Raw genomic sequence first — 279,705 nt, 5'->3', positions numbered from 1 at the left:
CTTTCACTGTCAAAAAGGTTTAAAAAAAAAAAAAAGAAGAAGAGAGCAAGTTATTTATTTTCTGTGGAACATCTTAGGAATTTTCCCAGCCCAGCCCTGCCACACAGCTCCACACGTGTCCCCAGCCCCACCACCTCTGCTGCTCAAAACCCTCCTGGGGGAGGCCACACTGCTGCCCTAAATCCCAAACTGCAGCTCAAATCCCTCATTAGTGAGTGCACCTGATGCTCTGTGGCACTGCTGCCTGCCACACACTTTGTTACCCACACTGATTTTTTAATCTTTGATGCTTTGTGAACTGGATAATTTTTTTTTTCCAGTCACCATGTGATTGAAGCAGATGGATGGAGCAGAAGAAAAGCATCTCGGACTGGCCAGCAACTCAGCCATTTTAATAGCTGGCAAAAATGAGAAAAAAGCCCCAAATCCAAAGAACAAACCCTCTTTCTCTCCTTTGCTGAGATTTACAGTCTGTTTCTATTGCAATTTAATCAGGGGTGAGAAAGCAGAGGCTGGGTTCCAGCACTGCTCTTCAGGGAACCATGGCCCATGTGTCAGAGCCAGACAGCAGTTTCCACTTGTTTCTTTTGAGTCACAACAAATACAAAGCCCTTTATAAAACGGTATAAAAGAGGTAGCAAAAAAACCCAGGGAGAGTTGTGCTTAGGGCATGGAGGGCAAACATGCCTTACCTCCTCTGCCTCCTAGACTGGGAGTCCATGGGGATCTCCAGGACAGGCAGCGTGTGCAAGGACACAGCAGGGAGGAGGGGGAGGATGAGATAATCAGCACTTCCAGCCTGGGAACATCACCCACCCCAGGCCCTTCCTTCCTCACCAGCTCTACTGTTTCCCCACTGCCAGGCCCATGGCTGGCAGGTGCCCGGCAGGCAGGTGTCAGCTCTCCCCTCTGCCTCCGAGGCAGGAGCAGGGTTATGAGCACCCTGCAGGACAGATATTTACACCCACAGACTCCCCAACCCTCCCCATCAATCCCTGTGCCCTCAGCTCCTCTCCATGGATCACCAGAGCTATGCAGAGCACGTAGAGGGGTAAGGGTGACCAGAGAAAAGGTTGGCCCTTCACCCTCCTGTGCCTGCAGCCCCCCAGCTCTGCCTGCAGCCCCCTAGCTCTGCCTGCAGCTCCCCAGCTCTGCTCACAGTCCCCTGATTCTGCCTGGGCTTGCTGCCTTCCCCTGCTTCTATCAGGTCTTATCACACTTAATTTTACTCCTTCTCTCACTAACTGCCCTCTCTCTCTTATCTCTGCTTCAGAGCCAATATTTTACTCTCTCCTTTTTTTCTTCCTTATCGCTCGCTCTCCTTTTTTTTTTTTTTAAATACTTTCTGCCTTCTCTGCTGCTCCCTCACTCTCCTGCCATTTCTCTCTGTCAAGAGCTCTCCTCTCCACCACAGCTGTGCTTCCTGCAGTCCTCTCTGCACACACGTTCCTCCACGACATCTCTGCCTCCCTCCTCCCCTGGCAGGGTCTCACCCTGCTCTCACCACAGTGAGCACCACAGAAAGGTGGAGGCAAAAAGATCTTTGGGCTTTGATTCCCTTTCCTCCTTTCTCGCCTTCCCTCTCTTTCCCCACCCTCCTGCCCTGTCCCTCTTTTCCCACCTGCACATGAGGTCACCAGCCCTATCCAGCTGGTTTGCCACGAGACAGGGCAGGGACTTTGCTTTCCCTGCTACCAGGTTTTTGCAGGACACAGCAGAGGAGAAAGGCTTTGAGGTGCAGGGGCTCAATGCCCCAGAGGAGATGCTGAGGGAGCAGCCCTGCTTCCCCTCTCCCTGCTCCTGCCAAGGTCCATGCAGCTCCTCCAAGAAAAAGCAGAAAGCAGGCCTATTGCTTTCCTCTCTTTTTCCTGCATGCTTATGATAGATTTACTGTGATTCTATCAGTTTATGATTAAAACCCATAAATTTTACTAGGCCTTTTTCTTATTTTCCATAATCCTCAGGATTCAAGGCAATCAAATTTTAACTGGAAAGCATGGGCTGTGCAGTTAGGTCTCAGTGTAATGGGGAACGGTTCATTTCCCAATCCACCCCCATAACTGGTGGTACTAAAGAAATATTGTCCTGTGAAAGGGATCTTTCCTCAATTCCCTTTAAAACAATGTCCTTACCTGAGCAAAGGATTAGAGGAACAACACAAACCTTGACTAAAACACAGCATGCCCCACCACTGTGGTTTGTTCCCATCCTGAGGTTTCCAAGCAGAGTTTCCCTGTGGATTTGGTTGGGTGCTGAGGTTCTCAGGGTGACCAGCCTGCAGTGAGCAGGGTGGCAGCTGTGGGTCCCTGTCAGCTGCTCCATCTCAGCTCCCATCACCAGGCAGTGGGTAGCTCCAGCCCTTCTGGAGATTTCATCACATGCCTGTTACGATCCAGGTAATAAGACATTTCATTCAAATGAGCAAATTTATTCCAGTGGCACTTTAATAACAAAATCAATTAAACTCCACTTCCCAGCAGGGCTTTATCATATGCTATAGCTACAGCATATTGCCTGGATATACTAAATTCTCTCCCTGAAATAAAGTGCAAAGTTTAGAAGATAGATGACACCATTTGCAGCACTAGTAGGATAATACCCTAATAAATCCACGGTCACCTGGGCACTTCAGAGTTGTCACACACTGCACTCAGTGGCCACTGGGAACTTCCCAATGACAGAGGGAACTGGAGTGAGACCTTTGTGCTCCTGGGGCTCACACTGCACATGTAGGGAGCATGGGCTCTGGAGCACAGCCCTGTGTCAGAGCAACAAGGCATCCATGCACACAGACCAGCCAGAGCAGAATGCCTGCATGGCAACATCGTGGACCTGGTTATCAGTGCAGGCTACCTTATCTGAGGTGGCTCTCTCCGAAAGAAGCATCTCTGACCAGGCAGAACAATGAGCATGCAGCTTGGAGAGCAGGCTGGCCTCTCCCAGCAAAGCTGCTCGGTTGTCATCAAGCTAGAAAAGAGATGGGACAGTAAGGAAAGGCTGCTGGTCCTGCAAGCAGCACACTGGAAAAGACACCTGCCCAAGGAAGCACCCACGTACGGGGGCAGTTCTGCCCTGCCCAGTGCTGTGCTCCCCTCCCTGCAGGATCCTGAGCCCTCCCCTGGGCTGTGTGGCTGCTCTGCCCCAGGCCATCCCTCTCTTCCCTCCCCGCCTCCACCCCCCTCAATTACCAACTGCAGCTTCATCGCTGTTTCCCATGTCGTCACACTCCAGCACCTTGCCTGACACGAGATTATGGCTCTTCCCTCCTCCATCATCCTCCCAGACCATCATCCATCAGCTCTCCAAACCCTGCCCTGCTCTCAGCCATTCCCGTCTGCCAGTCAGCCATTTCCCACCAGCTCTCTTCTCCTCCTCATCCCTTCAGCTTGTGCTTCCCCAGCCTATCAGTGTTCCCCAGCCTTGAGTGCTGCGAAACTAATTAGCTCGCTACAAAGATTGAGGAATAATTAGGGACTCCACTGAAAGCACAAAAGTAGGGCATCTCGCCTTAAATAAACGCGAGCGAGTGTCTCTGTGCTCCGCTGACGGCCGCGATTGCTTCAGGCAGATGATTACACGACTCACCGTCCCTCGGCTCCCGCTGCAGGCATGTTCACCAGGGGTGCCTCTGCCTCTATCTCACCCTTTAGGCAGGTGCTTTCTGGGTTTTTTGGCTCGTGTCCCTGCACCTAAAACCAGCTCCTCCCCAGATCTCCACGGCTAGCTAGGCACCAAAGCAAGCAGGCAGCATTCCTGGAGATGCTGGTGCTGTCTCCTCCACAGCACACCATCTCCATCTCTGTCTGGGGGAGAGCTAGAGCCAAGCATGGAAAATAGCAAGAAAAACATTTGCCAAATTTCAGTTGACTCTGCTGGATAGAAGAGAGGCTAAAACTGCCTTTTCCCTAGACAGCTCCACTGTGATGGGCAGAAGCTTGCCCTGCCTCATACTAGGGCCCCTAAAGACCAGGGTGATATAAGAGGAGGATTCAGGGGCTGCTCAGGTCCTCCTTCCTCACACACAGACCATGCTGGGGACACCCCATCTGAGCACGAGGAAGTCCCTGGTGACACACCCTCCGAGGGAATCCCCCTTCCTCCTGCCTCCAGCAGGTAATGAGCAGGAGATGGAGTTGAATGCAGCCCAGACTGAGGTGTCCCTGACCTTCAGCACTCACTCATCTCCTGGCATTGTGAACCATCCCTCCTCCAGTCACTGTCTGTGCCTGAGGAGCTACACACAGCTCTGGCATTTACTAATGATATTTAATAACAACCTGACACTCGGTCCCTGCATCTCACCCAGAGACCTGAGACAGCCTGATAATGTCCTCAGCCATTTGTGGAGGAGCAGGGAAAGGTGCAGCAATGTATGGGGGAGACAAGCCTTGCTTTAAGCCCTCTGGAAGAGCCTGTCCAGTTCCTGCTCAACGCAGGCGTAGCATCCCCTCCTGCCCTCGCCTGTGGTGAGGAATGCTGGTGGCCACCCTGGGAAAGGACAAGTTCTCTCCTTAGGGACTGACCACCAGAGAACCTCATGGACCCTATAGCACTTCACACAGAGCCACAACCCCTTCCATCAGAGGCCTTATGGCCTCGTGGGTTTGGTTTGTTCTTAGGGTTTTCTAGTGCCTCAGATCCGCAGACCCAGCAGGGGCAGGGAAGGAGAAGTGGGAAGAGGGTCCTAACTTGGCAGCCTCCAGCAAACCAACCCTCACCTGATTGCATTCTGTAATGTACTCATGCCCCTGCCTGCAGCTGGAACTGTGGCAGGGGGTGTCACCCCCAGATCCTGCTTGCTGCCACCAGTGAGGTGCATTTACTGAGCACACCCAGCGCTGTGCACATAAAATTACACTGCAAATGCAGCTCCCTTTTCGCCAGCCCTGAAGGGTTAAGGATTTGCAGAGAACAGGTGAAGCCAGCACAGGCAGGGCTGGATATGCTGTATCTGCACCCTCAAATGGACTGGAGCAGCTGCTCCCTTCTGGGTGGCTGCTAAAAGAGACAATGCCAAGGTCGATTAGACCCAGCCCTGGACCTGCCTTTTCTTCCTCTTTTCTTTCTCCCGGGGCTCACAAGTGTTGACTATTCAAATGGGTCAGAATTCAGGACAAAAAGCTTCAAACATCTTCATCTAAGAACCCTTCCCAGTCCAGCTGGCAAGGCAGCTCAGCATTGCCTGCTCCACAACAGCTCACTAGGCCACTGCAACCTGCTCCTGGCTCCACAAACCACAGGGGAAGTGACCAAGAGCTTTTTTAATTCCCCTGCTTCTCTCTCTGTCTGTCTACCTGCATAGCATGTTTTCACACCCACTGAGTCTTCTCACAACATGTAAATCCTCTGTGGCAGAGTCATTTTCAGGATAAAACCTCTACCTATGCCATCTTAAATCAAGCTGAGAACAGAGGCACAGCCAGACTCTTTGCTCTGGAGCAAACCCCCTTGGTTCTGTACCAAAGGAGTCACTGGGCATTGCTCCAGCCTGGCACCAGGGTGGCCACCAGGCAGAAAGCTGCAGGAGTGGATGGGGAATGGGGCTGCAGGCCGTCCAACCTCAGCAAACTCCTTTGATGGGATGCTCTTGAAGCCAAACTGCCTGTGTCTCCACATTCCTGGTGGCTCCAGGTGCAGATGACTGAGCATTCAGCAAGGCTGTCTTGTCAGGACCCCAGCAACAGCACCAAAGCTGAGAACATTCTTCAAAAGCAGAACTGTGATGAGGAAGAACAGACATAAAATCACCTCAGATAATCTTGCCCAGTGGCAAAAGGATCCTGCTCTGGCATCTTTCAAGGAGAATGAGAAGTGTCCTGAAAATCTGGGATGTGTTGGGATCTGTGTGGAACCTGAGGTACCTTCTGGCACAAGGCCGTCACAGATGGATGCTCAAGACAGCAAACAGACAGACGTCTTTATCCTGCAGTGCAAGTGGAGCTGTTCTTGTCTTTCAAACACACACCTAATCATTTTTAAGATCTCTGCCTCAGAACTATCTTTTTGATAAAACTAATCACAGGCTTAAATTACAGATAAATACCCGATATTAAAAGAACAGTTTGAAAGGGAGGAAAGGGGTAGTTTAACGGTGCTCATTTTCCCTGCTTTTCTATAGCACACATCTTGGGCTATTTAACTGTAGAGCTTATGCAGCTTCATTCTGACAGCTCTCCTTTCTTTCAGATGTGGCTTCTACAAATGTTTCCCCCGGTTTCTTTGCCTGCTCTGCCTCTGTTAGCCGAATTATTGCAGCAGTCACTGTATCTCCAGCTGAGCCTAAGAAGCAGGCATGCTAAGAGCTGCATGAACATACACAAAGGAATCAACCTGGTGCTTAGAAGGCTGGACCCAAAAGCACCTACACAGGGAATGAGGGACTCACAGCTGCCTGCGAAAGATCTGGGCTATAATAGCTCAACAAAGAAGAGTAGCTGAAAAAATAAATCAAAGCTGCAAGAGGCTCAAGAGGCCGGCTGAGGACAGAGGTCTGTGCCCACAGCTCTGCCGGCCCTCGTGCTGCCAGCCAGAGGGATGGAGCTGCTGTTGGGCTGGCAGGAATGATCCAGCTCTAGGTGCTTTTAAGCACAGCACAATCCAGGCTCATGCTGGCTTCTTCTGCTCTGCAGGGAACAATGGCTTTGATCAACAGAAGATTGCCGAGTTAATTGTAATGATATTCTAATAAAGCTGGGGAGATTAATTACGGCTCTTTATCAGCGCTGGCCCTCTGCCAAGGGTTGGCAAAATTGTTTTCCTCTGTTTCTTGTCATTTGAATTTAGGAGAAGAAAGGAGGAAGTTGGGCGCCTTGTTTTCCTGCAGCAATCAGGAGTGTGGCCTTATGCCCTGCTCACGCTCACAGCTCGCTGTGCTGACGGAGGGGAGCAGGGGGGCACACAGAGAAAGCAAATGGAGAGCGACAGAGCAAACCAATTAGACATGATGCAGCACAATTACACTCTTAGTCAATAAGTGGGCTGGTGCAGAGAAGCGCAGAGGACAACGTGCAGACCACAGGCGTTGCTCCGCTTTGGGAAAGCTGAGGCATGTTACACCTTCTCAGGCTGGGGAACACAAGATACACACAGTGCTTGCCAGGAGGCCTCACAGCAGCAGTGCTGACATCAGGCAGAAAAGCCTTGTGGCCTTCATTCTTGCTCATACCACACCAGCACAGCAAAGAGAGTGTCCAGAGAGCAGCCAGAGCCCTGCTAAGTGGCCTTGGGGAACATGAGACTCAAACCTTCCTATTTCACTTGACAAATAGCTCTTCCTTCCAGGGAAGATTTAGCAGTTCCCAGGCAGGTGAGAGACAGACCTGCAGAGGAATGATCCGGGCTGGAAGGCAGCAGATCAATCAGGCAGAGCTGCCTGTCTCACTCATGGAGAAGGCTGAAGAGGTCTTTCCTGCATCCAGCCAGCATGAGATGTGCTGGTGGAACAGGCTGTGAGTGAAACCAGGGAAGGAAACGTGCTCCTCACACAAAACAGTGAGCTAGGGATTAAAATAACAGCACTTGTTTTTCAGCAGGCAATACAGAAACTTGCTACTAATGGGTCAGGGCTTGCAGCTTTGAGGAGAAAACATGCCACCATCTAACCTATGTCTTCTCCAAGGGCACCCATGGGACACGCAGCTGATCCAGAGGCATTTCCCTGGACAGCTCTAGGAAGATGGCACATTGCTGCTGCTCATGAACCATGAAGACAGACTGGGGGTCTAGATTAAGATTTTAAGTATCATTCCTGCCAAATGGAACACATCCAGGTTTTATGCACCTGAGATGTGCTCAGGCAGGACCAACCTCACAGGGCCCCTGCTCTCCTGGGGCAGCAGGGCTGGCACGTGGCACAGTGCAAGCCCAAGTTATTCATCTAGGCTGAAAATCTGGCAAGAGTAGGCAGGGAGCACCAACTTCCACATGCAACACAGCCACTGACAACCTCTGGCTGCTTTTCCAAAGTGCACTGAGAACTTCTTGCCTGTGGAAGGACCAGAACATGAGAGCAACATCCTCTCTGTGCTAAACCAGAGGACTCAGAGCAAGGTCACAACAGCCTAAGAGCTGGGTCTGTGTTTTGTACCATCGCCCTGATAACAATCCAGATAATTCTTTAGGGTTTTCAATGACCCATAAAACTATCTCACACCCGAAATGTTTGCTCCAACTGAGAGGAAAAATTGCTGATCTAAATACTTTTTTCCTGGAACATGACAGAAACAATTACTCATTTAGGCTTTTGTAAAGACTATTGAGTTTGGCAAAATGTCACTCCAGGGGCAAAATAATGGGGAAAAAAAGTTTCAAAAACATTAAAAGTCCTACTTTTTTTTTTAAGATAAAGAAACTCCAGTTTTTCTATTTCAGAACAAGTCCTTACTCTGAATCTGAGTTTATCTTAAATACAAAGAAACAAACAAAACGTTAAGAGAACAATTACCAAGATGTACAACACCAGAAAACAAAGTGTTGTAGAACTTCCATCATAACCTTCCATCCCAAGAAAATTTGTCCTTTTATACAAATTCCAGTCGACCAAAGTATTTCAGCAGCTTAAGACAATCTTTAAGAAGTAAATCTAGTTTCCAGCTGCCTGGAGCCATTATCCCTGCCTGCAATGGGTCTGGTACCAGTCCCTCTCAGAGGGCCAGGGATAGCACCACTGCTCTGGCACGCACTACCCAAGATTCCCCATAAATAAAATCATCGGCATCGGCTCCCGTGTTCATTTCACAGGCGGCTGCTCTGCTGACAGGTTTCACACGCTGCTACTGTGTCTTGTCAGCTTTATACTCTCAGGCCAACACCAGCTCACCAGCTCTGATGTATATACATAAAAATAAACGGCTCAGAAACCCCAATAAAGTGACAGATAACATAATGGGACCTGGCTTCAGAAAATAAGCTTGTTTATGGAACCTCCGTGCCTCCAAATTTGATTTATGCCATGCGGGCTGCCTCTCGGCGAGGGTTTGGGGAGCTGGGCTTGCTCGTGCTCACTTTCCATGGGCAGCAAGGGGACATTCACTGGTTAAGAGCTGCCTTTAGGGCTCCTGCCCTGAGACTGGCAGCATTAGTGTTGGAAGCAGAGAGCAGAGCTTCCCGCAGGATTTGGTTGATGTGATCTTCCTCCAGCTCCTGCAAGTGCTTTGCATTTTTCCCAGAGGCTGCCTTTGTCAGGTCCAGTACCTGCTCACCTCAGGGAAGCTCTCCTCATCCTCTCTGACCCTCTTAACTCCCCTCCTTGTGCTTTCTGGCCTTGCCCACGCTGTCTGCAAGCTGAAGTAGCTGCAAAGAGCTCAGGGCTTCAGCAGCTGACAGAGCATATGAAGTTAAACCAGACAGCGCCTAAAGGAGACCATGTGGGCTTCAAAGGGGAGAGCTCCTGATGGCACAAGCAGGTTCTCCTGGTAGCCCCTTTGCTCTGGGCTGCAGATGGTCCTTATTCAATCCCTTTCCAGAAGAGCTTCCTTGCAAACAGGGATAATCCTTCATTTGATGTTTGCTCCCTTGGATATCACTGTTCACAGCAAGCACTGCAATTTGTGTTTATTCTTGCCAAGCCATGTTTATTCTTGAGCCGCTTTGATTGTTACAGTGAAGGCTGGGATGGCTCTTTCAGTCAAAATGCCTGTTTCCAGGGGGCTAATAATGAGAGACTGTCAGTCTGGAGGCACAAGGGAAAAGATCACAGCCCCTCCTCTCTCAGCAAACAATCAGCCTCTGCCAGACCCCACGCTTTGCTCTTCTCAGTCTTTGATATGCAGCTGGGAGATCCTTCGCTCCAGCCTGGAGTGGAGGTGCCGGTGGGACAGCAGCCCCAGCACCATTCCTGCAGAGGGGCACAGAGGCTCCCGGGAAAGCCTCACAAATGCAAGGTATAAATGCCATGAGACCTGGAGGTTCAGGAAGCCCTGTGCCACATACCTGGTGTGGGGTGAGCAGAACCTGCCTGGAGCAGCTGGATAGACCAGAGCTCCTAGCCCAGCAAAGCATTTCAGGGCAACCCATGGGCACAGAGAGTTCCTGCTGCAGGGGGTGGGTCAGAGTAGTTCACTGCCATGTCCTACCCCATAACAGGTACACCCTGTCACTGCACTCCTGTCCAGCTCCCAGGCTCCCACATAGATAGCAAACCCCTGGCTAACTGCTGCCAAGCATAGAACACACCTGGAGAGCAAGAATTCCCCTGCAAGATGCAGGATCACACAGACAGAGCTGCCTGAACATAGCAAGGGGACCTCTGGCTCGTGTGACAACCACGTGGCTCCCCCTCTCTTGTTCCAATCTCCAGGCCCTCATCCCATTCAGATTTTAATCAAACCTTACATTATGCTGTCATTTGTCTGGGGCTTACTACTAAGGAGGGCTGTGGGGGAGGTTTCCCCTCAAATTAAATAATTAAAATGTTTTTCTTGGGCTAAATAATTTTAATTTCCCCCCCCCAGCAGACCAGTGGCAATAAATATTTAATACATTGCTTGCTTCACTGCATCCAGTGTGTTGCCATTTTAGAAATAATTTTGTTGTGTGTATTTTTCTTCTTTTAATTACAGTCACCTGGTATCAGACCACTTCAATAAATAATCAAAGGCAGGGGGGAGATAGGGCAAGCAGGATGCTTCAGGAGAGGTGGGCTGTGCTGCCTGCATGGAGAGGTAGGAATGGAGGGAAGGGATGCATCCCATCCTGGCAGTCACCCTTGCTCCTGCTTGGTGCTGACCACCACCTCAAAAGCAGCAATCCTGGCAGCTGATTTGGGGCTATGGAAATGTCACCTCTGGAACAGACACGGTGCTTATCCAGCTCCAGTGCAGAGATCCATCCTGCCAATCCCTCCCTGGCAGGGGCCAGCAGTGAATGCCAGGGGATGGGTGTGAAAGCTGGCCAAGCGTGCACTGATACTTCCCCAGGACGCTCCTCCAGCCGCCGGCAATCTGCGGCTCACGGACTTCCTGAGTTAGGCATCCTATCTCTCCTTTAAAAGCCCTCAATGGATTTATTTTTATTTTCTTCCAGGAATTTCTCTAATTACAAGGATAGCCTGAGTGCTTCTTAACTGTTCTCTGTCCAAACCAGCCACTGATTTCCAGGAAGAAGTGCTCTCCATGCCTGCAGTGATAGGTGGGGTGCTGGTGTTGCTGGTGCAGCAAGGGGGGATATGTGGGAGCAGAGGGCATAAACTGACCCCTCACACTGCTGGAAGCTGGAAAGCTGGGAGTTCCAGCCCTTCACCGCATGGCCAGATCCTGCTGTCCCCACAGCCACCAGCAGCCTGGCAAGGAGAGGGTTATGAGCTCCTGCAGCCGCCACCGCAGCCAGCCTGGTGAATGGCATTAGCAAAAATGAATAGGAATACAACATGAAGCTAATAGGATCTGAGGGGAGCTCCTTAGACAAGTTGATTTCCAAATTGGACTGACTTTAACCTCACATAAATAAAAATGAACGCTTATAAAATATGGTGGAAAAATCCATAAGGGCAGATGAAAGCACTGATGCGTTTTTCTCTCTCTCCTGCACTTGCAGTGCAGAGCTGGGCTCTACGTGCTGCTCAGGATCATCTCAACCCTACCCGTGCTCCAGATAGGCAGGTAGCTTGTGTCTGGGGCCAGACACGGTCTGCAACAGCAAATGTTGCTCTGGGGTGTGCAGGGAGGTTCACTAGCAAGGTTCAGGACCAGGAAAGCTCCCCCAGGCCAGCACCAAGCACAATGGAGCAGGCATCAAGCAAGATGGGGCAGGGGCTCAGCCTGTTCCCATCACCACTGAGCTGCACAAACCCAGTGCAGAGCCAGCCTCAAATCTCTGGGTGCCAGAGAAGGTCCCTCTCCAATATCTGATCACTCCTTTTCACTAAACCTGGAAGGACATAACACCTTCACCCAGTCTGCCAAATTCATTTTGAATTCACCACTGCTTCCTTAAAGCATGGCAGGACAGGCACACATCACACAGGCACTGAGCCAGGGGGCTCTCACAAGGTTGCATTTCTTTAAGAAAACACTACTAATAAAAGGTCCTGCCCCAAAGGTCTTCAGGTTAAGCAGATGATGGAAGAACAGCAAAAGATAACAGGGTCACTGCCTGACAGACAGCTGGTTCCCACACTCAGGCCTGAGTCATCGTCACCAGTTTGGGACAGAAGCTGGCAAATGAAGGGTGAAGGGCAGGGACACATTTCTGTGGGGTGCCTCTGGGAGCTCCTCTTCGAGCAAGAGGCGCTGGAGCAGAAAGCAGAGAGCTGGGAGAGACGGCGAGTGCTGGCAGAGGCTGTCACCGGAGGCTGAGTGACAGTGAGAAACCACGTGTGGAGAGGGACTGCGAGGTTAACAGCAAAGAAAGCTGTGAAAGGGCTGGAGAGCAGAGACAGGTAACTGCTGTTTGCCAGCAGGAACCAGCAAAAGCAAGTAAAGCATGGGTGACACAAGCAAAATGACAGGCACAGAAAATGATCCTTGCAGCAGAGCTCTGAAGAGGCAGGAGTGGGAGAAGATTGCATTTGTCAAGGCCAGAGAAAAGGATGTTGAAGGAATTGAGCCGTGAGATGATGACACTCTGGGTGAGAGCTGTAGCTGTACCTTAGCAACCTGAAGTAAGGGAATGAGACAGGCCAGCACAGCCCCCTCCCCAGGCAACACTGCACTGGCCTTTGGAGCAGGGTAACCCTCAGGTACCCATGGGGTGCTTGCACACACATGCTGAGATCCCAGCCCAGACAGAGGGTGGGCTCTGGGGAGCCATTCCTGAACCAAATCATCTGCTGCCATTATAAAGGTCTTCAGACAGACAAGGCAAATGAAGAGGTAGACAGAAAACCAGGAAAGATGATTTGGGTTGCCAAGGGAGGACAGGTCTTCAAGAGGTCTGCGGCACAAGGGAAATGTTTTGCCAGTGTGGAGCTGTTGCCAAGGAAAGCTTATCAGCATCTGGGAAAGCAGGGCATGGGGCCAGCACTGCACTGGAACTAGAGGCCCAGAAATGACCAGCAGTCACCAACAGCCTGTCCAAAAAGCTAAAGGAATTGGGGGGAAGAACGGGGTGTGTGAGAGCTGACCCAGTGTAAGGTAGAAGGGAAGAAAAACAGGCCTGTTTGGGAAGGGCAGATCAAAGGGGAAAGAGGTAGGGAATCCCAGTGCATGGAAAGAGTGACTGCACACCCTTTGCAAGCTCAGCCAAGCCTCCCACAGGCACCAGATGAGAGGCATCAGGAGCTAAAGCCCTAAACCAGCCAGATCTGAAATGCTGATTATGGCAGCAGCTCCCCCATAAAAAGGGGTCTGGCCTCATGAAAATAATGTGGACATTAACAAAGAGGAGCAGCCTTAAATACCCATTTCCTCCACATAAATAACACGGTCTATAACTCTGGCTTTACAGGCAAATATTTACAGGGCAGAGAATCGACTAAAGATAAACAACTTCTGGGCTGCTTGGGACAGACACAAGGAGCTCAGAGACAAGCTCCTCTTGCCTAACATAAGCAAGGTCCCTGGAAAAGAGGGATGGGTCCAGGGACCTGGGCAGCCAGCTGACACTGGGGGCCACATGCCCCTCTGAAAGCACAGGCACTCATTTGGTGCTTGTGAGAGCTTTTTCTCTGCTGCCACAGGCCAGCTCAGAGCTGGTTGCAAACAGGACCTGATGTTCACAGTGGGCTGTGCTGACAGTCATGGGGTGATCTCTCAGCTCTGCTTCTGCCAGGAGACAACCTGGGGATGATGGAGGAGCCAGGGTTCAGGAGGAGGAGGTCTATGCTCACCCATGAAAGCCAGGCTTGGTCAACCTGTCTGTACCAGCAGGTTTCAGCTGAAGGAGAGATCAAACAGGCTCATATATGTTGGACTGGTTATGAGCTTCCCTGCCTCCAGCCTCCCTGGCACTACTTGAACACATCTTCGAGAAACACATTGTTGCCAGACAACACCAACCCCAAGGAAGAGGTCTCAAAGCCCTGAGCAGCCCTGGCAGCTGGGGAAGCACCAGGCACACAGCAGCTGCAGTGTTTCTGAGAGAATACAGTGCACGATTTTGAATCCATGAAAAAATGCAAAGCTTTTTGACCCATTTCAGGAATGAACAAAAACAACAAACCCAGACCCATGTACTAAATCCTCCAAGGTTTCCGTGGCACTGAAATTCAGGCTCAGAGCAACTTTCTAGGAGCAAGGAATTCCCGCTGTGTCACTCCTCTGCACTCACCATTCATTATCCTCAGTATGGAAATTTTTCCTAATGTTTCCAGGAGGTGCTCTGAGCTGTTTTCAGCTCAAAACGTTCTGTGCAGTGAATCCAGATCGGATTTGGTAGGCAAGGAAAACAGGAGGCTGTAAGCAGGAACAAAAATCCCTCACGACACACAGCATAAAGACACCTCCAGCCTCAAAGGATTTACCACTTTCAGTCCAGACCTTGCAGCGTTCTCCTGAGCTTTCCTGATCAGGTTTTATTGAATTTGGCAGTGTGGGCCAGAGCAGGATCAGGGCTTTGGGGAGGAACACATACACCTGGGAGTTCAGGAGCACTGCAGGGCACAGCAGGCACCCAACTCACCTCCCCTGGTGTGTCGGAGCAGATCAAACACAAACCCACAAGTAGATTCTTCTCTGGAAACACTGTCATGGCTATTCCAGAAACAAAGGATGATTACAAGGGAAGAAGCCTCGCTCTGCCCAGGGGAAATCAGATTGCTGCTTTCATGTTTGGGCTCTGTCCTACCCACGTGCTGGGAGCCAGCGCCTCCCAAGTCATCATGGCTGCAGCATGGCATGGATGGCTTGCCCATGGCACAGACAGCTTGCCCATGGCATGGATGGCTTGCCCATGGCACCACTCAGGGCTTAAACAAGTCCCCAGCCCTCTTGCAGGGCACGAGCTGCAGGAGAAGGTTTCACAGCAGGCTCAGGCAGGGACAGACACCCAGATATCCAGGGCAGATTGGGATGAAGGCAAGGGAAATTGTTCATAAAAGCGACGGATTTACCTTTTCTCACCTCTCCACCTTAAAATGCAGCTTTCAAATCCAAAGACATACAGGTCAGATTTGGAGACAAACTTCAGAAAAAAGCAGTGAAAATGAAAATTTCAGACCTGACTTATTTTTCCTGGATGTTTCTAAAATAGACCACTTTTCACTGAGGAAGTGAGCCGGCATGCACAAACAAGAAGTAAAATGAAATGACCCCAAACAAATGAAATGGATTTTCATGGTTTGTTTCTTCCTCGGGGTGTATGCGAGGAGAAAAGGGATCACTGTCAGTCTCCCAGAGACATTCTTTTAACTGTTCTACTTCAGACACCACATTGAAAAACTGAATTATTCAGAGAGCTCTAATTGCAGCTCTGAGGTACTCTTCCCTTCCCTGGTACAGCACCACACTGGGCACAAACTGCTGTTTTTCTACTGCTTTCCCAAGGGATACAGGCTCTACCCAAACCCAGGGCTCATCATGTCCCTGTTCCCAAGAGCACATCACCTTGGGAGAAGAGGGTTTTACAGATGAGAGTGCGCAGGTCTGTACATGCGCATAGGAACTTAGAGGGATGGGGGGAAGCACAAGAAATAATGAATCCCCCTGCACTCACTAAGTCCAAACAAATAGACTGAACTGGGAGCCTGATTTGCATTGGTTTGATTGAAGATGTAATTTGCTGCTGAATAAATGTGGTTGCATCCAAATCAAACCTTTAGTCCCTCAGACGTTATAACTCTTTCCTCTCTTCCCTCAGGCTTTGCCAACCTTTAAGGCTGACCAAGGATGATGTATTACAAGAAGGAATGGACTTAAATAAGAGAAGGACAAGAACAGATATAAGGAAAGACTTTCTGTAAAGAGATGTTTAAAAACACCTTAGAGAAAAGGTGCCATCACTAGAATGATCACAGCCAGCCCAACCCCACATCCCACACAGCATCACCTCAGGATTATGGAGGTAATAATACACACAGAGCTGGCCATATACACCAAGGGCTTGGAGCTCTCTTTTTCTAGCAGCCCCCTGCTCAGAGCACTTTCTGTCTACCAGAGCTCCCCCTAGCCTATCCCACGAGTGCCCAGCAGTGCAGGCAGCTATCCTTTGCCCAAACCAGGGTACATGACATCATATCCTCAGGGCAGCCGGCAGATGTGCAGGTCTCAGTCAGCACACATTGCTAGGATGGGCCTCTGATAGAAATGTGAGCCCAAATTAATTGCTATCCAAATTGGGAAGCATTTCCCAGAGCTTTCCAGGAACTTAGAGCCTTGGCCCTGCTGCCTCTGTTCCAGTAAAGCCTGGTGAGATTCAGAGCTTTCCTCTCTGCTCCTATCTCTGTGGCTTATCACAGATGCCCTGCTGCTGGAATTGACACTTGGATGCCTTCCCCAGGCTATCTCTGACTGGGTGAACCTGCTCCCCGTCACACACCCGCTACAAGCTGAGCTCCCTCCCTTGTCTTTCCTCCCAATCCCATATTTATGAGATCACTCCAAGGTCCCTATCAATTGCTCAGGCAGCCTTGGCTACACAGCAGCTATCAGAGCAGCGAGTCAGCCTCTCAGGCAGGGAGCAAAGGAGAACCAGGGCCCAGGAAGGACAGATTTACTGGGCAGCAGTGGAGAACGTAACCTCCATCCTTGCTAGCCCCATCCCAAGGGACACCACAGTCCTCTGCCTGTCCCCCCAGCCCACAGCACAGCTTCATGCAGCTGCCAGGCAGCACAGTGCTGAGTAGAGAAGATGCAAGCTAGTACAAAAGAAAGGAGAATAACAGTATAAAGATGAAAAATTAGGCATTATTACCAGGGAGTAAGTTACTTTCCTGTTATTGAGCAGGTCGTGGCTTTGCCCTGTGCCTGAAGCCCTGGGGACTCACAGCTATGAACACACACCAGGGACGTGCATCTCCTGGGCATGAATTCTACCCCTGCATAGGCCTCACTGCTCCAATTGTAGCTTCCCAGTGGAAATCATCCCTGGGAAGAGCAAAGATGCTCACAGCCTCAATTTATGTGAAGGAAATCCATCACAAGGCATGAAATCCTTTCACTGAGGACAATTTGCTGCAGGAGTTATAAACTGAGGTGCTGGGAAGCCAGTTGTCAGGCCAGGGGCACTGCAGATTGGCAAGGCGGGGAGGACTGCCCCTGCCAGAGGGATGAGAGTTACCTAATGAGCACTGATTGGGCAGGTGGGGCTGCAAACAGCATGTCTAGCCATGGGGCAAAGACAGAGAGAGGAGTGGGCAGCCTCATCCCTCGGCGCTGTTTGTAGCCTGGAGTCATCACTCAAAAGCAAGGACCATGGTGCAGGCAACGCCAAGGCCAGAGGAAGGGAGAGAGGGAAAGATTGATTATCCCATAAATCAATTGCCAGGCACTGATTACAAAATAAACCACCAGGGCAAAGGTCAAGTGCTTTGTTATATCACCCAGCCCACAAGATTTATTTACCCCTTGGGCCATCCGTCCCTCTCGCCATCTATTACGGGGACCTGCAGCCTATGGATGCAGCCAGCACAGCCCTGCAGGCAGCAGCACAGGGCTTAGGAATCAGATCCAGCTGCCAGGACCAGGCACTGATCCTGTAGAACCTACAGAGCCACATCTACAATACCGGGACAGGTGAAAGCCAAGCGGTGGCTGAGGGTGCTCACCAAGTTCTCCATCACCATCAGCCCCCCTGGAAGCTAATTAGCTCTCCACAGTGGGAAGATCAGAGGGATGTGGTCTCCTCTGGAAAGAGCCATCGCCCTAGCTGCTGTCACCATGAAGAGACTCCCATGGCCCCTGGCCTCAGGGTGCACTTGCTGTTTCTTTCTGGGCTCCAGGGAAGACCAAACACTTTGAGAGGACAAGCAATTTCCCGGCAGGCAAGCAGGGCCTCGCTCCAAATCAGATCTGTACCCAGCCAAGCTTTCCATGCCCACTTCTATCATCTGAGCTCTGCATCCTTACAGGGAGAGCTGCAGGGAACGTCTCATAGCACTCAACTGGAATTCAGCCTAAAAAACTTTATTTTTTTCCCCCCTTCCATCTCTAACTTTATATTTTAAACACAGGCAGCAATAAGAGAAATTCCTGGGAGTATTGTTCATCTGTTTCCCATAAGCTGCTTGTCACTGACCATGAAAAAATTTTTCAGCCTGGCTCCCAAAATATAAAAACCCTAAAATGGACATTTTTGAGTCCTTCGCAGCAACACAAGGACAACAACGTCAGAGCCGTATGATGTGCGTACGTGAGTACTCGGAGGGTGGCAAAGAAACCTCCCGGGGAGGAGGCGGGGTGCCAGCCCGTGTGCCGCGGGTGGGTAGGGCGCCTTCTCCCGCCTCCGCCGGCACAGCCGGGCGGGCAGCGAGCGCACACAGCCTGGCCCGGGGTGTTTCCCCTCAGGGACGTTCCCAAGGGCCCTGAGGCTGTCACCCCATCCCCCTGCACCGCAGGGCTCTGCCAAAATGGCTGCTGCAGTTGGCACTTGCCTGGGGGTTTCTTTTTTTTTTCCAAAGCGCTCAATGTTTCGACTCCTATTTTAGCCCATCTGCCAGCAGAGAATGGAGGCTCCAGCTCATGGGCTCATTCCTTGTGCCACGTCCCCACAAGGCACATGGTACACCACCATGCAGGGGACACCACTGCACAGAGGGGACAGCTGAAGTGATGAACTGAAATGCATAAAATCACAGACTGGGTTGGGCTGGAAAGGACCTTAAGCATCATCTTGTTCCAACCCCCTTCCATGGCCAGGGACACCTTCCACTAGAGTAGGTTGCTCCAAGCCCTGGCCAGCCTGGCCTTGAACACTTCCATGCTCCAAGCCTGATGTCACGCAGCGCTGGCACTAGATAAACCTCAGTGATTTACCCTTGCTGAGGATAGTCCCTACAAACACCTCCTGCCCCAGGCTGGAATTCATCCACCTTTCATAGGGCATCTCATGGCCCTGCCAGCCCCTGCTCTGCTCCTGCTGATGCCACCCTCCCAGGAAACTCAACCACCACTCAACCTTAATGGTCTCCAGCGTGAAAACACCTGGCACCCGCATTCCCAAGAGCCAAAACTCCCATCCCTGCTTCTCTGAACTGTAAGAAAAACCATCCCTATTCCTCCAGGACAATTCTGTGTCCCCACAGACTCAGGAAAGCACAAAGGTCCATGGTTACTTTATTGGTCCCTGCTTCCCCAGGGAAAGCAGCAGCCCATGGGAGCAGTCCCAGCAGTGCAGAGATGGGCATCTCTGTCGGGAGCTGTGTTGGTCTCAGGAATCACATTTCCCCCTGCATGGGTGGATTCCTTAGAGGATGTGCTCATCTCCAGAGCTCCATTCTCATCCACAACCACCACCTTGACCTCATTGGGAAGGGTGTGGAGGTAGCCAGGCCCTCCTGCAGTCTCCTAAGGCACCCGATGGCAAAAATATATTATTCCAGGCATTCATTCCTGAAGGCTTTTGCAAATCCCTTGAAGTCAACAGTATATTACTTTTAGGGCTTGGTATGTCTCTCCTCTCCCCCAGGGGTTCTGACCTGCATGGACATCCATCACTCCTATTGCTTGGCCCAGCTCCACGTTTCAGACAGTGGTAACAAACTGAGGTCAGAGCAAGGTGGTTACATTCCCAATCCCTCCCTCTGCTCCCTCCTGGCAGATTTAGAAGTTCAGATTTTATCTGAAAGAGGGAAGATGGAGAGGAGCCTCAGAAGCTGCAGTTTCTGTAAATATCAGGATAGGAAGGAGGTCTTAATACACTATGCAAATCCTCAGAGCATGACCATGTGGTACCAGGGCTTTTATTCCCCTCCATGGTAATTGAAGAGACAGGGATTAAAAAGGGGAGTTGCCACAGAACTGGCTGGTCCCTTTGCTTTACCAATCATGGTTTAAAGACAATATTTGACACACAGGCCTCAGGGTCTGTAAAGACCTCCAGGTAGAGCTGGGTGTTCTCCTAAAGTGTGCTGGCCAAAGACTTTTGCCTGCACAAAGCTATTAGAAAGTGTCCAAAGGACAGCTACAGAAGTGCAGAAGGGTCTAGAGGGGGAAGCCATGAATGGAGTAGCTGAGGTCACTTGGTTTGTTTAGCCTGGAGGAAACTGAGGGGAGACCTCATTGGGGTCTGCAGCATTCTCATGAGGGGCAGGCACTGGTCTCTGCTCTCTGTGACCAGTGACAGAACCCAAGGGAAAGGCTGGATCTGTGTCGGGGGGGGTTTAGGTTACATATCAGGAAAAGGCTTTTCCCCCAGAGGGTGCTGGGCACTGCCAGGCTCCCTAGGGAATGGCACAGCCCCAAGGCTGCCAGAGCTCCAGGAGCATTTGGACAATGCTCTCAGGCACATGGTGGGATTGTTGGTATGTCTGTGCAAGGCCAGGAGCTGGACTTTGAGGATCCTTGTGGGTCCCTTCCAACTCAGAATATGCCTTGATTTCCTATTTTGGAGTATATCTGGTGTATGTGCAAGGGGATGAGAGATGTGTGCTTGCATTTGGCTGAAAGTGAGACTGTGCTCCATGGAGACAGGAGGAGGAGGAGGAGGCACTGCATGGTGTCCAGGTGTGAAGCTCTGTGCTCCTCTTTCTACAACTGCATGTTTACATTGCTTTTTTTCCTTTACATGCTTTTTTTTTTTTACGGATCAGGAAAGCTCCATCACTTTCCTTTCCTGTAATGATGTTGACCTGATTAAAATTTTTATTGGATTTTACAAAATAATTTCATACATACTGTTCCCTGGAGCACTGCAGGGTAGAGGAAAGGCGGGGGAGAGAGAGAGAGAGTATATTAAGAATGAGGTGGAAAAGGAAAATATTTTATTTTACACTGAAGTGATGTTTCCTGAATGAATAATAGATTAGAAATCTCACTTTTTTTTTTAAATAGTGCTCTTACAAGTGCCCCTGCAACATGCAGGCATAAAAAAAGTCACCACTTGAGCATTTTCAACCTATTTCAGTAAAAAAGCTTTGCTTTCCTCCAGCTCCTAATCCTTTCCACCACCTCTCAGCAGTAAGCAAGCTGTGGTTAAGGGGTTGCCAGTGCCTGGGAGACAGGCAGGAGCACAAGGACAGACCCCAACCCTCCTGTATCTCCACAGTCCTTCCATCAGCCAGCCCACAGCATCCCCTCTAGTCTGATTCCTGGTTTAACTTGATGCTTTAATCTAAGACCAAATGGTGTAGAGGCACCACACTGTCCCTCCCCTGTGGGGACAATGGCATGGGGTTAGTTCCAGGGACTCCTAAGAGCTTCTCACTGATGAAATCACAGACAGGCCACAAACAGGACACACACATCAGGCTCTTGTCCCCAGCCTCGGCCAGTGAATGAGCCTGATGTGCCCTTGGGAGCTCACGGGGCAGAGCTCTGGGAAGCCTGAGGCAAATGAAACCCCAGTTACAAAGGAGGGTTTGAAAGCAGTGATTGTCTTGCTATTTTAACATTTTACTACTGTTTTCGTTCCTTGCCAAGGCAATGCACTGACATTAATGTTTCAGGCATAGAATTCCCACTGGTGATTCACTCTGGTCCCTAGAAAGAAATTAGGTCTTTGCTGTTTGAGGAATGTCATGAGGATGATTTAGTTCCATTTTCATATATTTAAATTAGATAGGAGCCCCCTGGCCCAGGGACTCACTGTCTCCTTCCAGAGGAAGGCAGGCACTCCTGCCACAGGCAGCTTTGCACCCTAGGTCCCAGTACCATTAAAAAAAATGCTTTTCAGGGAGCTCAACACTTGCTTTGGTGTCCTTTCAAGAGTACCCCCACAGGGCTGTCTTGTTTGGAAATTTAGTTTTCCTGGTGGATTCTTATGAAATAAATATTTCAATGCTGCATCAATGGCTCACCAGAGCCCCCCAAGGGGCAATAAGTCTCTGTGCTGAACCTGATAGCATTTTAGTCTCAGATGACAGCAACCACTACAGACTGAAGTCAAGGTGAAAGATAAAGCATGTTACTGTGAGCACCACTTGTGGCCAGCAGCTGAGACTGTCTGCAAGTCCCTTGTTCTCCAGGTGCTTCACAGGGTCCCATTGCTGGAGGTATTAAGGTTGTCTGGGTAACCCCTCATATGTGTTTGGGAATGAGTCTGTGGGGTGAGGGTTGAATTTTTTCCCAGCACTGTATTCTCTAACAATTGCTATTTCACATTTCCCCACAGGCTCTGGTTTTACCCCACAGTGAGTGTTCTGACAGGCTTCAGGTCAGACCACCTCTGCAGCCCTAAATCCTGCCCTCCTGCCACTTGCCTGCCTGGGACAGGACTGCTGGTTTTACACAGGGAGCAGTGCGAAGTGTCACCTCAGAGCTCAGACAAAGCTCCTGAGCCCCAGCACTATTGTGGATCACACCTAGGACTTCAGGGGTGGGATTTCACCTGGGCTCTGCAGTCTGCCCTCAGAGCACCATTCCTTCTGCTCCTCCATCTCCTGCTGCACCCCTATCCTAAGGACAACCATCCGAGCGATTTCAGGATGTACCTGTCCTCCAGCACATCTCAATCTTGACTTCACCACTCTGTGCTACTCCATTCCCACCTAAGCCCCTCCTGGGCAAGGGCTGGAGGCAGCAAGTGGGGCCACGACAGGCTGTGCAGGCTGTCCCAAGCCAGAGACCAGCAGAACAGAGATCTTTCAGCAGAAGGGGATTTGCAATGTAGTGAATAGCTAACTGATAAATACTACAGCAAGAAAATTCCAAGCTCTGGATAAAAATGGCTTATGGCATTAAGCTGTGCCCATCACCCAAGAAATGGAGAGCATCTGTCACCACTATTACATTGCCCCACACCCAGCACAAACCCCTCATTCGTTCCCAACTGACTTTTATTTCAAGTTCCAGACAGTGACAAAGAAAAGAAGAATATAAAGCCTCCCCAAGAGAGTGAGCACAGCAATTCACCAACAGCCCAAGCAGGGCAAGACATGAAATGGCAGCAGCAGGTCCTGTGAGCAGGCAGAGCCAGCTCCCACCCCGTGCTGCTACACAGCTGCCTCAGCCCTGGCCCAGGAGGGGATGAGAAATTAGGGACATTAGTTTCTACTCTGCAATGGGCAAAAAGACAAGTCCACAGGCTCTAACCAAACCTGAGTCTTTCAGGAACTCAGTCATTGATCTTTAGAAAGAAGAATAATTCTCTCCAAATACCCACAATTTCCTCTCACTGGTTTGTGAGGAGATACCAGGCAGATGCAGCCCCTCTTTGCTGAGTGACCAGACTATGCACAACCCACAGCTCTAGGAATCTCATACATGATCTGCAGGCCCACTTCCAGTTCTCACAGCTTCACCTCCTCCCACAGGAGCTCCTGGGAAGCCTCCAGGCTTTGAAGCACACATCTGCATATCAGCAGCCTCCATCCAGGCTCCCTGGAGCGCCTGCCTTACAGCCAAGGGCAGCCACCAGCTCCCAGACCACTGCCTTGGCACGTGTCTTGTCCCTAAATCACACATGCAGATGCATTTAAACACATCAATTGATTTCCTAACCTCACATCTCCCTGGGAGCAGGGGCTGGAGCTGTCACAGCCATGTAGCGCAGGGCAAATAGGAGAGGCATGAATTTGGGAACTGATCCCAGATCAGTGAGGAGGGACAGGTCAACATCAGCTCCCACCAACCCCTGCTGTCAAAAGACATCTTTTATGGGCAGGATTTGGCAGCCAGTGTGTAAAAGGAGCCCATAGCCCACACCACAAAACAGCATCACCACAAGTGGCATCTCTTGGCCTCCACCAAAGCAGCCATGCATTAACCAGGTCCCTCAGCACACAGGGGAGGCTTCTGCTGTTGCTGCTTCACCCTGGATAACGAGGGCTTTAATCTCCAGGTTTGTCAACTTAGCACCTTGCCAGAACTAGGACTCATTTTTAGTATTAAAAAATAATGCATATTTATCAAACCTAGTCAGGCAGCGGGAGGGGGAAACAGCTGGCAGCAGCCTCCCTCTCCCCATCTGACATGTGCTTGCCATTTTTCACAGTTTCAACAGCTCTCCAGCTCTAGTCCTTATAATTATGATGAAAAAACCCTCACACTCGACCATAGTGCCTCACAGCCAAGATGCCAATGTGTTTCCACATAAAAGCCTTGTTGCAAAAAACCTAAAATTTCTCAGAGTCTCTGCTTTATTCCCATCCTCCCTTACATCATTGTATTCACATGGTGTTCAATTATTTACAAGCACACAAAACACTCCAGCCTGGATTCTCAACCGGTATTAATCAGTGAAATGCCAACTAAATCAACAGAGCTACAAAGACTTGCTCCAGAGAAGGATCTGTCCTGCTGTCCCTGAAGACCCCTTCTTCCCTTCACCGCACACATTGGGAAGGAGAGGATAAAACACAGCTTTGGTTGAGTTCTTTTTTTTTATTCCATGAGTCACACAAATATGTTAATGCCCACACAAAGCCTTGCTCCCCACTACTGACCTACTTCCCATTCATGTGCATGTGACACACTCACCTCCCATGGCAGTCCCAGGTATTTCTGGAAGCAGCCATCCACACCTTACCCAGAACCCTATGGCAACACTAGGAGCTCTGTGCAGGGGGCAGGCCCTGAGTGTTAGGATAACACCCTTGACCTTAATGACACATAAGGCTTCCAGATTATTCAGCCAGGCCTGGCAATTCCTTGGGGTTGGTGCAACATCATGTGTATCCAGCCTGTTTTTTTGGGGCTTTCTTTCAGTCATTTTCAATGGCAAGACTTCCAAAGAGGCCCACAGGGAGGACAGCAGAGAGGGATCACAGACAGGATGAGCTCCTTCAGTGATGGTTTCATTCCTAGCTTTACAGCCTCCATCATTTTAATTCAATGAGACCAACAGAGCCCCAAGACATAGAGCACAAATCAGACAGGCCAATACATTGGAGCAGGCATAGGCTATTTCTTCTAAAGCTATGGGACAATCTTCAGTCAAATTATGCTTTTTAGGATCCCTATAGAAAACTAAGCCTTCCATATGACCAGGGCCAGCACAAGCAATCCTTTGATAAATCTCTTTTTCAGGACTTTCTGATCACACAAAAATCAAAACTGACTTCTGAAAGACATTTTATTATTTGCACCTTCACTTTGAATCAGAAAGTGAAGAGTCCATGAAAACATAATATGAGTATAAAGAACAGGTCTGGTCCCTCAAGAGCACTTTCACAGACAGACTGGAGAATCACATGTGAAACCCTGGGGCAATGGGCACCTCATTAGAAGACAGGAGATAAATGTACTCCTATTACCAACAGAAATTCACAAGCTGGGGCTTCTCCATTCCAAACCAGAAGGCCAAGGAAATGCAGGAGACGCACACCAGGCTGGGTCTCACTGCACTGAGCACAGCTTACTCATCCCTCATGTACCACCACCACAGCAGAGAGATGTCACAAGGCCTTCATCATGACTGGAATCATAATATCCATGATTCACATGGAACACTTTTTATACCAAGCACGAAGATAAAAATAAAATGAAGAGGAAAAAACTTAACAAGAAACTTATTTCATTCCCTACAAGATGGATAAACCAAGATGAATGTAAACAGCTCAACTTGACCCAAATATTTTTTCGTTGCTGAGTAACCCCACAAAAAATGTTGTTATCTCACCAGCATCTGGGGAGATTAGATGGTAGGGAATTTTAAACAAACATTTACTGTTGTGCCTTGTTTGAGGAATTTCAGACTGGACATGAACCCTCAGGACTTAGAGCACCCCAACCCCTTTCAGGAGGGAGCACACAGATGAGGATGGCAGGAAGCATCTGTTCCATCTCCAACACATGGACACGCTGTTGACATGAAGGTTTACGTGAAACATTTGGGTTTACAGCTTTCCAAAGCCTTCCAAGGCAAGGATGTGGCTGCTGTGCAAAGGCTGTGAGCAGGAAACACAGGCTCAGGCCATGCCTCCAGCAGGAGGTGGGAGCAGTCACAGCAGATGGCTGTGAGCCATTTTGGGTGGCAGCAGGCACCCGCCGAGGGGCTCAGACTGTACAGCCCACACTGGCTGCCATATGTTGTGACAGTGGCTCATCATCACACAGGACCCAATTTATAGCATCCTCCACGGCTGCAAGCACCACACTACCTCACACTGCTCCCCATTAGGACAATCATCTTTCCACCATGCATCCTTTAGCACCTGGCTATCATATTTACTGATTTTTTTCATGTTTCTGTAGGTGGAAGGAGATCTGAGAGATCATCTGAGAGATTCAGGTTGGAGGTTTTAGTCTCATTTGTGCTCCAGAGGTCAGGCCTGCTCACTCCTTCACTCTCTCCCAATAGATAAGTGCTATCTCAACAACACACAGATGCTTTTAGAGATCACCTTGGCCATTGCTAAGCTGTGCAGCATTCCTGCTGAGTGCATCCCAGCAAACAAGGCTGTGTCTATGACACTGGGAGCTCAGAACAGGGCAGATAGGAGACTACAGCTCTGAAAATGGCAGTTCTTCCAGCAACAGCAGGTTTCCTTGGTGAATTTGTCCTGGAGAGACTCAGGGAAATGAGAGCAGCAAGGAAAGAAAGGTCTGGAGGTGGCATGATGGAAATCAGGCTTCCATCAGCCAGGGCTCAGAGGGAGGGGATGCAAGTGGCACCTGGCAGCAGGCTGCAATGACACAGCATAAATGAGGGGCAGAGCACTGGCAGAGCATCACTGTGCTCCTGTCATACAGCAGCAATATAAACCCCAGGGCTGTGGCATGATGACACTGCAGCCCAGTGAGCCCCAGAGATGGGCAAAGTGGGGTGCCTTAGCCAACCTGAGAGCAGGGCCTTCCACCCTGGGACAGCAAAATTCTCACAACTCTGTAGGACTCAAAAAATGTAGCATCAACCACATACAAGTTCATGGGATGGACCTTCTGCCCCTGTGAGAGCAATGAACAAGGTCAGTTCAGCCCATGTCACCAGCAGGAGCAGGGCACCCTGAACCACTGGTCTACATCTCATCCTGGGTCAGCCCAGCTGGCAAACTAAAGATTCAGGCAATTTGCTCTGTTAAGGGTCCTTAAAATATCAATTCAGCACAAGTATTGCAGCTCCCACCAGGGCTCTGAGGGAGGACAGTCATCCACACTTGTGCTAGGAAACTGTGGTTGCATCCCTTGGATTTATGGAGAATCTGGGATATTTTTAACATTTTGGAAAAAACAGCCACTCAGGGTTGGTTATTTTAACTCATTACAGCCCATGCATTCAGACCAGCCCTACAAGTCCATTTGCTGGTGCCCAAGCCATCCCTCCCTCCACAGCTGGCTCTGGCCCCTTCTGCCTCCCAGATCATGGCAGTTGCATTTTAATCCTCAGGTGATGCAGCTTCTCAACAGGCACAGCCAGGGAGTTTCCTGTAGGAAGCAATTACCAAAATTGAACTCACCCAAACAAACAAACAAACCCCAAACCTGAGATAGATGTCAAAGCCTCAATTTTTCCCTCTACTACACCTAGAATCTGCATCAGACCAAAATACAACAGTAGGAGCTGACTTTGCTCTTCTCCAGGTGCTGCCTGAGCCTCCACCAGTGCTGACAGCTCTCTGGGCTAGCCCAGTTGCAGTTCACCAGGGAAGTCAGCACAGACCAGCTGTCCTACTTAGACTAAATCAACCAGTTCCATAAAGGAAGTGGTACTGGTTACACCAGCGCAGACTGGAGCCTGGGAGCACCATTTTCAGCCCTGGAAAGCAGAGGCTTCTGTCTCCTCAGAGCCTGCTAAAAAGCTTTGTTTTTCCTGCCCTACCAGGCAGCTACACACTCAGTCAGCTCCATAATCCCCAGCAAAGCACATCTCAGCTGCAACTTAATCTGAACTTCTACTTCAGCTCTCACTGACAGCTCAAGTGAAAATGAAAAGCAACTGATAAAAGAAAACCCACAAAGTGCAGCAGGTGGTGAGGGGGCCAGAGGCAGGGAATGCGACTGGAAAGAGCAATGCACTGCTAGATCTGTGGTGGCAAACATTAATTGCTTTTTAAGAATTCCAGTGCTTTCCTTCCTTGGTGGCTGGTAGCTGCAGAATTTCAGCTCATTCTGCAGTGGCTAAGGAGAAGAGGGAAGCCAAGAGTGTGTCAGCCAAGCAAGCCCAGGGACCAAGCACCCACAAAGTGACCCCACAGGGCACAGCAGGAAGCTTCAGTAACCCTGAGGCTGCTGGGATTTCTTTTCAGCACCATTGCAGGGTAAGTCAACCAGGTCATCTCAGCCACCTCTGGGGGAATCTGAACCACTGGTGCTACCTGTGTGAAGACATATCTTGAGTTTCTACTCAAGTGCACAATTTGCTTCTGATCAGAGATATGGGTAGGAAAAAGCATAAACAAAGCAAGAACAGCCCAGATGTTTTGCCCTGGATTCAGCTACACTTTTGAGGCATTAAAGAAAAGAGAAATTACCTTCTCGTCTGCCCTACTGCCCACATGCCCCTGGATCCAGTCACTTCCAGCTCTCAGAGGTGGGCCCCACTGCCTACCAGCACATCTCGTGCTGTCAACACCCTTACAACAAAGCTGGCTTTGTGCATCCCTCTGCTGCTTTGTGACCCAGAGAGGCCAGGACTGGTAAAGCACAGCCACCACCAGGTACCACACATCGGCTCTATTATCTACAAGTGTCCCCATCCCCGCCCCACCAAAGTCCTGAGACAACAACAGGCTTTAAGTTCAGACCCTCAAGCCTTCAGCACATCCCCTCCATGGCAATCTCACCCAGCACCATGCAAATGATCCCACAGCAGCCACAGAAGAGTAAGGAAATAACCTGTCTTAGCTAGACTTTCCTCCAAATGGACAGGAACTGGTGCTGCCATTTTTGCTGGCATTGTCAGGAGTTACTTTCTGGCACTGTAATGTCTTTGATGGGAACTCAGAGGAAAGGGATGAAAGGAAATCATGCCTCATCCTGCCTTTCCATAGCCAAGCCTCTTCATGAGGGAGGGGAAAAAGCAGCATCTTTACCACAGGAGAAAGGAACTGCTGCTACAGCAGCACAAACAAGCTCACCTCCCACTCAGCACAGCTGGTCAGCACCCCAAGGGATGTTGTAGGTGGGATGATCTGGGGGTTGAACACTTTTGGTACTCCCAAGCAGACAGCCACGCATGTTGTGAGCAAGAGGGGACTGAATTCCAGCCCACTCTTCCAAAGGAAGAGGGGAAAGCAAGTCCCCTGAAGCCTGTGGCAGGGCCACATCTGTGGCCAGTGTGCCATCAAGCCACTAGGGTGTGACAAAACACCACCGAGGGGACAGAGACAACCACCCACCCCATCACCACGGGGGTGCTGAGGAGCAAAAAGCCATTTGGGGTACAGGAGGGACACTTCAGGGGCAGTGGCCAACAACAAAATACATGTGCTGCAGAAAGGAAGCTCTTGTACCTTCACACATACTGCCCTGTTTTCCCAAAGACCCAATTCCAAGCCCTCCAAAAATCAATGAGATAACAAGGAGATGAGTTGCAGCCAATATGGATTTGTCAAGAGCAAATCACATCATCCCATCTATCTCCCTCCTCCAGGAGCCTAACAGGCTTTGGGCAGAGCACTCCCTGCAAGACACCTCCACTGCAGTAAGGCTTCTGACACTGCCAAGCCTGCCATTCCCATCAGCTAGGGGAATGTGGTCTTAAGAGAAACAGTGACAGGGCAGGCACAAAACTGCTCAGAGAGCCATGTGTAAAGAGAAGATATCAGCAGTCTCCTCTGCTACAAAGGCAGAGCATATTGATAAACAGGATTTTGTTGGAACTTGTCACACACCTGCCTTCTTCAAAGCTTTTGCTACTGACCTGGATAAAGGAGCAAATAGGAAACTTATTAAATTCACAGGTAGCATGGAGGTGGGAAGAAATGAGGGCTCTTTTAGAAGACAGGATTAGACAACATTGGTATCTCAAGAAATCATTCTCTTTTTTTCCCCAGGCAGATACAAGGGCCAGGTTTTTTCTCTCCAGCAGGAATAATCAGCCATCCAAGAACAAGTGTCCAAATAGAAAGAACATGTTTTCAGGGTCTTGCTTCACTACTCTTGCATATCAAGGGTTACTGATGCTGTAAGGAACTGTGGCCTCTTGCTCTTAACCCTATGACAGTACCACACAGGGTTCAAGGCATGTTGCATTAGGCAGGCATCAGGGATCCCTTCCCTAGCAGCTTGCAAACAGAATCAGTATCAAGCTCAAAGGCCCAGAACAGGACCAGAAAACATGAATTCCCTCTCCCAGGCTGCTCTTTATCTCCTGCATCACTGTCACCTCATCACAACTGGCACAGGGAGTGCCTCTTGCGAGAGCTGCTTTCAGCAGGGAAGGCATTGCTGTGCCAGCAACACATCACACTACTCATGACAGCCAAGCACAGGCTACATCCCACTGCTGGGCATTCCATGCATGTTTCATGAATTGTCCCAACTGCCTGCTCCAGCCATCCCCACAACCAGCTCCACCTGATTCTGCTAGCAAGTGCCTTTCCTCTTCCCCTGTGACAGCTCACACCATTTTAATGTGTAGACTCTGCAAGCCCTCTGCAAGACAAGGACTTCCCATCTCCAGTTGGGATTGCCACTGGAAGCAGGCAAAACACAACTGCCCCACAAGAGTAATGAGACAGCATTTCCAGATGTGGTTTTTTATGGAAAACCACAGCCAAACCCCTGCAATGAACTACATTTCTAGCCTGCAGGGAAGAGACACACAGGCATTCTCCACATGATCCTTGGGCTTTCCCCTTTGACTGCATATTTGGTTTATCTCAGTGTGAGCTGGTGGGGAACAGGACCTCACAGCATTGGGAACTCTGAAGTTCCAGGTAAGTTCATTCACTGCCAGAATAAGAAAGCAGAGTTTCCAAATAAGCGAAATTTCTTTTCTTTTGGCAGAAATTGCAGAGAAGACTGCAAAGTAGCAGGAGATTGATCTGGCTCCTGTGGAGGTGACTAATGGGAACATGATCTCACAGCTCTGGCAGAGGACTAGATGGCATTGCCCCCCCCAGCTGCCTTGGTACAGAGACACTTCCCTCCTACATACTGGAGGGAATCCTTGTACCACGCTCCCCACACATACATCTCCCAGGGCACATTTTGCCACGTACTCCAAGAACCCAGAATGGGAAGCAAACACTTGAAATGAAAGCAGGAGAATCAGGTCAGGGGAGGGAAGTCAGCATCACACTTCAGGTTCAGAAGTACCCGGTCAGCTGGCAAAACCCTCTCCGCTGGAGCATCACCCAGACCATGGGCTTTTAGCACCCTGTGGAGCATGACTGAATGCAGTTTTATCCTTTCAAAATGAAGTCTGAAATAAAGCATTGCAGCAGAAATTATAGTGAGATTTGGGGTCATCCCAGGGTGGGTCTCTTCACGGTAAGGGGCAAGACAATCCCTGCACCAGGAACTTGACCGAATTTAAAGAAAGGTCCAAAGAAGAGACAAAGTGGATGAACTGGCTTGTATTTATTAGCCACCACAAAAGACAGGAACAAGATCAAGCTGCAAAAGCAAGGCATTAGCACCTCTATGATCAGCATCAATCTGTGAGGATCCACCATCTCTCTCACCAGTACTTATTGTGGTTTTTCTCCTGAAGGATGGGCTATCCATGTACATCTGTACACACTCCTTCAGTCTAAGGGCTCACAGCATTGACAACCTTGGCACAGTCAGGCGAGGCTCCACAGTCTGCCATTGCATTTGCTCCTACAGAAGAATCTAGGCATCATTACCATTACCAAAAAGCCTGTGAAGTTTAAAGCAGTATTGTCATCGCTTCTGTCATTCTCACAGATGCCAGCACCACAAGGGTGCCCTAGAATTTAGACAAGATCAGCTGGGAACTGAATGGAAGGTACAGACTGTGTAAATTCACCTCCAAAATGGCCCTGAGCACTGGAAGGCAGGGTTAGTGTGCCACTGGCACAGTCAGTTCTTGGATTCCTCACATCCCTTGCTGCCATTAAGCTCCACGTCAGAGCACCTGTGATCCACACTATTAACACCAGCATGTCAGCTCATTCCCGCCTGAGAACAGCAGCACAGCCACAGCTATTCAAGCCTTTTGCCACCTCTCAGCAAGACCACAGCAATCTGACAGCCCAGCGGTGTGTAAGAAGCTCTATCCAAAATATGCTCTGCACCCCGAGTGCTCTGTAATCCCATTAGCACACCGGGCTGGTCAGCTGCCTCCCAGCTCCTGATCCAGAGATCTAAGAGAAATCTGATTCAAGGCCTTCCCTGTAGCCTCAGCAGCAGAGGCAAGGCTCCTTCCCAGGATGGGGTCAGCATAGACCACCACAGAATCCCAAGGGCTGATTCCCTCTGTATGCAGCAGAACCTCCTCAGCCCCTGCTGAGCTGTCGCTGCACAGGGAGCACAGGTTATCAGACAATTCCTGCTGCAAATAACTGGGTTTCTTTGTGCCACCTGGTCTGACACAAATGCACCATGACATGGATTTAAAGGAAATATCCTAGAACATGACTTTCCACTGCAGCCACTTGACCCCTGGGATGACACAGAATCCAGACCCTGACAGATGCAGACACTTTCACTGTCATGCATGACTCAAATGTCTCAGATAGAGCTTCCTGCACTCTGAGGGTGTCTATCTGCAGCCCACACTAATGGTGGAGAGCTTATGAATTCTCAGTCAGCCTGTTCAGCCATATCAAATTAGCATGGGAGTTGCTTGGTTCCTTTGGAATGGGACTGGAACAGGTTATTTGGAACAGGACAGGTATTAGAGACATGAAAGGGAGAGGAGGGCTCTCCAGTGCAAGCAATGACTGTCATGGCACGAAGTGACAGAAAGATATGGTGTCTGTGCCTCTGCTGAGCTTGTACAATTCCCCTATGGCTTCACTCCCTCATCTGTAAAGACAAGGATAACTTGGCTCACCTATCAAATTCCTATTTGCATCAGCTAAAAGGAATAAAGGTCTGGTCCCATGAGGTTCTGATTCACTCTGTTGAAGGTGCCTTATTCTTTTTCGACAAGTTAATGGGAGCTGTGGTACAAAGCAATCCACTTTGTTTGGATATGCTGGAACAGATGACTTATGAAGAAAGGCAGCCTCAACACTTCACCCTGCAGGCTCCCAAACATTGCTATAGACCTTTTCTTTACCTGCCTCTGCCAATTTTCACCATGAGCTGTACTGCTTTATTATCGCCTCTCTAAGGCTCCTCCACATGCTCCAAGCTCATCCCAGACTACCTAAACACCGGCCAGGGCAGGCAGAGAGCCATTAGCGCTGTGGCACTGTTATTGCTGCTGCCTGGGCTGGAATTAATGCTGCTCAGCCACAGTGCAGTGAAAATATTGACTTTCCAGCTAATCAAACCAAATTCCATGAAAGCTACAACTTCAAACTTAAAAAAAATCCATCAATGATTCATAAATATTTGAAAGTGCCAGATTGATTGCATCTGGATTACTGCAGCGGAGGGAGCTGAGGTCCGGCTGAGGAGGAGATGGACGAGGCAGCTGCTCAGACCCTGATGTCATGGATCACCCTGTGCTCCCAGGACTGCATGGGCCTCCCCAGCCTCAGCTAGAGAAGGAGCACTACATGCCAGTGCTGTGTCATCTGTGCTGGTGCAGCCTCACTTGATCCAGAGTGCCCAGCCTGCAGGTAGGATGTACCAATCCAGCTGCTGGCACCACGAAGATGAGAAGCCTAATAACCTGGTTGTTTAATTTCTGACTCTGGAATAAAAAAGTAATATACATATATATAGGTATCCCAACCTCATCCACGCATTGCCTGCCCACCAAGCAGGTTGTTGGCATTCCCAAAACACGCCAACCTTCAGCTGGCCTCCAGGGAAGTGAGGGGATTTGTTAGCTTGGCCTTCTCTCCACCCAGCTCAGCCCTTCCATCTTCATGCCATTGAGCCAGCCAAGGAGGAGTGTTTTATTTTCCCAACAGCCTTTCCAAGGGGAACAAATTCCAGGAAATTAGGCAAGATGCAACAAGTCAAAATGATCTATTTTTACTTCACCCCACAGAGAAGCTCCAACTTTTCCCACATAAAAGAAAATTAATCTGCTGTCTAATTCCAGCTTGGATGGGGGAAACTTTTTGGAAAGAAACACAATGAATAACTTTGGTTGCATTGCAGACAGTCTTTGCTGCATAGAAGTCAGTTTGCAAAGCCACTGCAGGCTGCCTTTGTCCTCCAAGTCTCTGGAGCTACATTTATACACAAGAGAAGCCAGCACAAAGTCCTTGCCTGTGAAACCATATATCCAGCTCTTGAAATCAAGAGGGGAAACAGAGGCCTACAAATCTTACTCTGAAACACAAAACTCTCCTTCATTAGCAACTGATGTGAGGAGAGAGTCCTTCAGGGCAGGGCAGACAGGTAACAGAAGAGGACAAGGCGGGTTCAGGGCACTGTGCTCAGCCCAATCTCCTGTGACTGCCTCATTCCTCAATGACTACCCTGGCAGGAAGCACAAATGCTGACTGAAGTGCTCCTGTGATTTCAGCATTCAGAGTCTCCCCTCCATAATCCTCTCTGTAATCCTGTAAACTAACACAGTGCAGATTCCCACTGCAGCCTCTCCCTTGGTGGGAGCACTCACAGCTCCACGGGGTCTGTGGAGAGAGCTGGGAGAGCATGGCCTCTGCACCTGCAAAAGCCTGGTGTTTCAACAAGACAAGCAGTAATCCCCAGAGGCTGGCAGTACTCTGTCTGACACTCCCAGAGATCCAGCTTTCCCAGGAGCACTCTATCTACCCCCACATGCAAAGGCATGGGCATGAAAACCTCATTTCATTCAGTCAGGTACCTCATGGCCATGGTGTGCACACAGAATGCAGTGCAGACATGCTGATGGCAAGGGCTGTCCCTCACCATAAGGGAGAAATCTGCTCCTGATCCTTTATGGAGATCAAGCTCCCAGAGTCTGCCAGCTGCTTGACCACAGACCCTGACAAGAATGAAAACATTTAGCTGCCAGCTTTCTCCAATTTCCAATCCCCACCAAGATCAGATCTGGGCAAAAGGCCTCTCCCTCCCTGGCATTAAACCACTGGCCAGGGCACCTCGATGCTCAAAACACTGCTCACACTGGTTGATTGCTGGCTGGGGTTAAACCACAACACACTGAAGGAAGGAAATTAAACCACCCATTTCTGTCTCACCACCAAAAATAAACTGAGGCCCGAAGATAGTGGTTCTAAACACAAGATTAGAAAGCATTCCTTGCCCATAAGCTTCCTGGAGCAAGCCTTCCAGTCTTCATTCCAGATAAAGATACCTTTAACACAACTCACTCTCCAGCACTGTTGGTTCCTCCCCAAACATCTAAGAATAGACTCATGCTCTATGCTTTTAAAGATTTTTCCCTAATCAGGAAAGAAACAGGATAATCACTTGAAGTAGTTTAGTGAACTAGTTAAGAGCCATGAAAACCTCAACTTTATTTGGCAGGCATGGCGCATACGTTGGTCTGACCCTCAGTGCTCAGCAGAGAGTTTGAGGGGCAGGGCTGCACCTCAGTTCTGTGCCACTGCAGTGCCAGAGATTGGGGTTCCCATACCACAAACGAGCATCACAGCTACCACAACAGCCAGCAAAGCAGCAAACACACCAATAATGCTCTGCCTGGGTTTTCTGCCACAGCTGCCTCAGCCTGTGACACTGCTTTGTACGAGACTGTATGAAGATGTAGAGGAGGAGAAGACCCCAATAATGCCACACAACCAACAGGTCCAACTGCTTCTCCAGCCCTGCTGCTGCACACACACATCATTCCTTGGCACCATCAGCACCCTCATTCTCAAGGGTGAAGCTGTTTCTTACAAAAATCAGAGGATCTCCAGTTTGAGAGTAGGACTCCAGTTTAAGTAAAAGCTATTTAAACAGAAACCTGTCCTTATGAGTTTGCTCATGGAAATCAATGGCATGCTAGCAGATGTACCAAATATCCCCCAAAGTGCATGTGTCAGTGCATTTCTTTCTTCAGAGATCATTAATGGCTCATGACCAAGGTCAGGAGTCAAGTCTAAGACTTTGCTGCTGATATAGAGGAAACCATCTTTGCAGTGACACAGGGCACAACCTGCCCAGCTAATAGACTCACAGGAACTCGACTCCCAGACCTTATCCATCCCCTAATTTATAAATAATAAATTGCCATTTTAAAGCTGCTCTCTAGGAAGAGCATCCTAAGCCTTCCTCACCCCTTGGAGAGTACAAACACAGCGACAACTGAAACACACAGCAGATTAAAATAGTTGTAACTAAAATCAGCTTCAAAGACAGAATAAAAGCCAAAATCTTCTGGAGGAAGAATGGTTTCTAGCAGAGAAGGCCTAAAATGGGCAGGTCTGGGACCAACCCCTCCAGCCTCCACAGGGGAGGGCACTCAGTCACCATAGAGACAAAGCACAGGCACGATTGCTCTTGTCCCCACTCTGCAACCTCTGTCTCCTCCGAGGCTCCGGAGCAGATGGCAAGCTGCGAGCAAGGGAAGGAGGGACTGGTGAAATGCTGCATGTAAATAAGACAGCCAAACACTTCTGCCGTGCCTCGGCAGCAGCCGAGCAGGGCTATTAAGGCGTTGCTGCAGGCGAGCGGCTCGGCAGCAGTAATGAGCTGGCCACGAGTGAGTGATTCCGTGTCAAGGCTGGGCGGTATCGATCAGATGTGCGGCTGCAGCTCTGCCACTCGGGCACAGGCGCCGGCTGATGGATCGCCGGCAAGGCTTCGGCACCGGGAGGCCAAGGGAGCAGAGTCCCTAGAGGGGCCAGGAGAGCGCCGGGACTCCGGGCAGGAGCCACACCGAGCGCCGAGCTTCTGCCTGCTTTCGGAAGCAAATGAAGATGTTCCTTTTGCCGCTGTCCTGATAGCCTCAGGACTATCTTCTCAGCACAAATGCCTATCTGGGTCTGGAAGCAGGGATCAGGGATAGTTTTGTCTCTTTGGAGAGATAGATGATTTGCAGCACAGCAGCCATATTCCCGTTGGAGATTCCTCCCCATGGCAGGGAAGGGAAGGTGAAGAGGCAGATGAATGCTGCCATGCTTTGACACAGGACACGCTGGGTCCCTGCAGCTTAGATTTCCCATCACTGCCCCAGCCAAGAAACAGGTGTGTTTTCAGAAGCCTCACCTTGTTCCCAGGCATTCAGAGTGTCTGCAGCTTTTTTGGTTTTTTTTACCTGAGGAATTTTGCCACCTTAAAATTACCTCAGGCAAGGAACCTGTGTATCCCATGGGCTTAGCCCACTGCTCCAAGAGAAAGGAACAGCTCTGCACCCCTCAGATGGACTCATGCAGCTTCTCAGTGCATGTTTGATACCCAAAGCAGTATCACTTGGTCCCTCTACACACATATGCAAGGCCAAGCCTTCTGCACAGCTACATCAGCACACCCCTACCCAGGGCGAGAGGAGCAGGAACAACATCCATTTGGATTGCATTATCCCAGCAAGAGCTTGATGGATCTGGGCTGCAAAGGGCAGCCTAACAGCGTGTGGAGGCTGTCCTTAGAAAGAGAGAAGTATATTCTCACTCCTGGTGCTAACTAGTGCACCACATCTCAGCTCAGCCTGCAGGGCCTGGGGGTTTGAGATGAAGGGTCTGCCCAGGATCAGTCATTAGACCAGTTGCCAGCAGTTATGGATTTCTCTGGGTTTATGCTCTTCCACCTCTCCCTTATACAGTCTAAAAAGACTAGCAATAGTCACAGCTCAAATACTCTATTTAAAGGTTGCCTTGAGGACTAGAAGTTAATTTTAAAACTAACTGACCTAAGCTCTCTGCCATAGTACCTCAGGAGGAGTCTGGAAGGGTGGGGTTACTGCTAATGCTTGTCTAGCGAGTGTGTGTTTTACCTCCCAGCTCTTATTTCTCATTATTAATGTCAAGGTTTTTTAGCAAAATTTGTCTTGGTCAATTAACTCAGACGGGGATGCTTGTAACATTCCAAATAAAGCCAGCCACATCCTGCGCTCAGAAAGATGAGTGAGCATGGCTCAGGAAACAAGGGAATGACAAGGGCAAGGCATGACTCACACCTACCCCACTCCCACATCCCGGAAAACAACCCACCCCGCCAGCCTGGCAAGGACACTGAGACACCAACAGGCTCCTGCTCTCCCCACAAGAGCTCTCTTTGCTCTCCTGCACACCAAGGCTAACAGCTGCCTGTGGCACAGAAGATAAAAAGCCTGTTTTGAAGTATATTTGCCTGCTGGATCTATCACAACAAAAGCATCACAAAGACACTTGCAATGACACTGTTGCACACTAAAAATAGAAAGAGGGATTCCTTTTCATAGGAAGGTGTTACTTGTGCATCAAAATATCTCCTGGTTTGACTTTTATCAAATTTGATTACAGTGCACTGAAATTTAAGGTACAGTCAGACTGACTGAGGCCATGAGGGGCCACCCAGCATCTCTGCAGCTGGGTAAGAATCACACTGGGGAAGCTGGGGCCAATTCCCTTGGCTTTCAGTAGTTGCCCTCTGCAGAGGGTCACTTCACATGGTTTCTTTTCTCTGCCTAAATGACCACTGCTGTGAAATTGGAAGGCAGTGACCAGCTGGCACATAAGAGGAATGCAGGCAGAGCTGTATCAATCCTTGACTGCTGAATGAGTTTGCTTCCCTTCCCAAAAACACCTCAGGCTGTTCCCAACTAAAAAACATTGTTTCTGTATCAAAGCATCCAAGTATTTCCCTAAACTATGTCATATCCAAGAGAAAGGATTAGTTCCAGGGAAACCTGGATAAAAAGTAATTTAGAATTGCTTCATAGATCTGAAACAAAGTGTTTCATCAGATACACAAACTGTACCAGAAATTCATCTCTCAGCTGAAAAAAGCTTTTACCAAACTCCTCTGGAATTTAGGGTACTCACAGAAGCTGTACTTCCACATAAATAGAAGTCATTGTACAAATAGCGAGGAAGGATTTTTGAAAGCCGTCATCTGAACTCACCACTTTTTCCAAGGAACACATTCACAAGTATATTTTTTGCTACAGGAATTATAGCACATGTCATTTCCAACCAGAACATGCACTACCCATCTCAAATCTGAGATATGGACAGAGCAGGCACAAAACCGTGGGTGCCTGGGGAGAGAATCGCCTCCAGCCTCCCCCCAGGCCTTCCTCATCAAGTCAACTGCTAATGAAGAGCTGGTAAGCACCCATCCTGGGGGAGCAGCCCCCACACACCATGTGGGCAGGGCAGACCTTGCCTCAGAATGTCACCTAGAGTGACAGGCACAAAGGGACAGGAGAGGGAAGACTCCAACAAGCACCAAGATCTGCCAGGCATGAGGCTTGCAGGGAGAAAAGCAGTCTGCTGGCGACCATGATGAGAGCACAGGTAAATGGCTGGTTTAGGTGAGCATTTATTCACACTGCCTCCACAATTTCATATTCCAGTCATTGGGAATAAGGACTTCTCTACACATTTTGGTTTTAGGCCAGAGATCACCTAAAAGCTCTCAGCAGATGTCAGCTCTTGCCAGCCACAGACTAGAAATCCCAGGGCACAGGTCCACACCACACACCACTTTTGGCCTTGCAAAACCCACTGAAATTCCCCCCACAACCACCCAACCCCTCCAGCAGCTCATTCCTGCCCTCATGACAGGTTTGCACAGCTCTCTTGCTGGTACAGCTGCCAGCTTTCAGTGGAACCAAGGGAATCATGCAGGACCTTCTGGAGCCACCTTCACAACAAACCACCACAGGCACACATCCCTGCTCAAAACACTTCCATACATACTCCTGGGTTCAGGATTATCAATCCCAGCAGCATTCCAGCTTTGCACTGCTCACACCTGCACTGGCCTGTGCTGACTTCTGGGGTGTGTCTCTGCTACAACACACTGCAGCCAGTCCCTTGCAGGGCCACCTCTGTGACATCCCATCCCAAGATGCAGGCTGCTCTCAGTGGAACTGCAAACCATGTCAGTTCCATTATCTGCACCAGAACGCATGAAAAACTGGAGCTAGCAAAATAAATAAATGCCAGTCTCCAATTCAGGAGTGCAGAAAGATAATTGCTTTGATTTGCAGTACAAACTAGAACTTGAAGGAATGCAAGACCAATTTCTACTAATTAGAATCACAGAATCCCAGACTGGTTTGGGTTGGAAGAGACCTTCAAGATCATATCATTCCACCCCCCTCTGCCATGGGCAGGGACACTTTCCTTGGGTTGCTCCAAGCCCCGTGTAACCCAGCCTTAAACACTTCCAGGGATGGGGCAGCCACAGCTTCTCTGGACAACCTGTGCCTCACCAAAATTCTTTCCCTTTTAGTTCATTCAGCAGGGGTGTGGGAATCACACAGAGCAGAACAGGAGCTGTAGCTACTGCACAGCTGTTGCAGTTAAGTCAAGAAACAGCTGAAGAAAGTTACTGTGCTCATCCAGCAGCCCAAGAAAAAGAGTTTTCAGGATAACCTTTTATTAGTGAATCCTACTTTGGGCTACACGGCCCACCTGTGCTGGATGGCAGCAGCCAGCTCTCCAAATCCTTCCTTATGTAACTGAGGGCACAGCATCACATCCTGTGGATCCCCAAAGCATGTCCAAGGCAGAGCACAGCCCACCTGACCCAGCACACACAGACACTGCCTCTGTGTCTCTCTGCCTGCTGATGCCCAGTGCTGCAGATCAGAGGTGGGATCAATACCACACTCCTGCTAAAACCAGTGTTGAGGCCAACGATTTGACACTGACTAGAAACAGAAGTAAAACTGACCTCATCGATTTTCATTTTCCAAACAAAGGCAGTGACTAAGGAGCAGACTAGCAGTGCCAAGAGCAAAAGACTAATTTGGTGGGGGTTTTCTATTTTCAATTATTTCACATTTAATATCCATGCTCTTGATCCCACAGAGACTTAGAATTTCTTTGGGCCTACACACTTGTGTAAGGTTGTGTGTGCATTTAAGTGACTGCAGGATCTAAGCCCAACTTTTTACTAAGTACTAGGTAAGCAAATTTGCTTAATAGGAATTTTAATTTGCCATTATCCCTTTAAAAATGTATTTGTTCTCTGCTAAATAGTAATAAATTAGCCTTACAGCAATCATTTCTATTTCTTTAGCATCTTGGAAGCATCTCAATACATTTTTACCAACCACAGCAGCCCAATGAAGCTAAATCAACTGCCACATGTAGATCTCGCAGGGCTTGGTTTGAAGATGGGGTCTTTGCAGTACCAAGCATGAATTTTTCACTAACTCACTGAAAAAATATATTTATAATTTCAAGTGGGAGGGACGACGCACAGGAGCTCTGCAAGAAGAGTTTAATCTGTTGAAAGGAAGAATTCTTTCAGCAGATTTTGTCCCCTGCCCACCTACCCACCCTCCCTGCCACCATACATCAGGAAAGAGTCACACACAGCAAGCCCAGCCCTTCCCAGGATGCTGAGACAGCCTCCTGCACACCTGAGCTTTGGCACACAGGTACCAGTGCCTGCTCCTGCATTGCACCAGATCATCCCAGCTCCAGAGATGGGCACTTCTCCCAGTGCAGAGCTGCAGCAGACCCAGCCCAGGCCCAAGAGCCCAGGCCTGCCTGTATCCTTGGTACTGATTTCAACAGACAAGGACCAATCCTGGAGAAATCTGTGTTTCACAGGGCTTCTGTTCTGGGGCTTGCCTGTTTCCTGAGCTCCCTCCCCAAATTCAGAAGGGTATTATCCCCTGAGACTGGAGATGTGATAGACACTAACCAGGAAGGCATCTCCAAACTGGAGCCCTAAGATATCTGTATTTTAGCACTCCTCCTCTCCACCATAACCTGCAGGTCATATCATAACCCATTTCACTCCCAGCACCATATCTGGAGCAACACCATTGCAAAGGCAGGGAGGGGAAAGAACAGCAATGCCTAAAGAGGAATTGAGGCTGATCCAGGGTGACACATGCTACCTCTCCCCAAAACAGCCATGCTGTTGTCCCTTCTCCCCCCAGACTGAACTGGTCACTTGAGTGCAGCTGGATTGTAATGAAGGACTGGCTGGAAAGAGATTTTTGTGTTCTGCCTGGCCGTGGACTGCTGGAGCCAGGGTCATTAGCTATGCATGGCAAGCAGGCAGCACTCCCTCATTAGCAGGCTACTCGTCTGCTCCAGCCACCTACATTATTGGTTCAAAGGAGTGTGCCCAGCCATTATTGCCCTCTCCAGAAACTCAGCCTAATTGGCTTAGGGAAAGTAGAGGTTAAGAGCATAAACAGCTCTGCAGCTAGCAGAGTTTTGCCAAGTCATGATTTTATGAGTTCAGGGAATTGCATATCCTCAGGTCCTGGAGTCTTCGGCACTGCACTTAACCTCACTTTCTGTATCAACTGAAGGGGACAGGATGCTTCTAATCCTCATGGTTACAGGGGGAAAGAGTGGTCCTTAAAGCGCTGCAAGCCAGATGGAACAAGTTTACAAGTTTTTTTTCTCTTTATTCTTTCAGTTGCACAATTTGCAGGCCATTTCCCAGAGAAGGTAATATAACTTCCACAAATGTGGAAAAACAGGCATGTTTGCTCTGAGCCCAAGAAGCTGCCAACCCTGGAGCCCTCTGCCCCAGGTAGTGAAGCTCTCTTTGTCCTCTGAAGCCAGAGCACAGGCAGAGCCCCCTGAAGCCAGGGAACTTCTGTCCCAAGGCACCAGCCAGCACCTGCAGCCCCCAGCCCACACCCACCAACCGAGCCCTGCCTACAGGGCTGGTGAAGCTCCATCCATCATCACAATCGAACTCGAGAGAGAGGGGAGAAACGAGAGCTGGGAGAGCCCCTTCTCCAGACAACCACCCCCAAAACACATCCTGCAAAGCATACCTTCCATTCCCAAGCTGTTCTGTTCAAGTGATCAACCATTCATGATCCTCCTCAGGCTTTTGCAGAGGCTTCTCTGTCCTAAAGCTGAAGCAACACATCCAAAGTGTTCCCCCAAGACCTCCTTGCTTGCACACTTCTCCCCAGACACCAGACTACCCCAGCCCCTCTGGTCGGCAAGGTTGATTACCTTGTTATCAGTTCCTGCAGTTATCAGGTGCTGCACTGCCTGCCTGCTTGGCCTCCCCATTGGTGCCACCTGTTTGCAATCCCCAGTGATGAGCCAGGGACCTCACTGCTGGGCTACCCTACCCCTACCCTGGCCTTACTACCCCCTGAGACTTGGGCACTAACGCATCTCAGCTGCCCACTCCTTTCCAAGCCTCCTGAAACCCTGACAGGATTTCAGCTCTACAGCCTAAATTCTCATAACTGGTGAGGTTTACCCAGTTTCCTGGGGTCTGTGCTCTGGGCAGACTCTTGACTTGGTGTCAGGGGTCTGTTTGAACCTTCATAACAAGTCCAGAGTGAACTGATCAGCTGAGAACTCAAGCAGACTGAAATGGGTGGGAGAACTAGCACTGTCAAGCTCATCTTGCAGCCTATTTATTTCTTGCATCACTCTGATAAAATTCCATGCAAATTGAAAGAAGAAATTAAATTTTTTACATTGACATAGGACACAGAGAAGTGTGTTTTGGGATTTTTTTTATAGCAATGGTCACACAAGCTTCCCTTTACTTCTTGCAATAACCAATGTCACACCCTCTGGATAGAGACCAATATATAATACAGGCCTTGTCCATCTCTCTAGATCAGATCAGAAATTTTTCATCAACAATTGCTTACCGCCAAAAAAAAAATCAATTTTATTAATTTAAATCATCACATTTCAGAAAATATTAATGTCACACACACTGTTCAAAAGCCTTTCCCTTTAAAAAAATGAAACAAAGCATTTTGAGAAGTCTAAAACGCCTTGTTAAAAATGATTTTTCCAGACAAAATCATTTGGTTTGTATTTTAAAAATACTGGCAAGCTGCAAAGGCTAAAATAGAAATGAAATGTTTAATTTTGGAAGAACATATGTTTAATCAGAATTTTTAACATTCATTTCTGAGTCGAGAGAAAAACTGATGCCACCGACTTTCTTGTCAAAAGGAAAACTCAGTTCTTTGCTAGTCCTAATATTTATCACTTCTGCTCAGCGTTAACAAAATGCAGAAATACTTTTCACTTCCCGTGCGAATGTGGGGAGCTCTGTTACATAGCTGCCACACTCCAGCCCAGAGGCAGCTGCACTTCAGCCTTCTGCAAATACTTGATTCCATGGGAGAGGCTTTGGCTCTGGAGGTGACAGCAGCTTCCTGTCATGAGTGGCCAGAGCAGTGAGCAATAGATCAGCATTGCTGTCACACTGCTGTCAGTGCCTGGCCGTTAGCGGGCAAAGCGATGGATCCGCTGGGGCTGAATTAATTGAATCCCAATCCTACAGGCATCCTCCAGAGACAGGAGTTGGACACAGCTACCCATGCCTTTGGCACAGGAGTGCTGCTTTTGTTTGAAAGCACCTCTTTCCCAGAATGTGTTTAAAAGTGATTAGCAACTGGCAGGTAAACAAGTGACTGAAAGCTTGGTTACGCATTGTAATTCAAATCTGGAGTTAGCACATCTCTGCTCTCCCTTCACACACACTGGGAAAGGGGACACGAAGGCCTGGATGGGTGTGAAGCTCCCTGCCAGCAGGAGCAGGACTGAGGCACCCACCAGCCTCCCACAGCCAGTGCATAGCCAGGGGATGGAGAAAGGGATGCCTCTGCCAGAGGAGATAACAAAATCCATGCCTGATTCTGCACAAGCAGTCCAGCTTTCTCACCGGAGGAAGAGGCAACAAGTTTGCTGTTCACATCCCAGTGAACACTAAAGTTAAAGGGCTTTTTGGAAAAGGTGTGTAGAAAGGGAAATGCTGAAAATGAAGCATGAATAAGAAATCCTTCCCCATCCCTATCATGACCTTGTTGATGATGAAAACATGGAGTTAATAGAATCTTAGAATGGTTTGGGTTGGAAGGGACCTTAAAGATCATCCAGTTCCACCCCCCTGCCATGGGCAGGGACATCTTCCACAAGACCAGATTGCTGCAAGCTGCATCCAGCTTGACCTTGAAATTGTCCCAGGATAGAGGGGTGGGTAAGTGGGCAATCCCCACCCCCTCCTTCAAGTGTTACTGCCTCAAAGAAGTGTGTTTGAGGTGTGGGCCCTGCAGAAAAGAGCAGCTCCTGCCACAAAAAGAGGAGTGTACAATCACCTAATAGTCTAATTAGTCACCTAATAGTCTAATTAGTCACCTAATATAGACACCTAATAGTCAGGTGCAGAGTTGACACAACCAGAGTTGACTCACAAGGGCCTGGCATGTACCCCACTTTGCTCACATCCCATCAGGCTGCAGGACAGGAAAGGACTGACAGTGTTTGTCTACCGTGATATTTGCAATTTTCCCTTTTCCTAACACCTCAGAGAAGAGTCGTGTTCCAATCCTTATACAACCATCCCCAAGCAGTGCCCATCCCACTGAGACCTGGCGTTTCTGTCTCTTCTGATAGTGCCTGCATCCCTCAGAAAGACACAAAATGCCCCCAGCACGCAGCAGGCTCTGCAGCAGAGGCAGGAGCTTTGCTCCCAGCAGCTGGTGGCACACACCAGCCCGTCAAGTTCTGAGCCTGTCTGCAGGCACAGGCACTCACACGCCTCGGAGCAGTGGGGGTCTCCCAAACACCCATGCATTAGCTGCTCTCAGGGGACAAACAGCTCCTGAGTCACCGCACAGCCTTCAAACATGGGCTTTGTCTGCTGGGTTATAAAAAGATGGGGAAAGAAGTCTTGAAAACATTGGGGTTTTTCATCTTTTAGCGAGGTGGCATGGGAAGGGGTGGGGATCGTGTGTCTCAGTGGTAGAGCAATTCATGAGGCCCACAAGCTTCCCTGAAAGGAGGCAAGGCAGCCCTAGAGAGATCAATCGCAATTTTATCTACCCCTTTCAAGTTCTCATTTCTTTTTATCCTGTACTGCCAGATAAAAATCTCTGTCTCAAACATGGGTAAGGAGATAGAGCTTTATTATACCATTCCAAAAACATTAGACGCTGTAGGCTTCGCCCTTTTATGAGTTCACTTTGCTGGCACTTCCCTCTCTGCCCCCCCAAATCTCTTCCCTTTAATATTTTTTCTCTCCAAATCAGAACAACAGGCACAAAACTAATTATGTGATATTTCAGATCCATGTTGTGTTAATGGCACCAGATCGCGTGTGACATTTCCGACTTGTTAGACTATTATTCTCGCTTATTGTTATCTCTGCTGCTCTGAATACAGGCTCAGGGCTTTATATCCCCCCCATGCACCAGGCTCCCACCCCCCTTCCCTCTCTTGTTCTCATTTATCTGTGTGTGAGGATCTGTGGAATATTAAACTGGGCCATGCTGGATTGTTCACTCTGCTCATTGTGGGCACTGGTGGAAGGGAAGGTAGAGATGGCAGAGCAGAGAAGGCAGAGAAAATGCCAGAAAGGGTTTGTGGGGAGAAGTACCATAGCAAGAGTCAGCCCAGGGAGAATCACTGACTTTAGATAGATTTGTGTCAGGCTGTGAGATGTCCATTCCTCAGGTGACCTGCCAGCAATGGCTGCCCATGTCACCTGCCTTGTATTCTCCAAGGGTGGACAGGAATCCATGGGAGATCCTTCTGATGTAGCTTCATCTCCCAAAGGCCTTGCTTGAACAGACAAAATTGTTCCTTCAGCTTAGACCTGTGCGTGGGGCCCTGGGCAGCAGAGGCAGCAGAGGCAGCAGACTGCCCCTGGCCTTGAGCCCCTGGGCTGCCTCCAGAGTGACAGCTGGTGGCCATGTCCCACCCACAGCCTCTGCTGCTGACCACAGGCCCAGAGAGGGCCTTTAACTGTGGGCACAGAGATGGAGGCTGAGGTCCACAAGTACCAAGAGCCCAAGTGAACATCAGCTGTTTTGCAGCCACAGCACGAGGCAGAACAAATGGCAAGAGCTAATCAAGGGGTACTGCTGCCACCACACGCCTACCAGGCAAATATCTGCAATGCCACCTCAGGGATTGGACTTCCTAAGGGAATATCACAGCACAGCTGTTGCCCCTTTAGGGGCCAGGTCATGGTCCCAGGGGTGCAGGGGGAATATACAATCATTACATACAGTTTGAGCTGCTCCTTCACCTGCCTGAAGAGCTTCCATATCCTGAGGACTGCTGAAGGTATTGGCCCGAATGCTGCCATCTTTTTGTTTCACTTCCTGACTGATTGTGCTCCTGGGTCTCTTTAGTCACACAAACACAGCAGCTGATTTGTCTCCATGCAGCACTCAGCGAGATGGCGGGTGCCAAGTTCTTCCTGCTGATACAGGCAGTGTGATCATGCCAGCACTGAGACTACAGGGAAAAGACTGAGAGGGTTCTCCTGCCTCCACTGCTGCTTGCTGAGGCTTCCCAGCGTGCCACAAACCGCTCTTCCCTCTCCATTCCAGACAAAGCCCACATGCCTGGCTCCAACCAGTAGGTCTGTGAAACTCCTTTCACCCTGCAAAAGTGTCTCAGGGGAGATCTCTATTGGTGACTAAGCCAGGGCCAGAGCACAGGCTTCAGACACTGTCATGGCCATCCAAGCCATCACATGCTTCCCTGACCTGGTCCAGCCAGCACTCTCCCAGAGAATCCTGGACACAGTTCAGAGATTGGCATGAGCCAGGGACTGTCACCAGTGAACTGCATGGGAAAGGCCAAAGTTTAGTTGTATCAGCACAAACCATACCACATCCCACCCCCGCAGGACCAGACTGGATGCTGGCTCGTTACATTTACTAGAATAGATACAGCCTTGGTACAAATGAGCTTTAGAGAGGAGTCTTTGCCAGGAATATAATCTCCAGTTTCATTCCTCTAGGGCTCAATCCAAGGAGAGTTTGCAATCATGTACTGCTCTCCCTCCGTGCCAAGGAGCTGGGAGGGGGTGCAGTACCAAAACCTGAACATTTGGGCTAAATTGCTTTGTATAACTCTGAGTCTCTCTTGGTTTAAGCTCCATCCAACTCTAATGCCACCAGCAAGGCTGGAAGTCACCTGGACTTCTGACCGTGCGAACTTTTGTAAGGGCCATTAGTGAGGCCACAGACACAGGCAGGGCTCTGTGAGTTGCCAGACAGGACTCGGTTGTCCCTATGAGTCTGTAGGTTGTCAGCTATTTAGCACACACACATCAGACCTGAAATAAACTTCAGCTGGGAATAGGCTGCTTCCAGTAGCATCTGCAGGGATCTGCTGCAGGAACAGCTTGGCAAGCTCTGCTCATGGGAATGGTGCTGTGCCACTGCGTTGTGTACTCGGGGGCCCCAGGCAAGCAGCAATTTGTGGGATTTCTGTGCAACAATTCCTGTCCAGAGACGCTCTGTCAGCTCTCCTGGTTCATAACCCACTGAAATTCTCACTCTGAGCACCTCCAGGTCCAGCTTCATGTCCACATTCCTCATGGGCTCTCTACCACTGTCTTGAAAAGAGCTAGAGAAGACAAAAAAAGAGGACAAGCTGCCTTACTGCATGCCCAGCCCCTTCACAGTGGGGTCTGTTGCTCTCCTACTGTATCCCCTTGCACCCCCTGCCTAAACACCCATCAGTGCTCTCTGCCTGCTCCCAGACCCCTCTGCACCATGCCCTGGTCTCCATGTCACTGCTCCTCCCTGGAACAGCTGCAGCACAATATGCTCCACAGCTTGTCAAGGGGGATGGGAGGAGGAGCAGCAAGATATAAATAAATAAAATAAAATACGTCTCGCTTAATCCTTTTATCACTATACTTCTTTCAGTCATTTACAGAGATAATAATCGCCGAGACTCTGCAAGAAGCACTGATGGAAGCAAGCACAGAAATCTTGTGGCAGCACCCTGCTCTCTCATCTGCTGTGACTTGGGTGTGAGGCAAGAAAACAAATCCTTACAGAGGGCAGCCCAAGAGCTAGTCCCAGCAGGGCGGGCTGGCAGGTGTGCAGGATCAGGGTCAGCAGGACATGGAAAAGGGAAAAAAACCAGGAAGCAGAGGAGAATCAGAAGCAAAACTAAAAAAGGAGGAGAAATGCAAAGACAGAAGCTAAACCAGCACCCTGATATCAAGGAACAGAGCAAGAGAGGGAAGAGATGATACAGCACACATGCCAGTTTAAAGCCTGTCAGTAAAATGTTGCTTTCCTTGGAGATGGACCAAAGGTCTAACTGCTACTCCATGCCAGTCTGCCCAGGGCTCCTGACTGCTCTGTCCCAGGGTATAGAAATGCTCAGAGCAAACTGGATGCAAATTGGAGGGACAACGCTCCCCAGGGATAAACCAGGCATCCTGATGGCCTCCAGGGTCTCTGCAGCTAAGAAGTGGGAGAGAAAAATGTCCCTCTGGGCAAGTGCAAGAGAATCACAGCAGGTTTCTCCTGGGGGAAGTGAACTTTGAGCTGGCCTAAAGCCACCCAAATACAGCAACAGGAAGAGCTCAGAATGTCACCTCTCAGCACGTGGTGACTCAAGTGTTCCCACATAAAATGGCAGCTGTCTCTTCCAGTAAACAGATGCCTTTGTGGCTTTAAAGGGCAGCAGATCAAGGTCAACTTTTCCCAAGGTTTAGCCATCTCTTCCCTTTCCCTTCAGATTTGCTAATACGGTACATCAGTCTGCTGGCTCTTCAACACAGCTCTTCAGTCACATTGATTCACACATTGATTTGCTTAAGTGCAGCACCAAATGCAGCCCCATTCTTCATGTGTTCTTCCCAACTTGGGGAGTCCCCTAGCAGATCCCAAAGGTGCCAGTCCCTCATGAAGAGCCCCCACCCTCTGCGTGCCAGCCAGACCTGTGACCTGCAGCACCCAGGAGAAAGGACCCTCTATCCAGGAGACATCAAGTACCTCTGGGTGTGATTTTTAATTTCCTGCAATACTAAGATCTACAGTGCAATGCCAGGAAAACAAGTTATTATCTGACTTGGCTTTATCCTGCCATAAACTGTCACTAAGGCAAGGCTTAGGGAGCTGTGCCTACAAGGACTGCACATGCTTTGAAGGAAAACCCCTGTATGCAGGTCACTGACTCCTGCCCAGGGTCCCCAAGCATCAGCTGAGCCATGGGGAAGCTGCCTTTGGCTTCTCTCCAAGGGGAAAAGCTTCCCTGGAGGGTCAGGCTAAGATTTCCCAGGCAATCCTTGCTGAACACGTGGGTTTCAGCCTCTTCACTTCCTCCAGGGCCCTTCCATGAGCCCAGTCAACTGCAAGCCTGAGAGGCAGTGGCTCCTCCACATGTCCTGAACAGATCTTTGTGCATCGAGAGTGTTTTCTAAGCAAAAAATTGCCAGTGGTTCCTTCTGTTTGTCCCCACAGAGAGAGGCAGTGCCCCAGGACAGTGACAGGGGAAAACAGAGCTGCTTATTCCAATGCGCTCCTACATGGGAGTGCTGTCAGTGCTGAGAACATGCCATGGAACCAAAGAAAGCTGAAAACAAAGCAAAAACCAAATCCCTAGAGAGCAGCTTTCTTGCTCCTGACAGGAACATTCAGTTGATCACCAAATGTCACCTCTGCCTCAGCCCTCAGGTCCCTTGGGCTATGCTCCTGATTTTATTCCCTAGCTCAGTGAGGAGGCCGCGCAGATGGGTTTGGGGAGGCAGTGGCAGGGGAAGGCTGGATCTGTCCCCTGCCTAGCACACTGCCTGCCCTGGCTTTAGGTCTAATGCCAGGGGAGTGACACACAGCCACGTTGTGTTTCCCCCATGCATTTCCAGGGGACCCTCATAAAATCTGACCTTCATGCTATAAACCTGTGGCTGATTGCTGAGTAAGTCATTTCCTCCTGGGTGATTTAGCAGGGACTGTCCACAGAGCTGCAGTTTGTCTGGATTAGAAGAAGAATTCATCAGGCAGAGGCATGGCCCACCTGCCTGTCTCCTCTCATTCCCATCTCCACGGCCATTCCCTGCTCACTGTCCCCAGTGGTCCTGCTCTCTTCCCCCCAAACAGCCCTGAGCTGTGAGGAAGGGGAGAAGTCAAGTGGGAAAGAGGTGCTGGGCTGTCTCTGCTCTTTCCTTTCCCTGTCATAAAGCTCTCAGGGCCAGCTCTGCAGTCGGGGGAATATTATCTCTCCATGCTGCTGTTAATCTCTTTATGGCATCATTTGACCCTTTCTAACATCCATTGATTTTTGAACTACCCTTTACGGCAACACTTTAGATCCCTTTGGTCTAAATTACTAAACATCAGTGCCCAGGGCAAACCATGGGAACAAATAAAGCAATAGGGAGAAGTCCTTTCAGTAACTGTGACTTCATTGATGCTTTTGGGGCCCCTTCTCCCTCCTTCCCAGCCCTCAGCCCTGTGGGCACCCTAGGAATCCTCCCTCCCTCCCAGCACCCAGAGGCACCTCACCCTGCCACAGCTGTGCTCTGGGAGCACAGGATGGTATCTCCCGTGGCACACCTGGCAGTAGGTGCTGAGCCCACCTGGCTCCATCTCAGCACTTTCCCCAGGCTCTGTCACTCTCAGGTTCTCCCTTATCCCACCTGTCCCCAAACTCACAATGCCTGAAGTCACATCCAGAAGAAGCTCCTGGCCAAGCTTTGCTGAGGCAGCCTAATAGGGCAACTCAACAAGAAGTGAAGGCTTCTGCTTTTAATTTACTGGAGAAATGACTTTTCATTCCAGATTAATACATTTTAATTTATTTCTGTTTTCCTGAGCTCAGCCCTGGTCCAGCAGTGACTGTCTCCTTGCCTCATACTTGCTACTTGTCCAAATGAAATACTGAAGTATATTGTCTACTATTATGGTAAAATACACAATATATCACACTGATGCATTCTGTGAGTATGACATAAAAATGACAAATGTGCTCTGGCCAAACACTGAAATGTATTCATCCCGCATTAGTGCAAAATTAATATTAATACGCTAGAAAATGGCTCGGGTGATGAGGGTTTTGTGTCATATTAGAGAGGACACTTCATTCCTTCCTCATTTTTTAGACAGCATCAGCCCTTAGTGCTGACAGGAGCCCCAGGATATCTACCACAGGCATATTTTCACAGAACTCCAGCCAGGACCACAGAGGATGAAATGCTTGGACACAACACAGACCTGAGTCCCACAGAACAGATTTAGAAGGCCAAGGTGGTACCAAAATTAAAATGGTCCCAGTTTTCTGTGCTGCAGATGCTTCATGATTTATCCCTTGTATATTATCCTCCCCTCCCTCAATCTCTTCAGTGACTGACCATGTCAAAGACCACCATGGGGGAGGAGTGGGATCCATCCCCACAGGCGGTGGGATCAGTTCATCAAATTTGGATTTGCCTGGATTCACCTGCTGAGCGCAAGTCTGTGTCAGATTTTCATAATTACTGCCCTCGTCTACGAGGTGTGGTAGAATAGCTGATGAGTGCAATGCTGAAGACAATATACTTTACAATTAGGCCATTTAATTATTCCTTTGTGTGATTTCCATAACCACAGGCATATCTCTGCAAATTTATTGACCACGTACAACAAAATATACCAAGTGAAGAGGAAAAGCAGCAGTTTTAATGTAGCAATCATAAAAAAGTCTTTCCTCAACTCTGATCTGAAAGACTCAAGCCTTGAAAGTGTCTCCATCTAAGGCCTGCACACCATGATAATTGCCCTGCCAGTACCATATACATACATTCTATATACATATTATATATGTAAGACCAAGTGGGGAGAGGTGAGGGACATTTTCACCTTATCTAGCCATATCTTAGGTAATGTTTTCTTACATAATGGCTTAGTTGCTGCATCTTTGCCAGATTTCCTGGAATCAACACCCCAAGCAGGGCTCACCCAATGTCAGCAGCTGAGCGCAACTCACCAAGGTTTCATTTGCTGCCAGGGGATGAGCAATTCCAGGCCAGGTCTACCACATCCATTTCTCTGCCTCTGGCCAGGGCTTCAAGGGAAGATGAAACAAGTAAGTGCTTTATCATTACAGGTACAAAATTGCAAAGCCAGGATGGCTCCAGAAACACATACTTTCAACTCCACGGGCCCCCAGCGCTGTCCCCTGTGCCCCCCTGCCCACTGCACACAAACCCTCCCTCACAGCCACGACTTACTGAGCAAAAAAGCCTCCAGAGCAGCCCCAAAGGAACAGTTTGTACCCTGCCTTTCATCTCCAGTGCACAGGCCTTTCTACAGCACCATCAATACAGGATGGAGGAGGAATCGTTAGATGTGGCACTTCCATCAATATCTCTGAGAGGAACAGGTGACATGAAAAAAGGTGAACCTGAGACCTCTTCAGACGGGAGACAAAGAAATTACAAGGATCTTTTCTTTTCGATGGGTTAGCATTTTGGTTTATATCTATATCTATACCTAATTTATATACCTAGAAATGGAGCATCCATTTTTCCTTTGTAAATGGGAAGTGGAGGCTGAAAGCTACAACCTTTGCCTAGAAGACTAAATGGCCTTTGGAACAGGCTGATAAGTGATAAAAACAACCTGCAAAAGCATGTATCCTTGCATCATTTAAGATGACCTTTTAGAAGGGAGACACGGGAAAAGGGAAAGAAAATGAACAGAGAAAAGGAAAAAATGCTGGGGGAAACAAAATTTTAAAACCAAACATCCGCTTTTGGCATTTGAAGCAGCTGCTACTAGAACAAGAAAATAAAAATAAAAATAAAATGAGATTCGACATTTTATTTCCCCCATCAAACAATATATCCCAGCTAATGGCAGTAGAATAAAAATTTACCCAATGCAGCCTGCGAGAGAGGCAAGAGAGGAAGAGGAGAGAACAAGGTAGAGGGAGGGGAGAAAGGTTATTATAAATGTGTCAAGCTTGTTTATGGCCCTTTATCAGCAAGTGCAGTGGAAAGAGAGAGGCACCGTTAGCGCATTTTAAAAGTGTTTGGCAGCTTTGTTTGGGAATGTAAATAATCTTTATAGTCAAGAGCATTTATGTTTCACAGAACATGCAGGCACGTGCCACCTGTGCCGACAGATTTTTGAAGGACCTTCTGACATCCCTGCCGGGCTCTGCCTCCTGGGTCTGCGGCATGGGTGCTTCATCTGAAGGTCTGAAACTGCAAAGAAATGAAAAGGCTGCTCTGGGAACACAAAGGAATTGAGGGGAGGACTTGAAAATCATGGAAAACCCTTCTGTCAAGGTCAGATGCTGCATTGGTTCACCTCGTCCCTGAGTCAGGGGAGTTAGACTGCCCTTCTTGTGGTGTTGCTACAAATCTGCAGGACAGCAGCTTTGATGTTCCATGGAGAGGACCACAGTTATGCCCAAATTGCAGCCCCTGGGAGCAGGGTGCAGCAGTGGGGGGTCAGTTCAACAGAGGATCTGGTCACCCCTTCTCTTGCTTCTCCCAGTTCTTACTACAATTAATGTAAGTGATAGGCAAATCGCTGCCATTTATTTACATGGAAAATATATTGTCAGGCATACCCACGCCCTGAAGGGAGCTGACATCTCATTTTTCATGGGCAGGATGGGGAGGGAGAGCCCCGAAGAGCAGCAGTGGCAGAGATAAACCAGGAGACTGCCATGAACACGGAGACAAAGGAGGACACCGTGGTGCCTCTCCCCGCTGCTGCAAGGGAGATTCACGCTCTGCAGATTAATTCTGAAGCAGTGTTTAACACATCTCCCTTTGGGGATGAGGGATTTGCCCTGCGTTTCAATGAGACATTCAAAATCACACTCATCACTCTCGGAAATCACACTTAGTTAAATTGTCACCTCTCAAGCAGGAAGGCACTGCTGGGAGCTGCTCAGCCTGGAAGGAGAGTGGGGCTGCAAGGCCATGGCAGGGCTGGGCTGGCAGCAGTTGGGAGCAGCAGCTCAGGGCCTTGAAACACCAAGCTGAGCAGCTTGAGTCAAGGGCTTGAAGGAGAGGCAGCTCACAGCATGGCCGTGGGGCTGGCTGGGGGATGAAGGGGTGGGTGTGTGGCTGCCAGTGTATGGAGCAGAGGAAAAGAAAAACATCTGGGAAGGGTTAATGGCCAGAGGGCAAGGTTTTCCTTCTTGGGTGGGAAATACAGACAAGCTAAGCCTTCCCTTTATCTTATCTAATCTTGTAAGCCTTCATCTTTCCTGTCTCTTTCCTGCACTTCCTGATAGACAAAAAGATGATAAAATTCAGAGGGAACATGCAGCTTTGCTGTTCTTGCACATCCTGGACTCCCACAGTCAGCAGGGGAAAAGTGGAACAGACCAGAAGGATCAGCACATGAGTGATACCCAAAGACCCAAGTCTACCATGTTCCTTGGATGTGGATGCTCCAGTATCCACCACCCACAAAAAGTGTGAGATGAACAGCCTCGGGAATGTCTCCATCAGTACAGAAGGGCAGAGCAGATGCAGTGACAGCACTGGCTGTGCTCTGCTCTTGGTGTAAATCCACTTTGAGCTGCAGGGGAGGATCCAAATGACCAGAATGGGGTTCTCCACTCCAGTGCAACTGGCTGTGGGACAGTAATCGGAGCAATTCCACAAGTCCCCAGAGCCACAAACTGATGAGTGACAACTTCAGTTGCTACTGACATGAGGACATCTGAACAAGAGTCCAAAAGCCTTTTTTACCCTCTTATTGATCTTGAGATTATTCACATCTGCTACATGAAAAGGTGTAACTGCACTAAATCAAAGATTTTGAAGGTGTGAACCCACTATAAAAGCAAAAGGTGGAGTTTTATAAACTCAGCACACCAGCACTTTCCAGGAGGCCCTGGAATACTGTCAAACCTGTGTTCCCCTCCTGATAAGGAGCCAGCAAATTCACTTTCCCATGTGCAGCCAGGTACCTAGAAATAGTCATGTAAAGGAATTTAAATGTAGATGTGTGATATTTACTGTAAAGCACGACCTGCACGCAGACAGGGGAAGGAATGCTCGAGCAGGAGGAGTAAATGACTATCGCAGGCAGAAAACCCACTGCAATTCATGCATCACACAAATGGTTGTGTATATTAAAGCAATGAGGACAAAGAGTATTGATTTAGCACAAGTATCAAGAGTCCCAGGTGCTAAAACCTGAAGAAATACAAACTGTGCTGGGCAGAATAACAACAAAACGAAATGATAAAAGGATATGAGTGTTTGAAAAGACGCGTAGGACGGGCCATAAATTCTAATAATCCATATTTCTCGAAAGCAGCAGCTATTGACTCAAAAACAAAAGAGCAGGCATTGTAATGTAACAAATGTCAGACGGGATAGCAGCAGGAATTCAATTTGCTCTGGCCATATATCAACTTGAAACTTAATGTAATGGCACATAGTTAAAGCTGCACCCTCACTTAATGGCTATTACCAGTCCTGGGTGGGTTTTCCAGCAAGCATAAAGCAGTGAGTAATTGGCCCCGCTCTGCCTGCATCACTGCTAATGAAAAAAAACGTGCTCGAGCCTGGCAGCAGTGGGATGAGGGGAGGGCAGGGAACCCTGGCAGAAGCAGGCAGCACTAGAGCTGCCAAGAGCCTGCCCTGCCAGGATCCCTTGAAAGAGTTCAGGAGAGACCTCCCAGACTCCAGCTGACCAGCATCTCTTTTGTAGAAGGGTCAGATCCTCAAGGCAGCAGCCTGACACCCTTGTTAACTTCCTAAGTGAATGGGATTCAGCCTGCTGGAAGAAGAGGAGAGACCCTGGCAGTGATCCCTCTCTGGGCCCTAAGCATGGAGTATTTAGGGCTGCTGGGGCAGGGACTCTGCAGTCAGCCAATTAGAGCCACTGTAATTACTTCTCTTCCGTGACTGAGTGCAAATGGTGGAGTTAAACGACAGATTTCCCATCCCACAGTTACTGTGGCTGCTGGAGTGAAGAAGCAGAAGTGTCAGCAGCGCTGAGAATATGCTCTGACCATATGTTAGAGGCAAGAGACACTGAATGGTGGAGGAGGCAGTGGGGAAGAGGGAGGCGGGATGGATGTGGGACAGAAACCTTTGTAGCAAGGAATTATAGAATCACAAAATGGTTTGGGTTGGAAGGGACTTTAAAGATCACCCAACTCCAACCCCTTCATTGCCAGGGACACTTTTTACTAGATCAGATTGCTCAGAGATCCATCCAGCCTAGCCTTGGACATTTCAAGGGATGGAGCATCCCTAACTTCTCTGGAGAGCCTGTTCCAGTGCCTCACCACTCTCACAGGGAAGAATTTTTTTCCTAATATCCAATCTAAACCTACTCTCTTTTAGTTTTAATCCATTCCCCCTTGCCCTGTCACTCCAGGCTCTTGTAAAAATGTCCCTCTCCAAGGTTCTTGTAGCTCCTTCAGGTACCAGAAGGCCACAATTAGGTGACCCCTAAGCCTTCTCTCCAGGCTGAACAATCCCAATTCTCCCAGCTTTTTCACATAGGAGAGGTGCTCTATCCCTCTGATCATATGGAGGCCTCCTCTAGAGTCATTCCAACAAGTCAATGGCCTTCCTGTGCTGGGAACCTCAACGTGAAGCATCCAAAGCAATCTTGGAGGGCAAAGAAGTAAAATTGTCCTAATCACTCCATTGCAGAGAGGCAGAGCCATTCCCAACAGGCACATTAGACTTTTAACCAAGAGTAAAGCTTGCAAAATGTTAACTTTCTAGGGATATACCACTCCAAATTTCAGGACGCAGTTTTGGAACAATCAAAAATAAATCATCCCCTGGGAGAAACTCTCTCAGGTTTGTCATTGAGCCTCACACATGGCAGAAAGGGACTCTGGAAGGTCAGTGCTGTGCGAACCCCCCTGCAGCACAAACACAACCAAATTTATTCCGTATCATGAAATACGGAATTGCGGCCTTTGACTTTGCTCTTTCAATGCTTCTCAGGAGGCTATTTAAATACCTTCCACAGCCTTTTATTAAAGCAATAAAGATACCCAGAGCTTGTGACTCAGCTCTGCCTCCTCACTTACCTCAAACCGTGCCGGGAACTTGCAGAGATGCCCAATAATGGCATGGATTACCCCAAGTAAAGGCTGGCAAGCAGTGCTTTGGGTGGCACAACTGGTTTTCATCGTGCCCTAGTACCATGAGACATTGGCTGGGATTCAGCACAGAGGAGCTGCTGAGTTGTGGGAAGTCTGGCACAGGCTCTCTGGGAGCCCAGCTGCTCTCCCTGGGAACAGGAGGTGCCTATTTTGCTGAGAATTTCCCAGCTCTTATGCCTGGGTGAGGACACAGCCCAACCACCACACCCCAAAGGAGAACAAGGTCAAGCAAGAGCCCAGCTCTCAGTTTACCCTTGCCCTCAGTGTTCAGTGCACACAGGAGGGTCAGGAGCAGATTTTGTTGTTGACCAGACAGCTGATGAATGCAAATGGAGCACTGGAGGCCAAGTGTGCTCATGGGAACCAGACCTCCTGAGTGCAAAGCTGGAAGGGGGAAGGGATGCTGTACAAATCCACATTCCAGATTAAATCTCATCTTTAAGCCCCAAGTTCCAGTAACAGTATCTGTTTTAATGCCCACAGGCCTTGCTTTCCTCAGTAATCTCAGCCATCAGTCTCCCGTGACTGACAACACCAGGACAGAATCTCTTTTGAAGCTGACAAAACTCATTCTGAACTGATTTTCTCTTGAGCTCTGTTTATCAGGGGCCGAATCTGAAGAAAGCAGCTCTGAAGCAATCACAGCCCCAAGATCTGCACTGATGCAGCAACAGCCACCAAGTGTGGCCAAGGCCAGTCTTGGCAAGTGCAACCCCTGCCAGCAGCAGGCCAGTTCATTTTCTGTGCCCCAGGCCCCTTTCCCCTCTGGAGGCCAAGGCTGTGTTGACACATCTTGGCTGACTCCCAAGAGACCTGGGGCAGGCTGCCTGGCAGAGAGGGGACCCCAGCCTGACTCACAACAAAACAGTTGGAAATATTCTGGGCGTCTGTTTACAGCCCCATAAAGATTTTATGCAGTGCATTTAGCCTCATGTCTCCGCATTCATCGTGTTAAATGCTGAACGTTTTACTTTAATACCACAGTGGCTACAAGCAGGAATACTTAACGTCAGTAAATAAGAAGTAATCACATTTTCCCAGTGAATGGATCAAAAATGGCCATTGGGAGAGTTAACCTTCTGAAGTCGAAAGCCAGGGGCTCTTGCTGGGGTTTCCAGCAAACTACAGACCCTGTGGGGAATCTCCAGGAAAAGAAGATAATTAGAAAAATAATGGCATAAATAATAAAGCTTATGCATCTTTTAATTGAAGAGCTGGTCTGTAGATTGGGCACAGCACACTCATGCCCAAAAGCCAACATTATACATTCAAATGTAGGCAATGGGGGGAAAGAGGGACAGAAGCAGACTGACTAAGACTCTCTGCATTTGTGAGTAAAATCTACCAGAAAAGCACATTAGAGCTCCTTGGAAACTAGAGCATTTCATGGAGAAACACACACACACAAAAGAGGGGCTTCTCAAGCGAGCCCAGATTATCACAACAGACACTCAGGCATGGTTCCTGCAGATCTCTAACTAGCCCTGTCTGGGCTTTCGGCACACTTCTATCTACCTGGGAACTCCAGGCTCCAGCACCAGCTAAATTGCCCTGGATGCAATCACTCCTTCCTTGAAGTGGGCACATGCCAGCTCACAGCACCACACTGCAGCCTCTGGCCTGGACATCCACTGTGAGGAAGGGCCAAATGTCTCACAACAGCTTCATTGTGCCAATAGATTAGCAATATATTAATTATGTTTGAGTTATCTCAATTGAAATTATGCATAACAAGTCATCCTGACGAAGAAGGTCAAAACCTAACTGAATGTCTCATGGTTTTACATTAACTCACCTTGCCCTGTTGACAGGCTGCCCAGAGCAGCTGTGGCTGCCCCTGGATCCCTGGAAGTGTCCAAGGCTAGGTTGGACAGGGCTTGGAGCAAACTGGTCTAGAGGAAGGAGGGGTGGACTGGATGATGTTTAAAGTCCCTCCCACCCAAACCGTTCTATGATAGGTTCACATTAGATAACTATATTATGATTTCTCTAAACACATCTCTCCTCTACTCCCTGCCTCTGAGCTTCTCTCTGTTTCAATCTTCTCATATAAAATTGGCCCTCCCTTGTTTCTCTCCAACATTTTGTCATTATTCTACCAACCAGAAGACTGGCTTAACTCATTTGCATCCTAATTTAACCACATTCTCAATCTGTCACTCAACTGTCAGCTGTAATGTTAGGAAACAACACTTCAACACCTTCCACACCACATCACTCCTAAATAAGCTCTCTTAACTCTGAGCTGTTGGTTTCTGTTGGCATCCCACTGGTCTAAATCTAGTCCTTGGCTATAGAAAAGACCCCCATATGGGTTCTGATCTCCAGGTTACTCTTCAAGGTCATAGGTGGAGCTGATACCAGTGAGCCTGATGCACATTACAACAGAACTTCTTGTCCAGCAGATGAGAAGGATGGGGTAGGCAGAGATGATGCCTAGTAGAAGATAGTACATGTCCCTACCAAAAACATCCTTCCCAGCTTATTAGATTCTAAAAACACAAAGATATTTATGTAAAACTTCTTCAAGGCTCAAGCTTTCAACTCCACTGAATTCTTCCTGAGAACTTCACTGTGCAACTCTGGAAGTGAAGACTGTGACAGTTGATTCACAGCTGTGTTCTACAGCTTTCTGAGTCACAGAAGGGCTGGGAATTAGGCTGTGGAAAGAGAAAGTGGGAAGCTCATTTGCTTTCTCAATCTCAGTCTTTTTTTCTCTCTTGACAAGTTGTCTGCAGGAAAATGGCAACTTTGAAGTTGACAGCCAGACACCAGTGCTGTCCCACAACTGGTGGGCCACCAAAGAACATGACAAGATTTTCAATTTCCTTCACCAATCGAAGATCTTCCAGAAGACCCTTGATGAGAACACTTCAAGTCTACATGATGATCCACGAGGTCTCTAACTGCTGCTTGCACAACATCCCCCAGAATACCTTGCCTGTCTCCCTTTGAAGTTGTGACCTGATTACCATAAGCAACACACTGCAGATGTACCTCTGCAAGCCCAGAAGCACCAGGGGAAATGAATATATTAGTATTTATCATATTAATGCAGATCAAGCTGGGTATTTGTTCTGACATTTCAATAATAGCTTTTTCTATTTTTTTAAAGCAGCAGCTTATATTTTCTTCTCCTTTAAATAATTCATTGTTACATTAAACTTATTTTAAATTGGGGTCCTTTTTTGATCAAACTAAAACCTTATTTGGATAGCCAAAGGGGAAAAAAGGTATAAATGAAAACTCCCGCTTTTCTCTCCTCCATTCTTTCACTCCCTCTTTTTTCTCTCTTGTTAAAATCTCTTAATCAAAGTGACAATCTGTCTTTCCCGGGAAGGAAGCTGGCGCCTTTGAACAGTGCTGCTCCAAGAGCTCTGTGCTTTGATGTGGGATTTAACTTCTGCCTTTAGCAATCTCCAGTGTCTGTGCATCATGCACTGTGCCAGCATGTGCCCGTGGTGTGTTTGTGTGTCCTTGTGCCCAGACACAGCCTGACCCACCCACGTGGGCAACAAAAATAAATACAATGGGAAGGGGAAACACATCACAGAAGAGTGATGTGACCCACGTGGAGTTAGTGCTGAGCACAGCTCACAGGGACCTTGTTCTTTGCCTTCCCCCACAGTGACATCATCAAGCACTTCATCTGTTAACGTCAGTGAGTACAGAGCAGCGTGTGACAGGAGGCCAACACCCTGCACAATGTCAGGGTGTGCTGGGAACCCTGTTCCTGCAGTTCATAGGCCCTGGACCATGGCTACACCCTCCTGCGTGATGAGACACAGTCTGGGATTGTGGTGTTATCATACTTCTTGCTGTCTTTTCCCTTCCTTCCCCTGCTAGACTCCAGGCTGCCCCTGTTCTCATCACAATCTCCCTTCTGCTTTGACAATTGTTTCCCTCATCCTTTCTCTAGGCTCTGCTGACCTCAGTAGTGGCTTTGGGGGACAGTGAGATCTTCACCTTGTCTCTTCTTCCTTGAGGACATAGGACAATTAGCAGATTTGACCTCAGGAAACACAAACCCAGGCTTGGGGCACTGGACCACTTCAAGAGCCTGGCCTGACCTTGTTTCCACAGGTCACCCCTGTCCTGGTGCCTTGGTCATGTGCTCTGTTGTGCGATGAATGTCACAGAAAGCAAAACCAGAGCAGAGCTACCAACTTCTTTCAACTTCACAGCAAAAAAGCTCCCTCCCTATCATATAAGGAAGCACCATCATTTGCTGCTATGATTTTACAGCAGTTATTCATCACAATTCCCCAAGAACTCTACTCTACTCCTGGTAAGTGCCTTCTGGGATTTCACCCAATCCTTCAGGGATCACCTTTCCAATCAGTATTGGGACCTTTGTCATTCTTAAGAGAAGTTCTTTGCCTGAGTGAATCAGAGCTCTTGGTTTTGTGTACATTGAAGATTTTACAGGTGCTTCTACCTGTCATCCCCAGTGGTTTTCCGCAGCAGCAGGCCAAGTGCACAAATGCTTTACAAAATACTGAACAACACAAACCTCAGAACTACAAATCTCCAAAGCAGCTTCAAGTCAGAGAAAACAAAACATCGACAACAACAGAATCCAGCGCTGCCTCAAGTTTCTTGTACCAAAACAGCAATTTTTAGAGCAAAACTGGTATCATCTCATAATGCCATCTATCAAGAGCCTGAGGGGCTTTTTAAGTTTAATGTTTCAAATTTTCCATTTTCTCCTCCTTTAGAAACTTATACACAAACACACACAGAATTTTCTTCTGCTTTAAGAACAAACACATAAAAACACATCCACAGAAACACAATTTTTTTCTGGATTTTTTTTTTTTACGTGTGTCCTACTCCTCACCTCTTCTAAGTAATACTGGAATTTGTGTTGGAATTCTGTCTCACGTTTCTATAAGTTGCAGGGATAACATAGTGGGAAATAAAGCTGATTTTCTCCCTACTTGCCTGCTCTGGGAACCTCAGCTGAGCTACTGCAACTTCCTGCATCACTGGGAAGACCTCACACCTTAACCACGGTGACCAAATAGGGAGATGCCAGAAGAGATCTATCCAATTGCCAGTGTTTGCATGGCAAACAGTGGATTATAATCAAGACAGAAAATAATGTCAGTTACAGAGTAGGAGGACACAACACCTCAGGTGGCATCTGGGACCTCCAGACTCCATCTAAGCGATTGCTGCCCCTCTCTGGTTCTTGACTGAGACTCTGGCCAATCTGATCTCTGCTGCAGGGATGCTTTTCTCATCTCCATGGTACTCTTAGGTTCATCTCCCTCTGTTTTGAGAATCTCTGTGTTCTCCTTGATTTGGATCCTTTCAGTGCCCTCCCAGGGCATTATCCCATTGAGCATGTATGGCTTCCAGAATATTCCGTCCCCTGCTCCAGATCCTCTTTGCTGGGTATCTATTTCTGTACATCTTTGATCAGCCAAGACCAAGGGTGATATGCCTTCCATGGAGGAGTGAGGGAATGTAGCAGCTGACACTTAAAAACCCAAGAAAATATGGAGATGTCAGTGATGGGCTGCCTACATCCAGGGAATTGCTGTAAAGGACACAAGATGGGCTGGAGCTGGAGACCAATGACAGACTTCTTTGGTGAAGGAAACAGAGAAGAGGAACAGAAGAGACAAGAAATGAAAATATAGCAATAGGGAATGAAGAACATGAGGAAGATGTTTTCCAGTGGACAGGAAGCATTTGTTTCATATGTATTGGGAAGAAGGGAGATCTCCAGGGAGGTTTCCCTGGCATTCATTGTAGCTAGAACATGCACAGGAAATTCCCACCCCCAGCTTTTGTAATGTTTGACGTGGAAGGTAAAGTCTGACAGAGACATAGCCCTGAGCTAAAACTTTTCCACTTCCCTGTTTGTCCTGACCACTTTAATATGAACAGCTAAGTCCACCCCAATACAATTCCCCTCTAAGCCACTGCCTCCCAGAGGTACGGAGCATCCCCAGCTCCTCTGAGAGCCAGCACGCCTAGTCAGACACTCAGATCCAGATCTGTGTGCACAGCTTTGGGAAATGGGGCACAAGATGAGGCTGTGCTGAGTCTTGCTGCCGGTGCCAAGCCCATTCCCCCGGTGCTGTGCCGGGTATCAATGATGCAGCTCTGCATTACACGGTGCGCACGTGCTGCCCAAGAAAAGAGCCGGCAATGGCATCTCTCGGCAGAATCCCTGTGTCATTTCCAGCAGGCAAGCAAAGCAAAAGGACAGGAGGAGCACTTCCAGGCACAGAACACCTGTGCAGAGCCCTGCCAGTCCAAGGGCACCTCTGTTCCTGCTTCCTGCTGCTCCCTAAATCCGAGCCTGCTGGCTGCAGTCACTGCGCTGCACTCGCCGCGTCTCCCTCCTGAGATTTGCCACCAGCTTGATAGAGTGCACATTGGAGAAGGTCCCCCCGCCCCTAGCCTCATGCATACCCAATCAGGCCTCCTGATTATGCAAATTAAATACAGTAGCATCACCATCAAACACCCCCCCGCGCCTCTATCCCGCCCCATTCCAACACCAAAAGGGGAGGGGGAGGGGTGAAGAAGAGTAACAAACCCTTCATTCATAACCAGAAACATTAATTATATGTAATGATGGGCAGTCAACTCCCTGAAGCATTTGCATAATTACTAATGCTAATGGATTCAGAGTGCCTCTCTCCTTCTCGTGGAGGAAATTTAATTGGAAAATGCATAAAAGCATGAGGAGGGAGGAGGGTGCTCTGAGTGGTCTGAAGTGGCACACGCAAAGCAGAGGAGCTCTCTGGGAATGGAGGAGGAAACCTGGTCACTCCCTCCCTGCTCCCGTGGCCAACCTGCCTTTTCTTCCCTTGCCTGCTCCAGCATCACCCCCCTTCTGGGGAGCAGGCACAGGAGAGATAGAAGGGTAGGATTAGAGAGCATCCAGGTCAGTCATCTTGATCCCAAAGGGATTATAAAAATAAGATTTAATGAAATTAGGAACTTCTCAGCTAGGTGCCTCAAAGACAGCAAGCAATAATGCATGCCACTTGCTTGGCAGGAGGATTCCTTGGGCCCTCTGGCCCCACAAATCTCCAGCAGCTACGTCTTTCTCTACTCCCCTACACATGCTTGTGGCTGCTGAGCTTCCCTCAGGCAGAACTTGCTGCTCTCTCCCTGCTGCCTCCAGTTATGCTGCCACCAGCCTCGGCTCCCTTCCCAAGGAAAGCCAACCTCAGAGCAAGTGCAGCACAACAGCCAGAGCCAGAACCTCTCCATGCCCTCAGGGAATGCCTTTTCCTCCTTCCTGGCAACCTAATGATGGCTACAGAGATGTCAAATCGGGGGCTGGGCCACCTCCTGTGGTCTTCTCAGTCCCAGACTGACTCCCACAGTTCTCCAGGCCAGCGCATCTCCAAGGCCAGGATTTGGGAAAGGGTGAACAAACATGTGGCCACATGTTTGTTCTTCCACCTTTTCCTTACATTTATTTCCCATCTCTCTGGAGTTTGGGACTGGGCCTGAGTTTGTCCCTGCAGACAGGGCATAAGAGGTCAGCTGTGCACCCACTGCCTTTGCCCTCCTCAAGGGGCTGAGTTCCTGAATAGAGATAAGTTTTGTGTTGCACTGTGAGCAGCTGGTGAGGCAGCAGATGGCTGGGAATCTGTAAAAGTAAAAAAAAAAAAATTTAAAAAGTGCCGCTGTCACAGCCCCAGGTATTGTTCACTCATTCCCAGTGCCACCAGACTCTGAGTGCATATCAAACAGGCTACATGCCCTTGGAATCGTCATCAGAGGCAACTGTGCAAAACAGTGCCAGAGCCACTCTGATGTCCCCAGCCAGGCAGCCAAAGAGGACACGCCATGGCAATAATAAAGCTCTGCATCATCACAGAGGGACAATCAACCCTTCATCTTGCCCCTCTGCCATCCTTCAGCAGCAGTGCAGCACCCCAAGGGACTGGACACCAGTCATTGCTTTATTGCACTATAAAGCACTGTGCACACCTTTGGCACTGCATAAATAACAGTAATGATGTGGTCCCTTGAGCAGAGCAGCATTTCATCAGCAAGGAAATTGTCCTCTCTGTCTCTCCCTTCTAAGATTCCAGTGGGTACCACTGGCAGCCCCTCACTCTGGGAGGGGTTTGTACATCTGCTTTCCATTGCAACCACCTGTAATTCAGGGGAGGTCTTGGCTGTTTTTCATGTCTCTCTTGTCAGATAATTTTGGTTAACTTTTAATACTTGTGAGGACCAGAGCCAGGCAAAAGGCAGCTTTGGCAATGAATCTCTTTCTGTCTCCTGACTTGCCTCAGCAGCTACTCCAAGCCTGGGTCCCCATTTTACCACCACCAATAAAACAGAAAATCCAACTAGCACCTCCATGCTGCAGAACCAGTGCCTTAGGCAAGCCTGAGATGGAAAAATGTTTCAACTATCCTTGTCCTCTTTTGTCAGCTCACCAGGGACCTCACTGGAGACCTGCCGAGTTCAGTAGAAGCTGCAGGTTTCCAGTCCCTCCACAAAACAAATGAACAAAACCCCTCAAGGAGTCCAGCTTATGACATGGAGAGCTGAAGGACTGGTGCACAGAGACAATATTTCTTACTCAGGCATGTCTGAGTGAGTGATTCTTTTCTGAGAATATTGTTTTAGCTTTAAGTGTTTCAATGATAAATTCTGAATTTTACCAGTATATCATGGTCACTCTAGACCCCCCCAAAAGTTTTAAACTGTTTTCCTTAGGAGATAGGAGATCTTTCCATAGTCTAAGATCTCAGTCTACCCCTTCACTTTGTGGTGGGCTTTTGTTTGTTTGGGTGTTTTTTTGGTTGGTTGTTTTTTTTTTAAATAATGGCAGCACCTTTGGATAAATAGATATTTTGCCTGGATTACAGAACACTTTGAATTTAGTGCACATTTGATCCATTTTCCCAATATAGTAGAAATGCACAGAAGCCATGGGGTACATTTTCACTCCCTCCAGCTAATCTCAATGCAAACAGTTGCCCAGCATTACTTCTGTTAGAAAATACCCCTTTTTTATTCATTTATCACTAGAGAAAGGAGAAGATAGACATGAAGAAAAAAAACTGCAAAAACCCCCACTAAGCAGTGTAGCTGATGATTAAACCTTGTCTCAGTCAAGAGTTCAACCTGAACATATTTAAAATTTTAGCAAAGTTAATCTACACATTTCCATTGAGAGAAAAATAAAGCTTTTTAATCGTTGTATGAAGCCTGCACCAGACTGCAGAACAGAAATGAGAACCATGAAGGTGGTTTTGCTCAATGCTATCCCAGAGCTCTGCTCTTGGCTTTCTAACCCTGCTAAAGGTGAGGAAGAACAATTCTGCAGGAGTTTACTAAGACAATATGAAAAGCAAACAACTGCCACAGCAAGTATTATTTCATTTTATTGCACAGATTTAATGCTGTCATGTGCAAAATGGGTTTGAGAGACCTCAAGCTTTTCAAGTGAAGGCTGCCCCAGAGCCCTGTGACAATATTTGCCCAGCCTCAACTGCCTCTGCATGGAGGAAGCTCCATCCCTGTGCCAGGATTCCTGCCTGTTCCCAAAGCAGCAGGAGAGCTGCCAGCAGCACGGCAGAAATAATGAGCTCTCTTATAGCTCAGGATGAGAAACGGACAGGAGTTTTTGGGGACAAAAGGGAGGAAGATTTCCTCAAAAGCAAGCACAGGCCCTCCCTCCAATCCTGCAGCGAGGTTAGAGCTTGAGAATGGAGAAAAATCAATGAGTACGAGTTGAAGGACTGGAACTGACTGAGAAAGGTACTTCAAATGCTCACTCCACCAGAGACAGTGTGCAGTGACTCAGGCTGCCTTGCAAAGCCTGCTTCATTTCCCCAGACTTCCTTGTTGTTTGAGATCAAGGGGTGGGTAAGTGATCTCAAACAGCAGTAGTTCATATTTGTACAATATCCTCCAGACCAATGGACCCTAAAAGTCTTCACAGATTTCATGCAGGAATCATCTCAACTATCATGGCAAGATTTTTCAAAGAATCTGGGTGAATTTATCTTATTTTCTGAGCCTGTTTATCTCTAAATATTATTTCCCCCCTATATTTACCATGGCCTAAATTCAAAGTTCCACTATCTGGAGGGCTGCTGGCCCATGAACCAGAATGACACAGAACAAAAAACCAGAGATCTGTAATAAAAAAAATTAATCTAAGAATTATTTATTTTCCTTTATCTTGCTCAGGTAACAACCTCAATGGCACTGCCAGCAGCACTACAGCAATAACTCAAGATAGATCTCCTGAAGATTTGGTGTTTTCTAAACTGTGGGGAGAAATTATTTTGCATGAATCATTGAGGGTACCTATCTTTGTCACAAGGCTCTTGATGGGTTTTGCAGAAGTTTCTCTGTTGTCCGTGGTGGACTCTCAGATGAGAGACAGCACACAAACAAAACCTTGCAAAGGTTAGTGCAGAACATTTCTGAAATTGATTATTGCCTGCAAATACAGAGTAACAAAGTGGCTTCTGTGAAACCACAAAGGCACACAACACCACTATTTAGTTGTTTGCACAGATCTCTTGAATCAGTAGCAAATTAAATAACGTTGTTTCTACAAGATTAACTCATAGCTAAAATGCTGCATCTTCATAAGGCAAAATCTTTGTTTATTGACAAAAATATATTAGCTTCTTTTTCAGTACAGGAAATAAAGACATCCTGGAGAAGGACAATTTTATTTGCTGTCTCTGATGCTACAACCTTTGGAAATATAAAAATATTTCCAATAATCATTTATAACTCCCAAGCTGAATAGGAAGCAACCCATTGTCTTCATGATGACTTTGAAAGAAGTGCTGAAACTTCATTTGGAATATTTTTTTGAAGTTAAAGATTTACTGTAATGCAATTATTTCAATATTGGCAAAGCGTCTCCACTTGTAACTGGTAATGTTCATTTGTATATGGAGTTGTAATTCCCAAAGCTAACGGAATACAGGAATATATCATATAGCAAGTATCCTATGGATATATCATCTTTTGATCGAGGAGGCTTCATTGCAAAGTTTTAAATCTTTTTTAACTCATCTCCCAAAGTGATTCAGTTTTCCCACAGGGGCCTTGTATATGCTACATTTGGAAAAGGGGTTTTTTTAATGCTCTTAAGCTGCTGGACGTGACTTTGGTGCAGAGGAAGAGGATCAGATTGTTCAGCAGCAATTTTTAAGTTCTTTCAGGCTGTCCAAGACAGGAAGGCGTTTTCAGTACTCCACACTAAGGGTCCTTTCACAGTGCACTAAAAGCTTTTTAATGACAGAGTTTTTAAAATTAAAACAATGGCAAAACACATTAAAGGTAATTTACAAAGGGGAATTGAAGAGAAATTATTTGGCCATAAAGGTAACTTTAATCTCAGAACACAGTTTATCAAAAAAAAGAAAAAAAGAAAAAAAAAGGGCATTGCATTCAGCATTACGCATTAGCTCTCAAATGTCTGCCTTCACATTTCAATTAATTCTAGTGCCTTAATCCAATTCAGCCACTGATAAAAACTGTTGCCTTCTCAGGAAACCATGAATATTACCTCGCCATGGCCAAAATTTCAAAAGAAGCTCTGTGGAGCTGTACACCCTGACCACAGCACATACTGAGAGTGAGCTGAAAATGTGAGCACAGGCTTCAGAAATCCTAAGTCACAGCTGGCCAAAGTTCTTTAAACTCTGGGTCTCCAATTGTAGTGTACCTCATGTCCTTCCCTTTGCAGCAACAAAATAAACATTTTCCTTGAGAAACAAGCTAGGGCAGATTGCAGAAATATTGACCCTGTTAAGGCAGAGTTTCAAATTAAATTCAATTTCAATTATACATGTAAAGAGGTTTGGGAAATCATTTCAAAAAGCAAAGTTACATTGAAATGCATTGAGAACGCTAATAAGTATTTTATTTTAGATAAAAATTGACACCTAGGAAAATTGAATTTTGTACTTGCAGGCAATGGAAAAGCAGACTAGAAATGCTAAGAAAAACAGTTCTTTCAAATGTCATTTAAAGCAATTAGCTAAACAAGGTAGTTGTGCTAAATCTGTGATATTAGTGCCCCACCTGTGTCCAGTTTCCAACTAAAGACAGACAAAATGACTATACAGCATTTCCTCAACCAATCAGAGCAGAGAACCTCTACAGTGCATAAGCTTTCAGCTCCAGAGAAGCCATTTCCACACCCTCAGATACACCAGAGACACTGCCCAGGGAACTTCCCTGACCTGGCAAAAAGGAATTAGTGGGAAGATCACCTTTCCTCCAAGTCTCCTCAGACCATTCTGGCAGAAGAAAGCTCTGTAGGAGTTATTTTTCTAGGTGGACTCTACTTTTAGCACTCATCTGGTTCCCATCACACATGAACCTGTGCCCCCCAGAGTGTATTTTTAAAACACGTATTTTGTCATAACATTTCAACATGCTGTAACAACACTAAATATTTGCTTTGATGCAAAATTTGGGATTCATAGCTGCTTCTGAACAGCAAGGCCCCTACAACTAAGCACCCCAGCCACAAGACTGTGCTCTTCATCAACCCAAAATCAGAGCAATCGCCATCCTTTCTATTTTGCAAGTAACTGCACAGATTTGTCTAAGTCAAAACCAGTGAGAGCTGAAGTACAAACACTACCAACATCTGCCACCCTATTGAAGCCTCTGTCCTTGAACTGCTTAGAGCTCTGCAATCCAGGTGAGTTGCACCTTGGAGCTGCTGTTTGCTCGCTATGCCTTTATTCCAGTGCCTAAAGCTCCTCACAGATGTGCTCAGACCAGAGGGTCACATGCAAATCCAGTCCACGGCCCAGAATTGCACCCAGGCTCACACACACAGGCAGCATTCTCACAACTGCCTTCCTTAATGAGGAGCCTGGGTTAGATGCTTAAATAAAACCTGGGAAATCTGTATTCCAGGCATGATTCCACCACAGGCTCCCGGTGTGACCTTCAGCAGGTCATTTAAGCTCTCAGAAAAAATAAGACTGATAAAACTTCTACTATCTGCATTGCCTATTTAGAGCTTGTGCTCCTCAGACAGAGATTGTCTCTTACATGCACTGAGCCTGTAACAGTTGGGGCCTCTTATGATAATTATCTGCCTTACAGTAGTTAACAGCAACAATGCATGCAGCAGTGACTTGGACAGGGATGCACTATCCCCAGAAACATTGCAAAGGGAAACAAGCACAAAGAGGAAGTTGTGGATGAGCAGAACAGGGATATTATCGAATGCAAACATATTTTTGAGCTCTGTGATCGAACTGGAAGGCAGGTTTTGGGCTGTAACGAAAGAAATCGTGTTATTACCCACTTGCACAGCCTGACAGCACAGCCCCATGCAGAATGCATGAAAGCTTTCCCTTTCTATTATGCTTAGGGGCCGTGATGGAAACTAATTTTTTCTTCTTTTCATAAATAAAACCATAAATGACTAGCAGTCTGGAAAGGCAAAATCTTGCAGGGGGGAGCTGCTCTCATGTTTTATCAATGAGGAAGCAGAGCACTGGGCATCATGATTTGTCTGTTTGCCTGTTTTCATTATCTTTTTAATGTTAACATTAAAGTCTTCTGGAGACTGTATTAAAAAAACCTGGTGTCGAATGACTATTTGAATAGAGATGAAATACACCTTTGAGAATAGCAGGTAATAGCAAGGCTTTGCTTCTGCCTATGAGCAGAGAAATGTGTTGTAATGCCAGTGCTGGGGGTTGCCAAAAAATTCTTTTCTGTTTCAGGTTCTCTGTGTTGTTTTGTCTCCTTTGGCCTTTGCTCAAGAGCAGCCAAAGTAGAGCTGGGGGCCATGGGATCCCAAACTGCAGCACTTTCTGGCTAAAAATGACCACGAGATGCAGCTGCTCTGACTCACTTTAGGCTGTGAGTGCTGCCCCAGCCACTCACGGGCTGCTTCCAGGTTACAATCCCTGTCTGTCCACTGGGAGCTCGAGTGCTCTGGGATGCTCCAAATAAAAGGGAGGTGCGGAGGTAAAAACCAAAACCAGCTCAATTTTTATACCCCCATCTTATACTGTACAAAGCAGAGCCTGAAACCCTTAGGCCAGCTTTTGTTTTGTTGATTTTTTAACTAGATTTGATTGTTTTCATTCCTGCTCAGGGTCTTTTTTATTAGATATTCAGGTCTTGTCAGTCCTGTTTCTCTGGAAGATTTTGTGGATGGGTAGAGAACTAATAGGTTTAGGATATCAGAGGAACCAATAAATTGCAAGAGCCCTAAAAAAAAAAAAAAACAAAAAAAACCCCACAAATGGATTTTTATCTAAAATGAGGCAGTTGCTTAAAGGGTACCACAAAGATGCATTTTACTAATGCAACAAATGTTCAGGCCAGCTTTTGCTTAGCAGGAGGTGCAGACTGCTTAGGAAATTTGCTTCACAGCCCACCCAAAAATGCTGAGGCAAGTGCAAAACCCATGCACACACATGCTTACATGCACACACAGGGATTTTTAACAAGGAGTAAGCAGCTTTCCTGTGAATTCCTCTGCTCCTCTTCCTGGTTTCTGACAGATTCTCCCTGATATCACCAGTGCATACTGTGCAAGAGCAGCTGATAATTATCCTTTATTGGGCATCAAAGCCAGAAATGATGGGTGAGATCACTTATGCCACATTCACATTTTTCATACACACATATATGTTGCTTATGGCACAATTCAGTCCTTCTGTCACTGCTCTGCTACAGAAATACTGGCAGTGGGGAACAATTATCTGCTTGTGCCCTTCTGTCCCTCCGGATGGAGATGGAAAAAAAAAAATGGAAAAAAGAGTGAAAAGCTTTACCAAAATCTCTGAAGTAAACCTGCCACCTCTGAGCTTCCTGGAGCAGTTATTCCCACATGTGTTGTGTACAGATGAAGGAAACTATTTGATTCCAAAATCAAAAACCTGATAAACTCTAAGGAAAAGTGAAAACAGAGTCCAGAAAGTGGACCATTAGCTAACTGTGAGTGACAAGATGACTTCATTCCTGTGTTTCTTCCTTGCCTTTCTCATGAGGGCACATCTACAGACCCCATCCAGGAGCAAGGGTGCAGGCTGGGCTCCCACCTGACTCCACAGAGGAGCCAGTTAGTTATGGGGGAGCCAGATTCTTTATGGAGTCTGTGATTAAAAATGATGTACCCCAACTGCACTCGGGCAGGTGCTTATCTGCACAGAGAACTCATTAAGTCAATAGTAAAACTGAAAGGGAAATCATTGGGATCCAAAGTGCAGACCTAAAGATGAGCACAGTCCCCCGTGCACTCCTGAATCAGGGCCAGGATAAGCAAAGAGCAGAGAAAAGGGGATTATTTCAGCTTTTTTCCCTTCTGGATGCTCCATATGCTCCAGCCAGCTGTTCTGGGTTTGTTCATACTCATTACAGTGGGTATGTGTGACAGACTCTACCTCCCTTCAGAGTGACTCAATCATGCAGGGTCTCAAATGGTTTGCTCGAGGCTTTAATGCAGGTTGTGTTCCCCCAGAGCTCCACACCCCCCATCTCTCCTCCTGTCTAACTCCAATGGCTCTAGCATTAGTCCTACACATTGTTGGGTGTGGTTAGAGGAAGGTCAGGTGTCTGTTCAGCCAGAGTTTCCTCCTTCACCCACTGCACACCTGCCATCTTATACACATTTCAGCTTCCAGAGGGAACATATTTCACTAAAACAACAAGCAAACTTGTTTTGGGGAAGTCAAATTTATAGCTAAGAAGCTATCCTGAGGAACAAACTCACAGCTTGGGAGCTTTTGTGGCACCAGAGCATTCCCAGGTAGCTCTGCCTCCACCATTCAAGCCATGTCACCATCCCCTGTGAGTTCCCCAGCTCCCCACAAGACCCCAGAGGGAGCAGAGACTCCACCAATAACACAGCACAAGCCTTCCACAGCATAGGGCCAAACCTTGAGCTCTGGGCTGAGGAGGGCTTTAGATATACAACAGTGGTTGGCACATCCCAGGATCAGATCCCTCATTTATTCCCCATATTCCCCTAAGCAGAGGGGCCCACTGCTAGGAAAAAAGTGTTTGGCATTTAGTATTCTATCATTCCTTCCAAAAACTGCAGTGCCACTCGCCCACAGTGGGTCTGAAACGTGATGACTGGAGAACTGGCTGTTTTCCTGCTACTGTCCCAAACAATCACATCTCCAAAACACTTGCAGCCTTCTCTGAGCCTTTCTTTTCTTATTACATCACCCATTCAAACACCAGAAATCCTTCCCCATCATTTTGTTCCACTAGATTTCCCTTCCAGTGGCTCAGAGTGGGTCCTCCCACTGTTCCCCCACATGTTGTCTCTCAGCTTTAATCAAAGTCACTTCCTTATTTCCCATCTGATTACCCAAGTGCTGCCTGGCCCTCAGCCACCCTCAGAGCTGGCATAAGCAGGTGCAGCTCTGACAAAGTGACATCAATCTCTGTGCACCCTCAATTGGAGTTGTCTTCCTGATGGAGACCTCTTGATCCCAAGCATTTCTGAAAGCACAGTCGCATGGTTTGCACACGTGACTGAAGCGCAGGAGAGAAGGCAATTCTTGCCTCTTTAACCTACTCCGAGGATCACCAAATGAAGACTGCCTCATTCTGCACACCTTCTCCCTCTCTTTGAAATGTAAATGCACTCTTTTCAGCTTGGGTGTTGGGTCAGAGGGATTGATGAGGCTGCTGAGAGCTCCTGTGGTATCAGCAGAGCCTTCATTTACATTTCTCACCACAACCAAATCACTCTCTGTGCTCTCCGTTGCTGTCCCATTTCGAGAGTCTCCCACTTGAGTCCCTTCCCAGCCCAAAAGGTGCGGTGCTCCCTTCAGCGCCCGGCAAAGGTGTCGAACACACGATCAGTGTCTGACTTTTCTGCCCCAATATCGCGACAGCACCACACGGCGGTGGAGACGTCAGACACAGCCTGTTCCTTGCACCTGCATGTTGGACCTGGCAGGAGGCACCTGCAACTGCATTGGTGCAGTAATTGTAACCCGAGGAGAAGGGGAAATAAACTGAATCTCCTTTCCAGCCTGGTTCCCAGCTGAGTGGAAGAAATGCCTGTCTGCAGATTCATCTTCAGGGAACTCCCAGAGTCCCGCAGCACACACAGATACAAACCAGAGCCTGGTTTTCAGAAGATATATTTGTGCCAGAAGCCTTGAAAGTATTTCTAAGCTACAAGCAACACTCTGCTGACTCACACTTCCACTGAAAGCCATTCAGTTTTCAGAAGCATCAATGATATCTGCCCAGGGACCTTCAGCTCTTTGAGTTATTAGGTTTGCTTTACTAGTGAAGCCAACACAAAATCCCATGTTTTGGACACCAACAGGATTTGAGCACTGGAACTCCTTGTTTCAGGGGGCTGGATGCTATAAATTCATGTATGCTGAAAGAGGGACTGAGCAAATTCAAGGGAGAAAACCTCATCTAGAGCTACTGAATGTAGGAAATGACATTTGGCTAAGAAAGTGATAAATCTCTGGAGATGGAGAGAGTATATTAAGAGGTGTGACTACATGCTTATCCTGTTCCTACATTCATCCTCAGGCATCCACTATTTACCACTGCAGGAGAAAGAACACTTGGCTGGCTGGATGCTCTTATTTAGGCTAAGGCACCCCTGAATACACCTGTATACCTAAACTACCTGCACAAAGCGTCACAAGCCTGTCCACCCATCACCGCATTGCACCAGGAGCTACAACAAAGAGCCACAGTGTCGCAATGAAGGATTTGCCTCTTGATGCACTTCAGAGAGAGCTCCTGTCTAGGGTCAGAGACCTGCATTTACCTCTATTACCTTCAACACCCAAGGGAGTACAGGGGAATAGTCATCCCAAGCTCATTTTACAACCAGCAAGAGAGGAGAGCATGGCCAGAAGGCAAGTGGCCTCAGATGAGCTGATTTCTCTCTCCTTGAGCACACTGACTGTAATTCCAGCACCAACGCACACGGCTGCACTCACAGTTTATCTGCATTCCTCAGCTTGGATGGGATGGATCCAAACCTCTGTGACACACACAGAGAACAGAACCTGCACCTCATTGCCCTGTACGATGAAGTAATGCACTGCTGCAGCCTCAGTCTTCCAAGAAAATTGTTTCTGGGGAATTACAGGACAGCATCTTAGTAAACACCATGAGAAGGACTGTTCTCAAAGACTCCTGTGTCTTGGGCCACTGCAGGCAAGTTACCTGATCAGAATAAGGGTATTCTGCATTTGGCAAAAGGAAGAGCAACCAAGACCAGAGTTCCACCATAATTCTAGGGAGAAGAATGTGTAAAGAAGTCCTCCCAAGGTCATGGTCGACAAGATACATCCACAGCTGCACCAGTAGCTGTCAGGCTCTGCAGAAATGCCTTTGCTCAGGAGATCTCTGGGAAATAAAGGACATCACCGAGCACAGTGACTAGGTATGGACAGCACATTTCAGGCTCCTATGACCTGGGCACAGAGAATAAAGCCCTCCTGCTCATTCCCTGTGCACAGAGATGTGCACCATCCCTTCAGATGCAGTTCAGCTTCCTGCTGGAAAAACAGAGGGAGGTGCTAAAGGCCAGAGCTTCTCCTTTTTTTCCTTGACAGCTCTGAAACACCAAATATACCACAGCATCTGGCTTAGCAGCCTGGCACATGCTGTCACTCCCTTGCCAGGGAGACTGACTGACAGATTAGATCAGACACACAGATAATGGGCTGGGACATCTTGAAGCCCCATTTCAAGCTGATTCCTGTTTGCAGCATTAATCCCCAGTGACAGAGGGCCCCCCAACATGCAGAAACCAGCTGTGCAGCACTGTAAGTAGGACATCATGTCATACATGCTAAGGAGCATGCAAGGGCATGCAAGGGCATGCAAGGGCAGAAAATCCCAGTAAGAAACTCTGCCACTGATATGAGAAAAGGCTGAAATGGGTGTAGTGAACAGTAAAGTAGAACAGAGAAGTCCCAGGATACAGATGGGAGGGTCGAAGTGTCCCTAAAGACAGCCTGTATGTAGCCCATCACTAAGCTTCCTATCAGTAGATGTATGAAGCACTCTCCTGTCACTAGATCTCAGATATCTCTAAAAAGAATGCCAAAGAGCAGCCACAAAATTACACCTTGATCAGGGAGGGTCGTCTCCCACAGCACTCACGTTGCACACACAGTGATCCATCAGCCCTGTTGCTCACGGACTGGCTGCAGCCACAGCCTGTGCCCCTCCCTCCACATTCCAGGTGACCTCTGCCTGATCGCCACTTCAAATGCTCCATCTCTAGCCCCTCTGTCTTCCCTGGCAGCACATCCACCCTCTGCTTCTGCCACAGAGCCATGAATCATGATAGAATAATAAGCTCATTTATGAGCTGCACACAAGCCCAAAGGACCAAAGAGCGGAATAAATCGCTACAAAGCCCTCTAAGCCGATTTATTCATTCAACAGTTTCTTGCTTTGACTCTAGCCTCCTCTAACCAGTGTCCAAACATTGTGGTAGTACAACAGGAAAAACAGCAACCTTCTTTCAAGAGGTTCGTTACTTTTGTCTTTCTGAGATCAAGAGATGAACTGACTTGTACAGGATTTGAAGCCCAGCATGGCAGCTGAATGCATCACTGCTCCAGCTTTCCTAGGCTTGCAGTGAGGCCTGCAGCCTTGGCTCATATGTAAATGAACTGCTAACACAGGCTCGGCCAGGGAAAGATACTGCCTCAACTCCAGGGCCCTCTTGTCCTCAGGACAGTGGATGAGGCCTTAATCATGGGCTTCCAAAGTTGAACGCAACTGTTTGCTGACTGGTACAATACAGTGTCAATAATGGGACTTCACCCTTCTCTCACATCAAGGATTGCAACACTCAGCAGATAGCTGTCCACCCAGGCAGAGCTGCATCCATATGATAGCTGAGAATCACTCACCATGTGTCACAAATAGGAAACAGAGGCAAGGCAGGTTGAACACACTGATCCAAGTTTGTCTTTCAAGGTAGATACAGAGCTGATTCAGATTTCTCCTTCCTGTCCCTCACCATCTTAGCTCCCAAAACCTTTCCCCCAAAACTTCATGCCAATAGCTGAAGTCAGCTTGTCATTTTTTGCCCAGCCTGTCTGTTTTTCAGGCTTACCCATTCCTGGGGTTTTCTCACTGGTAGGAAAGTTGTACTTCTGTACAAGCTTTTTCAACTTTGTCACAGCTCAGGTGCAGAGAATAAGGAGAACATGTGGTCACACAGGATTTCCCCTTTGAGCAGCCTCTCACAGAAATCCAGGTAGGTGTCCAAGCCTGGAGTTGCTCCTTCTCAGCCTCACCGCAAATGATGCACATGACCCAGCAACTGGAGATCCCAGACCTATTTCTCTGTCTGCCCTTGAATTACCTGAATGGCTCAGGTAAAAAGGTGTTCTCACCTGCAATAAATGCCTGCAATCACCCCTTAAACTCCCATTTATTTTTCTCTTAGGGGGTGAGAAAAACTGTGCAATGTCTCGATAATTTAGCCCAGAAGAACATTCACCTGGGATACAGGAAAGGGTCAGGGTCCCATGGCAGACTCCACAGCTGCTCCCTAAGCCCATCTGTAACTGCCAGGTGCTACATGAATGCAGAATATTGCTCTCTTATAGATGATTTGGACAGGAACTATGAAGGGAGAAGCAGCAGGGCACAGCAATAAGAGAAATAAGCACAAGATGGCATCTATTAGCAAGCATCCAATTTAGTGACCACCCATAAACCAGGCAGTATGAATGAGAGATACTAATGGATCTCTCACAGGCCTTTGCTATTACTTTTTCACATGAGCATCACAGCAAAAACGAAGTCTTAAGAGTAAGCTGAGTCCCTTGATTCATTACTCCCTCTAAAGTCCTAAAAGCCCCATGGCGAGACAGAAAGCACCAAAACAAACTGCAAGCAGCTTTTCCCTGATCCAGAGGAGTTTTACACTTTGGGACATAGTTGGCCATTTTTACTGATGTCCTCCCTGCCAAATTCACAAGATTTTCTGAAATCCCTCTGCAGAACAGTTGGCTTCCCAACTGTGTTGCCCTCATGCTGAGACTATCCCTAATTTATCTCGGTGGGGATGAGAGGAGCCGAGAGAAAGGCATTCAGTTCTTGAACAAATGAATCTCCCTTTGCTTTCAAAAGAGCCCAGGAATCTCTCAGTTGGCATTTTTGCCCATGACTAAACACTGGTGGAGGGTGCAATATGTGGCTTAAAGGAACAGCTCACTGTCAACACAAACAACTGCCAGGCTCGCATTGCCTCTGCTTTACAGCAGGACTCTGGCCTTTGAAAGGCTTTTATAACTTCCTTTCCTCTACATAATTAAAAAGTGATTATTTTTGCAACACAGGATGGAATCACATTCAGCATCCTCATGACAGCAAGAAGCTAAAGCAGGGGAGAGAGAGGCACATTTTGCAACTAGAGGATAAATGGCTTTCCAAAAATTGTGGAGGAGGAACAGAAATTGCAAGGAAAGGAGAGGCTGGAAGTGAAAGGAGGGGCTATTCAATTCCTGTAGGGGTGTAAATTTTGGCAAAGTGCTTGCTTCAAGATCAGGGTTGAGGTTCATTTAGCAGAGCAGTGGGGGAGAAACCATCTGAAAACCAAATTAGTAACGACAGTGAATTCTTCCCTGTGTGCTCAATGCAGGCTCAACTCAGCACCCATTGCAGTTATTGGAAAGCTTCCAAATGACTGCACTGACCCTCAAAGCCTGCCAGCAAGGCCTTGGCTAGGAACTACTAGCAGGAGCTGTCCAGACCCAACAAACCTGGAGTCTCTGAAGGTATCCCACATGCTCAGGAACCTCTTCAGCTCTGTGGGGAACAGACCAAAGCCTTCTGCTGGAGCACAGGTGAAGCTGCTGACCAAGACAAGAAACTGAAAGAAGGAAGCTGACCTCTCCGACTGCATGACTGGTCACTGTCTTTAGGAAGGACAATGCCATATCTTTTTGCAAAGATGAAGAGTAACTTGCTGGGCAGTTCAGGGAGCTGCAGTGGAGGCTGTTATGGCATAACACAATCCACAGCTCACATTTGTCCCATGCTGCCACCCAGCCAGGCACACATTATCCCAGCACTGTGCTAATGTAGGCTCAACAACACCTGAGCTGTCCACAGAACAGGCAGAGCCCACTTGGGCTGCCTGTGAGAGCTCCTGCAGCAGAGCCACTGCTTGCATGTGAAACAGCCAATTTAAATTTGGTCCTTGCCTCTTTTCAGCAATAGCAGCCTCAGAGCAATCACATTGTACATACAAAAAGTTTTCTTTTTTTTTTCCATTTTCTTTTTTTCAAGCAGCTCTGGAACTGATTTAAAAGGCATGCAGGCAGTGTGGTGCTTTCAAGAATCCCTTGGATTCAAGAATCAAGAACCTGAATGTTTTGGGACAATTATTAAGAGCCCACGACGTGCTTTTGAACAAGGGACTTGGCCCCTTGAAGGCATTTTGCTACTATGGATCCTACAGCTGGGTGGCTTCAATTAGGTTCCATAACACAGAGATTGATTCAATACCTCACTGTATTCAGTTTAGACATTTTTTCCTCATTTTCACAGGCAAAATAACCACTTAAATTTGACTTTGCATCAATAAATTGCCTGAGATAATAGGATAGATGAAAAGAAGAGCTGACTAGCAGGAATATATAATAAAAAGGTGCTTGACTGCATGAGTCAGTTCTAGCCTGTGTGTCAGCGGCACAATTAGTCCTCCCCTTGCAGGCCACATGGTTTGGTGTTGTATTTGACAGACAAATCAATCCTCCCCTTCTTCTAAGCACTGTCTAATGAATAAATCAACAAGGTCACTGATGCTGCTGCTTCGCCCTTTCCCTGCCAGCCGGCTGGAGCTGGACCTGCTGCCTGGCTCCATCTGCTGTGCTTCCAACAGGATCCAAGTGTCCTGGGGAGCAAGATGGAGTGGTTAAAACACACAACTGGGCAGCAAAAGTCCCTGGGTTTACTCCTGACTAGTGTGTTGTCTTGGGCAAGTCACACCAACCCTTAGGCCAAACAATGCATTCACTTAACAGACCTTATCTGGTGAACCAGCCAGGGGGAAGAAGGGGAAATCAAGGAACAGCACAGAAAGGAACAAGTACCAAAGGACTTGATGCCACTGGTTGGAGTGGGAGCTGCCATGCAGCAGCCAAGGGGACAGAAGGACATGCTGCAACCCAGCCCCAACCTAGACCCCTCCTGCCTGGCACAGCCCCCAGCACAGCAGGCACAGGGCTTTGCTGGAGAGCCCTCAGTGGTTACGCCAGGCACTATAAACAAATTGCTGTAATGATCTGGTCTTGTGCGTGCGAAGGGGCCCTGAGCTGGTTGATGCAATAATAACAATAATAGCTGTGATTTACTCAGCACCAAGTATGCATCAAGTGTTTTCAAAACACACAGGCAGATGAGGCTCCTGTCCCAAAGCACTCACTCTGAATGGAGAGGAGGGAGAGATGGGAAAACAAACACAAGGGGACAGGTAAGAATGGCAGCATGTATGAGACCTGCAAGTGAAGCTTCTGGCAGACCTGTTGCAAACCTGCCACCCAAATGTGCTTGCTTTTTTTGTTTTACTCAAGGCTGTTACCTTGATGGATTTGCCTCAGAACTCCATACAAGGCCACCATCCCCTCCACTGCTCCCTCAAATAAAGAATTGCCCACCTCTCCTCTAGCTCCTTCACTCCCACATCTGCCCCTATTTAGCATCCCTGAAATTCTGGCAGACCAACAAATAACACAGGACCAAAATGTTTTGGGAGACCTATGGAAAGAGACTCCCTCAGACTGGGCCAAAGCCTGGTGTAAGAGGTAAATACAATTTCTGTGGCATCCACAGGAGTGACTGGGAAAAGGGATGCAAAAGAAGAGAAGGCAGAGCTGAGTGGGAAGGGGAAGGCGATCACACAAAGCTCACTATGCCTGAAGTCAAACAAGTAGAGTGTCACACTTCTGACCTTGTGGAGAGGATTCCATGAGAGAGGAACACGTATCCCCTGCCAAGCTGAGGGCAGCAGTCAGTCATATATAGGGGGAGCATGACTGAGCTGGAAAATGGCCGACGGCTCCAAGTGACAAGACTCCCACCCTCAAAGGGAAGCAGTTCTCATTCATCCCTTTTCCCTCATTGCCCCTGACACTGCCAGTCAGTTGCTCAGCCCCACCCTTCCCAACCTACTGCCACCCTCCCTTTTCCCTGCCAAGCTGACAGGCTGCTTCCAGGGAGCTTTTCCCCTTTCCTACACAGTGAAATCCCTGGAGAAAGGCCCTGCCTTCCCTCTGTTAGCTCTGAGTGCCTGTGATGCCATGGGAGCCAGCAGCTGCACCATCCCTGGTTCTCACCCACACATCCGTATGTGGATTTGTGGATGTGCTGGCACACAAACATTTAGGAGAGCTGTAGGAAACTCGTGCAGGGATAACCCAGCAGCCTGGCACAGCAGGAGAGCCTTGAATACAAACAGCTGTGAGGAGGAAAAAAAAGAGGAAGTAGAACAGAAGGGAGAGCAGAGGCAGGAGGAAAAGACAATGTGGACTTGCAGGAGGAACAGAAGAGTCAAGCAGGACAAAGGATCCAGCAGGAGAAAAGCCAGAGGCTGATGAAGTTTTTGGGAAAATGATCTGTAAATCAGTCCCTTTTCCTTGATATTAAAATAAGAATGAGTTACCTACCCCTAACTTTGCCTCCTGAAATGGGCCAGGAAACCCTGGTCCTGAGACAACATTGTGGCCTGGAGAAGTGTTTGTGTCTTCACCACACCAACTTTGCCCACCAAAGAGACAGGAGACACTCCTAGGAAAACCACCATAACAAACCCTCTGCCTTAGCTGGGCTAGTCAGAGCAAATCTCTAATATTCTCCCTGAGGCATTCATTGAAAGTTCCATTTAGATATGAAGCAAGGAGAGGAACACTGCAATGCCTTCTTTGCCATGCAGCACACTGAAACCACTTCTGCTTGAGCCCAAATGCTCTGAACAGCTGACTGCCCTCACTGGCTGTTAGCCACAACATCAAGGAAAGGCCCTGCCAGTTGCAGAAGAGGAGAGAATGCCCATACAGTAATGAAAGATGACTAACTGTTAGGCCATTGGTATAGATATTAATTACAAATACAGCTTTCTGCCATGAAGGCATTCTAGTAATCATGTAAACAACAAGTTCAACTGCCTCTTTCCATCAAATTGATGGAATAAGAAGAAGGCAGTCCTCTGGGCTAGTATGAATCACCAAAATGCAGCCACCCCCAGGGTGGGATGCAACTGTGTGCAGTGACAGCACCTAATCTATAAAGGCAGAAACAAGCACGACTGTACCAGCCAAAACAGAAGACAAAAGTGAAACAAGGCATAGACCACCAAAACTCCTCCCTGCCACAATTTTCCTAAAATTAGAGGAGAGAAACCAAAAGCAGGTCTCTTGTTATTGACCCTGCCTCTGGCCTTGATGCACAGTGACCTTCATTAGTGACTCTAAGGGCTAAAGGCATCTCACAGGCTCACACTCCATCTTGAAGACACCCCCATTACCAACCATTTGCACTTTCCCCACTGGCATAACTGTGGCAGGGGTTGAGGATGTTTGTAAGGACAGAGCAAAGCACCAGGGAGATGAAGAGCCTGTTGGACTTAGCATGAGGCATTGCTCCACACACTGCAACTTGTGGCATCCCTCCCCACACACATCCCTGCCACAGCCCAGAAAACAAGAGCACTTTGGGAGGAGATACACCTGGCTGCCACTGGCCTGGCTACCTTCACTGCCTCCCTCCTCACCCCAGCATGGAGGAGTCACCTGTATGTCAACCTCAAGATGCCAAGGTGCACAAAAGCTGCTGCCTTCTTTCCTGTGGGTCTGTTTGACCATAGAACACCTCCCCCTCCCTTCTCCCCTTCACTGTCTTTTACAGCAGTCTGGGTGTACAGGTACTCAGTAGATGCTGAGCTGTAAATCCAGCTCCAAGACAATAAATTCAGCTTGCTGAAAACACACATTCATTGTCAGTGAGTACAGGAACCCAGGGTTTTGCAGACAGCAAGGCTATTAAATGCTGCTGTCAGAACAGGTTTGGTTGACTGCATCAGCTTTTGTAGATATAAGCAAAATGGAATTAAGTCCTGCTTGGGATCACCCCCAGCACCGCAGCCTGAGAGTACAGGCAGTGGCCACTGTCTGCCTGTTCACAGTTGCCTGCCCAGGGGCAGAACACACAGCACAGTCATCAAGACAAGAGCAAAACCAGTCCCCAGGTCCATGGGCAAGACTAAGCTTTACAGTGTTCTTTGCCCATATATAACTTGAGAAAGAGAACCACTCCAGGTTTAAGCTCTCGAAAGAGCATTGGGAAACAGCAAGGTCCTGCTCTTCCATAAATGCAGACAAGCCTGGAAGCAGAGGGGTGGACAACAACCTCCCCAACAGGATATAGTCCTACAGCATCCAAGTCAGGTAGTCAAAAACAGGCCTATAAATAAATCATCCAGTAAAAGTAAGATAACAAACCAGGTCTGATGTCAGTCCAGGAAATACAAACAATCCTCAGTTCAGGAAAAGGCTAGAAACAGGTACACTAAAACTCAGGAAAAGACTGAGGCCCAGGCCTTAAATGGCCCTCCAGGGCTGATGGGTAGAGAGGTGGATGGAGAGCCCAGCTGAGGGTGTTCAGGGCAATTAAAGCCTATTAGTTCATTCACTGCCCTGACAGGGAATCACTGTGTTTTAGGGGACAGCTCTGCTGCCCTATTCCTCAAGAAGAGTTTTCTGAAGGGAACAGGGCTGCTTGAAGTTGTTTCTTCCTTCCAGAGCTGCTGTCAAAGAGTATTGAGCTGAAGATGATGAGGCAGCTGCAAGAGATGGCAGACTCCAAAGGAGGAAGGAAAGATGACAGAAGGGAAGAAAAGGTACACTAAGAGATAGAGAAGGCAGAGGAGAAATTATCATCACTGCACAGAGGCAGGAAATCCTTGCTGCTCACAAGGAACACAGGCCCTCACACCAGTGCCTTCCTCCAAGCCCAAACTGAGACCCACACAGCACTACCATGCCACAAAAGCAGCTTTCCTCTCCAGTGCAGACAGGACAGGTGGCACCTGTGACACACAGCATCCCTGTGACACACTGATCCCATTTCCCACTTCAGCAGCAGGATTAAGAGGAGGGACAACTTTCAGCAGGCAGCATAGTGGGAGGATCTATCCTGGGACCACAGAGGCAACATCTCCTCTGCTGAGAATCCCAGGAAGAAATTTTGCTGCAGGACATTTAGAGAGGTGACCCAGATCCCACAAGGGTGCTGAGCAGACACCCTGTTACAGTGACCAGCTCTTGCTGCAGATAGCTGAAGTTTATTCCTAGCAACTTCCAGGGGAATTTGAAGGAGATTTTCTTGTTTCACACAGCTTACTTCACTAAACTAGAAATAAATTGGCCCTTGTTTTCCCGGAGCATTCAAAACAAAGACAAATTCCCCATGTGCCCAATGCCCATCGCTTCACCTGCTGATCCCCATGCTTAGAGAGCAATTTGGGTTCTCTCTGGAAAAAGGATTTACCTTGCAGAAGCAACCAGGATCAGTTTCTATCCCAGTAGAAGCCCTACAAAGCCACATCATGGCTTAGTTACACAGTTATGCAGCCCCATGAGACTCACTGCCAGGTCTTCCCAAGCTACAAAAGCCAAGAAGTTATATCAGAGATCTGAGTGTAAGAGGACAGTGTAAGAGAGCAGCATGAACCACTGGACTGAAACAAGTGAGAGGTGAATCAGGCTCTGCATATGGAAGCATCACAACTTTTTAGGGTCTCTATAAAGCAACACAGCTACAGGCAATAGAGCTGGGCCCATGGATGGGGGGGACAAGGAAGAAAACAGGGTCAGAGCAAATGCTAAGCAAGATAGATAACCCTTTGTACTTCAGCCAGGTGCCCACTAGATAGCTCCCTGACTAAACAGGGCACATCCAGCAAAATTCCTCATTTCTGCTTTTATGAGATTTCCAGAGTTGTGGGGAGGGGGTGGATTTCTAAATTCCGCTTTAAATTAATGTGAATCAAGCTTTGAAAGCCCTATGGTAACTTGGCAAATCTCTGCTTTAATATAGAGTCTCACTGTAATTAATATCAGATTGTGGAGCTCTGGGATGTTCTGCAAGGAGGTCACTGGAGCGTCTCTGGCATTTTTCTGAAGGCCTAAATTCAGGCTGAACAATAAGGAAATCACATGGGGCAAGCACAGCAGTTTTGTGGCTTCAAAAGGACACAGCCCCCCTCTATATCAGCTTACACAAGTAGGGTTCAGCCAATGCTCCTCATGCCCCTGGGAGCCCAGGAATTACTTTGGAATCAGATTAGCAGGCCCACTGTCAGAAGTGTGGAACTCATTTTGCAGCATTCAACACCTCACTTAGGAAACCTCACAACATGTACCAATCAAAAACTTGAAGGTTGTGGAGGAAGACAGCCTCAGTGCATCCTCCTGCTGCAGCAGCTCTATTATTAGCACAGGCCAAGAGCCCAGCCACTCCTCTCCAGCAGAACTAGCTTCATTTCTGTGTCTCCACACACAGTTATCCCAGGATTTGAATGGCCCCATTAAGTGACTTGTCAAAACAGTACTTCCAGGGCACAGTGACCCCAGGTCTCTGCACCCAGGGCATCTCCCCACAGCAGAGCAGCACTCTGAGCTGACCTCACTGCCTGCCAGCCACCAACACTGCCAGCCCAAGGGGCCTGCAGAGAGCAAGGTCCCCCCAAAATTGCACTTTGGTTCACCCCAAACAGGGCAAGCCCACCCCAAAAGTACCATGGCACAGGGAGGCAGGGATACTCCCAAGGCATGAGCCTTTCCTATGGGAAATGGTGTGAGCACAGAACGCTAAGCAAGGCACGGTCAGGTGTGTTGTGTAGCTGCAGGTTACACTCACCCTAAACAATGGTCGCCTTAAATCAACAGAAAATAAGATGCTGAGAAGCAGACAGCAAAACAACAAGAAGTGGATGAGGAGAGACCAGGAAGGAGCTACTCTGAGCTTCTAAATAAATCTGACAGGGAATATTCATCTTAAATCAGGGTTGCCACAAGCTGGTTGGAAATCTGCCTGGCCAATTTTCCTGTCATCTTGCCAGTTGCTGGGGAGACAGATGAATTTGCCAAGAGTGGGTTTTTTTAATATCCAAGAACAGGATTTGCTGCACAAGCCCAGACACACTGTACATGCCCAACTGCACTGACTACCTTGGTTCTGCTCATCCTAAACTGCTCTCCCAACAGAGCCACACAGGTGTTACACCAATTCCCAAGATAGGCCCAAACTTATTTGAGTGGAATCAGGGGAGCTGTGCAACTAAGGCATGGACACAGTACACGCTGCACCCCCCCGACCCAGGATTTAGCATAAAATCACCCACTGCCACCACAGACTGGACACATTTTTGTTGTGGGTGTGAGCAGAGATGAGATGCCATATATTGCTTCCTCTCCGCAGTCCAAATTGCTCCCATCTTGGTAGCCTTCCAAAGCTTTTTCATAGTTTCCTTTCAAGAGACACATTGTCCCACAATTGGCCACAAAGCTCCCACAGCATCTCAGCACACAGAACTATGTAAAAACCCTGAATACAGCAAGAGAGACCAAACATGAAAGATGCAGGATTGCAGGTGGAATTTCCAGGATGAACACTTTTAGCACAAACAGATGGACCCAGCTTTGGTACCTCCCAGGCCAAGTAGACTATGTCTCCCCTCAGAGAGCTTTTGACACATATCAATTAAATTTTGGCAATCGTGCATAACCTTGCAAGGCCGTGGGTGCTTTAAGCCAAGAGAATGGGGCTGCAAGCACTTAGAGCTGACCTCAGACAGCTAATCTGGGAAGAAAATTATTTTAACTGGTCAGAAACTGATCTTTTTCAGGAAGGAATGAGATTTTTCCAAGGCACTCCACTCCAGCTTTATTTAGCCAATGGGAAGCCAACATTACAAGCCAGCTTCAGTAGGAACAAATCCAGGTACCTTAACATATCCAGAAATCCAAGTCCTCCCCAAAAACATGCACAGATCACAGAAAACAAGGGTTAAGAAGAAAACAGCACTCTTCTGCCTGGCATTCACATAGTTGGATTCTAGCCTGGAAATAAAGGCATATAGAAAAACACTTGTAAAAATACAAACACGATGTGCTCAAATCATGCTTCCATTGACTTTGAACAGTGTTATGCCTGGAGTGAAACAGCTCTGTTGGGCTTAAGCTTGTCCTCAGAAATGCATTCTGAGTTCTCAGCAATGCCATGGGAACCACATGGGCATCTCCAAGGGAAGAATTTGGCCAACTCCATTTAACTATTTAAAATTCCAGAGTTATTTGCAGAATACAGGCCAGAGTCCCATAAAAGCAAAACAATTTGAAGAGAAGGATATTTGAGAATGACTGTGAAATGGCAAACTGCACCCTCTTCTCTCATCAAATCGCATCCGTTTACAAAGTGATCAGCGCGGGTATTGATTCAGGCGAGGAAGAGGCAATATTTACCTAAGCACCTGCACTTATGATGTGTTAGACCCACCAAACAGCCTGCAAGCCCAGCAATCATTTACCATGGGAGAGGAGTCTCTATCATTTCAGCCTTAAAAGAGCCATGAAGCAGCAGATAGCATACTCCAAAGTGTGCATTTTGGCAGCATGGGAATAAGTCATTCTGTGCTAGAGCCAGAGCCTTCTGTTTTGGGTCACGTGGACTCAAATGAGCTGCTAAAATCCATCCTCACGTGTTCTTCTCCCTCTTGTCACTGTGCTCCTCCCTTAAAAATCCCTATGCCTGGGACTTGAGCAGGAATTTCTCTCCCAACTTTCTCATAAGGAATAAAAAGCAAGCACAGAGCTCAGCAGAGAAAGCACAAGAAACATATATGCCTCTTCCCACACTCTTGTCATGTTTCTCCCACAGTTCCCACCTGCTGAAGCCAGCCTGGGTGTTGTGAACAGCAGAGGAGGATGAGCAGGGGTTTATGTTCATCCTGGAAAGTCCCCAGCCTTCCACTCATGTGCTACTCTGTTCAATCCATCCCTGCTAACTAAATCCCCCTATTCCCACATCCTAACCTTACAACCAGTTGTTCAGCTGCTAACTCTGGGCATAAAAGAACAGGAGATGTAAGGAATGCCACTGGGGCTCTCAGCAGAGAAATCTGCAATATCAGGAATCAGTTTAAAAGGCCTTAACCGCCTCCCAAGGCAGATATTGATGTGTCCAGAACACAGTTTCCTGAGCTGTCTTTAATAACATTTTCCAGAATAATATCACTGCTCTCACGTATGCTTGTCAGCTCCAGCATTCTGCACTCCCTGCAAATGTAAGGAGGTGTGTTGGACTTCAAATACCATTAACCCACAACAAAGCTCACTTTGGAAATAGGGACCTATTTTTTTGGAAATGCTTTTGTGGTGAATGGCATCTCCTCACCACTAAGAAAGCAAATCTAAACCCCAAAGAATTCTCAGCGCAAGGCAAGCAGGTTCCAAAAAGCACACACTTCCCAATGATGACTATTAGGACATTTCTTGTGCCCTTATGTAATGTTTGTAGGTTGATACCAGAAAATGCACACAGGCAATCCATTACCAGCACCTCCAGCACCTTGGAGGAAACCCAGAAAAGAAGATACCAAAATCAGATGTTAAATGTTCTCCCTTTAGTTTCTTTTTGTCAGTGATTGGAGGAGAAAGGACCTCATCCTGAGAGACAAGTGGCACTGCTCTGCTCACACAGAACTTTTCAGATTCAGTCCCACCTCAGGTTTGTCACCATATCACAGGAATCACACAGACACATTACAGGACATCCCTAATTTACCACTGTTCTATGGCAGAGCTGACTCCATGACACATGGCACACTCCAGCAGAACAGGGCAGAACCACTGCAGCTTGCACTCCTTGATAGGCAGAGAGAGCACTTTGAGGGCCCCCAAAAGAGTCTCACACTTCATCCCCCTCTCTCAGCACAAGCTCAAGGAACTTTTTCCTGTTCCCTTTTCAGGAAAAAGACTGGGTGTTTCTCTCCTGCCAGCCCTTAGCTGAAATGCCCAGGCTGCATCAGCCAGTGGGACAGCTGGGTCAGATGCAGTGGCACAGAACTGGCACCATAACAATATGAAGAGCAAGTCATTTGGGTGCCATTTGGTAGCAGGCATGTCTGGAATCACAGCACAGCTCTGGCAGAGCAGAGTGCCCATGGCTTCCAGGCACAATTTGTAGCAACAGTGCAATCCCCATCATGACGAGCTTTGTACAGGTGGAGCTGGCAGCACCCTTGGCTGGTACAGCCAGGAGACACTTCTCATTCCCAGGTCATTTCAACACACTCTTGAACAACTGTTTCACAATTTCATGTGTTCTCAGAGCTGAAGAGTTTTGAATCATCTCTGAAAAACCTCTTCAGCTGCTTGTGAGTTACAGAATGATGAAAAGCACACTTTGGGGGGAAAAAAAACCCCAACAAATCTCAAAAGCCCTCCAGCCAGAAAGCATGGCTGGTGCTTGAGACCTGACACATGGCACCTCAATGAGGAGCCTCTGCTTTCCTAAATTGGAAAAGGTTGGGCTTTGATTTAACGAAGTTATGAGTGTATGAAAATAGCATACTTAGCATGCAGTGTAGTAGAAGCCTTTGTGCAGTCTTAACTCTGCATTAGCATATTCTAAGTCATTTAATTAAGTGTTGCAAATTGTTTTTCTGTTAATTATTTCAGTATTGGACATTATTATTTTCCGTTTTGGAAGACAGAATCTATTTCATAGGGTTAATAATCCTGCTAACTCTCCTTTCCTTAACTGTTCATTGCTGCTGATAAGGTTCCACATGCTTTTGTTAGACTGTAGGCTTCCAGCTCATTTATAATTGGATACATCCTGTACCGAGTATCTCTAGAAGTGCTGATATGATATCCCAGATGGTAATATTCCCTCTTTTCTCTGCGTGTAATTTCACAAAAAGGCCCACTGACAGCTAGTGTTTAAAGGAAATTCGTGTAAGCAGACATGGTAGGTGATCTGATCTGCTTTATATTAGGGATGGGTAAATCCATTCTGATGAAAAAGAAGCAAAGAAGAGTGAATCAGAGCCAGGGAGAGGCATCTGGGAGTCCTGGGCTTTATTCCCAGCACTGCCACTGATCTGTTACAGAACCATTAAACTGCTCCACCTCAGACTTCCTCATCTAAAATGGGCTTATTATTGACTGTACCTACCTGGTAGGTGTCTAGTGGGGATTAACTAATACTTGGAAACACTTTAAGATCCTCTGAGGGAAGGTACAATATAAATGCAAAGCAGTTGCACTGCTACTCTATTAACTGTTGACAGCCTGCTCTGCTCCGTTTGAACTGCCTGCCCACAGACCTGAACCAACAATGAATGCAAAGAATTAAGATGAGGAACAGTCCCAATCAAAAAGTCATCCAGAGGGAAGTCCTCATGACTTTTCCAAGGAGTGTGTCTCCTATCTTCCTTGCTTTAGGAAAAAAGAAAACCTCTTCATGCAATAAAGGGCTGCTCAGCAAAGCATAAAGAGCTGAAGGCATTATCAGGACTAAACACACATTAAATTCTTCTCCCATAACTTATTCAAACATTTCACATCTGCAAAGCTGAGCTGGGAATCTCAGAAGAAGGATCTCACCCTCTGTCCCATGGTACTCTCATCTACATCTTCTCACAAAAATTATTTGTGACCTTTTAGCTGGTTTCATTCCTGCAACCTGAGACCATTCTAATCCTCTGCAGGAAAAAAAGAACAAAAGCCCACTGAGGACAACATTTCTCAACCTTGAGACAGCAATTGGTCCCTTCCTTCTGCAAAATCATCCACATACCATATACAAGAGCAACAAAGCATAGGACAGTTAAGGAAATAATTTTTCAAAAGGCCTATAGGCTGGCCCTGCCTTGAGAAAGAGTAACAGACACTGGACTAGAAGAACTAATGTATTTAACCTCAAAGCATCACATAAACATTAACCTCATCAGCCTGCTCTCTAGGATGTGACATTATTCTTCCCATTCTGTAAAACAGTCTAAAAGATTGAGGAGCACCTTGCTCTGAAATCCACTCCAAGCAGCCTAAAATGGTACTGCCCCTCTTCAGCCGCCTTTCCTCTCTCTTCACCCAAAGGTGTTTATCTTTCTCTTAAACTCACACACGTCCCAAAGTAAATTAGAAGGCCAGGGCACGAGGCAGGGCCAAAGGCTAGCACATGAATTTACTGTGCTGTCTTCATTCTCCCAGAAGCCTTTCCTGAGTCCCAATAAAGATATCTGAAACAAGATGCTAATGCTGGATTATCCAGGTAATCTCTCAAAGTTACTCCCCTGGTTTGCCTGGTTATAAATAATGAAATAGGCCTTTACTTATTATTTCTCCTGCCCTTTGGGGTCGCTGCGAGGCTGGGGAAGGAATACAAATTTAGGAATATTAGATCCATTTATTAATATCAATTTCTGCCAATCCTGCTTGAGAGATGTCCCTCACCCTGTGCATGCTACTGATACTCTGAAGCGGCTGGGATGTTAATGGCATGGATCTAATAGCTACGAACTGGCCCAGCCTTACTCACCATGCCCATAAATTGAATTTTAAAAAGGCAGATGGGTGCTTCATAAGTAGAAACAGAATCATGTGCCAGTTTTCATTTCTTTTCCACTCCTGAGCACTGGTGAAATGAAGTCTCCCCACTGGCTTTGTCCACATAAGCCTGTCGTTACAATTTAGTCCCCATCTTAAGAGCCCCTGTTATTCCCACACTGGATTTCTAAAGCAGCACCTTAACCCTTTCTCTGCTGCCTTCCTCTGCAGCACCCATTCAGCTGAACACAGCCACAGCAACCACACAGACTTCCAGGGATCTTAAGGCTGAGAGAACAAGATCTGCCCCACAGGCCCTTCTCTTTCTCCCTCTTGCCTTATTCCATCTGCTCTTTGACATAAAGGTAATTAATTCCAGTCATAAATATGAGTATGCCTGCAGCACTCACTGTGCTGGGAGTCCCAAGCTGAGCCTTACTCAAGGGACTGGTAATAATTTCAGCTACATTCTGAATGCTGGTAGACTGCTTAGTCCAGACAGCTTTTACCACCAGGCTCCTCCACCTGCCCATGGGTCTTCTGCCAGCAACAGCAACCACCAAGAGCTAGAACAATGTGCTCACAGGTGCCTGTATTTTTCCAAGAACCCAGACAAAATACTGCCTCTTGCTTTCTATGCCTTCATTGTGAACCCAGGTGGCCATCTGAGCACCCCTGGTACGCTTCAACCCTGCAGTTCACCTCATTACCTTAATGAGTCTCATAACAACTTCAAAGGCCCCTCACTAAAGGGATCAGTCACCAGCCATCAGCTGAAGGGAATAGAAGCCATGGAAGCAAGAGTATGAAGTTTCTCTAACTTGAATATAGAGATGATTTTGAGACCCCAGGCCTGCTCAGAGCTGGGCTGGGCAGGACTGGGTGGGATCACTGCTGACCAGTCTGCATGAGCTCTCCTGCCTGGCAATAACTGAGACTTCAGCAAGACCCTCAGCAGTCTCCACCTCTTTGGCAACAGGCTCAAAGACCAAGCCAGAAACCATCCCACCTGTGCTTAAGGCACAGAAATCACTTCCATGCTGAGGATCTTGAGACAGAATCTGAGTGCTCATCAGAGTTTGTTTCAGTCAATTCTTGAACTCCAGACACATCCCCACGAAAGCCAGGCCAGGTCCAGTCACTGTCCCTAGCTGTACAGGGAGGGCATCCTTGTGAATACCATCTTCCTCTGGAACCTTCACCGACATCTCTCCTGCAATACCCAAGGCTTGCCCAGTGAATGCAGCAGTACACTCTGCCACATTTTCTCTTCAGACTCCAGATTGTGGTCATGTTGCAAAAATAATTGGAAATCTCAGCCAAAATACATGAGGAAAACAGATTTCGCATTGCAGAGTTTCTCTAGGTTTCAAAATACTTCTGAAATCTTTGTAGAGTCAAGAAATGTGCTGTTTTCTTCCTTTTCCACTTTGATGTTGTTTCATCTATACCTTTGAAACACGGCTCTCCTTTCTTAAGCATAAACACAGCTCTTTAAAGGCTTCTCATGCTTAAAATGTGCCTTTTCAATATCGGCCTCATATTTGAAACAAAATAGAGACCATATGAATCCCTGCACTGAAGATGTTAGCATAGCTGAAGGGACTAGGCTTAAGTGATATTGCCCAAGCAGGGGGCAATTGTTTCTGGAGATGTTCCCCTGGAGCACATTGCATGGCTCTCAGTATTTGCAGAAGTGTTCCCATTTGCTCATGGACTCTCTGGAAGTCAATGGCAGATATTAGTGACTTGGTCTCCTGCAGAGTGCAGGTGTATCTCATGAGGAAAGACCAGTGTGCCACAGCACTTGAATTAGGACTTGACATTCCCTTTTCTCCCTTGAAGCACAGAGCATTTGTTCCCCTTCTCTCTCAGGTAGCATATTTAAGTCCCTTGGGGAATGTTGCTAATTGAATGGGAAGTGAAACTGTCTGAGCCAGCAGAAAAGGCAGATGGCTACAACTGAGGGATAAGTCAGATGCAGTTCTGAATTCTGCTGCCAACTGAAAGCCCATTCCTTGGGGACTGGGGGATTTCAGCGATGGCCTCAGTGTGAAGGTCATACCAGGGGATACTCTCTCTTTTCCGTGCCATGGTGATGACCACAGAGGAGCTGTCAGATCACCACAACTGAGGCATAACCCCCCAAGACTGTCTGGAGACATGCTCACCACCCAACCTGAAGGTTTCCTTGTAATGTTGATGTATATGGGATTTCATCTCCTTGAATTTAATTTCAAATGTTATCTTGCAACCTTCAGAATCTCACAGTAAGCTTGGGAAGGAGCAGAGAGCAGTGTGGGACATATGGAGGGCAGAACACTGTGCTGTTCATATCTTGTAGCCTAGAAGAAAGGAAAGTCTTCAGACCAGTTCTACGTTTCACTGACAGCCAAGATGAACATTTTAAACCTGATGTTGCTCAGGCAGAGCTGGGAAGCAGTGAGAACACACACACACAGTTGCTGCTGCTTCTGCTGAATTTTGTGTGAAATAGGGTGATCTCAGAGGCCTATGAACAATGTATTAGAAGAGCCAATCCCAGACCTTAGAAATGCAGGAGCAAGCAGCTAGCTGCCCATCCGCTTGGGAAAACAGGAGCAGGCTGAGCCTTGCCGTGTTTCTGAGGCAATTCAAAACAAAACAGCCAAAGGGGGAGAGGTTTGAGAGAGAGGGGGAAGGATTTTCCTCATGGCACATTAGAAATACTACACAAAGGTTCAATTTTAAACCCACACACCACAGTGTTTGCCATCATTCTTTGTGGATCACTTGATATCATCCCACCAGCCACAGCATCTGACATTAACCTCAAGAGCAGCATGTTGCAATGCCAGCCTTCCACATTTTCACAGTCTCAGAGATAAGTATGTGAAAGATTCCTGTCCAATCCCGGTGGGATGGGCAAGATGGCAGCTGATACGTCCCTAATATCACTCATCTGGTGACAGCTCTCAGATGCAGAGGAAACCCTGACTTCAGCACTTTCACAAGAGATATTTAACTGCATCTTGACTGGTCAAACTCCTCCTGGAGTTACTACACTCAGCTCACACCCATCCTTGTCACCTAAGCTGGCTGCAACAGCTGTTGGCATGGTCTGGAGAGCAAGGCAAGTCCACAGCACTGCCAGCTCCCGCTTTCCCATGCCAGCTGAAGCTTGAGGGATGAGGGAGAAGACTTTCTCCCTCATTTGCCCTTCAGCCACATCATTCATCTCCTGCCCAAAAGTGAGAATAGTGCAAATTTTCAGGCATAGCTAGAGTTTATCAGTGGCTGCACACAGCCGATGGAGTGATCCTTGCAGTGTCAGGTCTCTGTTCACCATCGTAATATTGTGTCACACACTCCTCTCCTGAGCAGAGGTCAGGTTTTAAACAAGGACAGAGGAAAAGCATGTTTAGATGCAGAGGATAAGACTGAGGCAGTAGAGATTAGAGCAGCCAGAGGAAAGCTGAAAGTCAAACCGTGGCATCCCAATGCTTTCTACCTGACAGATCTGGCTTTCAAACACCACTCCCATGTCACTTTGTGCAGTGACTGCTCCATGAATTTATTTACCAAGGCAATCCAAGAAGAAAATAAAGAAAGGGAAAAAAAAAAAAAGAAAATATGCAGGAAGTTACTCAGATTACAAGTCTGCACAATTGAAACATTGATATTTATGGCACGGTAAGACAGAGGCACATTAATAAATAATACTTTGCTCTTTTACAGCACTTTTCCTCTAATGATCTCCAAGCAATTTACAAGTTTTTGCTAGCTGAGCTTCACCAAACCCCTGCAAGGCATGGAATAGATAAATTGAGTCCCTTTGCTCCCAGCCAAAGTTAACATCTCTGGGAGGTAAGCAATGTAATACACCAAAGCAGCACTGCCAAATGCATACAAGTACAAAAATAAGCCAAGTGCAACATTTTTAACTGTTCAGCAATACCTAAAACACCAGCTCAAGCTGAGGTTTCAGCATGCTGGGCTCTACCTGACACACACTAATGATATTCCTTGAGCCAAGGACACAAGACATGAGAAGCATAAAAGAATGTGGGGCCAGGACAGGTAGGAAACCACCTAAGAAATGTCTTGCATACATTGCAGTGCTCTAATCAACACACAGCATGCTCTGGCTGCTTGGGGCTGGCACTCTGTTGCAGGAAGAATATTGTCTGAACACCTGAGTTATCAGGGTCTGGGCTTCCCTCAGGAAGCAGCTACAGCAGCATCTTTGGCATCCAGGGCCCAGACACAACAGAGGCCCAGGGCAGCAGATGGCAGCAGGGCTGGGTGGCAGCCAGCTGGCTGGGTTACATGGAGCTGTTTGGGCAGCTGATCAAGGCCTCCAGATCACGGGAATGTCACCCAGGTGACTGACTGCAGAGCTGAGCAGATTCACATCTAACCAGAGGAGCCTGGAGTTGAAGCGGATGGAGCTTTGGTCTCTGTATCACTCTGGAGTCCTTCCTCCCACTCTTTTATCCTTGTAAAGGATATTATGCATGTGAGATTATCTCATGCACTCTGAAAAAGAAAAGTCCTTCCTCCTGGGAGCAGAAAAAGCTCCTGGGTTAGGACAGGGGGACCCCAAAGGTTGGAGTGCCTTCAGGCCACAATTCCATGACTGATCCCTGTGAGCCTCGCAGTAACACCATTATCTCCATTATCTCCTAGGAGCTGAAGAAACCTTCTGTCTGTTTTGCCCTTAAAGCTCAAGAGATTGACCTTTGCTTATTCTTTCCCAAGCTTGTTAAAGCCAGGTCCTAAGTGTGCTGACTAATGATGGCAAGGTTTAGTGCAGACCAGGCTGTGCTGCAGTCAGAGCAAAGCCTGATGCTTGTCCCACATGAGGAGGTGTGCAAACGCAGAGAGATCCTCATGATTTTTTGCACAGATTGGCTTCTCCAACCCCAAAACTGCAGGGCAAGCACAGCAGAGGGGCACTGCACAATCATTGGGTGGGCTTGCTCCTCACTCTCTGGCCTACTGCCAAAGCCAGCTGATTTACCACCCTGTCAAGAAGAGAAATTAGATGCCCTGCTTAGAGGTTTATATTTATTGGAACAGAAAAAAAACCTCAACAAAGAACCTATTCGGTGACTGCTAGAAATATGTGTAAACCAGTTAAACACACTTTATAAAACCTTACAACAATAATACACTTTTACTGAAACAATCACAGGAGCAATTTCACCTGTACTTACTGTCCAGTCATCTGAGCACAAACAGCCCTGAGATTTATGTGCGAGTGGAAACATAATTTCTATTATCTCCGACATTAAACTTGGCAATGGAAAATCCCATGCCTGGAGTGCAAAATCAATTTCAATAACCAGAATAGCAAGAAGTCAAAGGCAGGACTTGGAAAGGACATGAGTTTCTCAAATAGCCGGCCAGCTTTCTTTATAATGGGAATGCCACTGGGATAGGATGGGATGGGCAATTGGACATTCTGGCTAGATTTTTTCTCTCAGCATGAAATATTGCTGTAGTTACATAAGGCAGCTTTTGGACCACAGTAGTGGCTCTCAAACTTTGTTTTTCCTGTCAAACCCCACACTTGGGGCATACATGACAGAAGAGAAATGAACAAACTGTAGGATTTAAGACTGCTTTTCATGGTATCCAGGCCTGAAATACAGCTAGTCCAAAATGCTGGCTCTGAGTAAGGACCAGGTGCATCAGAACAAGATGTGCCGAATCCTACAGGAGGTAATCTTCCCCCCATACCAGTCCTCACTGCAGCAAAGGCATTGTGTGAGAGGTTTCCTGGACAGCAGGTTAGGGATACAGGTAGAGCCAATCCTGACTTGGAGAAGGCAGATGAATTAGGTAACCTGCCAAGATCCATGCCAGCCCGATTTGCTGCAGTTACAAGACGTTGCCTTAACCCTGACACACAAGGCTTTACATCTCTTCCCACTGTTGAGGTTTGAGGGTGACAGAGGGGAGTTGCTGTAAGTGTAACAACTCTGAATATTCCTTGTGTCTGCAAAATACCAGCTCCCCCTCTAGGCTCACCCCAAATTGCCATATTCTGGAGGCAAAATGCAGACAGCTTGCCAAGCCATGAAGCTACAGACACCTGTATCCAGGGTTTGCACCAGCTCAGATGTGATGCCATGAGCTCCAGAGGCTTCTGAAGTCATCATGCCATTCCTAGAAGTACCAGCTGCAGATGGGGAAAGCTGCAAGCATGGGCTTAGAAGTGATGCCTTCACACACTTGCATTTCTGCATTCTCTTTTAGGACCTCTTCACTGGGGACTACTCTGCAGAAAGCTGGAATGACAGTACTGCTGAACCAAGTAGTCAGATCCTCAATGCACCCTTGTGCAGACAGCACTCCAGCTGCCCCTTCCTTCACTTCCTGTGCTTTCCAGGGAGGTATGTCAGATTTTAATCCATTACTCCACCCTCTGGGAACCAAGACAGACTGGTACTAGGACACCTTTGCCCTGTGAAGGCAAATCTTTCACCCGCACATTGTGAACACTGTAGGTTCCCCTCTGCAGTAAATTCAAGATTCAAGCACAGAACCAGCGTTTCAAGTCTATCGGAAAAGATATAACACATACAAACACAAAAACCTTCCAAAAGAGGCAGTGAAAAATTAAATGCCATCTTCAGTGCAAGAATATTCACAAGTCACAAAGAGCTGAGCCTCTGCCATGAACTACAATCAAGAAATGAACCCAAGGCATGGACCTCTCTCCTAGCTCCCCTCACTCCTGTCTCTATGATAACCAACAGCCAGCGCCGCAGAAAGAGAGACTCCTGAGTGATCCTCCCTAATAGATTCGTCTTTTATCATGTTTTCATGACCTTTGTAAAAGGCAATTTAAATTCTAATTGTCCTGTGAGCACCACAGGAATCAATTAGTGACAAGAGATGTTAATTGTGCAGACTGGGAGGAGGCATTGCTAGGCTGCTCAGCTCCAACACGGGGTTAAGAGCCCAGGGGAATGCTGGGATGGTTGGGGCTTTAATCAGTCCTCCCTTTCTAATAGTTTCCATGTTGTGCTGCAGTTGTCAAGGTCTATTAGTCTTCTGGAGCAGTGAACGAACCAGTGGCATCCCCTCCACTCCTGCACTCCCCAAGCACATGCACAAAGGATCAGAAGGAACTGCCACTGAGAAAGCAAATCCTAAAACCTCACTCTCTTTTTGTTCTTGCTTACCCTCCCTACAGACTCTGCATAGAAATCAGGTCTTTGGCACTGTCAATTACAAAGCAAATGCTTAACGTTGGTGGGCTGTAAGGGAGGTGAGCCTGGTCCTGTCACCTAAAGATGCAGCTTGAGCTGTGAAAAGGAAATGCTCCTGGTTTTGTACCAGGGCACAGTGCTTTGCCATGAAGACCTGGCACTGCTTCACACTGCCCTTTGAAATGCCAGACAAAGAGCAGGATGAATGCCCAGTATTTAGACTACACGGGTATGGATGGGGAAAATTTGTCTGAGCCAGAATGAGAACATGCAGCTCAATAGACTGTCCAGCCCCTCCTGGCACAGGTACCTCTCAGTAAAAGAGGATTTGGCAGAAGTGATCAGGTGCACCCTGAGATACACCATTTGTTACCTACTTCTCCTCAGGTGAAAGTAGTGCTACCCTCACCTGTACACCCTGGCTGGCAGGCAGCTGTGCACAGGAGAGTTACAGTGCTTCAGGAGTCCTCAGCATCTCTAAGACATGGAGCATAACTTCATGCCAGGGAAGCTTGTGCTGTGCCAAGTTATGCATCTGGGATGGTTAAATCCCCCAGAAATAATAACCCTGCCTCTATTTTCTATTAAATACCATCACAAACCATTATCACCACCTAAATCCCTCTACACTTACCCACTTGGCAAACCATCAGCCTTGGGAGCTGCCTTGGGTAGGTGCTTTGCCTTAATTACTTCTGTTCTGCCTGAAACAGAGTAAATGCTCTTTCTTTCTCAGCAAATCTTTTTCTTGGGAATGCTCTCCCCATGGACACAGATTAATTTGTTTTTTAATTATATTTTATTTTTAAATGTGTCATATTCTCTAGCCTCTGGCATAGATGATAACGCACCATTTTTCTAAGGTCTAGAAAAATGGTCATGTATTTTCCATTTTCTAAGGAACACTGACCACAGTGGGAATGTCCTATATGACACCTCCATCACATATCCTTGTGACATTATTGTCATTTTTTAAACTGAGCTTTAGGCACCCCACCCAGAAGAAAGGAGAAGAGAGGAGACCTCAGAGTCTGTGAAAGCCTCAGGTCTGCTCCTTGGTGGTGGTATCAGAACCAACAAAGAGATCTTTCCCTGTAATTGATGAGCATGAAGCTAAGCATAGCTTTAGCTACCTGTAATTTGGAAGAAAAAGTTACCCTGCTTACCAGAGACGCGAATGTTGTTCTTGCAAATCCCACAAGCGGGAAGTTTTCTGAGGGCAGCAAGGCTGAAGCACACTGGGAGGATCCTAGATGGAGGATGGCCTAGGTCAGAAATCTTGCTTAGGGACTGAGTAAGCCAGAGACAGCATGTGGTGTGGCAGGCTAGATGTGCAAGCCAGAGGGGCAGGAAGAAGCCTGGAATTAGTGTCACACAGAAATTTCTGAGACATATCTTCTGCAAGGGACCCAGAGTTTCCCACCAGCACAATGAACTCCTGTGGCACAAACAGGAAGAAAACCTGGCAGGTATGAAGTGCAATCCCCACACGAGGTTCCTCCCATCCCTTGCCAGATAGTCCTTTCCAGCTGCCACATCCATTTGCCTGAGCAGTGGAACAAAGCTGGTTTCACTTCCAACAGTAGAGAATTAGCAATTTCTCTACTCACCCTCTACCCAGCACATCTACAGAGCCTTTTCTGAATTCCCATTAAAAATAATAATGCATTTCGTTCTGCTTCACAAGGCCCATTGGTCACCTGCCTGTATCTCTTTCAGACTCCACTAGTTCCTCCTTTCTTTCACCAGCATAATCATTTTATGCTCTGATCTTTTCCTTCTATTATTTGGGTGATTGTGGACACGTTTTTTTTGCTAAAATTTACAAAACAACTCAGTCAACCCTTACACAGCAGAGCTGTTCCTGCGCTAGAAGTGGGAAGGAATGGTTGTGTGAGTTGATCCCCACAGCACCCACAGGGCTCTGGAGATGCAGCTGATCAGTCTCAAAGCTGGGGTTATGTGAGCCCCACATGGCAGAGCCTGGGGCTGGCATGCACAGTGCTACACAGGCTCCTGGCACAGCTGGGATGGGGTTTGTTCTGGTGCATTGCTTCCTCTGCAAGGTTTGATGCCCCCATACAAAATTAGCAAACAGTGAACCCAGTCTTTTCAAACCAAACAGGAAACAAGTGCCTTCTGAAAGACCATGACAGAACTCAGTAAAACAGGCTTATCCATCACGAGATTCCCTGAGGCACCACTCGCCCGTGCCTAGGGACCAGCTGAGCAGTGAAACTCCCTCTGGAGGCTGCTGATGCCTTCCTTTGCTCTCTGGAAAGGATAACAGAGGCAGGCTCACTCCTTCCTTTCCCACTTTATTCATTCCCCAGCATCTGCATTGCGTGCTAACACAGCCTGCACTATCCCTGAGCATTCAGGGGAGGCAGGAGGAACTCCAGCCAAACCCAGGGCCTCAGCAAAGGCTGCATTCACAGCCAGGCACTCAGCACAACAGGGAATCCTCATGTGTAAGCTGCCCCTGGACAGGAGCTGATGTAAAGAGCTGCCAGAGGAAACCTTTTTCTTGGCACAGCAACTTCTAACACTTCCATAAATCCAAGGAATTAGTCTGCATAACAGCTAATCTGCTAATAACATGGGTAATGTATATTATACGTGCACATGCAATAGATATCAAATACCGAGGTGCTAACACAAAAAATTATTATCATACACACTAGTCATTACACCAGCCATAGCCAGTTTTGCCTATGCCTTTATCTTCAGCATTCACTGAATGTGCCTTAGGGGTCCTGATTTTCCTAATCCTAATCCTAAATGTAATCTTTAACCTTCCTTTTAACCCTCCAAAATTGCTGCCCTGAATGCCCCCTGTGAAGCAGTTACTTATTCACAGTTAAAGGCAGCATTATTTCATCACCACATCTACCTCTTGCTCTCCTGATTCTCTCTATTCACAGGCAGCTTTGCTTCTTTCCTTTTTCTGTTCACCTGGAATAGTCTGTAATGGCTCCCCCATGGATCCTCACTACCCACCTGTCTCAGTCCAGGCAGGACAGCTGGAATCAGTGGCCTTGCTGAGAGCAGGGGCTGGTGGTTTTCATGAGCTGAACTTGCCCAAGGCAGTACTAAAGCTTCACCAACTTTTGCCTTTTTTTTTTCTCCTCTGTTCCTGCAAGACTAGTCCTATATAAAAGGAGAGAGGCCCAAGCACAGGTACCTTCAAAACCACACCAGATCCTACACCTCAGCAACTAAACATCTCTTCAACCAGACACTAAAATGAAAGAAAGCGAGTGAAAAACAAGTATCAGTTATGAGAATTGGGCAACAGAAAGCGGCCAGCAAGACAGAAATTTCATTTGCCAAGTAGGAACTTAAACTGATTGGCTTCTAGTAGCCTGGAGTGAATGTTGACACAAATTTGACTTAAAAGCTACTATTATTTTTCAAAGCCATTTTCCCCAGCTGCAAAGAAAATACAGCCACATTCAAAAGCTACAAGAAAACATATCAAGTTTCACCAACTGAACTGCAGCCAAGTTCCCATGATGGCACCTGGCATTGACCACATCAGAAAAAAGTCATGGCACTGAGTAATCTGAGCCACTGAGTCCAGCAGCAAAAATGCTTCTTGTTTATTTTACTTATTTTATCTTTGTAGCACCAGCCATGCCTGTATCAAGTGCATATAGCCCTGAGGCTACATATATAACATCCTGCTGACCAAAAGAAAAAAGAAAATTTGGCTCTCTCAGCACCAACTCAGACCATTTGTGTCTGGGCAGGGCCTGATGATGGAGCCTGGCAAAAAGTCCTTGTCTGGCTTTAATACATTCATTCCTGTGTGTGGCCATCAGGATGCTTTGGTGGAGCTGTGTTTGCCTTGCTGAGAGACATTCACATCTCTTCCAGAGCTCTGCTAGAAACTGCTGCCCTTTAGTGCTCGCTACAGTCTGATGCAGAAGAGAAAGCCATGGTGTTCCCTCTGTGTTGGGGAAAGTTTATGTAGTAGTCTGTGTCTTATTTTTTCCCAATTATAAAATTGTGTAGGATGGAAAAGACCCCTGCAACCATCAAGTCCATCCACTAGCCCAGCACAGCCAAGGCCACCACTAACCCGTGTCCCCAAGTACCACATCCACACAGCTTTTAAATCCCTCCAAGTGACTCCACCACTGCCCTGGGCAGTGCTGCCAGGGCTTGACAACCCTTTTGATGAAAAAGTTTTCCCTAAAATTCAATATAAACCTCCCCTAGTACATCTCAAAGCTGTTTCCTCTTGCTGGTTGTTACCTGGGAGAAGAGACTGACTCCCACCTGTCTACAACCTCCTCTCAGGTTCCATCTGATGCAGGCATATTGTAGTAACTGTTCACTTGCTTTTTTCTGTTTCCTGAAACTGAGTTTTTGCAAGGAAAACATGACACTGTGGCCAGCAAACAGTATCTGTGCATCATGAGACTTGTCTCAACTCTGTCTCTGCTACAGAAGTTGATGGTCTTTGGACAGTGTCTAAAGCAGCCTTTCCAAAACTGAGACACCCAACATTTTTCTGGAATCCAAATTGCAAGGAAATGAAAGCATGGGGAGTTGACATGACTGCAAACAGCAGCTGGCTTTAAAGGCTCTTTTACTTATATCTACACAAATAGAAGAGCAGAGGAGTTTTCTCTGTCACTGTCCCTTCAGTTGGTAGTACATCCCTAATAATGTTCCTAAAATTGGCATTCTTTTGTCAGTTTGAGTCCTTCATTCTGCCAGGAACTCACAAGCTGGGGAAAAATGCTAGGGCACACAAGCCCTGGCTGCAGCAGGCACTGGGTCTCTGTCCCACAGGAGGGAACAGAGCAGGCACTTCTGCCAGTGAGCCTGCAGCCTCCCAATGCTGCACTGCCTCGGTGCAGAAATCTAGTAGAGCAGCCAGGGCAGCAATTAAAGTGTCATTTGTGGGGGGGGAAACATACTCGCAGCCCGAGAACATGGGAAAATCAGATGCGAGTTGAAGCTAATGGGAGGAAACAAGATTGTTTTAACAGCGGCAGCCACTGGGTGGTAGAGTCTGCTACCGAGAGAGGTGGCCAAGGAGGCACGGCTGCCAGGGGCCACGGTGGTCCATGAAGAGTAGGATCTACTAACACAGGGATCTCCTAAAAATCCCGGGGTCAACTACACCCCAATGGTCCTGCCAGCCCTGCTCTCACAGGTCATGTCAAATCAAAGCAGAAGGAGTGTGTCCTTGGTCAAAAGGAGCACGCAGGGTTACATTGAACCCCTCAATTAAACTGAGGCAAGATGGATAACACAAAAATCAGCTCCAAGATCAATATTTCTATTCATTTACAAGCATAACAAGGTTAGAGAGGTGAGCAGAGTAAATAATTAACTCATTTACAGGATTTTGCTTTTTTTTTTTCAAACAGAGTCATTTTATTCTCCTGGGTGATTAGCTATGCAGTTGACATTAATCACAACTGCAGCAATTATTTGAAGCATTTGATTAATCAATCCAGAGGAAAAAGAAAGCTAGGCCAAACTACCCTTGCTGCACAGCCCTGCTGGTCAATCAGTCAATACACAGGTGCTGGCTTTCAGAAAGGTGACATGTTTCCTGCTGGGTATAACAAGTCCTCTGGCTGGCTGGATACAGCAGTAAGATGGATATAACACTTCAGATCGGGAAGATGCAGACTGTGATGCTTTCCAGCTGAATTAAAGTTTATTTACTAATGCCAGACTTGCTGAATTGGGATTCTCAACTTGTGGCCCTTCAGCTACTAAAATGCAAATGCAATCAAATGCTTGCCCAGACCTGATGATACACGTGAAAAATACCATTACAGAGCAGTGTGTGTCAGCCAACACTGGCAGGGGGCTGAAACTCCTAACTCTTTCCTTCTCATCTATGAGAAGTTATTTCAATTAAAGAGTAACAAGAAGCATAGAAGGTGGTCTGAGCATTATTATTATTATTAAAAGATCAGGTTGGAAAAGCTCAGGTGTATACTTTTTTTTCTTGCTATTTTTCCTTCTAATAATCACCCCTGGAATTCCTGTTTACAACTCCTGCTCTTGGTAGCAGTGATCTTCAAACCTAACTGGAAGAAACTCCAGACTTGGAAAACCACTGAAATCAAATTTCAGCACCTTTTTGACAATTCTCACACCTACCAACAGACAGCTGGTAATGTGCTATATTATAGTACATTCTCATCTGGTTTTGCTCTGGATTAGGCTGCTGCTTTCAAAAATGCAAATGTTAACTCCCAGAACAAACTTTGCTTGATGATGTTAAGCTTATATGTAAACTGAAATGCAGCAGTCTTTCATTACAAGAGCTCAACCATTTAAAAAGATGAAAATTACAAGATGGGGCACATTTTTAAAACAAATATTGGAACATTCAACCTGTATTTTATTGATTATGTTTCCCCATCTAACGCTTCTACTGCCGCATATAAATGAAACTAATGTTTCTTTAACACAAAAACTGTAAAGGATCAAAAATCTTTTGGACTGCTACAACTGCAGGGAATTTGCCTCATGATCATGGCAATGTGAAGTTCTGCTGCGTGGCAGGTGGTTGCATTCTCTTCTGGGCACAAGCCAGGTGAAAAAGGCTCTCCTGTGTGCACACATGACACCAGACTGCCACACTGACAAAGCTTTTGCACATAGATCCTTCATGCACAAAGCCAGGAGGTTCCCACTCCAGTAGGACACGCTGCAGGAAAAGAGGCAGGGTCTAGAATAAGGCACCACATACATGCTTTTGGTAAGATCAACCACTCCAAGTTTTTTGTCTGCTCCTCAAGCAGCATAGTTCTTACATCTGGCATGCAAAATACTGTAATAGTGAAGAACGTCCCATTTTGATTTAAATGAATGCATTTATTTCCAAATGGGAGACCATAAGTTAAACAAACACATTTCTCTCTTTGCACATGAAAGCATTGTTTTGTCACAGATGTACAGTATAATACATTTATTTTCTCAATTGTTTTGTATTTGTAAGGCACTGCCAGTTATTTGGATGGGTTTGTAAGGATGAAGCAAATTGCTCTGTGGGGTTCTATTCAGGGAACATAATATTCCCACAAAAGCACCATAATTCTGCATGCAGCAACACAAACTGCCACGACATTGCAGCAGCTGGCAGGGTGGATAGAGTTAGCATTATCAAAACCAGCATGACAACTCCATTCCAAAAGCCCCTTACATGCATAAATTAATGATGAATGTACATTGATTAGCCCCCACCCAGGCTCCAAGGAACCCTGCCTTCCTGCAATGTAATTTGGAACCCCACCACAGTTGATGTGTCCATTCACCAGGCCTGGGGAGCAGTTCAACTTGTCCTTGGATCGCACTGGCCTTGCCCAAAGCTCTCGAGCCCTGCTCACATGTGCACACTGGGCAGATTAGGGACTGTGCCACAGCCCTAAGCCATGGGAACAGCCAAGAACACAGAATGGTATCAGCAATGTGCCAGGAAGTGCAGTTTAGGAGGTCTGCCACAGAAAGCTGAGAGGAAGAAGACCCTGCCAGGGATCACATCTCTGTTCCAGAAGTTAGATATAAATTCTGCTGCACCTATCCTTCTGATCAAGTAGCTCCCTTCTCCAGGCATACAGAATGGCAAAACAAGCTGTCACAGAAACACTGTATGAGAATATGTTTTTCATCACAACTACAACAAGCTGGAAATATGCACAGGCCCAGTGGACATAGCTGCCCCCAAACTCTCAGGTTTCTCCAGCCATTTACCAGCTTCCTCCACAGCTCTGTCTAACCAGTTCCCACTTGGCACACTCTGGCTTCCTGAAACTTGACCACAAAGGCCTTCCTATTAATTTTTAAGTCCTTCTGGTTACACAAAAAGAGTTAAAAAAACAAAGAAAGAAAATATGTGTTATTAATGCAGGCTGACTAACCTACATTAGTTAAGTCAGGTTAAAGCAGGACTGAAGACAAGGCAGGTTCTCCTGGAGGCTCAGGTAGAACATAACATGGGAATTCACAATTCAAGTCAACTTGTTTTGTGTGACATAAAATCTGAGTGCAAAGCCTTTAGCATGCATAGGTTTGTACTGAGTGTATAACACAATAATAATGACATATAGGCAGAGTGAATACCTAGATCCAATAGGGAGGCCTCCTGTTCTACTGCTACCTCTCTAAAAGATCACTGCATTTTCCTACACCACGTGACTTGACCTTTAACTAAAGGCACATCTTCACTTCCTGACTAGTTTCTGTGGGTCATCTGTGGAGCTGTGTTAGCCATGCTTCCCCTTGCATACTGATGACTGTGCTTTTGGGTGCTGCTTCTGTTACCATACACAAGCTCAGCTTGAGAGAACCCAGCACAGCCTAGTTTATATGAGCAGGTGCACTGAAATTAAGCAAGAGAGGAAAATCTGTGTCAGCAGGAAAATCAAGACACGAGCAGTGCAGGGGGGCCTTAAAGAAACAACCACCCCTTGCTTTATATACATGGTTTCCTACAGACATGAGAACTGGAAGTTTCATGAAGAAGTCCAACAGTGACTGAAACATTAACTTCAAGGTCTAGTCCCTACTGGAATCCTTTATGCAGAAGTTGCCTGGGATCTCATGGTTCTTCTAAGCCAATCTATCCATCAGCTCTTTGTATACAGCATCATTAGCAGCTTGTTTTATGCAGTAACAGCTCATGACCTCAGGAAATGTACTACTTAGAGCACTGACAGATAATAAAAACAATGCAGAAGGGAATTTGGGCAGAAAAGAAATCTCAGCTTTCTAGATTTTTTGCAGGATAGTTTTAGTTTTGGTCAGTCAGCTCTAATGTGGAAACCAGGACAAAGCTGACTCAGTGAACACACTAAGTGGTGATTACACACAGCAACCTAATGATGATAATGATGATGCTGTGGTAACTTGTGTACAGCTACTGAGCATCACTGGGAGAGAAGGAAGAGTCCTGCAATATATTGCTGTGATTCCTAATAGACCAGTAGAATTCCTGTTGTCAGAGACCTGAGGGAGGTCTTAAACCATTGCTAAGAGCTGGGAGGTGGCAGAAAAAGGCAGTGTCAGCTGAGTTCTCTAAGCTCTTTGCAAAGGTGAGTCAGACCATTATCCTTGTTTTGCACAGCTCTATGTGATTAGCCCAAAGTGACTTACCCAAAATGAGCCACCCCTCAAGATGTCCAGCCCATCTTTTCCAATTCCCAGCCTGTCACTCATCAAGTTACAACAACAGATGCCTGGAAGACTACAGTCCCTGACCTCTGAAATGGCAGCGAGCAAATCCCATAAAGAGCATGAGAGCTGAGATAATTTTCCTGCTGCTGGTTGTTACCTGAGAAAATTCTAGAGACACTGTTCTCACACACAGAACAGGAAGGCAGTACCGTTGCAGAGCCAGGACATATCCATTGCATGGGAGGGTTGGTCCCTCTGCCAGCCACATCAAAGAGACTAATTACACAGAATTAGGTCTAATAGGAGCAAGCAGATTATCTGTGCATTTGCTAGAAAGTTGGATAAGGGTGTTGCAGAATCATAGCACAGGCTGGGTTGGAAGGGACCTCAAACTCCATCTCATTCCAAGCCCCTGCCATGGGCAAGGACCCATTCTACTGGACCAGGACAGTCCATGGCCTTAAACACTTCCAGAAATGGGGCATCCACAGCTTCACAGGGTCTGTAAGATCCCAGTGCCAGAGCCTCACCACCCCCACAGGGAAAAACCAGATCAATTAATGGCATTCACCAAATTCAACTACACTGGGCTGGTGGGAAGCAAGGGAGAAGAGGCAGCTGCTGTGGCTGGATGGAAGCACAAGAGCAGGTCAAATAGATTTACAAGAAGATTTGAAGCAGGAACTTCTCAGCATAAGGCAGCAGTTGCAACAAAATAAACCAATATCACATGGCAATCGATACGGATCGAAAATGTGTCAGCTTTACAAAGCACCTCCCTATTTCCAAGAGGATCATTAAGAAATGAAAAGCACAACTATTCGCTGCAGTTAACACAGTTGAAACTGTGTTTTATGTCTAGAGCTGAAGTCATCGCATGACTTCATGTCTGAAATGAGCGAATGGAAAAGATCGCTGGGCTCGGGGCTCAGCCCGCTGCTTCCGCGGTGACCGCCAGGGGTCCCCCGCGCTCAATCCCACCGCGGGGAATTCTCTCCTGGCAGGATGTTTGTCATCCCAATCCATCCCTTCCCCCGCCCAAGCTACCCAACCATCCCACAGCTCCCCGGACCAGGCCACTGACACCTCACAGCTCCTCAGCAGGCTGAAACCCAGCGGTTAATGACACATCTCTCTGGGGTTTTGTGTGCATGGAACCCCACACGCAACCATCCCCGTGCAGGCAGAACAGACGGAGCCGCAGCGATGAATCCATTATTTGTCTGCATGGTCAGGTCACAACATCTGTACATGCCTGACACATATACACAGGGGCCAAACACACCTCATGCTAGGGGCAAACACATCCTTGCTTCTCAGAGGCTGCAAGCACCAGTGCGATACCAGATTTCCTGGGGTGGATTTGAGCCTTACAAATCCACATACAAAAATGCCAGTGGTTACAAAGCATGGACTATAAGTAACTGGTGGGTAATTATGGAGGGATGTGTCTGTGTGGCTCAATTCCAACATCAACAGAGGGAAGAGCTCTGCCTATTGAGTCATCAGCAGCATTTCCTTCCAGCCCTTGGGTTTCCCGACAGGTCCCCTCTGAGTTACTGCCTAGACCCACAGTGGCTGAGCTCATAAAAGCTGCTGAGCTCATGCCCCAGGGAACAGAGCTCCAGGCCCCACAGCCAGGAGAGGCTTCCTGGCCACGACCATACTTCAAGGACATGGTGCCTCACCAGCCTCTTTGTTACAGCAACTGAACTGAATACCAACAACATCCCAGTCCCAGCCACCACAGAGGCTTCAGAGACACCCTGCTGTCACCAAACAAGGGCTGCAGGAGTCACACCAGAGTTTCAGTGCCCCATCCCTTTGGTTATCCATGAGCCCCAAAGTGTCCATGGCCCAAGTGCCCATTTAGCTGAGGAACTAAATCAGCATTTCCTCTACAGGAAAAGAATTTGGTTAATGAGAAGTTGTTAAATAAGAGGAAGATGTTTCTTAATCAGAGACCAGATCCCATCAAAGACTGCAGAAGTGTTCCAGACCTTCACATTATTACAAGGGGAATGAATACACAGTCAGGCATTTTCATTTTACCTGCATGGTGTGCAAAGCTACCTGAATTCTTCTGCACTTTGTTATTTTCTGCTATTTGCTATAGACTTTTCATTCACTTTCCAGTTTGTTCTTCTGCTTCCTTCCAGTTTTCTTTTTTCTATTCCTTTCTCAGTTCCATATTTTGGGTTCTGTTTCTTCTATTGTCCCCTTCCTTTCCAACAGTGCTGAACAGTGAACACATGCTGATCTGTCTGCTCCATGTAACTCCTCACTACAATTTCACTCAACAGATTTGTTAGCCCCATAAAATAGTCACTGAAAGGTTTCCAACAACAAGGAAGACTTAGGACTCTAAAAACCTCATCTCACTGGATCAGGTGCCAGACGACATGAACAAGCTAAAGCAACTGGTTTGATGGAAATCAAAGGATATCTGCCTGGGTTCTGCAGTAAAGCATCTGCTCAGCTGTCTGTGGGCTTTGCTGTGCTACTGCAGCAGCACCTTTACATCTCTTCCAGAGCAGAGTAATTCCCCAGGTCTGTAGGACATCTGAAGACATTTCTGAAGACCAGGTAAGAGCAAACTGAAAAATTTAGCTTGAGAACTGAATGTATCTCTGAAACAATAAATGTTTTGAGTGATCAGCATTTCTAGGCAGTGAAACAAATGAGCATTTCCATTCCCGGGGGAAGTGGGAAGCAAGCAAACCCCATTCCTCTGTTCTGTAGTGTACAGGAAATCTGAGTGATTGATGGCAGCAGTAGGAAAATGCACATTCAGCTTATATTTCCAATGTAAATTACTTGCCACCTCACCCCTCTGCTTCCTGTTCCTTCACACCCCCCCACACTCCGGCTGGTAGTTGTAGTATGTGTGAATCAGGAGGAAAAAGGAAACAGGACTTGTTAGACTGCTTCCCCCCACCCCAACTTAAATGAGAAAGATAAAGTGCAAAACTAAAGGGCAAACAGCTGTTCAGGCCTGAGCTCTTTTTGCCTACAGACCCAGGGTGGTGACATGGGGACAGCCTAAGGAATCCTGCAGCACTGCTCCTAAACCCCATCTGTGCCAGGTGCAGAAGGCCCCTGCTTACAGAACTTCTCCTTGCAATACAAAAGTCAAAGCAGAAGGCAAAGAGGCTTTTTAGGATGCTGCCCACCATTTATGGGATTTGCCCCGTTCACAGAGAGGCCGAGATGCAGCGTCTGGCAAGGCAAGAGAAGGAATGGCGAGGAACGCGGGAACATCTGCTGGCAGGAGGCGTGTCCCTGTTCTTTCCCAGGCAGCTCACTGAGAGGTGCTTATTTTTACAAAGCAGGCTCTGAGATCTTAAAGAACCAATGTTGTCGTGGTGCCCTAAACCAATGAGTATGTGACCTACTCGTTCCCACTCTGTCCCTTGACCTTTTCCCATAGCATTCTCCAAAAGCATCACATGAAAAATAGCCCTTCTCAGCTCTCCAGAGGCTTTGGAGACAGCATCAAAGCTCTGTGCTTATAAACAATTCCAGCTAGGCCAAAATGCCATTCCAGCATCAGGGGTCCCAGGATTTGTAAGCCTGTCACAAGGAACTAGAGGGAGAGGGGGCAGGGGAGAGGCAGCATGTGTTGCCAAGGGAGGGGGGAAGCGAGAGCCAGGCAGCTGGGGTGTGAGCTGAGCTCCAGGAAAGCCCCGTGGGCTGAGACAGGGTTTGCACACACACCTGAGGCTCCACAGGACCCTTTTGCCTCCTTCCTTATGACAAATAGCTCTCTGCACATAGGCTGAAGGATCATTTACCTCAGTGATCCTTCAATCTGATCTTCCTGTTCTTTTCTTTTCCCCCTTCCCTCACCTTGCTCATCCACTAACACTCCAGCATCCATTCTGGAGAGGAATTTACAGCCCAGGTGAAGACAGAGAACTCAGCAGACTGCAGAGGGGCAGTCTTTGGGCATCAAGACCAGTAATTTGTTGACTCTTCAGGCTTTGAATAGCAGCTGTCAACAAATACCTCCAGGAATTCCTGTCAGCTCCCTCTGGTGCCTCACACCATCCCTGGCACATTCCTGCCTTTTGTTGAAAACTTCAACTGTTCCCAATTTTTGTGTTTCCTCATGGCTCCAGATCTAGCTTCCTTTGGCAATGACTGCACACACTCCTTGAACACCTTCTAAAAAGCAAATGCTGCAGAAGACACTCCATAATTGAGTGAGACTTTTCCTCAACCATCCTTTTGCCTGTATTTGTTCCTCCACAGAATATTACAAGCTGGAAGGGACTCACAAGGATCCTCAAGTCAAACTCTTAAGTGAATGGCCCATACTGGGTCCAAACCCACAAGCTTGGTGTTACTAGCACCATGCCCTAACCAACTGAGCTGATCTCTGGCGTTTTGTCCTCCTGCTCCTACCATAGGCTACAGGCAAGGCCTTCATTTGGTCAACCCACAGCAAGGGCTGTTTGAGGACTAATTACAGTTCAGGGACCATAGTCCCTTGTTTCAGTGCACTATTGCCATGAAAAGGAAGACATGCACAAAAAGGGTGATAAGTCACTTGCAACCATCTACCAGCACATCACCACCTCCCCCAACTGTGCTTGGAGCTCCACCACTCGAGTCTGGGTCACAGACTACACAGCACAGCCCAGCAGCCAAGGAAAACCATTTTTATACCTGAGTATATGGACTAGTGCTAGTGGTAGCCAAGCAGGTTTGTGTTTGGGTAGCTCTTACGTGGCAATAGGCACACTGCACTCTTGCAGGGCAATAATTTCAGTCCCAACAAGGAAACTGGATAATTACAGAGAAAAGCAGCAGGCACTTCAATCATTCCTACTGTGTCAGGTCTTTTAAAATGCCATTGAAAAGAAACGGTGGGATAATGAATGCCTTGACTCACTTTCAAAGCACCTGGCAGGACAGACAAGAGGAAGCAACAAGGTTAGGAGGGCTCCCTCATCCTTCCTGGTTCCTGGGGACTGACCCTAGAGGGTGGGAGATCTGGGACAGGAAGGTGTGATCAAAGGGTGGCATAAAATAGAAATACAGTCATGTGAGTTCTATTGCTGTAGATGTCTTTGGTTTAAGAGCAAACCTCCTAACTTTATTCTAGTTGATCTTGTTCATTTTGTATTTTAGTTGTGGCCCTTCTTCACCATTTTCCCTTTTATATCGCATCAGAAAAGCATTTACTCATGACTTTGTTTCATTCCACTGACATAAGTGCTTAAATATCCTTCCTGATGTTAGGACATGTATCACTTGGACAGCCATCTAGAAATTTAAACCATTGAAGCTAGAGGACATTTTAAAAAATTAGAAAATATGTGGACAATTCTTCTGTTATTTTAACAATATGAAGACTCAACACTTGTGTAAGTCTGCCAGCAAATGCAGGGAAATATGTGCTTACCTGGCACAAATATTAAACTGAGCACATTGATTTTTAGAGCCACACTTTTACTACACACCACGCACACATGCTGTAACCCCCACATTCACAAACACACATTTAGAGCACATAAAGTAGGCACAGATTATTTTCAGTACAAAGCACATTTTCTATAGGCAACAGGAGCATGTGTACCAAGGGAGCACATATACACTGAGCATGCAGACAAAACATCCATTCATTCTATATAACAAAGATTTAGGTCTACAGAATGAAATACTGCACCTCTATATCCATTTTGAATAAACTTGACATTAGCAAATGCACAATTGCTGTGAAAGGAAATAATACATCTGATGCACTCCAAAAAACACCATTAATTGTACAGCCCAGAGAACAAGAAAACAGAACAATCAAATGAAATGCCACACACACAGGCACTGTATGTGCACAGAATGTACACTGGAGAAAGCACACCACCGTAAACAAACACAGTATTCCCAAAAGACTTATCCATACACTTGTGTTGTGCTCAAATGCACACAGCCAGATCCTTAACCATACACTCACCTGCACAATTATGTATTAGAAGAACAAAAGGCCATTACACATAATAAGGAGTCAAAAATGCATACTTTAGAAATGAGAAACATACTACACAAACATCCAACTCACACATAAAAGTGTTATATATGTGCTCCACAGAAATAATTCCTAAGTCTTAAATGCAGGCTGCAGTTACTAAGCCTAATGCACTGGGGGCTACATTTTCCCCTGTAGTTCAGAGCACAGCACACAGAGCAGTGGGGCTGAGGTCACAGCTGGCCCCACACAGGTTCCATGCCTACAGTTCATGTGTAGAATTTAATCTTCTCCCAGAGTAAGCACCTGCACTGCTGCTGTAATTCCCCAGAGTCATCCTAGAACTATATAAGCTACTGTGTCTGGACTGCCCTGCTGCAGCCAAAATCCATTTGGAGACTCATTGGCAATTCTCCCATTTTTCCCCTGTCCAGGGGACCCAAGAATTTGATTTTATTGTAGGTAAACTACTGCAGCCCTCACATGGGCATCTCAATTAGTCCTGTGCCCTCTTACCTTACTGCCTATACAGTTGCAGTGGAGGGGCAGCCACCGTTTCCACTACACCACCAGTCACAATCTGAGCAACAAAGCAACTGCTGGAGGTGGAGGATAAAGGCATTTTAGTCCCCTTTATTGCCCAGATGAGACCTCTGATAATTTTACAGTCAGACTATCGATACCTAAACAGAAACAAATGCACCTAATCAAACGCATCAGTGGGCAATGCCAGAGCAGCCAGCCAGGCGTGACTCCAGCATTAATCAAAGGCAGGAGGCAGAACACACTGCTGCATGCCCCAGGCCTACAGACAGCCTTCTACTTCAGAGAGGTTTGCATACAGAGAAACACTCCTGATCCACAGTTTCTGTCCACTACAGGCTAAATGCGAAATCCCAGTGACCCACTGGGAGACAGACTCTGGCTTGCAGCTTGAACACAACTCAGCTTCAGCTGCTCCACATTCCAGACCTACTCCAGCTATGGACACACAAAGAAATCCTGTGGCAGCTGATTAATTTCATCTATTGTACATTGTTTAAAAGTACCTGACCTAAACCCATCATAAAAGCTTAGAAACAGCAAGGTATATCCACAGCATGTTTGCTTCTGCTTCCAGAAATGTACATTTCTCTCCACTATGATGAGATCTAGACTTGCTTGGATACAGCTGTCCATGTTAAGTGAAACAAAATGCCATCCACATCTTTCCTTCGGTCCTTTGTCAGGGAAATGGGAATCAACATTGCTCCCCTAGTTCTACCAAAAGTTGCAGTCTCTCTAAATACTATAAACCTGCACAGTGCCACACATGGAGAAGGATCTTGTCCTGCTATCACAGCCCAGCCTGATGGCACAGCCACAGAGGAGACAGACAGATCTTGGGGTCTACCTTATCCCTCCAAACATGCCTGACCAAACAAAGGCTGTGGAAATCCAGAAAAATGGGGAGTATCTTTTTCTCCAAGTGCTCTGAGCTAACCAAAAGAAAAACAAAACAAATCAGGAGAGACTAATGAATAAAAATAACAGACTCTCTGCTTTTCTCCTTGTAATTTCCCCACCCCAGACAGCTGTAATGTGGAAAGTATTGAAATTTAAATCACACCTCAGTCTAACCTCAGCTGACAGGCTGCCAATGCAATAATCTCAGCCTGGCTATCTTCTCTCAGGGAGAACGACAAACCAACTAAAGCAAAGTGATAAATTTTCAATTTTATTTTAAAATATACCAGATGGGAGATTTTATTGGAGTCATAAATATGTCAAAAGCAATGTTGGCATATGATTGGAGATTGCCCCCACCAAGGGAGCAGCTCTCCTTGTTTAGAAGTGCCATCAGATTCTTAATAAGAGGCTCCAGTTACACTGCAGCAAAACAGTCCATATATTAAGCCAATTGAATGTCTATTTGCCAGACGTCTTTTTTCTCCTCTCTGCCAGCTCCAGCTTCTTAAACTCAGGAGAAATGAGGGTGCTGAGGTGAGACCTAAGCATCACCAGTTTGGGTTCTCATTCTGTTTCTGGAAAATGGCTGAAAAGTATTTGATTTCTCAGCAGTATTTGAAAACAGAATTTCATGTCAGTCAATAAAGCTTCCTTTGATTTCCTAGAATCCCAACCAGCAGGTGTCAACCAAGTTCAGCCTCAGATTTAAAGCAAATCGAATTCAAGCCCTTAATCCTAGCCATGGGTCAACCTCAAATTATGGAAATAGTGCTTGGCCTCAGTTCCAAAATTTCATGTGAGCTAAAACTAGCTCTAAATCCCACCAGCCACTTCCAGAAATATGAGCTGCCTTTTGTAGCCTCTGCACCTCTCCTCCTTCTGCCACTGGTGCTGTGACAGATCACAGTAGTCTAACAGGAAGAAGTCTGATATTTATGCCTTTTCATCATTTCAAAGGTTTTACAGACTGGCTCTACCAGCTATGTCACTGAGCATGATTCCAACCGTCCAGCTTACTCAGGAAATCCTCTTGCTCTTACACCAGTAAATTCAAATCAATCAACTCTACCACCATTGATTCCCATCACCATAGAATCTGAAACTTTGACACTGAAAACCTAATGCAAAGAAAGTGAAAAATAACAATAATCTGTTATTTTATGTTTTCTCATATAAATGCTTTGCAGATTTAATCTTTTAGCCACAAAACCATAAAAAGGTGTTAGAGAATTAGTAAGAGATCCAATACATAAAATATTACAAAATAATATCCTGCAGTTATAGCCAATCTAACAGTAACAGCCCCACAGAGGGAAAGGCAAGAAAAACATAAGCAAAAAATTTAAACTAAGCAAAAAGTTATAAATTTGCATAGGTTAGAGGTCTGTGGTCTTTTTAGACATCACTTATTCCTCACAGTCAAAGGAGTGCTAGATGCTGTTTCAGTAATCTAACAGATTGATCATTTGCTGTAGAAGGCTTTTAAAAAACTTTGTGAACATAAAACAGCATCAGGTACATTTATCACAAAATATCATCCTCCTACCCACAGCCTCCAGTCCTGGACATGCCATTCATTGGTCTTGAAGCAGCAGATGCATCAAGACAAGCTGAAGCTTTAGCAGCTTTTTAATCTGAAGGAGCAGATTGAAATAGAAGAATCATACCCATCAGTCTTAGGCTTAAAATATTTTGACTTAATGTACTACAGTGAGGCTGGCATTCCTCTGGCTTCTGCAGTGTTTTCGATGGGGACTTTGTGCAATTCATCATTGATTGGCACAAGGTCAAGGAAATCTGGCAAAGTACAAAACAGCTGGGAAAGAATTCAGCTCGCAGTGTAATGCTTTGGACAAAACAGAAACCCATGCTGGGGATATGAAAGAGGATGGCCTGGCTCTGCTCTTCCACCCTCAGGAGGACTCACTGAGAAAGCAGAATTAGCCAGTTCCAACCACACTTGAAACTATCATTTCCTAAAATTCTGTCTAACAAGCCCCAGCACTGATAATGATGGAAGAGCATGGACAAAGCTGAATTCAGGAACACTGCTGCCCTCACAGGTTAAAAGGTCTGCGAGGCCATTTCCATTACAGAACCCATGGAACTATTTGGGGCACTAATGCCTATCAGGGTGCTCTAATGGGCTGATGCACAATAGTACAGCCAAGCTGTAACTCCTCCAGGACAGAGATTGCAGCTTTCTGTATGTCTGCAATATTTAGCACAACCGAGCTTCTGCTCTAATAGCAGCCTCTAAGTGTTACTGTGCTACAACAATGGGCAGCGATAACTTAGATAATAAAAATAACATCATGCATCAGGAGTATCTGTGGCATAATTACACAGTTTATTCAAAGCACCTAATCAAATTGTTCAGCAGCTTAGCATAAACACGGACATCGAGGCAGATACTCCTAGATTAAGGAGCAAATGATGATTAGCACAGGTATAATTGCCTTGGAACTCCCCACACTTTCAGTCAGGCCAAGGACTAACAGCATGCTCAGGCAAGCACGAATTTCTCCTTGTGAAAGATAAGCCCCAAACACTTGTTTATGAGCAGTCTGGAAATGCAGGGATCTGTGAGTACTGCACCTCTGAGCCCAGAGGAACTGACCTCAAGCAGCTTGGTTAGCTTCAGACTTACTTAAGATGTCTTTAGGGCATTCTCTAGTTAAGATGCTGCACTAATAAAGTCTATCTAATTATTTGAATAAACTTTACTATTTAATACATCACTTAACAAAGGAGTGAACTCATTTAGGTATCAACTGGTTAACCTAGCTGGCAAACAACTAATAATCAGGAAAGTTGGAATATAACTTCACCAGGTTCCTCAGTTCCCAGTCCTACCAGTAATGGGTAAGCCTGCTGTCTCACTAGAAAGCTGTCCCATTAAATCATTGCAGCCCACAGTGAGTACAAAGGTCTCAGAAGACTTTACTACTCTTATATTTGGTAGCCACACACCATAAACCCATAGAGAATACCGTATTATAATCTCAAGAACATAAAATGCTGACATCCAACATCACAGTATTCCATCTAGCACAGGACACCCTCCTTTCCAGCACACCACTGAACACCCCTCCAGTGCTGTCAGATGTCACTCAAACTCACTTGTGCTCCTGCTGTGTGTCTGTCCACCTTCAGTTCAGGAAAAATCCATGCACCAATTCACATGTAGAGCTGGAGGCCTGAAAACACACATCCTCCTTTCAATGAATTAGCAGCACCAGGAACCCACAGGGGTGGGGAATCAGCAAAAAAAGTCTGCAACCAGGTCAGCTCCCACAGTCCTGCTAGAACATCTCCTTTTTGTTTCCCTGATCCTTACTTTGCTTCCTAGCACCACACCAGGACCTGGACACATGAGCAGATACAGGATTCCCTCTGATGCAGCAGCTACCTTATAAATTATATAGCAAATTAAAATTACTTTATGACAATGATAACACCATCATCTGTAGTGTTCATAGGTTAATAAATTGTGTCCGTGAATGAATATGTGCTGACTCACTAAGCAGCAAGCAAGAGCCGTTCATCTCCTCTGCAGTACCCTGAAAACCAGTGTCCCTCCTCTGCCAAGGAATTCATTTTCCCTGCTTTGGAGAGGGAGAGGGGAGAAGGAGGGAATTACTTCCTCTTGCTGGCTTCCCGCATTAGCAAAGCCCTGGAGGTTATTGAAATGGGAACTTCAAAGGAGGTGTATGATCGGCTGTTTACTGCTGGAGGAGGCTCATTTTACACTCAGATTTAAAAGCCTCTCTGACTCAGAGGCAAACAGCATCACTTACAGGCTTTGAGCCTCTCAGACACAGCCAGCTCAGGTGCAGGGGACCAGCAAGAATGGGACAGAATTTTTTTTTTCCTTATGTTGGACAAGAAGGATTTTCAGGCTTGGTAAGGAGTGACAGCAAATGGTTCTCCATGAACAGAGAGTCTAAATGCTCCAAATGGGGAGTAAGAGGCTGTTTGGTCTTTAGGACACTAAAGGAAGGGAATTATGAAAAGCTGTTCTGAAGCACAGGGACAGTTATAGAGGGAAGAAAATCAGAGATTCTCATGTACTGAGCCTCCTGCACACTTACCCACCATGTCTTTTCATCAGGTCTTGAGGCTACTCTGTATTAGCTGTGATTCATTCCTTCCGTCACTCTTTCCTCCTGGGGATGGCTGTGGATCAGGCAATGACTTACCTTGGGAAGGCTTATTAAGCAGATTCACTAATACAGAAGAAAGATTAAAAAAAAACCCTGCTCCTGGCACTTGGAGTGGAAGCTGTATTTGTGAAGTGTCTTTGTTCTCCTAAGCACTGATTTCTCAGTCTGACATTATGGTGGATTTGGAAGGGAGATGAGGTTTAGAGATAAGGTAATTCCCTCAACACCAGATTAGATCCAGCCAGCACAATGAGCAGTCCATGCCGTATCAAGGTAGCACAGCTCCTTAACTACACCTTTTCACAGTTCCACTTAGCTTTGGTCACTGAGAATCTACCACATATATGAAATTTAATTGATTACTTTTAAACATGTTTAAAAGTGTGGAGTTTGGTTGTTTTGTTTTTTTTTTTTTCCTGGAAGCAGAGACAAGTTCCTCACCTCCAACTGCTTAAGCAACTAAGCACATGGAAGAACCAGGCAAGATCAAAGAAACCATCTCCCTGGAGAACCTGTAAGTAGAATTTGTAAATACAGGAGCTTCTGCACTTGGGCATATGGACTTGCCCCTGAACCTCATGCTGGTCAAACCACAGAACTATGAATTTTCAACTAAATCCATGCATTTTTTTCCCCATGGGCATAACTAAAATGAAATCTTCTGAGAAAAAGCCATTTCGACAAATTTTCTGACACATTTTCCCTAATACTGCCTACAGCAGGAAGCAGCAAGATTAGCATGGTAGAAATATCACCTTGTGGGAGAAATAAGCTCCAGGTAGTGCCAGCACTTACATATGGTTGAATATAACTGCTCCAAGCATATTTCAACTTCTGTCTCCATCAGGCTGGCAAATTATTGCATATATATTCATCTGACACAAAGAAAGTGGGCTCTTGGATTTTTTTTCTCCTCTGGAAAATAAAAAGGGTTGCTTTAATTAGAATCTACTGGCTAAAAGCCTTTTTTTTTGGAGCAATTGCATCAATTTTGTTCCATTAGCCACCATATGAAGCCGGATCAGGAAATAACTTGATACGTAGTTGAAAAAAGAAAGTAAATGAGAACAGAACAACAAAACCCACTGCCTAGAAGCAATCAAGCACCCAAGAGTATTGGAGGGGTTGATGAACACACACCCTTATTTATGTATTTAATTCCTCTTCCCACGATTGCAATGCACATGAAAATAGAGGAGTGACAGCCATAGGTAAATGGTCTCATAAGGTCATGAACCATAGCTGTATCCCTTCAAGCACTGGTGATAACCCTGCATCCCAACTGATCCTGGAGTTCCCAAGCAGCCACTCCAAATGCCCTACAGGCATGTGCCAGATGTGTTTGCTCTCTCCCAGGTTCACCAAGAATTTTCTGTACTGAGCACATTGCCCAGACTGCTTTAGTCTCTTGAAGCAAAACTGTATTATCGGTTCCACCTGCACCTCCACCGGTTACAGTCAGCATGCTCAAGGGTGCACAGATCAAACTTTTGCTCAAGTTTTAGATTATTCAGCCTTGCATGTGACAATGGCTGTGTCTTCAAAGTATTCTGAAAGAAACTAGCTGGAGGGCATGGACATGTTAAACAAGGCACTGTTTTTGCAAAAACTTTCTGTCAGTTTATTCAGACAGATGGGAAGGCTGTCCTCTGTGAAAGGCCCTGTTCTTGGGGCTCAGAGATGAAAAACAAAATGTAAATTCAACAAGTGAATATTCATAAGATGAAAACTTCACAACACTATTTTATATTTAGAAGCCTTTGCTTGAGAACATACCTCCCAACACCAGACATTTAAACTAATGAACCATCCAGACTGACACTACCTCTGAACCTTCTCATCACACCAGCTCAGCAAATAATGTCTCTTGGGAGATCTGGAGCTGACAGGAACCTTTCCCTCTAGGGCAGCAACCGAGCCAGCTCTAGATCTACAAGTGAAGCCTAAATCTGATTTGTTCTCTTCTTCAAACCTCAGACTTGGCTAATAAAATATGATTTTTTTAGCTGAAGCAGCACTCAACGTTCTTCCCTCCCCAGTAAAACCCCTTGGGTCAGCATGTCATTTGTTCTAAATCTTTAAAAAAAAAAAACAGTAGAAACACATTTTATCCTGACCCAAGTGGGGAACAAGACTGAAATTCAGGAGAAATTAAGTAGCCCATGAAGAGAAGATACAGATTGTGGAAACTGGTGAATTTAGGATCCTGAGAAACAAATTTTTTGCAATGGTTATTATTTACTAGGCACTGTCTTGTCTGTAGAAAACAAACCCAGACAAAGCTCATTAGTATGCTAAATAAACAGCTTTTGAACTGATCCAGTTAAATTATGTAAGACTATATGGATACGAATTTTTATACTGGATCACTTTATTAATGCATCCGTGCCAAAGTTGAGGATTTTGACATAAATATATCTCTAGGCAGACTACACTCTTATGGTTAAAGATGGTGTAAAATCACACTTTGATTATATTGATAATTTCTGGTGATGTGAACAAGCCCAGGCAGGAGGTTATTTCTGGCTACTGCACTCAGTTATGTCAGTATTTTCTCTTATCCACTATTCTTTCCTGATATATTTTCTGACTACTATGTCATGCAAACAAAACAAGACTGTTTTCAGAAGGCTACACAAGACCTTTGCCACCTCCTTGTATAGATATCAGTTCCACTTGTATTCTTAAAGGTCAGAGCTTGAGAAAGAATAATAAAAATAAGATTCAACTGCAATATTTGCACTGTTTCAGGCAGTACAGCTCAAATAGAAAAAAGGTATCACAAGTCTACCTTACATAATAATTAAAAAGCCAACCAGAAATTACTATTTCCAACCCCAAATCCTCTTAATCGTATCCAAAACTACCACTGGAAGCAGATGAATTAACAGAACAAAGCCTATAGATTCCTATTCAGATCACAGTGGTATTTCCTGGACACATGCTAAGACAGCTGCAGCTCTGTCTAAATGGATGATGCTTACTCTTCATTTGCACAATGAAGAACTGAAGCAGAGGAAAAACAGCCCACTGCCCAGGAACTCTGTCTACATCAGTTCTTTTAACATCCTCATCACTGAACTATCTGAGTATCTTTCATTAATATGTTGACTGAACCACGAAGCAGAAATAGTATCTGTCACACAGAGAAAGGCTGTCTGAGAGCATGGAAAACAAACCTAGATCCTCTGGGATCCAGGCTCAATGCTCTCACCCCACCCTGAGAACGCCTTTATTGCATTTGCCCATGGTAGTGAAATACTGGATTCAGAGAAATTGCTGGCAGAGAGCTTGAGAATCCAACTGAAATTTCCTATCATTAAGAAAAAGTAGCAGCAGTGACAGCAAGTAACAGAAGTGTTTCTTTAAGTGACAGGACTGACATTTTGGTGATGTGAAGCCCTCTCACTGCTAGGATTTTGAAGTGCTGATATTTTATCATCAAATTGGAACCCAGCTAGTAAGTATCAATAACATGAGAAACTCAGCAGAGAAACAGTGACCCCATTATATGTGAAAGAGCACTGCTATTTTAGCTGAAGAAACATATGCTTTGTCAGCCTGCTAATACATTGCAGGAGCTCCTCTTGGATTTTCCTTAGAAGAACCCCCACGCAGATTCCTCTGCAAAGCTGCAGGATTTGAGACATTGGATGAGTCTAGGAAAAGCTGGAGACCCAGTTTCAGCTTCCATATGGACTGATAATCCGTAACCACATATATAACTGCTGAAGACTGCAGATGAAATCCTGGCTCCAGCAAAGTCAATAATTAAATTTTCATTAATTTCAAGCAGGCCAAAACTTCTCACTGAAGCTTTGGCTTTAGAAAACAGTTGATCTAACAGTGAAGTATTACCCACTAGATAAATATGTTATAACCACATGACAACAAACTGAATCGAGACAAGCCAACCTGATACTTCGTATTAGTTCAGGCCATAGTTGTGCTTCAGAAGAGTTTTTGATGAAGTTACTGCAGTCTGTCCTCCAAAACACCATGCACAAGTGACATTGTGTCTCTCATGCACACTAAACACATACTCTCCAGTAATTTAACATCCAAATGGTTTTTAATGTTCTTGACTGTTGTGTGTGCTTTTATCACACAGAAGTTGTAAGACCACCTGTGTAAGAGGACTGAACAATTGAGCTTTGTGTCCTAAGGCATCGATGCTGATCTACACCATCCTCCCTCACAAAATAGCCCCATTGGAGAAAAGTCCTAATGAAAAGTCTGTCATACTGCACAGTTTGTCCACTTTAAGGTGATTTTTTATCTTTGTCTTTGATTTTTCCTCTTTGTTCTATTCAGCACTAGAGGAACCCATTTCTTTCACATCATAAATGGCTTGGACTGTAATTCCCTTCAGGTTCTGCTGCAGTATCACTGAACTCAACTACCAAACAGCCTCATTCACAAAATCTGATTTCAGAATCCATTATTCTTATGCTTGCCTGCACTGCCAAGAACATTTGACACAGATTTGGGAACAGACCAGCTGCAGTCCTATGGATCTATTTCCTCAAAGATGGGAGATAACCATAACACTCAAAGCAGGACTACCAGTAAAATACATGCAAGAGATGTGAGGAAGAAAGCACAAACACCAGAATAAGATAAGCTTGTCCAGACATCATTGCCAAGCTCAGCAGGTATGTTACAGAGCATACCTTCACTTCATCTGGCTTCAAATTGCTCATTTTGCAGGTAATAAAATTCCTGCAGAAATCCCAGGGAATAAACTGAGTTAACACCCCATTAAATACAACAGACATCCAATCCAAGGTAAGGATGTGCCCAGATTAAGCTACCCCTGTACAACTGGCCCATGGGTAACATACATCACTTCTACTGACTTATGGTCTGAAATAAAAAGAGAAAAAAAAAAGCTGAGATGAATTTCTACAAGGTAAAAAAGGATTTGTTCTTTGAAGCATGCTTAAACAGCACAATGTATTCTTCCATAAACATTCTTTCTACAGTTGAATGCACACCCCAAGGGAGAAAGCCTGGAATTTGTTATTTTACATATTTTCTTTTATCAGTAACATGATCTTGCCCCTCATCCCCCTCCCCCAGATTAGGCAGCCTTGATTTTATCCCTTCACGTTTTTTTTGTCAGTATCTGGCTTGGAAACTGGTACCAGAGAGAATGGGCACTGTTGCTGGGCTGATTTGTTGCCCCTGTTTCTCAAAAGACAAAATAATTTGAAAGACTTATTTCCATAGTTTTGCCTTTCCTAAATACTTCAATTGCGCTAGTTATGAGCCCCTTCCAAATCCACTATCCCTCCAGTGACATTCATAAAAAGAACTTTATAAGGAAAATCTTTCTTGGCAGAAGCACTTAAGTCGATTTTAGCTGGTTTTAAGCTGAAACAGCTCAGCACAAAGGAAGAGGGCAAGAGAGGGAAAGAAAGACAGGACAGGAAAACATACAGATAAGGGCAACAGCATGAAGCCAGGAGTTATATTTTGATTGTCATGTATTTACTGACAGCCCTAGGTGCTGAAAAGGAGATAATTCTCTACAGTCTGTGCTCCCACATCAATTCAGTACAGTTTAATGAAACTGGGAGCCAAAATGCAAGCAGGATACCTCCACAAAGGAGTTCCTGCTTCTTTTTCTCTCCTCTCTGATCCTCTTGCTCACTTCACACAAACCCTGTGCTTGCCAGACCTCTCCAGGAGCTCAGCCAGTTCACAAAATACAGAAAACTTGCAACAACAACAAAAAGTTGTGTAGCTTTTTAATATTTTGAGGCATTAGTGAAGCTCAGAGTTGGACAGGAGTAAGACCACAGAGAAGCAGCTCCCACCTTGCTGTATACACTCCAGCTTCAGAGAGCTGGTGGGGCTGTTTAAGTGTGAAGCTGCTGCAGGCTTCCAGAATAAAAACCAGCTCTGCAAAGACAGAGTACTGTGTAAATACCAACACTTGCAAAGCTTCCATTCCACTGATCTGTGCATTCACAGCTCCTGCTAGCTCCAAGTCTGCTGTGCTGATTTTGCCTATCAGCCAACACACAGAAACAGCTTTAGCCACCAGAAATCTTTATCACAGCCATTCCTTGCTGTCAGAATGATGACCTCAAAGACAAGCAAACTCAGGTCCTGTTTTCTATGCTGTACCAGAGTCTCCTTGTTCAGGAATATTTTCTGAACCATTTTCACTCTGACCAGCTCCCAAAGCACAGTAGGAAAAGAATAAAGTATCTGCATGAAACAAATATACAAATCTATTTAAAAAATCCCAGATACCAAAACCCTAAGAAACTGCCATCTGCCTAGAACAAAACCAGAGAATTGACTTAAATTTTCACATGCAGAAGCTCTGGCTCTGGCCTCCACTGCCAAGCTTTCTCACTCTCATTCTGAGATACCAAGATGAATCATCAGAGGGCACTGCTTCCCCCAGCAGGAAATTGGTTCTTAAGTGGATAGAGATTTCAGACACCTGGAAATGCACATTTACCACGTAACTGTGAAGTCCTGAAACTAGGGTACAGCTGGAATTACATTTTCACATTTGCTACTTTTACTCCTCAAAATCACTTCAAGAATGTATGGAATTTGCAGATCTGAATTCAAATTTACTGAGGCTGAAAACTTAACCATTACTGCACTGGCAGTAGGTGAATATTAACCTCAAGAAAAAAGGCAAATTCTATTCTTACATCTTCTTCTTCTGTCCTTACCCTACAAAGCCTCTTCACAGATTTTTAATGGGGTGAAGGTAGAAGATAATTCTTATCACCTTTAACACACACCAAAAAAAAAAAAACGCCCACCAAAAAAATTGTAGACAGAATTTTACTCTATGCATTTACATATGCCAGAGCCACTCATTATTAATGCCAGTAAGCAAAAGAAAACTTAAACCCTTCCTCCTGCACATCTAGTTCACACATGCGCCTGAAAGCCACATGCTACTATACAGCAATTACAGCAATTTTACAGGAGCAGATGTTCAGCTTGGGTAAAACCAACTTAAGAGAACTGAAATCTTTGGAGGACAATGTCAACACTCTCCATAACCAATTCTTAAACCCAAGGAATACAGCCTGTGTACTGCTGCATGTACAACATTCATGCTAAAAGCACCGCAGTCCTTTCTGGGAAAGGCATTAGATTAATTTTCCAGAGCTTTTCACACTCCTGGACTCAGCTATCCTGCTGGCCTGAACTTTTGATAAACTTCCTGCATTTCTGCCTCCAGCCCAAACAGTTTACTTCTCTTGCTCCAATATTAAAGAAACAGAAACAACGTGGGCAGGAATTTAAAGTGTCATTGAGGAAAACAAACTTCCTCCGAGAAGAATCAAAATACTGATACAGTTGTTAACATCCATTTTGAAGGGTGAGGGGTTGAAAGAGTGCATTTATAGGCCTTGAATTTCAGCTGGGGATTTCTTTGCAGGTGTCCTGGGCTTAAGCAGTATTTCAAATAAATTAGATGAGGGAATTCTCTCTTGATTAACACTAGAACAGATTTAATAAAACCAGAACTGCCGATATGAGATAGAAAGAGAAATCCCACTGGGCTATTGCTTCAAAACAAAAACTAGAACTCTCTCTCTGATTTCCAGTCAGGTATTCAGTTGATGTAACATTGTTCTACTCAATTCAAGGAAACCAGATGGTATCCAGCAGCCAAGGATTTGGATAGGCAGAACTCTTTATATGTTAAGTTTTTAGAATCCAAATTTATAAACAAAAAAATCAGATGGACTTCAATGCACAGACGTATTTCTAGGGAAAAGTGAGAATGCTTTTCACCTTCCAGAGCATGTGTGATCATTCAGTAAACAGAATATTTAACGACTTTAAAGAGGAACCATTTCATCAACAGGAAGAGACAGCAGACCTTTAGAATTACATCCTAGAATAACCTGCATTTTTGTATCTTCAGACACACAAACCATTAGTGTTTCCACAGTAAATGGCAAAAACCAAACTCCCACAGCATAAGAATTACAGGTTTATTAATAAAACCCATAAATCACTTTGTATAAATGCTATGCCTTGTATTACATAATGGTTGTGGATACTTTACCACACCCCAAAATGGTATAGTTCATACAAAATCCAGAGATTAAGATGGCAAATCATGAATCTATTAAAAAAATAAAAGTTAAAGCTTAAAAAACCTCAATACTATGAGCAATGAAGAAGAAAGCAGCAAAACCCTGCAAGAAAAAAGAAGAAAGATTCTATGGTCAAAGCAAAGGAGAGGCATCAGTGTACTCCTGACTCTGAAGGATTCAACTGAAATGAAGCAGAAGGTTAAAAAGGCCCAAATTCAGATTCCAAATGAATCCACATTCCACATTATCAACAGGAACCTGCCTGAGCAAAGAGGAAGTGATCTCTTCCTCTTAAGAGCCCAAAGCCCTCAGATCCCCCAACTTCCCTTAGATGACAATTAATCATCAGTCCAATTGACCAGCTGCAGAGTAAACAGGGGGAACAAACAGGAACAAACAGCAGAAGTATTACATTACATTGTCTCAAATTGAGCATGATTTACCACCATCTGCTCCTGGTGCCACAAACACGACCACAGGTTAGAAAGGAATTAGGTTTTTCTCTTGTTATGAACTCACTGCTGTTTTGCTCTTACTTTTTCCTCCGGGTGTGCACCTGTCTTGCTGTTCCTGTCTCCAACCCCAAACCAGCCAGTGTCACAAGGCAGCTAATTCTTATATGCAAGTTTTCCTTCTATTCTTTCTACTTTTAATATCTTTACCATTTCATAATTCATGTTTTGAAAAAATCTCCAAAGCATGCTTAATCTAAATAAAGTGTGTCCCAGCAAGAAGATAGTACCAAGCCTGTTGGTATAGACAGACCAGGCATTAATGTGGCAACCAAAATACTGAGATGTGACCACAAAAGTAACATAAAGACATGGCTGCTCACAGCTCTGTCACCTCAGAAAAAACACCAGTGCAGGCAGAAGTCATCCAAACTCCTCCACAGAGCACCTACACCAAGTACAAATGTCACAAGGCTACAGTTTGGCTCCATTCTCAGCCAGCAGGAGCGAAAAGACAGGATAAAAACCTAGCTGGGGAGAAGAAAACCAAATAGGGAGCAATGGTTATGATACAGAAGGTACTTAAAGAAAATAACTATGATGTTGGGAAATGAGGGAGGATAAAGGAAGACAAGGACACAAAAAAAGGGCTGAGTGAGAGATATGACATTTTTAAAGTTATTGAAGCTGGGGGAGAGCCCTGCCAACCATTAGCTAAAACCAAAGAACTCTGAAGCTTTCATCACTAGATGTAATAACCTAAGTTCCTTCAGGTTTTTCAGAGGAAGACACTTAGGATGGAGAGGAGGAAGAGGCACATTATTTCCTTTCAAAGGTTAATGTGGAGTTGCCAAAATCTCTGACAAAAGATCAATGTAGCAATAGTTCTTTCATGAAAATGCAGTTAAAATTGAATCAGAATGGATTCAATGTTGGACAATTTTAATTAAGCAAGTGTCAAACAAGCACATCAACTTCTTTAAAACAAAGGAGCTCCAAAGTTTAATTACAAAAACATTGTACAGAAAACTTGGCATCTAAACAATTCCAAACACATTAATCCAGCAAATGGATTCTGCTCTCATATCTTTCTCTTAACATTTCTTTAAGTGACAAAAGCATTTTATTCCGCTCTTCTCCTTGACACCCACTTCATTTTTTTTTTCTTCAGTCAACACTGAAAACTGTAAACTGAAGTGACACTCTGAAAACACTGGAAAGACAAAATCCATTTTTATAGGGTTAATCAACATAAATAAGAAGCTTCTTAATGAGACAAAACATCATCTGTCACATCATCAGTGAGCAAGAACTCAGTCTTCCCCCGTATGCTTCAAGATTGCTTAATCCATCTCGCCTCCTTCCTTGTGGGAAAAAGCAAGAGATTTTTCAGCCCCCAGCTAATAATATCACCTTAAATTTCCTACCCCACAACACTTGCATGCTTCTCAGCAGAGATGGATGAGCAGTATCCATGAGCAGATTTCTGTAAGCAGGGCAGCCTGCAGCCACCTGACCTTACTCATGGATTGGCTATGTTACAGCCTGGAATTGCATCCTACATTACATGGAATTTCTGGAGTCTTTATGGGATACAACTCCAAGTATTAGGTAGGATGCCACAGACAGAATTTCAAGATATCAATTTTGGCTATGCAGTACATTTTGGCCACTTCAACAGAGAGTCAAACATCACCAGTTACAAAAAAACAAGACATACAGGAGATGAAGGTGTAGATACTTCTTCTGGAGACATAACCAACCTGTAGGATTTACAACATTCATTACAGAACCCCCTAAAAAAGTTCATGGCAGCATCTGCTGATCTCATCTATACTGAGAGTGGAAGTCAACGCAGCAAACTGAGGTTCCTTTGTGTGAAGTATTGAAAGCAAAACAGATAACAAGAAAAAGGAGTTTCCTCCCCAAAGGAAGACTTGATTTACATGGAAACCCTTGCTACTCAGCCACAGCAATAATCCCAGGAGTAAACTGAGACCTGGCATACAAGGTGCTGACCTGGAGATGGCTCCAGTCCAGCATGAAGTCCGTGTGTACAGTGCAGGAAAAGAAACTGCTTTTTAATCTTCAAAATGTTTGTGTCACAGATACATTAAAGTGATGCTGACAGCAACACACTCCAGTAACAAAAGCAACCTCCAAATAATAAACAGGGAATCTTAAAAGATGTCTTAAGCAGGAACAAAGAGATTGTCTTGTGGGAGCAAGAGCATTTCAACCACCCCCATAAAGCCCAGAGAGGTCCAACAAGTGCTGAGCCAAAGTCAGAATCAACAATTTGACAGGAACCAAAGGGCAGTAAAAGTTTTGCATAAGCCAGTGCAGACAGTGGGTGCCTTCAGCTCTGACAGGAGGTGTGGTGTAGCTCAGCAAGATCACAGACTCAATGCAAGTGAAAGGCCACTTAGGTCACCTGGAATATAAAATGCTGAATGCTATGGGCTCCGTGGGCAGTACTTGAACTGTACAAAAGGTGAGAGCACAAACAAGCTGTAATGCAGAATTCTCTGGGCTGCTATGTGGACCTAGCTGCTAATAACCCTCTCTGCTCTAATAATTCATGCAAAAACACATGTGCTGCTTCCAGACATATTGCTTCCCAGCACAGCAATTTCAGGAGGGCAGGGGAGAAAAAAAAATGCCATCCCCATGCCCATTTCTCTTTTTAGAGAAAACTGCTTTCCCCGTGAGATCACTCTCTCAAAAACAAGGCAATGATATTAAATTAGACTGAACAACATATCCGAGGAAGGGCAAGCTTTGTGGGTTTAGTCTAAAACAAAGATCCCCATTTTCCCTGCTGAGAAGAACTAACATTTCACTTTCTATCTTGATTTCCACTGATCTTTATGATAGTAAAATGCTCCAGCAAACATTTTCAAGAGACAACAGGAGACCTTCACAGAAGAACAGGATGCTATGTGCAAGACAGGCGCTTGAAGAGAGGGGGAGAGAGGAGGTCTGCCTCATAGGAGAATCGAGTCACAAAGCATCAACCACAGCCAGTCTCTAGCAGGGAGCAAATTCACATTGTAAGAATTGCAGGCTAACACAGAAAGCGCAGGATTCTGCTTAAGAAAAGTTCCTATAAACATTGCAGGAGGCATAAGACAAGACAGTGCACCAAGGAAGGCTCCCTGTTAGAGCAGAGAACACAAGCGCTGCTATCCAGTACTGCAAGAATCAGGGAACAAGATCAAAAGAAGAAAACTGAAGTGAAGGAAGGTAACCCCACAGGATAAACATGAAACAAAATAAAAGACACTAGAAGACATTAGGCAATATAACACATCAAAGTTATTACTACAACATTTACGCTGACTCCATTTCACAAGCTGAGATTTCATCTCCACAGCCAGCCAGTCCACAGAACGCAGGCACCCTCACACCCAGCAAAATCCATAAAAAAAATGTAGATTGCACAAAAGTTGCATGCTCTTAAATGTTCACACAGAGGACAGTTCCAAATGTTTAGTGGGTGGTGTCCGTGGCTTCTTAAGATCTCTTAATGCATTGATCTGTTTGTCTCCCTGACAAAACACACAGGCAGGGCCCAGGACAAACCTGCCAGCCTGCCTCCCACCCCAGTCTTTCCCTCATGGCTTCTTATTCCACACTGGCCAAAACATTTTTGTAAAGCTTCCCCGGGTCACGAGACCTGCAGACGAAACAGAAAAATAAGGGTTAGATGACTACAATCTGCCGGGACTAAACAGGCACCGTGACATGATTTTTTGGATGTTTGATCTGAAAACACAATGTTAATCTGAAAATACAATGTTAAGTATAGCAAAGCAGCCTCTACAGACAGAACTAAACTGAGTTGCTGTTTCCACTCAGTGCTAAGTAGCAAAACCTTTCCTCTTCTTCCCATATACTGTTTGCACAAAGAAACCATGCAGTACGGAAATCCCAAAATATCCACAAGTATAGTCAAAGAGCCCCTAAACACAACGTAGTAAGCCACCAAAAACCACTTCAGATCTGTGAAAGAGCTGTTTTCAGGAGCATCATAATCCAATTTTCCATGGTATTGATTTGTAATGTGTCTCAACCTCCAACAGACCACTTGGTTGATAGAGATTACATTCAGAATTAATATACTTCATATGCACATTAACAAAGGGACATTGATGATGACAGTTTGTTGATACAGTTTATCATGTGCCAACTGAACCTTTGTATCCAAAGCTTCCTTGTTTTCTAGGGAATCTCTAACATTTTCTAGGTTTGCATCCAACAAAACCCAACCTTCCTCCTTCCAAAATTTTATCACAAAACATAATCATTGCCAACTGAAAGCCAGTGTAATTAACAGTCCCATTAATTACTTGATCATTATATTCAGTTACATGTGTGTCATTATACAGTGAAACTATGCGATTATTAATCACATTTTTAAGTGATTCACACTGTTTTATGGCTGAAAGAGGGAAGGCATTGGTGGGAAAAGGAAAGAAGGGAAACGAGTAATATTTCTCAAATAGAGGGTAGAAGCAAGAATCTTGAAGCAAGAATTACTTCTTCCAAATCAATTACAGCCAAATTCAGTTTATCCAAGAAAACAGTATTTGGATGTTTAGGAACACAAATTGTCCATCCTTTAATAAAGATGAAGCCACATGGCAAGAGAACAAGAGAATGAAAGTCTAGATTTTAGTATCTTTTAATATGATTCTTCTGGCAAGGTGCTTAAAGGACGAATATCCATTTCAGGGCTTAGTACACCCTTCTAATAACTGATAGATGAGAAACTGCTTTCCCCCTCAGCCATTCTGTAAAACCTCCCCTCCCCCAATTCTCTTTCAGAGCCTGAGAACTAATTGAAAACAGTATACGAAAATGAGGAGGTTGATGAGCTGCTGAAAAATCCCAGACCTGGATCGACAAGCTGTTCCCTTCACAAATAGCAGCAGTAAAGGCACTTCTTTATTCTGCTGGGAGCTCAGTCATCTCTTAGAACTACAGTCCGTTCCATCTGGCTACCCTCCGGAAGGACAATGATCTCCCAGCTAAAGCCACACTATAATGGGAAATGTGTAATTAACTGTTCTACACAGTATCACAAAAGGTCAGAATAGGAAAGGATGAAAAGCCCTGTCTTCATATTTGCAGATGGCACAAGGCAGCTTTATTTGCATTTCTAAACACTATTCAAGACATGTACAGTAGATCTCTACATAATAAATGCCTAAAGAATGCAGGTATGTACTTTGTTAAAACAGAAATAGGCAAACTCCTCATGGCTGCCTAGTGCTGTGCATCATGGGGAAGTGGGGGAGTGAGAGGTGTGGGAAATGCAAAGCAGCACAGTAATGCAGAAAGACTGGTATTTACTTCTTTGTTAATTTGTTTTTCTACTCTGTTCTCTATTACAGTTTTCTAAGCTGTTAAACAGCAGCAAAAATACAGAATCATGAGCTCAATAATAATCTATGCACAAGCCACATAAACATTAGTCTCAGCAAATGCTATATATAGCTTAAACCATACCTTAGTGTTTCATTTACATGTAAACCTTCATAATCAGAAGAGCCTGACTACAGGTGCTACAGAGCAGAGGTAGTTATAAGATATTTTCAGTTTATAAGAGTTGAATTCACCTGTAACCTCTTGAGACAAACAGAATCTCCCTGTGGCCATCAGTTTCTACAATAACTGCTGAAATTTTCAGATTTACTTGACTCAAGAAAGGAACCTTCTTCTAAATTAGTCACCCTGTTACCATTCTGTCAGAACTCTTACCTTATACAAATACAAAAAGATTGTGGAGCTAAGGGGAATTTCAGAACCCTTTAATGCCGTGAACACTTTCAACACAATTTGACTTTCATTAAGACAACCTGCTCCTGCAGCTTTGAGGAAGAAACCTTTTTGATTGTACAATATGGTGATCAGCACATGAATCGGCATCAGAGCAGGTGCCAGAGGTACAGAGCAGACACCAAAAGCAGCCTGGGAAGGAACACTTACCTCGTCACTAACGCTCCAGCCTGTTCACCACGTCCCGCACCGTGGCAATGAGGTTCTCATTCTCCTGTGGGTTGGCCAGGATAATACTGTGCAGTCTGTTCATGTAGGAATCAATAGTTTCCATCGTGGGGGTTTCCCCACTACCTACAGTTTACACAGCAAAATAAGCCACAAGGTATTCTGATGACCACAGCAATTCCTAGAAGTTAACACTATGCTAAGGGTAATTTGTGCCAATACACAAACTACTATAGGAGATGATTTTGCGATGCACTACCTCTTGTGACAGATTCTGCAAAACAATGTCCTCCTAACTCCACCAAGTGAGTAGTTCCAAGGATATCAGGACTAATGAAGCATGGCTCTCTTTGATTTGGGTCTCATAGTTGATTATAACAAACTCTTTCAGCTGTGCATTCATAGAATCTAAGTGGATTCCCTGGCAGCTGACAATACAGACACAGCCTTTATTTTAATCAAGGAACTTGCAGGTCCTGTCTATTTTATTTAGTAACATTTTCATAAAACAAGTGAAGGAGAGCCAGGACTGAATATGCGTCTCACTTTATTAGGAAGAGTAAGAGCAATAAGAAAATAAATGTCATGTTGAAATAAAGCACTGAATCGACACTTCCCCGTGCGCACATTTTAATATTTCACTATCCAATGCAACAAAAGCTCAGAAACAGCCAAGCGCACAGAACTACAACAGCAGGAGGGGTGTTCTAAGCTCACAACATCATATAAACATGAGCAGTTACATGTAACAGTCTCACCTGGCAGTGGGACTCCAGCAAAGCTGCTGGTGAGTGCCTGGCGCAGGGTCTCGAGGTGCTGCTGCAGCACTGTGTTGCGGCTCCTCTCCTGGATCACATCCACCTCCAGTTTCTCCACGGCCGTGCGCATGCTCTCCACGTGCTTCTGCAGGGCAGCATTCCTCTCCTCAAACTCCATGTTGGATTTGCGTAGCTGCCGCAGCTCCGCTTCACGCGCTGAGAACATCAACCCATTCCCAGAGAGTCAAAAAACTGCTAAAAACAGAACTAGGACTGCTAGGCAGTGAGGCTGAATGTTCTGGAGTGCACAACTGGTCACTACAAATGGTGCAGTTTAGGTTTAGAGATAAAAAGCATCACATCATGGAGTGACAATAGCACCGACAGTACCACTTAAATAGAGTTAATTCCTAGAGAAAGGAACAAATCAGAAAAGATTCAAAGAATCAGAATGGAAGAGAATGGGGAAATTGGTCAGGGAAGAAGACTGCAGGACTGATTTCAAATGCATTCAGAATGACAAAGCTTATCAGCAGTGTTAAGAATCCTACAAACAAGACACCAGTTACAAAAATAATTTTCTATTGACCACAAAAAATATCTGAATCTGAGTTCTGTTCAGTCAAGAAAGTCTTCAGGAAATCTGGCAAAAAAATACTCAACTCTTGAGACATATAGTTATGAAAACCAGAGTAACAGAAAATATATCAGTGTAATCTTCCATATATGGAGGGGGACATAAAATACTGCTAACCATCCTGAATCATCATCATGCTACATCTTAGGTATTTCTTAGTCCTATGGAACACTATATACAGCTTAAACTGGCTGGAATAAACATCAGAAACATTCTCAAAAAAGGCTATTTTGGGAAGACAATGCCAGGAAAAACTGCTTTTCAGCCATTGTGTATATACAGAGGAGAGGTAACAGCAGAAAAGCCAAGTCATTACTTGAGCTGAGATGGCAGAGTGCAAGGACTCTTCAGCTGGACAGCATTTGTCAAGAACTTTGAAAAAGCAAGGAGGAAAGGGTCCTGCAAAAGTTTAACTCACCTTTACTGTGATTCAGGAACTCTTCTGTGAAGATTGGAATATCAAAGACAGATCTCTCCTTTGTATCCGCTTCTTTCTACAAAAGAAAGAGCAATAACACAGCTAAACAGTTTGTTTTCAGGAGTTCATTTAACTGTTTTGATCATGAAAATAAAAGGCCAAGAAGACCAAAACCTGAGGCAGCTAAAAGGCTGTATGGATCCAAGACACTTCCAGCTCCTACCAAGAAAGACCGAATGATGTATTTTAGCTTTTCAAGATGTAGGTTTAATCAAATGCCATCATTAAGAAATAACATATACTAAAATATACTCTTTCACCCTAATGACATTATACATAAGAATTATTCAATTTTGAAGACTATCTGAATGCATTTATATTTTCCACCATTGACCAACTGACACATTTTGAAATAGTCTTTATAGGAATATCAACAAACAGGAGATAGGAATATTCTTTATAGGAATATCAACAGAATGAACAAAATGCACAGTAAGTTTCATGGTTCTTGATCTTTCACCACCAAAGTAAAAAAGAAAAAAAACACTTTCAAGTCAGGAAATGCTCTACAACTTAGTTAAAAAACTGTACAAAACACTATTTGACTCAAGGCAAAAACACTCTACTATAACACACTTCAGTCACCACTTCTAAATCAACAAGAATTAATGCTTGTTTTAGCACCTGAATCATTATGGACAAAGCCAATGCAAATTTGGGTTGATAAACTGCAGCAAGTACAATCAACCTGTAACTTAACAGAGAAAAAAAGCCAAGCAGGAAAGAGTGTCTGTGGAGAACAAAAGCTTTTCAAAACTCAAACACCATGGTTGAAAATGAGTCACAAACTCATCATCCAGAATTGCAGTGTTACACAACTGGTGTCCTCCAGGAGCCAACCTCAGCACTTAACAGCTGATAAGGGAATTCTGGCCCCTGAGGTCAGAATATCACATTGGTGTCTGCTTCACAGAGGGGCTACATGGGGTGGCCTGAATGCCATTTGACAGTCAACCAACAAGACCAGATGGAACTACAGCTGCTCTGTCTTTAACTAAGGAGACACTCAACTGATTGCTTTTAAAGATAAGCTGCCTTTTACTGTCTGGCACAATTACAGCTGAGGATCTCTGTATTTACTGAGTGAGAACTCAAACCTCACTTGGCCTGAATCAACTGAAGACACACTAGAAACAGGCAAGGCTGGAGGGGAAGGGTAATAAACCTTCCCAGCTCTGTGAGGCACAGTAGGGCTTTTCTTGGGGTTCATGATTACACGTGCTTTTCACTGAAGTTTTTGCACGTGCTGCTATCCTGAAAATGTCTCAAGAATATATTTAGAATGAAGTCACACACAGAAGTGTGAATAATGCATTAATTTTTTATCTGAATACTCCCAAGATGGCTAGGAATTAATTCCACCCCAAAATCTAGGATCTCAACATTAATGTGCACTAAGAAATGTTGACAGTTATGAAGCTTGGTTAGAACACATCCATCTTAAACATTCTAATTCATGCTCTCTATTGCTACCTGTGTGCAAAGAGCCACTGGCCTGAATCATCACTGGCTCCTAGAGAATAGAGGGTGGAGAAGTACTGCAAAGAGAAGAAGGTATTCTCTTTACAGCTCTAGGATACAGGTTCTTCAGCTAAAACCTAAAAAATATTAAAGCCTTTAGAAGTAACTGTTCAGCTTCCAACAGGCAACCAAGAAATTTTTCTAAGCAGGAGAGTGCTCATTAAAACCATCAGCACTCTACCATTACAAAACACATTACCCAGCACATAAAAGATCCTCGAGAACCCTGAAGTACTTAAGTCACTCTGAGGTTCACTGAAGATTAAAATCATAAGGCTTTGATTACCTCCTATTGAAAAGGCCCCAGTCTGTTAAGATCGAGTATCAGTTAGTCATCCCTCAAGCCAAAAGAAAATTAAATTGTTTCTATCATTTGCCTTTAATAAGATTGAGATTCAAGAGTCAACAATCTCATCTGGTTATTAAAAGTGAGGCTGAACTTTGAAGATGCTGCAACAAATCAGACTTGAAGTTCATAGAGACTTGGTGAAGTATGGTAATGAGATAGCTGAGATTTCAGGGGGTTTAAGCTCACTCTTCCTACTATGGTCAGGCTGCAGACAATGGAAAGAACAGATACAATAAATATACTACTACATTAAATGTTCTCAGAGCAGGTACCACCAGGCAACCCCTGCTTGCCTCAACCCGTGTGCATACATCTTTGAAAGCTTTCCAGTGACAAGTGTAATAGTGCATCATGGCAGACCTACTTGGAATCAAGCAGCTTGAGGAAATAAACAATAACAGAACAACGGAGAACAGTTATCCAGGGGTTTAGTCACTGCTGATGACAATAGCTGCAGTGTACATTGCTATATGTCATATTTATGAAATTAGAATTTGGAGGAAGAAAAATGTTCTATTTCATGCCCATAGATGAGCTCATGGCACAGTGTGTGCATGTTTTTCAAGGCAATATCTATTAAAAGTTCTCTCTTGTCCTTTAGTTATATTTTATTATAATTAGTATTTGAATTGCCCATCACAAAACTCTTTAGAGGTCATCTCTATATACAATATTTAAAATTACTTCAACACCAACTCACAGATATTAAATCATGAACAGTGAAGTAGAACAAGGTAAAGTAAAAAAAGGTTTCTTTGACCTTATTTTCTTATATTCTCTCAAGAAATAATTTCATCAGCTTGTACCTACTAAGCACAAACACAGCAACAAAAATGAGGTGGATAGAAGAAAGCAAAACAAAAAACTTTAGTCTCACTTCTATGATCAGCTTGAGTATATACTTCTAAAAGCAATCTAAGTTCTTGCTGCTTATTCCCTGCCTATACAGGATTATAATACTTGACTTCCCTGCACAAAAGATGTGAAAGCACATCAGGTGATAAGCATGTGGGATTTTATAAATATAAAGGTGAAAAACATCAAGTAGTCAAAGGCACCGTTTCAGAGTAGGATGTCTAACTGACAGGTTGATGTTCAGCTGTATCTAATGAAGCTTAAAAGTCCTACAAGGTGAGGAGGACTCCTTTTTAACTGCATTTATGATGTGAAAGATCAGCAATGATAGCTTGATTTAGAAAGGTAAGAGGTAAGACTCCAAATTTGTGGTTTGCTGCCTGTATAATTTAAATGTTATGTAACAGTCACAGTAAACCTTGAAGTCTTCAGTTTTGCACAATTAAAGATAAACTTGGATTCACTGACTGTAGAACCAGAAAGCTCTGGGACCATGTACTTCTAAAGGATAATCTCCCTGCAAGCACTTCTTTAGGAGTTAATAAAAGGCATATAAAAAACATGCTACCAAAACATTTTCCAGAAAGTGAATCTTACTTTCCTTCAAGTAGACAAGACCAGTAGTTGCCTCTCAGCAGTGCTCAGCCTTGTCACTATTGTAATGAACACATAAGAAGCCAACTGGATTGCTTTCCCAAGGCAAAAAACCTCACAAAGAAAAACAGATCTTTCAGAAAGCCCTGCTGCTTACAAGTGAAGAGGCTGTGTATAAACAAGATTTTTCATTGCTCTTTGTTTGCAATTTATTGGCAACCATGAAAGAAGCTCTGTGGCCCTAGGTAATACAACTTGGAGAAAGCTGCAGCATTTCAAGGAGAGGGAGAGAGACCATAGTCAGCCAGGACACAAGATTTGTGTACTTGATGAGCTCTATCTCCAGACATTATCACTGTTTTCCAATATTTACATATGCATAGGGAGAGGGGAGGGCAGGAGGAGATTTAAGCCAGAGATTTTCAAATTATTTGGTTGCTTTACCCGTTTTCTTCTCAAGGAAGCCACAAGCATTTGTGTTGCCACAGAAAATCAGTACCTGGAAACAGCCACCTAAAGGTGCTACTTGGCAGGTTTATTCAGGTCTCACATGATTTTTAAATTCTGAACACTGCATTACAAAAAAGACCTATGTTTTAAGTGTACCCTATGCTCCACTTCATCTTAGATCATTTGTACTTGCCAAAGACTCAAATTTAGTTTTCATCACACTAATGAGTGTAAGAATATCAAGTTGTTTCCAAAGTTTCAAAACCTGCATTACGAAGACAAAGAATTCACACCCAAGTCCTGATAAACTAGGTTTTGACTTCACTAATGTTTTTTCACCTGAAAATCTACCCATTGATGTAAGAGTAGAATGAAGAGGTTTACCTCATGATCATGTGCTGGCTGTCTTGCTCCATCTGAAAAAGAAAACAAACAAGAAATCACTCAAAATAACCAAAATTTAAGAAAACAAGAACCAAAGAATTAAAGCAGTTACACAACCATAATTACACAACAATTTTAGACAGAATTGTGCAGACTAGTAAGTCACAGAGAAGCTGTGTCTAACTTTGATGTTCTTAATGCACATCCTCCAACACTATCTAGATACAGTTAAATTCACATAAATCTAATTCCCTTTACACACAGCTCATGTAAATGCCATAGAAAGAACACATTCACATTTTAACAAGCCTTTAAATCAAAGGCTTTAAAGGAGTGTCAGGCTACATGACTGGCTGGCAGTCTTCTATTGTTCTAGCTAGGCACATATTTTTGTCCCATTCAATACCTTGTCTGTGTGATTTGCCTTTTTGTCTGTCCTGTGCTTTCCTGCTGAAGACTTTGTAGGCTTCAGTCTTCTGGTACTGCTCCAGCTCCCGCATGTAACGCTCCTTATCTCTATCTGCTTCATCAAGGTATCGCTGAAATAAAAAAGTCCAAGAGTTTCAGGGAGTTTCCTCCCCTTCGGGAGGAAGGGAAGAAAAACAACTTGTCAGATGAAGTGCTGATCCATTTCACCTATGCAAACAGGAAAGGAGTGAAGAGACAATGAGATGCAAAGACATAAAATCCCTGGATTAAATTACTGTATTCTGGTGTCTCATTTTCTCTGTCTTTTTGATTCAAATAACTGTTCTGTTAACTTTTTTTTTTTTAGGTGTACGAGCAACTTGCTACCGAGCTTCTCTACTCAGCTGAATGTTACCCACACATTCCAGACCAAACTTTAGAATTCCTGTTGTGTGGCCAGGTTTAAGTGCTACCAAACAATAACATCTTATCAGATGATGCTTTATGGTTCAGACCTGTAACAGTGGGGTTCCAAATACACTCTTGTTTTCATGCCCCACAGACAAAAAGCACCACCACACACTTGGCACATCTGAGGGGTGAACAAAACATCATGGCTATTGCAAAGAACAGCATAAAGATAAAAGAGCCTGGTTTTAATTGATATAATCTACCTGCATTTTGGTTAATAGAAACCTTTTTTTTTATTAGCCTGAAGTTATTTCACACATCTACATGACAGAATGAGCTCAGCTGGAGAATTCTTTAGGGGAACTGATAAACTGAAAAACATTTAATGAATGGTCACAGTGCTTACTAATGGGATCCTTTCAAGAAGCAAGTTGCCCTCCCCATTTTTTCTTCAAATGAGTTTAAAATTCATGTAAAATTCCCATAAGAAAGATGTATGTAAGAATTAAATCAGAGTGAACCTTAGTCACCTGGTATTTTCTTAAAGTCATCACAACAATACATATACATTATGAATTCCATGCATACGCAACATGGTTTTGACCCTGCTGATGACAGTGTTAACATTCTGGACTGGGGTATCAATTTGGTGATGCTGGGTTAGCACTGCTTCTGGACATGTTATTTGTCTGCAAGATATTAATTCTTCTTTTCCATCTCCAGCAATGTGTTGCTGAAAGGGCACAGCAGTCTTACTTTGACCTGCTCTAAGTCAGAAACTTACAGCTTTACCCAAAGACAGATTCCCTGGGGATTTAAAAAGCACCATACAGAATAGAGATTTGAACTCAATTTCCTTTTTCCTAGGTTAAAACTCTGCCTCAGACATGATAAGAATATGTTAAAATGCAGAGGACAGAGGGGCAGAATGTCTTTTTCCCTTCTCTCCCAGTAGACATTTTGATCAGGAGTATCCTCCACAAGACATCCTCCTCCGTGGCTGTAAATTTCCAACCTTACATAACACCAATCCTGACTTTTCTCTAAGCAACATCATTCTCACTATCCCAGTTACCAAATCAACTGCTTTGCCTTGCCTCACATCTTCCATTACGGTTAAATCACAGTGCCTATGCACCATTTTATATCATCTCTAAGTCGTACTCTACAAGCGTAATAAAAAACAACAAAAGGAAATCTTGGTTTTTAGCATCATCCCATTTTTCATTTTACCCTTAAAGTATTTTTCAAAGTTCGAATATCAAGATTAAATTCATATGAGAGCATTCAGTTGCACCGTGATTTAAAAACTGCTTTAAAATCTCCAACTGGCAATTAAGTGTGGACAGTAAGACACCCATTAGCAGTTAACCCATTAACAAGGTCCACTCCAGAAGGCCCTAAAAAATCAGCCCAAACATGGCCTTGAGCTTTATTCACTTCTCAGATAGTGCAGAAGGCCACAGGAGTCCCAATTAGGAGACATCACATCCCAATACTTTGGCATTACATGTCTCAGCTGTATCTGCACAGAGCAGAGTTAAATCCAGATGGATCACACAAACTGTGGGATGTCTCATTAGAGCAATCCCCCCATTCTGAATGTACTCTTGCATTACCTAGAGGATACTGTTCTCCTCAAGTCACACCTGGAGAAGATGCTATGGTCCTATGAGGGTTCATCATCTGAACCTGTGCCCCCTTATTTTGAAATACCCTCCTGAACACAATTTCCACCAAAGCCTGTACTACCTTCCTCAGTAAACAACATTCCCATTGAACAGTAATCATATCCAACAAGGACAAGGGAGTGTAATGGTACCCGTTTCTCCTCAGGAGGCAGCTTACTCCACTCGTTGCCCAGCATCCTGGTGATCTCTGGGAAAGGGACTTCCGGCCTCTTCGCCCGCAGCTGCTCCCTACGCTCATTCATGAAGCGCACATACCCTGTCAGGGGGGATTTGGGGGCATTGCTGTCCCTAAGGGGTTTCTTCCTCTTTCTCCCTTTGGCCCAGCCTCCTCGTTTGGTTCTTTGCTGCTGCAAAATGAAAACAGAAGACAATTCAGACTCAGTGAAAAGAACCACCTCTGGAAGGAATAAACAAATTTCATCAGGAGTACATTGCTGTAATACATCCTCTCCATTGATGCAGGTTTCAAACCTTACTTTAGAGCTATCCTGACTTTTGTCTAAACAAAGCCAAACAAGTCTCATTGTGAAAAGCTGATTACAGTTTCTCCTGGTCCACAGGGACAACCAAATAGCATTGGCATCAACTTCTGATTGTAAAATGACAAAGACTCATAATCCACAACATGATCATCTTAACTAATGCAACTGCAAATATTTTTTTTTGTTACTTGTTTGCTTGTTTTTAGTTATTCTCACTCTCACATACCCTTCCCTCCAAGTCATTCACTTCAATGGACTTTTTGGAGAGATTTTGTGTATTAGTTAATAATTGATAACTAGTTATTTTGCAACTTCCAGATCTTTCTCCTTCATGCACAATGTGCCCAAAATCTGAGTGTAAGGACAGTATACAGGCTTTTCTACCCTCATCTGTTCAGTAGATTATCTTTCCCACTAATCACCTCCAATGGAGCAACAAACAAACTCCAAAGGAGAGAATACTGTAAGATTTGCCTGGGGCACACTGTGAGTTCACAAGAATAACATCATTATCACTCATCCTCTTGGCTTCTTACTACTTCTACAGCAATCTCTGGACAACACTGTTTTCTAACGCTACGTACAAACAACTATTTTCAGTACTTCTAATCTTTCCCCAGATCACAATGTTCCTGCCATCATGTTACTTTTAACTTCCCCCCTGGAATTTTATTACTTAATTTAAAAAGGACCTCACAGCTGAAACAAACCACAATGAGGAATATCAAATGCATCTATCAGAAAAAAAAAAAAAACAAAACCACTTCCTTGTCAAAATTCAGGTCCTTCATGATTTAGTCACCAAAAATCAGTGTTGGATGGTACACAGGGTATAGCCTAAAGCAGTAAAAGCATAATGGTTTTAAAAACATCAATTACTACCAGAACAGTACAATGGTCTCACTTTGGTGGCTCACAAGAGAGGAAATAAGTAGTAGCAGTTGAACATTCAGTCCTGAATGAAGCACCAGCCTGTGGGCCCCTCTCTGGCTGACTGAGACCCTGCACATTCCAACCGCCAGCTTTCCTTGGCTATCTGTGTGCAGCTGTGCAGCACAGGAGACAATCAGGGAATCAGAAGATGAAAAAGGCAAACGGATAAAAATTTGTGATGCTATAAAAAAAAATCCGAGCAGGTAAGACAAACTGTAAGGACAAAATTCCATGCCTTTGCTTCATTGAAAAGTTACTATTTCATCTCACCTCCTCCTCAGGCTTCTGCTCAGTGGCTTCAGCAGCATTAGAAGACTCATTTTGCAGCTGCTGAGCCTGTGACAAGTCCTCCACCAAATCTGGATTATTCACAGGCTGTGAAGTTCCACCACTGAATGAACTCTCCGAATTAGCTAATCTAAAAACGCACAGAAGAGGAGAACAAAAAATTTCATCATCATTCCTAAATCACTTCCACCCTAATCTTCTAAAACATGCAAAAATGTTGCAAATATATTCATTCTCACACGAACAAGAAAAAAAGGAATTTAAAAGTGATTTTTGAAGCACTGGCTATTCCGTTTAGGCAACCACTATAACTACTACAGTTCCTATGGACTTTCAGACCCAGTTTGATTTTTAAAGTAGTATTTTGTCTCATTTTTAGTGAAGTATTTGATGACACAAACTTTAAGCCAAGCATATGTTTGGATCAGAAACCAGAGAGCATGAATCTACCCTTCTTCAAAAATACCATAAGGAATTTGAAATTAAAAGGTTCATCATCAACCATGATACACCTTTCTGGATGTGTTTAATATATTTCTCTACAAATACATTTAAAGGTTTGTGGTTGTGTATGATCTTGGATTGAACTTCATTCCACACAATCTCCTGTTCATACATGTGGTTATTTAAACACAAACATTACTAGCACCCAACAGGCTTTAGAATGCCCATTATTTAACTTCACTGCAAGACCTGTATCAATCTACCTTACTCCAAAAAAGGGCAAGATGTCTGAAGGCAAAAAAGAAGAGTGAGCATGCAGAAATACTTCTGAAGGTAGACTGAAAGTAATGAACACACATTTTGGGGCAACAACCCCCTGGACATTCTCAGCACTGTGCTCAGTATGCAAATTAATATGAGATTTTTTGACTTGTTTCAGATTCTAAACCCTTCTTGAGGCTAATGATTACTTGGCCTTATCCAGTTACATTAATGAAAATTCCTTTAACAGCAGGGTATGCTTCAAGTCTCCTTTGCTCATTTATTCCAGTCTAAAGAAACTCATGTCTATGGTAAATTTTAAATATTCAAAATAACTGTTCCTACTGATGCAGAATACAGCTATAAAAATTTGATATATATTAACAGAATTGTTTGAATGCCCATGGGAATATCTGTCTTCAGAGAGAACAGCATATTTTCATCACTCACTACAATCAGTAATTGTGACATAGTTACAGGTAAATTCACATCGGCTGGGGAGATCCACACCTGACTTTGAGATACCAGATTGAGTTCATATTACTGACAATTAGAGAGGGAGCAAGGGAATAAAGCAGACACCCCCCAATAAGTTAATTATATTTGGTATGTGTCAGAAAGAACAGGAACAACACAGCTCTGCATTCACTGTTATGGTTTGAAGAGGATTTCAGTTTTCCTCTCCAGTTCCCCTTAGCAGAGAAGCTCTCTAAACTACACCTACAGGAAAGACTTCCATGGGGCATAGGCATTTGCAGCAAACACTGATAAAAGCTCAGCCAAAACATTAATGTCCCTTAAACACAAGCCTAATTTGAACATGAACCTAATCTGGCACCAACAAGTTCTAAGTCCCAGATAAGTAAATCCAAATTCAGACCCATTTGAAGTAAAAGTGTCCACATCCATTTTTACAGGGCTTTACCTGACTGCAAAGTCTCCATTTTACTGCTTGGTGCTTTGCAAAACAGAAAACAAGCTTTAATTATCATAACACAGCAAGAATTCCAAGTATTCTTAAAAGAAAACTTCTTTTGGCATTGTGATTTTAAGAGACCATTGCTGCAGTTTGTAAAAGCAGAGTCAGTCTGACAAAAGCAAGACATCAGTCTCAATGGTTTTCAGAGATCAGTAATGAACAGTCTATCTTTAATCGAAATAATTTACTTAGCAGGGACCACTATGGCAAACAGATACATCCTCCCTCTTTGTCCCTACAATGTCACTTGTCTTAAGACTAAAATCCTAGGGATTTACCATTTAAAGGTAAGAGATACTAAAGAACAGTTTGTGACCACTTCCATCAGGTCAGAAGAGTTCTGGTTTCTCCTAAACACAGTCCTGTGATGATCTATCAAAGCCAAGGAAACATTGCAAGATTGAATTTTGTCAGGCATTTCTGTTTTTAAAAATTACTTAGAATATCCTCCTCCCACTGAAACAATCTCCCTGACAAGTACAGAGATAGTATCTACCAGGTGAAGGCGAAAAAGGAGTTGCTTACCCCGTTACATTAATTTCACTACCTTCCTTGGATCCATCCTCTTCTGTAAAAAGGGGAGGAAGACTGGAGCCAGCTACCAAGTTCTCCATACCTCTGGGGAACAAAAATAAAGGTAAAAAAGGTTAGGGTAACTATATCATTGTTTCCCTTCAGCAGCACTTCAGTTCCAACATAATAACACACCACAATGTTTTTACCCCATGAACCAATTGGCCAGTCTGGTATAGGATAGATCCTGTGGGCAGCTGTGCTTAAGGTCAGAGAACAAAGACCATAAATGATGCTTCAATTCAGAGTTTCCACTTTAACTGAGCCCTGTGCCAATTCAAGAGTGTTGCTGGAAATCACTGCAGTTCTATTTTATCTCTCAAGACAAACCTTCATTCAACATACTCAGCACACAGGTAGGTAGATCCTGCTCTTCCAGTCCACCTGCCTGATTATTGTTCACTGTGCACCCTCCCCAGGGGTTTGTGTTGACCCCAGAAGAAAACTATAACCAAGTTCCCCCTGAAGTTTCAAATTAAGATGGTACTAATAATTCCTTGTCCAGATTTTCCCAATTAATCTATGTGTGCAGTAAAGTGCAATTGCTAAGCAAGAGAACACGCCTATTGAGAGTATTTTACCTTCAGTCCCATAGAACAGTTACTGAAACAAGTGGTTAAGCACTATATATTTCTCATTTAATACAAACTGCCCACAAGTTAGAATCAGTTCCATTTGTAACCTTGTGGCCTGTCATGGAATTTAGCAGGAGAGATGAAATCCAAAGCTCAATTAATTTATTTATCCCCTTCCTTACTAAAATATAAAACTGTTGTATCTTAGTGAAAAAAAAAACCAAACAAAACCAAAAAGCTTTAACAAACTCACTCTACGATTATGAGCTGCCATTTTGAAGTGCCACATTAAGTTCCTGTTCCTCCAATTTAGGAGTCACCTTTGATGAGCAGCAGATATTCAACTTGATTACTGCTATCGCTTTCAGCCAGTACACTTGGGCTTTGGGCCTCAAGGGACTGAGGAGAGCTATCATCTTGTACTGCTTTCTCCTGGATTGGTGTGCTTTCCACTCAGCACTGAAATCCACATGATCTGAGACATAAAATCCTGCTCCATGTTTTTAATATTTTATGTGTTTTCCACATCCCACCCCAGTTCCAAAGGCAGAGGTTTTCTACAGACAAGTCACTGCTTCTCGCATCTGATAAGATTTTGCAGACCTCTGTCACAACTACTACATGGATGATATTCACCCTTTTCTCTTCTGCTTTTCCAGCTGCTGAGATCCTTAGACCATCCTTAAGAATTCCATCACCCTGACTCCTTATCTAGAAAAGCTAAGCAGACTACTTCTAGGTGGTACAGACACTGATCTCCAGCAGAGGAACACCCTTACTCATGTATAGGAAAGGTTCAACCAGGAGTGAAGAAATCGAATTCCTGCTCTGCCATTACAAGCCAGGGGTTGAGTTACAGTTTTGGGGGTCAGCCTCAGAGCTGTGGCAGAGCTGGAGACCAGCAAAGGCCTTCCAAGATGCTCAGGGATTTAGAGCACCCCACCTGATAAGGAATGGTGGGGAAACCAGGCTTGCTCAGTCTGGCAGAGGGGGCCAAGGGCCAATTAACAGAGCCTAAAGCGACTGGATGGCAGTGGCAGAGATGACAGAACCAAATTCTCCCCAGTTATGTTTGCTTTGCAGGTACAGGCTGGACATCAGGAGGTGCTCCCAGAGAGGTGGCAATGGAGGCTATGCTGGCAGATTTTGAATGCTAAAAGCTGTAAATGATCTAAACTAGTGTTGGCAATAGTCCTGCTCTGAGTGGGAGGATGGACTAAGATGACCTCCCTCCAGATGTTCCTTCCAAGCAACATCTGCAGTTCTATGAATCAGAACTCCACATTATGTTTTTTTTTTCCAAATACTAGCATCTCTGACAGGAAAAGGAAGACAATACAAATAATATAATGCTGTTAGGAAAAGTAGTGAGATACTCTGGTGAAACAAACAGTTTCTTAATGCCCAAAGAAGGCAGAACAAACAATACTTTCTCACACATAGAAAAGAATCTACATCAAGGCTGGGATTTCATGTATCACAAGAAATCTGAAAATTCAACTGATTTGAAAATTGAGCTCTCCACTGATGTCCACAAAGCTGTTTAAGCACAGCTTCTAAAGATACAACATAAATCACTTAATACAGTTATCAAGTAAGAAAGAAATGAAGTTCTGCTTTATGTTACACAGTACTCATTTTGTCAGTCAAAAATCCTAAATTAGGATTTTCAAAAAAGGAAGCTTAAGCAATTATGCCCATTGTGACCTTCCCAGTAGGTCCTGATCTGTCTGCTCACATCTGGCCCAAGCTCACTTTCAAACTGCAGGAAGGCAGCTGGACACCAACCTTAACAACATATAAACAGAACACAAACACAGGAAGCTGGGAGAACATACACTTTTTTTTTAAATTTAACACACATGTTTTAGATAGTAACTCTTTCAGATGATACTGATCCACATCCTAAAGAAAAAGTAACATCAGTGAATTTACAATGGTTTCTAATGAGTTCCAGAGACCAAGAAAATAAACCAGTTCCCCTAAAGCTCACTGAGAGCAGATGGGAACCTGCACAAGGCTTTCAGTCCCATTTCTCAGGGATAACCTTTGTTCCAGTCACTGTCCACTATAGTTTCAACCCCACTGCAGAGCTACATGTTTATTGAAACACATTTAACTAAATTCAAGGCAAAGGAAACAACAGACACTTAGTTTTCTAATGCCTCACACATATCCCACCCTGTTTTCATTTTTTAACTATGTCTACTCTTAATGCCAAAACAAGACTGAAACTGCAGTTAAACTCTAAACCCTTACAGCACTACAATTCAATGCAAGGGAGCATCTCCTCCAAATAAAACTAATTCAAACTGGAGCAGCTCTGAGTTCCCTGTACTGCTTCACTACTGGCTGTGTTGATCAAGAAAGCAACCAGCCAAGCAGGAACAGAGAGACTGATTTATTCATTAACAGCAGTGTTTGATAAGATTTCAAAGGTTCAACTAACACACACATTAACATTAGTTAAATCCTTCTATGAGCCTAGAGAAGATCCTACAATATCAAAATTGTGACTTAATTTATCTCTCTCTTTCCTTCTCTTCCCTCATCTATCATGACTTGATACAGAAAGTGGACAACAACATTTTGTAACTTTCAGTTTAAATTTTTCAGCTGGATGCTTTGATTGCATGCCATGAGAGATCATACTTACATGGTACAGAATTACTCAGGAAATGAAAAAAAACTTTTACAGCATAAGTGCTACTACACACACCAATACACACAGAAGGATCAAAAAGTGGGTAATTTAACACCATTCAAAACCAGAATATGGTTTAATAAAAAGTTTCTTAATTTCTTCTCACATTACCTTTTGTAGGCCATGATATATAATTATTATTCTGGTAGTAAAGTTGCTGAGTTAAATTTTGGGCAAACTGAAAGCTACCATATGATCAAATTTATATTCAGATTTGTACAGCAGAGAGGAAAATTTAAAAGCAGATAGCTTTAAAATCAGGGTGGGAACAAATCCATGACTGGAGCTGGACAGAATGACTGACATTACTATGGCTGCTCTGCTAATAGAACTACTATGGGCAGCACATGTAAGGACATGATAAAAGTTCAAGGGCCTTTTATACATGCCATAAATAAAGGGTAAAATTTGCCACAGTCAAATTTTCTTCAAAGAATCAGAAACAGCAAAAGCCATTTAAAAGTACTCAAAATTTTATCTAGCAGACCACCCCAGCATAGCACACCTGCCTTTTATTTGCCAGGAGCCACCTCAAGGCAGAGCAGTGCATGTTCATGGCCACACAGTCCCAAAACAAACACCCACCACTGGGCACCCCTGTCCTATGCCTCACCCCAGGTGAAGTCTCTTCCAGAGCCTAAGCAAAGCAATTACTGCACTGCTTACATAAAACCGAACTGCTTTACTTGTGGACAGTCATTCACAGCATTAATGACATGAGATTTGGCTCTACAGTGTCTGCACAGGTCTGGCCATGGAATAAGTCACTGTCAAATGCAGACTGACTTCCTTCTCATCCCAAGGCCAGGTGGTATTAAGATGCCCCTGAACACTGCGAAAAGGGCTAACAGCCTTTAATAATGTGGTCTTTTCAATGATTACATTGCAACAGATAATCTCAAAGAAAAAGAAAAAAAATCAATTATTAAACTCTTTAGCCATCCAGTTACCAGGTGAGATTACAAATACATATTATTTATTACAGTTAAGCATATTTAAATATGAAGTCAGCATCAGAAATCCAGCTTACAGGCTGATTATAAAACACTGCAGGAGTTCCGATTACCTCATCGCCAGCTCTAGTTTTAGAAACGTTACTGCTGAGTGGAGAAATTTTCTCCTGAAGTCTCTCATCCCCATTTGCCAGAGTAAATAAGCCCAACCTTTACCATGCAGAGGATAACAGACTTATAAAAAAACATAATCTACTATGTCACAGAAGAGCCACAGTATTCCTCACCTCAGCATCAGAATCCAAGCACTTCATGACACAATCTAAATTCAGATGACTTATTGAGAGAAAAACCCACAGGACCATCACTTCCTCTGCCTTTCCACATGTAGCCAGAACATCAGAAACACAACCGAAGTAAGCCCATCTCCTAGTAAAACCACAATGCTTTTGGAGCTGTCAGAGGAAGTCCAGATTCCCTCTGACATAGCATTTTCTTCCATCAAGCTGGAGTAGAAGCATGTTATCCAACATACTTCACTGCAAAAAAATCAGATTTGACTTTTTCCCTACAGGCAACTCATTAGACAAAGGTCTTTGTGACTAGGAAAATTGCAAGCTCAACCTAATGGGACGAAGGTTTTTCTGTCAAACCAGAAAATATATACCAGAGAACAGCCAACTGCTTTTATTTTTACTTCCTGCCAGCAAAAACAAAGAAACACTTCAGACCAAAACAGACTTGCAGGAAAAAATTCCAGAGTTCCACTGTATTTTCAAGCAACTTATGGAAAGAAGGGAAAGATGTAAAGCTTCAGTTTAGTTGGGTCTTCGCAGCAAACACCAACAAAGTTATTCATACTCTGACCTTAGAAACAGCTTTCAAACATCTGCAAAAATATATTTTAAAAACACAAGTGTTCAATTCTGCATTCTACTGTTATTTATACAAAAGCTTTAGGATGAGGCACATACAAGACATCTCTCATTTATATATGTAAAACCTTGCTGTTCTCTGGAATTAAGGCCCACAGGAAACGTATTTACTCAACTCTCCAGATAAAGGCAGGAACAGCTCTGCATTGATTCTCTCCCTTCAAATACATGAAAAAAATTTTACATTAGCAATAAATCAACTCTTTAGATCACTTCAGCGAAAACAAACCCCCACAATGAGATGACTGCACAAATAACTGTGCTATAGACCCCTGGATAGCTAAAAGCAGTAAGTGGTTCCTTCTGGTACCCAGAGAGAAGGCTTTGCTCTCTAGCCCTGCAGGTATTACATACCTTTGGATTAGGATTGCTCATTTCACTCTGAATTAACTGTTCATGATAGCATCAGTTGCCATTTAAACTAATACCATTAACAAATACTATTCTGAAAATTAACTTAATTCTCATGTTGCAGACCTCCCACAAGAAAATATAAACCCTTCAGATCACAAAAAATAAGACTCAAATCTTCAAAATTTTTTATTTTTCATTAATCACTCCAGCTAATGTAAGTCCAATAGATGACTATGAGGGATGGCACTGGGTTTTGTAATCTGTCCATAAAAATGCCTTCTGAATTTCCAGTTACTATAGGCAATTTAGTCTATTTCTTCACCTGCTTTGCCATTTGACAATTTCTCTGGGATCTGAGGACCACGTATTTCACAGGACAAAGTTTTCCAACAGCTCCTTTCACATTAACAAGGTAAAAGGGATACCCCATAAAACCCCACAACGAGCATCACAAACGGTGCCTGGAGCACAGACACTTCTCAACCACAGCACCTATACCATCCAAAACCTCACCAGACCCTGCTAACTTCCCCAGCAGTGAGCAGATGGTTACTTTCCTTCAAAACTGAAGTTCCATTCCTCTGATCATTTATGTCTATAAGACTCAATCACTCACTGTTTGTGCAATGCAAACATAAAAGTGCCATGAGCAAAGCAGTTTATTAAAAAATGTAAATGAACAGACTTGAAGTTTTCCATGGTGTTTACCCAGTTCAAACATTTACCAGCATCACACAAGTGAAACAAGAAACAGTATTAATTAATGCTTGAGGAGTACTTTGATTTAAAATGCCAGACAGACATTCTGAACTAGAGATAACTCTGAATGTCAAGGAATCCTGATTGTGACTAGCCAGTGAAATGCAAAGTTACATATCTGGAGATAAAATAACTGAAGAGTGCATATACCTGATGAGATCGAAAAGTTGTTTTAAAGCTATTTTAGTACTTTTGCTCTCCCTCAAAGCTTTACTCATCACAAAAGCTATAAAGGAAGTACAGCATATACTCCAAGCTCACTTACATTCTGTGAGAGGAAACTCTGGCTGTTGCCACAGAGGAATACAGACTGGAATTTTTCATGCACATAGCAACCAAAATAAGTCATTATGGCCATTTCACAGAATATGGGGTCGAATACTTTGGATGTGAGAATATACTGAGAAAGAGATTGAGTTATATACTTAAAAGAATGACTCACCACAGGCATCATGACCCAACACAAAAGCATCTACGCTGACCTCAAGAGCCACAAAGACAGCATGCAACTGGATATTTTAAATGCACTGATATGGGTACAGGGACAAAGGTTAGAGGAAATGAAGTGTGGGAAGAGTCAGTGATTCTCACACAAAACAAGCAACTCATTCTGCCTGTTTTCAGAGAATATCCATCTTTAGAAAAAAACATGACACGTCAGCTTCCATACATTTTTGCATTTATTTTCTTGCTGTTGCCATGCATTATTCCAACATAAAACAAATGAGTTTGAGCACTCAAACCCCATCATGTAGAAGAAATCACACTTTTTAGATAGCCTTAGTTGTGCAAAATAACAGCCATTTAAAACTTCACTTTGATCTGCTATTTCTTTTCCTTTAAAGAACAACAGAACTGCTACCAGCAAATCCTTTCTAATAGCAAGAATAGTAAAGAACTGGGTTGGGTTGTTTGTTTCTAATCTGGTATTAAAACTCTCTGGAAAGAGTTTAATATCTATCAAAAATTAAAGTTTGGAGGTATATAGCATGAAGTGTACCAAAATCCCTTTTCAGCTAAGGCTCTTCTTGCAGTCCCACATGGTAGCATTGGCATCACAGGATAAAAGTTGTAAAGACCTCAGAAACACACCGACGGAAAAACTGATAAGGAAAGTGAGCACAAAAGAACAGACAAAAGAGGTTCAAGTAAGTATCAATACATCAGTGGACACTGCTTACAAAACCTTGTCTGGATTCCCGAAAAGAAACAGAAAAGACAGCCCAATCCTGCCAAAGCATCCTCTCCAGGAACAGCAGACAGGTCCTTTGACCAGTGCTAACAAGATCTGAAAGCTGTCTGAGTCCACAGACAAAATGAGTTAAAAGTGGATACTAGAGGAAAAGACTACACCAATAAAAAAAAAAAAATCAGGAAATTTAAAAAGACAAACTTCATGCTCTAAACTAGGCACATACCAGGATTCCACTCTCAGCCCCAAAGGGAGAGCTCACAGAAATTTTAAGATCATACAAAACCCAGGTACTTCCATGGCTCCAAAAAAGAATTAACTTAAATCATCAGCAGAATGTAGGCAAGTCAGAATAAAGCTTTTCCTATACCAATCTTCATCCAAAGGCAAGAAGAAGTTACAATACTTACCATTACAAATGGAAAACAAGAGATAAAAACAACAAAGGCATAAACCCACTGGAGTGGTCTGACTGCTCTCCAGTGTTAAGCTATACATAAGAGATCCATATATGAATGTGAGGGATGGGAATTTGCAGGCAGAGGGCACATTTTTGGAACACCTGTAGCATATGTAATGAAAATAGTTCATTTTGGAGGTACAATAGGATTGAGAAAAAAAGCATTCATGCCAGCAGTGTGCCTAAATATCCCAGGCTGCATGCTTGGAACAACAGCTAAACATTTGCAATATTGCATCTGATCCTCAACCTGTTTCCAAGAGCCCAACGAAACTGCTCTGAGGGCAGTGGTTAACATCTTCCCACCGTCTCCTTTACTGATACTGGAACCTCTTCTTTGTGCATCTTCTGTCATATCATAAGCAAGAAGGTAAAAGTAGTGAGGGAACAACCTGAGGAGTATCACTACGCTAGGTATCACTACCTAGACCTTGGAGCCAAAGAGCAAAGAACCTGGGAAAAGCACATCCAAGACTTGTATTAATCTGCTCTTCTAACTTCTCTCTTCCACAGCTGCTCCTCATACACTGGAAACAAGAAACTGCAGGTGGGAAACACGCACAAGCTTTGAAAAACAGAGTTGATCTATGTACCAGATCAATTTAGCCCTAAAAGAAAATGCAAATCTTTTCAAACAGGTTGATGATTGAACAGACGTGAGGATGGAGGTCTCACACAACACAATGTCTTCAAGCACTTGCATTTGAAAATATTCCTAATTTATGTTTAGTTACAAGTGTTCTGAAAGATATCTGACATTCAGGTTTGGGTATTTACCATATTTAGCAAACAGCAAAGATTTATAATGCTTTTACATTTCTTTTGCATTATTTCATTTCTATATATATATTTTTAAGTAAATATGGTTCCTCTGAGCTAAAGTACAAATATTATCCCAACACCCCTATATATGGGTAGAGCTGGCCTAAAGAAGGTCATAAAGGAAATCTCTAAGAGCTAAGAATATAACCAAACTTCAGAAACAAACTTTGAAGCACTACCAATCCTAACCTTTATTTTGGACATCTCAAGTAACTGTTAGTCTTTGCTTGGTTTCAGACATCTCAAAGTTGCTCTGAGACTCTGACCTGAATACACATCATGCAATTCTTACTGCAAAGAGAAATAAGAACTAAAGTCTTTGTGATCCTTGCAAAAGGTCAGCAACACTCTGGTTTACAAAGCATTAAATAGTGGGAAACTAGAAAAACATATCTATTTTCTAAAGGGACACAACATAGATTTCACCTCAGTATAAAGCGATAACCTGAAGTTCACTGACTTGAACAGAAACAGACAAAGCCAACTGGTAGAAAACAAGAGTTCTGGCACCAATGCCTTTTTTGATTTGTGGAGCCTAAACATTATACAACAGAAGTGCAAGCACAGAAAACTTCCTTTCTATGATTACCTTTTGCAGTCTGTTAGAAGTAAGCACACAGATTAGCTGAGGATCAAATACTATATTTAATCCCCAAAGTTAGCTCAAGGGCCTTCTTAGTTAGACAACTGCCTTTTTAGTCACTGGCACTCCCTTTTCATTTAGAAAGATTCCTCTGAAAAAGCACTCATCTATATTTTGCTCCTCCCCATATCTCCCAAAACAAAGGCAAAAAAGCATGATGCTGCTTCTTAAGCATTATATTTTTAAAAGTAAAAAGCCTTCAGCTTTATTAAAGCTTCAATCATATTTGAGCTTATAGACTTCCCAAGATAAAATATTATTACAGTAATGGAAGCATGTCTTCCTGGTCTTTAACAGTCTCCCAAAACATTTAATTCCCACCCTGGAACAGTTTCCTGACCTCTAGAAAGGGTCATCTATGTATAACTCTAGACAAAATATGGCCACAGCATTCCAAAGCTCCGTGGTAAGATCACCAAAAAGAATTCAGCAGGTTCAGTTCTCAGTATCTCAACTAAGCTCTATTTTTTTCATAAAGTATACACTCAGAGGAAAGCATTAATAAGTCTTGAGTAAAGCCTTACCTGGCTGCTCTAATAGCACACACTGGTCCTTCAGCAATGAGGATACATTCCCAAAACACTCCAGTCACCAGTCCTATTGCTGCCTGATCAGTAACAGCAAGGAGTAAAGCTCAGAGCAGGTGGCACTGTGTAAATAAAGAATCCTGGGAGACCAGAGAAGATACTGCAGCAATCTCTACTTAACACCTCCCATCCACAACACAGGAAGCCCAGGTCTTGGAGTTTAGCATGTAAAAAACAAGCAGCTTATTATTTGAAACTATGCCAAGTAACCACGCTGAATAGGAAAGCCTGTTTGAAATTTCAGTTTGTAGAAACTGTGGCTTTTGACAATTGAAGTGTATTTAATTTACAGCTAACAGTTCAATTAACAAGAAGCAAAAACATTCATTCACTTGACAATGAAATTTTCTTCTACTCAAGTATCCATGTCTTAAGCAGCATGAACTCATTTGTATGCCTATTTAAATTGCCTTTTTCAATAACACTTGCTGACATCACCCAATAGTTACACATTTTATACATAAATATTTCCTAAGCATACAAAATAATCTGAAGATTCCAACTAGTTTGGCTGATTCAGATCCACCCAGCAAAGCACATGTCTAGGCACCACAGTTTCTTTGCTATCTGTCCCTGCCTGGCTGTAGGGAGAAAAAAAGACACAATGTGAGAAATGTCCACATTTTCTGCTACACTGAATTAAACACACTCCCAGAAATCAAGAAATACCTCTCTTGCACCATTCACATTTAATGATTCCAAGTTTAGACTAGAAGTGACTTCTAGAGGTCATTTGATCCCAACATCTACTCAAAACCAAAGTGAAGGTCATCTCTGTGGCAGACACCATGTTACATTGCCTGGCTCAAATCCTGATCAACACTGATTTAAATCAGCAAATGCCCTCAACTACTTTGGTTGTTTGATAGGAAGGTTAACAAGAGGTTAAGAAAGGTTAAGAAATAAGCACTGTTTACTCTCAGGACACAGTGATGGATGGAAGACAGGACAAAACAATTGAAAAAGTCCTTACAACAGCCATAGGAACAGAGGTGTATCAGACAACACCTCTCCCAGCCCTGACAAAGCTGGATGGACAGAAGAATAAAAAGACACCAGAACAGGGAGAAATTTTTCACTTTATTCATCTATTAACCAGAAAATCCATCAAGCAAGGAACCCAGGATCTCCTTCCCCATTAGTGAAGCTAGAGCTGGACATCCAATACTGCCCCTAATCAAAGGTTCCCTCACCCTCTGAATCAAGCTCAGCTTTACTCTCAACTCTGAGTACAACAAGCAACGTTTACCCCAACTCAAACAATTTCCACAAACTGTAAAAAACTGACAAAATTGCCATTTCCAAGAGAAGTTCTGTGTTAGGCTCACTTCACAGACCCAACTTCCACCAATTTCAAGTAGGTTTAGTTCAATAGCAGCTTTAAGTAGGTTTTTTTTTTTTTCTTCAAATGTAGAGCTTAGCTCGGGGCTGCTGTGTTTGCCACTTCACTAACTAGTCCACTCGTTCAATACCTTCTGTCCTTCAAGTGGAGGGCACAGCAAAATGAACTGCACACACTTTCACAAGATTACAGGAACAGATGACTGAGGCACCAAGAAGATATTTTAACATCAAGCCCTTCACTGCATATGAGCAAAAGAAGTTCTCATTTCTAGCCTGACAGAGGAGATATTGTTATTTGCATGACAAAAGGGCTTTAAATCTTAAAAGAAATAGTCAGCACTATATGAAAAATTGAAGAGACATTCTGTGCCAAAGCTGGATTATGAATTACCACCTAACACTCCTGCCACCAGCAGAAGGAAACCATCTTTGCAGTGATATTCAAGCCCCACCTGGATAACCACTGCTGTACTTAACACACTTGCAATCCCCCCTCTATATTCGACACCCAAAAAGCAACTGATTTGTCAACTATTTAGCTGATTTGACACTTCTCTATTCTTTCAATAAATTGCCATTCTAATTATTTGTCTGGTTTTGCTGATGCTGTCATTGCATCTTTGTCGTTTCTTTGCATTTCATTTACCTTTGAAACACTACATTATTTAGCAGTAGCAAGTCACAGCAAATACCAGGAAACTCCTTTATCTGATCTGCAAAAACGTCCAATTGCTCAAATTTCTGTATTTTTAATTACAATGGTATACAAATACATCCACAGAACTGAGATGCTACCAAGTAGTTCAGAACCAGAGACACTTAAGTCTCAAAACTGCAAGTATGACAGATACATTCCCTATTACAGACTGACAACTGATTTGAGTAAATTTCACCTACATGACAGACCTTTTCCAGGTTAACTTTCAGGGAATTTGCTGCCTCACCACAACCCTGACTCATCACTTGCCCAGTCTTCTACTGGTCAGTCACTGATCTACATTCACACATGCTGCAGCAAGGAAAAAACCCAGCCATGCAAGAGAGTTACTAGACCACTAAGTCCCTACCTTTATACAGCATTATTCAAATATCTCCATTAAAAGTCAATTATAGGCATTTAGCTGACCAACATTACTGACCTCAGACTTGAGAATAAGGAATTGTGCATCAATAAAGAAAAAACACTTTTCTAATGTAATTCCCAGAATGCTACAATATAAAGGCATTAAGGCAAAAGCCTTATCTTTTTCAAAAAGTTTCCAGCCTGTACTATGCATTTGAAATCTGTCTTCCCACTCTTCCTCACTATAAAAATGTAATCCCTTTGTATGTGGTTATTTGAATATCAATATTCTTCCATGTAACAGCAATGCAAGAACATAAACTTGAGGAGCATCCTGAAAAGTTCCTTGTGATCTGTTATTTTCTGCATGCCTTGCAAACCCCTCCTGATAAATGTCTGTTCTGTAATTCCCTTGAGAAATACTCTGTTGAAATGACTTCAGGACAGAATGTATGTTTTTACAAGTGGCAATAAAATGATATAAATAACTTGCCTAAAAAAATCCAAGCATGTAAAGTGTACTTCTATAGAGAAAATGCAAGTAAGCCATCTGTAACAGAGTTCACATTTTTTCATACTTGCAATGAACTTTGAGTTTTTTTAAGGTTAAAACAATATTAACAGAAAAGATTTCTCAAGTAAGAAAAGTATCTTTGATATTTGGACAATTTTCACATCACTGCACACTCAAAACAATTCACATAAAGTCTCACAGTCTAAGTTCAATACACAGTTAATAATTCTATAGCTTTTTATATCCAAATGTAAACAGAAGAATAATCAAGTTTTATGTCAAGACAAAGACATCTTGGGCTAGTCTAGCACAAATACCTGCAAAGCTTTTGTACTTTCTGAAAATTTCCTGGGCTGGAAATAAAAAAGCTTATTTCCTAACAGCAAAGCTGCAGTATAGCCACAGGCACAGGCTAGAGGGGATGTGATCACTGTGACCCATTTAGCACCAGGCACTACACTCTGCTAAAATACAAACAGAGGAATTCAAACCTACATCATGGTTATCCAGTCTTGTTTTATAGACTGACAGTAAGAAGCATCCCTGCAGCAGCTGTCCCACAAGGCACTTGTGCACACAGTAAATTTGTACAACTTCTTACTGCAGCAGTCACGTAGATTTTGTTATGCTTTCACAGGTTAGACCCTATAAGCTAAGAGCCTGTATCAATAAACTCTGATTAAGTTGTTATTTGACAAATGTATAATCTCAAGAAGTTAAACAAATGCTGCACCTGCATTTATTTTTAGGACTGAAAAGATGCCTTAAACGAGTGTTCAAACTGATCTTTTTCCAATGTGCTAGCAAGCCTTTCTGAATTCCAAAGCAGCTGCAGCAGTGCCAGTGCCAGCTGCAGAAGACACGTGTTATACCTTGCCTGTTAAGATCCCTCTGTACTCTTATTTATACCTAACGCTTAGCTGCTCAAGCTTCACTAAATGCTAATGCTCCCAAGCTGGATTATCCAGTCACCTCCAACACCTCTTCATGTCAATGCTTCCAAGGATGCTTTCACAGCCTACACCCATCCTGAGCTATACTAATTTTAAAGGGACCAAATATCAAGTCAGGTTTGCTTGAGTACATTCTTTAAAAACAAAAAGCTAAACCAGTTTAGTCAACCACAACTATTGAAAAGGCATTTGTCACATTGACTCTCCACAAATAACCAAGAAGTTTTAAATTGATGGCATTTTGTTCAAAACCATCACATTTCAGCAAGCAGTATGAATCATGCACTATTTGTTACTTGAAATTGACATTTAAAAAGCAGGGATCAAACTAATATGATTCAGAAGCTTTTTTCTCACTTTCTTTTTCCTATAACCAGAGCTTTAAGAAAAAATATTTGTGCTTCTACATGTCAAGTAAATGTATGGTGTTGGTGAACAATTTAGAGAATGCTGGTGATGTCATACAACAATTTATACACTGTTGTCAACTGATACAGAAGGGGAAACTGGCAGAATACTGGTGGCATAAGTTGAAAGAGGCCTGAAAATTGTATTCCTCTAATGCTCAAGCTTTGCATATTTTGATACAACCTAAAGTTAAGGATAGCTTACAAAGTAGTAACTTGCTGCTGCCAAGAGAAGAAGGTCTTGCTCCCTCATCCTTTCTCAGCTGGTTACAGCAATCTCCACAGCTTACTGGACATTTTATCAAGCTACTTAACTCTTCCCTTTGGGAGAATCCCAGGAAAGCGAGGAGGCTGGGTATCTTCAACTAACCATAGCTGAATGGAAGGGCTCAAATAAATACCAGAGCTTATTAAAAAAGAATGAGTATGGAAACTCCCACTGCCATGCAGGGTAAAGTCATACTAAGCTTTATGAGCCACCCCCAATCACCCAAGATAACTTTTTGCATTCATTCTGCCAGCAGTGGGATGTAGTTTTTCACAGGATGTCAAGAGAAGCATCCAGAAAGGTCCTCTGCCTGCATGAAGACAAACCAGGTGCTGGAAGGTGCAGACAACAGCTGTCCACAGCCTAAGGCTACAGTTTCATTGCAGCCTAAGCCTGTTGAGCTACCAACCACTCCTAGAGCATCATCTTTCAGCCTGGCACCTGTTCCCTGGACAAATCACATGGTGTTTCAGCATGCTGAAGAAACAGAGGAGCATTTAGTTCATTTATCAAATTAGTTTCTGCCAAATGAGAGGGTGAAATGGCTCAGCAAAGGATCCAACAAGCAGCTGGCAGAAGAAAAAGGGATGTAAGTAACACAGCCAGGAGTTAGTGATGTACATTGCTGTAACTCCATAGGTTGCGATTCAACTCTCCCTAAAATTCTAGAGCTGCCAGAAACGAAGAACATTCAAAGCTATTCCAGTAACAGAGGGCCTCAAAATAGCCTTAAGTGGGACAAAATACGATTACCAGAAAAGAATTAGAATTATACCATATGCTGACATGACTTTTTTCCCCCTTTCCAATCTAAAGCAAAACATTTATTCTTCTGATGAAAGATGAGATTCTTCTCCATAAGTCTGGAAAAAGAACTTCAATTCTACAATTCTGATTCATTTCTTCTTACTATTTATTACACTGACTTGTCATATCTTACATGAATTGCAGCAATTTCTTATCTCAAACTCAGCAAAGCATAGTTGGAGTCTATTCTGTCATGTTTCCCACCTATTGAAACAGCGAGGATTTAGTCAAATATTGGTTTATCTCCATTTCATTTCATCAGCAGCATGTGTCATTTGCAATAACAGCTAAAACATACTGCAGTAAATGCACCCCAAGCCAGCAAACTGCTCTAAAAGATTTTAGTAGGTTACCTATGATAGTTACTGATTAGATGTCAGGGCTGGAAAAAAAGGCATTCTAATATGCCTATATTTCAGGACACTCTTGAAGATTTGCTCACCTGCTCTAGAAATCCCACAGAATTTATGATTATTGAGATATTCCAACAAGATGCCTGTATATTTGAAGAGATGGTAGCTTTAAATGGCATATCCTTCCTCAGTAAATCATATTTTTTTATCCTTTAGGTATCAGAAGATGTCTTTGTCAATGTCCTGGGTAAGTGAAAATGCAAACAAGGCAGACTATTCTTAAAGTAAGCCAGGGAAAACTGGGACATAAGAGCAGCACTGTACCAAGGGAAAATGTTTAGAATGGAAGTAAAGGAACAACACCCTTAAAACTAAACTGTACTCCAACCTTTCTTCTCTAACCTCTATGTGCCATTATCCTGCACTGGGAACATCCCCCTCGCTCCCCAGTTTTCCTGGCAGAAATGCAATGTTAGCAAACTCCAGCTTTCAACGTGTGAAAGAAGATTCACAGTTTACTATTTCCAGTACTTTGCTCAGTGTTGATCTGTTTTCTCTCCTGTATAGTCTCATACTATTACCAGAACTTGTTTTGCCACAGCTCTCTCTCCATGGATTTCCCAACTATGGAGACTGACACTTCTCCTCTATTGTTAGGCACTGCATATCTTCAATACTAGTATGGGACACTAGGACCATTACATCCGAAATTCAGCCTTTGATTACTTTGTAATGATGCCCTGGACATAAGCCTGAGATTACTTAGCCCATTCTTACACAAATGACCAAGTCCCTTTTCCCAAAATATTTTTCATTTGCATTACTAAATGTTTTGCTAATTACTAGATTTCAGCAAACAATACTCCAAAGTTAAGAAACAACACACCACCTTATGTCCAAGGCTTTAAAACAGCAGCCACGGGAATTCCAAGAGGAACAAATGGTTTCTTTCTGAAGTAACAAACACAAAAATTCACAAAAACCCACTAACTCATGCCATACCACTCACCTGAAATAAAAGGAACTACAGAACAGACACAGCTAAGTCAGACCTGCTTTAAACACTATTTGGTTAAGACTGTCTGAGAACCCCTCCAAATAAAGTTTACCAAGTTCTACAGATGACATGTTTTGAAGGGCAGTTAAAAACAGTTTGTGGAATTTCTTTTGGCTGCAAACAATCCCTCAGACACCACCATATAATTAAAGCTATGAATTTGTCATCTTTTCATATTTGAACACAATAATAAAACAAAAGTAGACTCTTCCCCTGGTAATTCACTAAATTGCCAAGAAATCCTCTGTGTTTTGCACTTGTTAGTGGAAGAAAAAAATGGAAAAAGGACCCAGAAATAAATCCTGTCAGTCTTAAGCCTCTTGAAGTCAACTAATAACCAACACTTTGACTACCCTCATTCTCTTATGCATGTCACACATTTTCATTGTCAGCAACAAAGCTTTCTGCAGCTCGACCTTGTGATTAAAACACCCCTTACCACTTCCATGCTATCAGAGTACCTTGAACTGCAGGCTAAGGGTGTCCACTGCTCACCTCATTAATTATCCCAGCCACGATGCACAAATTCATGTTCCAACATCTCAGATTTACATTCCCTTTTACATGAAGAAACAGTATAAACAATTCAAGTTGTAAGATTTTCAGAAACAGTGAAATATAAGGTTTATTTTGCTATTCATTGTATGCCAGGTAAGATGTACGGTCCAAAAGACTGAAATCAGTTAGCCAAAGTCGGTTCTTGCCACAGTCTCCTGTAAAACAGTGCAGGATTATTTGTTTCCAGGATTAAAATTGTTAATAAGCCTTCTTTGAAGACAACACAGCACAGCTTCCATTTAACATATTTACTATTAAAACACTCTAGCCAGTAATGTTCCTAATGTTTCTGAAAGACAGATTTTTTTCCAAGTACATCAGCACTTGCAAAAGTAAGGTCAAGCAACAAGGAAGATTTCCTAATAAATTCAGAACTTGGTAGTATTCAGGTATTCCACAGTAAGTAGTTCTGTTTCCCTGTAACACAGAATAAAGATTTCTCCCAAATAAACAGTCCCTCAAAAATAGCTGTAGCTGTGATTCACCAAAAGCTGTCCTGGTTAAACTGATATCAAGTAGACCTTCAGAAATCCAATGTCAGTCTCAGCTTTGCCCCTAACAGTATTAACAATGCAAGTTATTCCTTTAATAAGAATTAACCCTCTGTGGGATTAACGTGCATACAAAAAGCTTTAACATATATATCCCAACAATCCCATTATGCAAGAGATTAAAACAGACTAGTCTGGTAATAAAATGCTTATCACCTGACCTTTCCCACTGGCAGTGTACAGACAAACTCAGATCCAGCTGTTTAGCCCTCAGAATTTAAGCACCAGTATCAGGCTACAGGTTTGTACCACAGAATCACAGAATATGCTGAGTGGGAAGAGACCCACAAGAACCATTGAGTCAAACTCCCAGGAAAAACTGACAGCTGCCATCAGAGCCAACAGCTGTGCTGCTGATGCCACTGGACAGGAACAAGCGACTGCTAGAGTCAGACACCACCACAACACAGCCAATATTGCAGATAAAAGTTTTAGCTGCCACTTGACTGTGTATTTCAAATAGCCATCAACTAGCCTTAGTTGTTTTCACAAACAATTTTTATGTTTTAATGTCCTGAATGTAGTAATGCCCTGAAAAAGAAGTGGTTTCTGAAACCAAACTGTTCTTAGTAATTCATACCTGGTGGAACATTTAATGTTGAAGTGTTTTTATTGATCACTCTTCTTGTCTTAAAAATAGCTGAAGTTTAACAGCTCCCATGAACATAAGAAACATTTCCCCTCTCTTTCTCAGGGAAATCATGGAAGTAAAAAAATGAAAAAGGCAGAAAGAATGCAGAAAGCAACCTCATTTTGGGACTCCCAAGCCAATCAGATTATAGATTAAAACAGCATTTCATTAAAGATACACGAACAACTGCAAAAGAGAGAAAAAGAAAAAAACAACCTTTCTGCATTCACCTACAGTCCTCAAAATTGTAAAGGCATATTCCCTTGAGTTACCCAAATCTCCCACTGATCACTATCAAGAGTATCTTCATTATTTTAAGTGCAGCCTCTTCACCTGTGCTCTAACAATTTCTCACAGCACATGCCACAGCACTCAAGGAAATGAGCACAGCTCTGCAGCAGTGGTAAGCAGGAATACTTAAATTTTTCAATCACAGCCTGGAGAGGGCAGGAAGCACAGCAAGAATTCAGAAACTTGTATGAGTCTGTAAGCTTGAGAAAAATCTTATTTAAGAACTGGTGCTAAAACATCTCCTATGTAATCAAGGAGAAACAATTAGTATGGACAGCTGAGCTGGCTTTGGCAGGTGAAGAGATACTCCTTGCTAACTGGGCACACCTGGATCCTGAGTGACCCTTTATTTAAACACATTGTGAACAGACACACTAACAAAGTTTACAAAGTAAACCCCAACACATTAGTGTGCAATTTTCTCCGTTCCTGCGCTCTGATAGAGCAGCATTATTACTTGACACAAGCAAAATCAGAGCTCACAGTCAGTGCCTGCATCCAGCAGTCCAGCAGCACCAGGGCAATCAGCAGCTCTCCTCACTTCTCAGGGCAGTCCTGCCCATCAGACACAGAAAGCCTGAGCTCGGCCAGGGAAGATGTCCTGCAAGAGCAGAAGGTGGAAGACAGTAAGAATCTCTCTCCTCATGGGTGCTTCATTGCAAAGTAGCAGAAATTGTTACAGTTGGGTACACACAGCAGCTAGACCCTACCCTCAGGTACTAAAGAAAGATCACTAAGAAACATGACTCTCTTCTCCCTTTCCTGAGCCATAAAAGGTGCACCTGTCACCTTACTCTCTATGTGCCACACCATGGGCAACCAAAGGAAGAAACATTCAATATATGACCAAAACAGAAACACTTTGGTCAGATCACACAATCTCCCATTTTTCTATTCGGAAAACTGCTGGGATCCTATACAAAAGCTAATTTAGGATTTTAAAGATGAATCCAAATACTCTGCTTTAGACATCATTTGTAAACCCAGATCCCCTTAATAATCTCAATTTCTATATGAATTAATGGTAGATTTCTACAGAGAAGAAAAAAAATTTAGCACTTTCCCTCAATTTCCTGAATTCTGAAGTTACAGTATTTGCCACCAAGTGATAAAATGCTAGAAATAGTGAATATTTCATCCCTTCTAACATGCATATGATACAGGTGGAAGAAAAAATTATGCAAGTTAAAACAGCATTTCACTATCATTTCACAATAGGTTGTGCCCCTACACATATGGCCTAGATTAAAAACAACAACAAAAAAGCTTTGAAAACGAACTCTTTGTTTTTAGCAGCTGGTTATGTTTATATTCTTAAGAATTTAAGAATTATCATTTCAGAATAACATACATGTGCTATAAAAGTGGTCTCTCAAAGGAGTCAAATGCATGACAATTCACTGAGGGGTAGAAAAACACTTTTTTTTGCAGCTTTAAGAAATAATGTTTTAAAACAGTGTCTATCTCATTTTTGTCTTACACTTTTTAAATTTCTATGTCTGATTGTGTCTTCTAATGTATATATCAATACAGTAGAACCTGTACATAATCGATAAACACTTAATAATTTACATATACGAGAGGTGTGTGACAAAAACTATTCTTTATTGACAGGAATGGGGAGCCAAAAAACTTGGAGGCCACTCCTCCAGAGAGCAGAAGCTCAGTTATTTATATTTGCCCTGCCCTTCCTCCTTTCCACTCCAGCGCTGGTTTTCCAGCGCTGGAATGAATGGCGCCTCGCAAGGCACGTGGCTCCGGTGTTTTCGAGCCCAGGGTCGGCGCTTTTTATTTGCCACCTCGAAATGAGAGACTTTAGTGCCCCAGGAACAGGCAACTGAATGTGGAAACCTGGAGAGAAGTAAAAGAAAACCACGCTATGATAAATCACCTGCTTGACAAGGGAACATTGAGGGGATATAATGAAAGGATAAATAAATAGAATTAAGGAGCCACAAACTATCGTCGCTTTGGGGAACCGTGTAAAGATATATAAGGGACAACACAGAAAGCCAAGCACTTAGACCCTCACCCAGTTCTTCCCCCTCACACGCCGTGAGCTCCGGCGGCTCCCCCAGCCCCCCTCACGGGCGGGCCACAGCACCCACAGCCGCCCGCCGACTCCTTGCCCGCCGCGGGCGAGGAGAGGTCCAGGGCCCGCGGCCGTCCCCACTGACCTGCCGGCGGCGGCTCTCGCGCAGGGCCGGGGCTAGCCGGGGGTGCCCGGGGCTAGCCGGGGGTGCCCGGGGCTAGCCGCGTCCCCTCAGCCGGGTCCCCACAGCCCGCGCAGCCGCCGAGCCTCCCTCACGCGCACGGCCTCCTTACAGCCCCGCCTACTCGGATCCCTCCGCTCCCGCCTCAGCGCGGCCCTCTCGCCTCCCCCAGTGGATCCCCTCGGGAGCAGGCCCAGCCGAGCCGGAAGCACTCCCGGTTCAGAGCCCGCCGTCCCACTCCCCTCAGCGCCCCGCGCGGGGCTGGTGCTCAAACCACGCACCGGGACTACTTTACCTCGGCGGACGGAAGCACACATTGTACCACTTGAGAGAGAGCGCGAGACCTACCGCCCGCTTTTAAAGGGCCGCGCGCGGGGCACGCCGGGAGTTGTAGTCTTCCCCCAGCGGCTCCCCCGCTCGCCCGAGGGCCTCGCACCGCCCCGCGGTGGCGCCACGCCCCCTCGCCTTCCGCAGCCAATGGGCTGCGAGGGGCGGGGCTTCCCTCCGCCGTGCGCGCGCGGGGGGCGGCGCCCGGAGTTGGTTGTTGCGCGCGGGCGCGGCGGTCGCAGCCCCGTCCCGGGAGCCGCGTCCTCGCCGGGGCCCGGCGGGAGCCGCAGAGCCGCAGCCCGAGCCGCACGGAGCCTCCTGCGCGCAGCCACCCCTCCTGCGGGAGGCGTCGCGGGGCTGGGGAGCCCCTGCCAGGTGAGGGGCGGAAGGGGGTGACGGCTCCTCACGCCGTGAGGGGAGGCCGGGGGGCGGCGGCGGGCGGCTTTCCTCAGCGGGGCCGCGGGCGGGGGCAGCGAGCCGGGCAGCGAGCGGGGCCCCGGCGGGATGTGGGGCCGGAGGGGTGCAGCCTCCGCCTGCCCGTCCCTCTCTCCCCTAGGGTCCCCCCGGCTCCCCTCGCCCCGCCGCGGTCCCGGTCGCAGCGGCGCCCGCAGAGCCCGTCTGGCGCCGGCAGCCGCGGCGGGGCCCTGTGGCGCCCTCGCCCCCGGCCGCCGTGCTGGGCCCCCGGCTGTTCGCCGGCAGCCCCGGGCGCTCCCCGAGCCTGCAGCGCGGCTGGCAGCGTGCGGCGCGATCCCGCGCCCTGCTGGGAGTGCCTGCCGCCGCGCTGACACCTTCGAGGAATTTCCCGGAATAAAGCCGCTGTGGGTGCCAGGTGGATGCTGTCCCTGCCGGGGCTCTGCCCGTGCTCTGCTTTTACTGCCAATTAATGACTTGAAAGCCTTTACGTGTTAGCGTGTACGTGTGTAGCTGCATTCCGTCCTTCTCTCGGTCCTTCTTTTTCTCTCGAAGGTTATTCTGGACTTGTAGGTGGGTCGGTCTGTTTGTGAGTTTTTATTGCGGGTGAAGTTGAGGGCGGACTGGGAAGGCTGGGATTTGCGCTGGGACAGCAAGTGAAACCATGTGAATACTTTGCAGCGGTCGGTTACTTGTGGAGCAGCTGATATCTGATGCAGAATGGCCAGGCTGCTCCGCGGTGAGCATAGGGGCGAGGGGGAGCATTGTCTGGTGGATCTCTGACCTCGAATTTAATAGGAGGTCCTGCTCAGAGAACATAATTTCTGTTTACTTTAGGTCTTTGCCATTTACTTTTGCAGAGCTTGGATTTCATTCTTCTTTAATCACATCATAAGTGCCTCCAAAGTTTTTCTCCTTACGCGTTGTGGCTTGAAGGCTGTCTAATGTCTGCTAAAGCACTTTATTCTTGGATATTTACAGGAAGAATAATATACAGAGATATACGGGCAGGAAGGAAAGAACACGCAGTTGTTTTAGGAACCAAGACTTTATGGAATTCCAATAATTAGGTTCTGTAGTTAGAAAGTTTACTTTAACTTGTTTAAAATTGCCAGCTGAACATCTACCTTCATGATAAACTAGTTGTACTTACTTCTGTGTGACTTTTGTTTGACTTACAACCCCATCTAAACAGGCTGAATCCAGGGGTGTAGGAAGAGCAGCAAATACTTGTGGAGATTTTGGTCGTTTGGACTAGTTAGAGTTCTTAATCTAGTTTCATACTCGTTTAAAAGATTGTGTCTGTAAAGTAGCTAAGATGTTTTATCCAGATGAAGCATCTTCCTGGCAGAGTTACTGCTCAGTGTGTTTTCAGGAAAACCTCATTTTGTGTTCTCTAAAATATAGAACTATGCAAGAAGGAATTACCAGTTTTTCCATGAGTAACTTTCCATGATTAATCTTATGCATTCATTTCTTGATGGCTTTACCTTATTGTTAGGATATCCCATGTAGATAACTTAATTCACAGACTTCCTAAATTACCTTTTTGGATAGATCTGTTTGGCTAAAGCACACCTTCCTCACCTGGCTAGCAGTGGCAGGTAGGGGATGTTTCCTGAACCTGGGCAGGAGGTATCAGCTGCAGAGCAAGGAGCCAGCAGACTTTCCTGCCTGGCCTTGCTGCTGGTAGGCACTTTCGCCCAGCTGCAGCTCATAATGGATGCAACATTTGCGTTTCCTTCTATTTTAGAACTTACATGTAAGGAAACATAGAGCTAGTTGAAGGAACAGCATTCCCTATGTATCCACAAAACCTATGGTTGTTTCCGTGAAAGAGAGAGCAAGGAGGCAAAATACCATTTCACCTTCTTGGGTAATTTGTGTTTCTGACTTTTTAGCTCTTTAGGAAATCCACTTGCAGGCATGTTTACCAAAACATGTTTTCTTTTCTGTTGGCTTTACAAGTAAAGGAATTGGTTGGAATCAGTCATTTAAAGAAAAATAAAGGGGGAATACTATTTGGCTAAATGACTCCTAAATGCTGATTTTATTTTTTTTTCTTTTGCCGAAACAGAATAGTAAAATACTAGGATAACTATTGCAAGGCATTGATTAGGGTCATGGGCACTGGCAATTACTGTTAACCTTCTGTATAATGCTAGGAAAAATATGTACAAGAAAAGCTTACTCTAAGTTAACAAGTTGTAACATGTTTTCTCTACCTTGTTTCTGAATTTCCACTCCTGTGTGTCTCCTTTTCCCTTTTCCTGTTTAGTCTTTGCTCTCAGGCTCCCTTTTCCCTCCAGCTGCCCTTCATCCCAGTTTAGAACTAGATTATCCCATCCCTGCCCATGTTTTCTGTGCCCCTTTCTCTGAAGGGATCTGCAGCTTTTCTCCTTGTCACTGCTTCTCTTGTTCTGACTGCTTTCTGATGAGATTGGATTTCAGGTGGTGTTAATAGTCCTTTCTCTTTTTTTTTTCCTTGTATGTAAGGCTGTTGGACCCTCTCTTGCCCAGCCCCTGAAAAGAGATCCCCACAGGTCCACCCTGGGATTGCTAGGTACGGCTCCGAGATGAGGTCTGTCTCCTGCCAGCTTCCACACTGTTCCCACTTCCTGTGCTGCTGCAGCTCCCGAGGAATCCTGCCGAGCTGCTCCCTCCCGTGTAGTCGGTGTGTCAGAGCTGACATTCGGGTACGGGCAGGGCATTGAAATGCAAATGCCTCGGCTATGACGAGGAGATTGTGCTGCACTGGTGAAAAGCGCTGAGAGCTGTGGAATACTTGTGACGTGAAAAGAGATTGTAAAGAAAGCACCTGACAGGGAAACTGAAAATGTAACTTTCTTATCTTTCTGCTATTAACACCTCCAGGTGTTTTTAACCTATTTTGAGTATAAAAATAATAACCTGTAAAATATGTTTTGGTTTGGTAGTTGAAGCAAAGTTCAGAGAAATAATGTCAACTTATTTGCAGCCATATGTAGCATTTACTGGCTGTTAGTGGCAGCCAAAAATCACCACTGAGGGAAATTCCATTCTCTGTGTATGTGAAGTAATATGGATTTTGGAGAAGGAGATGTGTAGCCATGGGAAAAGGCTTTGGATTCTCCATGCTGATACCCAGAGGGGTGGATGGAGCCACGTTCTGTGAGTGTATCAGTTGTGACAGGCTGGTGCAAGAACCTTGTCTGCAGAGCCTTTCATGGCATTACCAGTCTTCCCACCTTCCTGTGCTCCCACACAGGACCTCTGTGTAAGGACCAGGAGTTGCACTGGGATTTACATTGGCCTAAGGCTGAAATTATTCCATTGTTTCATATGGATCAGCACAATAATGCAGAATTTCCATTACCATACAGTTTTAAATCTAGAGTGGAAAAATACAGGCTGCAAACTGGAATAAGAGTTGCTAGTTGACTTTCACTATTTCAAAGGAGGGTGTAAAGTGGAGCAAGTCAACAGTGTACACTGAGGAGAATGTGACAGCTTTAGAATTTCTGCGATGTCAATGACAAGGATAAATGACTTGTTTTTACTTGCTAACAATTCTAATTAGTTGTCCAATATTTGAGCTGCAATTTCCATAAATTGTGGTTTAGTGTTGTGGGCTTTGTGTTTTCCAAATCATAAGCAGAAATTATCAACCATGTAAGAAATTCTCTGTCTTCCTCTTTCCTGAGATAGATAAGTATCTGAGTGACTCAAACAATTTCTTTCCTCATATCTCTAAGTGGACTGAGTTGATTTGAGATTGCCTGATAGTTCAAAATGTGGACAGAGGAAAACTACACAGTGGGTGTAACTCTGAGGTCACCTTCTTGAAACTGAATTTCTTTTGGGAGCCCATGATCTATTACAAAAGTTACCACTGGGTAACTCGCCAAGTTACAAAATGGCTTTACCACAAATGTTTTTGGGTTTGTCTGTTCAGATGACAAGAACAACAGAATTTCAGAATCCTTGGGAGCCTCATTCATCATTTATCTTCTAGTAATCACATATTGCTGTGCCGGATGAGGACAACCACACCACTTGGAGAAGTGTTTTGTAATCAATCCGTAATGGATTTCCTTTTTTAAGTCTTTGATTCTGGGGAAGATTGTTACCCTGACAATCCTTTTTGTGTGAGTCCTTGGAAAAATCTTCAAATAGTAGGTCCCTTAGCAGGCTTGCCACCCATGCCTGCTCTGTGTGGGCCTGGCCTTAACTGAGATGCTTTTTCATTAATTATAGTCACAGTAGGATTATGGTGATGTTTATTGAACATCTGCATTTTGATCACCAAACAGCTATGTTTGTGTTTAAAAGATGGGTAAATATGATATGTAAAATGTATTTAAGAACATTAATTTGTTATCTGAACCTCAAAATGCCTTCAGAATTCGTGGTGCTTGCTTAGGAGTCTTTTCCTTGGTTGATAGCTTTTAGAGCAGGGAATTATTAATTTCCCCATTAAATGCTCAACATGAGGGGAAACCTGTTTTATCCATATAAACTACAAAAAATTACAAATCTTATCTGGGAAAGGCATTTTAAAGTCTTTCCATGTGTAGACTTTCTCCCACATTTTATGTAAGCGTAATATTTCAGTTTACAAAGCCTTGTATGCACTTAAACATAAATGCTGAGAAATGCTCAACTGTCTTAATGCAGTCACTGTTGACTGCAGGAGGCATTTTTAGCAAAGTCTTTGAAATCACAGTAAACAAATGGATAAAAATCATGCCAGGCTAAACATTGTAGGCTTCTAGCAATACTTGTTTTAGTAACATCTTGTCTGAGATGCCAGTTCAGTGTGGTGCTAAAAAGTAAGATCATTGACTTGATAAAGTTAGTGCTATTTCAGAAAATACTGCTACTAGCACAGAATTTGCCAAATGCAGTGTTATTGGTGTTCAAACAGATTTGGGTTATTGTATTGTTGGATAGAGGTTCTGTAGGAAGCTGTTTAGTGTTCACAGTTTGACCTTCCATGTTTTTGTAAAACTGATCTCAATCCTAAAATGTTCCTTCTTGGATGCATGCCTGTATTTATACAGGCCTCTCTACAAAGCTCACCAGAGGAGGAAGACAGTCTGTAATACAGGAGATGTAAATTCTGCATGTATATATTTATATCCAGTCTCCCAGCTCCGGGGGTCTTGCTGTCAGAAAAGCCTTCAAACACATTTAAAATACATTTAAATCTTACGCTATAAACATGAACAAATATAGACATCCTTCCACACTGACTACATGTATATTCCCTCATAGTGTAAGTCTCTGTACATATCACAGATGCTCTTATTGTTGTCTCAGCTGCCAAATTTCCTCTTAGTGAGTATCACTATTCTGCTTTTATACTTGTTGGTGTCCTTTCTGGGGGCTTTTTGTCATGCAGCAAGAAGAGGGAAGAATGGTTTTAAAAATATGTGATCTTCCCCCAAAGTGGCCAGGAAATTTAGAAGCTTGCGTGTCTGAAGGTAATAGAGACACTTAAAATTTCAATGGCTCTGGAGCTGAAGCTGTCCTTGGGTAACTGTTAAGTCTTTTAGCACCTTTCCCCTGCCCCCACCCCAGTTCTGCCTTTCTCTCTACCCTGTTTCAGCCCCCAATAGTCTTCTGCAGAGTGCTCTCTTAGCCTGTTTGGAATCCTGTAAAATCACTGATTCCCTCTGTAAAGGCTCAAAATTACATCAATATTGCTTTAATAAACTTTGAAGTTTAATGCAAATATATACAAGCTCAGGGAGAATAAATATTAGTCCAGGAGTTTTCCACGGGGGAGTAAGTCATGTTGTGTAATTGTTTTTCCATTTGCTTTAAACCTTGCTAATTGTCCTTCTGGGCCTTCTCTCATCTAGATTGGGTAGTTTTCCTTAAAAACAGGTTGCACAATATTCCCCAGTTTCAGACTTTTAAGTCTGTAACTATATGGTTAAGGAGTGTGACTCCTGCCATTTGGAATGATCTTTGGAGAAGATAGTTTATTTAATGAGTTTTGTTCTGTAAACCATGGACATTCTCAATTTTCAGAAGCAGGGAGACAGCTCACAGTAAAGATGTAGAGAGTGAGGGGCACATGAAAGCTCCCAATGTGAGTAGTTACATGCTGTGATTGTGCAACAGCCTGTGGTTTGTTGTAGTCAGTGGAACAATTCACTGAACTTGGTGTTAAACATACATTCATCCCAGAAATGCTGACTATTTTAGAGCTTTGCATATATAAAATTGTATTATCATATTGTGATTTATTTTTTAAATTTGGACTAGCATATTATTAGCAAGGAGGTCTCAAGCCTGTTCTGCTGCTAACGAAGCTGTCAGTAACGTACCTTTCAATTGTAAGAAAAATTTGGAAGTATTACTGCAGGCCTTGAAGTGAGGCAGATTCAGATTTAAAGAACAGTATTTTTGGCTAGAGAAGATTGCTTGGGAAGCGCAGAAAACGAAGGCGTGTTAGGGCAAAGCTCTCTGAGGCTCCTGTGCCTCTGAATTTTGCCTGGTAAGTATTTCTCATGCAGCAAAGGCAGCATCCCTGTGAGAGAAAATGTCAGCACAAGCAGAGCTCAGAGCTTCCCCTGTATTTCATTTACCCTGTGAGCTGTGTCAGTTCTGACTGCCGTATCCTAATTGGCATCTTGCTCCATGAACCTGTTGGCAGGCAGCTGCTGGGTCATGGTTCCTTACAAGTTAACCCACTTATCTTCTCAGAGCAGCAGCAAATCTCTTCCAAAGGTGGTTCTTTTAGGCAAGTTGATTAGTAACTGGTGCATCAGGAGGAGTGTTGCACTCTGCTACATAAAGTACCTGTTTTTAGCAATTGATAGAGAGACACTGTTAGTAACAGTTGCCATGAAAAACCTCCCGCGACAGCATTAAGGTGAGATTGCAGAGTGGTTTAGATGGAGATTCCTCAGCCTCACTGGAGCTTTAGTCGTGGTGAGTTCTCCTGTGTTCTGCATAATTCTCTGTTGTTCTGCTTGTTGGAGTATGGGAAGTGTTTGATTGTTTGTTGCTTTCAAAGAGAGAAGCTGAATCAGGTCCCTTACTGATGGGTATTGCCATCAGCATCAGAAGGGCATTCAGTAAATACATTCTTTACATACACAATTGCAAATCATACTGGATTGCATAATGTTGTAAACAGCAAGAAGTGGTGCATAAAAAAAGGTGCCCAGTTCTCACTCCTCATCTCTTTTTTTTCCACAAGGCTGTAATTTTTCTCTCTAGTACATAATGGTGATAACATTGCAGGCTTTTTCCTACTCTGTCCTTTGCAGATTGACTTCATTGCTTATGGTTGTAAATTATCTTCGTTTATCAGTGTAAATCAACAGAGCTATCCCTGAACAATGGAGATAGCAACAGACAGACCTTTTGAAGCCAAATTTGCAGAGTGAGAAACAGTGTTGTATAGAAACATGTTGAAAAAGATAACCAGCTCAGGTTATCAGGGGGTTCTGCTCAGCCCCCCCCAGAGGGGATGGTGGAAATGCTGTGGAATAAAGGTATTTTCTAATGTATTCCGACACAACTGCCGGGGCAGTTGGAAGTTTCATACATACACTAATAATTCTTGGGGGAAATAACAGTAAACAGGTGATATACCAAAGCAACAACATTTAAATGAATGGAAATTAAATTTAATATATCAAATGTTAGATAATTGGTTTTTTTCCCCTAGAGTTCAGTTCCTGCAGTTCTTTGCATATTAAATACTGGTCTGTCTACATAGAAAGCTGACTTTGGATGCTTTCATTAAAAAGTTTTTAAACACCCAAATGGAATGAAAGCTGTAGAATACAGGAGGAAATATGAATCCATATAATGAATATAGTTGTCTTCAGTGGCAAGCACTGCTTACTGAGTGGGTTATAAATTCAGCCAATAATCACTAAATTGTATTGCATGGATAACACTAAATTTTTTTGTGTGTTCTACTGACCAAAAGAGCTGGTGTACTTTTTCAGTCAAGTAATCACAATAAAATTTTGAAGATATATTGGAAAAATAAGCAGCCAGTATTCAGTTCATAGTTGCAGTGACTGTGCTGGATGCAAATACCTGAGCTGTGGATAAAAAATTACTGAACAAGTAAAATAATGGAAAATCAGTATCTGTTTCTAAACAAAGGTAAGCTCTGCTTTTCCAAAAACAATAGCATTGTCATTAGTGTAGACACTGTAGAGGAGCACAGCCTCATCCTCAGTCTCTCTGGAGCAGATGGATGTGGCTTCTTGGCTTTCTGTTGCTGGTAATGAGTGAGGTGCTTGTCCATTCAAGCTGGTGTTTCAAATGATATGGGAACAGTTATAATTTAAAAACTTTGTTTCTTTCCCGTGGTGAACATGAGGCAATAGCAGGCGGGGGGGTTTTTTTTTGTCATTTTTATTTGGCATTCACCTGCCAGTTTACAAATGTCTCTAACTTAAGGGATTTTAAGTCCATAGATTTCAGCTACTTTTTAATTTAATTGGCTTTGCCACATGGGTCAAGGTTTCTTTTCCATCTCGATTTTTACACGACTTCTTGGAGTTATTGTTCTGCAGCAAGGTAAATGTGTATCAGACATGTAAATGTTCATTGGATGATGCACAGTAAATATTTGCCCCAGTGGCATTATCTGCTACAAAGATCTGAAAAATGACAGCCAGAGGACAGCTCAAAACCTGGGCAGCTCCTGGATCCTTCCTTGGACCAGTGGGAAGGGATTTGCTGTCTCAGAGATGAGACTTGCAGTCATCAGTCTGCACCTGGAAGTTTTTCCTGAACGTGTTTATTGTTTTCTTGGCAGTGGGTTTAGGATGGAGTTTAGAAAGAAGAGCTGTCACACCACAAAAGGACACTATTCATTAATTTGAGAGATTAACTAGACTCAGTTTGTATTCTGAGATGTTAAGAAGTAGGAGAATGGATAATCATATCTTCCTGAGGTGCCTTCTATATACACCTGCTATACACCACATGAAATCACCACTTCCATGTCCTTGAGTGTCCATGATGGTGCCATTTAAGAACAGAATATGCAGAGAACAAAAGGGATGTGAATCTCAAAGTTAATTGTGCAGCACCTGAAAAATCAGAAATCTGGCCTTTAGATAAGGGAAAAATATTGAAATACAAGTCTGCCACCTTTATTTTTACCATGAGAGAGGAAAGTGAAGGCATTTAATGATAAGTATCTTTCTGAATGCTGCTTTGCTAATTGGTGTGACCCTACTGTGTCTGCACTGTTTCACAGCATGTGCCAGGAGCTGGGATAAATATTTCCTTTTGGAAAAGCTGTACACAATGTGCAGATAGAAGGAACATGGTCTCTTCTGCCTCTCTAAGATGTGTTGGAATAAATATGTTGTTTTGAAAGGGGTTTTTTCATATTTTTCAGATGAGCAACTCTCTTGAGCTTTGTGCTTTTTGTTACATAACATTTAAGGTTTTTGAGTTCTGAGCATGACCTCAAGTTTTTGTTTTGGCTTTCGTAAAGTGTTTGCTGCTTGTAGCCATATAAAAATTGATATATTTCCCTATATTCTAGCTCTGTAACACCTATAGTCCCCCACAGTTTGTTTGGGAGGCTTAACTGCAGTGTTTTGAGTAGAAAATATTTTCTTTAGTGCTTATAGAATTCAAAATTATTAGTATTTGCTATGTATAAAATTATGACTTTCTGAAGAAATATTGGCACTAACTGTGGAAGCTGTTAGGTTTTGGAACTTGTGATCAAATTACTCATTTTCTCTGCTTTATTTCTTCTTTCACATCATAATTAGAGGCTGGTGGACAAAGCAAGCTTGAGGCTGAAGGGCCTACTTTGGAATCTGACAAAAAGGCAGTCACTTAGAAAAAAGGGTATGTCTTTTGGGTGGAGAAGAATAAAGTGCATGAATTGAAGAAACAATTTTAGGTGCTGTGGCTTATTTTGCTGTTTGGCTTTACAGACTGGTCAGTTCTGGCATTTCCATGCACCAGCGTCTGCTAATTAATATCTTACGTGTATGAATGAGTTTATAGTTTCACAGAAAACAGTTATTGGCTGATCCATTTTCCTATTTGTGGAAGTTAAGCTATATAATTTCTGTCAACAGTTCAAGAGGACTCTCTGTAAATATCTTTGGCCATAAAGATTTGGACAAACATGATCAGTCTACGCTATGTTGCTCTGAAATCTACAGGTTAAAAAAATATTAATATCTCAAAATCAACTTTGTGTTATTGGCAAAAAAAATATGTTCTACAAACTTTCATTCTAAAAGAAGACATCTTCTGTTTTCATCCTGAGAATGATGTGTGTCTGTGCTCAGATTTATCTGGATGTGTATATGTATATCTTACAGGTATATTTGTTTGAAGTGACTGTTAATGCTGATTTAGGAAGTAGTGTTAAATCTTCAGCTATATTCATGCTTTGGGAAGAATCCATTTTTATCTTCAGAGTAGTACAGTAGAAGGTCGTGGTGATTTTAAAACATTTCACTGTCTGGGGAGTGTGACTGAAGTGCTCATCTTGCCAGAAATTTGCTGGGGCTCTGGTTTGCTAAAGTTTTTTTTCCTTTATAATGCTGGTTGAGGAGACTTTTAATGAGCATCCGAGCTGCCTGTGTGTTGGAAGCAGAGAGGAGCAGAGTGAAATGGCTTTTTAACTCCTATCAAAACCCAGAACTCCATAATTTACTGGCTTTACAAATAAGAGAAATAAAAGCTTGGCTTGCCTGAAGTCAATTATTCTAGTGTTTAAAAGAGGACCCAGAACACTCTCATGGTCTTACTCACTTTGCTAACCCAGCCTTTTGGAAACAGCCATGGTAAATATTTATTTAGTTGCCATAATACAGTATGGGAATGTCTTCTAACCTCAGCAGTTAGGCTGAGTTAGGCTGCTGCTTCTAAAAGCTTCAAGTCTTTAGTCTGAATGTTAAAGATTTATGGCTTTACATCACAAATTATATTTCCAAAGGCTTATCCTGGCACTGCTGTATTTTGTTTTTGTAACTCTGTTGTATTGTCATCTTTCTTGAATAACTTGCTGTCAAAGCACATGCCAGGTCATGTGTTACAGTCAGTTCAGAGCAGCCAGTTAAAGATTTCTCTCTGGGAGCTGAAAGAGCTGCCTTGCATATCAGAAGTTTGCAGCCCAACCTGCTGATGAATATTTGCTTTTCTTATGGCTTGATACTTAAAGTTAACATGTGATTTAGGAGTCATCTTTGGAATTAATTTCTGTATTGTTCAGCAATGGGAAAAACTTGGAAACTGGGATGGTGCATGGTTTGTTGCTCAGTTTTCCAATTATTAAATCTAGCTGCTCTTCTCCCATCTAAAAATTGAAATTTTGGATTAAAACATATTTTTGCTATTTTTAGGGCATGGAAGATCCTGCCTTTAAACTCCAAGTCAGAGACTGAATAAATACTTGTAACTAAGGAAGCCTCATTTTTACAGTTTGCATTGTTGACCTCAGGATCACATTTTCCATCATTTATGGCAAGAGATCAAGCAGTCTGCGTGAGAAACAGTAAAATGCATTCAAGTCTTTTGATATTGTCAGGCCATGACAAAAGCTTAATAAGATGAGAATGACTGGTAGAATGACATGCACCCATCTTTTTTTTAACCCTTCTGTAAAATATACTGAAATCTAAAAGGGGGCACAACATTCTCAACAAAATGCTGATGGTGACAAAACCTTTAATGCAAACTTTCTCACTTGTGGATCTGAATCAATTGGAAAGAGCAGCCAGAAAGGCAAAGTGGAAATACCACTAAGTTGTCTGAAACATTTGGTAGTAATGATCTGCATTAAAATAATTTGGTACAATTAATTGATGCTTTTTGTCATTTCTTTTGCACAGCAGTTTTCATGTGTGTACCACAGTCTTATCTTGAAGCAAGAAAATGAGGCTCTTTCTGAGCTGGCTAATACTTCATTGCAGAGATTTATTTCTTAATCTTCACTGGAGATTTTGAAGTACTGGCTGGTTTTTAGCAGGCTGATTTAGTTCTTGTTTGATTTGAGAATATACAAAATAGGACTGCTGTAATTAGAGCTTGGTGGTAGCTTTTGGCAAGTCCTGAGTTATTTGTGCAGTAGCATTGTACTGAGGACACGATGCATTTTAGGGAGGGGAAACCAGAACAATGTGCTGATTTGCTTGTGTGGGCTAATATGACTCATTTAGAATGAACTCCTTTAAAAGTTTTTTTCAGGAAAAACTGACAACCTCAGGTTTCAAATCAGTTTTAAACTGTCCAGCAAGCTGGAAGTCTCTCTTCGATCTGCAAGGCCCTAGCAATTCCCCATGGTTGGGGTCAGCAGTTTACAAACACTGCCTGGACCAATGATCTGTGAAATCAATCTTTGAGTCTTCCTGCTGCTGCCTTTGAACAGTTTCATTGATGGCAAAGTAGAAATGACTCAGGCTTTGGAATGTGAGTATAAAAAAATCTAAAGCTTAAAGCATACAGTAGACAAAATGTTGATGCTTGGCAAGTTTTTTTACCCTTGGAATGAGAGAGTTTTGATCCTGACATTTTCTGGAGGTATGTCACAAGATTCTGAACAGGATTATTTTTGTAATGTGGTGCTATTGCATAAATATATTGAAGACATTTTGCCCACCTTTCAAATTGAAATTACTGTATGAGTGAGTCAGCTCATAATACCTATATTATGGCTGGCTGGTTGCATGTTAAAGCTAATATTTTGTGGGTTCAGAGATACTCAATAGCTTTTATTCTGGGAATTAATAAAATAGATGATTTATATACAACACTTCCTAGTTAGAAGTCAGTGGTTTTAAGGCCCAATGAAGCAGTGGTTATAGGTGCCACATGATCTGCTCCTGTTGTTGAAGAAAGCTGAGCTTTCATGGTTCCTTCACATCGAGCTCAGTACCTCTGTTAGTAAAGCATGCTTTCTGTTGTTTCTTCAAACATCTGGCTTATTGTCCCTACCCAGTGCCAAGTGGTGTTTCATATTAAATAATTTTTTTTCCAAAGCAATTGTTTTGAGTGGAGTTTCTTGCATACTAACTCCAGCTAGCATGCTTCAGTCTAGCAGTGGATTCAGATATCCCTGTGAAGAGTTCACATCTTTGATTCATTTCTTATCTTCTGCACTTGTATTTTCTTTATATTTTCTTTCAGCACAGCATATCTATAAAATACTGTGTATTCTGGCTTGTGGGATTCACCTCCTTGTAGGTGAAAACAAAAGTGTTACAAAAATCATAGTTCTGTTTGTGAGTGCTGAAAAATTCCTGGTACCTGCGGCAAAACTTGGTGTTGTTGGCTTTTGCCAGTGGCTGCTGAAGTGATGCTTTCAGGTCTGGGGAAGCACAGAGGGTGCCTCCCATGGAGTCAAGCTGTGTGTAAGAATACGAGCAGCTGTTGGAAGTGTCCCAGCGCTCTGGGCTGTGGCCATACAAGGAGCCCTCTCTGTACAAAGCTGCTCTGTCTGCTCCATGTGTTCCATGTGTGTTAAAGTTCATGGGGCTCTTTGTCTGGGTGTCAGCCACGGGTGCCTTTCATCCCCGAGGTGCCTGAAAGCATCTCTCGATATTATTAGAATGGTGGAAAGGAAGTGGAAAAGAGGGAAAACAGACTTACTGAATATTTCAGCGGGGCTTTGCCAAATCACATTTTGGGATTCATTTCTATTTTAAATGCTGCAGTGGCTGCCAAAGCTGGCAAACTGTGATCCCCTTTGGAGGGGGGAGGAGACTTCATTACTTCTCTGCCAGAGGAGGAACATCACTTCATTTTCCTGTAGCTTTGTCTTTCCTTTTGTAGCGAACAAAGAAATTCTGTGAGGGAAAAGTAGAAAAAGCCATTTTTCAAAGCTTTTCCAGAAATTTTGCAAAACAATGTGTTTGATTTACACTTTAAATGTGGTTTCCTGTCTTGTCTCACATCATTTGCATATCTTTAAAAATAACTTGATTTTGTAGGAATGTGTCCTTTCCTCTGCTAGCGCTGGTTGGGATATTGTTTCCTTGATTATTTCTATGTGCATATAAGCAAGAAGTGATCAAATTTAATTACCAAATGATTGGCCAGATTTACATAGAGGAAAAACTGATTAGAATCACCAAAAAACCAGGCAGAGCATAGAATAATATCTATACTTAAATAACTAAATCACACAGTTCAGGAAGATGACTGAACAGCAAAAAAAAGAAAGAAAAAACTGAGAGCTAAAAAATATCTGGGCTTTCTTCCTGCCTTTGTCATGCCTCACTTGTAGCCTTGGAAACTGAGACAAAGAGGTTAAGAAACTTGCTCATTCTTGAAATGGAGATAAGATACAGTGTACAGCTTATTTTCGTTTCACTTATTCCTCTGCAAAGTGCTGTAAGTGAACAGTGCTGGTTTTTTAACAGTACAAACTATATCATGAACTTGTTTATTTAGGACTTGAGCCAATGAACCCATGTGTAGTTGTGTTTCCCCGTGCTTACCTGTTAGTGATCCTTTGTTTTAATCTGTCAGTCTTTGCAGGTTATTCCATTGTCTCTGTCAGGAGGGTGTTGGATGTTTTGGTGAAACCAGACAAGTCTGGGACTCTGAGCAGGATGCCCAATATCCCAGCACTTAAGCCCAGTGCAGAGGGGATGGTTGGTCAATACTTTCCAAACAAGCTCTTGTTTCCCTCCAGGCGTCTAAACCAGGGATTCAAGACTGAGGGATCAAAACATTGGAAAGAGTTCTTGGCAAATTGATCAACTGTGAAATAGTTACGAGCTCCTATTTTTTAAATCTGAAAGTGCCACTTTTTAGTTAAGGTCTGTTCCTAGGGCTTTTGTTTTATAGGCTCTCTGGACATTCACACGCTGTTTATATTAATGCAGCTCATTTGTAGGCAGTGCAGACACTTTTAGAAATTGTAAGACTGTGGAGACATTTAATGGCTGAGGATAAATTGCACAGCTGTGGACACTATTTATACTTTCCTGTATAGAAAAGAGTCTGTATCATGAAATAAGCATCGCTCAATGTTGTGAGTTATTTTTCATGTTTTTTTAATCTTGGAGAGAGCTTGCCAACTCTTGGGTTTACATGATAAAAAGTGTTAGCATGTCCATTTCCTAAGAAGATAAAGTTCATGCTTTACTCATTAAGAAAATAGCTATTGAAGAGAGGAGAGAGAAGGTAAAATGTTTAAAAATCTTAGTAAGGCATTCTAGATATGCTGCATGAAATTTCTGGGCTGAGAGAAGTAGTTCCTAAATATGTAAAGGGAAACTAAATATGATTGAAAATAACCAGGACTTGATAGAAGGCCAAGTGAACAGTAACTCATGCAACAAGTTAGTTTCCAGGTTAAGGATCTGAAACCTCTGCAAAGCACACATCCCTTCCTAAAGAAAGAAATGTCCAAGCCCACAGCTTTCAGTAAAAGAGCAATTTAAAGCAATTTCCAACTTACTAAAATATGTAAGGAGAAATAATTATAACTTTACTAATTAGATCTCAACCAAAGATACAGAAAGGGAGCAAGTTGTTTGTTCTTTGTAGATGTGTTAATGATGGGAATCCTTAGAAGTCAACTTTAAAGGACAAAAGGACAAACACAATTATAGGATGTGTAAAATGGAAATTAGGCACTGAGACAGAAGCTGAATTGCTTCAAAGATAAGAGGCTAGGATAAATTAAGAGCTAGTAGATACCATCTTCGAAATACTGGAATCTAATATCTTTGGCAATTACTTCGAACAAAGTTTGCTGAAAGAAGCCATAGGAAACTGCAGACACTGTATAGTTCAGGGCTCCTAGTTTTTGTCTTGCACATACTGTGGCTAATTTCAAGTTGTCTCTGTATTTTATAGCTGCAAGGTTCCATAAAATTACTCTGCTATTTAAAATACCTCTGAGTGCTTCTACATCCTCTAGAGATTTCGTTGCAACATTGTAGTTTGTTCCCTTTTCTCCCTTAATGCTCCAAAATCCGCAGCCTTGTTCTGTCTCAGATTGCTGTCTGTTCTGGGAACCAGGGGATAGGGTTAGTGGGTGAATTATGAAGTAATTTGATCAAGAGCTCAGGAGATAGGATCATTCCTCTCTTTTCTTCTCGTGTAATGTCAACACTGTGGTTTTTAGAAAATAATAACTTGCACGTACGCTCTGAAATTCCAACTTTGGCTCCGACTTGTCCTAAGCTGTTCCCGTTTTGTTGGGGCTGATCTGATACTGTTACTGTTTGACAGCTCTTGTCCCGCTAAGAAACTAATTTCCAAATTATGTATTACAAAAGTTTGATCAAAAGATAAAGCTTGAACTAATAAGATGAATAACTTACTGACATCAAAGAGAAAATGCAATGGGGCAGAACTCAGAACCTGGAACACTGATGTGTTCCCAAAACATTGCTTGTGGATGAGTACTGCTGGCCATTGTGTGTCTCATTGCCACTACTATTTCTAAAAATGAGGCTATGTACTTACCAAAAAAAAAAATTGGTTAACAAAGACTTTTTCAGAATATTTAAAACATTGGTAATTTTATTTTCAATTTAGATACTTGTGAAGTCCTTAGACCTGCCAGCCATGTTCCTTCAGTTCTGTTCAGTGTTCTGTTGATGCAGACTGATAAATTCTCTCTAGATCAAGCTGGAATCCGAGAAAGGGGCATTGTCCCTTACCTGTCAGTCATCCCTCAGCTACAGGTTACTGTCTCTGCCTCCATGGTGCAGGACAGAGCTGTAATACCTTAGCTGATTTCAGTACAGACTGAAGCTGATTCATTTGCTTAGGAATTTAAACATCTTAAATCTAACTTATCTTCATTTGCACTGCAATGAGCTTGCACAGTCATTCTCCATATTCTTGCTGAGAGACAGCAGCTTGATAAATCATTCCATCTGACAAGAGCAAGTTTTTACTTCTTGACTGGTACCTTCAGCCCACTCACAAATGAGGTATATTTTTTTCCGTTCTTCAGATGTCTCTTCTTATGTGAGGAAAAAAATAGGATGCAGTGCAAAAATCTGCCAGCCCCCCTCCTTAAGAGAGAAGTTGTTAGGCTGAGGGAGCAGCAGCTGGCTATGCCCCCCTGGGACAGAACCTCTGCTGAATGACACCAGAAGGGACGTCTGGGCTATGTTTCTGCAGTTCTTTGGGAAGAATCACTGTGGTATGATGCCTTCATTTGAATGACACTGTTAGAGATTTCTCTGAAACACTTAGATGTGTTTATACATGTGTGTCTCTTTCTTTGCACGTTTAGCTTTTTCCATTCTGTGCATTTTAGTCCAAGGATGCATGTTCAGGGAGATCAGGGCAGATTGCTGGCTGGCTCTGCAGCCTGATGGGGCCCTGCTGTGGAAAACCTGCATCCCCTAGATCCTTCTTAAATTGCACAGTGCTAAGTGATTTGTGATTCCAGGCTGAAAAGCTCTGCTGCTACTTTAGGCTTCTTGAAAGCGAGACAAACTGATTTTTTTCTTACTGCTGCCGTGTTAGAGAACCACTGTGTGAACTGTGCTGCAAATGTAGCTTGTGACTTGACAGCAACAGCTCTTCAAGCCTCACTGTCCTTCAGACACAGGTAACTGTGGCTCCTCAGTGCAGGAGCAGTTTGCTTCTGCTTCCTGGGATGGTAGAGGAGAGAAGATGCACCAAGGCACAGTATAAGGTAATTAATTTTTCTTTAGATGTATTTTATTACATAAATTGTAAGCATTGCCCTGGTGACTCTGCACAAATACATCACCAGAATAATGCAGCTGTAGTTGTGAGGGTCTGTGTTATCACATTGCAGTCTGGGCAGCTCTGGCATGCAGAACCTTTTGTGATGAGCTCATCAGTGTTTCTTGGTTTACTTGCTCTGAAGCAATAAGTGTGAATATATGTTCCAGACTTGCAATAACCCCCCCATGCTTTAAAAACCTGCATGTATAGAAAGCTGTTCACTTTGTGAAAAGTCTAATATCAAGTGTGCAACAACTGAAAGCCTGCGCTGAGTGAGAGAATTTAACAAAACTTGGAACTTGCTGGCTAAGGAAAGGATATCACCTCACACTATACCAGTTTCCCACCCCTAAGGAAGTTGGGTGTGTTGTAACACCAGTTAAATGCAGACTGCAGCGTTTCAAATGCAGCCATAGGCTGGGCAGTCAGACTTTTACATTCTAAAAACTCTTCAGCAAAGGTTTTACAGATCATTTGGCATGTAAGAATATCTGATCAATCTCTCTTGAGGACAAAATAACTAAGAAGTGTGTGGGAGAAAACGAGTTCTTCATAAAAATATTTTTTCATAACTTATTAAATTAAGGAAAATAAAAATATAGTTCTAAAGAGGGTTTTAATGGGAATTTTTAAAGGAATTTAAATTAAGGATCTCATTAGTTACATACAAGTGTAATTAAGTATCTATGATACTGCAAAATTATAGTTTCCCTGTGCTTACATAAAGCCAAGCATTCTTTTAGTGTTCCTCTTGTTTTGTATTTCTGTTTGGAGATTTGGGGTCAGGGTAAATGAATGACTCCCATGTGTGTCCAAGCTCTTAAACTCTGTTTTGCCCTCTTCCTGTTGTGCAATCCGTTTTCCCAGGAATTTGTCAGTTGCAGTGGAGTGATGCATTTACTTCCTGAACTTGGGTCAGCCACGACTCTTGGGCTATTTCTTGATTCCCTTCTGGAAGGTGTCTGTAGGGTGATCATAAATAGTCCATCAGTATTCCTTGGAATGCCTTATACCCAAGGTAAAAGGCAGTGCAAGAATCATTCTGAATATATTGTGGAAAAAACATTTTTCTCTAGAAGGATTGTGTAGGTGTTTAATACCATCTCAACTTGATGACTTTCATAGGGAAAAATGTTAAAGCTGCATATCTGAAGGAATGGGATCTATACTTGGATTATTATACTAATATTTGCTATTAGGCTGCCAGACTGGCTAAATCTAGCTCAGGAGCCAAGCCCTTCACGAGGGTTTGATAATCCCAGTGTAAGTAGTGTTACTGTGGTGGGTTTCACCTGGGAATGAAAACCCTGCTGAAGTCCAACCAACCTTTTTGCCTGTGTCTAAAAGCAATAAATTATGTTAGGAGTTAGAAATAGATTAGGAAGCGCTTCCGTGTGTTACAGTCTGAAGAATCCATAAAAATCAATGTTGCAAGATGGCAGTAAAACTTCCTTACTGCCTTCATGCTGAGCTCCTACAAGCAGATGTGAAATCCAAGAGGAGGAGGAGGAGGATTGTTTTTATGGCATGTGACTGTTGCCATGAGATTCTTGGTTGCCATCAGAAAGGTAATTTTGCTTAATGGCTGTGATCAGCTACCAATTGAGACATACGAAAGTGCTGCATTAAAATAGCATTCCATCAGTTCCTGTGCATCTCTCATCTTTTATCCTAAAGAGCTGTTTAGCTACCCAGAGCATCAGAAGCAAGAAAGCAGGGCCTTTCAAGGTTAGAGCTCGTCATGCTTGGATAATGCAATTCAGAAGAGCCTAAACACAACAAATCAGAATCTGTGAAATGATGCGTGGCTTCACGCTTCTGTAATTTTGAAAAAGTACATATAGATTTCCATTCTTCCATTCCAAAGAGCCCTTGAAGTATGTCAAGTATTTATAGCTTGGATGTCTCACTTGTACATGCGAGAGTTAATGACTCACACCTTTCCCAAACAATTGAAGTGCTTCCTGAATAGCAGAGAAATCATTCCCTCCTCTGTTCAAGTCCTGATTCACATTCTGATTCACATTTGTTTGTTGTCATGTGGCAAACACCATTTGGTATGTTTACTCCTAGGTCTTAATTACCCTGCAGCAGTACTTTTCTCTTTACAGATCTTATTTCCTTTCCCTCTCTCAACTGTAGCATGAAGCAGCACCTAAATTAATCCAAAAATAATGGCTGAATTCTTTCTCCCATCTTCCCTCCTCTCCCCAGCTGCTTTTGCTTCTTCCCCTGACACCAGCACCTGTGGGCCCTGCACTGAACTTGAGTCAACTTGTTAAAGCAACAGAGTTTCTCCAGTGAAGAGAAGACATTTTTAGCGCTAGGTTTGCAATTCAAATAGGCTCCGTGATGAGGCTCATAAACATCAGACCCAGCGCACAGGAGGGAGCCACACTGGCACCAGGAACATGGTAAGGGAGAGGGACCAGTGCAGTATCTCTGTATTTAACACAATGTAATTACTGTGAGCTCTTCATTCTGCTTAACCATAACTTTTGTTAAAGATTTATATTGCTTTTTGTCCCTGGAAGAGCTTCTCTGAGGCATGTGAGGAGGTAACAGAACGTGCTCTGGTGCCAGGAGAGAAGGGAATGGCTCAGGGGTCTGGCTGGCCCTAGCCATGTATCCCTTAATTGTTACCCAAACCCTCACACCTGGGTAGTGTTTTGGCAGAGGTCTTGCACAAGCCATCTCAGAGCTGCCCTCCACCTCCTGTCCTGTCTTCTGGTTTCATGCTGCATTTGCACGTGTTCTCATGTGCCTGTGTCCAGAAATGGATCCCAGAAAAACTGGGAATGAGGCGAATGCTTATTTACCTGAGTTTGTTTACCCAGATGAACCTGTGGCCATCCAGAAGGATGTCAGCATCACCAAGAATTAATTATGTCATACCTTTTTTTTTTTTTTACAACCCCTTGGCCATGTTGCATTCCATCAGCTTATCACAAATTTGTGTCTTTCTTATTTGTGCAGAAACAGGTTCGTAGGGCTACACTGGAAAGCAGGCCATGGAAACCTTGTGGGTTTAGCACATGGAGTGGGGAGGTGCCTGTGGAGCAGCAGATCTGCAGAGCAGCAGCAGCAAGATTTGGGAGAGCTGGGTGAGGAGGTGGCAATGTTCCAAGTTGAGTTTGTCACAAAAGGAAATACTCATTGCCCATACTCCCACATTGTGTACATTTCTGATGCTTTTATTTGAAAAAGTTGGAGGTATAGCCAGTAACTGGTTGTTGAAAAGTGCAATGAAACATTTATGGGCTAAACATAGCCTATAGGATGTGGTTAAAATAAAGTTATTTGTAGGACTTGGGCTTAGTGACGCAGCATGCTTTGAATTTTAAGTCCTGTGGACTGTTGTAAATGCTATCTGTTCTTTGCAGAAGAATTTGGAGCAGCTAGATCAGATCTCTCCAAGATGGTCCTCATTGCATGGGCTGTTACTCAATCACCCTCATTCTGCACATTCCTCTGCCCTTTATGCCTCTTCCTGTGTTTCCTCATCCCTCTTATATGCTTGAATTCATACATATCTCCCTCAAGTACCTCTTCTATTTCAGTGTACCTGTGGTACTTGCTTGTTCTCCCACTCCCAAACACCACAGATTTGCTTCCCCTTTTGATAAGTTTTGCTGTTGACCGATTACATTGCTGTGTTATTTCTGCTTCATTAATTGCACAAGTTGAATATTTTAACAGGTAATCAATACTATAGAGAGTTTTGCAAAGCTATTTAGCAAAAACACTGGTAGAAACCAGCAATCGTCCTCTGCCCAAATAAACTAATATACAAACCCAAAGTTTCCCCTCCACATCCCACACAAATGTCTATCTTCACACACAAATAAAAACACTTGAAATGTTATGAGATTCCTGTGGGTTCTTTAAATGAAATGACCTTCCCTTGCTATCCCAGGTTTTAAAAAAATAATCATTGGAAACCCAAAATGCTTTCCCTGAACTATTCTAACTAGACCACACAGATTGCAGTTTGTGTGTTGGGAGGACAGGGAAGGGTTGTGCTGTAATAGAGCTTATTAGGGCAATCTGGAGTGAAGGCATCCACAGAGCAGACTGATCAGGAGCATGACAACTGGAAGCTTTCTTTCTGTCATCCTTCTCTGCAGCATTTGAAAAAGAAATTGAACTAATAGCCCTCATACCTCGAAGCTGTGCCTTCAGGGAGCCATTATGTTCACTCCTCTTTGCACGGAGGATAAATTTATTTTATAATCAAGTGTTGTTAATGCAAGGAAGAACATCTGCTTTTTAATGCTGGAAAATGAGCAGAATTTGTCTTCTGAGTATACTGCAAGTGGTGCTGCACTTCTGGAAAAATCATTTTTGTTCAGGTTTTTGGAGTTCAAAATAATTCAAAATTATAGGAGCTTTATCTTAATGGAATTAGAACTGTACCAGAAAAAATTTGTTCATTTTTAGAAACTGAGAAAACTGCTTGCTGAGGTACCTTTGACTTGTTCATCTCAGCTGCCTTACAAACAAAAGTGAAATTTGTCAAGCTGTAATTCCTGTCTTCAAGACCACTCTTTCTCCCAGGTTGCATTGTCCATCAGATGATTCTGATCATCTTTGTAGTCTTGGGAATGGCTCATTTGTACAAGTGAGGCTGTAACTTGCAGCCTCTGGTTGGTCTTGCTGGGTTTGCATTATTAATGAAAATCAGAATAAAAAGCCTGTCTGCTTTACCATTGGGTTCTCAAAGAAGGAGTTTTGTCTGCAAACCATTTTGGCAGGATTATTTAGTGATTTCATTCTGATGTGTCAAACACATTCACATATTAGCAAATAAATTTGGCTAGGGTTGTAAATATTTGTTTATATAATGTACTGCAGCAGTTGTATTTTGGTAAGTTGCTTTTCTTTTTGTTCCCTGCCTTGGTTCTTAGATATACGTAAATAGAAATGGATTGTCCTTTAGCCATACATTGAGAAATTGAATTTCCACCTCCCTTCATATGCTAAATTGTCCTTTTCCAACAAGTTCAGTTTAGCTAATATGGAGATGGACTTAGTGAATGTGTTACTCTAACAACTCAGTCCAAACTCAGAGCCACATAAAAAATTCCCAGTCTGGAATGCTGTGTCTGGTAGTGACTGCATCCTTTTTGTGGGAGACTCGGAAAAAGAGACAAATTCTCTCCCCAAAAGAAAAGGGGTTCTTTAGAGACTAGCTGCTGATTTTTGCATTTTGTTCGGAGAACTAATCAAATCTGATCTTCAAAACTGAAAGCCAGCTATTAATGCGGATTTAAGAGACAAGCTGTTGCCAGGCTAAGAAAATCAGTTCCATTTTTCTATTCAGAGTGAAAAACCCCCAAAACAAAGCTGATGTGACCAGTTTAAAACAGTGTGAGCATTTTTTCCTGTGACTTTTGCTCTGTGTGTAGGAAGAAGGAATTAATGAGGTGATTCTGACTGCTCTTTTTGATTATGTGATTGGCAAATCAACCAATTCTTCTTCTACAGATTGATTATGTTCTAAATAAGCTGTGGTGATTGAAAACATACTCCAACTTCTTATGAAATCTTGGAATAATTCTTGCTAGAAATGTGTCCTTGGACCAAACTGTCTAATGAACTTGATGGTGTTTGATAGCCACATGCCAAATGTAGATAAATATTTTATAGTTATGGATCAGATATCCAATACATTCTACAGTAATGGATCTGGTATCTGCTCAGCTGCAGCTTTTATGCTGTTGATTGTCCTTTTGGGATTTACAGGGAAATGGAAGCACTTGAGGTCAGTGGAAAATTTTCAGTGCTAGGGTGGAAAGGTAAGATTTATGGTAGAAATACAAGTCTGTTCATGTTTGGAAAAGGTGGATAGATGTTTTTGAAGTGAAAAGTGTCAGTTCTGTGATCAAAACAATTCAAAGAAGTGTATTAATTGTCTTGAGCTACTTTACACCTTTTTTCCCTTTTTCCTCCAAAGAAGTTTAAATATATTTTGTTGAACCTGTTAACTGGATTATTTAGTGTGGTGGTATTGCTTTGTGGTAGCCCAACACTGAAAAAAAAAAAGCTGTGGAATGTCTAATTTCCTTGAAAAAATGTTTTTACTCCTCTCAGTTTGGGGCAGAAAATAAGTTCTTGGAAAGCTGGCATTTATTGAGGTTTTTTAACCATCTCTGAATAGAAGAGAGAGCCTAAATTCCCATACACTTTCCCTTTGGTTCCTCATTTTCCTGTCCTCATCTGTTCCACCACCATCCACTTCTGTCATACCCAGTGCATCCTGCAGTGGCCTTGTTGTCACCTCTGCCCAGGACAGAACTTGAACTCAGCCTAGGCTTCCTCAGAAGTGTTTGTTTACTAGATGGTACTTTTTCCCCCCCAAATTTGCAGACTTTAGGACACACTTGTAGTTCTAACCCTCCTTTTATTTGATCGGCAGTTGTTAAGGGAGGACATGTAGCAATAAACTTAATTTTCTTAGAATACCAATACAGATGTGCAATTTATAGGAAATTAGTCCAATGGAATAAGTCTTAGTTTATTGAGAATGTTATTATACCATGCCCAGCTCAAGCTTTTGCCTAAAAATAACCACAATTCTGGAAAAGCATTTCTCTAAATGTGTTTCCGTGATTGGAAATAACTTACAAAAAAAAAAAAAACAACCTGCAATGGCATGCTAGGAAATTCAATTTGCCTCTTGTATATAATCTTGAACTGAAGTAATATGAAAAGCATGAAGCTGAGGTTCCCAATCTGGCTGGAAGTTTTCTTGTGTGAGGGATTAGTTTCCAGCCAGATTAGGAAGCACATCTATCAGGCTGATTACACAACCCACAAGCACTTTCATCAGCTACAGCTGCCAGAGGAGTGCAGGGATAGTCCCTTCGACCAAAAGTGCAGATTTTTATCTTCTTACACAGATTGTAAATCTGCACCTTAAGAAATGTTTTGTTAAGATGCAGATGGGATCAGAATGGCTCAGCTGCTTCCATACTATTTAAAGAGAAGAACACAGCTCCAGCAGCTTTGCTTTAAATGTAGTTGGGTAGGGAGTAAATTTTGTGAGTAAACTTACTACTGAAGATGTTTGGATGTTTTGGAGTGGAATGCTCTGTAAACATGTCTTGTACTTTAGCAATGTACAGAGGGCTCTTATCTATAAAATCTGGTACCCTGCTGTATTCATACTGCATGAATTTTGCCCAGTTTTTAGCTGCAGATAAAAAGTTCGAGACAGATGTCTAGACTTGTAAAATACTGGAATTAGAGCTGTCAGTGTGACACAGTGAGCTGAAATGTGGTGGATTAAATTGTGAATTTGATTTTTTTTTTTTTTTGGGCTTCCTTTTTTTTTTTTTAAACTTAAGGTAGTTATACCTGAATATCTAGTCTGTCATTCTAGATTCTTCACTTCCATTTCAGTTGATTTTTCAGGTTCATTTTGGAGGCCATATCTTAGAGGGCACAGGTAGGGAGGTGAGAAGATGCTGGTGATAGTGGCACCATGCAGAGAGCTGTGAGTCTGTTTTTCCTGGTTTGTAAATTTTCAGGACCAGTTTTTTAAAATTGCATTTATTTCCGTTTCTCTTTGCTTAGGGAAGCACTGCTTAGGTTGGATTGGCACAGACTGGTTTTGGCTCAGCTCTTTTCACTGCTTGGCATTTCATCTTGCCAAGGCATGCTCCAGGCTCAGCATTCACTTGCTGCATGGAATAAGTGAGCTGATAAAGGTTCTGAGCACTTGCTGCATCAAGCAGGGGCAGGGCTGTGTGCATATTGCTGTGTGGCTGATTAAAAAATGTTTGAGTTGAGAGATTATGTCCCTTTGTTTCTCAGTTCCTTCCTTCTTGTTCCCTGTGTAATGAACTTGTCGAATTTCAATGTGTGAAACACTTCTTGTCCTGTTGAATGTCAGTCAGTGTTTTTCACTGGGGATTACTGCAAAGACATTTTTAAAATGTTTAAGCCTACAACAGGTAATTAATCTTTTCTTAGTAATACTGTTTGTATTCTCCAACCCCTCTGAGAAAAGGTATCTCATGGGTGTTGAGTGGATAATAAAGCAGTGATAATGAATAGTTTGCTTTAATGGACTTAATTATGAAATAAATTTTGCCCTCTGACGTCCAGTACATTTTTCCCCTGTAGTAGTTGTTCTTTCAGATGATTTATATTTTCCTTTCTTGAGATACACTTTTAGTGGAAAGCATCTTGTAGACCATGTCCATGAACAATCTGCACTACCATCAACTGCCATCCTCATCCAGCAGGTCACACTTGAGGGAACTCCTTTGAGATAATATCCAATGCACAGAATCTCCAGCCTGTGCTCAGGTTGGAGTTTGAACACTGTAATTACACACATTTTTAGCCTCTAGTGAGCATTTGCACTAGGAAAAGAACAGATCAAAACTGAGAGAGCAGGCAAATCAAAACTTGAGCATCCTTCTGAAGTAAAATACTTTTAAAATTTCCATTTTGCAGGAATAATCATTTAGGTTGATGTTTGAGCACTGATAGCTTGAACACTTGGAGAGATGTGTGGGTTGGGGCTGTACAGGAAGGTGGGGATGCAGATGCTTTTCCTTCCCCTAAAAATACCAGTACAGGATTTCCCTGTGAGCCTGTGCAAATTGCATATCCACAGAGAAATAAGTGACTGCTGTATGGAGGGATGAGGATTTAAACAAAGCATTAGTAGCTTATTAAAAATCTCCTCTGCAGAGTGTAGTTTTATGTTTCAGTAAGATTTTAAGGTTGTTGGCTGTTGCAGTGCTTCATGTTCCTACCCTGGAAGTATGAAGAAAATGATGCTGAATTGTGACAGTGTAGCCCAGTTTTTTAAGGATGCCCTGCTTAAGGGAATATTCATAGGGCTTAATAATGTATAATTCAGCTTTAAGGTTTATTTGTGGAGATTTGAATTCAGGAAATGGCATTGTTATGCAAGAACTGGAGCAGCTAAAAGGAAAGGAGATTAATATGCTAAGATTTGGAAGGGGAAGCTGGGGTTGGAGGATTATGTTAGCTCAGGCACTGATTTTCATATTTAACTATGAAACTTTCTGTAAAACTTTTTTTCTTCAGAGCAGAATTGGGATTCAGGATCAAGAAGATGTTATTGATGCACAGAAGCTGAAGATGTTTCTAATCTTTGTGCAGAACTTTTCCCACTTATTCAGGAGATCTGGGCATGCTTCACTGTAGGCATTTCTTTCCAGGGACTCATTAAAATGAATGCCCAAGTAGCATCAGATCATTTTTATTCAACTGTTTTATTAACAAAATGGAAAGTTGAAGTGATTAAGCCGTGAAACTGTAACTATCCCTCGGGAACAGCTCAGCAATTGTGCTCAGAATGTTTCCCATTTGAATTCAGTACTTCCTTCAACAGAGGAGAGAGGCAGCAGTACAGAGCTGAGCTTGTGTGTGTCTACAGATAGAAAGACTGGCATTTGCAGAGGAGTTTACATTGTGTTATGTTTAAAATGGAGCATTTAACACTGGATTTTTTTAAATCAAGTATATATTTTATACATTTAATTTTGTTGCTATATACAGTAACTACAAATCATAAGAAATAGAAAATGTCAAAGTTCTGTAAGGTTTTGTGCCATAAATTATATCACAAGATACCGTTCAAAAATTCAGGATAAAAAATTCGGTATCTCACATATCACTTTCTCTTACTGCTGAGAAAAGCACAGCATTGCAGCTTTGATGTTATGTTAGGTTTTCATGGGGAGAGAAAATCTCTTTGAACAGAGGAATGAGTTATATAGGAGTGGGATTAGAGAAAATTAATCTGTAGCAATGAAGTAACTCAAGATCCTCAGGGAATGCATACCTTGTCCTGTTAAAAAAATAAATTAAATCCCTTCCATTTCAGAAAGGAAACTAAAGATTGTCAATAACTTAATGAAGTAGCTAATAAAAAGTTAGTATTGAAAACTGCTGGCCTGAAGGCCAGTTGAAAGAGTAATTTGTCCATGTAATCTCTCACCTGTCTATAAGAAAACCTGGGGCTCTTCAGGGATAATTTACGTCCTGTGTTCTGTGTGCACCTTGTAGTTAATGTGTCTGTGCTGTACCTTCCAGGACAATAAATGTGCATTGTGCACCCTATTTCCCTCTGCAGCTGGACTGCAAGAGGGGCTTGCTGGCATTCTCAGCTGGCAGGTCCTGCAGGGTGACTGAAAGTACCATGCATGGCCTTTGTAATTTACACAGCAGCATCTTAGCAGCCTCCAAAACACCCAAGCTGTCAAGCTGAGCATTTTGTGTGTGGTCTGCAGGCAAAACATTCTGAGCTGTTATGAATGAGAAAGTTGTTCTAAAACTTTTAGTGCCTGAGGAGAGGAGTGTGTGTGAAAAACAAGGTTCCCAACTGCACAAATCCCTGCTGAGCAGTGTGCAGGCTGGGAGGAAGGGGGCAAGGTGTGATACTCTGCTGCATAATTACACCTCATTCTCAGTAAGTATATATGGTATGTGTATTTCTTGACTACATATACCACAAAATACTTGGGGTTTATGGCCCATCACTGTGTTAGGAAATGTCTCACAGGACTGTGTTGCCTTAAGATTTTAAATTAAAAACTTTATAATGGGATGTGGAAATAAAATTTACTGAGAACTGAGACTTCAAGGTGGAAACCTCAAAACTTTGGCAAATGCTGGTTTAGAAAATTCTGGCTATCATTCACATGTACAAATATGAATCTTTAAAGTGCTAACATAGATAATCTCTACCTTTCAGGTAGCAGATCTTTAAAGATCTGCAGGATACAAAACAAATGGGGAAAGGCAGCTCATGTTAGTAGCCTAATTTAAGAAAAGACCATTTCTGGGCTAAACCTTTGGTAATTGTCATTCCAGGAAAAGCAACAATAATTTTCACTCGTTCAAACTTCACTGCCATTAAAGAATAGTTCTCGGTTTTCTGCTGTTCCTCCTTTAGAAGTGTTTGTTGCTTTTGGCAGGTGAGTATGGGAGAAAGCTCAGGATGGTTTGGTTATTTTGGAGGAGCTGGAGCTGTTTGAGAAGATAGGAATTTCTGTTTAGAATGGAAAACTGATCCGAATGGTCTCTTTGGAGACAGAATGGTCTTTCAAAAATTCTTTTACTTCTGGATATTGGAAAAGCACTTTTCTGTGGAAAAAAAGGCATGTTGGGACTGAAATATGGCACCACTGAACATGTGTCCAGATAAATTACACCAGTTACTGGTTTAAATTTTGATTAAAAGTAACTTTAGGGACTTCTTATTGTTCACAATACCAGAGTTATTCTGGCAATACTTGCTTTTCTTACAGTATTTGTACTTCATCCACAGTACACCCTAATTCTGTATATTCATTTCAGGAGGGGTGACAGGGTGAGTGCCCCAGCTGAGCAGTTGGGAATTCTGTCAGGAGCCCCAGTCACATTGCAGATCATCCAGAGCTGTGTCTTTTTCTTTTAAAATAGGAATAATGTTTAATTAGCCAGAACTGTGTAGGTCAGGAAGTGCTATTTATAGGCTGAGATATTGTTGTGTTGGTCTCACAAGTTAATGCATACAAATTTCAATTTTTAAGTATCTAAGTTTTTATATGTAATGAACTTGATGTAAGCTTATGAAAGCTAGAAGGAAAAACTGTATTTGTTAACATGCCATCTTTTTATTTTCCTTCCGTGAACATATGCAGCTAATATTTAATCTTCAATATGTCCCAGATCATGCCCTGAAATAATAATTTTGCCCTATCAGATCTATCAGATCACCTTTCTTCTACGATGTTTTGGGTTTTTTTTGACTGCCTGGAATTAATTGTTCTGAGTTGAAGCAGGTCCAAGCATTAAAGATACACTCTACTTGCAAAAGAAAGTTTGAAAAGATACCACCTATTCCTTCATCTTCATATCCAGTTTCAAATGAACATGCAGTACAAAACCTCAGTAAAAATTGTGTTTACAGGAAAATAACCATTCTTTTGATAATTTTTATCAGCACTGACTGTTTATGGAATGTATAGTTATTCATGCCTTGTTGTAATTAATTCATTGTTCTTCTGGTTTATTATTTGAAGTGCTGTTTTTTCTCCTTGCAGTCCCAAAATGTTATCCAACAGTTGAACACTCCCTGTGATATGGGACACTGTGGAAAAGCCTTAAGGGAAAGGTAAACGTTGGTATGGTAAAAGGAAAGGACAAGTGTCAGACACACTCAGCTTTGACAAGGCAGTGCAGGGCTGTGGTTCACTTCTTGTAATAGAAACTGCTGTGAGTAAAGGGGCGTTTTATAAAAAGGAAATTGTAATTAGGGAAATAGCATGTTCCTTAATTGCTGTCATTTTGGAATGATAGACAGTAAAATGGTGGTTTGTGTCCTGCTTTTTGAAGGAATAGGCTTGATAGGCATGGGCTTTAAGGCACATCTGGTTTTTCAGTGTTTTTATCCTATATCACATAGCAATTCTGCCTGTTGATTTAGTAGGTGGAAGGGAGAGCTCGCTGATGGTGTGGATAAGGAAGGGAAGGTGTAGTAGCTCAGACAATGATCAGTGTGAATGGAGTAAGAAATGAGGTGGAGCACCCAAAGCTCCCCAGCTCCTGTTCCTGCACCTGCTAACAGAGCCAGGGAAAAGCAAAGGACCTCCTCCTTTCCCACAGAGCACAGCTGTGTGTCCCAGCCAGCTCCTCCAGCATTTAGATTATCTCCTTTTGGAGGACTTCAAAGCAGAGACAGGAATATGGTAACTGAGTGTGGGATACAAGTGGTGATGTAACTGGAGAGCTTCACTCTGGAGGCAAACCCTTGTGGCTACTGAGTGTTTGTGCAGAGAGAATAGCAGTTTTATAGCAGTAAGATGTGTATTTGTAGCACAAGATACCCAGAAAACCAAGCAATTTGTGTTAGGGCTGGTTTTGCCAGTTTTCAGACATAAACTGCAGATTTGGCTGTCACAAGTAGACCAAATTACTGCATCATAATAATTCCTTTCCAGATAGTCCTACCAACCCCTGTGTTGCCCTATGTAACTAATGCCTGGTAGGAATATGGATCACCTGCTTGGCCAAGTACAGAACTGAGTGTTTAGTCCCAGGACAAGACCATAGGCTGTCGTTTCCTTCACTTCTGGTTTTCTGTGTTGTGCTGCCAAAGTGAGTATTTGATGTTGGATGCGAATTCTGTCCCTGGGCACACTAGACGTTTGTAGTGGGATGGTATTTATACTATGCAGAACCAGACTAGACTGGTTTTGTCTATTTATAATAGCAAATTCTAAAGATTTTTAGCATTTGCTATATTAAATAATTTTCAAACCTTTTCAATCTAATTTTCAGCAGTGCAAGTTTAAGGTTCCTGATGTTGTCTCTCTAATAATACAGGCTTTTAGAGATGGATGGTTCTTTGGCTGACAGGTTATTCCACAGAAGAACATTTGGAGAGTATTTATTGACTGATAGATCCTAATGGCTTCTGAAATGCTGTATCTTGGTTTGGTCTGGAAATCTGAGTAGATATCACATTCTTCTTGTTTGTCTTTTGGGATAAGGTTAATGAGCCTTGTAAATTATTAAGGGCTATGCTCTCATTTTCCAGACCTGATTTCTCTGATTAGGTGCTGTGTGCTAAAACTGTTCATTAGTAGGTGCTCTGTGTATGTATTATTGATGACTTGGTGGGAATTTCCCTGTCTGGAAAAGGGTGGTAGGCAGATAGAAATGCTTTGCATAGAAAGGTGATGTTAGAAGATTTGACACTTTGTGCATTTATTTCTGAAGGCGTGTTTGGCCTCATGCCATGGGGTACCCAGCATGAAAAGTTGTCTCTGGGAAGCAGATGGAATCCTGTCTTGCAGTCCTCTCACTCTTCTTGCAGACCCATGAGGTTTTTGTTATAACTTTGATGTAATCTGGAGTGTATTCTTGTAAAAGCAATACAGGTTTATTTAGCGTGTCTTCATAAATACATTGCCTTTTCTACTACTGTTTTACCACTCAAAAATGGGCTGTTAAACAAAGCTAAAGCAATGAAGCAGAAAAGAGTCCTAGAGTGGAGTGTGGCTACTGTGGTATCCTACAAATTATCAAAACCAGCTTCAAAGTGTTACTGCCAGCCATCAGGCAGAGAAAACGGGCATTATCCTGCCTGAACTCATAATCCTTGAAGTTTGAATCTGCTCTTAAAGATCCAGTGAGACAAAATTTCATTACTATGTATCCCATTAAGAGAATATATTACCCGTATATGTAGGATAACTTTTCTGCTAATATACAGATTTAAAATGTTTGAGGGACATAAATCAATACCTTGAAATGAAACCCAAAGCTCAGAATGCCCATTTCCTTTAAGACATGGCTCGTTCAGGATGATTCATGACTCTTAGTGGTACACCTCCACTTAGTCCTGTCTAGATCAGGATTGCCACAGCTTTATCATGTGTCATGTCCTGTATCACTCCCACTCCCTCCGGCTCCTCGTGGTGGCACTGGCCTGGTTTCCAGCTCAGTCAGTTCCTAGATCTGCTCTCTGGGTGGGATCATGTGAGCACAGGAAAACTCAGAACCCAGTGACCAGGGCAGGGCTGTGCCAGCCCAGATTTAGATTGATTTGAAGGGCTGTAGATCCACACCCTTTTGAAGCATCACTTGTTCGGAATATATTATCTTCAAGTTTCCGCTGAGCCTGGAAGTTTCGAGTTGAAATGGATTTTAGATTAAGCAGAGAATTTGCAAAACAATAGGAGAGAGAAAAATGGTAGCATGAGTCATAAGCATGGGACCTTCCCCCACTGTCTGCCTAGAACTGCTGAGGTCCCGAGGATTAGTTCATAGAAGAGCTGTAGTTTCCAGCATGCAATCAGCCACCATGTCCATTGTACTTTCAGTTTGCTGGAATAAAAGAACTGGATTAGTCATCAAAACTTAGGGCTAGCATAAAACTCGGTAGTTTATTACCACTTTTTTGGACAACACAGCTTAGATGGTTGATGGTGTGCTAAGTGCTGATGTTTATTAAATGTTTATTGGTTTTATATGTTGGCAAAGTGGCTGCAAGTGTCTAACAGATGTGGGGCATTCCAGTTGGTCTGTCTCTGGTTTTCCTCGTCAGCCATATTTATCATTGAGATGCTCAGCAGTCAGACATGTTCTGAAAAGCTTCTGCAAGGTTGTCATGATGTCCAAATGTCTCATTGGAGTAATTTTAATGTCGAACTTTAGATGAGACTCTAAAGGATTTCTGCCTAGATTTATTGCTAGATCATTTCCTAAACCAAAGTGACTTGTACCTGTTAGCTGTGGACCACAGAGCCTTTCTGAAAAGCAGAGAACTATGGAAATGTTCAGGATTTTGAGGACTGGGAAGGGCTTTCCCACAGCCTGGCTTCCATCTGTCCCCATCACCCTTCCTGCACCAGGACTGCAGCAGTCCCTGGAAACCTGGGAAACCTTTCCCTTCCCAGGCTGCTGGTGCACAATGGCCTCAGATGACCACTTCACTGCTCGCTGCAGCGACTGCCAGCATGTTGCTCAGCTCTGCTGGAGCTCAGCCAGTGCTTTGGCATCCCTAAGAACATTTTTGTGAACACCAAAGCATATTGTCTCCAAAAATACAAAATGCTTAATTCCACACCCATCCCCATCTTCTTCCAAAGCCACTTCTTATTGTAAATTAAGGCATTTTCCTGAACTCTGGTGTTTAACCAAGCTGGTATTTCTTTTCATGGATATTTGGAATTATACCATTCAGTGTTGGCATTATTGACAAAAGAGGTATTTTTTTCCGTACATTTGGGAGGATAATGTGGCCAAACTTGGAATTTAACAAAGCCTGGAAATGTTTTTGGGCATTAAGCAGTAAATCATTAGTTTGGGCAACTTTTGCACTGTTCTGAAGACTGATACCAAATAGTATATTTGCATTGGCAAAGTGAAGTGTGTTAAGTTTTCTATGGAACTTAGAATTTGTGTGACTCCTGGGGTGATTAAAAGATATCATCTCAAGATTTAACCATTTAAACACTGCTACTCTGAATCTCATCTCTACTTGTCATTGCCATATCCCTCCCTCATCTTTGGTTTAACATTGCTCTTAATGTTTCTGTAGCTTATCTTGTGTAGAACAGAAACAAGATAAGCTGGGATTGCATCTGTGGCAGCACTGCAGCCCAGTAAAGCTTGACTTCCATTCTTCCCTGGTCATTCCTTTCCCCTCTGCACTGCCTCCTGTGCTGTGCCAGCACGTGTTGGTGAACCCAACCAGGGAAGTGATTCAGCTGGAGAAGGAAAATCCTGCCAAAAAGACCAACTGCCAGCATAAAGCCATGTGGTCTTGGGTGGTTGGGCTGGCATGGGAACAAGCAGCTGGGGGAGAAAAGGTAGGAGTTGTTTAAATTTGTTCTCCTGCTGAAAAAGTTATAATCAAGCCACAGCCTAAAAATTAAGGTTTTGCCCAAAAATAAATTTTATGTAAATGGGACACACACAACAACAGAGACAACAAACACCATCAGTGTCTCTTTTTTCAGATATCTGTGTTGATTTAGCCCAGGTCAGATCCTTATTAAGTTAAATTAAATCAAGTGCTGAGGAGGCTCAGGGAAACTATTTGATTGCTGAAGTTCCATGCAATGAGGTTTTTCTGATGCAATTTTTCCTGAGCCAGGTTTGCAGGCTGCAGCCTGTTTGAGGAGCACTATAGAAGGTGGTACTTGAGCTGCCATGTTGGTCACTGGTACCCTTTGTGCAGCCCCTGTGGACCAGGAGCAGCCCCTGACCCAGCCCAGCAGCTCCTGCATCCACATCCATGTGCTCATTGCTCCACTGACTCAGCTTTGGGTCTGCCAGGGAAAACGAGGAAGACGAGGATCAAGTATTCCACTTGGTTTTCCCTTTATTTTTTCTCTAGCATTATTATATAATGCTAGAGACAAACATGCAACTGCACAGTTGGTGTGTATGTACCACTTTGTGGCTTGTAGCAGTGATCTGGTTAGAATAGAGCAATTGGGAGAGCATCCTCAAAGTCTCTGTAAGGACATAATCCAGTGTAGAACTCGGTGCTCCTAGGGCAGTTCTGAGCACTCTGCCCTTCCCCTTGCTCCCCACCCTTGCTGGTGCTGCCACCTCAGATGTTTGCAGCTGATTGAATGCAGTAACTGATGAACACAGAGCTGGCAAGGGCACAGTTCCCTGCTGTGTTACAGAGTGGGTGGGCACAGAAGAGAAAGCAGAATGGCATGGCTGACAGCAACGGCAGGGGAAGGAGTGAATCCTGTCTTTCATCTGTCAGGAAGCCTTGTGTGACTTCACTGTCAGTGCCACAGGTAATGCAGATAAGGAGCACTGCCTGTGGCATGAGCACTGTGTACGTGTGCATTGCTCACACCATTACTGCTCTGTGTATCAGCTCTAGGCTTTTCCCTCAGAAGCTCCTACTGCACAGCCAAGCTGAAGCACAATTGTAAGCTTGTGCACAGCTCAGAATTCAAAAAGGAGAATTACTTTCCCTTTAGCTTACAAACCCACAGCTTAAGGGCATTTTGCTAAAAGGCAGGAGGACCCTGGTGCACATAACTGGGTGCTTTTGGTGACTGATTTTTGTGGTGGATCTGAACCTGCAGTTTAAGTGTAACTTCTAGAACTCAGTAGTGAGTATTTGCCATGAGCAGTGAAGTACAGACACCTGATGCTTTGGTTATGTGGCTTTGTCTCAGTGCTCCAAAGGTTGTTTTTTAGGGAAGTGTGTTGTGATAGCAATTAGCCATCATGCTGCTCTCATCTGCCTCTCTTCCCTTGCACACACAAGAGAAAATAAGCTATGTTAAACTTCATTATTTGCAAGCCCTGTCACAGCCAACAGTGTTCCATTGTCTTCTGGTTTCCTCCACGAGGTTCTCAAACTGTAGTCAGCAAAAGGATATTAAACAGCTTCTTTTTTACTGCAAAGTTTGAATGTGCAGCAGCCTGCATGGAACCAGTCAGTCTGCACAGGACTGAGTGCCTTGTTAGATCACTGTAAATACAGGGTTTAGGAAGCAATCCCATCCAGGTCATGCTCCCTCTCAGCCCTTTGGCATAGAGGAAAGTGCTGACAAGTGTGATGCTTTCATTCTGAGTGGTATCTGCTCTGCTAGAGGATAAAAACTTCAGTTCAAAATGCATACACAGTTTTAACTCTTAAGTGTTGCCTTCCTCAAAGATCAGGGAATAAACGATTTGCTTCCCTTACATGAGGAAAATCACCTCAAAACTTCTTAAATTACAAAGGGAAAGAAGGCTTACCTTATATACATTTCTAATTATTTTTACTTGTTATACAGCTGTTTTCACGATAGTACATGCTTTTCTGTCTATAGAAAGTTTGTGTAATGCTCAAAATTCAGTGTGGAAAGAGGTCTGAGCCTAAAAGGGAATAATGGCAATGGCTCTCTGAGCCATACTTGGGCTCCCAGGATGCTAATGCCTGTGTCAGAGGAGATAAAGTGAAGGGAGACTGTATGAAACCCATCAGAGCTGTTAAGCTGCAGCAATGCAAAGCTGTTGGTATTTTAAATAATGGTTAAAATAAATTCCTGTCGGTTAGTGCTGGACTATTTGAAATTCCCCTAGGTTTAAATAAAAAGGGAGAAGGAATTTTAACCAGCTCATTTGATAGAAAAATGACCTGCAGATGGGGTTTGAGAGAATAATAGGCAGCAGATTACAGTGGGGAAATCATGGCAGAGCATCAGACTTTGATGGGTTTATGCAGAGTGGGCAGTGGGGAGATGAGAAGAATTCCCACTGCAAACCAGCATAGCACTCGTTTTATTTCCACTGCCTGTAGCTGTTCATAGCAGCATTAAGTTTATGAAGTCATATATGCTGAAAAGTTTTAAAATATCAGCAGTGTTACATGATGTGCAAATATCAGTGGGTTTTCTCCCATTTATGTGCCTATTTTCAAGTACAGTCATACGTGGAAAATCTTGTTTCTTCCAGTCTTGACCTGCATTGATGGAGGGCAAATGCCTCTTCCCTAGTTCCCAGTGTCCTGAAATGTATTTAGTAAATATTAGATATTATCAACACTTAAGATACTGAAAATGTAAACATAGTTGGCTTTAGGTTTTTTGAAACCTTCATAACTGCCAAATTAGAAGGGTTTTATGAAGAAGGCAAAAATTTTACAGCCACCAAATTTAATTTAAAAGTGAATTTCTAAGCAGGAAAGCTCTTATATATGTATATAGAATAGCACTGAGATATCTTTCTTTTTGTTCTTCTCTATCTTACTCTTGGGAAAATCTGAAATACGCTTGGTGTAACTTAACAACTAAAAAATTGAGACTGCTTTGGCAGCCTACAAAAATTAAAATATTCTCATGAATGACACCTGCAGGGATTTTGTTGTTAAATAATAGAAGCGAACATTTTTAATGCAACTTACAGCATTCGTGAGCACAGTTGTGATTTGAAAAAAAATATAAAATTCCTTTGTGGGATTCTACAGCCCAGGGATGCAATAACATGAAAAGTTTCATGTGTGCCTCCTGCAGGATTTTTCTTTTTTTTTTAATAATATAGTTCCTGGTATTCAAGATGCTTACTGGAGATTAGAAATGGGATGTTCCTCAAAAATGTTAATAGAACATGTTTTGTGGCAGCAAATGAACAATGTCCATGTTTGGACTGCCCAAAGCTTCAGAGCAGTTCCCAGAGAGGAGCAGGGCTCTGGGTGGGTGTGCAGGGCCTGCCATGGATGTGGTTTGAAGCAGTTTTTCATGCAAGATGTTTCCCCCAAGGGGGATTGTGCTTGCAGTGACCTTACCTGACCTCAGCTGGGGTTCACTGAACACTCCTTTAGTAAAGAAATGCTGCCAGGAGCTGTTTCCTGTTCCTGTTCCAGTGTCCTGTTCCCATGTCCAGCCAGGTAGTGTAAGGTGAGAAAAGCAACTTACTTACCTGTAACAGTGCCTCCAAAGTCCTTCACTGGGACCTGAGGGGATCCTGACCTGGGTACTCATCAAAATGCTGCTCCAGTGTTTCGGGAATACTTTGTACTTTGGGAAGTGAGTAACAAAGATCCCAGCTGGCTTTTAATACTGGAAAATAAAAGTGAGTTCCATGTATTACACCATTAAAAGTGTAAGATGACTAGTAATCATTCTTCAGCCTCCTTTACCACCACCCACTGTCCAATTCTTTGCACTGTTTCACTGCCTTTATTTCCATTCTTCTAAAATATAAATACAATTAGAATACAGAGGCTCATTAGTGTCTGCCTCTAGTATGGGTGCCCCTTTTTAGATGGGTAGGAAGTTACAAACTGCAGTGCTCATTTGACAGGGAAACAGCACTCTGAAATTATTTCAGTTCTGTTGAAGTATGAAGGCACAGAAAAATAAGCTGATTTCTACTACAAGTCTTAAAGTGTGTTCTCTATTTAATATCTTTTAATAATGCTTGAACAGTTTTGCTTGCAAACATGTAGAATCACAGTGAACCTTCTTTTACTTGCTATGTTTTTTTCCCTAAATAAATTTTCTCTACCTTCAAACACTCTTCTTTGTTCTCACTGCTCTAGAATTCTTTCATCCTCTTCTCAAAAGCTTCTGAATATGCCACACAGCCTCACTTGAAAAGAATGCAGAACAGGAATGCAGGGTGGGGAGCTGGAGGTATGGAGCAGCATCCACTTGGCACAAATACAGGCAACAGGACACTTCCCACTGCAGACAGGTTGAAGGGGCCTGGAAAAGAAATCACAAATCATTATGGCATAGGAAGAAGTAAATAGAGGTGATAAAGGAACAAGTTTCTTATCTGTTTTCTTTATTTTCTGACAAGAACCCAGCAGCTCAAAACAAATGTACAAAGCTGAGAAGCTGTGGAATGTCCTTCCACAGGATGTTGTGGCTATGCGATTGTAAATGGGTTCAAAAGGTAATTGGATAAATTTATGAAGGAACATTCCATGCAAGAATATGAAGTACAGAGTCCCCAGTTTTCACAGGAAGCCTCTAAACTGTAAATGGTTGGAGATGGGAAAAGGTTTGGAGAAAATGGTGCTGTTTGTGCCTCGATGCTCTGGGCTGGTGCCAGGAGCAGCCTAATGGATAGCTTGGATTTGGGCATCCTGTAACTACTTTTGTCCTCTCTGAGGCTCTCCTTGGGGTATTTATGATCCTTCTGATCTTCTTCTCAACATCTTTAATATTTGGCAGCTTTGCTTAATGTGCAGTTTGTTAGCTCTGTTGTTCCAAATGGCAGCAGCTGAATCGCATCCTCCCTTCTCAGGTGAAGTCTATAACTTCTCCTGCACAGGTGCAGCATTCCTGTTTTTCCATGACAGTCAACTACTGTCCTTAAATTTGTGTTTAGGTGTAAAAGGTTTGAAAAAGTAACTTGCCACTTCAGCCTTTCCAATTTGGAATTTTATCCTGAATTAACATGTAAAATCATTTTCCAGAGGAGCATTTAACAGATTCCTCTGTAGCTTTGGTAACTATGTTATTGAAGTATGACACTCACTGAGGTAATTTCACCCTGGACAGCTGCTTTAGCACACTGAACCATGTTCCTCTGGCCCTGTGGTCTGCAACAACTTGCCAAATTGCTCCTGCCTACCAGCAGTTCTTACCTGTGTTCTTCCCCCCTTACAGCTAATGCATATTTCTCCTTTCTCTGTATTCCCAGTGAACTGTTTGTCAGCCATGGGTTTTCAGCTGTGCATGTTACGAAGCATCACCATTTACATTACTCTTCTGATAGTCCTTTATTACCCTGTTTTGATTTTGCCTCATTTTTCTTTAACTGCAGGATTCAAATAACCCTTTCTCTCTGACAAATGAGTTTAGAATTAAAGCTTCACAGAGTCGCCCTTTCCACAGCAATACTTTATCAGTGTGAGTGCATAACACTTACATTGGTCTTGATCCTAAATTTCAGTATAATTTTTTTTTTCTCTCTCTTTAAAGCAAATGCTCTGCCCTTGTAGAAATGAGGCTGCAAGCTCTCTCATGTGTTTAATGACAAGCCAGAACTGGAGCAATACTTGCAGTGTATTGTCCTCTGTCCTTGCCTGTTTCCAATTGCTCAGTACCAATTGTTTCCAGTTTCCAGCTGTTGTATATAGCTGCCAAAACCACTAATGCCCAACCTGTCTAGTAAGAGAGAGTTTAAAGAAATAATCTTCCTTTTCTTCAGTGTTTTGAAAGATGGAAATGCTTTGGGTTATGATGCATTGTGCCTGGTGCATTCAATCTTGTGCTGTGGTGAAGTGGGTAAATGGTTGGTGTTGAGAAGTGCAGTGCTATGTATGCAGCTCAGGCAGGAGAATTTAAGATAACTGGGGAAAAAAATCTGGAACCACTGAACACTTGCTGAATTTTGTGCTATTTAAATGCATACTCTGTATCTTAATACTTCAGAAATATTAAGTGCTACTTGAAGTTCCCTATTACAACTGTAGTTGTTTTCCATCAGTATTTTTAAACTGCAGTCAGAACAAGGGAAAATGCGTTAAGTACTTGAGGGAGAGAAATAGCCTAGGAAGGAATCACAGCGCCTCTTTCCCATGCCCTCAGGCCTTTGCAGGGAGCTGTTTACCTTAAGGAGGCTTTTCAGCAAATAGTCCTGGTTTGGTTAAATATGTCAATGTTCAGTCAGGTTTTATATTCAGAGCACTGTGCGTTGGGACCTGTCTGCAAGCTCTCCATAGTCTGTTGACTGACCCTCTAGTTCTGGTCCTTTCACTAACCTGATGCTCATTTTCTGACCTTCTCTCACCTTCACCACTTGTGGGTTTTTTGCCTTCTGGCTATTTCAACCAATTCAGTTTGCTTTCTGATGTAGTGTCTTCCTTTAGATTTACATAGTATTTGAGTGCCTTTCTCATTGCAAGGTCAAATGGTACTTCATTGAAAAGTCAAAATGTGTGGATTGGCTCTTGTCACAAGCTTAATTTAACCATCATTTATGTTCCTGGAAGTATGCCATTTTTGATCCATTTCATTTATCTCAATACCTGCTTTTAAGCAAAACTTTGACAAATGATAGCAATATGTGGAAGACATTTTAGCATAGTCTTTTGAAAATCATTTTGCTAATATGTGAATTCTAGTCCAGACCAGACTTAAAATAATAGCATTACAAAATGTCAAACCTGGTAAAACTATTAAAAAAAAGAAAAAGAACTTTGACTAATGACCCATGTATATGGCTTAACATTTAAGTAAAGATTGCATTTTTGACTTGAGCGATGAGAAGAATTCAGCTAAAGCATTTCTCTACAGCTTCCTGCTGAAGTAAGTTTTCTTTGTCTGGCTGTAGCTGTGGGAAGAGCTCAGTGGCACACATCTCTGGAATTTTCCAGCTTTGTCTGGGATGCTGTTCTCCCTCTGCCTGCGGCCATGAGCTCTCTCTCCCACGGCACGCTGGCTCTGGGCTCCAGCGATGGTTTGAGTTCAAGCTGAGTTGGCTTCCTGGGCTAAATACTTGTGTTTTGGGAGGGGTAGTGTGTGACAAGCTGGGGGAATGGCAAGATCATTCTGACAGGGCCATCATTGGTCATAACTGAGCACAGCACTGAGGATCAAGAGGTGGATCTCTCCTAGCCCAGGGAAAGGATGAGCTGCAGGTGAATCCCCAGGATGGATGCAGCCTCATGGCAAATCCCCCCGAGCTGCAGGGAGGGCAGAGGCTGCATTACCCCCTGCCCTTTGGGAAGTGCTGTGCTCAGCAAGGAGGGGTGGGATTCGCGTTGAGTTTATCTTGGGGGTCTTATTGCAGCTGTGCAGAAGTTTTCAGTCCTGCTGATGTTGGGGACTCTTGATTTGCCTTTGTCTGTGCTATGAAACCGTTCAGCAGGCTCACAACAGCCTCTGCTCTCAGGAACTTCATTTTATAGGAGCAGATTTCATGAGGAGAATGCCATGCACACATTCAATCTGCCACTTTCTCCTCTAATCCCAATTCAATAAGATTTTCTGATAACCTGTCGTACATCCGTGAGTGTTTGTTCCTGATGGGGAGGGTATTTGAGGGTGTTTGAGGCTAGCAGCCACAGTTTTAATGTTAGGCTTGTTTGGATGCCTGGAATTGGAGCAAGAAATCCACTGCCATTTCACAGCTTTATTTGTTGAATGGAAACCAGGGAATCGACATCATGTATTCAAGAGCAAGAAAAATGGCATTTACAGCAGGGTGTAATTTTTTTTATGGTCCCAAGCATTCCTTTGTTTACAATTTTAACTTAATATATTCATGATACCTTGAAATAGCGGTATGCATGGAGATGGGGGGTTGAAATTGCTTTTGTGGTTCTTTCTGGCTTATATAAATGTATATTCTGTAAAGATCAAAAGTGACTGGAAAAGAGGATTTGGAAGAGATTATTCATCAAAATGATTTTTTTTTGCAATACATTGGAGAGGGGAAGAGAAATTTCAAGCTTGTTCTCTCAGGCTTTGGTTTTGTTCAGCTTTCTTACTTTCACAAGATACCTTATTTTTACCAAAATTTCTAATAAGCCCCTGGAGTGAAGTATATGCTAACAAAAGTAATGTTAGGTGTTTCAATAAAAATCTCTCCTGTTGATCACAGATGCACAAACTGTGGTTATTCCATTAATTCTCCTGAGAGATTCTGGGACACTTTCAAGAGCAGATCTACTCTTTTTATACTATTCATTGAAACACATGGATTTTCTTTAAATGTTTTCAGGACTGCATTCTTTTTAATTTTTTTATATGCATATAAAATTCATAAAGTTAGATTATGATAATGCTGTTCTCAGTGCTTCTGAAAATACTTTTTAAGTCTGCCTTGCATGATTTGTCAACTCAAATTTTTCTAGAGCCTTTGTAATTAAAACCACTTTAATTTGTCTATGTTTTGTGACAAAGTTCAAGGGAGAAGATAAGCCAATTTGTTCATGGCAATTTTGAAATCCTGCTTAATACTTTTATTTAAACCCAAAAACTTTCTATTAGGATTGAAAGTGTGGGAAGAAAATGGCAAATCTCAGTGCAGAAGCTGTAGAAGTCTTGTCAAAGTCAGAGTGCTTGAGAAACTTGAAATGGTCTTGTTTAGTTAAACAAGGAATTAGGAATTTGCTTAGGGAAGACGTGGGCTGGAGGTTGTGTAAAACAGAATCAGAAAGGTCATGGGAGATGACAGCAGGGCTTGGATGCCATTGATAGTTAAAGGCAGTTCATGTGCATATGTGGAGAAAGTTATTTCCAGCATTGCTGTAACTGGGGAGATTTTAGAAAGTTCAGTTCATGTCACAGATTCTTCAAATTTACACACATACATGATTTGGTGGCAGTTGAATGTTGTCTGTAGTTGTTCGTTACCTTCTAAATAGCAGCAACATAAAGAAAATGTTTGTAATGTCATAAACAGGAAAGTAGAAGTAGTGTTCCTTGAGTAAATTGTGTTCATACTTGAAGTCAATTTTCTTTATTAAAAATGCTTTATGAAGTGATTTGGAGAAATCTGGAAGAGAATTCTGTTAATCCCCAAAAGTGAAGGCTGTGTCATTCATGTGCAGCGAGGTGAATGCTTCTGCAGAAACAATTTGGAGAAGAAAACTATCAGAACCAATTGAAGGTGCACTATTTGGGCCATTTTTCAGCAGTGCTGATGTGCCCTGCCCTGTGCTGCAGCAGGATGGACAGCATGGTGGCAACAGGAATATCTGTACACAGAAGGGAGCAAAGATCTTTTAGGGGCTTGATAGAGAAATCTGGAAACTTAAGCAGCACCTTGCACAGGCTAATGAAGAGGATTTGCAAAGCATGTTCTATTCGAAAACTTGGTATCCTGGTATTGTGACAATGGTATAGTGTTTAAAGAAAATGTTTAAAATTGTTTAAACAGTGGTATTATGTTTAAAGAAAATTACTCAAACTCTGCTACTTCACCAGCATTCCTCCTTCCCTTAGCACTCCCCTCGCTTATCTTTTGCCAAGAGCTGCTGTAAGGAAATACTTCTCTGCATTTCTCTTGTTTCTGTCAGTAATAATGGTGAGCCTGAACTCTTCTGTAGTGGCAACTTGCAGTACTTCAGTAAATTGTGGCCTTTGTCAGATAAATCAAATTGGTAACATTTTTCTTGATTCCCAAAACCCTCATTTATCTTCCCATTAAATATATATATATTTTCTCCAACTTCCATTCTTCCCCTTCAATCTGTAAAGCATAGCATGTGATGTGGTTTCTGTGTTGATTTTCAAGATAATTTTTAGTCAGTCAAAGACTGTTCTGTCTCAACAACTTTGAAACATAGATTTTTTTGAATAGATGAGAAAGTGCAGCTGCCAGATTAACAGACACAGAATACTGGAAGGGGAGGATCTTGCAGATGGTTCTAATAAAACTGGGCAAACAGCAAACGGGGGTGGGGGGAGAGTGGGTTGAAATTCAAATTGTAATCCCAGTGCAAGTTTTGGGGTTAGTTTGTGAAAGAAAGTTGCATAAACAGTCATTTGAGGGTTTGGGATTGGGGGCAGTTTATTGTTGCTCTCAGTTTTTCCTGTTGCTTCAGCACTGCCAGCTTTTCCTTCTCCCTTTATCCCTGTGTCCATTATGCTACCTGAGATTGTGTTGCTGTGCCAAGAGCCCTCCTCTGGAAAGCCACATTCAAATATTCATAGCATTTCTGGGAATGTGAAATACCAATAAAAGTCTACATTTTCAGTAGCTGTTGAGAGAAGAAAATGTGCTTGTTAGAGCAGAGAGCAGTAAAAATGGAGCAGAGACTTGTGTTGGTTCATTGTTCTGCCTGCCATCCCATAACCAAAAGTGCATTTTGGCCAAGCCTTGATGAACTCTGTGTTCTTTTAGAAGAAGTTTGTTCTACATGATTCATTCATAAGGATGGGTGACCAGTAGTACCTTCTGTCTTTTCTGCTGATTTTCTCCTTTTATTGAATGGTATTAGGTGTGTAATATTAGGCCAACAATTAAAAAATGAAAATTGCAGAGATGCAGCTGAGGGCCTGGATAGTCTCTGATGGTCTCAAATTCAATCACTACTTCTTGACATGATAATTTGGGGTTTTTAGGTGGTGTTCTTCTTGCCACAACATCTTATTGTCATCTCATTTCCAAAGCCAAAGCAATTAAGTCTTTATTTTTTTCTTCCTCTTGCTAATCTTTCCCTTCTTCAATGAAAGAGTGTTTGAGAGCACATAGGCTTTCAGCTTACACGGCAGCCCTTGGGGATGTGTCTTCATCTTGCTGTGTCAAAAGCTTTTCAAATCAGTAGTTCGGGAGTAGCAAACCCTTCAAACGCGTGAGTAACAGATACTTGTTTTATTTAAGAGTCCTTAAGCATGAGTAAGTCATTAAGTACTTCCTTTCTCCCCATGAACCAGTTCTATTTTAAACAGTCATCCTGTATTTAATATTTTTTAAAAGTATAAAAAGAAGTTCTGACTTTTAAGCTCTCTTTTTTGGAGTCTCTTGTGTTCCTCTATGAATTTGTATTAAAAACATATCTCTCAAGGGCTGCATATTCCCTATCTCCTTCAAGTGTGGATATATTCTGTGTACCGCATTTCTTTGCCCAAGGAGATGATTTGGAAATGAAGTTACTGCTCTGAAAACAGAGCACATCTCTCTTCATTACCTGGTCAATGGCTGGGTAATGCCACTTCAAAATGCCACCACCTGAGTGGCCTCTTCAGAGCTCAGCAATGTCCCCTGGTGCTTCCCTGGGAGCTCTGGGAATTCCTGTGCAGCGTTTTCTGTGCCAGGTGATCCCTGCAGCCTCTTTGGCAAAGCTGTCATGAACACAGTGTGTGTGGGGAGCCTGTGGAATTCCACTGAAAGGGATCCCTTGGTTTAATGAGATGCTTTGGTTGTGGAGATTGACCCTGTGATGCTTTGCTGATTCAGTCAATTTGGAAAGAATCTGTTTCCCCTCTCTTTACTGTATCATGCAAAAAGGATAACAAACATGAATATTTATAATTAGGTATTTTTGCAGGGGTTTGTGTCCAAGATACAGCATGCTGAGACGTTAAACAGCACCAGTGTTGCCAGAATCCTACCAGCTTGGCAAATCTGACAGCCAGTTGAAGGCAAAGATGAGTTTTTCTGATAAAATCAGGCCACGTACTGAATGCTGAAGCATCACCAGTTGTTCACAGCTCGGGAAGCATTCACTTGCAATCAACATGAATAGGAAAAACCTTTCCCAAATGATGCTTTGTTTCCTTGTGGATTTGCTTCCGGTTTTGCCTCCCTACACAGTCAGCAATCATAATTCAGATGGGGTTTGACATATAGAGTTCCTGTTCCTAATCTTGTGAGGAGGTGCCCCTTTATCCCCGGCTGTCACTCAGCCTGAGGGACAGGGAGTTGTGCTCCCAGCCTTGGCAGTTGCTGGGAAGTCGGGATGTTTGCAGCAAGGGCTGTGATTCATTTGTTTAGCATTCCTCGCCCTTTGTGCTGCGAGGACAGCGCGGAGGGGACTGAGTCACATGGCAGCTCTTTTCATCCAGGGCTTCTCCTGCCTGTGCCTCTGCGGAAAGCCAAGGGAATAATGGAGAGGGACTCATCTACAGCTTCATTTACTCCATCCACCTTAATTGCCTCATCAGAGCAGCAGCTAAAAAGAAGGATTTGCACATCATCTTTATCAATTAGCTTAAAATGTTTTAAATTAATCTGTAGTACTGAGCACTGGAACAGAGGTGAATATGGAGTGGTTTGATTCTTTTCTTTCTGACTGGTGGATTGTGTTTAAGTCTCCGTGCTGCTTATGGGTACAATGACAACTGTATCTATGATCTCTGTACCACCTGTTGCCTTAGCTACCATTTAATGTGCACCATGCTTATGTTGGAGATAAAATGTTTTCCGTGGCACCTATAAAACACCTCGGTGATCCTCATGAGCCACAGGAACACCAGATTTATATACAGCTGTGGCAATGAATCTCTGCCATCTCCAGCTGGACCAGAGCTGTTGGAGTGCAGCTCCACAAGCAAAGGCAAATGGCAAAGCAGAGCCCTTTGCTACTGCTGGGCAAAGCCTGCAGAATTTTAGGACAGAAGTGCAAATGCCTGCATGCAACTAAAATTAAAAAATGTGTATAAGTGTTGATGTTTTATTATATAGATACAGCTCTAGTAGTGTTTTCCTGGTTTGGGGCTTCCTTTTGAGACGTGCCCAGAGGTGCCCACGATTTGGGAGCAGGCACTGCAGACTGCCGGAGCCAGGGGCTTGTCAAGCATTAAAGGAGGAGAAATCCACACCCCATCCCCCCAGCCAGCTGCTTGAACTGGAGCATGCTGCCTGAATCCAAAGTCCCCAGTCCCTTGCTCTTGTAGTCAGAAAAAGACACTTTGGAAGGGGGGAAAATGTAACACAAACCCATCTCCTTATGGAGAGACTTTAAATATTTCAATGCGACTGTTCCATGCCATCAAGTGTTGGCTGATTTCTCTGTTCTTCAGGGCTATGTTCTCTTATTTCAAAGAACTTGGTAAAATGAAAAAAAAAATTGCTGCTGAGCAAAGTTCTCAAAACTACTGAGGACTGTGGTGTTCTCTCAACATGCCTTCTGGAGGCTTTGCAGGACTCGGTTCTCATGCCTTTTCTTCTCCTATTTCTAGCATCCTATTTCTAACTAATTCTATCTGCAAAAGCACATTGGTTGGTAACACTCAGGTTAGGAGAAGATGCAATCTTCTCCATGTAGAGTAAGCTTTTGACTCACCTCTAATATCTCCATCTAGACAATGAGCCACAAGTTGAAGTATAATTTAGTGGCTGTTCCCGTAGCTGCTGTCAGTGCGAGGGTATTCACTCTTCTCATTAAGTCCATTTTCAAGCACATAATGTGTGTTTTCTGTTATGATGGTTCTTATTCATCTCACTTGTTGCTACTCATCTGCAGAGCTATTTCAGTATCTTCCTTTCAAATGTCCTAAAAAGTCTTTTTGTGGTGATAATCGTTGTCAAGGCATTTTGGCTGTGCTGCTCACCAGGCTGTGTTTGCTTTGCACAGAAGTTTAAGTGCTTTGCTCCTTGTTATTTGTGGCTTCCGTTATACAAATAATTTGTGTTTGCTTTCTTTCTGCCAATTTTGTCACCCACAAATGTGTTCACACTTGAAGTCACAGAAGCAGAATACCAGAGGAGGGGAAAAAAACCACCCCACAAATGAAACCCCAAAAGAGTTGCACAGTGCTGTCTCCTTGAGTAACTCCAAAGTTCCTGTTCCTAGGAAAAGTCCTTAATTCTTCCAGTAGGTTCAACAGGCTGTTCCTCAGCCTGTGCCTCCAACCCATTGTCATTGCAAAGCTGCAGCTCGGCTCTTGGGCAAATAAAATTAAAGGAAGGCTGCAGCAGTGTACTCCTTCTGGGGAATGGAAAAGAAATGGGAATTTAAAGATGGAGATGAGTTTGGTGTGCCAGCTGTGCAGCTGGAATTCTGAAGGAAATTCAAGTGTCTTTTTACATAGTTCTCGTAGCATTTAAGAGATCAGGAGGTCACTCAAGAAGGAAAATTAACAATAAATCAGATTTGAAGTTTGTTTGAAATAACCTTGTTGTCTGTCTTTCACAGAAAATGTTGCTGCCCTGACCAGCTGTCATGAAGAGAAGGGAGTGAAGTGAATTTGTCTGGAGAAGTTGGAAGTTTTGAAATTGTCAGCAGGATTTATTACCAGTGGCTGCAGGACGTTTTGCCAAGCCAACCATTGACAGGAGAATGGGTTCAATGCCTCGGACTTAAGCGGTAACTCAATTTTCTGTCATCTTTTTATTTCCAATACAGTAGCATAGGATAATTCATGTGGATTATAGTGGGTATTGTTTTACTACTGCCAGAGTTTAAATAGAGGCATCTTACAAGAGCCAAGCACGATTTTGTGAGCTTCATTTGTTGGCAAAACTTGGGAATTTTGATATCTGCTGGTTTATTCAGTAGTTGAAATTTCTTCCTGTGGGTTCATCTCATCTCTTCATCATTGAAAAACAAAATTAGATTTTGCTTGTTTTCCATTGGTCACTGTCTACCTACCCAATGCCCAGCAAAATTGCCATTTGGAACAGGTTGTACAAGCAATTCTGTCCCTGTTTTTAGTTATATGTTAAGTACTTTGTGTGACTCCTGAAACATGTGGAAAGACTCACTTATATGGTACACTAGGAAGTTTGTTCTTTTCTGCTAACATTCAATATTTCCTCAAAAATCTTTTTCCATTTTCTTCTTCCTTTGCTGTTCTTGTTTATCTTGTTCTCTGCCTGTCATTCATAACTGGGTATTAAACATCTGAAGTACTTCCATACCTGTCTGCCTAGGGTCAGTGAACTAGTCAGGAATACAAAACTGTGCTACTTTCTGAAGTTAAATTGGGAGCAGAAAGACCCACAGCTCTTTCTCACTCTCCCATTTTGGGCTCTGCCTTGTAGCAATATAGAACTGGCCACGAAAAACAGAAGCTTTACGAAGGGTACAGGGGAATTACCAGATCTTTAATGCCGCACCAAGATGATGTTTCCATGTCTTTTGAGACAAGAGAGTGAAAGGAGGTGTTTGTGCTCTCAGAGCCTCACTGAACCTGAGCACAATAGAATCTGCCTTAGTTTGAAACCCGTAATGTAACTGCATATATCAAAAATGACATCTCACCACGTTTCTTTCATTTGTCATGAATAAAACAAAGGAAATCTGTTATGTGTTGTGGCTTGTTTGAAATGCTTCTTTCTTATTCTACCCTCTGTTTTTCAGAGGGAGAGTGAACATATCTGACAGTCTTATATGACTTTCAGTAGAAAAATTAGTCCTGCATTTCTGAACCTTACCAATATACCTGTTCTTATTTACTAGTCCAGGTAAGGTATTCATTCCACTGCTGTACTATAGGCTGTGTTAGTGGGAGAGCAGTCAGTGCCCTATAGGGATTCTATCCTAATTTCTGTGGGATTAAGGATAGGATTAATGGTCAGCATCAATGTAGCACCTCTGTCTGAATTCCCAGTGAGGTTCCTGTTTCTCTCATGAGAGTACAGTCAGGCCAGCACTGAGAAGCCTCCCAACCAAGAACTTAAATCTTAGCCCCTGCATCAGGTGCTGAGGAGGCTGCCAGGTTCTTCCCTCATTGAGTTCCTATCTTTAGGAATTGTCTGGTTTGTTGCCAGAGTTGTTTCTATATTGTGTCAGTGTCTTCTGTCTTCCTGCATTGGCAGGAAGGGAGGGCTTGCAGATTCCATCTGTCTGCAGTGGTGACAAATGAAGCTCAAAAAGAACTCAAAAGAAAAATGTTTTGCTTCTTTCAAGTTTTCAGATTTACTGTGCTCTCGTTAATGCCTTCTCTCTGTTGTTCCCTGTTGCCCTGCAGTCCTTTCTCTTTGAAGGTGTACACAGATCCTTAGATCTGATTCACTCATGTGTCTAATGAGAGCAAGAAAAAGACAGTTGCAGCTCTCGTATCTGTTTTGCAGAAGTTTTGGAGCTGGAGCACTTCAGTGGGCTTTCAGGTTTCTGTAGGGCACTTCAGAGCCAGAAATATAAGCAACACAAATTAAAAGGCAATGCTAGTCACAAACTCTTGCCCATTCCTGCTAAGGAAAACACACCACCTTGGCTTGTCTGTATGCAGCAGGTCAGGAGAGGAAAAACAGGTTGTAAGCAACAGCATTTTAGAGGAAACACTTCTAGAAAACTGGAAGGTGATGTTTGGTCTGTTCCCTTGTATATCCCTGCCTGGCAGAGCAACTTCTCCAGGCATCCAGCCTTTGACAAAACAGCACCAACTGTAAATTGCTGGGGATAAGGGCTTCAGCTGAGGAAAGATGGTTCCCATAATTGTTTCTGCATTCACATTACTATTATTTAGCTGATAAAAGTGACAATCAGAGGCCCAGGAACAGGGAGAACAATGCTACGGGACAGATTTCTCTGCTGGCACAGGAAGATCGGGTGAACCATGAGGAGTATTGTGTAGTTGAGGGAAGTGCTGGGTGGGAGGAGGCCTGGGAAGAGCCAGGGGTTGCCATTGTGGGCAGATAGATCTATTTCCTGCTGGAGATGCTCTGGAGTGCCTAGGTGGGAACTGACTGAGTGCACATATTCTTTCTGTCTCTGAGAACAGCTGGAGGATGTTGCCTGGGAGGTGTTCTTGGCTCAGGGATTTTAAATGGGAGGGTTTTCTCTCAGCTTGAGAACACATTTTTTCCGCTTGACTCACTGACTGAAATCTGAATGAGTGATAAAATTTCTAAAAGTAATGTTGAATTGGTTGGAATAATAAAAAGTGCATTTATCATCAGGAAGGAAGAGCAAAATAAGGGGAAAGATTCAATGAAGAGGAAGTCACCACCTTCCCAGTAACAATGGGAGGCTGTGGGCAGCTAACACACCTCAGCCTGCCTAGCTCTGCAGCCCCGCAGCAAGCGTAGCTCAGGCTCCTGTGCTACGTGCAGGACCCACTCACACTCCGTGGGATGCTTTCCACTGAAAAGACACTGCACTGGGAATGTGTTTGCATAGGTTGCCTCACCATACAGAACACCAGCCTGTGTGTGCATGAAAGGAAACTGCCCACTGACTCCTGCAAAAGCCATTTTTTTCCAGGAACAACACCAGCCTTTGTTGGTTCTCTTTGGCTTGGCACATAGAACAAGGAAGGAGCAGAAAATACTGGCTGGAGAGGAGCCTGTTGTGATTGGTGTGCACTGTAGATAAAGTGAGGTATCTGCAGGGGCAGGGAGGGGCTACTGGTTTAGATGGATTTTTAGATAACCATAATAACATTCTTTCAATGATCTTACATTTCTATACTGCATATTTCTATACATTTCTATTCCTTTGTGCATTCCTGAACAGTTTTCCAGACTCCCGACTGCTGTATCAGTTTCTGTGTACTTGCAGTTTGGAGAAGCATTGGGCACAGGACTGTGCTGTGTGCTCCCTGTGCAGAACAGCCTGGCTGCCTTCCCTGTCAGGGTTGCAGGACTCATGGAATTAGAGTGCTAAAACAGGGGAGAGATAAGGGAACATTTGAACTGCAGTTACTTATGAACTAAAGAAAGATGCAAAATCCTTGATTTTTAGTTCTATTTCAAAAGAAGCTGAAGATACTTGAGTTAGGATGTATTTGGGTTGGGGGATAAGGAAACAAGACTTGGTTCTCCCTTCAGACTTGGCTTGCTTGTTTGTCAGGTCCAACCAGGCTTTTCCAGCTGAGGTTTAAATGGCTGAAGGCTGATTCAAAATGGAAACATTGACAGACTAAGCAACAATAACTTAATATTTATTCCATATCCCTATATGCACTTCTTTCCAGAGGGCAATTCAGATTTTTCATGCTTGCAGTGGTCTCTCACTTAGGCTTATCTCTGGATCTGCCCATCACAGGTGTGTTAAAAATACTGTCCTTGTCAGTTTAGCTGATAGAAGGCAGTTGTGTTTGCTGAATTCATGCTGGTGTGATGGCTGGAAATTTCAAATAAACAGGATAAAATGGAAAAATCATCTCATACGTGTGTGAGGCTCCAGACCAGTCCTGCTCTTCATTTTGGACACATTCCTGTAAGTTACATCCAAACCACTCTGCTGCTGGATGTCTTGTAGCTCTTTTTGTGATGGGATGGTAGATGGCTTATTGTGGGAGCAGGGAATTTTCAGTGATTGGGAGGTGATAGGCTTTGCTTATGGTGAGGTCTCCTCTTTTTGTTTGTTCAATATTTGTAACAAACTCACCTTCCCTGAATTTCCATCAAAGCAACCTTGTGTATTTTACTCTGTCATTTCATTTATCAGCTGCTCAGTTGGTGATAATTACATTGTATTTTTCATGCTGGGTCCTTTCATTTTTTCTCTAGGCTGTTATTATGTGATGTGGCCTTGGCAAGAAACACATTTTCCATTCTTTCAAACAAAAAAAAACTGCAATACAGTTCATATCTTGCTAATTAAGAAAACTCTGAACTTCTAGGGTTGAAAAAGATGATCAACACAGTTGAACCTCCTGCCAGCAACAGTCATTTCCATGGAATGCAGGTAGTCCCACTGTCCCCAGGTTCTGGGCAGTGTTGGATTCCCTCAGGTACTACAGCACCCACCTCATACAGGGAGTTGCTGCAGCAATGCTTCTTATGCCCCCTTCAACACAAAATAATTGGAGTTTTGGAGGTTTCTCAGATTCAAAAGGTTTCTGCAATTTATCCAGAATACAACTCTTCGTCTCAAACATCCATTTCCCTGGGGCTGGACTAGATGACCTCCAGAGGCCACTTCAACCCTAATGATTCTGTGATTCCTTAACTCTCCCCAGGATAACTCTGAAAATGCACTCAGAACCAACTGCTGATGGTGCACAGTCTTTCTTCCTTTGTTCTTCCAAAGCAGGAGCTCTTTGAGACCAATCATCACTATCTTATATATGAACATTAGCATATATATATTTTAAGCAGAAATACATCACAGGCAAATAGGCAGGGCTTTAAAGAGACTTCAAAATATTTCCAAAAATACCTGCCTTGCTTTCTTCTTCAGCCTTGTCTTATGTATCATTCTTTATATGAGTTAACCTACTTTTTTTGCTAAGCTTTTATTTTTGTTCTGTTGCTTTCCGTTTCTGGTAATATAAATTCTGTGTATTCTCTTGGGGAAAACTGCAGGTTACACTTTAACTTGCACTGTGGTGGCAGTGCTTTGTCATTTATATTACAGTGACATTCCAAAGATATTTCACAAAATTCAGACTTTTCCTACTGAAGGAGTATGGTTGGCCATGTGCAAACATAACTGGGATTGTTTATTTTTCCATACTAGATAAGAAGGTGCAAGAACAAATAAAATACAAAATGAAAAGAATCCCTATTCTGGATTCTTTAGATTCCTGCCTCCCCACCCAGATCTTTTGAGAGTGCTGCAGGCTGCTGAGATGCATGTTGGTTATCTGCTGTACAGCCCTACCCAAGATCTAACCATTACTGATTAGTTATGTTCTCTTTTATTGCCCCTTTACTGTGCTGTATTGCTATTCTTATGAACATCTTTACCAGGTTAAAATACTTCAAATTTTTCACAGTGATTTCTTGAATTACTAACTAGAAATAAAGTACCACTTGATAACAAGCAGTGACACAGTGTTTTCCCCTGATCAGTGCAGCACTGACTGGCTGTAACCAGTCAGAGGGATTGAATCTGTCAAAAAATTCCTGTTTTCAGGGAAAGCACTGCTGAAAATGGAACTGAGAAAGACAGATTTCTCTTGCTGGTACTGACTTCTTCTTTCAGTGTTTATGCTGCAAGCACAGCTCAGGTACCTCCCAATGTACTGTGCTACATGCAGGAAGAGAAGTGCAGCAGCAGATGTGACTTACATTTCAGACTTCTTGAGCACTCTGTCTGCTGTCCTCTCCTGTAATAGTTTCAGATATATGCACTGGCAGTCAAATCATGATATTTGACTTTTGCCGTAGTATTATTTGCTTTCAGCATCCTTATAAAGCTTACTGAGGAGTCAGCTCATACCCCCAACAATTTAAAGATGCCATACCATGAGAAATAAACAGGTATTACTACATTAATGGCCACTAGAACAGTTTGGGGTTTATTTTACTACCTCAGTGTTGTGGTCTCAGTGTATTTAAGTTTAGAGCTTTAACTGAGTGAATTTACAGGTATTAAATGAATCAAAATTTATGAGATTGCCTTGTTAATGAAAAAGACACTTCTTCTGCAGCTAAAGAAATATGGCACCAAGCTCATTGAGGGAAAATAATCCTTGCCTGACTACAACTGTGTGTTACTGATTTTCAAGAGTTTAGCTGATAATACCCATTAATTTTTGTATCCATCACCAACATCAAGCTTAACCTTGAATATCTGAGTGGTAGTGACATACTTGAGTCTTGCATCAGTCAGTATTCAGTTAATTATCTAAGTATCAGTGCAAAGAGAACAGGCTCCAGCTGGCTGTAATTAGGGCTGAATTGTTCCATGCCTTCAAGACAATTTTTACATTCATGGGAGCTGCAGCTTTCTGTTGTCCTCATTTCCTGCAACATAAAAGCACTTGTATGTCAAAGAATTAAAGGGGGCAGATAGTGAGAGAGGCTGTGTGGATAAATCTCATTAACATCCTTGACAGTCTGGCTGAGAAATAGGCATTGCAAGTTCTAAATTTTTTTTTTTTTTTTCTTAAGAAAGGGAAAACAACCCCCAGGAGCCCTAGACAGAAAGTGTTATTTCAGTTGACTGGAAGAAAAGGTGGATCTTTAGAAAGCACAGTGGGTTCTATAAAAGCTGAAATCTGCTCTGTAAATTTTGTCTTAATGAGAGACCACCAGCCTGTGCAGGAAGAAAGTTGGATGGCAAATCAGGAGTGCATGTGACAGAACAGTCGATGAGGAGCCATGGGATGCAGCACTGCAAATGCCATAGATCACAGCCCATTTGGTGAATTCAGGCTCTGGCTTTTGCCCTTCTGCTGCTGAGTTACCAACACTGCAGTGCTGGCATTGGCTCCTCAGCATGTCCTGGCTTTGGGAGACACTCCTCAGCTCCCTGCAGTTCTCAGGTCATCATGACCTGTGCAGCCTCCTGTTACCAGCCTCTATTTCAACTCATGAGCAAGACTGGCAAGTTTTCAAATTATTCCTCTATTTGAGGAAGAAACAGCCTTTTGTTTAGTTTGCATGTAAAAGTACATGTTGGTATTTCAGTGGGATCCAGTGCAGAAGGTTTATGCCAGGAACTGAGAAAAAGGCAGTCAGTGTGAGGCCAAGAGCTTCAGAACAGGATCTCTTCAGACCATGATGCTACACAAAACCTGCTGCTCTTCACCTGCTGAAATCTCTGCTGACACTTCTTGGGGAACAGAGGGGGACAGAGCTACAACAGCCTCCCTGCTGCTCGTGGCCTTGCAGCCTTGTCCCTTCAGGCTGTGTTGGTGTGCCCCAGCTCTCTCAGCCCCTCCTCACCACATTAGTGCTCCAGACATGCTCCAGCCCCTCCATGTCTTCCTCGTTGTGAGAGGCCCAGAATTGAGCCCAGGGCTGGATTTGAGGTGTGGCCTCAGCAGTGCCCAGCACAGGCCGATGGTCACTGCCCTGATCCTGGTGCCACACCATTGCTGGTACAGCCCAGGTGCCATTGGCCTCCTTGCCCACCTGGGCTCACCTGGGCTCACCTGGGCTCGTGTTCAGCTGCTGTTGCCCAGCACCCCCGAGTCCTTTTCTCCTGGGCAGCTTTCCAGCCCCTCTGCCCCAGCCTGCAGCACTGCAGAGAGTTGTTGTGAGCCAAGGACAGGACCTGGCACTTCACCCTGCTGAACCTCATACAGTTGGCCTTGGCAGATGGATCTGGCCTGTCCTGATCCCTCTGCAGAGCCTTCCAGCAGATCAACACTTCCACCCACCTTAGTGTTGTCTGTGACCTGACTGCAGGTGCCCTCGATCCCCTCAGGCCAACCTTCTCCTTCCCTTTAGCCTGGGTTAGCACTTAGTAGCCAAAGGAAAGGGAGGCAGAGGGGAAGTAATTAAAGTCCTTTCCTCCCCACAAAAGTGCCCTTTCCTCAGTTTTGATTTCTAGCAGGAGACTTTGCTGCAGGGCTCCATAAGCACCAGTGTTGGCAGCATGGCTGTGCAGTGGCTCTAAGGTTAAACAAATGAGCAATGGGACTGTGACAGGACACACTGTTTGTAGGACGCACAGCCATAGTCTCCATTCTTCATGTCTGTATTTCAGTGGTTTTTAGCCAATCTAAAGATATGCTTTCCAGGAAATTAAGAGAATTCAGTTATGATGACAAAATGTTAAAGGTACAACAAAATCCAGGAGCTCTTCAAAACCTCCTCTACTCTGTTTTGTGGTTCATGAGGTGATTAGTCCCAGGGACCCTGCATTCCCAAATGCCCCACCTCATACAGAAGTTTAAGCCTGTGTATATGTTGCAACTTCAGCATAAGGGATAATGGTTCCTAATTGTTGAGTTGCACATTGAGTGCAGTAAGTGCTGACCTCTCTCTGCAGCACTGTGCCACAGAAGGAATGGCTCTTGTGTTGAAACCTGATTGGAGTAGCTGTAATGCTTCATGCATCATTTTAATGGCACTCTCAAAAAGCCTGGTATCTCGGTATGTCATTATCTCAGACTCTGCAGTTGTTGTTTCTTATTTAAATGTCCTATCTCACTTGAGATTTAATGTAATTAGAACCAGCCTGTGGAAAAATCTTTTTCTATTATGTCTTAGCTATTGTTCCAGTCAAGATGGTAAAGCAAATCAAACAGGATATAATGAAAATGATAAAACCATTTGCAAGAGGCAGTTTTCCTGAGGGAAGCAAAAGGCAGCACCACTTTTCATTTTGCTTTGTAATTCTAAACATGGTATGGGCCTGGAGTGACTCCACTGAGACTTGTCCAATACACCTGAGAGCAGAGACAGGTACAGCTGGCAGGAATCTGCCTTGATACAACAGGGAAGCAGAAGCACCATAGCAATAAGCTTCTTCCACTGTTATTGCTGCTGTCCCAGTCTGTTCAGCAAGCACTAGGTCTGCTTGCCAGCTAAGGTATGTGTGAAGGAGCTGGGCCTGCAGTAATAAACATCTTAGGTGGTTATTTTTTCCTTGAGCTGCAGCATCCTGAATGGGGAGGTACATCCAGAGAGTGGTGTCAGCAAAGGGACTCGTATCCAAAGCCTCAGTGTAATGTGTCTCCAGCAGCAATTGATGTTCTTGATGCAGAAGGATAGGGAAAAGAATGTCCAAAGCTTTCTTGGTCTGCCTTGGAGGCCACATCACAGCAAGGGAAAAACCCTCACTGCTGCCTCTGCCGGGTTATTTCTGAGTGGTTCAGGTGTTATTGCTCTTCATCTCTTTGCTTTTCCATTAGGCTTATAATTTGATGTCAGAGCTGTTTTGCAGTGTCTTCTCTCTTTTGTGCACAAACCACTTGTGAACAGGCTTTTGTATTGTCAGCATGTATTACAGAAATCTATATTAATTCTCAGTAGTATTGATAAACTTTAGGTCTGATGGGCTTGATCGAGGGCTGCGTGCCATGGATGGAGTTGGACACGCAGTGCTTGCACGGGGTGCTGGCAGGGCTTTCAGCCTCGCTATTTTAGCTCCCAGCAGCTGTGAGGAGATGGATTGAGGGGGATGGATCCAGGGGCACAAAGCCTCTCCAGCCAGGCAGCCGTGTTTGGCTGCTGCTCTGCTGTTGGGTTTACCTGGGACAATGGGCTTTGATGTGCAGCCAGCTGAGCCTATCTTCACACAAATGTCAGAAGCAACAGATCAGTCTTCTTTTTCAAAAGCCAATGAGGTAAAAATTCAAAGGATCAAAATTCAAGTCATTCAAATGATCAAAGAAATCATTAGTTTAATACCTACAAACTACTGTAAAACTTTAGATGTAATGAAAAAAAGAAATCTACTGGAAAAAATTCCCTTTTTTGTAGCTTTCTGTGTTTGGTGCTGACTAATTTATAGATCACCTCTGCACAAGTTTGCCTTTTCTGTTGCCTTCGTCTCTTTGGAATTGAAGAAACAGTAGTTTCTTCCTCTCCCCTTCTCCCTGTTCCTCTCTTGTAAAGGAATGATTAAATACTCAGAGTACAAATGCTGCACATGAATATTTATAAGAACTTTTATAACATTTAGAGAGGCAATGCTTCATGGCTGTCTCTTTCTGAATGCACATAAGAAAGTACCATAATTTCTTCGAAGCTGCACTGAGGTCCTTATTTGCTACTGGCTTGGCAGGAGCTGGAGGCTCCTCGGGGCTGCAGTCATTGATGGTGACAAAACACAGAGATCACTGGGGTGTTTCCTACTTTTCTGTTAAAGCACTTGGCTTGTGTTTAATATCTCCTAAGAATACATTTTTCATGCATCATTTACACTTAAGTTGCAGAAAATTGCTAGGTAGAAATCTCGTTACTGGCATTGGATAAATACCTGATTCCTGTGTTGATACTTTGATCTAGGAAGAAATAGAGTTAAATGTCTTCTGCTTGGAATACTGTCACTGTGGGACAGTGGAGTGGCCCTGGAGCACACTCTGCAAAGCACTTGGAGGGTCCTTCTGTTAATGCAGAAGTGTTTTAGCCTCCACTTCTCTGCATATTGTCTCTCTGCAGCAGGGCATCCTGTGCATACCTAATTGCATGTGTAATGCCTCAGAGTGTTGTCACACACCCACTTCTAAAAAGCAAATGGAAAGTAGTAGCTCTTAATAGCAGATTTATCCCCTTGACATCCTGAAAGAATTTAGATCAGATTACGCACGAGAGGAGAAAGACGAAAGGCTTTAGGAATAGGCAAAAGGGAAAGGGGGTAGAGTTGTGATTTGTCAAAGCTGAAGGTAATTTTAGAACTGGGTTTGGAAGTTCCTCGCTCATAACATTATTATAACCTCTCCCTTTTTCCCCTATAAAATAATTGCCATAAATTGCATGTTCTCATGTCCACCAGGTTACTATACAAATTGAAGACTTACAGTGTTTCTTTAAAAGCTGGAGTGCATTATCTGTGTTGGAAGTTACCTGTTGGAACTTGGTACATCATGGTGGGTCTGTGTGATGTGGTGACCTTTTCAAAGGAGGGGTGGTGAAATGCTCCCAGTGCTGGGGTTGGCACTACAGACCCACTGCAAGGGCAGAGTGGGAATCATTCCCAAAGTCATTGCTGTGGGCAAAGCCCTGGGATCTCCTGTGGAGTTTGCTACAGAGGTGTCCAGAAGGGTCTGGCTGGATGTTAGCACATCCTTCCCAGTATGTTCTGACAGGCTGGTTGCTATGGGATAGGCTTTAGGCATCCCAGAGGTTTATATCTTTCACTGGATAAGCTGGCTAAGTTAATTCTTCCTGGAATTCATTAATAGTATAATTTTTCTCTTTTGTAATCATATTTTCTCCATTTTAAGTCCCCTTTTATCTTGTCACACTTATTTAAGCTTTCTGCCTGTGATGTCTTTTGTAGATCTCAATCTGAAGATTTCCAAATATACCAATGTATCTAATACTTGTGATTTCTTCACTTTTGTGTGTGTGTTTATAAATATGTATAATTTATACTTCTCTGCTAGTATATAAGCTATACAGGTGTATTTTTAAAGAAGGCACTATTTATATGACTTTAACCCCTGAACAACTATACTTAACTTTCAGGTAGTGATTTTGATCTCCTTCCTAGATGTTCTGGCCACAGTAATTACTAGAATTACTTTCATAATTAGCAAAGGACAACTGGAGGAGACTATCAACAGTTAGTTTACATTTCAATTAAAGCTGTACACTTGTGGTATTACATTTATCACTATATATTACAACAATAATGTTGCAAGAAAATAATGCATTCAGTTGTGCTTTGGTTGTGCAAAACTTTCAAGCCTGATGAGTGACCTCTGAGCTCGTGAGAGTCAGAACTTGCTTACCTCTGTAAGTATGTGCTCACCTGAGAACTCTTGGAGTGTGTTTAGCAGCAGGAGTAATGCTGGATCTTGGCATAATGCTCCCATGTTTGCATCTACAAGGAAACAAAGGTATTGTCCACATTGTCATAGAGCAGTTCATCAAGTCCACCCAAACAGATTAACAAAACTGTACTTCTTTGACAATAATAACTACAAGAGTTTTCAAATCACGTTTTTCACAGGGAAGATTGAAATTGGACTTCAAAAAAAAAGAGTGTGACAGCTCTTCCTAATTCATTTCTCTGCGCTGAATTTTTAGAGTGGAAAAATTAAGTGTGCACCAGGGAGTGCATAGGCATAGAAGTGGTAAAATTCCAGGGACCTTTAGAGACTGACATTTGTCACTGGGACATGGCATATTAAAGGTTAATGGAGATTTGGGGCAGAACTTATTTTATTACTTTTACAGAACCTCAATCTCAAATATTTTGTCATACCCTATGAAACAAAACCCCTCACTCAAGTAGGGAACTTGCTGCTAGAGCTTCGTATCTCACTGAAAACCAGTGACTGCAGAGACCCCATTGCTGCCACAGAGGCACTGGGCAGGATGAGGGATCTGCCTTTTCCACCTTTAGCTCAGACATTATGATGCTGCTGCTGCCTCACTTCAGCAGGCAGCCATCTTATTATCTCTGTGAAGTCTCCTCTGCCCTTTTCCTTTCCGGTTCTTCTTTCTCCAAGTTTAGCAAGTAATTAAAGGAGCACAGTGGCTGAGGAGTGAAAACTGATTTTTTCCAAATGCTGTTCCTTGTAAAATGTAATACATCGCCCACACATCCCAGGGCAGTGATTGAAGATCTCGTCACATTTGTCTTACTTGAGATTTAAGCAAAATCATCTGCTGAGCATTTCAGTCTATCCATGTGCATTACAATTCATCCAGGCTCCTCTGAAAAGAAAAATGGGAAAATAAGACATGGTTAATGTACCGGTCTTTATGTGGAGAGAACAGATTTAACATAGGACATTAGAGATATAGGCTACAGTCTATCTCCTGACTACACAATGCTAATTAGCATTATGAGCCCATCCTTTTGTTGAGCATGTTGGATTATCTCAGCCTTGGAAGAGCTCTGGGCTGGAGCAGCAGTGCAGTGTGTTGGGGCTGCCTGGCGTTTGGCTCTGCGTGGGGCTGGCAGGAGAGCAGGAGCAGCACTGGGCTGCAGTGGGGCTGCTGGGGCACCTGTGGCCTCCCAGGGGAGGAGAGAGAAGAGGCTCTTCCTCAGAACCCTGTGGGGTTTGTGCCCCAAACAAACCTTGCTTTGGCACAGCTGCAGGTGAACGGAAGTTGTGCAGAGCTGCTCCTTACATCACTGTCTTCCAGGAAATGCTGTCAGCTCTCTGGGTCTCTCCACTTTCCCTTTAGTCTTCCTGTTCCTGCAGTACCATATGGAAGTAAGGAAATTACTTTGCTCTCTAAAAAAAGAAAGGAGAAACAAATACTTTTATGTAGCAAAACTTTTTGTATTAACATGTATTTAGAGGACCTGCACAGCACAGAGCAGATCCGCTTCAGTTTCTCAGTGCTGCTGCATGAAGCAACCCAGGGGCCAACCCCACGCCTGCATCCAGGCAGCTGATAAATCTCCTGTTACTGAACTTCACCATTTTTGATTTTTTGTTTTTTGTATACTGCATTCTGGTATCCAAACACAAGTCTTTTGCCTTTATTGAGTTTGACATACTGCAATTTCTCTCAAAATTAAGGCTTTGGGATCCCTGTTAACATACCAGGTTTCAACAAAAGGCTTTATAAAATATCTGACTTTAAAAAGCTGAGTTATTGTCAGATGAGAAATTATTTGTTGTTGAAACAGTCATAGAAGGTGAAGTTAGTAGCAACTCATTTTCTGGTTATGCCAAAAAATATTTCTGCAAATCACTGAAATCCAAAAAGTTTAACATTTAATCTTTATTCACATTACTCAGAGTGGCTTTTCTGTCAAATAACTGCTGGATACTATTGCAAACAAAAGGCTTGCTTTTTAAAACAGCTTTAAAATAAATTCATTGTGCTTGCAAAACCATGTGTCCTGTCTTCCTCGTGCCTCTGTACATTGTCTTTGCAGATACTGGATTTTAGTGATGTATAAATAGCTAACTTGATTAACAAGTATACAAAAGGCTAAATTCACTTTTAAATCTAGACTGTTTTAATTTCATATTTCTATATTGTTATTGAAAAACCAAAATTATGAAAATGCACACTATGTTCTGTGGGTTAGGCCTGGCTATGGGTAACAGGTCTGAAACTCACTGTAGGTAGGAGGCTGCTACTTAGTAGGATGCTCTGTATTAATCTTTGTCCTAAAATTAGTCAGCGTTTTTTTTATTAGCAGTCTGAAATAAAATGTAAATAAGGAGAGCAGGAGATTTGAAAGCAGAGATATGCACTGGCTGTACTGGAAAAAAAGACTGAGCAAATACATTTTGTTGATTATGTACAACTGTAAACTGTAAAATAAAAGAGTTTAGGCCAGGCTTGCCTGATTGCATTGAGAGGAGTGAAGATCCTCAAAAGCTTGTGGAAGGCATGAGCACACCATTATCATGAGTTGTGCATGACAGTCTGGACTGAAAGGGGCAGTGCCTGGACACCATGTGGAGGGATCTATTTCAGGAGTGGAAGGGTTTGTTCTGTTGTGTTTGTCCCTGGTGGGAAGGAACTCTAGGAACTCTGTGTTGCCTTTGGAGAGCAGCAGCCCAAGGGTGCTGCTAACAATTCACTAGAGCCACTAGTGGTTAAAGGTCTGGGCAACTTCTTTTCCAGAGAAGGCTAGAGAGCTCAGTTTATTCATATTTTTATTTAAAAATAACGAAGTAGATCCAATAGTGCTTCTCAAGTATGGGGGCAAAAGCGATGAGTAACGCAGCGTTGATGGCTGTCACAGTTACCATGGCAACCCATGGCCACCAGTTGGGCTCCCATCCCCTGTTTATATAACCATCACATAACATATGCCACCACGACTAATTAAGCCAAGGTTGAGCCCATAACCTTGAAATCTGCCATACATCCTTTCATTCTGTAGAAATTGTGAGGTTAAGCACTACAGAGAGCAAGGGGTCTCCTCTGTGACCATGCTGGGGAGACCTGGCATCGACTTCCACATTGTGTGCAGAGTGATCAAGGAACCCTGATCTGTATTCCTGAGCAGTTTTCCTCATGCAGTGGAATATGGGGTTGTCTCCTGCCCAGTCCACAGAGACTGAGCCCAGGCCCTCAGCAGGGAGCAGTGGGCAGGGCTCTGCTGGTGCTGTGCAGCTTGATGCTGCTTATGTGGATATTGTCTCAGACTGGTTCTTGTTATAAACAATTTACTTCCAAATGCCACAGTGTTGCACATGGCAGGAATAAACCTCCCTCAAGACCCTCCAAGAAGGCAGGTAATAGCAGCTTTCCCATTTCACTCGGCCTGGCAGTGACAGAAGGTAATTGCCCTGGGCTTGGTGTGGCTCCTGGTGTGGGCTTGTAGCGGCCCTGTTTGCTAATAAAGTATTCTGTCATAAAAACCTCGTTTGAAAGGCAAGGAATTTAGATGAGTGTGGTTCTGCTTTTACCTTCAGATGCCTGTGGATTGGTATTGAGTCATCTCAGCAGTACAAGAGTAGAAAATTCACATTGTGTTTTTTCCTGGCTGCAAAAAGCTTTGCATTCTCAGGATTCTGTCAAGCACAAGTAGCAAAATTTATGTTTGGCAATCAGCTCCTTTAGGAAAACATTTCTATCTGTAAAAAAGAACTAAAGAAAGAGAATTCAATGTTGGTGTTGATTTTCTTTCTCTTTCCTTTGCTAGAGCTCGTTTGCTGTGCCTCAGCTTTGTTGTTTCCTGCTGTATCCTGATCCAGGAGCGAGCACTGGCTGGGCTGCAAGCTTGGCATTTCCAGGTATGATCAGCAGCCTCTTAATTAGTACCTGGTGTGGGCCAGCCTGGCTGGGCAGAGGTAGCAGGAACAGCTGCAGGGGTGTGCCAGGCTGGGCTCCATCCCATGCTGTGGCTCTGTGATAAGCCACGTCTGGTTTTTGGTGGCCGGATGCAGCTGCCGGCTCCTGCTGCCCGCAGAGCAGATGGGCTCCCAGGGCAGGTTTTTCCTGCCTGAAGTCAGCCTGCTCGGGAGCAGCAAGCGACTCCTGCTTCCCCTTTCCTCCTGTTACAGCACCGGCTAAAAATTAAAGTGGTTTACATACTTGATAGATTTAAACATCTGTCTGAAAATGCAGGGTATTTCTTCTCTCATGGAGTAAATCAAGCAAATTCCCCAGCTGCAAAAATCAGTCATTGACTGTACAGATAAAAACTAATACAGAATTTCTATTGCATTTCCTTTCTGATTCTTTCCTTGATTATATTTAATGATGCCTTCACTGCACAGCTCTTCCATGTGTGGATTATTTTAAAGAATGGAATCAGATTTTTGGGAACTAAAATAAATTACTGGGGTTTTGTTGAGGTTCTTTTTCCCGCCCTATATCTTGTCTCTTTTGGTAGCTTAAAAAGCTGATTACTGACTGTTAGATGCCTTGTGCTTGGCTGTTAGTTGTTTTCTGTCACCATGGAGGGAAATGGCTGCATCATGGAGCCCCCACGATGTGCCTGGAACACTGGGGTGCTGTGGACTGGTAGGCACAACACTTAATCATCAGAGTAAGGAAAAATCAATTCTCACTATGTATGCTAAAAGCGTCCAATTCCCGTACCTCCTAATTCCTTTTCTGAATTTCATCTATGCGGGTGCTTTTTATCCTTAATAACATTCTTATCAGTGGTGGCTTGCCATTTTATGGGGATGGATTTTAGGCAAAGCATAAGGCAAATAAGTAAAGAAATTATCTGTTGTAAACTTCAACAGTAGTAAACATTAATATCTTTAACCTTGTGACTTGGAGCTCATCACTCATTTCATTGCTCTGGCTTTCGACTGCAGATTAAAATTTCTTACATTCATCTTGCCTGGTGAAGTAGCTTATTGGGATGAATAAATGGCATCCTAATTAGAAGAGTAGCCTGAGTGAGAGTAAGCTGCTGGAACCAGCTTTGATGGTCAAAAAATTACCTGTAGCTAGTTTCTCAAGATTATCAAAGAGGCCCTCAAATTAGAATGTCTGTCTTTGATCATAGATGTGAGGAACGAGGCAAAATGAGTGCACCAAGCAGATGGCAGTGGGAGGAGATGGTTGCTGTGGAATGGGAAACTGGAGAAGTTTTTACAAAGATTCAGGCCCTTTCCAGGCATTGCTCTATCACATAGTGAATGGCATAGCAGTATAGGGCTTATTTTTATTTATATTTTCCACCATAAACTAGTAATGTATGTATCTTCAAAAGTTAAATTGATTGGGTTAGTTTTAGAGAAAAATCCCTTTTCTATCATTCCTCTATAGCCTTACCCTGGTTTTTCTATCCTGTAGTGTGACAAGCTTCAAACAGCACTAATCCTTAGTAAGAGTTCCACCTGGCTTCTTTACCTTGCTAATTGCCACTGCCTGCCTGGAGCATTGCTGTGGATTTGCACAGATCCCTGCAGGACCTGTTGGGGTGACACAGTCCCTTGGCCCAGGTACCTCACAGCCTGAGCCCACAGCTGCCCAATATCAAACACAATCAGGCAGTCACAAAAAGTAGAAATGAACACAAGGGATGTTCTAGGGCTGAGTTACAAGTCTGGGTCAAGAGTGACAAAGTGTGGGAGGAGGAGAGAAAGGCCTGACCTCACCTCTGGGAGATAATGAGCTATCAGTGTTCTTGCACCATTTGGTTGTTTTGCTGTATCAAACTAAACCCACTGAAAGTAAAGAGCAGGATCTGGTAAGAGGAGAACCAGCCAGGCACAGCCTCCAGCAGTGCCCTGCCCTTCACACTGCCCAGATTTCTCCAAGGTACAGCATGGGAATAATCTGTTAGTGAGAGAATCCTCTTCTCCACTGAAATGGTTAATGCTTTTTTTAGGCACTGAAATTGGGAGCTTTGGGTTTACCCCACCTAATACAACTGTCAGTGGCTCATCCCATGTATAAATGTCTGGTTGTTCCTCTGAATCCATTGACCCCTTGATCTCAGTGCCAGCTTGTTTCAGGAAGCGTTTTATGTGGAATAATTTTCTTCTTGGAGATGTAAATATGCTGCATTGGGTTTATTGCTTTTTTTTGAGATAGACACTAAATGGGAACACCCAGTCTGTCTTCTTTATGTGACGGATCATTTAATATACTATTATATTATTTTATTTGTCTCAATTCTGAACTAAACTATCCTAATCTTTTTGTTTCACTGAAAGGATGGAAAGCTTTCCATATTAAAATGTTTTTGTGGCTGTTTTATGCAGCATTTCTTCCTGAGATGTCATAAATAGAACTGAATACAATACTCAGTAAATCATGTCATTGATTTTCTCACACAGAAAGCATGTAATCTGCCGGTTGCCTGGCGTATTCTGTGGCACCATTTGCATGTCCTGCAGTTAGGAATTGGTGAGAACTTCTTAAAAGCCTAAAATAAGATTGTGCCATTTTTCTTTTGCCCGTTGGTTTGTTGTTTGGTAGGAAGAGCAGGTTTCCTTCCCAGAAGTCATGATAAACAGCATGTCCTGCTCACCCTGCTATACTGATGGCTGGTTCTGATAAGGTAATGTATAATTTTGCATAGCTCAGCCACCTGGCTCCTGAATTTCTCCACAGTCCTTGGCTCTACACAGCTCAGCCCTGCTGTGCTTTTGCTCATAATTTATCAGTTATTTTTAATACCTCATTTTTTTTATAACGGCTCATAGTGGGGTTTTTTTAAAACTTAATTCTGCCAAGTCTTTATTTAATGACTCCTAAGGCTCCCAGGGGGACTGAGACCACTGGAGGATGCCCACTGTGCTGTGCCCTCCTTGTTGTAGCAGCCTCCTGGCCTGGCTGTGGGCCAGTACCTCCCTCCTGAGTTACCTGCACTGACACCACAGTGTGTCTTTGGCCGCTTTTTAGTCAGTTCTTTTCCATCCTTCCAAATGCTATTTTGTGTTTTGCTGTCCACAGGTTATTTGCTAAACTGGAATGGGGCTGGGCAGGGGAGGGGGGTTTAGCACTGAGATCTTTGGAGCTGCAGTAGTGCAAGGAAGAGAGGTTTAAATACACAGAAGTTGCAGAATTGCTGGGCTCCACCATCCAGTGATGATCCCCTCTGTTTTCCTTCTCAAGCTGTGCTCAGCAGAAGGAGAACCACAAGTGTTAACTGGGTTTCTGACTATAAAAGCACTATAATGTTTCTCAGGTATTGCTTTTTTGTTTGTTGTGAGCACATTCGGGAGAGATTTGGTAAAGGTCATTCTTCCCCACATGAGTGTTTGCATGTGCTTAAACAAAAGGAAGAAAGATCAAAGGGCAGAATTTCAAGTGAGCCCAAGAAGGGTAATCAAAGATAATTAGATTGGTCAAGATACAGTCAGGCAGGTGCACTTTTAATATGCTGTGAAGGGCTTAATTCTCATAGTTTTCCGTTAACAGATTTGGGAGAAACTGAAGTGCACTGGAATTGAGGATTTTTTTTAAAATTATTATTGTTGTGCCTTTTCCTGTCAGCTGATCGGTTTACCCTTAGTTTGCTGCTAGTTCTTGGAATGTTGTACAACCATTTTTAGAAAGCAAAGTAAACAATTCATAGTCTGGCTTATCTCACTTTTAAGAAAGTAAAAAATAAAAATTAATTTTCCGTGTAATTAAAAGAGTATTCCTAAAGAATATACTGTGCAGCATTGTCTGAATGATAATTATTATAAGAACATACATATGTCTAAATGGTCCTTATAAGTTTAAAGTTTTAATAATGCTAAAAGATTTTTTTTTTCCAAAAGGAAAAAAAACTCCAATTAAGAATGTCAAGAATTCTTATTACTGTGATTCAGAAGAGCTCATAGTCAAATACCTGCCTTGGCTGGCCCGTTGGGCCTTAGCACCAAGGGGCAGAGCTTGGCCTTGTTACAGCTTTGTGTGTTCCCAGTGTGATGATGCAGAATCTATTTAGATTACCTGGGCAGATCCTGAGGATATTTCTTGCCTTTTCCTTGCTCTGTGGCATTATCTCTTTGGGTTAGGTAAATTGCAAAGAAATGCCTGTTTTCTTCTGAAGCATTACAGATTGTCTAGCCCTGGGCAGGCTTTTGCTCCAGTTCATTGGTTATTTCCATCATGTTTTATCCTTGCAAGTTTTAGGGAAGGTAAAAAAACCCCATATTTAAGGGTTTTTTTCACTTTCTTAGTATTATGAAATATTTATGTCATTTGAACTCTTTTTAAAGGAGAGGATACAGTGTGAGATGTTAAAACGGGGGAAAACCTATCTGCAGGAAGATAAAACTTTGTTTTTTTAAAAAAATGGATAATGCCCAGCATTTATGGAAATGTCCATCTGTGCTCTCTGCCAGAGTCACAGCTCTGGCTCGGTACAGCAATGAGCTGATATTTAGCAAATATCCTTCACTTTGGGAATAAAGTTGTGGCAATCCATACTGCTGCTTGCCATTCTTCAGTTTCATGGGTTTTCCTGGTGTACCTTGAGTGAAGTGAGTGTTTGACACACTCTGGGAGCATTTCCACAGCCCATTGCCACCCAAGCAGAACTTGCATGTGTGAAGTTGGAGAACTTGCATATACTTGCATGTATTGAAGTTGTATTTCAGTTTTTAAAACAGTCTCTTTAAATGTTTATGATTACATTAAAATTTAAAAGAAACAGCAATCAAATACTGGCAAAGAATAACTATCACTTTACTCCTGCTGTGTGAGACTTGCACAATCGTTTATGATGATCAGTGACTGTCCAGATGGCTGTAAGTGGTTCAGACAAACCACAAAGCCGTGGTGGTTTTGCGGCCTTTGGGCACTCTGGTCTAGGAAACCCAGGTTGGATTCCCACTGCTGATTTTTTCAGTCTGAGGACATGCCTGGCAGTGGTGAGAGGTTTGTGGTTGTGCAGCAGCACTTGATTGGGCTGGTGCCGAAGAAGGCTGATCAATGCAGTTTATTCTGCAGCATGAAGATTGCAGCCCCATTGTCAGGGACAGCAGCGCTGAAGGTAAATGGCTTTTCCCTGGAGGAGGACAAACCAAAGGAAACCTGTGCCAGTAGGTGGTGATCCCAGAAGAGACCAGAGGGTACTGGTTACCAGCTCAGGAAAATCCCAGCCTTTCACTGGGGGCACTTTTTTGCAGCACACAACATTGCAAACACGTGTCTAATAGGTGCATTCATTTTCATATGCTCGCTCATTGAGCAGGCCTGATTAATTAGTGCGTGTCACCATCTGGTACTTACTGAGACTATTCATTTTTAAAATGTTGAAATTGTAGGGAATGTTGCACACCAATTAAGTTCCTTTTAATTGGATTATTTTAGTATAAAGTATTACTGGAGAAGGCCTTCATTGTGATTCAGCCAGCATGCATCCAAAGGAGACCTGCCAGCCTGAAATTACCTAGAACAAAGGCAAAATGCCTGAAATGCACGTTTATTACTATCTTCATGCACTCAGCAGAGATGATGTCAGCAAATAAAAGTCACAGAAACACTTCTGAATTGCTGTGCAAGGTTCAGCTTCCTGACACAAGGGTATCTCAGCTGATCCCTGCTTCATCTCTGCACTCCAACTCCAAATCTGTCATCTTCTCCCTCTGACCTGAAAACTGAAATATGCTTTTGCCTTCCTGACTGCTTGATACCAACTCAACAGGGCCAGGCTGAGCCCTCCTGTGCACAATTGTGTACCTGCTGAAATGAGGAGCATTAATCTCATTTACACAAAGAATGGTTTGGCCTTTAAGGCTGATAAATTATCTGTGCTGACTCAACCATTTAGTGAATGAAGTATCACGATGTGTTGGGAGCAGAAGTTGTCTGTCTGTACTTGCTCCTGACACTGACTCACTGGGTGAATTTTAGTTCCTTAACGTCACTGCACTGCAGTGGTTCCCTTTATAAATTGGGAGTAGTTCTGTTTATCAACTTATATAAAAGGCTTTGAGATACAGGGATGACATGCAGACTGTTGATGTTACATATTTGCTATTAATACTTTCTTTACAAGTCTAATGCTGTTTTGTAAGTAACACCTGTGGTTGCCATTGCCTTGATTTTGCGTAGATAGAGTATCTTCAAATAAGTTTTGTCATCTGAAGTACTCATTTCAGAAGAGCCAGGAGCTCTGCAGGGAGCACATCCCTGTTCCTAGCAGGTACATTTGCTGTCAGTGGAAGCAGGGAAGTTAGGGAAGAAAAGATACCTGATCCCCAGCAGCTGAGGGCATCTGAGGTGTGACTGCCTGGATCTCTCGTTGCTCTGCTTTGTATTGGCAATAGTGTAGGAATCCAGCAATGAACAATGTCAGGGTGATTTTTCTCATGTCTGTGTGCATTCTCAGTCCCTTCGATGGCCTCTGCTGCCCCCTGCCAAGCTGCAGCTGCTGGTGACAGCCATGGGAGCAACAGCCGACTGAAAGATTTCATTTCTCTTATCACTCCTCATCACTCTCACCATAATTACCACTCATAATAGGGAATCTGTCGTTGAAAAAGTTGGTTTTTTTAAAGGAGAGGAAAGCAGTAGAAAGATTGCTTTTAGTTGTACAGCAAGGAAGAAACTGTCTTTTTTTTAGAATGCAAATGCTTGCTTCGACATATAAAGGTCACTATGGATTTAATTAGAAATAGCGTAGGAGTGCTTCTGATTTCAAAGTACAAAAGTAGCACAGTGTTGGAATTGTTTTGGTTGTTTTCTTAAGATCCATTTCCTCTTGTTGGAAGGTGGCTGTTTCCTCTGTGGTGCAGCTGCAGGCAGTGTCAGGCATGCGACAGGAACTGCTTGTCCTGCTGTGCCCGAGCCAGTTGGAAACCCAGCTGGGGTTCACAGACCTGGGAAGTCAGTGGCTCTTCTGTTCCAGACTGTCACAAATCATCCTGGGGATTCAAGGCTGTGTTCAAACCACTTCTCTTGGCTGATAGACAGCAAAAGAGCTAAAATAACTGCACATGGCTTACATGTATTCTGTGTACAGGTTGCACATCTGCCTTTACACAATCACCAGGTGTGTGATGGTTAAGGTGAATTGCTGCAGCACTGCTGGCTCTTGGGAGGGCTGTTTTAGGATAAAGCACAGAGCTGTAATTGTTACTCCCCTGGACAACTGTGGTTCTGCTGGGTTTCCTGTAGTCCCCATTCTCACGTTGAGTGTTCTCCTTTGGCTCAGAGGAAGTGTTAGCATCAGTGTCAGAGCAAAGGAGAGTGACCAGAGTGTAGTGACACAGCCACTGGTGCACACCAGGATGTAGCCACCGGGAGGTGGGCAGTGCAGAGCTTTCCCAGTGCTCCCCTGTTCCTAGCAGAAAATGCTTAGCCTGGAACACCATAAAGCTGTCTGCCTTGTGATGGGATTCTACAGCAAGTACAGCTTATGCAATTTCAGAGAAATAAGATCACACGGGTAAATCTTAAAACCCACACACAAGCACTAACCCTTTTGTTTAAAGTGGTTGTTCAGAGCTTTTAAGTAATGGAGAAATATATATTTCAAGAAAACAATTAGTTTAGATTCCCATTAGTGTAACTTTACTCCTTTTGTTGGTTAAATATATGAAAAGAGAGAGCTAACCAGAATATAAAATTCTTGTACATGCTCTCTATGTCTCTCTCTGGTTTTAGGAGAATTTTTTCTTGATGTAATTTTTTTATTTACAATATATGGCCTTGCAAAGTGGTGAAGCAACAAATTTTGAGAGAGATCAAGAAACATACAAAGGCTTTTTATTCTGTATATGTGAAATAAAGTCTAAAAGTTTGGGCAGATCTCAGTCTGGCAGGCTTTCTATCTCTTAGGTCATAGAGAGAAAGCTTTTGGCACTGGCTTTTTGGCAAAAAGCTTTGTCTGGAAACATATTTAGTCAGCATATGAAATCTGATAGCCCTGGTAGCACGGCTGTGTCTGAAGACACTAATAGAGTTAGGCTTCAGCCCCATCTGGTGTTGGATCAGGATTGCTCTGTTGGTTTGCCAGCACAGGACAGCCCTTGCCAAAACACAGAGTGGGACGTGAGGAGACTGACAAACCCCTCCCAGTGTCAGCTTTCCTAATGATTGTGTTGTTTGCCACGCTGATGAAAGCCACTGGTGCCCATGGTGAATTCCAGCACAGCCTCCCTGCTGCTGAGCTCCCACCACGGGCTCTGTGGGGAGCTGCAGCTCTACCTGCAGGGGGTCAGCAGTGCCCTCTCTGTGCACCTGGGTGAGCAGCAAGGCTGTTTGCACCCCAAGGCCTGTAAGAATAGAAAATTATTGATTTCCAGCGCCTGTGTTTACAGAACTAGTGGACATAGAGATTCTTTCAGCTCAGTAAAATGTCTCCAATAATTTGAGTTATGCAACAGTGACGAAGAGAACAGACTTGCGGATTTGGCTCAGAAGGCTTAAAATCTTCAGGCATTAATTCATGAAACTCTCAAATCCTGGATACTCCGGTGACTATAAAGCACAGCAGATTTGTGTTTGATTTTTACTTAAGGCTGATCGTTTCAGGAAATAAAAAGATTCACTTTGAAAGAGATTTTCAGTTCTTCTTCAGTTGTTATTTCTGGAGGGGTTAGGCAGAAAGGCTACATGTGAAACAAATCAGGGACTAAAAATCCTTAGCTTTGTTTTGAGGCTATCAGAATGTTTTATTGCCACTGTGGTAATCAAAAGGAGAAAGAACAATGACTTTCTAGAAAGATTTGCACTGTATTTTTATCTGACTTTTCCAGGACATCAGAACAGCCTATCTGTTCAGCCAAAATACGTCTCCAGTTATCATTTGACTCTGATGAAAAAAGTGCTAAAATGGCAGAGTTTGGAATTGCTTGAACATATTTTCTCACTTAAGCTGAGCTTGTTCACATTCAGAGCTAAAACAAATTATCTCAATTGCATTTAGGAGAGTAAACATACTCTTACTTTTCTGTCTCATGTTTGAGTAGTCATGGAGAAAGCATAATGTGTGGTAATCTTCGGGTTTATATCCTCTTCCTGCATTTGTTTGATTGGACAAAATTAAAGGTCAATGGTCCTGAACTAGTCAAGAGAATTACTCTAAACTTGCAGTCATTGCTATTTCTCCCTCTCTCTGCTTTCAGTAACATAGGGCTTAGCTGCCAAAGTTTTAATTCTTTGTGTATGAGAAGGATGATACTTGCAATTTGGTTTTGCATTTCAGTTATATAGTTTTGTAAATTTATGTAAAAAGAGTGAAGACGTCAGCAAAAGGCTACTTGCTCCTTCTAAGTTGTCCCTAGTGTGGAAAACAAAGTACAATGATCAAGCAGATTTTTCCCTATGCTTAACCTCTTTCTGTTTTGTGTTCTTCCAGCATGATCACTGCTCAAAGGAGTGTCCATACTATGTGAGCAGAGTGGAACCACATGCATGAGACTCTCACCATGCACTGAGCAGCACAGCATCAAGCGCAGAGCTCTGGGAAAATGTCTGCTTGCAACACTTTCACTGAGCACGTCTGGAAACCTGGCGAATGTAAGAACTGCTTCAAGCCCAAGAGCTTGCACCAATTACCCCCAGTGTCGGAAAAAAAGCCCCTCTCTCATGGCAACCTGAAACCCAATGCAAACCAAAGCAACAGCCAGCGTGGGAGAAATACTGGCAGCTTCCGCCCGCCTGTGGCCAAGAAGCCCACGATAGCTGTGAAACCCACCATGATGGTGGCAGACGGGCAGGGGCTGTGTGGAGAGCTCATTGCGCTGGAGCAGTGCGAGAACAAAGCCCTGCCTGCGGGCTGGAACCGCAACAAGGCGGTCTTGAACAAAAAACCACTGAACAATAATAACGAGGAGGAGATAGAAGGTTACAGCCATGTTCCCAGGCCTTATGGCAACAGCGAGGGCGTGGGTAAGATACCAAATAACAATAATAATGGACTGACAGAAGTCTTGAAGGAGATTGCGGGTTTGGACACCACACCTCAGCTCACTGGAAATGAAACGAACTCGAGAGAAACCTTCTTAGGAAGGATAAATAGTTGTTACAAAAGATCATTAGAAAGGAAGATCCCTCCGAGCTGCATGGTGGGTGGAATGAAGGATTCACACAGTAAGCATGTTATTCTGAGTGGAAGCACTGAAGTCATAAGTAATGAAGGTGGACGTTTCTGTTATCCAGAGTTCTCTAGTGAAGATGAGAGTGAGGATGACACGTTTTTTGGCAGCATGCAGGAAGAGCACGAGAGCTGGGATGAAAGTGATGAAGAGTTGTTAGCAATGGAAATCCGCATGAGGGGCCAACCTCGCTTCGCTAATTTCAGAGCTAACACCCTGTCTCCTGTTCCATTCTGTGTGGACAAAAAATGGAATACTGTGCCCCTTCGGAATAAGTCTCTCCAGCGGATCTGTGCAGTGGATTATGACGATAGTTATGATGAAATTTTAAATGGTTATGGGGAAGAGACTGTGATTCTTTATGGGCAAGAGAGCATGCAGAGCATGGTATCTTCAGATTCTACATCTCCTGATTCTTCTTTGACAGAAGAGTCTCGTTCTGGGACAACCAGCAGTTCTTCCCAGAAGCTCTGTAATGGAGGGCTATCTCCTAGCACTCCTCAGGACCTCAAAGTGATTGAACCAGAATATGAAAGTCTTTGCGACAATCAACAAGTGAAGGATGTGCCAAAAGCTCCCAGAAATGCTCTGAAAAGTCCAGAAACTCACAAGGCAGTCCTTGCGCTTCGCCTGGAGGAGAAGGATGGCAAAATTGCTGTGCAGACTGATACACAAGAGAATAAAAGTTCTTCAGATGTTGCTGGTCAAGCTGTAACTATTAATTTGGTGCCTGTGGAGGAGCAAGCTAAACCTTACAGGGTGGTGAATATGGAACAACCAGTGTGCAAGCCATACACCGTAGTGGATGTATCAGCTGCCATGACCAATGAATGTAAAGAGAATCAGACTGAAACCTCAGAAACCAAAAAGGCAGCATCTAACCCAAGCTCCCCAGTAACTGCAGGCACACCCATTGCATCCTCTGCAGCATCACCTGTACGTGTGCACGCTAACCTGAAGAAATCCAGTGCAATCAGATACCAAGAGGTGTGGACTTCTAGTACTAGTCCAAGACAGAAGATACCTAAGGTGGAGCTGATTGGAAACAGCTCAGGACCTTCCGTTCCTCCCAGGAAGACAAGCCACAAGTCAGCTCCTACTTCACCTACAGCTACAAACGTTTCTTCAAAAACTATCCCAGTTAAGTCTCCCAATTTATCTGAGATAAAATTCAACAGCTACAACAATGCTGGCATGCCACCTTTTCCTATTATCATTCATGATGAGCCCACTTATGCCAAGAGTTCCAAAAATGCTATTAAAGTTCCTATTGTAATCAATCCAAATGCATATGATAACTTGGCAATCTATAAAAGTTTTCTGGGGACCAGTGGGGAGCTGTCCATCAAAGATAAAACTACAAGCGTGATAAGCCATACCTATGAAGAAATAGAAAGTAAAGTGACCGAAGCCATAAGCAGCAAACCCACTGAGTTGTCCCAAGCAAAGGGGGTGGCCAATAGCTCTGAGTGCAGGCTGGGCTCTGTGGCTCAAAAGGTTCAAGAGTTCAACAGCTGCCTCAGTAAAAGCCAGATATCCCCACAGAGAAGTCACAGTGCTGACCACAGCTCCCCATCCAGAGTTCAAAAGGCAATGCAAGAGCCTGCAGCAAAGACAGACGTAACCCCGGAGGGTTCTGTCGGCAGCAGCAGCGGCAGAGAGAACGCAAGCACGGTGCTCTCACAGATTGTGGCTTCTATCCAGCCTCCACAGTCTCCTCCAGGAACGCCTCAGTCTGCTCCGAAGTCCTGCAGCGTAGAAGAACTGTATTCCTTACCCCCTGAGGGAGATGCTACTAAAAACACCTTGGTACGACCCAAATCTCTGTTTACGTCACAGCCTGAAGTGGAGTCCTCCAAGACAGTGGAAAACACTGCCGTTAAAATGCAGAAAGATCCTCTTTCACAGCCAGTTGCCACTCCTTCTCCAAAGCCAGCGCGAGCCACCCCGAGTGCCACAAGTCCCCAGGCAGAGCAGGCACCGCCATTCCCCCCTCCACGCTCAACCTCATCTCCCTACCACGCCAGTAACTTGCTGCAAAGGCATTTCAGCAATTGGGCCAAACCCAACAGCCCCATCAGGTCGACAGAGGCAGAGTCCATCCTGCACTCGGAGGGGCGGCGTCCCGATGCGAAACCCAAACGCTGGATATCGTTCAAAAGCTTCTTCCGCCGCAGGAAAGCTGACGACGAGGAAGAGAGGGAGAAAGACAGGGAGAAAGGGAAGTTGGTGGGTCTGGATGGAACTGTTATACACATGCTCCCCCCTCCTCCAGTGCAGCGGCACCACTGGTTCAGCGAGGCCAAGTCGGACTCCAGCGAGAAGCCGTCGATCGTTTTTATGTACAGGTGTGAACCGGCACAGGCCGAGCCCAAGGCTGAGCTCCCACACAAGGGTGGCGTGGAGTCTGCTATCGCAGAGGCACTGGCCAAAGACAAAGGAGACACGCAGGAAAAGCCTCCAGAGAGCTTGGAACAGAGCATAGTGAGCCATTCCTCACCACCTCAGGCTCCCAAGAAAATGCCCAGGTACCATTCAGCTTTTTTACTCACTTACTCAGTTGTGATCTATCCTGTATATGCTGCTGAAAAGAGAGAGACTAAGGACTTCTATTACATTAATACAATTTTTTCAAAGAGTATTTATTTTAGGTAACTTAGAACGTATTTTAAAATCTTTCTGTTATGTTAGATATCAGAAAAGATGTAAAACATTTACTACAAGCAGTATGCAGTGTTTAGAGTTTGTCTTGCAGGTTCACTAATACGTCACAATAGCTATGTTCCATTGAATCAGATCCATTCTCCTGAATTTCTACTTTAAGAAAGTGTTTCTATGTTATAGGAAGCTTAAGAATTTCTCAGCAGAAATAGAAGGCAACTATTGAGAAATACAATAGAAATTAAAAGGTCTGTGACTCATGGAAGGCGCTGTGCTAACTTTACCTCACATGCCCAAGAATACAACACATGCTAATTAACTACACTGCAACATCACTGCAGCACTCCCAAAATAAACCTTGTAAAAAAGTAATAATAGAATTAGAGTACCTATAAAATAGTCTTATCTCTGTCTTGCAAGGCCTTTAGCAGTGACTATGCTTTGTCCCCTGACGGTATTGGATCCAGCAGAGCTGGTCACATCACTTGCAGTCAGTCACATGGGCACAGAATGAATTCCTTGAGTGCTGACCACAGCTGTGGAAGTGTTAGAGTTTGTCTTCCAATGTTATTACACAAACCAATTCCAAAGTAGCCTCAAACTTGAATTATTCAATTCATTATAACAACCTAGTGGTAGGAAATTAAAAATTTTGTGAAGTGTGAGCCCCAGAAAATGTATCATGACAGTGGTTTTTCGGTTTTCTTTTTCCATATTCTGTACAGGAAAACTGCAGTGTTTTTTAGCTAAAATAGTTTTAAGCTAATAGAAATCTCTGTGAGCATAGTTAGAGCTTACCATAAACCGACTGCCGCTTGTCCTAAAGTAAAATAACTTGGTTTTTTTCTCCTTTGTCTATGCAAGAAAATTGTTAGAATAACCCTTCATAGGAGTGCAGTCTCTCTAGATTTACCCTAAATTAATTGGTGAGAAGTAGCCACCTTTAGAGGGCAAATTAAAGGATTGAAGGAGTTTATGCTCTCAACCCCCTTTACAAAAATCTGGTTTTTTCTCCTGTCTCCAGGGGAAGCTGGAGAAGGTGAGGTTGATTTTGATTACAGTGCCATCAGGAGATTCCCTTGCTCCCACCTCTCAGTGCCCTGCTCTTGTGCTGGCAGGACATTCCTGTGCTCTGGTGAGCCAGACAGGGCAGAGATCCAAGTGAGAAAGAACTTTGCAGTCGTTGTTCAGCCCACATCAAGTGGCTGATGTGATGGGATGAGGCAGGAAGGAGCAGCTGCTTCTCTGAGTGATGAGAGGGCAGGAAGAACCTGTCAGGGATTCTTGCACTGCCCTGGAGATGGTGCTGTTGGAATGTGTCATGTCCTTGCACTGTGACTGGGATACCCTCTGCCCTTCCTTTTGAAGGTAATGGGTCACTGTTCTCTCTTCCACTTATTCCAAAAAGCATGTTTACTCTTTAGTTTTCTTCAAGTCACAATGGTATTTGTTAAAACCATACCTCAGAATTTTCCCCGATGAAAACTGGAATTTTCCAAATGTTAGAATTGGAATTTCTTCTTTCTGATAATATTGTTCTCTGGTTTCTACAAATTTCAAAGACAGTACACTTAGGTACTGATTTGTGGGAGCACTGGACAGTGGGTAGCTTTATCCTTCAGGTCTTATGTTCAGTTACTTTGAAGCCTTGAGTTACTTGGGTGAAACCTTATAGTGCCAAAAAATTGAAGGGTTTTTTGTTGTTGTTCAAGGGGTTTGGCTTTTGTTTTTAATATCCTGGTGGGTGAAAATCAGGATTTCCAAATTCCATTTTTGCACAAGCAGGAGGCATAACCCATGAGAAGCTATGCTTGTTTGATGTTAACCCTCCAGGTATTAGTACAAGGTTAGCTGTAATTCAGGCTAAAATTTGTGCATGAAAAAAATGTTTAGAATGTTCAGTTAAGCCTGCAGAGGCTTAGAGAAGAATGGAAAACCCAAAGATAGCAATCAGTGAATGAGACACTTGCCTAACTCAGAATGCCAAGAACAGCAAGCTTTCTGAAAAAACAAACTGATGACCTGGAAAATAAGATAAGCTTTGAAAATGTCAGATTACTGGGGGGTCTTGAAAGCAAATTAAATGAAGATACTGTATTTCCTTACTTTGCAATGGATTACAAAGCTGTTAAAGATTGATAACACAACCACAATACGGCTGAAGGTATTTCAAATTATCACTAGAAAGGTCAGTTTTCCCTTTGAACAGCACTTGCAAAATAGTCAGTTTTTCAGAAAGCTGAAAATGATCTCTCTGTTATACAAAGGAACTTGGTTTTGGTTTCTCAGTGTGATTGTTTCTGATTGATGGCAGGATGCACATATTCTGGGTCAAAGGAGCTAGCAAATACTGATGTATTAAATTTACCAAAAAATTGTAGCTAGATTAATTTTTGCTGAAAATCAGCAGTCATGTCAGCTTTATCATTAATTAGGATGAGAACACCTGTAGTTCATGAAGCAGCAGTTGTTCTCAGGCAAAACCTAAAACTGACCTGAAAGATAACATGATATTTCTGGCCTGAGTCACTGTAATTGATGAAGGTGGTACAGCACAGTGTGCAATCCACTCATCAGAAGCTAAATAAAAAGATCCTTCAAAGGCTTTGTTATCTTATGGATCAGAGTGTTGCTATTGGAGTTTCACAAGATAAAGGCTTCTCCTCTCCTTCATTGAGACATCACCACTCATACCCAGCAGCAGCTTGTTAGATTGAGACATTTCCTAAAAGCAAAGTGCAGCTCAGTGTCCTGCTGCTTCCTTGGCTGTCTTCATAAAGCACATCAGAGCTGAACTAATCTGATCTGGGCACAGCCATCTCCATTTTAGTCACAGGTTAAACTCAAGAGTTTCCTTTCACAGCTGCAAGTCGGCCAGAACTTTCCTTTATGGGATCTTTGGGCCAGTCTTGGATGAAGTGAAGATAAAACTCTGTTTTTCCTGAAATACTTTCTTCAGGTAGTGAGGTCTGTACATTCATTTTGCTCCAGTTTGGATAAGGAAACATTTCTTCATAGCTAAATTTGTGATTACCAATCTAATTCTTAAGATTGTGTTAATTTTTGCAAAAGGATTTGAGCTCATAACTGATAGATCTGAGCTCTGTTTAGAGGAATATGAGTGTTGTGAGAGATCACTCAGTGGAAACAATGGGAATCACTGTTGTTCAAAAATGTAGTCATACAATAAGATCAAGATTTCATCCAGAGACAGGCAGGAATAACCACCACTGCCACATTCCACTCTGGCATGTCACTGATCCCATCCTGCCGATTCCACAGCTGCTTCCGAAGCTGCTTGGGAAGATAACAAAATCTGTCAAATCACAGTAGGGCTCTTTTTAAACCAAACTCCTTCCCAGTTTGGAGGGCTACTGGTATAACTCCTAGGGTGAGGTTCTCACATGAATCCAAAACCTTTTAGGTACAGCCCGATTAAACTGAGGAGAATTCAAGGATGTTATAGATGAAATTTCTTGCTTGAGCAAGTCTACTAAAATGGGAGAAATTCTCCCTGAAAAGTTAAGGGGAATCAACTCTTCCCTCTTGTCAAATCTGTGTTGGGGTCTTTTCATCTAGGTATCAGCAAGCTTTATCTACCTTACTCAGCAGTGATTAGCAGTGCTTTTATAAGCATCAACCATCTATCTTACACTATTTCATCAACTAAAATCTTGTGAGATTTTTCTCTAGAACATTTTCTAGTTTTAGCAGAACTGGAAATTCTGCATGTGCATTAAAAAATAAGTTTGGTAATGTTTTATATGATCACTTGTAAACACCAAGGACTGTTAAAGATCCAAGTAGAAGGGACTTTACCATTTATTATTTTATAAATTTAGATTAAGAAATGGTAAATCATGTATTGTTCTTAACTCCTCTAATACAGTCTGTAAAATTGAAAGACTGAGCACTTAAAATGGATAAAGAAAAATATCTTCTTTATAATACACTGTTAATCTGTGAAACTCATTGCCATTAAGTTTCAGTGACACTAAAGAGCTTAGCAGGATGTCTTTACTGGATTATCGAATGTACTCCCTTTATCCGTGCAAACATCGCATTATACAAGATCTAAAAAAAAAAAAAAATCTCATGCTTCAGGACTAAGCCAGCTTCTCAATAATCAGAATTAGGAATGAACTTTATAGCTTAGTTGTTTCAGGTTGTTATTTGAGAAGTTTGTTTCACTTTCCTCTTCAGTGACTATTTCTGGTGGTGAGGAGGGACTGAACTGTAGGAGCCACTGGAATGTTTTCTGTATCCATAGTGCCCTCTGAAACCTGGGCACTGGCTGTCTCTGCTCAGTGTTTGGCAGGAATAAAGTGATCTGTGTTCTGTGAAGTTCCTGGGTAAGGTGGCCTCTGACCTCCCTCCAGCCATTAACCTCTGCATTTTTCCTCAAGCATTATTCAGTCAGTTTAGGCTTTATATTGGCTTTATTATCTTAAAAGTGCAGGGCCTGAGGGCATCTCAACACTCTCTCTTTGAAACTAATATAGCTACAAATTACACAGTTGGTTTTTTGTGTGTGTAAAACTGAGTCATCTTCCTTGTCATCTGGAACTGTAGAGCTGCCATTGATCACTGCTGTGTTGATGTCCACTCAGAGAAGGGATCAGTCTCTGCTGGCTCTAAGGCCACATCAGCTTTTCTCTGTTTTTGTGACTAATTCCTGCTACTGGGATTTATGTGCTGTCTTGCACAGAACTGTGCTCCCTCGCCTTGACCTCTGGATCTGACCCTGATTCAGGAATACACTCTCACAATCACTTCTTATAAGCATTCCACTTTATCTCCCTCATATTCATTGCTGTTTATTAATCACTCTAATTGAGCAGGCGTGCTCTGAATAGAGGAGAGCACAGGTCACACAAGAGCTGTGATTCCAGTTGTCCTCACCAACATTAACACGCTGCACAGGCAGCTTTCTGGATTCTAATGTTCCCAAAAGACCGAGGCGAGTTAGACCATATCATCTTTTGGCTATCCTCCAAAACCTGTGGAGGAGGAGAGCCTGAGGGAAAGAGTTAGGGATATTTGTCCCTGCAGAAAAATAACACTTTTAAGCAGTTTTGAGCCTGTGCACACATGAATGATAATTATTTTAATTCAGTGGGACGTTGTCTGAAGACAAGTGATTTTTATGGCAAGTCTTTTTGCTCCACATAATCTCAGCTTCTTAGGAAAACACACATGTTCTCTGCATGCAGAGGGCTGCTCCCTCCACTAACTGGGTAGTTGTTTAGTTTCAGCCACTTGTGCCTGAGGAGCAGACTTCTCTAAGATAATTAATTTCTATGAAGTTTGTTTTTGAAATAAAAAGGGAAGAGAAAAAGGCTTGGACAGAGGAGACTGCGCCCACTATGGTAGACGCTAAATATGTGCTCTTATGCAAGGCATCAAAGAATCCATCCTGGCAAAATATCTATAAATATCCCAAATAAGGAGATAGCCTTAAGTATGACTTGCTACATACAAGCAGATAGAAAGTTATTCAAAATCAGGCTTTAATGGTTCTAATCTGAGAGGACTGCCTGTTTATCAGCTGCTCTTCTTTCCTCGATCACCAGTCATTTTAACTGTTTAGTTCATGAAACAGCTGGGGATTTGGCTCTTGTAGCTCCCCGAGTGAGGATGGTTCCCCTTTTTGTTCCTCCTGTGTCCTGCCAGCGCCAGTGAAGGGGTTGACATTTGCACTGTGTACATAAGCTTGATCTCTCTGTCCTCAGTGTTAAGATACTGGAAAGCATTTCCCCACGGATTTCATGACCTGACCTCTAATTGCTGTGGTTTAAAATGTATTCTTTTGAGGCACTGAATACAGATTTGAGATACACTCTTACTCTTAACAATAGGTTAGTGTTACTTCCTATAACTCCTCTTGAGACGTGAACGTGCTTTTGCTGGAGCAATAGCCATGACTAAGGCCATAGCCGTCATACCAGAGCAGTGATGTAGCAGCCCGTGCCCTGTGCTCCCTGCAGGGAGGCAGGGGAAGAGTTAAGAAGGCAGGGCTGGATCTGCCTGGCTTCCTGGGGCCTTGGCAGGGCCCAGCCCCCCAAGGTAAACACTAAGGTGCAGTAGGTGTAGCACTCTGTGCAGAGTTCAGCCCTCTTGCTCACAGCTTGCACAACTTGTAGCACACCAGAACACTGTGGAATCAATGGCTCGCCAGAGTTTCAAGACATGATTAAAAGACTCAAGAAGGCCCTGAAAGAATTTCCTTTAATGGGGAATTGTGTGAGTGAGTACAGTGGGTGAGTTGGTATTTTTTTCTTTCTTCCTTTCTAGCTGTTGGTTTACTTTGGCAAAATGCTTCTGAGCTTAGGTTTAGTGTATGTGCTTGCATGTGTCTGGTTTGGAGAATGAGTATGTTCTTACCTCACCAAATGATACTAAAAAGTTCATTTTGAGATGTGATAATTCCTGGTTTGTGGCAATGACAGAACTGTAAAGCTATTAGAACCTATTTCTTCTTAAAGAAAACATTCCTGTTGAGGAATGCAGGTATGTATATTATTTACAGCAACTACAAGTCTTTAGTTAAATTATCTTGAGAGCCTTGTTACTGCTTTAATTTTATGTCTGCTTAACTCTGAAATTACAGAGGTTAACTCTTTAATGTGGATATATTTATGGCACATGGAATGTTCTTCACACCATTCCTATGCATGGTACTAAAATTGAACAAAAAATGTTGCGCTGATTAAAGATTACATCTTTTTGAACTTACGCCATTTTTTTCTCTTTTACTAACAAGTTCTAATGAGTTTGGTTTGTGTCAGCCTGCAGTTAAAATTCATGAATCTGAGCAGAAACAGCATGTGCACACTGCACTGTCCTGGGTCTTGTCATGCAGAGCATTGGCATGTTTTAATCATTGTACTCGGGGATTGCTACCAGATTGTGTCCCGGGATTTTCAGGATTTTGGCTTTGCCATAGACATATACCTATCATTTATGTTAACTCTTTGTGGAAGTTTTAAATCATTACCACAAAAAATAAGTATCTGTACAGATACATGATGTGCTGATCGTTTTTTGATGGAAGTGTTGTTACTCCTGTCCCTAATGGAAGTCACAAGTAGTTAAAATTCTTGCTGGTATTTGATCAGGCTGTAGTAATGAGCACTAGCAAACAGCACATATGCTCTTGAGATTTGGCCTGTAATGAGTATTTGTTTCTGCAAGTGAGAGAACATAAAGGCATGGAAATATTTTTGCTCTGACATGTTTTTGTGGCATATTACTGATAATTGCTGCTATATTTTCAGTACTATTGTGGAGTTTTATTAAATCTCGACATTTTTTCATGCATATAATGCATAATTTTTAAATTATACTGCAATAAATATATCCATGGAAACCAATTGAATGCACAATTTTCAAAGTTTTGGTCTATAAGTCATCACAGTTTAATCAAACTTCATAACTAAGAGCAGGCACAGAGGAATGTCTTCAGTGCCTTTTGCAGTTGGCCTAATGCAAATGGATTTTAATGGTGGAGAATTTTATATGGGAAATAGATTACTGGCCTGAATGAGGTCTGTTTCCCAGACTGTCAGTTCCCAAAATCCTACCATTGTATGAAAATGTATCATTAAAATTTTATGCATTTATTGGGACTTAATCCCCCTTGCTATACCTTGTTATCTTTGTTTTAAAGAACAATTGCTCGGACTGGTAAAAAGCACCTTAAACTCTGCTGCTGTCCTGAGTCCCACACACCTTACCCAGAGTCATGCCTGCGTATTTATGGGTGTGGATGTTCATGGCAGCCAAGCTGTAAAACATTTTATTGTACCTTTTTTATCAAAGGCATGAACTCTTATATATATTACTATAATCATGATAATAGTAACTAACATGTTACTATTTCAGTCACAAGTTGTTTCTTCTCATTAAGGAAAATAAAAACTGTAGATAATTATTCTTAGAAAAGGAGGGTGAAAGAACTTATTTCTTTACCAGTTCATTCCCTTTCCTGAAGGTACCTAGTGCCTAACCTGGCATTTTGCCAGGAAGATCCAGTGCCCAGCTTGGTTCTCCAGGTGATGTTGTTGTGTTTGTTTCAGTCAAGTGCCCGATGACCCAACCCTGGAGGAGTTGTCCCCTCGTGTCCCCAGAGCCGTGTTTGTGAAGCAGGACAATGGGGGCAGTGCCTCAGTCATCCCAGTGTCCTCCAGCCGTGGGCTGCCCGGGGAGGAAGAAAAAGAAGAAGCTCCAAATTCTCCTGACTTAAATACCTGCAGTGCTACGTACAGCAATTTAGGTGAGTTGGACTCTTGCAGAAAAAACATAGGAATTGAATCAGATTTTGGATGTCTTTCCAGGGTGTGAAGAACCTTTTCTTCTGAGCAGCTCAATACCTCTTCATAAGGGTAGCTTTTAAAGCCTAACTTTTTAATATTGACTTATAAAAAATAAAGATATGTTGTCTCGTTCAGAGATCGCAACCAAGAAAGTGAAGATTCAACAAACTCAAAGTTTTGTTTTCCTGTAATTTAAAACAGTCTTTTAATCGCCTTTAGTGATAAACATCTCAAATTATTTTAAAAGAAATATTGCTTTATCTATTTGGAGGCATTTTTGTCAAAGAGGTTTAAAATTCAGGGCAAGCCACCTAATTTCTTTAGAAGCAGTAAGTAGACTTCAGCAGAAGATAGGACTTTATTTTAGAGCATCAATAATTGCTAAAATATTTGTAACCATCTTCTGTTGGCTAAAACTGTTCTTATCCTAGTCTGAGAATTTACTTTTGCTCCTTCCCAATGAGATATGAATGTCCTGAAGGTACTATTGAATGATGACTGAATTATTGATTCATAAAAGACATACATGGATGCACGGCTTCTCTGGAAGATAAGGGAGCAAGACAAATCAGCATCTCCTGATAAACACTATCAATATTATCAGCCTAATTTTCTGAAGCATTTTGTTTTGAAGTACTGTGAATTCAGTGGTACCTACAGCCAGATTTTCTAGAAGAACAGAATCTCATTTATTTACGTTCCAGGATATCTGAATACGTGTTTTTTTGTAACCTCCTAATCCTGTAAATACACCAACTTCTGAAGCATTTGGCCAAGAGTAAACTAATTGTGTTGAGATGGCTCATGAGTACAGAGGGTTTGGCATGTCCACACAGGTTTCAGGGATCAAGGACTAAATTTTAAACCCTCAGGTGCATACATTCCTTAGACATTCAGTGACAGTGTTGCATTTTTTTGCTTAAATGTGAATTAGTGGCAAGCTTATTAGTGTATTCTATCATTAAAACATTAATTAGGTATTGTTTATAAAGCGTAAAGAGAAAAAATATCTTTTCCAAGACTGATATGAATATCTACCAAGAAATTCTTCCCCTAAGGAGGAAAACTAAAATGTGTATTTCTATGGTGAATTAGTCAAAGGTCTAATGAAGTATTTTCAATATATATACCTATATCTCTATTTTCTGTATTCAGGAGCTAGCTACATTACAGACAGAATCCAGGCAGTTAAGGTCTAGCTGCATCAGAACTACTTGTAGCACGTTAATCCCACGCAGCAAAATACCATTAAACACAGGAGCAGGTTGCCCAGAGAATTATGGAATCTTCATCTGTGCAGATACTCACAGCCCCACTGGAGATGGTCTGGCCAACATGCTCCAGCTGACCATGCCTGACCATCTCAAGAGATCCAAAAACACTGTGGTGATCCCTTCTATCAGTCCTGGCCTGACTTAGTGCTGTTCCTAAGTTTGAATATTCCTTTTTAAAACCATAACAAAGTGACCCCCTTAGCATATTATTCAAAATCACCTCATCCTTGGGTCACTTTGAGCTTTGCTGTCTCCAAAGTAACCTTTAGGTATGAAAGAGTTAAGTTAGCTCTAGGGCTTGCCTGGCTGTGGCTGGGAGAGCTGCCTGTTGGTAGAAACAATGCTTCCCTAAATGGCACTGAGCTCCCTGGCTGCCCTTCAAAGGCTTTTTGCTTTATTCAAGCAACTTCACTTTCTAATTGAGATGGCAACTGAGAGATTTCTAGGTAGAGACAGAGAAAAATTCCTACTTGTTTTCACATCTTGCATCACGTAGGCAGCAAAGTCTTATCTTTTGTAGAAATAACAAATACTGGTATATGAAACTGGAGGAAAGGATAATATGGAAAGTTACATCACATTTGACTCTTGCCTCAGCTGCAATTAGAGCTACATGCTACAGGCTGTAGTTTGTAAAATACATCACGTGAACATCTCAATTTGCAGCATAAAGCACAATGTTCACTTCTAATACTAATCTGATACATATGCTGTGTTTTCTATTAAAAAGCAGATAATATGTCTCTACTTTGATAAATGTCTAATCCTCAATTCTGACGTGTCACATGAAATGTCATGAACAGAAAAAATTGCAAGCCTTGGTAAATTGTCAGGTAAGAGTTTATATCAGGTGCTGCTCTCAAATATATTTGGTTTGGCCTTCCAAGAGATAAGCCTTACAAAACAGAGGATTCTCCTCCAGGAATCAGGTACAACATAAAAGGGTTGGGGCTTTTATGAGATCCCACCATGATGATAGGATAAAGTACATTCCTGGCTGCATAAAGAGGAGGAAACTTCAATAGGAGGAGAGAGGTTCTGTATATCTCATTCTTCCCCTGCACTGCCGTGGTTACAGTCAAGCCCTGGTGCCCACAGTTTAAAAAGAATGGTTTTTAAATTGTACAGGCTCTAAAGAAAAGCTTTGCAAATGCCTGGTATTGTGGCAAGCACTTCATAGGGTCTAATTCAGAATCTGAATCTGTTTAGCTTATCAAAGCAAGAGTCTGGCTTGGTGGTGGTGTGGGTGCTCATGCAGTGAGCAGAATTGTGATGAGGGATACCTCTGGTACCAACTATTTAACAAAATGCAGAGGCTGCCACTTGAATCGAGATGTAGAAACAAATGTTCCAATGTGTAAGGTAGGGCCTGGAGGTTTCTTTTGTAAGGGGCTCCTTTATTGTTACAGAAGTTAATTCAGGTAAACCCTGTAGCTGATGATAAAGAAGACAATTGACCAGATAATTAAAAGCCTTTCCTTTACAAATCTTTAAATTGTTCTGTCTTTGTCTGAATTTGTTGGGGAAATTGACTTGATTGAATTTGCATGGCTGTAAGTAGATTAAGGTATTCTCAATGTACTCAGGACAGTATTTCTGCCATTGAAAAAAAGAACAGGTTATTTCACTATCAGCTATTTTTCTCTTTACACCTAAAGAAATGTGAAAAAAGGAGGCTAAGTTTCTAGGCTTTGTGATTGCTGACACTGGAAAAAAATCCCAATCACAGCATCTGCCATGGGGCATTGCCTCAGTCACTAAGTTAGATCAGGGCAGTAAATAGTGCTTTAGCCAGGCTGTAAATAAGGTAATGAGATCATTGTTGACTAAAACTGACAGTTCAGTGACAGACAGTGATTAAAGCATCAGCCTGGTGCATTTTGTATAAGATATAATTAGCACAGGTAATGTCTTTAACATGGTGTAATGGAGGGTGGGCAGCAAGACCTGACAAGTCCCCAGGCAGACAAGGTGAAGCTTCTCCTACCTGCATCTTACGAGAGACCTGTGCCCAGTCCCCAGTTACTGCTGAGAAACTGCAGGGGCATCACCAATGTTACTAACAAATGTTAGCTTTCCTTTCTGTTATATGTATCAGCGTTCTGGAAAGATTTTTGTCTATTAAATTAACAATAAATATGTAAACAATGCAGGATTTCATGGAAATATGTGTACGGAATGGTTTTATAGAATGGGTGCATTTTAAATAGTAGTGGTGTACATGGACAGCATTTATTGGAATTGGGGCTGTGAAGCATGCTGGTAGCTTTTGCAGTGGTTGGAAGGCACTTGATGCATTTGTGGGTTTTTTCATGGTTTGGTTATTTTTATCAGTCAGGAAAAGTGTTTATTAAGGAGTGATGTCAGATTTGAGTTTCAGCAGCTAACATAAATAGGCTGCAATGCAAAGTCTGATGATAAATCAGTTACCCAGAAAAATTAAATTTATATGCCTTTCTCAGAGGTCTTTTAGAGTTTCAGACCTCTGCATGGTGTCTGGAGACTTAAGCATTAATATTTAAATAGTGTAGTGAGATTCTATAATGGAAGATCTTACTAAACTGTAGAATTATTTAAAGCTCTCTAGAAATCTGCTATCTGTAAAGAGTTCAATTTTTTTCAGTCATTGAGCAGTCTGGAATCTACTTCAAGATCTCGAAGTGGTAGCCTAATATTTTCCCTGTTCTTCGTTTTCATTTGCCTCCAAAGAGTGTGGCTCAGGCTGAGCTTGCAATGTTGGAGAGTCTGGGCAGTAGGTAAGGAAATGATGGTTTTAAGGCATGCAAGGGAGAAGGAAAGGATAGGCAAGAAAAAGAAATAAATGTTCTGCCAGTGTTTCTAGGCAAAAGGACATTCTTGTGCTTTTGACAGGGACAATATTTAAGACAACCTTTTTCTTGCTAGGCAATGAATTTGTAAAAATTGGGCCATGTTTGCTGCCATGCTTGGGGAAAGCTGAGCTGGAAAGACTGGCCCAATGGGTATGAAAGAAATGTACAGTTTTAAGAACTCAGCATAGAAACAGTGCAGACGTGAAACTTCTCAACTGCATAATAGAGATGGTTATATTTCAGTATGGAAAACTTGTTCTTGTGGGAAGAAACTAAACTGTAACATAGCATGTTATACAAACTTATTCTTCTGAGCTGAGAGTACTTGAAACAGTAACTAGAGAATAACTTGTACATTCAGTTCTCTGGATCCTGCCACCCCCTCCAGACATCTGAAAAAACAACTTCTGGTTATGAAAACCTTCTCCAATTCTGTTTGGATGTCACAGTGCCAGTAGCTATGCAAAAACAACACTGCTTGCCGTCTCAATACTCTATGTGAATGGCCTTTGGAGGAGGGAGCCATTAAAGCAGACAGAAAATAAGAGAATCGAGCAGTAACACTGTTATAATCTTACCTTTCTTGGAGAGGGGTTCTGCTGCTGCTGCTGCTCAGGGTGTGCATCATGCTCTGATTTGTTTCCCTCTAGCCCCTGTGCATCCTTGGGTTAGCAAGTCTCACAAGCAAGGCACATTAGCAAACTGGCTCCTGCAATAGTGTCTCTGTCAAACTCCAGCAGTCAGGCTGTCTTAGCAGAGTGGGCAAGAGGGTGAGGAGGAGAAAATACGCAAGTGATCTTTAGCACAGAGTGTTGCTGGGGAGAAGTACAGAGGTCACAGATTTTGTAAGAATGAGAAGTTATGGAAGAAGGCACATGTTTGGATGACTAAGACCATTGGAGACAAAGTAGAAATGAACTTGTCTCAGGATTAAGCAAAAGGCATCTGGATGTATGTCTGGCATGCACACATCAGTTGTGCTTTTGACTTGGTATCATAGCACACTTCATCTCTGCGGAAGGAAGCTCCCTGAGAGAGTTCATGTGGTGCCCAGCTGGCACCAGTGTAAGATGCTGCAGCACAGCAAACACTCGCTGCAATACAAAGGAGCAGTAGAGTCCCCTGCATCCCCCTAGAATTATAATTTTTTCAACTATCTTGACAGTGATTTGCAGTCTTCCCTGAATATCAGGTATGTACAAAGCTGATAGAATTTCCTGCTCAAAAGTTGTTTTTTTAAACATGGGAATAGGCTTATCATTAGATCCACAAGGCCCTTGCAAGGGTTTCTAGAGCTTAAAAAAAAGATAGAGATAGAACTTCCATTTGTGATGTTGTCTCCTTGGAATGATTGAAAAGAGAATGATTGTTAAGAAAGCAGAAAGCAAGGCTGTTCTGTTTGTGGACACATATAAAAATACGATCCTCTCTGATTTTCTGAAATTAGCAAGTATATTTCAGCATTCTAACCCAGCATTCCAGAGTCCTCTACATCCTGGCCGTGCAGATATTGGGTTCTGTAGTATTCATAAAAACTGCAATGTCTCATAAAATGTAAAGCAAGCTAATATTTTTTCTTTTCACAAACTACAAAGTGATTAATTGTTAATTATGGATTGAAATGATGTCATTCCAATCTGAATCTGAGATCCCCCCAGTTTGGTTGAGCATTCTAGTTTAGTCCTCCCTTTACAAGGATTTTGTGGGCTTGGCAGTGTTAGATTAACAGCTGGACTCAATGATCTTAAAGTCCTTTTCCAGCCTGAATGATTTTATGATTCAGCATGTTACAAATAGTCAAATAGTTATAGTGTCTGTTCCCTTGCTAGAAAAGATGTTCAGCTGCAATTTTTCAGAGCATCCATTTCAGGTCTGCTGTTTTCAACCGTCAGAGTTGGCTTCCTACCTTACCATGATAGTCAGGGAGCCTCCCAGGAGTAGCAGAAAGCTTATAAAATAATTTCTCTGAAAATAGCAGTTGATTATTAAGAGTGGAAAGATATCATTTTGATATGAGTAACAACAGTTTAATAGTCCCAGAGCAGTGAGTTGGTCATTTGTATTGTGTGTTTATTAGTTTTTATTCTCTGCTATATTATCGTCATTTATTTATTCTGTGTTTCCAAGGACCCTGGCACTTATAAAACATAATTGCCCTTTATAAAAGCCATCCAAAACACATGACAGGAAGTTTATCTTCCCTGGATTCACACAAATGTCTGAAACTAGACATTCCATGCTTGTGTGTACATAACCTGCCATTTGGAATCTCTTGACTGAAGCTAGGTCAGGTTACTCTGAACATAATATTGCCAACAAAGGTACCCATGGCAAGTGAGGAAGGGAAATGAATTAAAGAAGGTACAGTCAGGGGGAGGGCATGTGAGTTCCAATTGCAGGGTAGAAACTATTTCTGTCAACACATGGTTCTACTCTCAATGGCAACACACTTGTCAGCTTGAGTGAAAGTTGGCTGAACTTCCTTGATTTCACTGTGTGAATCTGCTGGGGCAATCCTGACTGCCCCATGTGACCACCAGAGGATCTAAACTGTGTTAATTTTGTCTGGAAGTTTCTGAGTTCCATTCTGAAATAGGATTTTCAGCCTGTCTAGTGCATTTCCCAATTGTTTTATGGGCTATTATCCACCCTTAGTTTAGCACATTTGAATAGAAAGTGAGGAAAAATATTACAGTCAGTAGACTGCAGAAGGAATTACAGGAGACTGGGTGTAATTGCTGAAACTGGACTTGGCCAAAGTGCCAAATTGATGTTTGGTTTTTGCTTGCAGTTCTTGTCATTGATCTGATAGGATGTAAAATGACAGCATTGCTAGCACTGAAACTGATTTCAATATATATGCCAAGGTCAAATCACAACTGGCTGGATGTAATTAGATATACGTGATGCTGATTTGATCATTTACTTTCTAATTAGTTCATATTTTCATATATGTGTCTAGGATTTTTTGAAATGGTGGGGGGGTCCTAGTCAGGGTTTTGGGGTTTTTTGCCTTAAACTTCTTTGCAGAGTGCAAATGTGAGCAGCACACACAACATCTTCTATTGCTATTGTCTTATTCCACAGGGCAGTCCAGAGCAGCCATGATCCCTCCAAAACAGCCAAGGCAACCCAAGGGAGCTTTGGATGATGCCATTGCCTTTGGAGGACTGGCAGACCAGGAGACAGTGAACAACTTGCAGCCAACACCACCTCCACTGCCAAAGAAAACAATTTTGAGAGCTAACACGGAGCCAACTCCCCGAGATCTCCAGAAGCAGGCTCTGGAGAACAACCTGTGTGTCATGGCCAATCCCACCTATGACATTGACACCAACTGGGAAGCAAGCAGCGCCTGCTCCTCTGTCAGCCTGGAGCTCAAAGTCCTGGACAACGAGTCAGGAGATTCCTTGGACAGGCCGACAGAGAAACTAAGGGCAACCACCTCAGCAACCAACAGTGTTTCCAGCCTAACCACTATCAGTATTAAGGACCGGTGTTCCAACAGCATGGAGTCCCTGACAGGGCGGCGCCTGTCGCAGGCCAAGCAGGGCCGAGGTGTCCAGAAGCCGCAGAGACAAGCACTTTATCGAGGCATCGAGAACAGGGAGGAGGTGGTGGGGAAGATCCGGAGCCTTCACGCTGATTCGCTGAAGAAGTTGGCACTTAAATGTGAAGACTTGTTCATGGCTGGGCAGAAGGACCAGCTGCGCTTCGGGGTGGACAGCTGGTCGGATTTCAGGCTCACCAGCGACAAGCCGTGCTGTGAGGCGGGAGATGCTGTTTACTACCCTGCCTCTTATGCAAAAGATCCTCTCAACAATTATGCAGTCAAGGTAAGAGGGGCTTGAGAAATGGTAACCTGAAGCATCGGTGACAAAATGTGACAACAGCCATCATCTGCACCACATCCAGCAGTGGTAGGGCCGACTGCTGGCAGCAGATGTGTGAGAAGATTCCCAAGACACAGGCTCTCCCTTCTGTCATGACCTGTGCGTGGCATTGGCATCTGCTGTTTCATTTCATATGTTTTCATTGCAGCTCCAAAATGATTGAAACAAAATCAACACATCTGTCTTTACTATGGTCATTGCTTAATGGCATTTTGTTTGAAGGGAAAGCTGTATAACTTTAACATGTGTAGGCAGTTTTTTGGAAACTTGCAATAACAAAATCATTTGATTCACCTGCATGCAGAGAAAATTAAATAATCACTCCTAATTAGGAAAGATTTCCTAAAAAATTGAAAAGTTCTCCATTTTCAGAGCCATGTAATTTTAAATGTAAATTCTATTGTAACAGACCTTTCTGTTCCTGTACAATGTCTTAGATTTCCCCAATGTTCATTACCAGCCTTTCAAAAGCTCTACCTAGCCACCAGTGTTTGTCTTATAAATTCTTCAGCTAACACACTAAAGAAATAAGATTTACTAGATTTACTGCTAATATATTAATGCCTAGTTGGCAGCTATCTCACCAGATATTGTTACTTTATGGATTTTTATATAGGTAGTCCTTTCTGAGTACTGTATCTCTGCATTTCTCAATGCTTATCTGGTAGGAAGATAGTGAGAAGGACAGCTGAGACTCATAGCACTGTCATGCTTCCTGTGTGACCTTGAGTAAATCACTGAACTTCTGACTCCTCTTTGTTGAAACTGAGATAAAACATTTATTGCCTGACATAGATGAGTGAGGCCTGAGCTGTAATTCCTTATAGCTGAAGGGTGGTTATTCTCAAAAGGGTAGTGCTTTACAGGAACAAAATGTTGTTACCACTCCTGCATGACTTTACAGGTAGGATGTAGAAAAACTGAAAGGGAAATTGGTGCAGCTAACATGTTTTTCTGAGACCTGAAAAGGTATATTTTTTTATGCAGATATTTGGGCCTAGCCATTTATATTTCATTAATTATTAAGGACTTGTTATTGGAAAATATGTGAGATGAAATATGGATGTCTTGGGGCTGCCATGTCTAGTGGTACAGAGCAACCAAGGAAGAACCAGACCGTGAATGTATCTGGCAATCACCTCCGGTTCAGCATCAGCATCTGGCACTGCTCATTGCTGGCTTGGAAGGTTTTGTTTTAATACAATGATGCAAAATGATTGCTTCTAGGGCCCAAAGTGGTATTTTTCTATATAGGCAGGTTTGAGTTATCACTAATGTGATACCTGTTTGCACATCACAGATGTGCCTGTAAAGAACTCCCTGACAGGCTAGACCTATGTCATTGTTTTGTTATCTCCTGTCCTCTGAGATACATTTCCCTTGTAGAAAGCCAGTGAGAAGAAAGAACAGTAGTGTAACATATGTGCTAAATTTTCTTTTTCATAATTCAGGTGTCTTAAAAATAGTTCTCAGACTAACAAGGTTTATTGCACTGTAATAGATGCAAGTGAAATATCCACAAAATATCCTTGAGCTGGAGGTCAGCAGGAGCTGTTGTGTTGTTACAGTGAGAGGAAAAATTACTGTTGAAAATACCCCCCTGGCAGTTAATGTGATAGAGAAAGGTGTTTGCCCCAAGTTGATCTTTGACTTATAAGCCATCAGTCCAGGATCAGATTTGTCCAAAAGCTCATAACCACAGATTGCTGTTACATTACACAGAGATTTGGGGAATTTAGCTTTAACAAATATGCTAGTTTTTACTACCGTGGGTGCTTTTTGTGTGAGCCAAATTACATAGTAATCTACCTTCAACAAATAACCTATGTCTTCCTGCCATTTTAAATCCCTCATCCCCAAAACAGGATGGAAAAAGTAGTGAGATGAAAATTACTGGTGTGCCTACTGAATCCAAAATACAGTCTTCCTGTTATTTTGGATCAAATCTTGGAAATACACTTTGAAATTGTATATGGAGTCACATCTTTGGATGGTGTAAATTAATGTAGCTTTTTTGAGTTTTGTAAAACTTCCCAAGCAACACTGGCTAACAATTCAGACAATTCTTAACTTTTATGATTTTAATATTAGATCTGAGAAAAAATATCATAATGAGATTTTTTGAAAATTATTATTCTCTGTAGAAAATGAGAGATTCACCCCCAAACAGTGCTAATAGTCTTGATACATAAAATTGGCATTTTAATATTTTATCTCCAAAAATTGAATTACAAAAGCACTGTTAAAAATTCAGCTTTGACCATTTGACTACTGCTGAATTAACATTTAGAACAATGAATGATTTGTAGAGGTGAACGTAGCAGTGCACTTTTACATTCTAGTGCTTTCACCAGCAAAAGATGCTCTGATAAATTTGGTGGAGAACGAGCACAACTTGTTCTGTCAGGGTGGATATGAGAGGAAACATTCATAAGGATGTGTTGTTTCACAGCACTGTGTTATGCTTTTTGCTTCAACTCTCACCTAATCTGCTAGTAAACACCCTCTGCAAAAATAGCTGCAGGAAGCTATGTGGAAATTATTTTGACTGAAACATTAGTAATAAAACTAGTACATAAGTCGTGATCAGAAAACTAGTTTTTCAAATGGAAAAATATAAGTTCCCTTTCAAGAAAGGTTTCCATGAAATTCCAGTCCCTGAGGTGTTTTTCTTTCACTAAGTGCAGTACCACCTTCTAAGTAGCTGGTAGATCTGGGACAATGAATGGATAAACATTCCCCTGAAACCACAGTCTTATCAGTAATTCCAAATATGTGGTGAAAAGGTTACACCAAAATAACAGCAGCACAGAGCACCAGCTCTTTGTACACAGCCGATTGGATGAGTTCTGTTCTTAGTGTCCTGACGCAGACTGAATAAGGCACTGATAGGCAGGGACCTCTTTTATAAAAAAGTAAATAAATAAATTAGATTACTCAGAATGAATAACAGACAATGTAACTACTGTGTCAGTGACATAAACTACTTCCACTTTCAGTATTAAACTCTCAAAGCAAACACTGTCCAGTATCACAGGCTGACTCAGAGAAGCCATGATTCAGAGTCCAGACAGAAAAACAGCCGTAAAACCCAGCTGGCTCTACCACAGGCACGTGTTGCAATGCTGCTCAGGTGGGGTAACAGGAATTGCAAAGGTGCAAACAGCTCGAAAGGAGCAGTTCAAATTTATTGCTTTGATTGCTGCAGGGCAATAGAAGCTCTTCTAGCAGTAAAAGCTCTCATAGCAGTAAAAGCTTAGGATTCCTGGTAAGGTTTGTGTCCCAGGTATAAAACAGAACAATGCAGAAGTAAGCAGCACTGGGCTGAATTTGGCTGGCAGTTTCCTGTTGCAGCTGACAATTGTTTTCTAGTCATGTTTAGTTTGTCACAGTGTGCTAAGGTGGTTTTATTTGGTAATTCAGTTTCCTAGTGGAGCTTCCTGTCAAAAGTGTTATTAAAGGTCATCCCAGAACTTCCTGCTTCAGATCGAAACAAAGCAATGTCTATTCAACTTCCAGCCCATTCCCTGTTCAGTCACAGCAGAATAGAATTCTGTGTTTTGGCACATCGTTAAAAAGTCAAAGCTCTATTCCAAGGCCAGATCAAGAAAATGAGGTCAATCAGAGATCAAACTGGCCTCCCTGGAAAACAAGGTTGTGCCAAGAACAAGCTATCAATTTGGGATTAGCAAGCTTTCATTCTACACAGAATTTCATTTGCAGTTGTCCCTCTGTGCAATACAACAAAGTGGCACAGATGGTGCAGTCTTTGTGATCTTCTGTGTTTCTCATTTTCAGCACTTGTAAATTCATTTCCCACAATATTCATCGTGCTTTAAGTTCACTGACGCCCTGTAAAATGCATAGGACAGAGTGGAAATGAGATTCCCTGCTGGGAGAGTGAGAGTCAGCTGATGGCACAGTAGGCTATGGGACTCATAAAGGAAAAAGAAAAGCTAATGCAGAACATTTTGCAGAAGCTCTGAAACATTCAAATCTTCTTTCGTGGGCTGAGAGCACTGAGGAAAATTGAAATGGCAGGATATAAAGAAAGGTGTCCTGTCCCTATGAACGTGACAGAGGTTTAGTTCACATGGATTCATTAAAGAAAAGATACATTATGACAGTGCCTTCCAGTGAAAAAGAAGATGGATACTTTGCATTCCTTCCTTCTTGTAACTCTCCTTTTTTCTCATTGCTTTCTTGCATCATGTGGAAGGGCTTTTCATCAACATTGCTTCATCTCTTGAACAACTGGCTCTTTATCAGCTCTAGAAATATGGCTGGCCAAGCTCTTATCAACACCTTCCTTTCAGCTGTTATCACATACCATATCTCCATAGCTCAGCTGGATGTATTTCATTAAAGCAAATGGTAAATGACTGATTGATCCTACTTTCTGTGTTAGTGTTTTAGTCAAAGTATTTTCACTTTTTCTTCCTGTGCCAAAAAATAGGTATTCAACGTACTCTATATGTAAAAGGCAACAAGATTTCCATATTTTTGAGCAGATGACTGGAATAGACAGAAGCTTTAAAAATGCAATGTATATGCAATGTATATTTACAGCTAGCTTTGACACAGAAGTAACCATCACAAACAAAAAAGCAGCTCTGTGTGCACTCCTTTAGCAATTCATCACCAGTGGCTGAAAATACTTGCTAGAGAGGCCAACAAATTTCACAATGTGTTCCTTAATTTTTTTCAAGTGTAAATATTGATTTTAGTCACATAACTTCCAATTCAAACCAATTTGAAGATTTTAAATCTTGGTCATTCTGATCATGGTTTTAGCTGATAGTGGAGTTATTCCAATACAAAATGTTTGGGTGAGAATTATTACCCATTGATGGTATTAAACACCACTATTCACTACTCTATTGTAAAATGGTAATGTAAGATAGAGTTCTGAGTAGAAGCTGCAGCTCACAAAATGATAAAATCATACAAGTTTGTCAGTAAATGGAATTTACATTCTGTTAACTGCCTTTGAACAAGTGAATAAGAAAACTTAGTTTATCTCCACTGCTTTAATTTTCCCCATTCTAACAAGATATTTGTGAATCAGAATCTGACACTGCAATGTAAAGCCCCAGGACTTACCTGAAGAGTAGCCAGACACTTACAGGGACATCAAATTACTGCAGGTCTGTCTTCTAGAAACTGCTTTATGAATTCAGACAGGTGTCTGATTTTTTATCACACTCCAGATTTGGGTGCTTCCTCCAGACAGCCCAGCTTTCCCTTCCTCTTGACAATTACAAAGTGCCCAGTGTACAAATGTTAGTGTTTGTGTAGTCAGCAATTTAATCAGCCTGAAATAACCCAGCTGCCTCTTGCACTTCTCAGTTCATGGTGTTTGTAAACAAAAAGCAAGGGGCAGAAAATAAATCTCTAATCAGATCCCAGCTCTCTTGTCTTTGTAGATATTGAAAGGAGGCTCATGTACCCATCTACTGCTCTGTATTAAACAATAGACCTGGCAGTGTCCAAAAGCCATCACTATTGGCCATTCATGGGATTAGAGATTTTTTCCCCTATATTGGTTATATTCGTTAAATGCACAATAAGGAGGGGAAATCTCTTTTCATGAATGCAGTCATTTTAGTATTGGTTTTAATCATGATACTATTTAGTATTTGTCTGGTTTGTTGATAATTTAAATTCTGTTTCATTGGTATAAAGAGAGGAGTCTGAAACCAAAACTCGTATTTAAGAACTTATATTGCGGCAAGTCTGGCCCTGCTTGTGGCTTTAGATTTTAGAGTGGTCACTGCTCTGAATGTTTTCATGAACATGTGGAGTTAATAATGCAACTTGTTCTCCCTGGGAAGTGTTCCAAGGATCTATATACAAAGGTCTGTTCTGCTGGATGCTGGAGAGATCTTAACTGGAATACTGGATTCATTACAGGGAAGCACTCTTCAGAAAGATGTCATGCATGGGGAGAATCCAGAAAAGAGCAACACAAATCAGAGGATTAGGAATAAAGATAGGAGAAGTAAGGGCTGGGGATTTTCAAAAATAAGACAAGATGGGAAAAGTTGCATTTTCCCCAGTTGTAAAGGTGCAATGTAGAAGGATGGGAATCAGGAATCAATTTTTAGTCAATCAGCAAGGAGAAGTGCTGTCATTTTAATTTGAAGTAAAATTGACTTAGGCTTGAATAGTGGGAAGAAAGACAAAGACAGAGAAGCATAATTGGTTTGGGGTGGGTTTATTGGGCTGGAGAGGCATTTCTCGGGGGTGACCAAACAGATGAGATTGGCCTTGCAAGGACAGTGCCACTGGCTCAGCAAAAGCATCCTCTGCACCAACAGCTGGACACCTTTGGGTGCAGCTGTGCGTGGCCAGGTGTTCCTAAATTAGAAAGAGGCAATTAGCAAATCCACAGAGCATGGATGAAAGTGTGCCTCTGTAATCTCACAATTCTGGGATTGGCCATACTTTCTAAACCGAGGTAACCAAAGCTGATTTTGAGAGGTACAGATCCTATCTCCAGTTTTCACTGAAATGTCAGTAGTAAATTCGAGAACATTCTCTGAAGTAAGTAGGAAAAAGAGGCTGTGTAGGGATAAAATTAGAAACTAGGAAAAAGTTGATTCCTTTGCTTTTCTTTTTCTGTTGGCAAGGAGAAATCTTATTTGTTAACTTTAAAAAAAGCCTTATATTTACCAAACTGAAAAGTGTATATTTTTTTCAGAGCACATACTTTGTGGATTATATAGTCCTAATAGAATATCAGTTTTAGCTGACTGGTGGCACTAGATATCCTCTGTGGATGAAGAAATAGAGTGCAGTAGCTAAGACCAAGTGTGATTCTCAACATTTTTTATCAGCAAGTAAACTTGACTTTTAAAATTAAACTCTTTCAGAATGACTTGTTTGCTTGTTTGATGGTTTTATTAGGTCACTTAAGTATTTTTAAAAACCCAAGGCTGAATTACAACACACTGAACCTTTTCTGCAGTTGGAATTGAGTATTTCCATGGCTGGCTGTGCAAGAAAAAAGCCATGGACTTGAGATGGAACAATTTTGTTTTCCCTAATAGCTCTTCTCCCAGACAGATTTGATACACACCATGTGTGTACTTTCAACACATATCTATGGATCTGTCTATATAGCTTTTCTAGTTCTATCTTCTGTGCAGTATGAAGTATTTAATCAATCTGGGGACTTCAGTCTCAAAGACAATCAGCTGGCATTTTCTTTTCATATATAATTCAAAGGTTATTGCTGTATATTTGCTGTCTTTGTTTAAACTTTGATAACCCTCGAGAGAAGGGAACAGGGGGCAACACATTCCATTGAGAACTCACTTCACCTCTAACAGGATAAAACATATTTGAAAATTTAAATGAGTAAGAGCCACTCTATCAACAGGGTAACTATCAACATATCCTCTCATAAATAAAATTGACTGGAAAATGCATTTTTCAAATCTGTTTTGTGTGTTCATGGCAGTTATAAGCAGGCAGTTTAAGTTACAGTGTATGTAATAAGGAAATGTAAGTGCTTTTGAAGTATGGAAACATGCACGGTCTCAAAGAGAAGAGGACAATCAAAATGTTGGTACAGCTTTTGTGTCTACGTTCCTGTGATTATCTGACAATGCGCTTTTCTGATCAACTAGCATAGAAGATTAAATCTCCCATTAAATTGTGATTCTTAACCACATAAGCATGTAAAGTATGAAAAATTTGTGTGTGTGTTAGTGAAAGGTAGATTTATAACTTACCTGCAGAAGTTCTGAGAAGAGGGAAAATAAGAAATAGGAAGAAAAGTCGCTTAATGCTTACGTTTAGGGTTAGGATGAGATCTGGGATTCTTGATGGTGGTGACTGAGTAACAAGTGCTGGTTTTTACTAACCTTAGTTATCTGGCTTTCCTCAGTTTCAGAGATGAGCTAAGGGAGATTGTAAATTCATCTGAAGAGAGATGTCTTCCTCTTTTCTCTTCTCTGAGCTTTGCACCTAAGACCTGTTGGTGTATTGTAGCAAGTGAATATTTAGACTCTAACCATGTAAAGACTAAAATACACACTTAACCTTACAGGCTTTGAATGAGCTCTCTGAATTCCGTAGAACTAAGGTTAATATGCAAAGGTCAACACAGCTGAGTCTTTGTCATTTTAATCAGTAAATGCCTCAGAAACAAAGGCCCTAAAAGGGCTTACCCAGTGACTTTTGTCAGGGGTTGGAGCTGCCAGTTGTTATGGCAGGGCAAACAATTAATAAGGATAATTATGTTGATAATGTGTATATCAATAAGATATCTCTGGACATAAATACAGCTATCTATGGCAAAAAAACAAACCATATGCTTTAGATCTTGACAAATGATTGAAAGCAATTAAGGTACCGTGTTCTAATGATTGTTCATCACCTGAGCCAAGTCTGCCTGCCAGCAGCCTGTGCCATGCACACATACAGCCCTCACTGCAGACACACTGCTGCAGCTCATGGATTTCAGTTTCCAGCTACAGTGGGCAAGGAGCAAACATCAGTCACTTAGCTGGCAGGGGCTGACTTGTTATGCCATGCTAACTCAGCCACGTGCAAGCATTTGGTCAAATAGTGTATGTGTATTTCTTTGTATCCCCTATTGCTATTGATTATTTTTATCTTGTTCAAGCTTCACACAAAGCTGAGAGAAAAACATGCAATAAAATGATATGGATAAACGAGTAACTGTAAATAAGCTTTGCTGTGCATTTGCCATATATCAGCTGCTATTCTGATTAAAAACCAGAATTGTATTTTCCATTGGATCATCTATGCAGAGGGAGGGATGTATTGCTCTGCAGTTGCTTACTAGCCAATGAAAACTGTTTGGGTGCCTTAAGATAGTCTGCCAAGGTCAGTTCATTTAAAAAAATTTCATTGCTTATGTTTAGGTCTAGGCTGTAGATCCCACCAACAAATACATATCTAAGAAAAGGATATAGAATTTAGAAATTTAAGAGTTAAATCTGTTCTGTTTATTTTCTTCCCCCAGATTTGCAAGAGCAAGGCTAAGGAATCCCAGCAGTATTATCACAGCCTGTCTATCCGGCAGAGCCTGGCTATCAACTTTAACATCCAACAGGACTGTGGCCATTTCCTTGCGGAAGTGCCAGTTCGTCTCCTTCCGTGGGAGGATGACGACGCACCAGATGTGGAAGAAGAAGAGCGGGAAGAAGAGGAGAAGGAACCTGAGCAGAAGAACAGAGAAGCTGCTTCCACCCCAGAGGCCTCCCATAAAGACAGCTCCAGCAGCCAGGGCACCATCAGCAAGCCGCGCAGCCGCGTGGTGGTGATCACTCGGGAGGTGCCGCACCTGACAGTGGCTGACTTTGTGCGAGAGTCTGCGCCGCGCCACGCCAAGAGCCCCGACCTGTACGAGAGACAGGTCTGCCTGCTCCTCTTGCAGCTGTGCCTGGGCCTGGAGCACCTGAAGCCCTATCACATCACACACTGTGACCTGCGCTTGGAGAACCTGCTGCTGGTGCACTCCAGGCCGGGAGGCAGCGCCCTGAGCCCCGAGGCCACAGAGCCCAGTCCCAGCACTGCCTGTCCGGCCAGATTAATAGTGAGCAACTTCTCCCAGGCCAAGCAGAAGAGTCATATGGTAGATCCTGAGGTCCTACGGGATCAATCCCGCCTGGCTCCAGAAATCATCACTGCAACGCAGTACAAGAAGTGTGATGAGTTCCAGACTGGCATCCTCATCTATGAAATGCTGCACTTACCCAACCCCTTTGATGAGAATCCAGAGCTGAAAGAGAAGGAGTACACTTGTGCTGATCTCCCCAAGATTCCTTGCCGATCCCTCTACTCTCAAGGGCTTCAACAACTTGCTAGCTGCCTGCTGAATCCCAACCCTTCAGAGAGGATCTTGATATCAGAAGCCAAAGGAATCCTTCAGTGTTTGCTTTGGGGTCCACGTGAGGACTTGTTCCATGCTCTAAGTACATCTTCCAACCCGTCACGGAGAGATGCTATACTTCAGAACTGGCTTGATATAAAAAGGACGCTGCTGATGATCAAGTTTGCAGAGAAGTCCTTGGAGAGGGACTGTGGAATTATTCTGGAAGACTGGCTTTGTTGTCAGTATCTGGCTTTTGCCACTACAGACTCACTTCATCGCATTGTGAGACTCATGAAGCAGCACTAGTTTGTAGAGCCTGTTGCTTTTCATGAAGCACCCCCACCTCTGCCCCAGCCCTCACTCCAGCCTGCACTAGAGCTCACACTTTTTACCAGTGTTACAAAACAGCCCAGATATCAAAGCCAGCAACTCTGAGCAAATAGGCTTGAATTGGAGAAATTGCATCCTGTACCCAGTGTGACAGAAACTTTACCTTTTTGCCAGGCATGCTGGGGATTAATTATATACCCATGACTGCATTTGGATCAGACAGTATGTAACTTGATTCATATCTGGCTGAAAAGGAGAGCAAGCTTTGATACCACTATTTCTACCACTGCAGTAAACAAATTGCCCTCCTCTTTTTGATAGTTTCTGTCATTTCCTACATAGCATTAGTTAGTGAATAGCAGTGACCATAAGCAGAGACGGATTAGTGGTAAATGTGAGATGAATGATCCACTGTGCCACAAAACACTCATCTGCTTTCACTCCACATACCACACATTTCCTCTCAGCTAAGCCAGTCCCACTCAAGCAGGCTGTGCTCCTCTTTCCTTTGGTCTCAACCAAACAGATTCTGATCTTTCTCTTACGCTTTACACCATCTATATTTTCCTCTCCAGATGTGGTTTTCCTGCTGACCATGGCAAATGTCAGTGACCAGTAAGCACCTGTGTTCAGTCCTCTTCCCTCCTCCTCTGTCTCACTGCCTACCCATATCCTTTCTAACCACAGATCCATGATTTCATCAACGCTGCCTTAATCAGATCATTACCCTTAGCGTGAGATCTCTGCATTAAAAGCAGAATATGCACACTTTGTCTATCCTATTTCCTAAGCAACATTCACCAGTCTGGACTGTTGATGTACTGTAGCCATAAACACATTTATACAAGAACAATACAACACATGGTGGGCCATTGAAATTCCCCTTCCATCACAACAGGCACTAAAGCCTGACTTGAAATGGATAGGATGTACATAACCTTCTCTGACAATCACTGCTGTGAATCAGGGATGAAAATAAAAGCCACCTCTTCTGTTTTGTTTTGGTCTGCTCTTGTCACTTGTGCCATACTGCAAAGTGGGACTGAAATTGGCTCTGCAGGTTTGTTGGCAGGGGATAGAAATGTTTAGAGCTTGTCTGTGTGTAGTTAACAGGCAACATGGAGACACTTTTACTGCAGACACAGTTATCTGAAGGGTAGAAACAAGGGGACAAAAACACTGTTGTTTAATTATTGAGGGAGCTGTTAAGTTTGGCAGCCACAACCAACAGCATGATGACCCACATTTTCCTCAGTGGTGCTTGGCTGCCCATCTCCTGTCTGTTGTAACCAGTGTTTCCTAATGTTGCTATAGACAGCACCCTAAAAATGGAATGTTGCTGGAAGAGCTCAAAGAGCATCACAGACAGAGTTTTGGACTAGAGCAGGAATTAGTGAGGATTAAAAAGTAAGAATTTTTAAAAACTCAACCTGAAGGAGCTTTTTCACTTTTAGAGGCCATTGCTGACGTCCTTCCATGCCCTAACAGCCATTTCCCATGGAACCTCTGTACAGACAATATCTTTGCTCAGTATTGCCAGGCTAGGAGTTGTTTCCTGAGTTGTTCTGAAAAACTGATCTGGATGCAGGGGAAAAAGTGATCCCGAGTATTCTGACCCGGGTGATGGAAAGCAGACAGCCCTAGTTACAAGCCTGTGCTTTTCTCCTATGGATCTATGTGCAATTCTTGTATTATTTTTTAAAACTGTACATTACAGTGTTCACTTTACACACCAGCCTTTACCCAATGCTAGATCTGCAGCCCCTTCCTTTACTTTCCCGGCACATAAATGCACAGATACCCATGTGTTCTTTTTATGGATTGATGTTTCATTTTAATTGTTAAAACTGTGAGGAATCAATTCACTTCAGCCTTGAAACAAATAGCCACTTTATACAGCATATGCATTCTTGGACCAGATGCATGGAAACTGAACAAACAGTCCTGCAGGCTTAAAGTCAGCGAAAGTAGCTCTGGATCCACGCCGTACATCGAGGGGTTGACATGTCTGTATTATTCTTCTCTGGCATCTCTCAGAGCTAAGCTGAATAGCGTGTGGAAGCCTACATCGATTGTGCCGTAGTATAGACTGTCTTTGTGACCTTTCTAAAGATTTTTTTGAAACTTCTGATGATTATTCTTTTGTTTGATTCACCTGTATCAGTGAAGGATCAGGCAAGGATAAGGATAATATATTTTAATGTGATATGTATTTTTTTCTTTCTCTTTTTGGCAAAAAGGTTAGGATGGCGGCATTGATGCAGAAAAACAGGACAGTGCATTAAAAGCCCAAGTGCAATGTATGTAGTAGAAGTACTTCCGCTACATCAGGAAAGAAAGTTTCTACACTACTGCTGAGCAGCTCGTAGAAGAACCTTTACAAAGAATCTCCTGTTCAGTGCAGCCCTGCTTTATCTGGATACAGGAGGGCAATGCTCCCATAGTTCACATACACCAAGCATGGCAAGTCACTCGTGTACTTACCTACTAGCTATTAGTGACAGTGTGCTGAGCTGCAAGTAGGGCTTCTTGTTCTCTGTGGTCTGGTTTTGTGTTTGTTCCGTAGTGTGTGTGTGCACCTGACTTCTCAGCTAACTCATAGAGGCATAGGAGTGACTCTTGGACCACGTGGCATTGCAGTGGGGTGATCCCTTGAAGCCGCTGGGTGCTCCCATGTTTACAGACACGAGTTCCCAGTGTCACTTTGGTGTCAACACACACATGCAAAGGTGGATTTTGAATGTTGTACAACAGTATGTGTTAATGCAGCTGGTCCAATGCCTTTGTATCTCTAACTATCTAATTTCAGTTTGTATCCTTTGTGATGAACCAATACTCATTTTAGCTCTGCAGTATAATCAAGCATGGATAGATGTTCACTACCAACCTCTTTCTTGTGCAGCACTGGGTAAACTTTAGCAATTTGTAATGTTGTGTGGTTATTTTCTTTAAAAAAGAAAGAATGGTCAATGTAGTCGAACCTGATCTGGCCCGAGCTCTTCCTTGAGGAGCTTGAGGCTGACTTTGCAGATCTGCCCATAACTGATGATTGTAACTGTGTGGTGGTTCTCCATCCTGGCACCAGATTGTGCCACGTAAATACACAAGAATGTATGCATTAAACTGATTGTAAACAAATCCTAAGAATGCTACAGCATAATTGCTAAGCAAAAGGAAAAAAACCCGCTCTGTTTGTAACAGGATCCTGTGTATGGCAGGAACAAAACCCCTGGCTGTGCACGTTAGAACTTACTTGACTATGTGCACAGATCTTGAATTTTTTTTTAGCAATGTCGCACTTTCAGTTGAGCTCAAGAAATAGGAAGAGCTGCAAATCTAAGATAACAGTATTGACTGTAAATATATATTTTTCTATTAATAAAAGCTGTCATTCAAATATTTTTAACATGAACTCTAATGATTGTTCCAGTGGAAATTAATTTCTGGAAAAATCAAATGCTTGTTTGAAGAATTATGATATGTGGTTTCTGATCCTTTTAGAGCCATTAAAACCCTCTCTAATATTACAGAGAGAGCACAGTGATTGGATTCACAATGTTTAGTGCCTTGTCAAAAACCTGAAATGTAGCTGGTCAGTTGGTGGAAATCTTATTTTCATAAAATAATACTGCCCATGTAAAGACGCAAAAGACTTTACAAAATTAAATGCTGTACTTTATATGATACTGGGTTGATCTGTTCCATAGATTTGTGTGATTGGGTTCCTTTAAGTTGCTTGTAGTACAGCATAAACCTAAAGTAACAAAACTGTGGGCTTTCAAATTTGGGATCTGCACAGGGAGAATAGTAATGGATAACAAGTCAGTTGTTCCAGACTGACCAGGCATCAGGAGAAGCCTATTGCTCTGACAATCTGCTGCAGACACTCCGTGGTGGGGAGGGAAGGGATTGCGTTAGGCCGGGAGAAGCGGGGAAGGTAAAATGTGCTGCTCCTGCTGTAGGTGGTGGAGCTGCTGCACACCACCCTTGTCTGTGGTGTGAAATGCAAACCTCTGTTAAAACAGGGGTGCTGAAAGAACTACTCCTGAGATGTTATGGAAAGTGGGTTAGTTTTGTATTTCTTGAATGGGAATTACTTATTCGCTAATTATCTGTCAAACCTCAGATCTGATCCAGTCAGTATGCATAACCAGGTGAATATAAAGAGATTCTACTAGTAAATGCTTGCCTACAAATTTTTAGGATGGAGGGAATCCAGAATTTCCTTCTGGAGCCCCTGGAATGTCCAAACATAGAAGCCTGGTCTCAGTTCAGTATTCAGCCACGATGAAATCAGTAACTCCAGCCAGGATACCATGTTGCTGCCCCACAGACAAGTGTGCATGCAGCATTTGCAAAAATGTTCCACCTTAAATCTTTTATGCTCCACACATCCCACCCACAAGGTAGGAATGGATCATCTTGACATTTTAACACAAGGGAATTCCCACGTGTTATAGAGAAAAATATATTATTTAAATAAATCATGTGTGTAAGGGTTCAGCTACTTGTAGAATTTATTCAGCAGCTTCACACTGTAGGTCCTTAATTTTAACATGCTGCTGAAATAAAATGTATCTGTTTCTCAATTCTTGGGCTGAGATGCCCCATCTAAATTAATTTTTTTTGTTTATAATAACAAATCCATATGTAAATATAAATTAAATGGTCCTGTTTTTATTTAAATCAATTTTAAGTTTTCTGAGGGATACAATAGAAACAGTCACACCTTTTAATGCACTTTCTTTTCCCCCTTTCTCCAAATTGGCTGTTTCTCAGTACAAACAGTACTTGACTGCATGACTAGGCAATCAGTTTTACTCTGATTTTGCAGAGGTGATGTTGGTTCTGCTAAAACTCCTGTAAAACCTAGAGCACAATCAGAGCCCTACAGCCAGCACAGAGAGATGTGATTATGATTTAGTTATGCAGTAAGATAACATCAAAGAAGTACAGAATGGAATTTTAAATACCTCTATAAAAATACACCTGTGGAAATACTCTGTAAACAATCATATGGATTACAAAGACTTCAAGAGAAGAATACACAAAAAGTACTTTTCAAAAGAAACACTGGGGAGAAATTTCTTAAGGGCACCCTCAACTCCAAAAGAAGGAGCAAGTGTTTTTCCCTGCTGTGTTGCAGAGAATTTCTAGTAGACATTTGTATGGATTTTATTATTCACCTGGATGCAGCATTAGAAGGATGGTGATTTTGAGTAGTTGTAGAATGTAATTTAAATAATTTTTTCCTGTAAGTCTCCTTGCATTGGTGCTCCACTCAGCATTTACCTGGAAACCACAGAATGCTTTCAGATCAAGCAGAGTTGCCAGTGAAAAATTAAATACACAACTTACCTGTACATAAGCATTTTACCACTCTACAGAATTTGACAATTTGGTTTCTACTTCAGACTAGAATGATTTTTTTTTCATAAATCCAAGGGGAAGATTTCAGGGATTTAGAAGAGGTTGGAGCTTTTTTTATATGGAAGAAATACTTGTTCATAAATATATATATACATACATATATATATATGAGTGCATGGGGGCATGTTATAATATATATATGTATGTATATGAATTTTGTATCCCAAAAGTATTCTTTGCCCCTTTTTGCTTGAAAAAATATATATATTATATATTGTATATATAATATATATTTAAGAGTGTGTAAATTTTAATATAGTCATTTCATAAATAACACCTCTTCAAAAACAACTCAAAACTTTTGTTTCCTTGTCCTTTGGATTGTTGGTATTAGAAGGTTTTGCAGTTGAAATTCTTGGGTTTTTTTCTTTTAAAACTTAATTATGCTGAGCATTTAAGAATATGTTCTTGTTTTTAATAAAAGGGGGAAATTTATTTTTAAATTAGGGATTCCAAAATTAGTGGACTTTTATAAATGGGATTTCTTTAAATGCCTTGAATAAGGGAATTTTTTAATTTTTTTTTCAGTTCCATTCTTGTGGGTAATTTGTATTTGGAATTCCTGGTTGCATTGCTTTATCTGGTGCTTCATATTGATATTTACACATTTTTATATAAATAAGTATATAAACTTCAAGCCTTCCTTTGTGATCAGGGGCAGTTACACTCTGGTTTGCTGTGGTACTTTGCTGTGTACTCTGTGGCATTCATGTTACTGTGTAAATAAACTAGTTTTATTACACTCAAAATCAAACTTGCAGTTGCCTAATTTTTCTCTCTTCCTAGATAATTAGACAAAAATGTGTATTTCTGAGGAAAATGCACGTGGCAAGTGCAGCCAAGGATTTTATTCCAAGAACAGCTGGGTGTGCAGCAGCAGTGCAGGTGTGGCAGGGCACACTTTGGCGAGGAGGTTGGTGCTCAGCACCTCCAGCCATGTCACCATGGCAGCCAAGTGTCCCAGCGGCAGGGACTGCCAGTGCTCTAGACATTCCCACCTCCCACCTCTGGTGTTTCCCCCAGGAGTCTCACCATGGCTGGCACTATTTCAGCTCCATCTGGACAAGTGGCAGCAGCAGCCCAAAAATAAACTGGGCACCAGCAGCTGCTGTTGATTGAACCAGTGTCTTGTAAGGCCTGCTTGGAGAGAAGTGACTTGGCACATTAATGACAATGGCCACCCTGGGAACAACCCTTGGCACATAAGGAGCTGAGCCAAAGTTAGCAATTTCCCTAGTGTGTACAGGGCTTAAATGACCTGCTGTGAAGGAATAAAATTACTCTTAAGTCAAATTTTTACATGCAGTGACAAAGCAGGAGGATGCCTCCAAGGCAGTTGTCTGCAGTGGAATTCATTGCGTCTGATGCGTTACCTTGAAGCATCCAACCTGACGGAGGGTCTGTGGAAAACAGATGGGATAATATGCTGCTTCTGCAATCATGCAGACACACTTCAGTGGCACTGAGATCAAACAGCTCAATTTTGTACCCAGATTTGACAGGCAGCAATGGTAGCTGCAGATGCTAATTTATTAGCATAGAACAGATGACACCCTATACATCGGAGAAGCGCCGTGCTTCTGCATGACAATCACACTGCTCACAAATACTCTTTAAAGAAAAAACAAAAACAACCCAAAAAAACAGCCTGTGGGCTCTATTCTCCCCACAGTCACAGTGGCTTTCCACAGGTCTGTCATCAGTTTCAATGAACACAATTAGTTAAAGTATAACTACTACCAGCCATTCACATTTATTCCTTAGACACTGTTT

The 279,705-nt window shown here is 43.5% G+C and overlaps 2 protein-coding genes and 2 long non-coding RNA genes across 13 annotated transcripts; 2 read left to right on the top strand and 2 right to left on the bottom strand.

The window, feature by feature from the left end:
- The first annotated feature begins 110,426 nt into the window (after positions 1-110,426).
- On the top strand, positions 110,427-112,252 carry LOC146432863 (uncharacterized). The gene is made up of 3 exons (XR_014854358.1): positions 110,427-110,820; positions 111,092-111,374; positions 111,989-112,252. It is a non-coding gene; the product is annotated as an uncharacterized LOC146432863 (long non-coding RNA).
- A 17,589-nt stretch (positions 112,253-129,841) lies between these two features.
- HMG20A (high mobility group 20A) lies at positions 129,842-168,813 on the bottom strand. 5 transcript variants are annotated; one of them, XM_085070967.1, is made up of 11 exons: positions 168,714-168,813; positions 166,689-166,806; positions 147,377-147,469; positions 145,150-145,297; positions 143,596-143,811; positions 141,361-141,493; positions 140,955-140,986; positions 136,742-136,817; positions 135,687-135,902; positions 134,911-135,054; positions 129,842-132,595 (listed from the first exon to the last, which is right to left on the bottom strand). In XM_085070967.1, the coding sequence occupies exons 3-10, from the start codon at positions 147,463-147,465 to the stop codon at positions 134,918-134,920; spliced, it is 1,047 nt and encodes a 348-aa protein (XP_084927093.1). In that variant the 5' UTR covers positions 147,466-147,469; positions 166,689-166,806; positions 168,714-168,813; the 3' UTR covers positions 129,842-132,595; positions 134,911-134,917. The 5 variants fall into 5 exon arrangements, with proteins under 5 accessions (XP_084927093.1, XP_084927095.1, XP_084927092.1 ...); XM_085070969.1 differs by lacking the exon at positions 168,714-168,813 and adding an exon at positions 168,256-168,501 and having other exon boundaries at positions 143,596-143,808; XM_085070966.1 differs by lacking the exon at positions 168,714-168,813 and adding an exon at positions 168,383-168,500.
- Positions 168,814-168,958: 145 nt separating this feature from the next.
- PEAK1 (pseudopodium enriched atypical kinase 1) lies at positions 168,959-278,686 on the top strand. 4 transcript variants are annotated; one of them, XM_085070960.1, is made up of 9 exons: positions 168,959-169,120; positions 189,041-189,240; positions 217,368-217,538; positions 233,040-233,130; positions 242,610-245,876; positions 252,153-252,269; positions 254,088-254,284; positions 261,517-262,265; positions 271,321-278,686. In XM_085070960.1, the coding sequence occupies exons 5-9, from the start codon at positions 242,722-242,724 to the stop codon at positions 272,476-272,478; spliced, it is 5,376 nt and encodes a 1,791-aa protein (XP_084927086.1). In that variant the 5' UTR covers positions 168,959-169,120; positions 189,041-189,240; positions 217,368-217,538; positions 233,040-233,130; positions 242,610-242,721; the 3' UTR covers positions 272,479-278,686. The 4 variants fall into 4 exon arrangements, with proteins under 4 accessions (XP_084927086.1, XP_084927085.1, XP_084927087.1 ...); XM_085070959.1 differs by lacking the exon at positions 189,041-189,240; XM_085070961.1 differs by lacking the exons at positions 189,041-189,240; positions 233,040-233,130.
- LOC146432861 (uncharacterized) lies at positions 182,647-270,303 on the bottom strand. Of its 3 annotated transcripts, none has more exons than XR_014854356.1 (7): positions 270,194-270,303; positions 230,499-230,619; positions 230,060-230,131; positions 229,221-229,292; positions 207,332-207,531; positions 206,744-206,883; positions 182,647-182,943 (listed from the first exon to the last, which is right to left on the bottom strand). It is a non-coding gene; the product is annotated as an uncharacterized LOC146432861 (long non-coding RNA). The 3 variants fall into 3 exon arrangements; XR_014854355.1 differs by lacking the exon at positions 182,647-182,943 and adding an exon at positions 200,155-201,688; XR_014854357.1 differs by lacking the exons at positions 182,647-182,943; positions 270,194-270,303 and adding exons at positions 200,155-201,688; positions 259,008-259,256 and having other exon boundaries at positions 230,499-230,658.
- Positions 278,687-279,705: the final 1,019 nt, after the last annotated feature.

Source organism: Lichenostomus cassidix, chromosome 10, assembly GCF_008360975.1.
Source record: "Lichenostomus cassidix isolate B80296 chromosome 10, HeHo_3.0, whole genome shotgun sequence".
Classification (NCBI taxonomy): Eukaryota; Metazoa; Chordata; class Aves; order Passeriformes; family Meliphagidae; genus Lichenostomus; species Lichenostomus cassidix.
The sequence above is the reverse complement of the archived record's forward strand: the minus strand, read 5'-3'. Positions and strand labels throughout refer to the sequence as shown.

Bases quoted from the DNA above. Each gene is read 5' to 3' on its own strand.
- HMG20A (XM_085070967.1), bottom strand. From the start codon at position 147,465: ATGGAGAACTTGGTAGCTGGCTCCAGTCTTCCTCCCCTTTTTACAGAA. The intron at 141,494-143,595 runs GTACCATTACAC...TTTTTATTTCAG, and splicing joins TGCCTCCTGAGGAGAAACGG to CGATACCTTGATGAAGCAGA. The intron at 135,903-136,741 runs GTGAGTTAAACT...TGATGTTCTCAG, and splicing joins GTTCCTGAATCACAGTAAAG to CGCGTGAAGCGGAGCTGCGG.
- PEAK1 (XM_085070961.1), top strand. From the start codon at position 242,722: ATGTCTGCTTGCAACACTTTCACTGAGCACGTCTGGAAACCTGGCGAA. The intron at 252,270-254,087 runs GTGAGTTGGTAT...TGTTTGTTTCAG, and splicing joins TGTGTGAGTGAGTACAGTGG to TCAAGTGCCCGATGACCCAA. The intron at 254,285-261,516 runs GTGAGTTGGACT...CTTATTCCACAG, and splicing joins TGCTACGTACAGCAATTTAG to GGCAGTCCAGAGCAGCCATG.